At 46.5% G+C, this 217,597-nt stretch overlaps 5 protein-coding genes and 1 non-coding gene across 9 annotated transcripts; 2 read left to right on the top strand and 4 right to left on the bottom strand.

Moving 5' to 3' along the window:
- Positions 1–228: 228 nt before the first annotated feature.
- On the bottom strand, positions 229–33,646 carry CNN2 (calponin 2). The gene is made up of 7 exons (XM_063147256.1): positions 33,514–33,646; positions 15,406–15,527; positions 12,453–12,519; positions 8,451–8,588; positions 4,831–4,947; positions 2,783–2,929; positions 229–987 (listed from the first exon to the last, which is right to left on the bottom strand). The coding sequence occupies exons 1-7, from the start codon at positions 33,574–33,576 to the stop codon at positions 724–726; spliced, it is 918 nt and encodes a 305-aa protein (XP_063003326.1). The 5' UTR covers positions 33,577–33,646; the 3' UTR covers positions 229–723.
- A 9,205-nt stretch (positions 33,647–42,851) lies between these two features.
- On the top strand, positions 42,852–120,755 carry ARHGAP45 (Rho GTPase activating protein 45). Of its 3 annotated transcripts, none has more exons than XM_063147247.1 (23): positions 42,852–42,941; positions 61,624–61,927; positions 77,090–77,233; positions 78,925–79,009; positions 82,560–82,632; positions 83,996–84,074; positions 85,780–85,917; positions 86,021–86,085; positions 88,259–88,369; positions 89,823–89,903; positions 91,628–91,810; positions 93,267–93,404; positions 94,779–94,966; positions 95,885–96,033; positions 97,810–97,896; positions 99,754–99,846; positions 104,403–104,566; positions 107,167–107,355; positions 110,836–110,973; positions 111,813–112,048; positions 114,905–115,157; positions 118,399–118,492; positions 119,939–120,755. In XM_063147247.1, the coding sequence occupies exons 1-23, from the start codon at positions 42,852–42,854 to the stop codon at positions 120,331–120,333; spliced, it is 3,477 nt and encodes a 1,158-aa protein (XP_063003317.1). In that variant the 3' UTR covers positions 120,334–120,755. The 3 variants fall into 3 exon arrangements, with proteins under 3 accessions (XP_063003317.1, XP_063003316.1, XP_063003318.1); XM_063147246.1 differs by lacking the exon at positions 42,852–42,941 and adding an exon at positions 49,921–50,083; XM_063147248.1 differs by lacking the exons at positions 42,852–42,941; positions 97,810–97,896 and adding an exon at positions 49,921–50,083.
- LOC134413256 (small nucleolar RNA SNORD35) lies at positions 90,438–90,530 on the bottom strand. Its single transcript, XR_010026457.1, has one exon. It is a non-coding gene; the product is annotated as a small nucleolar RNA SNORD35 (small nucleolar RNA).
- A 3,571-nt stretch (positions 120,756–124,326) lies between the features above and the next one.
- POLR2E (RNA polymerase II, I and III subunit E) lies at positions 124,327–139,869 on the bottom strand. 2 transcript variants are annotated; one of them, XM_063147260.1, is made up of 8 exons: positions 139,784–139,869; positions 136,439–136,613; positions 134,745–134,860; positions 131,700–131,780; positions 130,625–130,683; positions 129,626–129,704; positions 128,469–128,553; positions 124,327–124,724 (listed from the first exon to the last, which is right to left on the bottom strand). In XM_063147260.1, exons 1-7 carry the CDS (start codon positions 139,838–139,840, stop codon positions 128,488–128,490), a joined length of 633 nt encoding a protein of 210 aa, XP_063003330.1. In that variant the 5' UTR covers positions 139,841–139,869; the 3' UTR covers positions 124,327–124,724; positions 128,469–128,487. The 2 variants fall into 2 exon arrangements, with proteins under 2 accessions (XP_063003330.1, XP_063003329.1); XM_063147259.1 differs by having other exon boundaries at positions 124,327–124,829.
- A 10,008-nt stretch (positions 139,870–149,877) lies between these two features.
- On the top strand, positions 149,878–159,675 carry FGF22 (fibroblast growth factor 22). The gene is made up of 3 exons (XM_063147263.1): positions 149,878–150,236; positions 155,160–155,263; positions 159,406–159,675. The coding sequence occupies exons 1-3, from the start codon at positions 149,969–149,971 to the stop codon at positions 159,598–159,600; spliced, it is 567 nt and encodes a 188-aa protein (XP_063003333.1). The 5' UTR covers positions 149,878–149,968; the 3' UTR covers positions 159,601–159,675.
- Positions 159,676–176,132: 16,457 nt separating this feature from the next.
- RNF126 (ring finger protein 126) lies at positions 176,133–205,766 on the bottom strand. The gene is made up of 9 exons (XM_063147255.1): positions 205,625–205,766; positions 194,824–194,882; positions 191,796–191,859; positions 189,101–189,345; positions 187,538–187,606; positions 186,020–186,089; positions 183,531–183,624; positions 180,215–180,330; positions 176,133–177,068 (listed from the first exon to the last, which is right to left on the bottom strand). The coding sequence occupies exons 1-9, from the start codon at positions 205,697–205,699 to the stop codon at positions 176,907–176,909; spliced, it is 954 nt and encodes a 317-aa protein (XP_063003325.1). The 5' UTR covers positions 205,700–205,766; the 3' UTR covers positions 176,133–176,906.
- Positions 205,767–217,597: the final 11,831 nt, after the last annotated feature.

Here is a 217,597-nt window from a genome sequence, read left to right on the forward strand (position 1 = left end):
GCCTTCATTCTGAAAAGACTCTGATAAACGCACGCAAAAAATTCATCCATTGGGCACAAATAGTTTTCGGCAAGAATGCGTCGGGTTGATTGTGTAGTTGAGTATCAAAACGGGCCTGTTCTTAGGGCTGTGTGTACACCACAATGGCGCACGAGTACAGAGCATGGCTAGAACCTGGCCCTGGGTGCAAAATGGGGCATCTCGGCTTTGTTTTAACATCCTCCCCGCAACACGTTCTGTGAAAATACACTTCGAAGTGTGAGGGCACGGCCTGCTGGCATCCTCACAAGTTGGAGGAGTTGCCTCATATCAAATCAACCCCTGGATCCATCTAGTTTGACTGGGAGCAATGGCACTCCAGGGTCCAAGTGTTGGCGGGTGGTGGTGGGTGGGAATGGGTTCTCCTGCAATAGTTCCTAGCCCTACTAGGAGAAGCAGGCCAAGCCTCTACTTTTTTGAAGCGTGGCTTCTGTTCTACACCTCAGAATCTAGATCCGATTTCTGACAAGAAGTATACACACAGCCCTGGTTCTGGCTCACAACACCCGAAGGATCAACCCGACTCACTTATCCCCCCAAAACTCTGAAGACCTTTCTTTTCATCTCTGCTTGGATGGGGAGGGAGAAAGGTAGAGGAAAGACAAATTTCTTTGAGAAGTTGCAATTACAGGCACTGCAGGATCGCTGGGAGAAGGAGGTGGGGAGAGGATAGGGCTCCCCAGCTCACTGGCCCTCTTGTTCCTGATAGTAGTAATAATCGGCTGAATTCTCATCTTCGTTTTGTGCTGCGTTGGCCGCCTCGCCAGGGTTGCCTTGGGGGCAGTATTTGGGGTCGTAGATCTGGCGGCCCAAGCCAAAAACCTGCCCACTTTGGTTGGCCCCCTGGTTGTAGCCCATCTGGAGTGACATGGAGCCGTCGTCGCATTTGTCTGTGCCCAGCTTGGAATCGTAGATGTGCCGCCGGGTGCCTGGCGCTGTCATGCCCACCTGAGGGGGAAAGAGGAGCGGAAGAAATTCAGCACGGAGCGGGGAGGTAAATTCAGCACGGCTACGGCGGGCACGGAATCCGTGAATGAAGGCACAACCCTAGAGCCTGAATGCTGGGAGTTACCCTTTTTCTTGTCCTAAACGTGGACTAGGATTGGGCCCTTAATCCGTTTACACCGGCTTTGCCCAAGCAGGTTGGAAAAGGCTGGTAAATACCAAATGGAGCCCAAAAACCAAGGTGCTAACCTTAACCAAAAACAGACAATTAAAAGTTAAGGCTATGGTTATAAATTAAAATTTAATACCAATGAAGTTAAATTATTAATACTTCCAAAGAGCACTTTTATACATTTACAGGTAAAGGAATACATTAAAGACAGTGCTCATTTGACTCTGGCCATACGCGTTTCGACTTTTGTCTCTATTAGGCCTCATCTGGAGTATTGCGTCCAGTTCTGGGCACCATACTTCAAGAATCATAGAATCATAGAATAGCAGAGTTGGAAGGGGCCTACAAGGCCATCGAGTCCAACCCCCTGCTCAATGCAGGAATCCACCCTAAAGCATCCCTGACAGAGGGTTGCCCAGCTGCCTCTTGAAGGCCTCTAGTGTGGGAGAGCCCACCACATCCCTAGATAACTGGTTCCATTGTTGTACTGCTCTAACAGTCAGGAAGTTTTTCCTGAGGTCCAGCTGGAATCTGGCTTCCTGTAACTTGAGCCCATTATGCAGACAAGTTGGAGCGTGTTCAGAGGAGGGCAACCAAGATGATCAGGGGCCTGGAAACAAAGCCCTGTGAAGAGAGACTGAAAGAACTGGGCAGGTTTAGCCTGGAGAAGAGAAGATTGAGGGAAGACATGAGAGCACCCTTCAAATACTTAAAAGGTTGTCCCACAGAGGAGGGCCAGGATCTCTTCTTGATCCTCCCAGAGTGCAGGACACAGAATAACGGGCTGAAGTTACAGGAAGCCAGATTCCGGCTGGACATCAGGAAAAACTTCCTGACTGTTAGAGCAGTACGACAAGGGAACCAGTTACCTAGGGAGGTTGTAGGCGCTCCCACAATAGAGGCATTCAAGAAGCAGCTGGACAACCATCTGTCAGGGATGCTTTAAGGTGGATTCCTGTTGGACTCGATGGCCTTATAGGCCCCTTCCAATTCTATGATTCTTCGTCAGTCACTAAAAATATACAGAAAGACATTTGATAGGGCCTTAGAGGCAAAGGGATTTTATCTTATTTTATTTTCTTGTTTAAATAACATAAAGTTTTTTTGGACCTCCCTAAGCTGTAGAGTACCCAGAACTATTTTTTTTTTCAAAAAGGGTCTGACTTAGGTGTTCCCAAAATTAGGGATTTTCATATGTCACTCCCCAAGGTAGAGTGCGCCCTGAAATTAAAAATGAAGCATTTGATTATGCCTTTGTGTTTTACAGGAGTGACACAGAAAAATCCCTAACTTTGGGAACACCTAAGTCAGACCCTTTTTGAAAACTTTATGTCATTTAAACAAGAAAAGAAAAGAAGATAAAATCCCTTTGCCTCTATCTAAGGCCCTAACAAATGTCTTTCTGTGTATTTTTAGTGATTGGGCCACTCATGAAGACAAAAGTTGAAACGCGTATGGCCAGAGTCAAATGAGCACTGTTTTTAGTGTATTACTTTATCTGTAAATGTAGACGAATGCTCTTTGGAAGGATTAATAATTTAACTTCTAAAAATACCAAGGGGAGCCACCAATTCTTCTGCTATGCCACAAGGCCCAGTTTGAAAGACGGACGCCCTCAACTCGTACCTGGCTGGCACACTTGTTTGTCCCCATCTGCAGGCTGATGGTAGAGTGGTCCATGGGAGGTAGAATTTGGTTCTTGGGGTCGTACAGGTGTCTCCGGGTGCCGTAGGCGGTCATTCCCGACTGACTGGCACACTTGTTGGTACCCATCTGAAGCAGAGAGATGGCAGTTTATTACACGTGCATAACGATGAGTCGGAAGACCTAAAGATGGTCGTGCACGCGCTGGTAACTTCGAGGCTCAACTTCTGCAATGCGCTCTACGTAGGGCTACCTTTGTGCCTAGTCTGGAAACTACAACTAGTTCAAAATATAGCAGCCAGGTTGGTCCCTAGTACATCTAGGGGGGACCACATCACACTAGTTTTAAAATCTCTTCACTGGCTGCCAATTAGTTTCCGGGCGAAGTGTAAAGTGTTGGTTATCACCTTTAAAGCCCTACATGGTTTGGGTCCAGGCTACCTGCGGGATCGCCTTCTCCCGTACAATCCGCCCCGCACACTCAGGTCCTCCGGGAAGAATCTACTTCAGTCTGCCAAAATTAGGCTGACAGGTATTACCCAGAGGACCTTCTCTTCTGCTGCTCCCAGACTGTGGAATGTCCGGCCGGGGGAGATTCGTCAACTTAACAGTCTTTTAGCATTTAAGAAAGCTATAAAGACTGATCTCTTCCGGCAGGCCTACCCAGTCAAATTTTAAGACGTCTGGCTGGCTGTTATTTTAATCAGGTATTAGTTTTTATATCTTTTAATCAGTTTTATGTATTTTATAATATTTTGTATTCCATGTTGTTCCCCGCCTCGATCCAGAGGGAGAGGCGGGTAATAAAATAAATATATGATGATGATATCTATAGAAACATCTGGGCCTCAGTCACCAACTCAAGAGGCTATTAAATGATTTCGGTACTTTTGCAACAATTGGGAAGCTGAAATTTGGCACAGCGCATCCCTGTTACAAGGAAACGTGATGTGTATGTTGTAAACAGCTAAAAATGGCAACGTGCAATAGACAGTAGTCCGTCATAAAACAAACCAGCCAACTCACACATGAACATAAAAACATAAGAAATGCCCTGATGCTGGATCAGACCAAGGGTCCATCTAGTCCAGCACTCTGTTCACACAGTGGCCAACCAGACATTGGCCAGAGATGAACAAGCAGAACATGGTGCAACAGCACCCTCCTGCCCATGTTCCCCAGCAACTGGTGCGCACAGGCTTACTGCATCGAATACTGGAGATAGCACACAACCATCAGGGCTAGTAGCCATGGATAGCCTTCGCCTCCAGGAATTGATCCAACCCCCTTTTGAAGTCGTCCAGATTGGTGGCCATCACTACATCTTGTGGTAGCGAGTTCCATAATTTAACTCTGCGCTGTGTGAAGGACTTTCTTTTATTTGTTCTGGATCTCCCACCCGTCAGCTTCAAGGGTTCCAGTATTTTGAGAGAGGGAGAAAAATGTCTCCCTGTCCACATTCTCCATACCATGCATAATTTTGTACATGATTCATGCAACATAAGGACAGGGGTGCACAATCCAAGGCCTGGGGGCAAAATCCGGCCTGCCTGGGGTTTCCCAGATGGGCACACACCCTTCCTCCACCAATCATTTTATGGCTTCCTGGCTTTGGTGCCTCTACCACTGCTGCCCACTGCCCTGTTCTAAAAGGTTGAAATGCCTCTCTTGGTGTAGGGCGTCTTCGAAATTTAATTTGGGCCTCAGCCTGAGAGAGGTTCAATACCCCCCTGGTGTAGTGAGGAGTGCCAAATAATTTTTTAAAACCCTAACATCTGTAGAAAGATTTCAAGTAGTCAAAGCACGTCACATGCATTACAACAACCCCATACTGAAGATGGCGGGGAGGCTAAGAGTGAGCAACTTGCCTAAGGCCACATAGTGAGTTTGTGGCAGAACCGAGATTCGAACCGGATTTGTAACTCAGTCTTGACTGCCATGCTACACCAGCATGGACTTAATACACACCATCTATCCAGGTCATCAGTGGCAACCAGGATTCCCCCCCACCGCAGTGCCACTGGACTCACCTGCAGACCAATGACGCAGTGCCCAGCTTTCAGTTTTGCATCATCGAAGCACCTCTCCTGTTTCTCTGAATACTTCACCCCAATGTCCACCCCGCTGTCCATTCCCTTCGTCTTGGCCTGCAGAAACAAGGAAGATGAGGTGGCCATCCAGTCCTGATCTGTTCCTCTACCAGGTGTGACTTAGAAGCCTAGTCATTTTTATTAGGGCTGTGCAATGCCTCGGATCCAAACCCCGAATCCAAAGCGGATCGGGGTGATTCGGACCCTTCCGAATCGGATCCGAGGCAATTCGGGCGAAGGCGGCCCAATTGACTCCGAAGCTTTAGGCCGCTGCCACCCCATAAGACAGGAAGTAGGCTGCGAGTTGCCTCAGAGGGGCCGAATTTCACCTTGGCTTCGGTGCTGAGGCGTGTCGGGCAACCCCTGAAGCACCCCCAAGCCAAACCGGGGCTGCTTCGGGGGCTCCAAATTGGCCTCCGAGGGGGATCAGAGGGTGGCTGCACAGCACTAATTTTTATTGCTTCCCCGCAACATCATAGTTCTCTTGGCCAAGGAGAAAGTCTCCAAAAGAATGTCTGGAGACCCTGGGTAAGATGTTTCAGCTCCTCCAACACAGGTCTTTGGTCCCTCACCACTCCCCCGCCCTGCCCCAACCCCCGCTCCTTACAAAGGATTCTTCGGGGCTTTGAAAAAAATGGAGCTACTCAACACTTTTTTTTCCTGTTCAGAGAAAAGATGCAACACCACATGTGTTGGTGATGCAACACCACACGCTCTGGTGTCTCAGAGACCATTGCTGCCCCCTCCCCTTATGATGGCCAGGAACAGTCCTGCTTCAGATACTATCCTGCAGAGTGGTTAACCACACTGCTGCAGTCAACGGGGCCTTTTTGGTGGCTGCACCGAAGTTTCACCACAGTCTTCCAGAAGGGATTCGTCAACGCTCCTCCCTCTTAGTTTTCTAAACGGCTTATTTTAGGCTGGTGTTTGGACAGCCTATTCTACTTCTGCTGATTTGTAATCTTTTAAAGTTTCTAAAAAATTCAGAGTGATCTAATTCTAGAATGTTTATTTTACTTGTATCGAAGGCCTCATCTACACCAAGCAGGATATTGCGCCATGAAAGTGGTATGAAAGTGGTATATAAAAGGCAGGAGCCACACTACTGCTTTATAGCAGTATTGAAGTGCACTGAGAACTGCTGGGGCCCATTGACCCATATACTGCTTTCATACCACGATATCCTGCCTGGTGTGGCTCCTGCCTTTTATATACCGCTTTCATACCCCTTTCATAGTGCAATATCCTGCTTGCTGCAGATAAGGCCTAAGAAACAAAGATTGGATTACTGCAACGCGCTCTGTGTGGGGCTGCCCTTGAAGCTGCTCCAGAAGCTGGAGCTTGTGCAGAATGCTGCAGCTCGGCTGTTGTCCGGAGCTGCCCCTTTCCAGCATGTAACTCCTCTGCTGAGGGAGCTGCACTGGCTGCCTATTCGCTACCGGGCCAGATTTAAGGTTCTTGTACTTGTGTACAAAGCCCTAAACAACTTGGGACCAGGATACCTGAGAGAGCGCCTTCTCCCTTACCAACCTGCCCGGTCCCTGAGGTCATCCGAGGGCCTGCTCCTGCTGGTTCCACCTAGATCCATCCTCCGATTGGAATCCACCAGGGGAAGAGCCTTCAGCGTGGTGGCCCCCCTCCTGTGGAACTCCCTGCCTCTGGAGGTCAGGCAGGCGCCAACCTTGTACTCCTTTCGGCGCCTCCTGAAAACATCTTTATTCCAGGAAGCCTTTCTTTAACATGCAGCCTCGGATTTCTGTTTTTGCTTCTTTTTAAATTTAGTTTTAACTGTTTTTATTCTGTTTTTATTTTTATTTTACCTTGTACACTGCTCCGAAATTTTTCAAGGGGGAGCGGTATATAAATATTCTAAATAAATAAATAATAAATAAACAAACAAAGCAAAAAAATAGTAACCCATGTCAAAATAAAATAAAACGCATCACATGTATTTGAGCTACAATATGGGGAAGGGCTGTGACTCAGTGGTCAAGCACCTGCTTTGCAAGCCAAAGGTTGCAGGTTCGATTCCTGCCATCTCCAGATAGGGCAGGAAAAACTCCTGCCTGAAACCCTAGACAGCAGCTGCCAGTCAGTGCTGGCAATACTGGGCTCGATAGACCACTGGTTTGACACCATATAAAGCCTCTTCCTACATTCCATTTGAAGGGGAAAATTAAAGTCATTTGTCTTGCTGTGAACCTTCCCAGGTATTAAGCTCTGAAAGAGAGGCCCTTTTCAGGGCACCATGACCGCAGCGGTCCGCTCGTGGGGCACGTGTGAAAGGGCTTGCTTCTGTGTTGAGCAGGGGGTTGGACTGGATGGCCTTATAGGACCCTTCCAACTCTACTATTCTAAGGTTCTATGTGTTACCCACAAGCTATGAAATGTGCTCCCTGAAGAATTACAAACAGCTTGGGGCCAGGTTATCTGAAGGAACGCCTCCTCCCATATGTACCTGCCCAGACCCTAAGGTCATCTTCAGGGGTCCTTCTCCGTGAGCCCCTGCCAAAGGAAGTGAGGCAGGTGGCTACCAGGAGGAGGGTCTTCTCTGCTGTGGCACCCCGGCTGTGGAATGAGCTCCCTAAGGAGGTTCGCTTATATGCTTTTAGACGCCAGGTGAAGACCTTTTTATTCTCCCAATATTTTAACAATCTATAAATTTTAAATAACATGGCTTTAAATTTGTAATTTTGCATTGCTGCTGTTTTGTTTTTATCTGGTTGAGTTTTTATATTGTATTTTATATTATGGTTTTATACTGTTGTTTTATATTTTGAATGGTTTTAATTTTTGTGAACCGCCCAGAGAGCTCCGGCTATTGGGCGGTATAGAAATGTAATAAATAAATAAATAAATAAATAAATAAATAAATAAATGGCCCCCATTCTCTAGGCCTTTGGTAAAGGTGTGAGGACACATCTTTTCAAGTCAGCCTTTCACATTTTAATGTTTTTGATTTTATTGTTGCAAGGTTTTATTGTTAGATACCACCAGAATGGCTCACAGAGAAAGCAGTATATAAATGCTAATAACTAAGTAATAAATTAATGTTATTTCAATGTTATATTGTGTAGAAAGTTTTATCAGAATACTTCCTTTATTTTGGCCCAGTTCAGAAGACACCTTAAGCCATGGCTTTAACCACAGTGGTTAAGCCAGAAAGCCAGGCTGCATTCAGAAGACACCTTAAACCATGGCTTTAACCATGGTGAATAAAGCAAAAACCCTTATTCACCATGGTTAAAGCTGTGGTTTAAGGTGCCTTCTGAACATGGCCTGGCTTTCTGGCATAACCATCATGGTTATTAAAGCCATGGTTTAAGGTGTCTTCTGAATGGCCCCATAGTTCATATTTAAAGGGGGTACTGAAATTGTTGATACGCTAGTAAATTTTAGCAAACCAAAGACCTGTGCATGATATGTTGGCAGCCACTTTGGAACTGCTGAGTTTGCCTAGCATCACGTTTGCAGCTGTGAAATAATAAAGCACTGGAGAGATTTCCGAAAAGTTTTCGCTTTGGAAAATTCTCCACGCGCCCCTCACTGCCTCAGCTCACCATGCCTGCCAAAGCCAGGAGCGACACCTGGACCTGGGTCATGTTTCCACTTTCGTACAGATCGTTGGCCTCAAACACGTCAACGGGCTTCAAGCCGTAGCTAATCATGGCCTTGATGAAGTTGGAGAGGTTTTCCAGCTGTTGAAAGGAACAGATGTCACACGTCAAGGGCCAGTGTGAGGATCAGGCTCACAAAACTAGTCCCAGATTTCATAGAATCATAGAATAGCAGAGTTGGAAGGGGCCTACAAGGCCATCGAGTCCAACCCCCTGCTCAATGCAAGAATCCACCCTAAAGCATCCCTGACAGAGGGTTGTCCAGCTGCCTCTTGAAGACCTCTAGTGTGGGAGAGCCCACCACCTCCCTAGGTAGCTGATTCCATTGTCGTACTGCTCTAACAGTCAGGAAGTTATTCCTGATGTCCAGCCGGAATCTGGCTTCCTTTAACTTGAGCCTGTTATTCCGTGTCCTTGAAAAGCCACAGCGGTTTGTGCTTATGAACATAACTGGTCTTGCCCTAACTATAATTCTATGATTCTATCTTGCACCTGGCGTTGTGACTCCTGCAACGGACCAGGGGCAGGACTAGGTATAACTTGGCTCAGCAATACTAAAAGCGAGAAGGATCTTGGAATTGTTGTACATCACAAGCTGAATATGAGCCAACAGTGCGATGTGGCTGCACGAAAGGCCAATGCTATTTTGGGCTGCGTTAATACAAATATAGCTTCCAAATCGCATTCGGTCCTGGTTCCCCTCTGTTCAGCACTGGTTATCTTGAGTATTTCGTCCAGTTCTGGGCAACACACTTCAAGAAGGATGCAGACAAGCTGGAGGAGTTCAGAGGAGGGCAATGAGGATGATCAGGGGTCTGGAAACAAAGCCCTATGAAGAGAGACTGAAAGAAGTAGGCAGGTTTAGCCTTGAGAAGACTGAGGGGAGACATGATAGCACTCTTCAAATACACAGAGGAGGGCCAGGATCTCTTCTCGATCCTCCCAGAGTGCAGGACACGGAATAACGGGCTCAAGTTACAGGAAGCCAGATTCCGGCTGGACATCAGGAAAAACATCCTGATTGTTAGAGCAGTATGACAATGGAGCCAGTGACCTAGGGAGGTTGTGGGCTCTCCCACCCTAGAGGCCTTCAAGAGGCAGCTGGACAACCCTCTGTCAGGGATGCTTTAGGGTGGATTCCTGCATTGAGCAGGGGGTTGGACTCGATGGCCTTAGAGGCCCCTTCCAACTCTACCATTCTATGATTCTAGGTGAACCCCACAGTCCCTCCAAGTCGACGATTCTACGATTTCCAAGTAAACCTGGGGGCTCCCTAATAGCAATGGCGAACGGGCTTCCATCAGAGGATGGCTTGCCTGCGTATCGAGTGCATTCTGGAAAGCACAAATTTGGGCCTGGCAGGCCGGGAACACATTTCCTATCCCCGCTGGAATAGCTTCACAGAACCCTCTACAACTTGAGCCTGCACATGTGAGGGCTGAATGGGTGGAAGGGAACAGCAGGGTCCCATGTGCCTGAACACAGGCAGAACCTTCCCTGCAATCAAGAACGTCGGTAAAACCGTGTTTTCCACTCAGTTTTCCCAAACTGGCACCCTCCAGATGTAGTCCGACACATCTGGAGGGCACCAGGCTGGGGGAGACAGCGGTAGAGCGGCCTTCAGACCTTCTCCCTCAACACAGGAGGTGGGCGAGGATGGGGACATGGTTCAAATGCACACCCTTTCCCCCCCACACATACACAGCCTTGCACGCCTGGACAAGGCTATTCAAGGGTCCCTTGGCAGTCATGACAAAGTGGAAAGGCGGCCTTTGAAACGGTTTAGAAGACAGCAGAGAGCCAGAAAGGAAACACGGCAGCTGAACTTCTAGTGCTAAATGGGGATCTAAGCCAGCTGCAAGTCAAGATGAGAGCCAGTGTGGCCTAGTGGTTAGAGTGTTGGACTGGGAGTTGGGAGACCCGGGTTCTAGTCCCCACTCAGCCATGGAAACCCACTGGGTGACTTTGGGCCAGTCACAGACGCTCAGCCCAACCTACCTCACAGGGTGGTGGTTGTGAGGATAAAAATGGAGAGAAGGCGGATTATGTGGGTTCCTTGGAGGAAAAAAGGTAGGATATAAATGTAATAAAATAATAATAATAATAATAATAATAATAATAATAATAATAATAATGAAGACTGCAGACATCACACACACACACCAGAGTAGCAGCTGCTTTGATCTGACAACCGCCAAACTGCTTTTTATATTCTATTTTGTATTTACAATTTTAAATTGTTGGTTGTTTTTATGTTCTTCATGGTTTTAATTTTTGTGAACCGCCCAGAGAGCTTCGGCTATGGGGCGGTATAAAAATGTACTAAATAAAATAAATGGGAGTGGTAAAATCCTTGGCTGTAACAGCGTTTGTTGCCAGGAGTTGTTTATTGGACAGAGTATCAATACCCTGGATGAGGGAGTTGGCCACCTTTCACTGAGGCACCGAGACAGCAAGAGAGGGTATGTCTACACCTAAGGGTGTAGTGGGAGTGTCGTATTTCTCAGAAAACTCCTGCTATTTGATGGGAGGCAAATGACAGGTTTGCTAAGTAATCCACAAAGCTTTTATTAAGCAACAAACGTCTCTTCCATCTGAAGAGAGTCTAACTTCTTGGAAACGTCCCCCTAGGCAAAACTATGCAAACTAAGCGAGACAATTGTCCGTTCAAGAAGTATAGGAAGCCACTTCCCAAACGCCCGTAACTTCAGAGCGCCTGGTGCGGAGGCAAGTTCTGGCGTAATCGAACAGACTTTCTCACACCTTCCTTCCGCCCCATGCATTTGAGCTTCTGGCGGACCCTAGCATCAGCTAGCTTGTCAGGATGCTCACCTCCGGAAGAAAGCTCACTTCCCACCGAGTGTGTAGGATTTGGCCTTGAGGAGATAAGCTCTGGAGAGGGCTGACTCCCAGCTGGTGAATCGCCCTTGAGAGCTTCCTCCCCTACTAGTACAGGCTGGCTGGTGTCTGGCGTTGCGTCTCCTAGTTCTGAATCTGATTCTGATTGATTACCTGAAACATCTTCTCCCAAAACAGGCGCAGTAGGGTTAGACATGACAGGAGGGAGGGGAGATGACCCCAAACTTATCTGCTTCCAGGATCATCCCTGGCCATCTAAACGGAAGCGCGATATCCCAAAAGAGAAAAGGGACATCGCACCGTCATGTCTCCCTTTTTTTTTTTTAAAAAAAAGGCAGGCGCTAGAGCACACTTGTGTTCCAGCAAAAAAGTAAGTAAAAAAAAAGAGTCTGTGGACCTCTCGATCGTCCCTGGACCGCAGGAAAAACCAGGGTAAAAGTGTTTCCAGATATCCTGGGGAAACGGAGGGATTGTCTCTGCTTGCTCCCGGGATCCTCTGTGTGTCATGTGGACGCACAGGGATGATCCAGGGGGAAAAGGCAGGTGCAGACATGCCCAGAGAGAGAGAGAGAGAGAGAGAGAGAGAGAGAGAGAGAGAGAGAGAGAGAGAGAAGGAGAAGGGCCAACCGCATTCCGTTTCCCAAGAAACTTCAGCCATCATTTAAAACGAAGAAGCAACTCTCTAGACCCTAGGATAAGGTTGCTTGGCATCTTAAAAGCCAGCGAGGTTTTCAAATGGCTCCAGGGGGAGTTTCACCACCCTGCAGAGCGAAGCGCCGTTCCCTGGGACTGGCAAAACCAGTTTCGCAAACGGCCTCTTTCCGCTCTTGGACTTGCAGAGCAGCCTGAGAGGGCCAGCAGAAAGCGGCATCTCCTTCTCCTGCTCAACACTCCCCCCCCCCTGTCTTGGACGGATCAAGAGTCAGGTTAACCATACAGGTTGCAAGGGTCCCGGGCGTTCTTGTCAGGGGGTCCCCTGCTAGGTTGTGGGCCCTCGGGAGCTGCCCGACCAAGCCTACCCTTGACGCCAGCTCTGTTCAAAGCCATCGTGGCTTGTTTTCCTGCTTTCGCAGCATCAACACATACCTGATGCCAGTTGAGGGCGGAGTGGTTGATTTTCCTTATTGAACCCGGCTGCAGCGTGTTGATTAACCTGTTTTTTTTGGGGGGGACACAGTTGCAGTTCTAGTTTAGTACCATTATAATGTTAATTCATTGGGGGAGGGGGGCAAGGGAGCAAGAAAGACCACAGGAGCTATGAAGCCACCCACTAGCAAGGTAACCACCTTCCTGCACTGAGCAGGGGGTTGGACTTGATGACCTTACAGCCCCCTCCCAACTCTACTATTCTATGATTCTAAGACCTGGGCTTACACTTCAAATCACCCAGGATGGGATCGCGGCAGTCCTGCTGGTCTAAGGCCCATCCATTCCCACAGTGACAGGGTATGGATTTTTATTGTCCAGATTTTTGTAACAACCAGAGCTGAAGCAAGTCTTGAGGGAGCTTGCATCAGGCTAAGTCAAGGGTTAATTGACAATTGGGATATGGAGTTAATTGATTAATTGAATCATGTGATCTGCTATGTCTGTATATAAAGAGCATCTGTGCAGTTTGTAAATTCCCTCCTGTGTGATGTATTTCTGAAAGTGTTACGCTTCGTGAGTATTATCTGTATGTCTTGATCCTGCAAATATCTACCTAGGAATCAGCTACCTAGGGAGGTGGTGGGCTCTCCCACACTAGAGGCCTTCAAGAGGCAGCTGGACAACCATCTGTCAGGGATGCTTTAGGGTGGATTCCTGCATTGAGCAGGGGGTTGGACTAGATGGCCTTGTAGGCCCCTTCCAACTCTGCTATTCTATGATTCTATACCTCAAAGTAAATGTTATATTCGTGTTTACTGAAGTTGCTGCAGTGTATTATTCCTAATTATTATTAATTATTATCATTATTCCTGCTATAGAGTTATATCAGTATCCTGGAAACTTCAGCAAAACATCTGCTATCTACAGGTTTGCTTCCAACTGAGCTGTGTGAGCCAAAGTGGAGAAGTCGGTAGCTTCTAATAGTTTTCTCCAAACTCAGCTTGTTTGCAATCCCTGACACTCAGGGCCAGAGGTAAGCCTACAATTAGGGCGCGAAGGACGCAGCCCACCCACATCGCTTCCCCACTCCCAGCAATTAGTATACAGAATAATAATAATAATAATAATAATAATAATAATAATAATAATAAATTATTTCTTACCCGCCTCTCCATCCTGATCGAGGCGGGAAGCAACAGTAAGTATAAAACACATAAAATACTGATTAAAAACATAGTATACATTGTTAAAACTTCCTAAAAAAAACATCCTAAAAGCATCCTAAAATTCCACTGGATCGGCCTGCCGGAAGAGATCAGTCTTTATACCGTTGTGTTTCAGGGGCGGAGAACATCCGGCCCTCCAACGGTTCCAATCCTGCCTTCTGTTCCCCAGAAGGTCACCCCTCCTTCCTGTGCCCCTCCTTCCCCCCCCCCCCCAAACACTAACCGTTTGGTGGTTTTCTGGCTTTTGTGAAGTTTTTCCCCCCATTCTTCACAAAAAACTTTTGTGAAGTTTTCCTCCCCAGGTAAGGGGGGAGGAGGGAGGGGGGCCTTACGCTGCCCCCGCCGCTGTGGAGCTCCGATTCGGAGCCGGAGCTCCGCAGCGGACCCGAGGCGGATCGAGGCGGGGCGGAGCGAGCCCGATCTGCAAATTGTGGATGAGGTGCGAAGCGGATCGGTGGGTCCGTGCACAGCCCTACCATCTACACCAAGCAGGATATTCCGCTATGAAAGCGGTATATAAAAGGCAGGAGCCACACGACTGCTTTATAGCAGCATTGAAGTGCACTGACAACTGTTGGGGCCCATGGACTCAGACCATATACCGCTTTCATACCGCTATATCCTGCTTGGTGTGGCTCCTGCCTTTGATATACTGATTTCATACCGCTTTCATAGTGGAATATCGTGCTTGGTGTAGATGAGCCCTACATGAAGTTTATTCTTCATCACGTGTCTAAGGCCTCATCTACACCAAGCAGGATAAAGCAGTATGAAAGCAGTATATGTGGTGTAGTGGCTAGAGTGTCGGACTGGGAGTTGGGAGATCTGGGTTCTAGATCTCCCATGGAAACCCAGCGGGTGACTTTGGGCCGGTCACAGACTCTCAGCCCAACCCACCTCACAGGGTTGTCGTTGTGAGGATAAAAATGGAGAGGAGGAGAATTATGTACGTCACCTTGGGTTCCTTGCAGGAAAAAAGGCGGGATATAAATGCAATAATAAATAAATAAATAAATAAAAATAAATATATGGCATGTATCAATGGGCCCCAACAGTTGTCAGTGCACGTCAATGCTGCTATAAAGCAGCAGTGTGGCTCCTGCCATTTATATACCACATTCATAACACTTTCATAGTGCTATATCCTGCTCGGTGTAGAAGAGGCCATAGTATATATTTTTCTACTGCAACATGCCACTGATAGTCTATGTCGGCCCGTGGACTATCTGGAAAAGGGCTGATCATTTACCATTTGGAGTTCATAAACATGACAACCTGTTTTAATGGATCAGTTTGAGCCTTTTGGTGCCTTAATTGGGCAAACACTGTCAAACGTATAGCCCTAAACAAGTAGTGTGTATTTTTGGCTAATTTTAAAAAACAGAGTCCATGTGTTCTGTTTTTGGGCAAAAGCTACTCGTTACTCATGACCATCTTGGCTAATAATTTTACTAGCATCACAGGCGATTTTTTAATAAAAGGGTTACCACACTTATTCATTCCAGATGACCACCAATTCTGGCCCATAGACTATTAACTGTCTTGGCCAATTCTTGACCACTCCTTCTCCATGATTTTGTCTCTGGAGTTGCCACCTCTACTTGCCATCCAGTGGAGTCAACAGATTTCCCCCTCTTCCAATCAGACTCCTGAAAGTGGTTATGGGGTATCGACAGTCGTACGGGCATAAAACACAAGCGCCCCTTGATTGGCCTACCACTCACTCGCAAAGAATGACGCCATCTTTCAGCCCCTTCTGGAAATCGGGGCTGATCTCTCTTCCGGTGACACTTTCTATCCACGCCCGCAACTCCGCTTCCTTTTGAGGGTCATACTTCTGGGCGAGCTAGAGAGGGACAAGGAGAAAGAGGTCTAGTTGGAAGGAATCCTTTTCTCAAACGCTTGAAGTGCACTGCCCAGGCCAACCCCATCAGGAGATCCACCCATCTAACCAACGGAGGTGGGGGCACCTGGAGAAAGATCTCGGCAACTGGGCAGGTTCATGTTCAGTGACCTAGGGAGGTTGTGGGCTCTCCCACACTAGAGTCATTCAAGAGGCAGCTGGACAACCACCTGTCAGGGATGCTTTAGGGTAGATTCCTGCATTGAGCAGGGAGTTGGACTCGATAGCCTTGTAGGCCCCTTCCAACTCTGCTATTCTATGATTCTATGTGGGTGTAGGGAGCGCTTGACATGAACTGGGTCACCGATACCGTTTCAGGTGCCAATTCCAAGCACATCCATAGCATCGCCTTTAAAAGCAAAACAGATTGGCAGCGTCATAAAACCTGGAAGACGCAAAGTACATAAGAACATCAGAAGTGCCCTGATGCTGGATCAGACCGAGGGTCCATCTAGTCCATCACTCTGTTCACAGTGGCCAACCAGCCATCGGCCAAGTGCAACAGCACCCTCCCACCCATGTTCCCCAGCAACTGGGCCACACAGGCTTATTGCCTCGAATACTGGAGATAGCACACAACCATCAGGGCCAGTAGCCATGGATCACCTTCGCCTCCAGGAATTTCTCCAACCCCCTTTTAAAGCCATCCAAATTGGTGGCCATCGCTACATCTTGTGGTAGTGAGTTCCATAATTTAACTCTGCGCTGTGTGAAGAAGAACTTTCTTTTTATTTGTCCTGGATCTCCCACCAACCCGTTTCATGGGTTCTAGTATTTTGAGAGAGGGAGAAAAATGTCTCCCTGTCCACATTCTCCATCCCATGCGTCGTTTTGTCCACCTCTATCATGTCTCCCCTTCAGCCTCCTTTTTTCTCAGCTAAACCATCCCAGTTGATGTAACCTTTCCTCGTAGGGGAGATGCTCCAGCCCTTTAATCATTTTAGTTGCCCTTTTCTGCACTTTCCCCAGCTCTGTAATATCCTTGAGTAGATCCCAAGAAGTGTTTCACCACACAAACGGATCACAAAGTCTTTCGAGCCACTCTGGAGTTCCATATGCAAAACTCAAGCGAGAGAAAGGGGGGTAGTTTGAGAAGCTGAGTCCCAGAAACCCGTTTCTTTGTGAACGAACCTGTAGGCAAAAAACTTGAACCACACCTAGATTTGAGAGTTGGTCGGGCCAAATAATGTTGCCGCAGCAGCACCTGGCAAGCATTTGCGCACCGCTGAAAGAGAGGAGAGCTGGGGAAGGGCCAGGAATCCAAGCAAGGTTTCTTTCCGACTCCTATTTTAAGAAGCACCTGCAGCTTTGAAGCCAGCAGGGAAAAGTTACCAATGAGATCATCGTCACAGAGCTTTTATTTAAGCCCAGGAAAAGAAGCCCATTAAGTCCAGCATCTTGTTTATCACAGCTTTTTCTTTCTTCCAAGATGGTTTTGTTTTAGATGGAGTGTGTATGTGTGTGTGTCAAGAGGAGCTGTCATAGGAGAGGCATTCATAGCATCATAGAATCATAGAGTTGGAAGGGGCCTATAAGGCCATCAAGTCCAACCCCCTGCTCAATCCAGCCTAAAGCATCCCTGACAGATGGTTGTCCAGCTGCCTCTTGAAGGCCTCTACTGTGGGAGAGACCACAACCTCCCTAGGTCACTGGTTCCATTGTCGCACTGCTCTAACAGTTAGGAAGTTTTTCCTGATGTCCAGCCAGAATCTGTCTTCCTGTAACTTGAGCCCGTTATTCCGTGTCCTGCACTCTGGGAGGATCGAGATCCTGGCCCTCCTCTGTGTGACAACCTTTCAAGTATTTGAAGAGTGCTATTCCCCTTCACTCAGATGGGTAGAGATGCCCCCAACACGGACCTACACCCAGCTCATCTCTCACCTTGCCAACTGCTTCCCCTTCTGGGCTTCTAATTTTTCCCCTTGTACATCTGCCCAACACTCTGCTGCTAAATTCACTCACCACTCTGACCACACTTGCCCCTTCAGAAATCCCTACACTATGAGAAAACAAGGCCAGAAGCCTTGATATACCCGCTCTATATGTAGGTCTCTGTATGTAGTTTGGTTCTTGCAAGTGAACTGCATGATGGGATTGGAATAATGTATGTGCCTGAATGTGCTGCAATGCGAAAACTGTTATATTGAATTACATGTGGATGGCTGCCACGGGATTGTGTGAGTGGACAAACTGGAGCATGTTCAGAGGAGGGCAGCGAGGATGATCAGGGGTCTGGAAAGAAAGCCCTGTGAAGAGAGACTGAAAGAACTGGGCATGTTTAGCCTGGAGAAGAGAAGATTGAGAGAAGACATGAAAGCACTCCTCAAATACTTGAAAGGTTGTCACACAGAGGAGGGCCAGGAACTCTTCTCAATCATCCCAGAGTACAGGACATGGAATAACGGGCTCAAGTTACAGGAACCCCGATTCCGTTTGGACATCAGGAAAAACTATCTGACTGTTAGAGCAGTACGACAATGGAACCAGTAACCTAGGGAGGTTGTGGGCTCTCCCACACTAGAGGCCTTCAAGAGGCAGCTGGACAACCACATGTCAGGGAGGCTTTAAGGTGGATTCTTGCATTGAGCAGGGGGTTGGACTTGAAGGATTTATAGGCCCCTTCCAACTCTACTATTCTATGATTCTATATGATTAATTGGAATTTCTAACTGTCAAGACCTTTTGATATAGTATATGACAAATGAGCTAGGTTGGTAAGGAGGACTGGGCATCCAGGTCAATCTGACATTGCCAGAAGAGTTATGGGCCATCTGTTAATAAGGTATAATGCATAAGTTTTCTTTAATATGTCTTTGTTTTGCTTTAGAACTTTGCTAACTGTTCATGGGTTAAGATGTACATGTATAGATATACCTGCTTTGCACAGCTGAGATGTTCTTTGTCTGAAGGACTTTCTCCATACAGTTGTATTATGCTGTATTTTTATACTGTAGTTTTAAACCTTTAAATTTTACATTGTGTTTTTTGATGTATTTTGAGGTTTTAATTATTGTGAACCGTCCAGAGAGCTTCGGGTATTGCGCAGTATAGAAATGCAATAAAGAAGTATGTTCTTTGTTTTATCTTTATTGATAGCCACCTCAGGAAATCTTCAAAAAGCAGGGTAATAATGTTTGAAACAAATAAATCGCTTTGGAGATCCCCCCAGTCAGAAAGCAGCGAGTGAAAAGAAACAACCAACTAAATTCAATTTTTTTTAGCCTTTTCCTATCTTTGTCCCTTATAAAAGGAATAGAATCACCACCTCCCAAGTGCTCTCAGTCTGCGCTGTATAATACCCTGGAGGAATATGGCAGGTCACATCCTGTGTCTGGTTACTGCTGACAGTGCAAACTTATCCCAGGGGTGTGTCAAGGCCTCGCTGGTGTACTCCCTTCCTTCAACATCCCTGATGTGGTGGTGTGAAAAAAACAAGATCAGAGTTCCAAAGGAGCAGCAATTAACCCAATCCAGCCATACAGAGATGTTTTCCAAGCCTGTGCTCTTGGGACAAGGCAGGAATTGCAAATTATTGGTTTGCATTTTATGGTGGTCATTTTTTTTTCTAACTGGGCAAACTGCATGCCAACTCTTAACTTTTATGGTCATCAGAGATCTTACTATTCAGCCAAGGCCTAATCTACACCATGCAGTATATATCACACTATGAAAGCGGTATATAAAGCCAGCGTGGTGTAGTGGCTAAAGTGAGAGTCAGGAGTCCCCACTCATCCATGGAAACCCACGGGGTGACTTTGGGCCAGTCACAGCTTCTCAGCCCAACCTCTACCTTGGTTGGGATAGCTAATACCCTGGAAGACAGAAACAAACTTCAAAGGGTCTTGATAGGCTGGAGTGCTGGGCTGAAAACAACAGAATGAAATTTAATAGGGATAAATGCTAAGTTCTACATTTAGGGAATAGAAACCAAAGGCACAGTTACAAGATGGGGGACACTTGGCTCAGCAATACTACAAACGAGAAGGATCTTGGAATTGTTGTAGATCGCAAGCTGAATAGGAGCCAACAGTGCGATATGGCTGCAAGAAAGGCAAATGCTATTTTGGGCTGCATTAATAGAAGTATAGCTTCCAAATCATGTGAGGTACTGGTTCCTCTCTATTCGGCCCTGGTTAGGCCTCATCTAGAGTATTGCGTCCAGTTCTGGGCTCCACAATTCAAGAAGGATGCAGACAAGCTGGAGCGTGTTCAGAAGAGGGCAACCAGGATGATCAGGGGTCCGGAAACAAAGCCCTATGAAGAGAGACTGAAAGAACTGGGCATGTTTAGCCTGGAGAAGAGAAGATTGAGGGGAGACATGAGAGCACTCTTCAAATACTTAAAAGGTTGTCACACAGAGAAGGGCCAGGATCTCTTCTCGATCCTCCCAGAGTGCAGGACACAGAATAACGGGCTCAAGTTAAAGGAAGCCAGATTCCGGCTGGACATCAGGAAAACTTCCTGACTGTTAGAGCAGTGCGACGGTGGAATCAGTTACCTAAGGAGGTTGTGGGCTCTCCCACACTAGAGGCCTTCAAGAGGCAGCTGGACAACCATCTGTCAGAAATGCTTTAGGGTGGATTCCTGCATTGAGCAGGGAGTTGGACTAGATGGCCTTGTAGGCCCCTTCCAACTCTGCTATTCTATGATTCTACCTCACAGGGTTGTTGTGAGGATAAAAACGGAGGAGGAGGAGGAGGATTATGTATGCCGCCTTGGGTTCCTTGGGAGGAAAAAAGGTGGGATATAAATGTAATAAATAAATAAAATAATAATAAAAAGCAGGAGCCACACTATTGCTTTATAGCAGTATTGGAGTGCACTGACAACTGTTGGGGCCCATTGATACATACCATATACTGCTTTCATACCGCTATATCCTGCTTGGTGTTGGATAGGCCCTAGTCACACACCCCAGAGACTCCAAAACAATTCCTTTAAGACATGTAGGGTCCCGTTCAGACAACAAGCTAAACCATGCTGCTTTAACCACAAAATGGTTAACGGAATGCATTAGCCAGGATCTCTTCTCGATCCTCCCAGGGTGCAGGACACGGAATAATGGGCTCAAGTTACAGGAAGCCAGATTCCAGCTGGACATCAGGAAAAACTTCCTGACTGTTAGAGCAGTACGACAATGGAATCAGTTACCTAGGGAGGTTGTGGGCTCTCCCACACTAGAGACCTTCAAGAGGCAGCTGGACAACCATCTGTCAGGGATGCTTTAGGGTGGATTCCTGCAATGAGCAGGGGGTTGGACTAGATGGCCTTGTAGGCCCCTTCCAACTCTCCTATTCTATGATTCAATGACATTCCATTAACCATTTTGTGGTTAAGCAGCATGGTTTAGCGTGTTGTTTGAACGGGGCTGTAATTTCCCCAAGGTTGCTAAAAATGTCAGTAACAATAAGAACATAATTAGGGTGACCATATGAAAAGGAGGACAGGGCTCCTGTATCTGTAACAGTTTTATTGAAAAGGAAATTTCAGTGGGTGTCATTTGTATATTTGGGGAACCTGGCGAAATTCCCTCTTCATCACAACCCTTAAAGCTGCCCTCTTTTAAATCGGGTCACTCTAGTATAGCTCCTGCACCTTTAACTGCTGTGATGCAGCGGGAATTTCCCCGGGTTCTCCGTATATACAAATGACACCTGCTGAAATTCCCTTTTCTATGCAACTGTTAAAGATACAGGAGCCCTGTCCTCCTTTTCATAGGGTCACCCTAACATAATAGAAGCCCATAGTAAACGTTTTTAAAGCATAACTCTAAACTCTGATAGTTGCCTGATATTCTTGTCTTTTTTATAAAAGGTTTTCAATTTAAAACAAAACACTGGTAAACTGCCAGTCAATTACCCCAAGCATGTGATCACGCACTTATCTAATCATCTAGCCAAGAATAATTTCCTGGTGACTAGACTGGAAAATAATTAAGCGAAGCAACATTATCCCACAGAAATATAAAAGCCAGCATAATTTGCTTCTGCAAACACAATTAAGTCAATTGCTGATGAGCTAATGACCACACCCTCTTCCGTCACCCCAAGATTGAACCAGATCACTGCAATTCTCTGTAGGATCTTGTCAACATATACTATTTTTTTCTACAGCTTTCAATTTCTGAACCCCCCACTATGCACTGCAATGCAACAGCCCACTACAGAATGAAATAAAATGAAGTCCTATCATTCTGTTTCAGCAAAAGCTAGCCATGGTGAACTACAGGGTGGATTGATTTAAATCAAAGGAATGTAATGATTTAAATCATCATTTAAATCAGAAAAAAAGTTGTTTTAAATAGGGTGACCCTATGAAAAGGAGGACAGGGCTCCTGTATCTTCAGCAGTTGTGTTGAAAAGGGAATTTCAGGAGGTGTCATTTGTATATATGGAGAACCTGGTGAAATTCCCTCTTCATCACAACAGTTAAAGCTGCAGGAGCTATACTAGAGTGACCCGATTTAAATGAGGCAGCTTTAACTGTTGGGATGAAGAGGGAATTTCACCAGGTTCCCCATATATACAAATGACACCTGCTGAAATTTTCTTTTCAATACAACTGTTAAAGATACAGGCGCCCCGTCCTCCTTTTCATATGGTCACCCTAAGATAGAGTAGATGCCCAAAATGTACATGTTATGGAGTTTAATTCAGTTTCGAAGCACAACACTTAGAACCCCAATAATTGTCCTGAGGAAAAGTGCTGAAATCTTTCTAACTCATTGTTTATGCTCTGTATCCAAATGGCTACCCCCATATAAGAGCAGGATTACAGGGGTTCTCTACAACAGGCTTTTTATCCCACAACTCTACTGGGACTTCTCCTTCTGCACTCTTTGCAGGATCAAGATCACTTTCCCTCCGCCCCAGGGATTTCATTTCTCTACAGCCACTGGAAGATGCTGTGGTTACAGTGCAACTCTGTAATTACACAGAAGGATTTAACTCACCATTTTTAAATACTGCATTTTCCCAGTTACAAATAAACCCATGGCAATGGTCACAAAGCATGAAAGAGGCCTAATTAGCTAGGCTTGTTAACTGGACAAGTGCAAGACCAATCAAACTAACAAATTTTGGAGTTATAATTAATTCCCCCCACTCCCTGATAACTAGACCTAAGAAAATACAGACAGCACACAACTTTTGGGGCTTGTTAGAATTAGGATGTTAACAGTAGAGCAGCAATACTACAAACGAGAAGGATGTTGGAATTGTTGTAGATCACAAGCTGAATAGGAGCCAACAGTACGATATGGCTGCAAGAAAAGCAAATGCTATTTTGGGCTGCATTAATAGAAATATAGCTTCCAAATCACATGAGGTACTGGTTCCTCTCTATTCGGACCTGGTTAGGCCTCATCTTGAGTATTGCATCCCGTTCTGGGCACCACACTTCAAGAAGGATGCAGACAAGCTGGAGGGGGTTCAGAGGAGGGCAACCAGGATGATCAGGGGTCTGGAAACAAAGCCCTAGGAAGAGAGACTGAAAGAACTGGGCATGTTCTTGAGAAGAGAAGGCTGTGGGGAGACATGATAGCACTCTTCAAGAACTTGAAAGGTTGTCCCACAGAGGAGTGCCAGGATCTTGTCTCGATCCTCCCAGAATGCAGGACACGGAATAATGGCATCTTTTCTCTCGTGCCCTGCAGCAGCTGGTCTTCAAAGGCACTCTTTAAATACTTGAAAGGTTGTCACACAGAGGAGGGCCAGGATCTCTTCTCGATCCTCCCAGAGTGCAGGACACGGAATAACGGGCTCAAGTTACAGGAAGCCAGATTCCGTCTGGACATCAGGAAAAACTTCCTGACTGTTAGAGCAGTATGACAATGGAACCAGTGACCTAAGGAGGTTGTGGGCTCTCCCACACTGGAGGCCTTCAAGAGGCAGCTGGACAACCATCTGTCAGGGATGCTTTAGGGTGGATTCCTGCATTTAGTGGTGGGTTGGACTCGATGGCCTTATAGCCCCATTCCAACTCTACTATTCTATGATTCTATTAATTCATTTTTCTTTAAAAAAAAATAATTTTAATGGAGGCCCATGCTATTTCATGTCTTATATTCAAAAGTATTCAGGGGGGAAAGAGGCTTTGACTACCCATATTTATAGCACATTGTGATTTATTCAATGTTCTCTTCCTAACCAAGTATATAATAAGGATTCTGGAGTTCCCTTGCGGGATGCAGGTGGGCGAAGGTCTTTTAGTCCATCCCTTGAATACTTTTGGCCATTCGAAAAGACATTTGAAATATTTGAGAGCCAGTGTGGTGTAGTGGCTAAAGTGTTGGTATAGTCCCCCCTCGGCCATGGAAACCCACTGGGTGACTTTGGGCCAGTCACAGACTCTCAGCCCAGCCTACCTCACAGGGTTGTTGTTGTGAGGCTAACATGGAGAAGAGGATTATGTACACTGCCTTGGGTTCCTTGGAGGAAAAAAGGTGGGATATAAATGCAATAATAAATAAATAAAAATAGTTCTATAGCATGAAAAAGTAGCATGACACTTCAGCTTTATAGGACTTATATTTAGTAAACAAACGTGCTAAAACAGATCCCAAAGATTCCTGAACAGGCATCGGAAATGTTTCAGAAAATCTACCTCACTACCTGCAACCACAATGGAGCAGTCAATCCACACACACACACCCAAACATCCAAGCTCTCCAAATCTTTTAATACATGGACAAAGGGTGCTCATTTTAAGTCAGGGCACTGCTGCAAATGCCACCTATTCAGGTTTTAGGTAGAGGAAAGCGTTTTGCTGGTGTGGAACGCAGAGCCAGCTCTCGGCTCTGCCACCGTCTCCCTCAGACACCCTTTGGCAAGTCTCTCAGCCTCGCTTGCCCAAATCTCAGGGAATACTTCAGAGGTTGATTACATGGCGCCATAAAGCCAGAGGTTGTGTAGCGTTATGATTAAAGGACGTGCAGCTCGCCCACTAGATGTTACGAATGGGCCCTCCTGCTTTGCTGACTGGAGAGATGTCTCTTCGTGTACAATCCTGCGGGCACAAACAGTTGTCAGTGCAAGATCATTGGCACACATGCCTTCACAACGTACCAACTGCTCAGCACCTGGGCTTCCATCATGGTAAGAGAAACCTTGATGTAGAATAAACCAGGTCTGTAATAGTTACTCACTTGCTTGAAGGCGTTTGAAAGGCCAATGCTATTTTGGGCTGCATTAATGGAAGTATAGCTTCCAAATCACGTGAGGTCCTGGTTCCTCTCTATTCGGCCCTGGTTAGGCCTCATCTAGAGTATTGCGTCCAGTTCTGGGCTCCACAATTCAAGAAGGACGCAGACAAGCTGGAGCGTGTTCAGAGGAGGGCAACCAGGATGATCAGGGGTCTGGAAACAAAGCCCTAGGAAGAGAGACTGAAAGAACTGGGCATGTTGAGCCTGGAGAAGAGAAGATTGAGGGGAGACATGATAGCACCCTTCAAATACTTAAAAGGTTGTCACACAGAGGAGGGCCAGGATCTCTTCTTGATCCTCCCAGAGTGCAGGACACGGAATCACAGGCTCAAGTTAAAGGAAGCCAGATTCCAGCTGGACATCAGGAAAAACTTCCTGACTGTTAGAGCAGTACAACAATGGACTCAGTTGCCTGGTGAAGTTGTGAGCTCTCCCACACTAGAAGCCTTCAAGAGGCAGCTGGACAACCATCTGTCAGGGATGCTTTAGAGTGTATTCCTGCATTTAGCAGGGGGTTGGACTTGATGGCCTTGTAGGCCCCTTCCAACTCTGCTATTCTACGATTCTATAAGGCAGCAGGAAAGCTTTTTCTGGATCAGAAAAAGAAGAGTTGCACACACACAATTTTTAGAAAACTCATAATCACTACATTTGTGAACGTATGAAGCGGCCTTACATAGCAATGTGAAGGCCTGAGCGCGGAGGGGACGGGCAGACGACTTTTACCTGCTATTTCTCTCTCTCCTCCGCAGGATTATTCTTCAATTGTTACCCAACAGAAGAAATGGAAACTTGGGGAAACACTGAAGAAAAAAGATTTTGTACACATTGGTAAAAGTCAGAACAAGGACCTAGTTCTATCACAGCAGAGTCAGGGGAATGATCGTCCTAACTGGAGATGCCAGGTTTGGAAGTGGGGTTTTTTTGCATAGAAATCTGTGACCCTCTTCATGGGCCACTAAGAATTAAGAAGCTCAATTCTTTTTTTCCCCCTTGCCTAATGGCACGAAAAACCCAAATTAACAATAAAGGTCAAAGCAAAACCAAAAGCAACTGTGCCAATAGAGAGACAATAGTGATGTAGATGGAATTTTTTCTGCCACAGAAACGCTCATTTCTTTAAAAATGCATCATTTCATAATCATTAGGTTAAAATAGCAGCCATGTTGTGCCATTTCAAAGCTGCAATTAGCTTTGTGTGTGTGACTTATTCCTTAGGAAATATGTGAACAACACATACAGTTCTTTGGGTGTGCTAAAATTAGAGGGTTAGCTAATTTAGTGTGCTGCACCTTCATTTTTTGATTCTTAAAATTTAGGCAATGGATATGAAGTCATGGGATTGAGCGTTCTTTCATGTCAAAATATTCCAGTAAAATAATATCTAAGTAAAGCTTTGAAAATAAGAGATTTAAACTTTTTTGGAATGCCCCTTCAATCAAAGTATTTCACTCTTAGGCAAAAATTGAGGGTTTTATTCATCATGTAAAATTAATATGGCATACTTTTTTAAAAAAAAAAATAGAATCATAGAATCATAGAATAGCAGAGTTGGAAGGGGCCTACAAGGCCATCGAGTCCAACCCCCTGCTCAATGCAGGAATCCACCCTAAAGCATCCCTGACAGATGCTTGTCCAGCTGCCTCTTGAAGGCCTCTAGTGTGGGAGGGCCCACAACCTCCCTAGGTAACTGATTCCACCGTCGCACTGCTCTAACAGTCAGGAAGTTTTTCCTGATGTCCAGACCAGTTTTTACTAAATAGTTTATTTAGTAAAAACTGGTCAAATCCAAATTGGATTTAGGGCATCAGAAGTGTTCTGTGGCACTCTCCCCAAACCCCGGGTCACTGTCAGCAATAAATACAGCAGCAACCGGAATCATAGATGCCATCCCTGTAGAAGCTAAAAAAAAACTACCTTCCCCAAAGACCCATATCCAGTAGTAAATTTTGAAGAGCAGATGGAGCGTGTTCAGAGGAGGGCAACGAGGATGATCAGGGGTCTGGAAACAAAGCCCTACGGACATCAAGAAAAACCTCCTGATTATGAGAGCAGTATGACAAGGAAGGCTGAGTGAAGGAAGATAGATGCTTTTGAACTGTGGTGTTGGAGGAAAATTCTGAGAGTGCCTTGGACTGCAAGAAGATCAAACCAGTCCATACTCCAGGAAATCAAGCCAGACTGCTCACTTGAGGGAATGGTATTAAAGGCAAAACTGAAGTACTTTGGCCACATAATGAGAAGACAGGACACCCTGGAGAAGAGGGAAAGTGGAAGGCAAAAGGAAGAGGGGCCGACCAAGGGCAAGATGGATGGATGATATTCTGGAGGTGACGGACTTGACCTTGGGGAAGCTGGGGGTGGCAACGGCCGACAGAAAGCTCTGGCGTGGGCTGGTTCATGAAGTCATGAAGAGTCGGAAGCGACTGAACGAATAAACAAAATAATAATAATAATAATGATGATGATGATGATGTATTCCTTCACTTAGTAACAGGATTTTTTCCCAGCCTGCTATGAAGATGGCATAGAAGATGGTTATCAGAGGTCCAAATCACTGCCATCACAGCTCAATATAAGAGGCACGTGGTTACTCAGAAGACTCCTCTCCTTTAAGGATGCTTCCTAGTAAGAGAAACTGTAACTTACAGTACCAGAGAAAGAAACATGAAATCTGCCCTAAAGGTCAAGCCTGTTTCCAACAGTGGCTGGTCAAAAGCCAAAATCAGGACGTAAACAAGCAGGGCCTTTCGGCGCCTCCAGGAAGCGTTTCCTTAACGACCAGCCACGGTTCACTGTACATTTTGCTTGTCTTAAAATTTATTTTAAAGTGTTTTATTCTGTTTTTGTTTTTATTTTATCTTGTGCACCTCTCTGAAATTTTCAGTGGGGAGCAGCACATAAATATTATAAATAAATATCCCTCAGCAGCTGGTATTCAGGGATAGGCTATCCCTGAACATGGGGGTTCCATTTCATTATCATCATTAAGAGACCTAGCCTTAGCTAGATGGGGCGAAATCACAGAATCATAGAATAGTAGAGTTAGAAGAGCCTCTAAGGCCATTGAGTCCAACCCCCTGCTCAACGCAGGAATCCACCCTAAAGCATCCCTGACAGAGGGTTGTCCAGCTGCCTCTTGAAGGCCTCTGGTGTGGGAGAGCCCACTGCCTCCCTAGGTCACTGATTCCATTGTCGTACTGCTCTTACAGTCAGGAAGTTTTTCCTGATCATAGAATCATAGAATAGTAGAGTTGGAAGGGGCCTACAAGGCCATTGAGTCCAACCCCCTGCTCAATGCAGGAATCCACCCTAAAGCATCCCTGACAGATGGTTGTCCAGCTGCCTCTTGAAGGCCTCTAGTGTGGGAGAGCCCACAACCTCCCTAGGTAATTGGTTCCATTGTCATACTGCTCTTACAGTCAGGAAGTTTTTCCTGATGTCCAGCCAGAATCTGGCTTCCTGCAACTTGAGCCCGTTATTCTGTGTCCTGCAGTCTGGGAGGATCGAGGGAGGATCGCACATGATCACATGACGCACAGGGGATCCCGGGATCAGGGAGGGATCTCGCCCTACGCTTTGAGCCTGGTTTTTCCACAGTCCCAGGCTGAGCCTGAGACCGCAGGAAGGCGTGGCTGAGAGTCGCGGTTTGTCCCAGTTCCTCGCAAAGAGACAGGACCCGCGCACAGAGCACAGAGCTCCTCTGGAGCATTGCACCCATCAGGAGTGGGGTGGGGGAGCGGACAAAGTATTTTTTTTAAAAAAAAAGCTTAGCTTTTGCACACAAGCGCTCGTGCGCGTCTTCCCCTTTAAGAAAAAAACAACAAAATGGCGGGCGCGATGCCTCTCCCTCGAAGGTCGTCCCAACTGCGTGTGAATGGATGGGGCGACCTCGCGAGAAAAATATTGCGAGTTCTTCACCCCTCTGTCCCGCTAGACCCGTGGGTCTAATTCATAGCTCTTTTTCGAAGCCGTCACGCCAATCATTGCCAGCTCTGGGTTTTTGAGGGTTGGGAAAGACACCCTCCACGGGGGGCCCTCCCTCGGTGAGTCTACCTTTCCAACCCCATTGTCATCAGCTGCTGTTGCTCCACATCCGCTTTCTCATAATTGCACCACTCGCTTGCTTGGCAGACTATCCGTGAGCAAGTTGGCAGGGGAATCTCATCCTCCACACCATCATTGCTTGGCCCAGAGCAAGAGGCAGGAGAACAAGCAGGTTGCAGATGGGAGGAACAACTTCTGGGGCTTTTGCCGGTGGGCCCCTGAAGGGCTTTGGGGTCTCGGTAGGCAGCCAACCACGCCTACCCTTGACACCGGCCCAGAGGCCAAGAAAGAAACACCCGTTGGAGGCTAAAAACAAAAGCCTCTGGAACAGTTCAGGAAGTTGTCTTCTGCATTTCATTCTTCCGTTTCTCTCTCTTGGGGGAATAGTCTTTTTGTTAGACTAACTTCTGGAAGAGATCTAAACTTCCGAGTTGGCACGCTCCGCTAGACATTTGAAAAAGAAAACTTTTTTTTGCCGTTCGGTTCATAACCTCTCTGCTCCCAGGTGACATACGTTAAAGACTGTTTGTGTGACTGCAGCTCTTAAAAGCGGCAATGTAGAAACAGGATTGATTGGCAAAGAAGACCAGGGGCTCATCTACACCAAGCAGGATAGTCCACTATGAAAGCGGTATATAAAAGGCAGGAGCCACACCGCTGCTTTATAGCGGTATTGAAGTGCACTGCAGGATCTACACTACTGCTTTACAGCCGTATTGAAGTGCAGGATCTACACTACTGCTTTATGGCCGCATTGAAGCGCACTGCAGGATCTACACTACTGCTTTATGGCCGCATTGAAGCGCACTGCAGGATCTACACTACTGCTTTATGGCCGCATTGAAGCGCACTGCAGGATCTACACTACTGCTTTATAGCCGCATTGAAGTGCACTGCAGGATCTACACTACTGCTTTATGGCGGTATTGAAGTGCACTGCAGGATCTACACTACTGCTTTATGGCGGTATTGAAGTGCACTGCAGGATCTACACTACTGCTTTATAGCCGTATTGAAGTGCACTGCAGGATCTACACTATTGCTTTACAGCGGTATTGAAGTGCACTGCAGGATCTACACTATTGCTTTACAGCGGTATTGAAGTGCACTGCAGGATCTACACTACTGCTTTACAGCCGTATTGAAGTGCACTGCAGGATCTACACTACTGCTTTATAGCCGTATTGAAGTGCACTGCAGGATCTACACTACTGCTTTATAGTGGGACTGAAGTGCACTGACAACTGTTGGGGCTCACAACACATCCACACCAAGCAACATATAGCACTATGAAAGTGGTATAAAAGCGGTATATGGGATGTGTCAATGGGCCCCAACGGTTGTCAGTGCACTTCATTACCGCTATAAAGCAGTTGTGTGGCTCCTGACTTTTATATACCGGTCGCATAGTGGAATATCCTGCTTGGTGTAGATGAGCCCCAGATTTTTAGAAAATGCACCAAGATATATGCATTTTAAAATAATAATAATATAGGGTGACCATATGAAAAGGAGGACAGGGCTCCTGTATCTTTAACAGTTGCATAGAAAGGGGATTTCAGCAGGTGTCATTTGTATATATGGAGAACCTGGTGAAATTGTCTGCGTCCTTCTTGAATTGTGGAGCCCAGAACTGGATGCAATACTCTAGATGAGGCCTAACCAGTCATCAGCCCTCTCTCCATTCCCATTTAACAGCTTGTAGGAAAGGCACTGCATGAGGAAGTAGAACAAGATACTCGAAGAACTGGGCAAGGCACGGAACCCTAACCCTCCAGATGTGCACTCTCCCTAATATGACTGCAGTTTGGGAGCACATCAGAACTCCGGGGGAATTTCACCCTGATACATCACCTCTTACCAGGATTGGCTGTATTGCAGGGGTTAAAATATGCTTTTGCCAAAGATACAACCTTAAAGCCAGGCCACATCCAGTTAACCGGTTTTTGTTTTGTTTTTTAACCCAGTTAAAAGTTCAAGCGATGGCTGCTTGGGAAAGCAGGAAGGAAGGAAGATTCCTGGAAGTGGAAATCTGTAAAGCGAGTGAGCAAACAGGAACACATGCTCTCCCCTCGGTGGATCAAATGGAGAAGAGTGAATCCCTGTGGCTCTCTACAAGTCACAGCATGAACAGACGGCTGTCAGATTCAGGGAACGTGGTGACAGGACATTCCCAGGAGGGGCAAGGGCCCGGGATGGAGCAGTCCCCAGCAAGAGGAAGTGTGCAAGAGGTGGGATGAGAGCAATGCCAACATTCTGAGCTATCCAGTTTCTTTACAGAAAAAGAGAGAAAATAAAACGTCAGCTGAGACACACAGCTCTCTCACTAGAGATCCCCATGTCTTAACCACAGCTAGAGGAAAGCTGTATTATTTGCCGGAAAGAGCAAGCAATTCTGCATGTGCTCAGAGGCATACTGCTTTAGCCACTCATCACACACTCATGGGAAGGGCAATGAAGTTTTGCTCATGCACAAGAGTTTCTGGATTCTGCCCTCACTCTCCTCATTTTAGCCTTTTGAGGATGCTTGCTTAAAAGACTTCACATGAATTACTACAGATGTCATTCTTCAGGGTTTGGCTCCTCCCAAGTCCTTATATCAGCCTTCCTCAACATGGTACCCTCTTGATATTTTGGACTACAACTCCTGGCATTCCTGACTATTGGCCATGCTGTCTGGGGTTGATGGGAGTTGAAGTTCAAAACAACTGGACAACAGGTTGGGGAAGGCCGCTCTAGATTCTAAAAGTTTAATCTCTAAGTGAGTGTGTTTTGACCATAGTGTACCTCCATGTAAATACATAAACATCGAGACATCAGATTATAAGGAAATTGTATTCTGTCAAGACAACATGACACCACTGTGGCTTTTAATCAGTGAAAGGCAAAACTGTTTGCACAGTAAACGCATGCAGTAGGAGTAGAAGGGCCTTCAGTAAGGTGCACCTGGCTGGGGATTATGAGACTTGTTGTCCAACACATCTAGAGAGCACCAGGTCGGGTCAAGCAGGTGTAAAACACGTGTGTGCACATGGATGCAAGTGGGAGGTATTTGGACACTGATCCTTCATATGATAAAGGAGGTTTTACAAGCATGACCACCTTGCAAAGGAATAACTTAATCAACTTTTCAGCACAGGTAACTTAAATTATGTGGTCTAATAAGCAAATAGCCCAAGGTAAAGAGAAGGCTGCTTTCAGATTTCAAAACTTGCTATCCACAACTTTAATATTGGACATTTTGGGTGGGATCCAGGATCTGCCACACACCCAGCTCATTGAAACACGGTAAATCTGGACTCAATCCTTTGTTTTTCAGCCCTTTTTGGTTAGTCACTTTTGAGTAAAATAGAATATTGTAACTCGGTTGCATGAATACTGTAACCACAAGGCACAAAAGTCCAGAAAGTCACCCAGATGGAGAGATCTGCCAAGCAGCCCAGGATCAAATCATTGCAATTAAAATCCTCCCTTGCTCCAAAGACACATGGGATTGGGCCCGTTCAGAAGACACTTTAAACCATGGCTTAAACCACGGTGGTTAAGCCCAAAAGTCGGGCTGTGTTCAGAAGACACCTTAAACCACAGCTTTAACCATGGTGAATAAGCCTTTCTGCTCTATTCACCATGGTTAAAGCCATAGTTTAAGGTGTCTTCTGAACACAGCCCGGCTTTCGGGCTTAACCGTGGTTAAAGCCATGGTTTAAGGTGTCTTCTGGACAGGCCGATTGTGTAAATGGTTCTTTTCCCCACCCCTGCATTTATACTCACACAACAACCCTATTAGGTAGGTTAGAGAGAGTGCAGACCCAGGTCAGCTAGTGATCACTCATTTTTATCCTGTCGCAAGACAACTTGTCAATTTTGTTTTGATGCTGCTCTGATATGGTTTTACGGGATGTATTTTGTAGTTGCTGCTGTTGTTTCAAGGCACCCTACGAACTACTGGGAGTCGGAAGACCCAGGTTCTAGTCCCCACTCAGCCACGGAAACCCACCGGGTGACTCCACCAAGCAGGATATATCAGTACGAAAGTGGTATGAAAGTGGAATACGGTCTGTGTCAATGGGCCCCAACAGTTGTCAGTGCACTTCAATACCGCTATAAAGCAATAGCGTAACCCACTCAGGGAAACCCACTGGGTGACTTTGGGCCAGTTGCAGACTCTCAGCCCAACCTACCTCACAGGGTTGTTGTGAGGATAAAAATGGAGAGGAGGAGGATTATGTACACCGCCTTGGGTTCCTTGGAGGAAAAAAGGTGGGATAGAAATGCAATAGTAAATAAATAAATAAAATTCCCACCCACACACCCCAAAATAAATACTGCGAGTATCACGGCAGAGCAGAGATCTAAAGCCAGGTCCTACTAAATTACGAGGCAAAAGGTGGGGAGGCCCTTAATACACCCCCCGCCCGACCTCCATCGGCAATTCCAGACAGCAGCTCAAATGACAAGGGGTTTGCCCCTTGCTTCGGGGAAGGCGAGGAGGGCCCGGCTTGCCTGGAGCTGGGGCCAGCAGGGAAGCGCGCGCGGGCCCCCCTTGCCCCTCTCCAAGGGCGCGGCGCGGCGCCACACCTCTCCAAGCGCGCACGGCGTGGCGCGCCGCCTCTCCAAAGCGGTCTCCGTGCGCCCGCGGGGGCGCACCTGGCCCGAGGCGCCCTCCGCAGCGGCACTCACCCGGTTCCTCACTTCCGCGGACAAGCCGTAGCTCGGCCCCTTGTTGAACTGATTGCTGCTCATCCTCCGTCGGGAGCGGACGGTGTCGAGAAGGCGAGCGAGCGAGGCGCGCACTCACCAGCCGCTCCGCCGACCGCCACTTCCAGCGCCTCCGCCTCCTTAGCCGAAGTTTTTCGGGCCCGGAGAGCGCCGCCTCCCGCCGCTGATTGGCCGCGAGTTGAAATAGCCTTATAAGGGCAGAAAGAGCCGAATTCCTGGAGGATGGCAGCTTCCTGCGTGTCGGGCCCCTCCAAAATCCCCGGGCGCCCTGCTGGGCATTCCCCCAAAAGCAACTCCGACGTCCCAAGAGGACCCTGTGCCCCCACCCCCCCGCCAGGTACACTGCCCGCCCCCGCTCTTGCCAGAGCTCCTCCTGTGCCTTTAAAAAGCAATAGGGACAGGCGGACATTCAAATGGGGAAGCTTTAGGGGCAGGCGGACGTTCAACTGGGAAAGCTTTAGGGACAGGTGGACATTCAACTGGGGAAGCTTTAGGGACAGGCGGACGTTCAACTGGGGAAGCTTTAGGGACAGGCGGACATTCAACTGGGGAAGCTTTAGGGACAGGCGGACATTCAACTGGGGAAGCTTTAGGGACAGGCGGACGTTCAACTGGGAAAGCTTTAGGGACAGGTGGACATTCAACTGGGGAAGCTTTAGGGACAGGCGGACGTTCAACTGGGGAAGCTTTAGGGACAGGCGGACATTCAACTGGGGAAGCTTTAGGGACAGGCGGACGTTCGACTGGGAAAGCTTTAGGGACAGGTGGACATTCAACTGAGGAAGCTTTAGGGACAGGCAGACATACAGATTTTATTCATGGCTACCCTAAATGGGTTTTAGCTGAACACATATTATCACACATTAAATAAAATTAGCCGAACTCCGTACAGCGATTACTTCCATCTTCTACAGTAAATATGTACATTGATGGTGCTATATAAATAAATAAATAATAATAATAATAATAATAATAAATATATCCTAACTGGGGAAGCTTTAGGGACAGGCAGACATTCAACTGGGGAAGCTTTAGGGACAGGCAGACATTCAAATGTCCAGCTAGAGCTGCACATTTGTGAGACAAGTTTCACCTTCGAAATGCTGGCAGTTGTTTATCCTGTGTTTTTGATAAATACTGATTTCATTTTGGTATTTAATTTTTTTTTAATGTGGACCATTGCAATGATCTCCCGCTTTCGTTTTTTAGGCCACAATCCTCTGTCCTGTTGTTTAACAATGTACTTATATTCCCTGCCCACTCCTTTCCCCTTCATAAGTGCTTCTAGGATAGATCACAGTACAAAGGTGAACAAATACGTACCAGTTTAAAGCCAACTTTTCAGTAAGAGCAATAAAACACACTCACAAACCTAGTGACAAAACAGACTTGATGACGTATTTTTACTTTTTGAAAACTATGCCCCTCTACTCAGCCAGGAAGCTAACTGGGTAACCACCTCTCAGCCCATTATACCTCACAGGGTTGTTGTAAGGATAAAATGAAATCTTGTAAGCCACCCAGAGATTCTTGGAGGAAGGGTGAGATAAAGACGTAATAACTAACTAACTAAATGGCTGCATTCAGTCCCATTGACTTGAGTGTGACTAAGTCTGGATCCAACTCAAAACACATCCCAGCATTTTACAACCTTAGTGATTATAAACGTACAACTATTAAACAGTGCCCTCAAGAGCAACGGGATCAAGTGCATTCGCTGTGCCCTTTTAATCACCTTGAACTGTTCCAGACAGTTCAACTGAGTTTATATCAGGCTTTGGATTGGAACCAATCCTCTTATCTCGTTTCATTGGGGCCTGTCATTATAGAATCATAGAATAGTAGAGTTGGAAGGGCCATCCAGTCCAACCCCCTGCTCAATGCAGGAATCCACCTTAAAGCATCCCTGACAGATGGTTGTCTAGCTGCCTCTTGACGGCCTCTAGGGTGGGAGAGCCCACCACCTCCCTAGGTCACTGGTTCCATTGTCGTCAGGAAGTTTTTCCTGATGTCCAGCCGGAATATGGCTTCCTCTCACTTGAGCCGTGTCCTGCACTTTGGGAGGATTGAGAAGAGATCCTGGCCCTCCTCTGCGTGACAACCTTTCAAGTATTTGAAGAGTGCTATCATGTCTCCCCTCCATCTTCTCTTCTCCAGGCTAAACCTGCCCAGTTCTTTCAGTCTCTCTTCATAGGGCTTTGTTTCCAGACCCCTGATCATCCTCGTTGCCCTCCTCTAAACCCCCTCCAGCTTGGCATCTCTGAGGAAGACTTTAAAAAAATAGATACAGGAACATACGTTGCAGGATTTCAAATATTTTGAATTTTTGAAATAGCAGCTGTTAGCTGTTAACAGAGTTTTGTTTGCATTATGTTTCTTCATGAGTATCACAGTATAGCGGATCCTGTACAAACAGATTCACTCACCAGCCCTTTTATTGGGGGTGGGGGGCTGTATTGCCTCCCCCACATAAGAGTTTTCTGAGGTGCTCTCCTGGGTCCAGGACAGCATGGTGAGATTTTTCTTGCTTTCTGCTATTTGCCTTCCTTAGATGCCACGGCAGTGACATCACTAGGGTTAGGAACTCAAGGCTGAGTGCTTGATGGGGTGGCAAGGGAGAATGGGGGGGGGGCAGTGAGGAGGGGCTGAGGCCTTTTTGCATTGCTGTGCTGTAGCAGAGGAAAGTTCTCACATGGCCCCTGAATACTGGAGTATTTATTATTTATTTATTTATTTATTACATTTTTATACCGCCCAATAGCCGAAGCTCTCTGGGCGGTTCACAAAAATTAAAACCACAGTAAAACACCCAACAGGTTAAAACACAATTACGAAATACAGTATAAAAAGCGCAACCAGGATAAAACCACACAGCAAAGTTGATATAAGATTAAAATACAGAGTTAAAACAGCAAAATTTAAATTTAAGTTAAAATTAAGTGTTAAAATACTGAGTGAATAAAAAGGTCTTCAGCTGGCGACGAAAGGAGTACAGTGTAGGCGCCAGGTGGACCTCTCTGGGGAGCTCGTTCCACAACCGGGGTGCCACAGCGGAGAAGGCCCTGCTCCTGGTAGCCACCTGCCTCACTTCCTTTGGCAGGGGCTCACGGAGAAGGGCCCCTGTAGATGATCTTAAGGTCCGGGTAGGTACATATGGGAGGAGGCGTTCCTTCAGTACCCAAGGAACTGGCTTGCTTCACCTTACAAGTTCATTATGCAGAGCAAAGATGCCCCAAGTATACTTTCCTCGGGGGTGCATGAGCCAAAACGGTATTTTGCTGCACCAACTAATCCATTAATTGGTCAGGCTTATGAAGCTGGATTGCTGTAGTAGTAAGATTTTTCATAATGACGGATACTCCTGTGACATCGTAGCACACGAGCACGAAAGCATGTGCGCCTTCTACCACTGGATTAGGGACTCTCCCCAAGCAGTTACGTAGTGCGCCGACATGCACAATGTAACTTCAAATGGTTGGAATAAGAATACATAGCATTTTGGGTTGCATTAATAGAAGTATAGCTTCCAAATCGCGCAAGGTCCTCGTTCCCCTCTATCCAGCACTGGTTGTATCCAGTTCTGGGCTCCACAATTCAAGAAGGACGCAGACAAGCTGGAGGGAGTTCAGAGGAGGGCAATGAGGAGGATCAGGGGTCTGGAAACAAAGCCCTATGAAGAGAGACTGAAAGAACTGGGCAGGTTTAGCCTGGAGAAGAGAAGACGGAGGGGAGACATGAGAGCACTCTTCAAATACTTAAAAGGTTGTCCCACAGAGGAGGGCCAGGATCTCTTCTCGATCCTCCCAGAGTGTAGGACACAGATTAATGGGCTCAAGTGACAGGAAGCCAGGTTCCATCTGGACATCAGGAAAAACGTCCTGACCGTTAGAGCAGTATGACAGTGGAACCAGTTACCTAGGGAGGTTGTGGGCTCCTGTATCTTTAACAGTTGTATTGAAAAGGGAATTTCAGCAGGTGTTATTTGTATGTATGGGGAACCTGGTGAAATTTCCTCTTCATCACAACAGTTAAAGCTGCAGGTGCCCTGCCCTCTTTTAAATCTGGTCACTCTAGTATAGCTCCTGCAGCTTTAACTGTGGTGATGAAGAGGGAATTTCACCAAGTTCTCCATATATATGCAAATAACACCTGCTGAAATTCCCTTTTCTATGCAACTGTTAAAGATACAGGAGCCCTGTCCTCCTTTTCATAGGGTCACCCTATTCAAGAGGCAGCTGGACAAGCATCTGTCAGTGATGCTTTAAGGTGGATTCCTGCATTGAGCATGGGGTTGGATTCAATGGCCTTATGGGCCCATTCCAACTCTACTGTTCTATGATTCACACATATTATGTTTGTTTATTTATTCTAGGGTGACCATATGTAAAGGAGGACAGGGCTCCTGTATTTTTAACAGTTGCATTGAAATGGGAATTTCAGCAGCTGTCATTTGTATATATGGAGAACCTGGGGAAATTTCTTCTTCATCACAACAGTTAAAGTTGCAGGTGCCCTGCCTGCTTTTAAATCTGGTCCCTCTAGCATAGCTCCTGCACCTTTAATTGCTGTGATGAAAAGGAAATTCCACCAGGTTCTCCATATACACAAATGATACCTGCTGAAATTCCCTTTTCTATGCAACTGTTAAAGATACAGGAGCCCTGTCCTCCTTTTCATATGGTTACCCTACCCTATTTTGTCTTCAGCCGCACCAACCATTAGAACATAGCGTGGAGAGCCAGTGTGGTGGAGTGGCTAAAGTGTTGGCCTGGGAGTCGGGAGATCTGGGTTCCAGTCTCCACTCGGCCATGGAAACACATTGGGTGACTCTAGGCCAGTCACAGACTGTCAGCCCAACCTACCTCATAGGATTGTTGTGAGGATAAAATGGAAAGGAGGAGGATTATGTACGCTACCTTGGGTTCCTCGGAGGAAAAAAGGTGGGATATAAATGCAATAATAACAACAACAATGTCGTTCCCAAGTGCTTCTCTGAAATAGAATTCAACCCTTGGACTGAAAGAGGTTCAACATTCCTGCATTATTGTTTCAGGATCGTGCCTTGCTCTGTGTTCTACTTCTCCATTCAAGTTCAAGTAGGAGAGTTATTTAATTCTGAAGTTGAAGTTTTTACAGTCAGATGCAGCTTTCAGTTAATTTGCATACCCTCCTTACTTTTTTATTGCACACACAAAGAAAGCAACTTCAATGCGATTGTATGTATGAGTGCATCATATTTCTTTTTATGCTGTGTTCTACTGAAGCTCATGTGTTCATAACACTCCACCAGAAAAGGATGCAATCATATGTGATTGCATCAAAACTGCTTTTTGGAGGGTTTCATCAGCGCACGTCTTTAAGAGAAAAAGAATCAAAGGGACTGAAAGCTGCCGTAGTGCGCACGTGTGCAATACAATGTATTATTTATTTATTTATTTAGAATATTTATATACCGCTCCTCATTGAAAAAAAATTCGGAGCGGTGTACAAGGTAAAATGAAAATAAAAACAGAATAAAACAGTTAAAACAAAATTTAAAAAGAAGCAAAAAAGAACAACACAGAAATCCAAGGCTGCATGTTAAAGAAAGGCTTCTTGGAATAAAGATGTTTTCAGGAGGCGCCAAAAGGAGTACAAGGTTGGAGCCTGCCTGACCTCCAGAGGCAGGGAATTCCACAGGAGGGGGGCCACCACGCTGAAGGCTCTTCCCCTGGTGGGTTCCAATCGGAGGATGGATCTAGGTGGAACCACCAGGAGCAGGCCCTCGGATGACCTCAGGGACCGGGCAGGTTGGTAGGGGAGAAGGCGCTCTCTCAGGTATCCTGGCCACCTATTATGCCACGACACAGGCTCTGAACACCAGACCTCACGTCTGCCACCACTTCTTATGGGGCGACACAGGCTCTGAAATCGAGACCTAGCCAAGGCTACTCCCTGCTCAAGCCAAGCACCACCACTTGGTACGTCTGAGGCAAGGGATAAAGCCCACCTTCCTCCAAACTATGTGGAGAAAGGGGTTTAAAATGGAGAATGGATTTTAATATATATAATAATGTGCTGTGAGTTATATCTGCTTAGGTGAATGATAATAAAGAAAGTTCAAGAGTGATTGTGTGAGAAAAAGGAAAGCGCGAATGTGAGAGTGACAGGATAATGTACACAATCCAGAAATAAAAATGGAACGAAGGATGATTCCTAATGGGTCAGTTCCACTTTGGAAACAAAAACAGCTGATTCAGAACTCTGAAATCTAGGGAGAAATTGGTCTGGGGGATGTGTATATGGGTTCTTTACCCTGACCTAAATGTGCATATTCAGGTTTCAGGACGCAGCCGTCCTTTCGCCATAGCGTCAGGTTTTTTACCCGATCATGCGCATCTTCGCATTCGCGATTTACCGCGACTTTTCGATCACGTCCGAGTTTGCACCGCATTATGGCTATGTGTCGTTGGGGGGGTTAAATCAGATTTTGACATGTGGGTGGAGCTTTGAGGGCAGGACATTGGGAAATCGGGATTGGCCGATTTCCCAATTTCACACCAATTGGCTGCCTCGTGCGCTCACGCCGATTTTGCTTTGAAGTCTCCCTGCGGAGCTCCGCAGAGGAAGCTTCTTAAAACAATTTTATTTCTGTATTTATATATTTATTGCATTTCTGTACCACCCAATATGTGAAGCTCTCTGGGTGGTTCACAGAAACAAAGAGGGGGAAACGGGCAGCCAGACGAAGGAGACGTGTTCTGCTGCCTCGTTCCTTTCCCGCTGCAGCCTCGTTCCTTCCCACCCACCCCCTCCCGGTTTCTGTGTTATATGAATCTGCAGAGCTCCACGTATAAAATTTATAACTTCGCTCCTCTCCCCTCCGTAGCGTCGTATCATTGTATATGTGATAATGCGCATTTATATCATTGTATATGTGATAACGCGCATTTATAACTAACTATAAAAATAAATAAATTCAGAAGATAAATCCCTGTTGCTGCTGCAGCGTGACGCTCTTTGCCTAGATTCGAATCAACGGAAATTCGGGTTTATATTTAATGAGGAGCAATCCCGCGGTCGTATAGACGGGGGCCTGGAGAGAATTTGGGAAACGTTGGATGAGAGATGTTGCACTCTCCCTTTAAATGTTTTCGGTCCATAGGGGGTAGCAGAGAGCTGACCAGTCTCATTTATGTTACAATTTCGCAAGCAATAGATAAGTTGCACAAAGCTGCATTCATGCCTTTTGATTTAAGCCTGTGCAGCTGAAAGGCCTACACTTGTGGTCTAGTTTGAAGGTAGGGTTTGTTAATAGTAATAATCTTATTCAAAGTGGTGGGTATGATGGCTTAAAAAGGCCTACACAACTGGGGACCAGGCTGTTTGACAGCGTGCTTCCCCAAGGGCTTGTCAGGGTTTTAAGACCCCCCTGAGGGTCCCTTCTCTCTTTCCCTCTGCTATCAGAGGTGCGCTTGGTGGGGACGTGAGGGAGGAACTTCTCTGTGGCTGCTCCCAGGCTGTGGAACTCATTGCCAAGGGAGATCAGGTGAATTCCATCTCTGATCATCGTTCCACCGGCAGGTAAAAATTTTCTTATTCAGACAGGCTTTTGGGCTTGAAGCTGAATTCAGTTTCGCTGAAATATTCAGGTTAAGCCAGGGAGTGCTGCTGCTTCCGTAATTTTAATGGATGTGTTTTTAATTGATTTGGCTTTTTTGCTTTGTTATTTTGTACATTATCCTGCATTTAATGTTGTTTGTTGCTTTGCATTCTTTTTCTGGCCCGCTTGCATTGGCTGCCTATACGTTTCCGAGCCCAATTCAAGGTGCTGGTTTTAACCTATAAAGTGACTAGGGTGACCATATGAAAAGGAGGACAGGGCTGCTGTATCTTTAACAGTTGTATAGAAAAGGGAATTTCTGCAGGTGTCGTTAGTATATATGGAGAAGCTGGTGAAATTCCCTCTTCATCACAACAGTTGAAGCGGCAGGTGCCCTGCCCTCTTTTAAATCTGGTCACTCTAGGATAGCTCCTGCTGCTTTAACTGTTGTGATGAAGAGGGAATTTCACCAGGTGCTGCATGCATACAAATGACACCTGCTGAAATTCCTTTTTCTATGCAACTGTTAAAGATACAGGAGCCTTGTCCTCCTTTTCATATGGTCACCCTACCTTACACGGCTTGGGACCACAATACCTGACGGAACGCCTCTCCCGACATGAACCTACACTGTGCTCAACATCTAAGGTCCTCCTCCGAGTGCCTACTCCGAGGGAAGCTCGGAGGATGGCAACAAGGGAGAGGGCCTTTTCAGTGGTGGCCTCCAATTATGGAATGATCTCCCCGACGAGGCTCGCCTGGCACTAACATTGTTATCTTTTCGGCGCCTGGTCAAGACTTTTCTCTTCTCCCAGGCATTTAACAGCATTTAACAACATATGCCAAGTTTGTTTTTTAATAGACCCCAGACCTATTGCTGTTTAAATGGATATTGTTGTTTTATACTGTTGTTTTTTATATTTTTGATGGTTTAAAATTTTGTATACTTTTTAAATGTTCACTGTTTTTAACTTTTGTAAACCGCCCAGAGAGCTTCAGCTATGGGGCGGTATATAAATTTAATAAATAAATAAATGGAGTCTCTTTAGTTGCGCAAAGGGATACTCAAGCGTGAACATGACAGAACTATATAAAATAATGAACAAGTTGGGAAGAAGTGGGTGGAAATATCTCTCTATCTCTCTCTCCCCATCATCCCATAAAGTTGATTTGTAGTCAGCTCAGGACAGGGGAGGTGGGGAATACTCTTTTCACACATTGCAAAATGCATGTGGGACTCATGGCCTCAATACTTATCCAGATGAACCAATTGTCTAACTCATTATAAGAAGCTTCAAATGATCTTGCAAATTAAAGCGGAGAGAGATCAACTGAATTTTGCCTACAAAGGAGTAAGAACAACAAAGAGGAATTTAGCAAGCTGTAGCTTCCTCCCAGTTAGCAACCGCTGCCACACGCACACGCACACACTGGCCTTTTCCTGTGTAGTATTTCAGTTGTTGGGTTGTTGTTTTTTTCAGAGAAACCCAGCCAGGAAATAAGTGAGCAATCATGTGCTTTGAGACCAGGCAGCCGCGCAGACGGTGACTGGAGTTAAAATTGCAGCGTGTTTCATTGGCAAAGTGTGTCAACAACCAGGCTGTGGTGGAAGGCCAGTCCAAGGAGCCACATCTGGTGGATGGAAAGGAAGGACAACTCCAGCCGGGAGCTGGGAGCCCAACGTTGAGCTGCGGACGTCGCCTTTCGGTGGGACACCATGTTTTCAAGGAAGAAGCGTGAACTGATGAAAACGCCCTCCATCTCAAAGAAGGGCAGGGCAGGAAGCCCTGTACCCCCAGCCGCCTTGGTGAGTAATGGCCTAGCCTCCAATTTGGCAGGATGGAAATACAGACACAATTGTATCACCCACATTTTTGTAACAGTGATGACTGTCTGAGCATACATCCACCCCCATCCCACTTGCTATGCATTGCTGACCCTGCCATAGCTGGCCTCTGCTGATTTGAAAGGAAAGAGGGCCTGTTTGGTTTCATTTTAACATATATTGGGGACGGGGGAAATATAAGTGTGAGTTACTGGTTCCTCTCTATTTAGTCCTGGCTAGGCCTCATCTAGAGTATTGCGTCCAGTTCTGGGCTCCACAATTCAAGAATTATTATTATTATTATTTTTATTTATTTATTTATTTATTTATTTATTTATTTATTTATATAGCACCATCAATGTACATGGTGCTGTACAGAGTAAAACAGTAAATAGCAAGACCCTGCCGCATAGGCTTACAATCTAATAAAATCATAGTAAAACAATAAGGAGGGGAAGAGAATGCAAACAGGCACAGGGTAGGGTAAGCAGGCACAGGGTAGGGTAAAACTAACAGTATAAAGAAGGACACAGACAAGCTGGAGCGTGTTCAGAGGGTGATCAGGGGTCTGGAAACAAAGCCCTATGAAGAGAGACTGAAAGAACTGGGCATGTTTAGCCTGGAGAAGAGAAGACTGAGGGGAGACATGATAGCACTCTTCAAATACTTGAAAGGTTGTCACACAGAGGAGGGCCAGGATCTCTTCTCGATCCTCCCAGAGTGCAGGACACGGAATAATGGGCTCAAGTTACAGGAAGCCGGATTCCGGCTGGACATCAGGAAAAACTTCCTGACTGTTAGAGCAGTACGACAATGGAACTGGTTACCTAGGGAGGTTGTGGTCTCTCCCACGCTAGAGGCACTCTAGAGGCAGATGGACAGCCACCTGTCAGATATGCTTTAAGGTGGATTCCTGCATTGAGCAGGGGGTTGGACTCGATGGCCTTGTAGGCCCCTTCCAACTCTGCTATTCTATGATTCTGAGGCCACAGCTAGACTGAAGGTTTATCCTGGGATCATCCAGGGTTCGCCCCTGCCTGAGCACTGGATCCCCTGTGTGTCACCTAGATGAACAGGTTTGATCCCTGGACGATCCAGGGATAAACCTTAGGTCTAGCTATGGCCTAAGTGTCCCACAGTATATTGCAGATGCTGAGACCTCTGCAATGTGTGTGAAAGCCTTCCCCCAACCTAGTGCCCTCTTGATGTGTTGGACTGCACATTACCTTGATGTTCATGCACTCTCCCTCAGAGATACAACAGTGAGAGACTCCAGGGTCGGAACTAAAACACTGCAGAATGACAAAGGTTGTTTCTACACCTGCCTTCCCCCCCGCCCCCCCGAGATCGTCCCGGGATCATCCCTGTGCATCCAAATTACACACCTGGGATCGCGGGAGCAGGTAGGGGCGATCCCTCCATTTTCCGGGGATAATCCTTAGGTGTAGAAAGGGCCAAAGTGTAGTAACAAGAAAAACTAACCGTATCCCCCAAAGGCAAAATTGGGACCAGAAAATAGGTTTGTAGGGTCATATATCCCCTCACTTCTTATCATAGAATCATAGAATAGCAGAGTTGGAAGGGGCCTACAAGGCCATTGAGTCCAAACCCCTGCTCAATGCAGGAATCCACCCTAAAGCATCCCTGACAGACTGTTGTCCAGCTGCCTCTTGAATGCCTCTAGTGTGGGAGAGCCCACAACCTCCCTAGGTAACGGGTTCCATTGTCGTACTGCTCTAACAGTCAGGAAGTTTTTCCTGATGTCCAGCCGGAATCTGGCTTCCTTTAACTTGAGCCTGTTATTCCGTGTCTTCATTTGATATATGCTGTACTTACTTCCTCAACATTGGCTTCTCCCCATTGCCTTCTAAAGCCGGTTGGTTTAACAACCACCATATAACCATTTCCCTCAAAATGAAAAGGAAAGCGAAAAAACAATATTTGAGAGAACGTTAACACTTGGAATGAACCTGGTTGTACTTCTGACCATTGCTTTGCAGTGAACTGAAAGTGGTTTGAGAGAAGTTTTGCTTCCTTTGCTGGACCCATATGCCACTTTTGCCCTGTTGATGCCTGTAATCAAACGTATCTAGCAGGTTTTTTAAGACTACACAAGCCAGCTGCACCTGTATCATCAGACGAGACCGAGGAGATGAATGCATACACAAGAAGAAGCAAAGATCAAACCACCTTCAGTTCTTCAGAAAGAAACAAGCAAATCTGTCTCTATCAGCATCTGCAATTTGAATACATGCACCAATAAGAGTTATCTGTTTTTTGCATGTGTGTGTGTGTGTGTGTGTGTGTGTGTGTGTGTGTGTGTGTAAAAGGGAAGTAGCAGGCTGGAGTTTTGCGCATGTTCAATTTGTGACCTGCCCAGCTGTACACAGCCCATTTGCTATGCATCAGGGCCTCCTAGCTGCTTCTGTTTTCACACCCCAACACAGGGCTCATCCATACGGTTGTTTATACCACCATAAATCATAGAATCATAGAATAGCAGAGTTGGAAGGGGCCTACAAGGCCATCGAGTCCAACCCCCTGCTCAATGCAGGAATCCACCCTAAAGCATCCCTGACAGATGCTTGTCCAGCTGCCTCTTGAAGGCCTCTAGTGTGGGAGAGCCCACAACCTCCCTAGGTCACTGGTTCCATTGTCGTACTGCTCTTAACAGTCAGGAAGTTTTTCCTGATGTCCAGCTGGAGTCTGGCTTCCTTTAACTTGAGCCCGTTATTCCTTGTCCTGCACTCTGGGAGGATCAAGATCTTGCATTTCCATTTCCATTTTCCATTTTCGGACAGATGATGCAGCTGCAAATACAAAGCCATCCAGGGGCAAACCCTGGAAAATCCGCTCCAAAAAAGTTGAGCGTCTCTAAAACAGTAAAAAAAAAAAAAAGATTAACAATGGGGGGGGGAGAGCAACAGTGTCGTTCCTCCCCCCTTTTTTATTTTATGATTTAAATATACGGAACTCCACATTGCCAAATTTTCACAGGGCCAGGCAACCTCCATTCTGAATATGTGGACCTCTGCATATTGTGGTCTTTAAATTAGAAAGAAAAAGGTGGGGGGACAGCCCCGATTCTTTCCTCACCCCACCCCCATGCCATTTCTTTTTTTATATATATAACTTTTCAAGCAGAGGACTGGGCAACCTCCAATCTGAATATGCAGTGCTCCACATATTGTGCCCTTTAAATTATAAAAAGAGGGGGGCAGCCCCGTTCCTTTCCTCCCTCCCCCTGGGGACGAATGGCCCCTTTCCTTTCCACCCTCTCCCCACCATTAATTTTTTTTAAAAAAACTTTTCAGAGGCGCCAGGAAGGAAAATTCGCACCTCCATATAGACAGGGGTACAGGCACCAAAATGAGGTTCAACCCATACCTGGTGCAACATCATACATACTGGATTTGTGTTTGTGAGTCAGGCAGCTCCCATCTACATGCATTAGCACTAGAGTCAAGAGAGAGTCAAGATAAGAATATAAGAACTGCTCTACTGATGGGATCAAAAGTCCAATTGCATCCAGCATCTGATTTCTCATCACGGTTAACCAGATGCCTCTCGGAAGTTCACGAGCAGGACATGAGCACAATGGCACCTTTTCTCTCGTGCCCTGCAGCAGCTGGTCTTCAAAGGCACTCTTCAAATACTTGAAACGTTGTCACACAGAGGAGGGCCAGGATCTCTTCTCGATCCTCCCAGAGTGCGGGACACGGAATAACGGGGTCAAGTTAAAGGAAGCCAGATTCCGGCTGGACATCAGGAAAAACTTCCTGACTGTTAGAGCAGTACGACAATGGAACCAGTGACCTAGGGAGGTTGTGGGCTCTCCCACACTAGAGGCCTTCAAGAGGCAGCTGGACAACCATCTGTCAGGGATGCTTTAGGGTGGATTCCTGCATTGAGCAGGGGGTTGGACTCAATGGCCTTGAAGGCCCCTTCCAACTCTACTATTCTATGATTCTATGATCAGGAAAAACTTCCTGCCTGTTAGAACGGTACGACAATGGAACCAGTGACCTAGGGAGGTTGTGGGCTCTCCCACACTAGAGGCCTTCAAGAGGCAGCTGGACAACCACCCTGTCAGGGATGCTTTAAAGTGGATTCCTGCATTGAGCAGGGAGTTGGACTCGATGGCCTTATACTATTTTCTGATTCTATGATTTTATATGCTCTAACAGTCAGGAAGTTTTTCCTGATGTCCAGCCGGAATCTGGCTTCCTGTCACTTAAGCCCATTATTCTGTGTCCTGCACTCTGGGAGGATCGATAATCATAGAATCATAGAATAGTAGAGTTGGAAGGGGCCTACAGGGCCATCGAGTCCAACCCCCTGCTCATTGCAGGAATCCACCCTAAAGCATCCCTGACAGATGGTTGTCCAGCTGCCTCTTGAAGGCCTCTAGTGTGGGAGAGCCCACAACCTCCCTAGGTAACTGGTTCCATTGTCATACTGCTCTAACAGTCAGGAAGTTTTTCCTGATGTCCAGCTGGAATCTGGCTTCCTGTAACTTGAGCCTGTTATTCCGTGTTCTGCACTCTGGGAGGATCAAGAAGAGATCCTGGCCCTCTTCTGTGTGACAAGTATTGGAAGAGTGCTATCATGTCTCCCCTCAATCTTCTCTCTTCCTTCAATATATTTACAGAAGCTGGAAGAGGCTTTCATGATGGCTCAGCAATATACCCGAACACACTGTATCAGCAACGAAAGGTCTTGTGGCACCTTAAAGGCTAACAAATTTATTGTGGCATGAGCTTTCATGGACATTGTCCCGTTCATCAGAGGCATCTGATACTAGAAATAATAATAATAATAATAATAATAATAATAATAATAATAATAATAATTTATTTATTTATTTATTTGTTACCCGCCTCTCCCTCTGGATCTAAGAAAGCTTATATCAAAATAAATATGTTGTTTTGCCTGCAACACACTAACACATCTACATCTTCGGAAATTGTTACAAGAACTTCTGTCACCTGTGGCCTGAATGTAGACAATGTGTTTTTAAAAAATAAATCATTACAGGTGTTAATTAGCTTATCAACGCCAGTATGTTTGTATTATCACCAACACCGGTTTGTGACTGAGCAGTGTGCTTATTTTAGATACTTTTACACTCCATTTGAAGCGTAATTGTATGTCACAATATATCTGTTAGTCCTTAGAAACGTTAAGATTTGTTGTTGCTGATGTTATATCTCTCTTCATCTGAACTGTGCTTTGTTTGGATGGTGGAAGGCCGCACCGGTGAGTTAAGAATTGCACCTCTCAGTTTTACTAGTGGGTATCTTGTGTTCGGAAATGCTTACTCTGTGGCTTGAAAAGGAGATGTGCAGCAATACCCAGCGCATGCTTGTACGCTAGCAAAATGTCATTGTGGGGCAGCTGGAGGCTTCGTGTTCTGAAATGAATGCTAAAAAAAAAATCCCAGGGCCCCAAGTCTTGCGCCTTTCTCATACTGCGAAATACAACTTTATTTTTCAGCATATGCTAGCAGATATGAAAGAAAGAGAGGGTGGAGGGAAGTGAAGAGGAGTTGTGCTAGCATGTTATGAAAGCTTTGTGTTATTTATATTGAGTTTCTAAACACACTTACTAGGGAGTAAACCCCATTGAACACAATGGGACGTACTTTTGAGTAATCATGTGCATAAGATCGCACTGTCAGTTGTTCAGAAAGATCCATTTAAACACTTTTGGAGTGATTTTAAAAAGTCCTCCCGATTAATTGAATAATTATTTTTTTCTAAGTATTTACCCCACCCCACAAATATGGGCATCGTCTCACCTACAGAGGAACCCATGCATGCACGCCTCTTCTAAGATGGCGCATTTTGTAAAGGATACCTCCTTTAATATGGTGCATGTAAGAAAGAATGGCTTTTCTAAGATGGTGGACTCCAGAGAGCATGCCTGTTCCATGACCCATGCGTGGATCAAAAGATCATCGAATCATAGAATAGTAGAGTTGGAAGGGGCCTACAAGGCCATTGAGTAAAACCGCCTGCTCAATGCAGGAATCCACCCTAAAGCATCCCTGACAGGTGGTTGTCCAGCTGCCTCTTGAAGGCCTCTAGTGTGGGAGAGCCCACCACCTCCCTAGGTCACTGGTTCCATTGTCGTACTGCTCTAGCAGTCAGGAAGTTTTTCCTGATGTCCAGCTGGAATCTGGCTTCCTTTAACTTGATCCCATTATTCCGTGTCCTGCACTCTGGGAGGATCAAGAAGAGATCCTGGCCCTCCTCTGTGTGACAACCTTTTAAGTCTTTGAAGAGTGCTCTCATGTCTCCCCTCCATCTTCTCTTCTCCAGGCTAAACATGCCCAGTTCTTTCAGTCTCTCTTCATAGGGCTTTGTTTCCAGACCCCTGATCATCCTCTGAACACGCTCCAGCTTGTCTGCATCCTTCTTGAATTGTGGAGCCCAGAACTGGACGCAATACTCTAGATGAGGCCTAACCAGGGCCGAATAGAGAGGAACCAGTACCTCACGAGATATTTTTTCCCTTCAGAACCATTGTTTTAGTCATACACAAATTTATCCCAGTTTCATCGCTCCATCTCTCTATTAACAACTAAAAACAATAACCAAACTGAGGTTTTCGTTTTTTTAATCAGGCCGACAATGCTGCTTCTCAACGTTATTATTTGTTTTTGCATAATTGAGAAAAAGGTCTGTAACTGTGCCCCAAAGAGGAAGTCGTCGGATCGCACTTCCTCTTGCTTCAGAGATCATTTGTGGCTTCTTCTCCCCGCCCTTTCGTAGCAACGGAGCTGGGCGGTTGCTTTTGTGGTGCATGGTCTTATTTTATTTTTTCTTTAGTCCTGCTGCCTTTACACAGCCAGGAGCGGTGGAAACGGTCTTGAGAGCCACCCGTGCGAATGCGGATATTTTGTGGGCCTTTAAATTGTTAGCGTTGCCTCTTCTTGGATTGTACGTCCGGGTAGAGCCGGCTGATCTCCATGCTGTCGAATCGTGGGGATGCTTAACAAGGCCATGAGTGCTGGTAGGAACAGTTACAGTCCATATTCTACTGGACTGCGGAGGAAAGTCATGAAAGCCAGGGGAAATGTTCTGGATGCGGTCTCCTGCAGAGCCAGTGTGTGGCTTAAGGTACTATGATGACAGCTCAGTAATATTCATGCCATGCCCAGGGTGCTACAAATGCTTTCCAGGAGGAAGAAAGAAAGGAATCACACTGGCCCCGTTCAGACAACACGCTAAACCATGCTGCTTAACCACAAGATGGTGAACGGAATTCCGTTCACCATCTTGTGGTTAAGCAGCATGGTTTAGCGTGTTGTCTGAACGGAGGGCCACTCTGTTGATGGGTGGGCTGACGCTGTGCAGGTTGTGTTGACTCAGCGGCGGAGCAGATGCTTTGCACGCACAAAGGTGGCAGGTTTAGGTCCTCCACTCAATTTAAACGGGCCTACGAAGGATTTTGGAGAGCCCATGACTGATCAGAAGGGTAGGCGGTTCTAGGCTAAATGGAGCTGACACTATAGAAGACAGCGTCTTATGAGATAACATTGTCCTACTTTGTAGGGTTGTTGTTGTTGTTGTTGTTGTTTTTAAATTTTAAAAATATGTCCAATTTATAATCTGTATATATAAAACGTTTAGGTATGTTTCCGTAAAGGCTTCAGCTGATACAGGTTGCTAAGCAACAGTAACAACATGTAACAGCAGCTGATACAGGTTGCTAAGCCCCTCGCCCGACTCCTCCGGGCTTTCCAAGGTAATCCTACCCCGCTTTCTGCCTCTTCGCTCCCCACCCCCCCATGAAGGGGGCAGCGCCACGGTTTGGATCATGAGCAAGACACGGCCGGGACCCTTGGTGTCTGGGTGCGAGGCCACTCTCCTGCTGCGAGCTGAGGCCCCGGCCTAATCTCATGCGAGCTGGGCGGGCGGCCCAAGGCTGACAGAGAGGAGGACATCTGCTCCCCTGACCTCCCTGCCCCCCAGGACTGCCAAACGGCGCTGTATCGGTGGCTTCCAAGCAGCCCGCGCCCCTGCGATGATATTTAATTAATAAACTTTAAGATATGCTACAACGGCGTATGTTACGCATGGTACAGCTAGTACTTATTAATTTATCCTGCATAAAAAGTGAAAGGCCAGTAACGTAAAGCTTTATGAAGTGACCAACGACTATTTTTTATTTTAAAAAACAACATCTTGCACAGAGCTACTTTGCACAGTTCTTGTAAGAATGATTGAGGTAGTATACGAAGGGACTGGGTGCCTTTGAGAGGGGAAGGCCCAGAGCTTAGGGCTACAGCATTTGATCCCGACATTTCTAGTTACCAGGAGACTTTGAGGGGCAATTCTGGGAAAGGTTTTGTAGAGGTGATACTGCCAGTCAGAATGGGCGGTCCTTGGCTTGATGGGCCAATAGTAAAAATAAAGGCAGCTAGATACTCTGCATATGCTCAGAGGCAATCAATCCCTCACATAGCTTCAGCATTGAATAATAATAATAATAATAATAATAATAATAATAATAATAATAATTTTATTTCTTACCCACCTCTCCGTTTGGATCGAGGCAGGGAACAACAATAATTCTAAAATACATAAAACTGAATTTAAAAAATTATTAAACATTCTAAAAACATCTTAAAATTGGACTGAGTGGGCCTGCCGGAAGAGCTCAGTCGTGATAGCTTTCTTAAATGCTAAAAGACTGTTAAGTTGACGCGTCTCCTCCGGCAGGCCGTTCCACAGTCTGGGAGCAGCAGGAGAGAAGGTCCTCTGGGTAATACCTGTCAGCCCAATTTTGGCTAGCTGAAGTGGATTCTTCCCGGAGGACCTGAGTGTGCGGGGCGGATTGTACGGGAGAAGGCGATCCCGCAGGTAGCCTGGACCCAAACCAGGTAGGGCTTTGAAGGTGATAACCATTTATACTTTGCATCACAAGGGCCCCTTCTCAAGTTGTCTGTGTGAGCTGGGGGGAAGTCAGCAGGCAGGCGTGGGATAGGAGAGAGAGAGAGAGAGAGAAAAGGGGAGACTTTGCAGGAACAGGAGACAGAAACAACCCTGTTGGCAAGAGAACAGGAGACTGTTTCAGGTCTTGGGGCAAGAGATGCTGATCAAAACCTCTTCTCGGGACTGATGGGTTTGGTTTGGAAGGTTCCTGCTTCAGCCGAGCCCCCTCTTTTCAAGAACCTATGAATTCATCCAGCCTTCCCCCACCTGGCACACTCCAGGTGTGTTGAACTACAATCCGCATCATTCCATCAATTCCGGTCAAGCTGGCTATGGGATGATGGGTGTTGTAGTCCAACACATCTGGAGGGTTCCAGGTGGAGGAAGGCTGCGAAACCCGTTCTAAACAAGAGCTTCTGAGAATGGAGGGAGCAGGGCTTTCTTTCAGCCTGGGACAAGGCAACCACCCCTCTTCAGGCACTTATAGGCCCCGTTCAGAAAACACCTTAAACCACAGCTTTAACCATGGTGGTTAAGCTAGGATGCCAGGCCGTGTTCAGAAGACACCTTAAACCATGGCTTAAAAGCCTTAAACCATGGCTTAAAAGCCTTATTCACCATGGTTAAAACCATGGTTTAAGATGTCTTCTGAACACAGCCTGGCATTCTAGCTTAACCACTATGGTTAAAGCCATGGTTTGAGGTGTCTTCTGAATGGGGCCTTTGTGGGGTAGTGGACCCGGGCTTTACAGGGACTCAGCGCCAGCTGAGGATGCTGTGATCATGCGCAGGGTGATCATGCGCAGGGATGCTGACACAACCTGCCACCCTTTTCAGGCTTCTGTTTCCCCTCTGAACCTAGCTGCAAACCTCACAATGGCTGGTGAAAATGAATCTTCCCAACAACGATCTATTTTCCCCTGTTGTGCTGCAAAGTATTTGGGGCTGGCTCGGTCTTGAATGGGCGGCTTCCGGGTACGCTGTTCGGCGCCCTCGTTTGCTTGGCGCTCTAGGCGGCTGCCTGAGTTGCCTCTATGGCAGCATAGCCTGTGGCTATGGGGACTGTCATGATGAGCAACTGTGCTTCAACATTTACCATTGTAACACCGATCACTTGGGGCATGTCTAGAATCATAGAATCATAGAATAGTAGAGTTGGAAGGGGCCTACAAGGCCATCGAGTCCAACCCCCTGCTCAATGCAAGAATCCACCCTAAAGCATCCCTGACAGATGGTTGCCCAGCTGGCTCTTGAAAGCTTCTAGTGCGGGAGAGCCCACAACCTCCCTAGGTAACTGGTTTCATTGTCGTACTGCTCTAAATGTCAGAAGGTTTTTCCTGATGTCCAGCCGGAATCTGGCTTCCTGTAACTTGCGCCCGTTATTCCATGTCCTGCACGCTGGGAGGATCGAGAAGAGATCCTGGCCCTCCTCTGTGTGACTACCTTTCAAGTATTTGAAGAGTGCTATCATGTCTTCCCTCAATCTTCTCCTCTCCAGGCTAAACATGCCCAGTTGTTTCAGTCTCTCTTCACAGGGCTTTCTTTTCAGACCCCTGATCATCCTGGTTGCCCATGCAACCAGGTCTACACCATGCCTTATCCCGGGGATCATCCTGGGATCAGCCCTGTGCGTCCACATGATGCACAGGGGATCCCGGGGGAAGGGAAGGATGATCCCTCCATTTTAGCCCAATTCTTCTTGCGGTCTCGAGATCATCCCGAGACCGCGGCAAGTGTAAGCACCCGTCGTGGCTTTGTCCCACCTCCTCACAAGTAAATGCAAGAAGGGAACTGGGCATGGGGCACGGAGCTCTTCAGGCACTCCGTGTCCATCAGGGGGGAGGAGCAGGTATTTTAATTTAATTTTTCTTATCTTTGGCTCTTCTCGTTTTTAAAAAATAATGGCGATCACGATGTCCTTTTGGGACGTCACGCGGCCATCTCAACACCCAGGGAGGATCGCGGAAGCCAGTAAGTCTGCGATACTCCCCCTACACCCTTGTAGTGTAGACATGCCCTTAGAATTAGACTGATAACAGGGACAATAAGGTCCAAACATATAACACCAATTCTGGCCCACCAGCACTGCCTGCCTGCATGTTTCCAAGCCCAATTCCAGGTGCTGGGCTTTGATCTATAAAGCTTTACATCAGTGGTCCCCAAACTTTTTCAGGTAACCACCCCCTTGGTTCTGCAAACTCATGCCCAGTTCCCCCTGTGCGCGGCCCCTTTAAAAGGGAAGCACCCGCCGCAGGCTTGCCGAGGGGGGGAAAAGAGAGCGAGCACCTCTGTTTTGCAACCGGCGTGGCAGGGCACACCAAGCAGGGTATGTCTCTTCATTAGAGTTTTGGTGCTTTTGAAACATTTCAATTCACCGTTAAAAGGACTCTTCTTAAACAGTATTAATACATGTGTGGATTCTACCCCTATATGGCTTAGGACCAAACTACCTTCTCCCATAAAAATGTCCGTGGGAGATTTTGGAGAGGCGCTTTTCAGAAAAGACCACCTCGAGCGTCCCCCTGCCGCCCCTTTGCCTCTTAGCGTCCTCCTGCCGCCCCCTTGCCTCTTAACGCCCCCCTATGCAATCCCACCCAACCCCCCACTTTGGGAACCACTGCTTTACATAGCTCAGGACCACAATACCTGATGGAAGACCTCTCCCTAGCATGAACCAACTCATTTACTGCACTCACCTGCTGAGGGAGGCTCAGAAGATGGCAACAAGGGAAAATGCCTTCTCAGTGTTGGCCCCCCAATTGTAGAACAATCTCCTCATGGAGGGTTGCCTGGCCCCAACATTGTTATCTTTTCATGCCAGGTTAAGTCCTCTACCCCCAGGCATTTGGCAGTGTATGATAAGGTTTTAATCTGGTCCTGAATTTACTTATGGTCGAATGTTTAAAATTGTGCGTATGTGCGTGCGTGCGTGCATGTACTGAATGTTTATATATTTGTATGTCAATGGCTTTTGTACTATGTACAGTGTATAATATTGCATTTTTAAGGTTTTTAGTCTTTGAAAACCACCCACAGAGATTCAGCTATTGGGCGGTATAAAAAAGCAATCAATGAATGAATGAAAATCAATTAATCTTTTTATGATTACTTGTATTATATAGTCTGTTCTATTTATTTTACAAGTCTTAGTTTATCCTTGTTTTACTGTTTTGCTTTAGTAACTGTCTTTGGCTGCATTCAGACTACATGATGGTCTACTATGGGGTAATAAACAACTTGACAGTTGTTTATCTAGGGAGTACTCCCCACACAACATAATAATAATCAACTGTGGTGTGGATTAGGATCTGCACTGAGTTGACTATTATTCCACCCTGACTCATTCATCCCTCGCCCTCTCTCTCCCTTCAGTCCTCCCACTAGTATCCCATCACTCATTGCTGCTGAAAATCTATCCTGCCAACTGGACTAGAGTGGCAGCCACCACTTTGACCACTCTTGCCTTACAACTCTATGGTTGACGAAATAACCAATAGCGGGTGAGGAAAAAACCAACAGTGTCCTCCATTACAACACAATAACCACTGGTGGTCCAAATAGCCAACTCTGCACAGCGCTGGTTATTTGCGTTGGTCATGTTGGCCAAATAACCAACCGTCGGTTAAAAAACTCCCCACACACAACACGATAACCCGTCGACTATTTAAACCACCATTGGTTTATTGTGTTGTTTGAACCCAGTCTTTATGTACCAATATCTAGAACTGTCTATGGACTAAGTAAACACTTTGGATTGGTTACGCTCCTTCTGATTTTATTTTATTTTTCTTAATTTTTTTCTATTTTTTTTTTAAATAAAATCCTAAACCTGTGCACCCAGAAGTAAATCTAATGAGCAATTGAATTTAGGATGCAGCAGTCTTAAACACACCTGCTACAGCAGGACTTAGTTCTGAATGAAATGGATAGGCTTACACTGTCATACTCTCCGTAGGAGGAGTAAACGTGGATTGCAGCCTCAGGGCATGTCTAGACCTGCTGATATCCCGAGGATTGCCCCGGGATCATCCCTGTGCGTCCACATGACGCACACGGGATCCTGGGAGCAGGGAGGGATCCCACACTAGAGACATTCAAGAGGCAGCTGGACAACCATCAGTCAGGGATGCTTTAGGGTGGATTCCTGCATTGAGCTGGGGGTTGGACTCGATGCCCTTGTAGGCCCCTTCCAACTCTGCTATTCTATGATTCTATGATCCCTCCCTTTCCCTGGCCTACCCTTTAATCCCAGTTTTTCCCGCAGTCTCGGGCTTGTCCTGAGACCGTGGGACGTGTGGCTAGCAGTCCCAGTTTGTCCCAGCTCCTCGTAAGTAACCGTGAGGAGCTGGGAACTGTTGTGAGTTGGAGGGTTGTTGCTTTTTTTTTTTTTTAAAAAAAAAACTGTTTCGTAGGAGCGCTCCTGCACTCATTTCGGATTAAAAAAATGGCGGGCACAACATCCTCTTCCTCCCGGGAAGTCGCGCACCGTGTGTAGGCTGAGGGGGAGGATCTCGCGATCACCAAATCATGAGATCTTCCCCCTCCGGACCCTAGGTGTAGACATGCCGAAAGTTATAGAAGTGAGGGTTTGGTTGCACCCGAGGGCCTGAAATTTTCAGCTTTCGTTCGCATTTTTAAAAGAAACGTTCTAGTCCTCTTTATTTATGAGGATGGAAGATTTGCAGAAGCGTTGAAGTGTGCTTTTTTGAGGTTGCACGGACACGTGAAGCTGTGCTGAGACAGAACATAGCTCCTTCTAGTCCAGAATGTTCTCCTCTGACTGCCTTCAGAGCCGCAGGGTACCAAGCCAGTTTCTGAGTTGCGGTTTCTGAGATGACGAGCAAGATTTACGGAAGCGGCGCTGTCTGCTGTTTACTCACTGCAACACACTTGAGCAATGGACAGCCACAAGAGCCAAGTGCTCCACTCCAAGGGAACAGTTTCCTTCAAAGGGGAATGGTAATTTCCCCATTGCTTGTAGGTGGTGGGAGAGGAACTCCCTCCGCCACCCCCCAAAAACCCTCCCATTTAGGATATAAACCCATATTCACCTCCATACAGCACAAGAGATCAGAACCCAAAAGTAGACTTTGATTCCTTCTGGGTACAGATTTATTGCGTCCAGTTCTGGGCTCCACACTTCAAGAAGGATGCAGACAAGCTGGAGCGTGTTCAGAGGAGGGCAACCAGGATGATCAGGGGTCTGGAAACAAAGCCCTATGAAGAGAGGCTGAAAGAATTGGGCAGGTTTAGCCTGGAGAAGAGAAGATGGAGGACAGACATGATAGCACTCATCATGTTTGTGAAAGGTTGTCACACAGAGGAAGGCCAGGATCTCTTCTCGATCCTCCCAGAGTGCAGGACACGGAATAACGGGCTCAAGTTAAAGGAAGCCAGATTCCAGCTGGACATCAGGAAAAACTTCCTGACTGTTAGAGCAGTACGACAATGGAACCAGTGACCTAGGGAGGTCGTGGGCTCTCCCACACTAGAGGCCTTCAAGAGGCAGCTGGACAGCCATCTGTCAGTGATGCTTTAAGGTAGATTCCTGCATTGAGCAAGGGGTTGGACTTGATGACCTGGTAGGCCCCTTCCAACTCTACTATTCTATGATTTCTTTTGTGGGTCAGGAACTCTACTGTTCCCTTAGGGATAGTAGAGGCCCCTGCCTGAAACTTTTCGCTTTCATTTTAAAAAATTAAATCATAATTGTGTACTGCTCTTTATTTAGGGAGACATAAGAAGATTTAGAGGGGCAATTTTCCATCCCACGGCTAACTAACGAATAAACTTGTTCCTGCCTTCCACAGTTTTAGCCAATCAGATACCTGAAAGAAACGCTTCCTCACAGGCCTAGCCCTGGCTTACCTTGCAGGGTTGTTGTGAGGGTGAGAGAGGAAAAAAGAGCCAGTGTGGTATACTGGCTAAGGTGTTAGACTGGGAGTCGGGAAATCCGGGTTCTAGTCCCCACTCGGCCATGGAAACCCACTGGGTGACTTTGGGCCGGTCACAGACTCTCAGCCCAACCTACCTCACAGGGTTGTCGTTGTGAGGATTACATGGAGAGGAGGAGGAGGAGGATTATGTATGTCGCCTTGGGTTGCTTGGAGGGAAAAAGGCGGGATGTAAATGTAATAAAGAAAGAAAGAAATTTAATTTGTTTAAAAGTTAACTCACAGGCCTTACACCAGCCTACCACTTTAAGATGATTACTTTGCAGACGTCTATCTTAGGGGGCTTGAGCAATGCTGGGTATATCAGCTAGTTTTAAAATATACTATTAAATGTTATTTTATTTATATTTCAGGATCTGCTTCAGCCTTCCTCAACTTGGGGCGCTCCAGGTGTGTTGGACTACAACTCCCAGAATGCCTCAGCCAGGGAGTTGTAGTCCAACACATCTGGAGCGCCCCAGGTTGAGGAAGGCTGTTCTAAAAGTTCGAGAGCTTTTAAGCAGTGAAAACAAGGAGCTGGGATTTTTTGCAGTTTGCCCCCCACTTCCTTTTGCCTCCGGGCCGTGTCCACCACTGGGAGGCACACACACATGCATACACACACCTGTCCAAAAGGGGGACACCACATGGAAGGCTCTTCTCTTGGTGGACTCCCATTAGGCCAGCCTTCCTCAACCTGGGGCGCTCCAGATGTGTTGGACTACAACTCCCAGAATGCCCCAGCCAGCTGATGGCTGGGGCATTCTGGGAGATGCAGTCCAACACATCTGGAGCGCCCCAGGTTGAGGAAGGCTGTGCTAGATGGAGGGAATTAGGCTGGGGCAGAAGTGCCTGGTGGATCTGGAGGGCCCTGGGCAAGGCCCCCTCCATGCAGGCCCTCCCTTCAGTGAATCTGCTTTCTCAGCCCCATCATTACCAGGTGCTCTTGCACCTTCTTCTCCTCCTCCTCTTTGCCACTATCTTGCTTGACAGGCAGAGATCCGGGGAGCATGTAGGCTGTGGCGTCTCCTCCTCACCAGCACCACTGTCTGGGCCAGAGTGGGAGGCAAAGGAACAACCAGGTTGCCATGGTGAATCGCCCAGAGAGTTTCGTCTATGGGGCGGTATACAAATGCAAAAAATAAAATAAATGCAATAAATAAGAGAAGAAACTCTGAGGGCTCCTGCCAGCGGGCCCTTACTGGGGTGTAGACCTAAGTTTGATGCCGGCCCTAGAGGTGCCCCTCCTCTGGTAACGCTGGCTTTGGAGGGGCACAGCTGTCCTGGAGGTTATGCCCCCAGAAAGTTTTCCACCCCACTTAGAAGTGCTCTGTAATACAATACAACTACTTTACACACATTACACACATTGTTGTAGATCACAAGCTGAATATGAGCCAAGAGTGTGATGTGGCTGCAAAAAAAGCAAATGCTATTTTGGGCTGCATTAATAGAAGTATAGCTTCCAGATCGCGTGAGTTCCTGGTTCCTCTCTATTCGGCCCTGGTTAGGCCTCATCTTGAGTATTGCGTCCAGTTCTGGGCTCCACAATTCAAGAAGGAGGCAGACGAGCTGGAGCATGTTCAGAGGAGGGCAACCAGGATGATCTGGGGTCTGGAACCAAAGCCCGATGAGGAGAGACTGAAAGAACTGGGCATGTTTATTTATTTATTTATTTATTACATTTATTTATTACATTTCTATACCGCCCAATAGCTGGAGTTTAGCCTGGAGAAGAGAAGATTGAGGGGAGACATGATAGCACTCTTCAAATACTTAAAAGGTTGTCACACAGAGAAGGGCCAGGATCTCTTCTCGATCCTCCCAAAGTGCAGGACACGGAATAAGGGGCTGAAGTTACAGGAAGCCGGATTCCAGCTGGACATCAGGAAAAACGTCCTGACTGTTAGAGCAGTACGACAATGGAACCAGTGACCTAGGGAGGTGGTGGGCTCTCCCACACTGGAAGCCTTCAAGAGGCAGCTGGACAACCATCTGTCAGGGATGCTTTAAGGTGGATTCCTGCATTGAGCAGGGGGTTGGACTAGATAGCCTTAGAGGCTCTTCTAACTCTACTATTCTATGATTCTATATTCGCATTCTAGTTGTTCTGCAGTCATGGGTGGGCATAGGGGTGGGCAGTGGGGCCAGTTGGCATGGGCCTACGATTTTGGGGGGTCCTACTCCTGGTAGAGGCAAAGGGGGACCATTTGGTAAAGATTTGTTACAAAGTAGCTCTCCTGTGAGTGAGCAGTACCGACTCCATTTTGGGACAATGAAAAAGCCAAGGTGTCTTCACACCCCACCTCCAGCAGAGATGAGATAAAAGCACATAAATGGCGCTGACAGCAATCACGAAAGGCTAGATCAAGCGATTCAGTTCCTAATAGACTTCATAAAATGCATTCCTCAGAGGCAAAGGTGGGAGATAAAATTAAGCAGAATATGAATGCAGGATAGCAAGAGTGATATCTAGTAATGCAGTGCAGTCAATAATGTGTTCTGTTTTGTGTTCTTTGGCGGTACGGTTGAATCTTTCTGCAAGAACGTTTGAACGGATTCGCGGTTTTGAGCATTAACATCGACAAGGCAAAGTTGCTTGATTTTTCTGTTGTTGTTGATGATTTTGCCCAAAGAAAAGTGTAGCAAAAACAGCTGGTTCCCTGGTGTACCAAGTTGCCCAAAGAAAAGCACATAAAGCATTTCTGAATATGAAGAAGTGATGTCTTATATACCTAGGGTGACCATATGGAAAGGAGGACAGGACTCCTGTATCTTTAAGAGTTGTATAGAAAAGGGAAATTCAGCAGGTGTTGTTTGTATGCATGCAGCACCTGGTGAAATCAACTCTTCATCACAACAGTTAAAGCTGCAGGAGCCCTGCCCTCTTGGCCAGATACAAAACAGGACAGAGCTCCTGCAGCTTTAACTGTTGTGATGCAGAGCGGATTTCACCAGGCAGGTGCTGCATGAAAATAAATGACACCTGCTGAAATTCCCTTTTCTATGTAACTGTTAAAAATACAGCAGCCCTGTCCTCCTTTTCATAGGGTCACTCTAACATACATCTTGAATAAAAGTGCTTGCCATTACCTTTTTTATATAAATCGTTCTAGTTCATATGTATTGAGAACTGATTAAAAAATACTTAATGAGCAGTTGGAAATGGGGACTACATTTCCACTAGGATGATCAGGGGTCTGGAAACAAAGCCCGATGAGGAGAGACTGAAAGAACTGGGCAGGTTTAGCCTGGAGAAGAGAAGATTGAGGGGAGACATGATAGCATTCTTCAAATACTTAAAAGGTTGTCACACAGAGAAGGGCCAGGATCTCTTCTCGATCCTCCCAGAGTGCAGGACACGGAATAACGGGCTCAAGTTAAAGGAAACCAGATTCTGGTTGGACATCAGGAAAACCTTCCTGACTGTTAGAGCAGTACGACAATGGAATCAGTTGCCTGGTGAGGTTGTGGCCTCTCCCACACTAGAGGCCTTCAGGAGGCAGCTGGACAACCATCTGTCAGGGATGCTTTAAGGTGGATTCCTGCATTGAGCAGGGGGTTGGACTCAATGGCCTTGTAGGCCCCTTCCAACTCTGCTATTCTATGATTCTATTACCAGGTTTGCCCAGCCTTGTCTGCAGTGATTCTTTGGAGTCACATCCCCTGCTCCCACTACACACACCTTCCCCATATTACATTTCCCTGTTAGTCGTCTTGCTTGGTCCTGCAGCATAACACCTTTTGCTGCAGGCCTGTCAAAGATGGAATGCATTTTGATCCTTGCAGGAACTGCCCCGGCGAGAGGGCCTGGAGCTGTCCACCTCCAGCCTCGTGGATTTGTCGTCAATCCCGACCGCTACGCTCAAGCGCCCCACCAGCCTGAGCCGCCATGCCAGTGCTGCGGGATTCCCGCTCTCCCCTGCCATCCCCAGGGGGCTCTCCAAAGGGCACAAGCCTCAGGCCGCTTACAGCCCCAGCGAGAACAGCGAAGGCAGCCTGATGGAGCCAGACGACATTTCGCAGCTCCTAGCTGAAGTGGGTTACTTTGCGGAGCGTTTGGAGAAGCTGAAGGACGTGGTGCTCCAGGAGGGTGAGTGCCCATCGACAGGACCGTGGTCTTCAGGGACCTCCAACAGGATTTTGCTACAGCTTTCATTTAATTTGCCTCTCCCACAAACATTATTATTATTATTTATCACATTTATATCCCGCCTTTTTTCCTCCAAGGAACCCAAGGCGGCGTACATAATCCTCCTCCTCTCCATGTTATCTTCACAACAACAACCCTGTGAGGTAGGTTGGGCTGAGAATATGTGACTGGCCCAAAGTCACCCAGTGGGTTTCCATGGCCGAGTGGGGACTTGAACCCAGATCCCAGTCCAACACCTTAGCCACTACACCACACTGGCTCTCATATGCGCACCTTTGTTGCCAACATGCATTCATAAAGTGCTCCATCACACCTACTTTTTTATCCGGTTTTCATCCGTGGTTTCCCCCTCTGTTTCCTTAGCGAGTCAAGTCCTGGGCACTTTCACATCTATGCGTTGTTGCGCTCTTTCAGCTCATGCGTCTTTTCACCTGAAGCGCTACCATGCTGGCGAAATCTCCCACCCCGTCCCGTACTTTCTCCTTTCCCCTTCAGTTAATTTTTTACTTGCTTTTCCAGTCCAATTTTTGTTATTTATGATTTATTTATTTATTGCATTTATATACCGCCCATAGCCGAAGCTCTCTGGGCGTTTTATATTTCCCCCCCCCCCCCTGTTTTGCAAACATACATAACATAAAAGCATTGCGTAATGACATTACATCCAAGCATTACATCATGCTTTTTATGGTTTAAATTTTTGTGAACCGCCCAGAGAGCTTCGGCTATTGGGCAGTATAAAAATGTAACAAATTAATTAATTAATTAATTAAATGGGAGGGGGGAGAAGGGGAGAGGGAGGGGGGAAAAAAGAAAAACACACACACAAAAATTAAGTTATATTTTCGGCTCTTGACATATCATAAATGTGAATTATATTCTCTAACACAATAATCAAGTTCTTTTCTTCCTTCTAAGTTAACTATGGGCTCATCAAGCAGGATATTCCACTATGATATTCCACCAAGCAGGATACTCCACTATGAAAGCGGTATATAAAAGGCAGGAGCCACACTACTGCTTTATAGTGGTATTGAAGTGCACTGACAACTGTTGGGGCCTATTGACACATCTACGCCAAGCAGGATATTACATTATAAAAGCGGTTATGAAAGCAGTATATGGCACTATATTTCTTCGATTCTAAGACGCCATCGATTGTAAGACTCACACTCATTTCAGTACCACCAACAGAAAAAAAAGCGTTGATTCTAAGAAATAATAAACGACCCGCGATTCTAAGACGCACCCCATTTTTAGAGATGTTTATATGAGGGGAAAAGTACGTCTTAGAATCGAAGAGATACGGTATATGTCATGGGCCCCAACAGTTTTCAGTGCACTTCAAGACCACTATAAAGTAGGGTGACCAACTGTCAGGATTTCCCCGGATTTGTCCTGGTTTTTGTTCTTTCCATGGTGTCAGGGGGGATTTTCTATAATTTTCAATAATGTCCTGGAATGACACGCCTTCCTCTTTAAGGCTGCCATTAGCATGGCAGGAGGGAATGACATGCTTTCTTGAGGCACATCATTCCCCCACCCCGAGCTCCAATTGAGGTCTTAAAGGGGAAAGTGGGTCATTCATGGACATTATAGAAAAGGCCCCAATTGGAGTGGATGGTGGTGGTGCAGAATGAAATCCTTTCCCCTCCTCCACTCCAATCGGGTTCTTTAAGGTAGCGGGGGAATAACGTACTTTCTGCAGGACTCAGAAAGCTGCTTCCCCACACACATGCTAGGTTAGGGTGACCATATGAAAAGGAGGACAGCGCTCCTGTATCTTTAACCGTTGTATTGAAAAGCAAATTTCAGCACATGTCATTTGTATATATGGGGAACCTGGTGAAATTCCCTCTTCATCACCACAGTTAAAGCTGCCCTCTTTTAAATCCGGTCAGTCTAGTATAGCTCCTGCAGCTTTAACTGTTGTGATGAAGAGGGAATTTCACCAGGTTCTCCATATATACAAATGACCCCTGCTGAAATTCCCTTTTCTATGCAACCATTAAAGATACAGGAGCCCTGTCCTCCTTTTCAAATGGTCACCGTATGCTAGGTGTCCTCTTTTTTGGTTTCCCAAATATGGTCACCCTACTATAAAGTAGTAGTGTGGCTCCTGCATTTTATATACTGCTTTCATATCACTTTCATAGTGGAATATCTGCTTGGTGTAGATGAGGCCTATATCTCATACACTGAATCCACTTCTTCTAAGTTAACTACCCTGTTTCCCCGAAAGTAAGACATCCCCCGAAAATAAGACCTACTTCCAGTTTTGCCTCTCGCTGTAATATAAGGCATCCCCCTGAAAATAAGACCTTTTTTTTTGTTCAACAATAAATGTGTACCGTATTCTTCTTCATGGAAAAATAAGACATCCCCTGAAAATAAGACCTAGCGCATCTTTGGGAGCAAAAATTAATATAAGACGCTGTCTTATTTTCGGGAAAGACGGTATGGGCTCTTCTACACCAAGCAGGATATTCCACTATGAAAGCGGTCTATAAAAGGCAGGAGCCACACAGCTGCTTTATAGTGGTAATGAAGTGCACTGACGACTGTTGGGGCTCACAACACATCCACACCAAGCAGGATATAACACTCTGAAAATAGTATGAAAGCAGTATATGGTACCACTATAAAGCAGTAGTGTGGCTCCTGCCTTTTATAGACCGCTTTCATACCACTTTCAGAGTGGAATATCTGCTTGGTGTACATGAGCCCAGAATCTCATCCGCTGAATCCTATCTCTGAGCTCACACATTTATCAGCACACTAATGCCCCAAGAGAGGAGAATCTGTAACTGTAGAAATTCTCCCTCTTATGTAACAGTGGAGGAGGACGCAGGACCCTTGCCTCATCTCTCAACGTATATGAAGGGTCTACGGCCCCCTAATTTCACACATTTTTAAGACAACCCTGCTCCCAAGTCAGTTGCTACATCACGCGAGGCAGAGGGTTGCGACGAGTGGGATGGGATAGTTCTGTTTCCTGCCTTGTCGCTATTTTCATCCGTATGCTTTTCCTGTTTATGCTGAGGCCGTGACAGCTGGTAGCGCCCTGATAAATACTAAATGGGCGCGTCTCTGTGTAAGTGTGTGTGTGTGCGCCATGGATGACTCTGCCCTTCTTTCTGGTCGAAACCATTTGCCAGGAGCTCAGTTAGGGTTCGACCTGGAGGCTGAAGCCGAGGCCCCCCCCAAATGATCACTGAGGGCATGTCTAGACGATGTCTTATCCCAGGGATCGCCCCAGGATCACCCCTGTGCATCCACATGACGCACAGCGTATCCTAGGAGCAGGAAGCGAACACCCCTCCATTTCCCCGGGATAACCGGGATGGCTTTTAGCCCAATTTTTCCCGGGGTCTCGGGATTGTCCTGAGACCGTGGGACGTGTGGGCCGCTGTCCCAGTTTCATCCCGGCTCCTCGTGAGTAAATACGAGGAGCCAGGAACGGGGCACGGAGCTCTTCAGGAGCTCCGTACCCCTTGGGGGTAGGGAGGGGAACGGGAGCGGTTTTTTAAAAATTATTTTACCTTTCAATTTTCGCTGGAGCGCTCATGCGCTCCAGCTCTTCTTCTTTGGTTTTTTGTTTTTTAAATGGCTGCCACGACGGGCGTGATGCTCTACACAGCTTGGGACCACAGTACCTGGCGGAATGCCTTTCCCAACATGAATCTACCCATAAACTGCGCTCAACATCTAAGGTCCTCCCCCGAGTGCCTACTCCGAGGGAAGCTCAGAGGATGGCAACAAGGGAGAGGGCCTTTTCAGTGGTGGGCCCCCAATTATGGAATGATGTCCCTGATGAGGCTCGCCTGGTGCCAACATTGTTATCTTTTCGGCGCCAGGTCAAGACTTTTCTCTTCTCCCAGACATTTAACAGCATTTAACAACGCTGAGTTTGTTTTTTAACGGCCCCCAGAACTGTTGTTTTTAAATGGGTACCGTTGTTTTTATACTGTTGTTTTTTATGTTTTTGATGGTTTTAACTTTTGTATACTTTTTTTTTAATGTTTACTGTTTTTAACTTTTGTAAACCACCCAGAGAGCTTTGGCTATGGGGCGGGATATAAATGTAATAAATAAATAAATAAATATTGCGCGGCCCATGTGGACTGAGGGGCAGGATCTCGTGATCAGCATATCGTGAGATCCTTCCCCTCCCCCTCCCCTGGTGTAGACATGCCCCTAGAATCTAGAGAATGGCAGGTGCAGGTGATCTGGCCCTGCCAAATAGCCTCAGCGTCAGCATTTGGGCCTTGGTGGGCATGCTGAGACCCCCTGGGCTGGCAGTGCTGTTTGTACCACATCCTTCCTTCTTCATTTAAAAATCATTTGATGGGGTGTCCTGGCAGGCATACTCATTTTACGATTCTTACTTTAAAAATATATTGTATTTTTCTGTGACAAAATGGTGCTTATTCCCAAGTTAATGTGTTTGGCTTCAGAGGTAGGGTGACCCTATGAAAAGGAGGACAGGGCTCCTGTATCTTTAACAGTTGCATAGAAAAGGGGATTTCAGCAGGTGTCATTTGTATATATGGGGAACCTGGTGAAATTCCCTCTTCATCACAGCAGTTAAAGCTGCAGGAGCTATACTAGAGTGACCAGATTTAAAAGAGGGCAGGGCTCCTGCAGCTTGAAGTGTTGTGATGAAGAGGGAATTTCACCAGGTTCTCCATATATACAAATGACACCTGCTGAAATTCCCTTTTCTATGCAATTGTTAAAGATACAGGAGCCCAGTCCTCCTTTTCATAGGGACACTCTATTCTGGCAGGGAACGAAGGCCTAGTTTAGAGTCCCTTCTTCAAGACATCGCTCCCCTTCAATATTCAGAACTGAGGTGAGTGAGGAGAAGTCCTTTCAGGGGCAGTTTATAAGATACCCTCCCTAGAGTAGGGTGACCATATGAAAAGGAGGACAGGGCTCCTGTATCTTTCACAGTTGCATAGAAAAAGGAATTTCAGCAGGTATCGTTTGTATATATGGAGAACCTGGTGAAATTCCCTCGTCATCACCACAGTTAAAGCTGCAGGAGCTATACTAGAGTGACCAGATTTAAAAGAGGGCAGGGCACCTGCAGCTTTAACTGTTGTGATGAAGAGGGAATTTCACCAGCTTCTCCATATATACTAACGACACCTGCAGAAATTTCCTTTTCAATGCAACTGTTAAAGATACAGGAGCCCTGTCCTCCTTTTCATAGGGTCACCCTAACTAACAAGAATTAGTAAAGGAAACATATTTTGATTCATTTTTAATTTTTATTCAAAAGATACTTCTAACATCACATTAAAATATAACTTGCATAAAATAACATAAAAACCTTTCTCGTTGCTAAAGATTTTTAGATCTTAATCGCTTCACAGGAAATAGAATTTCCTGGCCATGGAAATAATTGCAAATTTTGAGTAAGAAGTTCTTACTCAAAATTTGCAGTTATTTCTGTGGCCAGGAAATTCTATTTCTTATTAAGCTATTAAGAACCTGTATATTTAAAAGTTCTATACAACTGTTAAAGATACAGGAACTCTGTCTTCCTTTTCCTGTGCTCACCCTTCTCAAAGGTATAATTCAGAATTGATCACAAAATTTAAACTTAAGTCTATAAATTGTTCTAGACGGCTGTATATTAAGTTTGTTGATGTGTATACTTTACACAATATTGTTTACTCATTAATAAGCAAAAACGTTTGACCTGGAATAATAGTCTCACACCTGTTCAACAGCATTTTCTGTTTGGATACAATCCAGGTCACCTTGACAATTATTTTTTAAAACTGTTACCCAGAATTCATTGTCAACCTGCTTGTGTCTTTGTGTATCTTCCCTTTAATATAATTACTGCTTTTTACATTCTTAAATTTGTAATTATTCATCACAAACAGGAATCCGCCTCTGGAAAAGTTTAAAAAAAAAACCACAGGGGGGGGGAGAGGAATGGTTCCTCCCCCTCCCTTTTTAAAAATGCTGTAATCTGTAACTGTGGACCTCCGCAGTTACAAATAATAAAAATAAAAATGGGGAGGAGGAACAAGGCAGCAGAGAAGGACACGACTGGGCGAACCATGTCCCCTCCCTTTGGCTGCCCGTTCCTTCCCCCACCTTTTTATTTTATTATCTCTATCTGCGGAGCTCCGCAGATACAATAAATCAAAACAAAAACGGGTTGGGGAGAAGGAACGAGGCAGCAGAGGAGGACGTGACTGGGCGAACCATGTCTCCTCTCTCTGGCTGCCTGTTCCTCCCTCCCCCTTTTTATTTTATGATCTCTATCTGCGGAGCTCCGCAGATACAATAAATCAAAACAAAAACGGGTTGGGGAGAAGGAACGAGGCAGCAGAGGAGGACATGACTGGGCGAACCATGTCTCCTCTCTCTGGCTGCCTGTTCCTCCCCTCCCTTTTTATTTTATGATCTCTATCTGCGGAGCTCCGCAGATACAATAAATCAAAACAAAAACGGGTTGGGGAGAAGGAACGAGGCAGCAGAGGAGGACACGACTGGGCGAACCATGTCTCCTCTCTCTGGCTGCCTGTTCCTTCCCCCCCTTTTTATTTTATGATCTCTATCTGCGGAGCTCCGCAGATACAATAAATCAAAACAAAAACGGGTTGGGGAGAAGGAACGAGGCAGCAGAGGAGGACACGACTGGGTGAACCACGTCTCCACCCTCTGGCTGCCCGTTCCTCCCCACCCACGCCCACTTTTTATTTCTCTATCCTTCATGTAGACGTGCCAAGGATAGAGGTCCATAGAGAGAAGTCTTCCTTCCTTCCTCATAATACCAGAAGCCAATGGGGTCATCCCATGAAGAATCGTAGGAGATTCATACAGTTCAGAGTTCAACTATGGAATTCACTACCATAGGATGTAGTGAAGGCCGACCACTTGGATAGCTTTAAAAGGGTATCAGTATCTCCACAACCAGTGTGCCTATGTACAGCAGTTGACAGGGGAACATGGGTGGGAGGGTGCTGTTGCACCATGTCCTGTTTATGGGTTTCCACATCTATTTGAAGTGGACCCTGCAATGTCACCGACCTTTTCGCTAGGCCCGCCGCCTAAACCCTTCTTGGGCCAAGCGCCACCACTTGAAAACCTGAGAGAGAGGGTTAAATAAAACCTTTCCCCTTGCTAAGAGGGAAACCGGTTTAATATTGGATCTCTCTGAATATACTGTGGGTATAATATGGGGTGGGTGTTTAATAACTGTAAGGCAGGTAAATAATGCCAAGCTGACACATGGTATTTGGTAGCTAACAAAATAATAATAAGTTTATTGTTATTTAAAAGCTTTAAATAAAAATATAATACTTTCAATCCTGCCTAATTTATTTATTTTATTTATTTATTTATTGCATTTCTGTCCTGCCCAATAGCCGAAGCTCTCTGGGCGGTTTACAAAATTAAGACAATTCAAGTATAAAACAACAGTATAAAACCATAATATAAAATACAATATAAAAGCACGGCCAAGATAAAAGCAGCAGCAAAAAAATACAAATTTAAAATACAAATTTAAAACAGCAAGTTCAAATTAATTTATAGACTTTTAAAATACTGGGAGAATAAAAAGGTCTAAAAGAATATAATGTAGGTGCCAAGCGAACCTCCTTAGGGAGCTCATTCCACAGCCGGGTGCCACAGCAGAGAAGGCCCTGCTCCTGGTAGTCACCTGCCTCACTTCCTTTGGCAGGGGCTCGCGGAGAAGGACCCCTGAGGATGATCTTAAGGTCCAGGCAGACACATATGGGAGGAGGTGTTCCTTCATATAGCCTGGCCCCAAGCCGTTTAGGGCTTTACTCTGTACAGCACCATGTACATTGATGGTGCTACATAAATAAATAATAATAATAATAATAATTTGAATGTTACTACCAGAACTTTGAATCATGCTGTTAATACCAGCACTTTGAACTCTCCACACACCAACCATGTTAGGCATTGTAAGAAAGGGAATTGAGAATAAAATGGCCAGTATCATACTGTCCTTATACAAATCGATGGTGTGACCACACTTAGAATATTGTGTACAGTTCTGGTCACCACACCTAAAAAAGGATATTATAGAGCTGGGAAAAGTGCAGAGCTGGGAAAAGGGTGACTAAAATTACCATGGGACTGGAGCATCTCCCCTACGAGGGAAGGTTACATCAACTGGGGTTGTTGAGGCTGGAAAAAAGGAGGCTGAGGGGAGACATGATAGAGGTGTACAAAATGATGCCTGGGGTGGAGAAGGTGGACAGGGAGACATTTTTCTCCCTCTCTCAAAATACTAGAACCCAAGGGGGTCATCCCATGAAGCTGATGGGTGGGAGATCCAGGACAAATAAAAGGAAGGACTTCTTCCCACAGCGCAGAGTTAAATTATGGAACTCACTATCACAAGATGCAGTGATGGCCACCAGTCTGGATGGCTTCTAAAGGGGGTTGGATCAATTCCTGGAGGAGAAGGCTATCCAGGGCTACTAGCAGTGCTGGTTGTGTGCGATCTCCAGTATTCGAGGCAGTAAGCCTGTGTGCAACTGTTGCTGGGGAACATGGGCGGGAGGGTGCTGTTGCACCATGTCCTGCTTGTTCATCCCTGGTTGGCTACTGTGCGAACAGAGTGCTGGACTTGATAGACCCTTGGTCTGATCCAGCATCAGGGCACTTCTGATGTTCTGATGTTCTCACTGTCTTCACACCACTCCGAAGTCCCTAGAATCCAAACACCTCAATAAACAACTCTCTCTCACTCACTCCTCAAACTCCCAACACTCTCCTTATATACTCCTTTCCCCCCCCAACTATTACATCATAAACCACGCCCACTCAGTTCTAACATTCCCTACTTACCAGACATACTAATCTAGATATACACAAGATAGATAATTGTGGAGTAACGACACAGACACACACACCCCATGCAAACTGTCACCCTATTTTCCTCCCAACTCCTCTCCTCCGTCCCCACCAACATCAACTTCTCCAATAATCCGTGCCAGGGGTGATTCATACTTGTGTGACAAGTACCGGATGGGAGATGCCCGTGTCGCATTCACTGCATACCCAAGATGACATGCTGGTCAGTCATGGGCATGACACGAGGTTATCCTGTAGTAGGGAAAGGGTGAAAATGCAGTCAGCGTTTCTGGAGCAGGAGGGTTGCTCTGCTCCCAGCGTGCGGGGCTGTTTTGTACTCCCTCCGAAGTTAGATCGCTGGAGAGATTTGCCTGCTTCGAGTAGCACCCTCACAGCACTCAGACTGGACCTACATTTCGCCTCTGAGCTTTGGCAGGAATGGGAGAAGACAAAAGAGTTCTGCAAGGGCGCGCTAATCCCTGGAACACTTTCTCACTTAAACGCAGCTTGGCTGGGGTCATTGATTTAAAGTATTTTTACTTTAAAGTATTGACTGATTTAAAGTATGGGCTCAAGTTAAAGGAAGCCAGATTCCGGCTGGACATCAGGAAAAACTTCCTGACTGTTAGAGCAGTACGACAATGGAACCAGTGACCTAGGATGGTGGTGGTCTCTCCCACACTGGAGGCTTTCAAGAGGACAGCCGTCTGTCAGGGATGCTTTAAGGTGGATTCCTGCATTGAGCAGGGGGTTGGACTTGATGGCCTTATAGGCCCCTTCCAACTCTACTATTCTATGATTCTATTTCTATGCAGCTCTTCAGCCAGCTGCCCTGTTCCTCTCCCCTTCCTGCTGCTTGGCCCGGCAGCGATGGTGGCCTCCTGGCTGCCCCGTTCCTCTCCTCCCCCCTCCTTTTTTAAAAAATATTTATTTATTTACAGTGCAGCCCAACTTCAAGCTCCTGGTTAACCCCCTTCCCTGTCCAGCCCAGCCGATGGTGACCCATCGGGGGTCGCCATCAGCTCTGCAACCAAAAAAGTCAGGGTCAGTGCCCGACTTTTTTGAAGCGGAGTTCCCGGGGTTTGCCCCTGGATAGCTTCGCAGTGGCGGCTGCGTCATGTAGATGACCTGCTGCCACTCCGAATCCACCCCGGGGCAAACCCTTCATGGGGGACACTTGGCTCAGCAATACTACAAACGAGAAGGATCTTGGAATTGTTGTAGATCACAAGCTGAATAGGAGCCAACAATGCAATATGGCTGCAAGAAAGGCAAATGCTATTTGGGGCTGCATTCATAGAAGTAGAGCTTCCAAATCACGTGAGGTACTGGTTCCTCTCTATTCAGCCCTGGTTAGGCCTCATCTAGAGTATTGCGTCCAGTTCTGGGCTCCACAATTCAAGAAGGAGGCAGACAAGCTGGAGCGTGTTCAGAGGATGATCAGGGGTCTGGAAACAAAGCCCTATGAAGAGAGACTGAAAGAACTGGGCCTGTTTAGCCTGGAGAAGAGAAGATTGAGGGGAGACATGATAACACTCTTCAAATACTTAAAAGGTTGTCACCCAGAGGAGGGCCAGGATCTCTTCTCGATCCTCCCAGAGTGCAGGACACGGAATAACGGGCTCAAGTTAAAGGAAGCCAGATTCCGGCTGGACATCAGGAAAAACTTCCTGACTGTTAGAGCAGTGCGACGGTGGAATCAGTGACCTAGGGAGCTTGTGGGCTCTCCCACACTAGAGTCCTTCAAGAGGCAGCTGGACAAGCATCTGTCAGGGATGCTTTAAGGTGGATTCCTGCATTGAGCTGGGGGTTGGACTATATGGCCTTGTAGGCCCCTTCCAACTCTGCTATTCTATTATTCTATGATTCTAAGACAAACCCTAGGATTCTTCCTGCCTTGTTTTTTGGGGGCGATTGGGCACACTGGACTGAAGCCGCTCCCCATTTTTATGTTCGAAGAATGCGTCTGGCCCCATGTGGGGCCCAGAGACGTCCTTAGAAATAAAAATGGCCCTGGAGGCTGGACCGCCGCTGCCTTTCTGCTCTGCAGCCCAGGGCTGCAGAGTTTTCCATCCGGCAGTGATGGGGGAAGCGCTTTGCAGCCGCTCCTTCTCTGGCCGATGGACGGCGTTCGGCAGATCTACCCTTTGCCGTTACGTTCTCCCTGGGAGGAGACAGGGCCTGCCGCCTCCCTATGACCCTCGGTCCCCGGTGATGCCTGATGCCAGCATGTGCTGCCTTCCAGCTCTGCAGTCCTTGGGAAAATCTCAGGAAAACCACTCATCCCCATTTATTATTGTTTCCCCAATGACCCTGTGAAGTAGGCTGTTCGAATGCCTGTCATTTTAGGCTGAAGGGGGGCACGTCTACACGAAGGGTTTGCCCCGGGGTGGCTTCACAGTAATAGCACGTCATCTATAGGATGCAGCCACCTTTCCGAAGCCATCCGAGGGCAAACCCTGGAAACCTCGCTCCAAAAAAGTTGGGCGTTTACCCTGACTTTTTTAGCAGTGGAGCTCATGGCGCCCCCTGATTGGTCGCCATGGGCGGCCCCGCACCTCTGGAAAAGTTTTTTAAAAGCACGGAGGGAGGAGGAGAGGAACGGGCTGTTCCTCGCCCCTTTTTTAATTTTATTATCTGTATCTGCAGAGCTGCACAGATACAGATAATAAAAACAAAAAGAAATGGGGTGGGTAGGGAGGAACATGGCAACCAGAAGGAGGAGACGTGGTTCACCCAGTCCCTCTCGCTGCCTCATTCCTTCCCCTCTGCTTTTTATTTTTATTATCTGTATCTGCGGAGCTCCGCAGGTACAGATTGTAAAATTAAAAAAATGGGGGAAGGATGGCCCCATTCCTCCCCCGCCATTTTTTTCTTTTTTCTTTTCCAGAGGCGTGGGCCTGGGAAATTCACACTTGCCTTCCTCCACGTGCATCGTGTGGGTGCATCATGGCACCAAAGCACCACCATAAAGACGAGGCCCAGGCTGAACATTTCTCTGCTTTCTAATTCTAGTCACAGAAATAGTTTCCGTGGTGAGAATGCACCAGGGACAGTGCAGCAGGGTGAAGGTTGTGGATTAGATGGGTGGCCGGGTTATCTGAAAAGCCACGAGGAAGGGGCTGGCTTCCTTGTTCCCAGCTTCCTTTCCTGGCAGTAAACAAAACATCCTGAGGAGGAACTTGGCAAGGGCAGGGTTGCCAACTTATCGGGGCAGGAATGGTCACTCTTGTGACAGTAGCTCAATCTTCACTCCCCCCGCCCAAGACTTTCCTAGCAACAAAGCTAACAGGATTAGGTTCACAGAACCTAATGCCTTCCATTGAGAGAGACAAAGAAATTCTAAAACTGGCCAAGGTGCAAAATCTGATCCAAGCAGAAAACAAAATTTAGTACAAGTCTGCAAATAAGCATGATGAGATAAAACCAGAGCTGGAAAACCAAACCCACCCTTTTTAATTGGAAGTTGCATCGTTTTCAAAGAGAATTGTGGCGGAGAGGAAACCCCAACTCCAGTTATGAAACGAAGCATGGCTTTTTTGAAAATATTTGACCTATATGGACGGAGGAATCATACATATAATATATTCTTCTTGGAATTACTATTCACCTTATTCCACGAGTTCAACTTTAAAGATGTACATCTATCTAAACCCCGAGCTATCTCATTAATCAATTTATTCAGATTCAGCTTGATCAATTCAGAAATGTCTCTGGGGATAATCCCCCCCACCTCCAGGTGACTGCTTGCTGCTGGGCTGTTTGCAGGATAGATTAGGGTGAACATATGAAAAGGAGGACAGGGCTCCTGTATCTTTAACAGTTGCATAGAAAAGGGAATTTCAGCAGGTGTCTTTTGTATATATGGGGAACCTGGTGAAATTTCCTCTTCATCACAATAGTTAAAGCTGCAGGAGCCCTGCCCTCTTTTAAATCTGGTCACTCTAGTATAGCTCCTGCACCTTTAACTGTGGTGATGAAAAAGGAATTTCACCAGGTTCTCCATATATACAAATGACCCCTGCTGAAATTCCCTTTTCTATGCAACTGTTAAAGATACAGGAGCCCGGTCCTCCTTTTCATGTGGTCACCCTAGATAAGTATTCCCAAATAGGTCATAACGTCTGGACAAATCCACCATTTTCTGCTCCAACAAAACACTAATTTCGCAGAAAGGGAAACCATTTTCCCCAAATTACCTGCAAAAAAAAAATCACCTCTAACTAAATCAAGAAGTGTTTGGCTACCTTTTTGGGGCTCCAATCGCAACATCTCAACTACAAAGAACATATGATTGCATCAATAGAATGTATGTTTGCCCTGGTGCAAGTCTGCCTCAGTTAAACCCAGCACAAAAAGAACCTTGATGCAATCATTCATACAATCACATCACAACTGCTTTTTCTCAACAGCCAGCCAGGAAGCCCACAGGTAAGAGTTTGACAGAACTCTTCATCAGGTTCAAGAATTAAATGTTCCTCATAGAGATGGCACCTTTAAGATCTGCATCACAGGCAGAAATTCAACCAGCAGGATACTTTCCCCAACAGGAAGGTGTTGGGATGGAAAAGTGGCACCTTTTGAAAGGAAAGTTGCAAAGCCAGAAAGAAGGAGAAAGGAGGCATCCTGAGTGCAGCACTGCTGGGGGAGAGCTCTGTGAAGCCCCAAAGCCTGCCAGTGTGAGAGCCAGTGTAGTGTAGTGGCTAGAGTGTCGGACTGGGAGTTAGGAGATCCGGGTTGTAGTCCCCACTTGGCCATGGAAACCCACTGGGTGACTTTGGGCCACTCACAGACTCTCACCCCACCCCACCTCGCAGGGTTGTCGTTGTGAGGATAACATGGAGAGGATTATGTATGTCGCCTTGGGTTCCTTGGAGGAAAAAAGGCGGGATATAAATGTAATAAAGAAATTTAATTTGTTTAACACCAGCCTGCCACTTTAAGATGATTACCTAGCAGACATCTGTCTTAGGGGGCCTGAGTAATGCTGGGTATATCAGTTGTTTTTAAAATATAATACTATTAAATGCTATTTTATTTATATTTCACAGAACCCTCAGGATCTGCTAGATCAACCTTCCTCAACCTGGGGCGCTTCAGATGTGTTGGGCTGCATCTCCCAGAATGCCCCAGCCAGCTGGGGCATTCTGGGAGTTGTAGTCCAACACATCTGGAGCGCCCCAGGTTGAAGAAGGCTGTGCTAGATGGAGGGAATTAGGCTAGATGGAGGGATTTAGGCCTAGCACCGTCTTACCTTGCAGGGTTGTTGTGAGGGTGAGAGAGGAAAAAAGAGCCAGTGTGGTATATTTGACTGGGAGTCGTGAAATCCGGGTTCTAGTCTCCACTCAGCCATGGAAACCCACTGGGTGACTTTGGGCCAGTCACAGACTCTCAGCCCAACCCACCTCACAGGGTTGTTGTTGTGAGGATAAAAATGGAGAGGAGGAGGAGGAGGATTATGTACGCCGCCTTGGGTTGCTTGCAGGGGAAAAGGCGGGATATAAATGCAATAATAAATAATAAAAAATGCTTGCACAGTCCTTCACCAATTTAAGGCAGTCTAATTAATAGATTTCCTCTCAATTTTCAGACTGAAAGCAACATTTGGCAAACTGTCAAACCAGAAGGAGAATATTAGAGTAAACAAAGAGTGGTAAACGGTGGTGGTGGTGGTGGTGGTGAGAGGTATGACGAAAGGAAGAAAGATGCCCTTTTGTATTTTGTAAAGTGCCTGATGGCAAGATCGTCCTTGAAATCTCGACTAGATTTTGATCGCATTCGAAAACCATGCAATTCGCCCAAATTCTGCTGATCGCTGCTAGCTTTTCTAGGGTGACCCTATGAAAAGGAGGGCCGGGCTCCTGTATCTTTAACAATTGCATAGAAAAGGGAATTTCAGCAGGTGTCATTTGTATATATGGAGAACCTGGTGAAATCCCCTCTTCATCACAACCGTTAAAGCTGCAGGAGCTATACTAGAGTGACCGGATTTAAAAGAGGGCAGCTTTAACGGTTGTGATGAAGAGGGAATTTCAGCAGGTTCCCCATATATACAAATGACACCTGCTGAAATTCCCTTTTCAATACAGCTGTTAAAGATACAGGAGCCCTGTCCTCATTTCGCCTTTAGCAGCTGCGTGGCATGCAGAAATTGAAGCGGCAAAGACTTGCCCTAGAACTGCACTGCCTGGCGTTTCCCCTGCCGCCCTTCACATGCCCACACTGACCCTTTTTTTTTGGCAGATGGGGTGGAGTCCCGGCGGCCTCTCGCCCACGAGTGTCTGGGGGAAACCTTACGGATTCTCCGACAGGTCATCAGCAAATATCCCCTGCTCAACACCGTGGAGACCTTGACAGCAGCGGGGACCCTCATATCCAGGGTCAAAGGTCAGTGGACATTGCCAGGGGCACTCTGAAATTCCCTTTTAGGGAAAAGTTGAGCGTGTCTTTTAAATAATATGGATAGACTGAGTTGCTAGAGGGAGCTTCTGAGTCCAGCTCTCTCCTCAGCATCTCCAGCATCTTTTAGCGTTTAAGAAAGCTATAAAGACTGATCTCTTCCGGCAGGCCTACCCAGGGGAAGTTTAGGATGTTTTTAGGATGTTTTAATACTTCTGAAATCTCTTCATTGGCTTCCAATTCACTCCAGAATCCAATATAAACTTCTCCTGCTGACCTTCAAAGCGCTTCACGGTCTAGCTCCTGCCTATCTCTCCTCTCTCATCTCACACTATCGCCCCGCTCGTGCTCTCCGCTCCTCTGATGCCATGCTTCTCGCCTGCCCCAGGACCTCCACTTCCCTTACTCGGCTTCGTCCTTTTTCTTCTGCTGCCCCTTACGCCTGGAACGCTCTTCCAGAACACTTGAGAACTACAAACTCAATCACAGCTTTAAAACTCAGCTAAAAACTTTTCTTTTCCCTATTGCTTTTAAATATTGAGTTTGTTCTAACTCCATACTGTCAGCTTCACCCTACCCGATGCCTGTTTACACTTCCCTGTGCCTGTTTGCATTCTCCTTCCCTCTTTATTGTTTACTACAACTTTATTAGATTGTAAGCCTATGCGGCAGGGTCTTGCTATTTACTGTGTTATCTGTACAGCACCATGCACATTGATGGTGCTATATAAATAAATAAATAAATAAATAAATAATAATAATAATATTCTAAGCGCCTATGCCCCTGTAAAGCTGACATGATAGAAGCTGTGGATCATGTATTGCTGTACTGCTCCTTTTATTGTGATTTTCAGCATACTTTCATCACTCCTATTTTACAAGGAATACCTGGGAGATCTGATACAGACTATCTTCTGGCTGATCAGAACTCTCAGATAACCTCCGAGGTGGCTAAATTTTGTGCTGCAGCAATTGCTTGTCGGCGTGGGATGATATCATCTGATTGTGATCATGTTTTAATCTCTTAAAATATGCGGGACAAGTACTAATTAATTGTTATCACATATTGTTTTATTCATAGTCCCATTTTATTCCGTCGGTTTGGGAATATTATATGTGCTCATATTGTTGTGTTGTTTTACTGGTCTTGTGACCGTAAATAAAATTCATTCATATGTTTTTAATTCAGTTTTATGTATTTTATACTTACTGTTGCTCACCGCCTCAATCCAAACAGAGAGGCGGGTAAGAAATATTATTATTCATTATTATTATTATTATTATTATTATTATTATTATTATTATTATTATCATCTCATCTGCAGCACACACCCACATGGACAAATGTGCATGTAAACTAAGCCGCCCTGCAGTGCCTTCTTGTTTCACCGAAACTGCATGGTTCAAAGTTTCCGACTCACTCTCTCTGTTTGATATACTTGCAATTTTTAATCTTTTTTTTTCTTTTGCTAATTGTTGTTGTTTCATGCTTAAATAATATTATGATTCGGTTGTGGCATACTAGTTTACTACATTTTTTTTTTTAACCTTGGGAGGCGTGGAAAAGCATGCTCAGAAGCACACACGTCCCATCTGCGGTGGTACAACTCCAAAATCCCTGTGCCGTGTGTAATGGAGAATGGAGCCCAATTTTGCTTTCTCCCCACCTTAATATGCAGGGTTCCATTATGAAGCCAATAACGAAGCAGACAAACGAGAATTTGAAAAGGCCGTGGAGATGATTGCGGTTTCCTTCAGTAGCACGTAAGCAAACGGCTCGCCTAAGGGTGGTTGCTCATGACCTGCCTTAGCCTGGGAGCCACGCCAAGGAGTGACGGAGCTCAAAGGGCCGTGGCTAACCCAGCAAAGGTCCGGAGAAGATGGACACCCCCTCCGCCCCTTTTTCTTCTTGGTCCTCTACGGAGTCATTGCTTGCAGAAGGAACTTCTCCTGAGCGGAGCCCTACAACCCACGGGACGTCCTGCTCTTCCCATCCACTCTGCTGCTGCCTTCACTCTTGAGAGCTGACAGGGAGGGGGGCAAAGGAGGAGAATTGGGGTCCAGGGCTTGAGACTGGAGGGGTTATTGGGAGGCCAGGCAAGGAGTCCCTGAGATGGGGTCCTTCAAGTTGCCTTCGGATTACGATGTCTTCAGTTGGAGAGGAAGGTTCTCTTTCCAACGGAGTCTCTCCAGAGTCTGGGATGGACAGGATCCAGACAGTTGCTTTACCCTGAGGTGGGGAACCTTGGGCCTAGGGGCCTTCCAGGTTCCCCAATTTTCCCTGGCCCCCGTCTATACGACAACAGGATTGCCACTCGTTAAATATAAACCTGAATTTTTGTTGATTTGAATGTAGATAAAGAGTGTCACACTGCAGCAGCAACACGGATTTATTAACTGAATTTATTTTTTATAGTGAGTTATAAATGCGCATGTGCGCATTATCGCATATACGAAGCTACAGAGGAGAGAGGCGTGAAGCTATACATTTTATATGCAGAGCTCCACAGCTTCATAGAACAGACAAACCGGGAGTGGGGGGGAAGGAACGAGGCAGCAGAAGGAAAGGAACGAGACAGCAGAACACGTCTCCTTCGTCTGGCTGCCCGTTTCCCCCTCTTTGTTTTTGTGAACCGCCAAGAGAGTTTCGCATATCGGGCGGTACAGAAATGCGCTAAATATATAAATACATAAATAAATGTGTTTTAAGAAGCTTTCTCTGCGGAGTTCCGCAGAGAGACTTCAAAATAAAATCGGTGCGAACGAACGAGGCAGCCGATTGGTGCGAAATCAGGAAATTGGCCAATCACGTCCTGCATTCAAAGCTCCACCCACATGTCAAAATCTGATTTAACTCCCCGAAAGACACATAGCCATACTGCGGTGCAAACTCGGATCTGATCTAAAAGCCGTGGTAAATCGCGAATGCGAAGATGCGCATTATCGAGTTAAAAACCCGGCACTGCCAATCATGTGACCTAAATTGCCAATATGCGCATTTAGGTTGGGGTAAACAAGCCATATAGACACGCCCCTGGCCGCTGATCATTTGGTGGTCTCCTGTGTTTTGTGCCGTTACCCCCACCCTGAAAGGTCGTTGTACCTCCCCTGCGGCTGTTACAGGCAGTAAGAGCTCTAGGCTAAAAGATGTAGATATTTTGGGCCCTGCCCTTTTGCCTTTTGGCGCCACTCACCAGTAGATCGGGCTGAAATGCTCCTGCTTTACGCACTTCGGAATCACGGAACGGGCTCCCTCCCGCTGCCCCCGTCCCGCCTCTTCCATGCGCTCAACATCTAAGGTCCTCCTCTGAGTGCCTACTCCGAGGGAAGCTCGGAGGATGGCAACAAGGGAGAGGGCCTTCTCAGTGGTGGCCCCCCGACTGGAATGATCTTCCCGATGAGGCTCGCCTGGCGCCAACGTTGTTATCTTTTCGGCGCCAGGTCAAGACTTTTCTCTTCTCCCAGGCGTTTTAACAGCATTTAACAACGTTAAGTTTGTTTTTAATGGACCCCAGAATTGTTGTTTTTAAATGGATACTGTTGTTTTTATACTGTTTTTTATGTTTTTTTTAATTTGTGTATACTTTTAATGTTTACTATTTTAAATTGTTGTAAACCGCCCAGAGAGCTTCGGCTGTGGGGCGGTATATAAATGTAATTAAATAAATAAATAAATAAAATAAATGCAGTGGTAAGCCAGGATCCTCAATGGCCCTTTTGGAGTAGTTCTCCTGGATGAGGCCTGTGAGTGTATGAAGACCCTGATACAAAACCAATCTCTGAAAGAATGGACAGGAGAGGCTGCCTTACCTGAGGAAGAGCGGAATGAGGGAGTGGATGGATTTATTTATTTATTATTTAAAACATTTCAGGGCAGAGGCTTGCAACAATTGCAGGGGAATGAATATGGGATGTTTGTAAGAGATGGGCCGTGGCTTTTCAGTTTGGGTTTAAAGGGAAGGTGGAGGCCAGAGAGTTGATTTACACATCAGCAGACATCCCCGGATGTTTGAGTGCGGAACACTCAGTGCTTGCAGATGGAGGCACGAACCGCACATGGCCACAAATCGGGACACGTCATGTGGCAGAACCTTCCTCTAATTTATTTATTTATTTATTACATTTCTATACTGCCCAATAGCCGGAGCTCTCATAGAATCATAGAATAGCAGAGTTGGAAGGGGCGTACAAGGCCATCTAGTCCAACCCCCTGCTCAATGCAGGAATCCACCCTAAAGCATCCCTGACAGATGGTTGTCCAGCTGCCTCGTGAAGGTCTCTAGTGTGGGAGAGCCCATAACCTCCCTAGGTTACTGATTCAACTGAACCTCTCTGGGCGGTTCACAAAATTTAAAAACATTCAAAGTATAAAACAACAGTATAAAACCATAATATAAAATAAAGTATAAAAGCTCAACCAGATAAAAACAGCAGCAGTGCAAAATTACAAATTTAAAACACCAAGTTAAAATTTATTTCGAGACTGTTAAAATGCTGGGAGAATAAAAAGGTCTTCAGCTGGCGACGAAAGGAGTACTGTGTAGGCGCCAGGCGGACCTCTCTGGGGAGCTCATTCCACAACCGGGGTGCCACAGCGGAGAAGGCCCTGCTCCTAGTAGCCACCTGCCTCACTTCCTTTGGCAGGGGCTCACGGAGAAGGGCCCCTGTAGATGATCTTAAGGTCCGGGCAGGTACATATGGGAGGAGGCGTTCCTTCAAATAACCTGGCCCCAAACCGTTTAGGGCTTTGAATGTCAATACCAGCACTTTGAATCGGGCCCGGACCTGGACTGGCAGCCAGTGAAGTTGGAAAAGGACTGGCGTGATGTGGTCTCATCGGCCAGTCCCTGTTAGAAACCGTGCTGCCCTGTTTTGTACCAGCTGAAGCTTCCGGACCGTTTTCAAAGGCAGCCCCATGTGTAACGCATTGCAGTAATCCAAGCGAGAGGTTATCAGAGCATGGATCGCTGCAGCGAGGCAAAGGATTTTCTTCGGAGCTTCTGGAGCATTGGAGCAGCCTTCAGTTGGAGGGCAGTGGGGTCTCCCACGGGGGCTCAAGCCTCTTCCTCCAAAGAGGTCTCTCCGGAGTCTGGGTCAGATGGGACCGGCTCACTGGCTGGGGGATGATGGGAGCAGTAGTCCAACACATCTGAAGGTCACCCAGTTGCAGAAGTCTGTACTTACCGCAAACAGCAGTGGGTTACAAGCAAATCAAGAAGCGGCAAAGTCCTTTTTCTGCTCCACGGGTTTTTGGGGCACTTTTATGGACCCTCCCCGGCTTCTTTATAAACCTAATTATGCTTTTCCCCCCCAGAGTCTCTGAATTCCTCCTGGGGGAAGTGGACAGCAGCACTCTCCTCTCCATCCCACCCAGTGATCAGAACCAGGTGAGGAGGATCGATTCATTCTGCAGAGGGCCCCCGGTTCAATCCTTGGCATAAGAACATAAAAAGTGCCCTGATGCTGGATCAGACCAAGGGTCCATCTAGTCCAGAACTCTGTTCACACAGGGGCCAGCCAGCTTTTGACCCACAAGCAGGGCATGGTGCAACAGCACCCTCCTGCCCATGTTCCCCTGCAACTGGGGCACACAGGCCTACTGCCTCGAATACTGGAGATCGCACACAACCATCAGGGCTAATAGCCCTGGATAGCCTTCGCCTCCAGGAATTGATCCAACCCCTTTTGAAAGCCATCCAAATTGGTGGCCATCGCTACATCTTGTGATAGTGAGTTCCATAACTTAACTATGCACTGTGTGAAGGAGGACTTCCTTTTATTTGTCCTCGATCCTCCACCAATCAATTTCATGGGATGACCCCTTTGGGTTCTAGTATTTTGAGAGAGGGAGAAAAATGTCTCCCTGTCCACATTCTCCATACCATGCATCATTTTGTACCCCTCTATCATGTCTCCCCTCAGCCTCCTTTTTTCCAACCTAAACAATCCCAGCTGTTGTAATCTTTCCTCGTAGGGGAGGTGATCCAGCCCCTTCATCATTTTCGTTGCCCTTTTCTGCACTTTCCCCAGCTCTATAATACCCTTTTTTAGGTCTGGTGACCAGTACACAGTACTCTGAGTGTGATCGCACCATCGATTTGTATAAGGGCAGTACAATACTGGCCGTTTTATTCTCAAATCCTTTTCTGATAATGCCTAACATGGGAGTTTGCCTCCTTTACAGCGGCTGCACACTGGGTGGACATTTTCATCGATCTGTCCACCACAATCCAGGTAGCAGCTGGAAAGGCGTTCCTGCCTGCAGCCTTGCAGATCAGGCAGCCTTGGGCTACATCAACCTTGTGCCCGCCAAATGTTTTGGGCTACACCTCCCAGAATTCAGTCTGAACTCATAGGGATTTGTTTCCAGACCCCTGATCATCCCAGTTGCCCTCCTCTGAACATGCTCCAGTTTGTCTGCATCCTTCTTGAAGTGTGGCGCCCAGAACTGGATGCCGTATTTAAGATGAGGCCTAACCAGTGCCGAATAGAGGGGAACCAGTACCTCGCGCAATTTGGAAGCTATAATTCTATTAATGCAGCCCAAAATAGCATTTGCCTTTTTTGCAGCCACATCAGTGTTGGCTCATGTTCAGCTTGCGATCTACAACAATTTCAAGATCTTTCTCACTTATAGTATTGCAGAAAGGTGGAGTCTGGGGAGTGATGTGAAAAAACTAAGGGAGCAGCACCCAAAGGTGTCCTCAGAAACTTTAGCACTTACTATTTTTCCTCCTTCTACTCCCACAGTCTATGGAAAATCTATATGGAGGGATTACTGGTCAGGGTCTAGAAGAGGTGCCGGACAGCATGAAAGACTTCAGTTCAAGTAAGTACAGCCTTTGCCGTGGCTTTCCTCAGCTCTACATTAATGATGGACAGACAGACATTGAAAAAACACTACAAAAAAGTAATCTCTCTATGACTGTGTAATGTCAAGATTCTTGTTGTGTGTTGCCCTTCAGCCTGCTCTATTCACAGAAAAGCCCTTTCCAAAACTCCTTACCTTTTCCCTCTGCTATAAGGGAAAGTTTATGTTTTTCTTTTTACCCTTTTTGTTGTTGTTTATTCGTTTCAGTCGCTTCCGGCTCTTCGTGACTTCATGGACCAGCCCACGCCAGAGCTTTCTGTCGGCTGTTGCCACCCCTAGCTCCCCCAAGGTCAAGTCTGTCACCTCCAGAATATCATCCATCCCTCTTGCCCTTGGTCGGCCCCTCTTCCTTTTGCCTTCCACTTTCCTTAGCATCAGCCTCTTCTCCAGGGTATCCTGTCTTCTCATTATGTGGCCAAAGTACTTCAGTTTTGCCTTTAATACCATTCCCTCCAGTGAGCAGTCTGGCTTTATTTCCTGGAGTATGGACTGGTTTGATCTTCTTGCAGTCCACGGCACTCTCAGAATTTTCCTCCAACACCACAGTTCAAAAGCATCTATCTTCCTTCACTCAGCCTTCCTTATGGTCCAGCTCTCGCAGCCATAGGTTACTACGGGGAATACCATGGCTTTAACTATGCGGACCTTTGCTGTCAGCGTGGTGTCTCTGCTCTTAACTATTTTATCAAGATTTGTCCTTGCTCTCCTCCCAAGAAGTCAACGTCTTCTGATTTCCTGGCTGCAGTCAGCGTCTGCAGTGATCTTTGCGCCCAGAAATACAAAGTCTGTCACTGCCTCCACGTTTTCTCCCTCTATTTGCCAGTTATCAATCAAGCTGGTTGCCATAATCTTGGTTTTTTTGAGGTTTAACTGCAACCCGGCTTTTGCACTTTCTTCCTCAGGTATTTAAGTGGTGGTGCTTAGCCTGAGGGAAGTGTGTGCGTCAAAGCCTTGGGTGTGAGGGGGTGGCGTCGCAGGAACGCATCACAAAGCAAAATTATGAATCAATAAACATTTGTGGGGAACCTTTTTTCTGTTCAGGGCAGCATTCCCAGGGGGGGGGGCAACCTGTCGGGGGCCACATGCCAGCACAGACAGAAGTCAGCAGTGGACAGGGCCACCCCCTTCTCTTTCTCAGTTTCTGCCAGCCTCTGTGTGTGTGTGTGTGTGTCTCTCTCTCTCTCTCTGTGTGTCTCTCTCTCCCTTTTCCCAGCGTCCTTCCACAGGAGGGACAGATCCCACTTGCCAGAGGTATGAACTGATTGCTTGCAGAGGAATTTTGAAATTAGACCGAGGGCCACAGCTTGCCCACCCCTGCAATAAAAATAACACAGAGCGGAATTTTTTTCTCACTACTTTCAGAGAGGAGGTTAGTAGTGACTAGTAAGACAGGGCCTTTTCAGTGGTGTCCCCCTACAGTTGTGGATAAGCCTCTGCAGAGACACTACTTTTTGATGCCAAGACAATTTTGTTCTCCCCATCTTTTACCAGACAGTTTATTTTTGTAGGTATGTCCCTGTTTTTAGCCTTAGTCGCTTTGGAGGGCTTTGCTGAAGGGCAGCCCGGGAAGCTTTATAAAATAAAATCCAGACATTCGGATGTGTAAAATCCCTGACTGTGCTTGTTTCCTAACCCTCCTTTGTTTGCCTTCTGCGTGGGGCAGTCCGTCTGTCGGCGGAAGAGGTGGACGTCCTGCTCCAGAAGTGTGAGGGAGGGGTGGAGGTGGCCCTCACGTACGCCAAGAACATCTCTAAGTATATGAAAGACCTCATCTACTACCTGGAGAAGAGGACAACTCTGGGTGAGCTTCAAAAGGAGGGAGAAGGCAAGGCTGGGCTTCCTCTACTCCAATACTTCGTCCGGAAGAGTGAAACCTCTCCCTCCCTCTCTTTTTCTCCCCACAGAAGTGGAATTTGCCAAAGGGCTTCAGAAGATGGTGAATACCTGCAAGCAAACCATCACCCAGGAGGTAGGCATGTGGTCCCATACCCATCATGCACTGGGGTGCAGCCATTTCTGACAAGGTGGCTTGGGACATGCCAGGAGGCCATGTCCACAGGGAACCTGTTTGAAAAACCCCAAAACGGTTGTTTTGAGCTCTTTCTCTCCCACCCCACCACCCAGCCACCCCTAAACCTATCAGCTGTGCTAGGGGGGCATATGGAAAGGAGGGCAGGGCTCCTGCATCTTTAACAGTTGCACAGAATAGGGAATTTCATCAGGGGCACATCTACACGAAGGGTGGCTTCGCGCTAGCAGCACGTCAACTACAGGATGCAGCCACCATTGTGAAGCCATCCGGGGGCAAACCCCGGAAACTCTGCTCCAAAAAAGTTGGGCATTTACCCTGACTTTTTTGGCAGCGGAGCCCATGGCACCCCCTGATTGGTCACCACAGGCAGCCCCGCTCCTCTGGGAATTAAAAATAAATAAAAATGGGGGGCAGGAGGAGAAGAACGGGCAGCCAGAGGGAGGAGAAGTTGTTTGCCGAGTCCCTCTGCTCGCGTCCTTCTCTGGCTGCCTCGGTCCTCCACCCCTCTTTTTTTCTTTCCTTATCTGTATCTGCGGAGCTCCGCAGTTATAGATCATATAATAAACAAAACAAAAGGGGTGGATGAACAACCCTATTTCTCTCCTCCTCCCCCCAGTTTTTTTTTCTTTACCTTTTCCAGAGGCGTGGGGCTGGACAATTCACACTTGCCTTCCCTCCCGTGCAGGTGCCGGGAAGGAACGCAAGTGCGGGTGCAAGGCGCCTCACAGAGCCAAATCTCATTTTTTGATTGGATAACCTCCCTTGTGGACGGTGGGAACGCTGTGGACGTAATATACCTTGACTTAGCAAACCTTTTGACAAAGTGCCCCATGATATTCTGATTAACAAACTATCTAAAAGTGGGCTAGATGGAACAACTATTAGGTGGATCCACAGTTGGCTATACAATCGGACTCAATGGTACCTTTTCAAACTGCGGGGAGGCAACGAGTGGGGTGCCGCAGGGCTCAGTCCTGGGCCCAGTGCTCTTCAACATTTTTATTAATGATTTGGACGAGGAGGTGCAGGGAACGCTGATCAAATTTGCAGATGACACAAAATTGGGTGGGATAGCTAATACCCTGGAAGACAGAAACAAACTTCAAAGGGATCTTGATAGGCTGGAGTGCTGGGCTGAAAACAACAGAATGAAATTTAATAGGGATAAATGCCAAGTTCTACATCTCGGAAAAAGAAACCAAATGCAGAGTTACAAGATGGGGGACACTTGGCTCAGCAACGAGAAGGATCTTGGAGGTGTTGTAGATCGCAAGCTGAATATGAGCCAACAGTGTGATGCGGCTGCAAGAAAGGCAAATGCTATTTTGGGCTGCATTAATAGAAGTATAGCTTCCAAATCGCACAAGGTACTGGTTTCCCCTCTATTCGGCCCTGGTTAGGCCTCATTTTGAGTATTGTGCCCAGTTCTGAGCACCACACTTCAAGAAGGATACAGACAAGTTGGAGCATGTTCAGAGGAGGGCAACTGGGATGATCAGGGGTCTGGAAACAAAGCCCTATGAAGAGAGACTGAAAGAACTGGGCAGGTTTAGCCTGGAGAAGAGAAGACTGAGGGGTAATATGATAGCACTCTTCAAGTCCTTGAAAGATTGTCACACAGAGGAGGGCCAGGATCTCTTCTCAATCCTTCCAGAGTGCAGGACATGGAATAACGGGCTCAAGTTAAAGGAAGCCAGATTCCGGCTGGACATCAGGAAAAACTTCCTGACTGTTAGAGCAGTGCGACGGTGGAATCAGTGACCTAGGGAGGTTGTGGACTCTCCCACACTAGAGGCCTTCAAGAGGCAGCTGGACAACTATCTGTCAGGGATGCTTTAGGGTGGATTCCTGCATTGAGCAGGGGGTTGGACTTGATGGCCTTGTAGGTCCCTTCCAACTCTGCTATTCTATGATTCTATGAGAAAAAGGGGGGGAGAGAACTTGCAAAGATCTGAAGCGATGTAAGAGCTCGTTGAATTGCCCGAAGCTAAGAACCTGGAATGAGCCTGGCTGAGCCATCTTGTTAGAGAGCGCCGTCCTTCCTCTTTGCATGATAGATCCTTGCAACTCTGGTGTGTTTTGCTTGTTTTCTTTTTTGCCGTCTTCTCAGCCCTTCATGCCGTTTCTCTCTATCTATTCTCTGGCCCTGGAGCAAGACATGGAGTATGGCGTCGCCGCCCTGCAAGCTGCCATAACTTTGCGCACGGAAACATTCCTGCAGGTAAAAAGGCGGCGATGGAAGGAGCCGGAGGGTGGGGAGACATCCACAAGCCCCCAGCTGAAAGGGGTCTGTGGCAGCAAAAGCAACGAAGTGTTCTGCTAAGGCCGGGTCAAAACCAGGCCCTTGAGCAAAGAATAGCCAAATCCACACAACAAGGTCAACATCAGGCTGAGGTCAGACACAGTAGTACCTTTCAATAACAAGGGTCATCCAAAAAGGTGAAGCCAGGGTCTGGAAACAAAGCCCTATGAGGAGAGATTGAAAGAACTGGGCACATTTAGCCTGGAGAAGAGAAGATGGAGGGGAGACATGATGGCACTCTTCAAATACTAAAAAGGTTGTCCCACAGAGGAGGGCCAGGATCTCTTCTTAGTCATCCCAGAATGAAGGACACGGAATAACGGGCTCAAGTTACAGGAAGCCAGATTCCGGCTGGACATCAGGAAAAACTTCCTGACTGTTAGAGCAGTACGACAATGGAACCAGTGACCTAGGGAGGTTGTGGGCTCTCCCACACTAGAGGCCTTCAAGAGGCAGCTGGACAAGCATCTGTCAGGGATGCTTTAGGGTGGATTCCTGCATGGAGCAGGGGGTTGGACTCGATGGCCTTATAGGCCCCTTCCAACTCTACTATTCTTTGAGTCTATGAAAATGGAAGTAACTGTTGTCCCAAAAGTGGGGTATTAAGCAGGGGACCAGGAGCCACCAGCAGGCGCTGAAAGATGCACATCGTTTCAGCAAGTTCCAAGACCTCAGCTGAGGTTTTCTATAGTCAGGTCTCTTGAGTGTTGCCCAGGTCTAGCTGTAAGCACTTAGTTCTGCTCTTCAAGCCCCTTTGAATCCCAGGAAGACGCCTACCCATGAGTAACTCTCTCACTTTGAGCTTTTGGGTACGCACACTCCTTTGCCTAGTTGCCTGAGGCTGCACTTCCTGGCATTGAGGTTCTCTGGAACCAGGAGGTAATTTGGCCACCGCCTCTGACTCAGAGAAAGGGGTTCTTCTGGGGCAGGTGAGCCAAGGTGGTCCTTCCAGGACATCCATGGAGATAGGCCTGGTGAGATCTCTCCGTCTCTGGATCTCGGTGCTGGAGTTGAGGGGCTCAGGCTCGCTTGGCTGTATGAGATCTGGGTCTTCGTTGGAGGAGGGGGAATCCCGGGACGGGCCAGAGCGAGACAGAAACGGTCTTGTGGCACCTTAAAAACTGACGAATACATCACGACCTCAGCTTTTGTGGATTAGATGCAGAAAGTTGGCAGGCCTCCTCTCCCAATTCAGCAGTTGGAGATGGCTTCACCACGATCTGATCTTGCTTGCCTCGAACTTGTGCCGTTGTCTGTAAGGCTGATAAGATGGGAGGCCGACCGTGTCGACAGTCCTTCCCCCAGTCTGCAATATCTCAATAAGGAATGTGGAGATTCCTCTTTTTTTTCTTCCTCTCTTTTTCTTCCGCAGCCGTTGTCCATGAGGCGCCTTGAACATGAAAAGCGGCGGAAAGAGATCAAGGAACTGTGGCACCGGGCCCAAAGGAAGCTGGTGAGGAACGCAGACTCTTTGTGAAATTGGGAGGGGGCAACAGGTTGGCTAGTCCCGATAACAGAGAGCCTGTGTGGTACCTAGGAACATAGGGAGCTGCCATATATACTGAGATATATGAGCCAGTGTGGTGTAGTGGTTAGAGTGTCGGACTGGGAGTCGGGAGACCCGGGTTCTAGTCCCCACTCAGCCGTAGAAGCCCACTGGGTGACTTTGGGCCAGTCACAGACTCTCAGCCCAACCTACCTCACAGGGTTGTTGTTGTGAGGATAACAGGGAGAGGAGGAGGATTATGTACCTTGGGTTCCTTGGAAGAAAAAAAGGCGGAATATAAATGCAAATAAATAAATAAATGGGCCTACCTTGCTTAGTATTGTTGACAGTGACTGGCAGTATCGGCTCACCAGGATTTCAGGCAGGATATGTTCCTTGCCCTACCCAGAGAAGCTGGGGGTTGGACCAGGGACCTTCTGCGTGCCAAGGATGTGCTCCGTCACACTCAGCTACGGCCCCTCTCCATCCCCAAGTCCATCCCAAAAGGGATCAGTTTAGGCCACACGGCAGTTTCGTCAGAACCCCATTCACTGTGAGGCTCGGCAGACCGTCGTGAGGAAAACATCACGTGCGCTTGAGAATATATTAAACTGACTGGGTTCACACAAAACGCTAACCCATACTCAGCCTGTGAGTGTGGTGTAGTGGTTAAGGTGTTGGACTGAGAGTCTGGAGATCTGGGTTCTAGTCCCCACTCGGCCGTGGAAACCCACTGGGTGACTTTGGGCCAGTCACAGACTCTCAGCCCAACCCACCTCACAGGGTTGTTGTTGTGAGGATAACATGGAGAGGAGGAAGATTATGTACGCTGCCTTGGGTTCCTTGAAGGAAAAAAGGCAGGATATAAATGCCAAAATAAACCTTGGGGGACAAATGTGGGAGGTCGAGGCTACAGCAGCAGCTCAAAGGAGAGCTGTGTGGTATAGTGGTTAGCGTTCTGGACTGGGGAGATCTGGGCCCAAGAATAAACCAGGCCAAAGAGCCCTCAACGGTGAAACAACCTCAAAGCTCTGGTTTTCAAGGACCGCAGGGCCGAGAAAGCTCATCCTGGGGTCCTTTTAACTGGAGATCGACCTTCGGACCTTCAACAAGCCAAACCAAAGCCCTACTGCTGGTCTGTGTTCCCTCCATTTCCAAAAGACAGCTGCCACTTTCTTCAGGAAGCTTGCTATGTTTTGGCAGAAGCAGGCCTGGAAAGGCCCCTTTGCTAGGGTGACCGTATGAAAAGGAGGACCGGGCTCCTGTATCTTTAACAGCTGTATTGAAAAAAAGGAATTTCAGCAGGTGTCATGTGTACATATGGAGAACCTGGTGGAATTCCCTCTTCATCACAACAGTTAAAGCTGCAGGAGCTATACTAGAGTGACCAGATTTAAAAGAGGGCAGCTTTAACGGTTGTGATGAAGAGGGAATTCCACCAGGTGCTGTATGCATACAAATGACACCTGCTGAAATTCCCTTTTTCAATACAACTGTTAAAGATACAGGAGCCCTGTCCTCCTTGTCATAGGGTCAGCCTACCTTTGCCTAGTTCCACAGGCTGGTAACATTAAAAAATGTGATGGGCTGCCGTGGTCCAGCGAGAGCAGAAAGAGCCTGTGGGCCGGGTTTTGCTCGAGGGATGCTTTCTGCCGACCAGCGAGGGACGTTGCTTGTGTTTTCACCTGCAGCAAGAGGCCGAGAGCAACCTGCGGAAGGCCAAGCAATTGTACATCCAGCGCTCGGAGGAGTGTGAGAAGGCCAAGCACGTGATGGCCAAAGCGGAAGAGGAGCAGCTGGGGACCAGTAGCAGCGGCACCTTCACCAAGTCCTTGGACAAGAAACGGCGACTCGAGGAGGAGGCCCGGAACAAGGTGGGCTGGAGGAGGAGGCAGGAGCAGGGGGAGGATTAAAAAAAAATTGTTTTGTTGTGTTTGTAAACAGAAATACAAAACTGGTCAAATCTTTTAACAAGAGGAGGAAGAGGGGAAACGAAAAGAAAAGCAGTGTACCAATACAATTTAATTTCATTCTGTCCTGAAAGAATAGAGAAGAGAAGATGGAGGGGAGACATGAGAGCACTCTTCAGATACTTAAAAGGTTGTCACACAGAGGAGGGCCAGGATCTCTTCTTGATCCTCCCAGAGTGGAGGACACGGAATAATGGGCTCAAGTTACAGGAAGCCAGATTCCGGCTGGACATCAGGAAAAACTTCCTGACTGTTAGAGCAGTACGACAATGGAACCAGTTACCTAGGGAGGTTGTGGTCTCTCCCACACTAGAGGCCTTCAAGAGGAAGCTGGACAACCGTCTGTCAGGGATGCTTTAGGGTGGATTCCTGCCTTGAGCAGGGGGTTGGACTCGATGGCCTTGTAGGCCCCTTCCAACTTTGCTATTCTATGATTCTATGAATTTTAGAATGTTTTTAGGATGTTTTAATCATGTATGCTATGTTTTAATCAGTTTTTAATGTGTTTTATATTCACTGTTGTTCCCCGTCTCGATCCAAGTGGAGAGGCGGGTAAGAAATAAATAATCATAATCATTATTATTATTATTATTATTATTATTATTATTATTATATTATAATCATCTGTCAGGGATGCTTTAGGGTGGATTCCTGCTTTGAGCAGGGGGTTGGACTCGATGGCCTTTTAGGCCCCTTCCAACTGTGCTATTCTATGATTCTATTATATATTAAACTGACTGGGTTCACACAAAACGCTAACCCATACTCAGCCACTGAGTGTAGGTTGTTTTGAACTGAGGGTTGTCTGTTGAACTGTGGGTCAGCCTGTTGTCTGAACTCAGGACATTTTTTGTGAACCGCCCAGAGAGCTTCGGCTATTGGGCGGTATAAAAAAAATGAAATAAATAAATAAATAAATAAAATAAAATAAATAAATAGGGTGGTTTGTTCTTCTCGAACAAGCCACCTTGAAAACCCATGGTTTGTTGCTGAGTTGTTCAGAGTGGTTTATTTATTTATTTATTTATTTATTTATTACATTTTTATGCCGCCCAATAGCCGAAGCTCTCTTACAAGCCACACTTCACGGTTCACAAGGCACACTGCAGAAAATGTGCTGCATTCAGACAACACATTCAACGAACAGCCCACGGTTCAAAACAACCCGCACTCAGCCACTGAAACAAGCCACACGATTTCGACAGCTTGTGTTTGGCTGTGGCAACGTGGTACCTGAGACACCAGAAACTCGGTCCTTGTGGACAGAGTTTGATGTTGTCTCAGTGCAAGTGTCGGACGTCTGTTCTCACAGCCCATGCTCTTACCTCCTTTGGTGATTCTAACTCCTTGTGAATTCCAGGCTGAAGAGGCCATGGCAACGTATCGGACCTGCATCGCGGATGCTAATACGCAGAAGCAGGAGTTGGAGGACACCAAAGTGACCGCACTTCGACAGATCCACGAGGTGGTCAAGCAGACCGACCAGGTCATCAAATCGGTGAGTTGGGCTGGGCTTTCCCGCAAATGTGGTTCAGCCACCGTCCTTTCAAGTATCTCTTCATCACCATGAGAACTAGGAACTTGCTTCTTGTTTAAATGAGAGCTGCAGTACACAGGAAGCTGATTTCTGTGTTCAACTCTGGCTGTGTTTCCTGGCCTTGTGACAAAGATCCAGTATGTCCAGGGTCTCCAACATTGTGCACTTGTAGACACCTCTCTTTGTGCCTGCCAGGCTCACTGGCCTGCCTTAATTTTTTTTTCCTTAAGTTTTTTAAACATTATTTTTCGCTTTTTCCATTTCTTGTTTTTTAAACTGCACTTGGGATCCTTCAAGGCTAAGGGCTGCTATTTGGGTTCAGAAGACCAGTTTTGGGTTTTGGATCTCAAACCCCCCACCTTGGTCTTGTAATGAGATTCTTGGGCAAGTGGCAATCCTGCCTTCTGGGAAATGAGTGCTTTTGAAATTGCACTCATTGAAAAAAAATTAAGAAAAAACGGATTACGGGATGTTTTATTTTAGCATGGTGAATAAAATGTTTAAGACAAGGTGTTCAGATATTTACTTCTCCAAATGATTTCTAAAAACTGTACAGTGTCAGATTATTCCAATTTCTGTGCACCGAGGACAAGCACGTCCTAGGTTGCAAACTGAGACTACAACTCTCAACTGCAAGAGCAAGATGCCTTTCTGCCTCTAGGGGGCAGCACTGCCATTGAAGCAGAGACTGAAACTGATAGAGATGGCTATAGCTCAGGAAATGAGTCTGATTAAATTTCATGCATATATTCATTGAACCTTGGGCCCCGCCTTTTTCTCAGTTCTTTTTATGGGAATGGGGGCTTTATGTCTTGACAATGGAGGACTAGCAGAGACATAAATAATTTTCTTTGTTACTAATGTTGGTGATTTCTTTTGTTTTGTTTTTTTAAATGGTTCCCCACCCCCCCGCCTGCTCCTCATAAACTGGCAGAACCAAAGAGGTTCCTAACAGTTCAGGAGCTTGTAGCTCCATTTGTTACCAAAAAGAAAAAAGAAAAAGGGGGAAAAAATCAATTTGTAATAATTGTTTGAATACACTGTACTTTTAATATACCAAATGTAATAATTTTATGCCAAGCCAACTTGGACATACTTACATTTTATGTTCCTAAAAGTAACAAAGTGACTTTCAATCTGTAAAAAGTGCTAATATTAAATTATTTCAATTTTTCCAAAAATTTCCATTTCCCCCCCGAACCCCCCCAGGAAAAAACTGTTTTTTTTCCACGGCTTCAAAATTTCCGGAAATTTTACATCTCTACCACTAGAAATGCTGCTTTATTTGAACACGCTTCACTCTCTTTCTTTCGTTCACCCCTTTCTGGATTTTAGGCCACCATTTCCTTCTACCAAATCATGCACATGCAAACTGCACCCCTGCCCGTCAACTTCCAGACCTTATGCGAGAGCAGCAAACTCTACGATCCGGGGCAGCAGTATGCCTCCCACATCAAGGGGTTGCAGAGAGGAGACGAGCCGGAGACACAGTATGACTTTGAAGCCTATGTGTCACAGAAATGGTAGGACTGTGGGCCACACTGGGGTGTGGGGTGTGTGGGCTTGTACTCCTGGCAAATCCTGTGCCAGTCCTAGATGGCTCCAGTCTGTGCCCTCTATCTCTTCACTTCCTAATTTCCTAGAAAACTCTTTGGCTCAAAAGGCAGTTTATAACCAATTCGTGAACAATCATTTTAACTAATTTCTTTTGTAAAGGTGGTCATGTCCCCTCCTTTGCTCCAAGGTAACCAAAACGCTTACATCTTTGTAAGTTTTAAAGATAAAGAGCTCAAACTTGGCGTGGTGATAGCTCCTAAGGAGGGTTTTAGCCACCCCAAGTTTGAATCAGATCAGTTCATCCCTTGATTTTAACGAATTTTTAAAATGGAAATTAACAAAAATGCTTACATCTGAGTACGTTTTAAACATAAAGAGCAAAATTGTATCAGGGTTTAGGGAGAAGTTAAAAATTCCTTAAAAAATCAAAAATTCCTTTGGTTTCTATTTCCTAAATGTAGGACTTGGCATTTATCCCTATTAAATTTCATCCTGTTGTTTTCAGCTCAGCACTCCAGCCTATCAAGATCCCTTTGAAGTTTGTTTCTGTCTTCCGGGGTATTAGCTATCCCACCCAATTTTGTGTCATCTGCAAATTTGATCAGCGTTCCCTGCACCTCCTCGTCCAAATCATTAATAAAAATGTTGAAGAGCACTGGGCCCAGGGCTGAGCCCTGCGGCACCCCACTCGTTGCCTCTCCCCAGTTTGAGAAGGTTCCATTGATAAGTACTCTTTGAGTCCGATTCTGTAGCCAACTGTGGATCCACCTAATAGTTGTTCCATCTAGCCCACTTTTAGCTAGTTTGTTAATCAGAATGTCATGTGGTACTTTGTCAAAAGCTTTGCTGAAGTCAAGATATATGGGCCTCTCCCTCCCCAACAGGTCTCCGTTGCCTCGGGGGAGAAAAGGCAGCTACAGTACCAGTGAATTTGCTGCAGCCAGCAGCGCCGATGCAACCGGAAAAGAGGCCGTCGCCTCCGAGAGCGATGGGGCTGCTGTGCCCGGGATGCAGACCCACCCGGATCGGCGAGGTGAGGCATTGTCAAGCATCCTTCTCACGGGGAGGCATGTCCCGGGCCTCTGCCTTTGCCAACGTGGGGATGGTTCTCTTCTGTACCACCAGTTTTACCGGCAGAATAAATTCTGCAACCGGATTGTGATCGCAGAATTCTAATTTCCACCCTGCGGAATTGCCTGCAGGACAGGCAAGAGGAAGGAATTCCTCGCCATGTGCAGAGTCTGTTTAGGGCCGGGGACCTGCCAGGCTCTCTATTTCTGCTGATTATTATTTTATTTCTTAAGATTTTTGTTTTATAAAAAAAAATTACTTTTGTTTTTAACTGGCAGGCTGCAGAACGGTGGGCTGTTCTCCCGAGCCATATTTATTTGGGTTTGAAAGAGGGTTTTTGTACTTTGGGGCTCAGCTCCCACCTCTGCCTTGGCCCAGTTGCTTTCTTTTAGTCCCACCAGCTTGCCTTTTGGGGAAAGGAGCGTTTTGTGATTGGCCCTGCCCAACATGGCAACCATTTTGTGAGAGTTCCCACGACACTCCCTCAAAATTCCAAATGTGCCCACTGACCCCCCCCCCCCAAAATTTGGAACTGCTGGTTCATGGGATGGTCTGGCAGTAACTATTAGTCAAGATGAATATGTGGTGTTTCTACGCTTTGAATATCCAATGCCAGGGGCCACACATGAGGGGGGACGGGAGGGGCTATTGCCCCCATGTGCTGCTGTGGGGGGGGGGGGTCTGAAAGGCAGCCACATGGTCATTGTGAGAAAAGGCTCATGCACCTGATGAACCTCTGGTTTGATCCAGCAAAGTTGGATCTTGGAGGCCCCATGGAACCTCCATGTTCAGAGGCAGCCTACCCTTGAACATCCAGAAACTTGGAGCAAAAAGCTGTGGAGGGCCCTTGCCTTTATGCCCAGCTTGTGGTGAAAACAGGTTACTGGGATCTGACCCATAATCCTTTCATTAGGTCTATATCCCTCTGTCCATCCACTGATTTTTAAAAAATATCCACATAGCCGTGGTTTATTAGTTATTTATCCCACTTTTGAACTCCAAAAGTCATTCTGCTGTGTCTTCACTCAGGAGTGACTAATCCAATCAGATCTGATGTGAAGATGTAGCAAGAAGCTGGTTGGAAGGAGGCCAGGTTGTTAAAGTAGCCCATGCAGAGACGCGACAGGCACCCTCCTCTTGAAGGCTGGCAGGCCGTCCTGCCCTATCTCTGAGTTGGGAGCCACTGAACGACCAGCTTGCATCAGATGCGGAAATGCATTTGAACTGCCTGTCCACTGGTGGAGGGTTATTGAAAGGGAGCTGGGGATCATGCAGAGGAGTAACAGATAAACTCCTTCTGTGGGTGGGGACTCTGAGCACACAACACCGTTCTCTCATGCTCCTTTTAACAGAGAGAGAGAGAGAGGGAGAGAGAATTTGGAAACAATGCTCTTGGTGATTGCTCTATCCCAAGCTTCCCTCCAAATGGGGATGATGGGAGTTATAGTCTGACATACCTAGAAGGCACGAGGTTGGAGAAGGCCAACCTGCAAACCGTTACCCAAAGGCAGTGGTTCTCAACCTGGGGCACTCCAGATGTGTTGGACTGCATCTCCCAGAATGCCCCAGCCAGCAGAGCTGGCTGGGGCATTCTGGGAGTTGTAGTCCAACACATCTGGAGCGCCCCAGGTTGAGAACCACTGCCCAAAGGAATGTGTCTGTGTCGCAAAGCTACGAACTTGCGTACGTGCAGCTCAGAAGGGTCATAATGAAACCTGTCCTGTGATTGGCTCCTCAGGTGGGCGGGGTCACCAGGTGCACAAATCCTGGCCAACGGCCATCACAGAGACCAAGGACAGCCTGGAGTCATGTGCCACGAGCTCAGGTAGCCAACATTATCCAGCCTTGGGGAACGCCCACATGCCAAGCGGAACGCCTCTTAACCAGCCAGCCAGCCAGCCAGCCACCACCACCCACCACATGAATGATGTCAGTGTCAGGACATCTTCAGTGTTGATTTAAAACACCTTGGAAGTGTTTGAAAGTGACCCTTTCATCCTTGAGGACTAGCAACCATGCCAGTTCGAGGGCTGACCAAAGCAAAGAATTTCCAGTTTGAAATTTTGATGGTCAAGAGGATAAAAGCTTGGGGGTGGAATTGACGCTTCCAGCCAATTTTTATTTATTTATTTATTTATTTATTTTTATAGCACCATCAATGTACATGGTGCTGTACAGAGTAAAACAGTAAATAGCAAGACCCTGCCGCATAGGCTTACATTCTAATAGAATCATAATAAAACAATAAGGAGGGGAAGAGAATGCCAACAGGCACAGGGTAGGGTAAACAGGCACAGGGTAGGGTAAACAGGCACAGGGTAGGGTAAACAGGCACTGGGTAGGGTAAAACTAACAGTATAAAGTCAGAACAAAATCAAGTTTTTAAAGCTTTAGGAAAAAGAAAAGTTTTCAGCTGAGCTTTAAAAGCTGCAGTTGAACTTGTAGTTCTCAAATGTTCTGGAAGAGCGTTCCAGGCATAAGGGGCAGCAGAAGAAAATGGACGAAGCCGAGCAAGGGAAGTGGAGGCCCTTGGGCAGGCGAGAAACATCAGAGGAGCGAAGCGCATGAGCGGGGGAATAGTGTTTGTCCTGTCCTTTTCCACCTTTCTGGCAGCTATAAACTGATACCCTCCCATTTTTCTGAGGAAATCCTCCTCCTCCTCCTCCTCCTTATTATTATTATTATTATTATTATTATTATTATTATTATTATTACTATTTATTATATTTCTTACCTGCCTCTCCATTTTGATCCAGGCAGGGAACAGCAGTAAGTATAAAATACATAAAACACTGATTTAAAAACGTATACATTGTTAAAACATCCTTTAAAAAATCCTAAAAGCATCCTAAAATTCCCCTGGGCAGGCCTGCCAGAAGAGATCAGTCTTTATAGCTTTTTTAAATGCTAAAAGACTGTTAAGTTGATGATGATATAGCTTCTAAGGGGGTACTGGAGGGCAAATGGGGGTCACAGAAAGGGCTCCACTGCTGTTGGCAAGCCCCCCCTAACTTTTGTCCCCGTTTAAAATTGCCAAAAAATGTTTTCCCCCTCCGCCTTTGCCACCTATGAATGGTGTGTGTGTGTGTGTGTGTGTGTGTGTGTGTGTGTGAAATTCAGGAAGCCTTATTTGTTCAATTAATTAGTTCATATCCTAAAATCTCTTAGATTTAGCCTGTTTGTATCCCACTCATTCCTCAAATCTTGAGCAGTATCTGCTCACACTGCGAGGTAGGCTAGGACGCTGGCTCAGTGACCTTCACAGCAGAGGTTTGAACCCAGCTTCATTTGACTCTAGCTGTCAGTCCTCCCAAGGTGCCCCCAAACTGTGGACATTCTCTTCCCAGGAAGGTTCTCCAAAGCCCTAACTGGGGCCACAGCTACACCTAAGGTTTATCCTGGGATCATCCAGGGTTCGCCCCTGCCTGAGCACTGGATCCCTTGTGTGTCACCTAGATGAACAGGTTTGACCCCTGGACGATCCAGGGATAAACCTGAGGTCTAGCTATGGCCTGGGTCATCTTTTGGAAGTTCTTCTGACATATTTATAGGCTGCCTTCTGTAGGCCAGGGCTGGAAATGATTAAGCGGAGGGACTCTTGTTTTAGTTTATTGTGCCTACTTCTTTCGCTCTCTGCGTTTTCATTCGATGTCTCTTAACATCGGGGCTCTTTCTTGGGTAGGTGAGTTTCCCCAGAAGTTCCAGCAGATGCCTTCCAATGGAGCCTTGTCCCCCAGCCAAGAATCAGATGGAACCTCACCTTCATTTGATCAGAGTATGTACTGGTGTTCGAGGCATCCGGAGGAATGGCCAGTTGGCAGCTTGGGCAGAGGGTATCCGCCAGGGCAATAAGGAAGGGAGACCTGGGGCTTGTCTAGATGGCTTGTTTACCCCGACCTAAATGCGCAGATTCGCGTTTCAGGACACATGACGCAGCTGTCCATTCGCTGTAGCGCCGGGTTTTAAACGCGATAATGCTCATATTTGCATTTGGATCACGTCCGAGTTTGCACCATGTTATGGTTATGTGTCTCTGGAGGAGTTAAATCGCATTTTGACATGTGGGCGGAGCTTTGAGGGAAGGACAACGGGATTGGCCGATTTCCCCATTTCCCACCTATCGGCTGCCTCGTTCCTTCACACAAGTTTTAGTTTGAATTCTCTGATTCTGCGGAGCTCCGCAGAGAAAGCTACTTAAAACAAATTCATTTTTTTATTTATTGCATTTCTCTCTCCGCAGAGAAAGCTTATTAAAACAAAGAGGGGGGAACGGGCATCCTCCTCTGCTGCCTCGTTCCTCCCCCTCCCCCCGCTCCCGGTTTGTCTGTTATATGAATCTGCGGAGCTCCGCATATAAAATTTATAGCTTACATCATCTCGCCTCCGTAGCATTGTATCATCATATATGCGCATGTACGCATTTATAAGGAAAGGAAAGGAACCTTTTGTGCAAGCACTTGAGTCATTGCTGACTCCTAGAGGGACGCCTGCTTTCGCTGACGTTTTCTTGGCAGACTTTGTAGCGGGGTGGTTTGCCATGGCCTTCCCCAGTCGCGGTTACCTTTCCTCCAGCTAGCTGGGTACTCGTTTTACTGACCTCAGGAGGATGGAAGGCTGAGTCGACCTGAGTTGGCCTGAGTCGGCCTGAGAACCAGCTTCCGCTGGGATCGAACTCAGGCCGTGGGGAGAATTTCGGCTGCAGTAACTGCCGCTTACCACTCTGCACCACACGAGGCTCTTTACAGTGCACTTCTGAGGATTTCTGAGAAGTGTAGAGGGTTTTCTGAGAAGTGTAGAGGCTTGAGTGGGTGTCGAAGGGAGGGAGGGGGTGCTGTTGGCAACACCAGAGCACCACCTACTGGCAGAATTTATGCACTACAACACAGCATTCGCTTCCAAGGCCCTGATGCTGAAGAATTTATTTATTTATTTATTTATTTATTGCATTTTTATACCGCCCACTAGCCGAAGCTCTCTGGGCGGTTCACAAAAATTAAAACCATCATAAAACAACCCACAGGTTAAAAACACAAATACAAAATACAGTATAAAAAGCACAACCAGGATAAAACCACGCAGCAGAAATTGATATAAGATTAAAACCGGCAATTTTCTAAATCACACGGATTTTTCGCTTTGGGGAGGGATTTATATTAATGCGTTGACACATATTTACACATGCGTTCTTCCATATTAATGTGCAGCAGCAAGTACCCAAGTATGCATCAGCGCTAACGCAAATGAACGCAAATAGAACAAAAATTCTTGTAAAAAAAAAACTGATTGTCAGTGAGTGGATGTTGGAACGACAGATGACTGTCAATCCACAAAACACAGATGAAATGGATTTAACAAAATCCATACCTTTTTTTGCTGGCTTTGATGGGGATAATGATCCCCTTTGACTTTGATCCTGTACTGTTCAAAGGGCTCAGAGTGTGTTATGATCTCACACACTCATGTGCACACTGTACAAAATTTGGAAATCAAAACAGAACCACGGAAGATTCCTAATGCATCAGTTTCACTCCAAAACTCCAGGAGCGGTTTCCATTGGAAGCAGCTCGGTTTTAGGCATATGTGGTGCTCATGTAGTATATTAAAAATCACTGGATTTAAACAATATTCCTGCCTTTTCAGCCACAGTTCTTATCCTAGCAAACTTCAACAATGCAGTGAAGACAATGTAAAAGCCGTCAGAAGCCATTTTTGACCTCTGCACATATTAGTTGCAAAATATCAGCAGGAGCAGAAGTTGCCACACAAAGAGGAACAGATAAATAAATTGTATCATGTATTACACCATAAAAGAGAGAGATTCGTCACTTGTGGAACAATGGTAACCGTTGATTGTTTACTGAGACAAGGTCAGATAATGTGAGAATATAAAACAGGAAAGATTGGCTGTTACATAAAATACCAGCTTTGAGGACCAGCGTTCCCTTTTTATTAAAAAATAAATAAAATCCTGCCGTTTTAATATTTTTAATTTTAAAAATCATAGAATCATAGAATAGCAGAGTTGGAAGGGGCCTACAAGGCCATCGAGTCCAACCCCCTGCTCAATGCAGGAATCCACCTTAAAGCATCCCTGACAGATGGTTGTCCTGCTGCCTCTTGAAGGCCTCTAGTGTGGGAGAGCCCACAACCTCACCAGGCAACTGATTAAATTGTCGTACTGCTCTAACAGTCAGGAAGTTTTTCTTGATGTCCAGCTGGAATCTGGCTTCCTTTAACTTGGGCCCATTATTCCGTGTCCTGCACTCTGGGAGGATCGAGAAGAGATTCTGGCCCTCCTCTGTGTGACAACCTTTTAAGTATTTGAAGAGTGCTATCATGTCTCCCCTCAATCTTCTCTTCTCCAGGCTAAACATGCCCAGTTCTTTCAGTCTCTCTTCATAAGGCTTTGTTTCCAGACCCCTGATCATCCTGGTTGCCCTCCTCTGAACATGCTCCAGCTTGTCTGCATCCTTCTTGAATTGTGGAGCCCAGAACTGGACGCAATACTCTAGATGAGGCCTAACCAGGGCCAAATAGAGAGGAACCAGTACCTCACGTGATTTGGAAGCTATACTTCTTTTAATGCAGCCCAAAGTAGCATTTGCCTTTCTTGCAGCCATATCGCACTGTTGGCTCATATTCAGCTTGCGATCTACAACAATTCCAAGATTCTTCTCGTTTGTAGTATTGCTGAGCCAAGTATCCCCAATCTTGTAACTGCGCATTTGGTTTCTATTTCCTAGATGTAGAACTTGGCATTTATCCCAATTAAATTTCATTCTGTTGTTTTCAGCCCAGCACTCCAGCCTATCAAGATCACTTTGAAGTTTGTTTCTGTCTTCCAGGGTATTAGCTATCCCACCCAATTTTGTGTCATCTGCAAATTTGATCAGCGTTCCCTGCACCTCCTCGTCCAAATCATTAATAAAAATGTTGAAGAGCACTGGGCCCAGGACTGAGCCCTGCGGCACCCCACTCGTTGCCTCTCCCCAGTTTGAGAAGGTTCCATTGTTAATACTCTTTGAGTCCGATTCTGTAGCCAACTGTGGATCCACCTAATAGTTGTTCCATCTAGACCACTTTTAGCTAGTTTGTTAATCAGAATGTCATGTGGTACTTTGTCTAAAGCTTTGCTGAAGTACTAAGTACTTTACTGAAATACTAAGAACTGAGCAACAGAGAACATGCCCTGGTATGTACAGTACATTTGCAATTGCCGTTTATTTGCAATAGAGGCAATAGATAAAAGGGAGAGAGGACAGGCGAGGAACTGAACTTTGGGTGAAGCGCAGACAGACACAGAGGGACCGGCATTTTTTTACATCTCTGGACAAGAAGGGTTGTCAACTGTCTGCCCTCCACCCCGAATTCCAAATATTAGGTCTACCATGCACAGCCTAAGGGGGATGGTTCACCAGTTCTTCTCATCCAAGCTTCTCTGTGGATTTTGGGTTTTCAAATGGCCTGATGCTGTTTCCAAAATATTAGGAACTCTCCTTCATCCTGTTTTACAATGTCTGGATTTTGGAGAGATGACTGTGCACCGTGGCATTAACCCCAGCTTTCAGTCCGTTTCAGGTCATCTACACGACACAGCCGCCATTACGAAACCGTCCGGGGGCAAAGCCCAGAAACTCCGCTGGAAAAAAAGTTGGGCGCGTACCCCGACTTTTTTGTCAGCGGAAGCTTTTCACAGCTCATGGCGCCCCCTGATTGGTCATCATGGGCTGCACAGGGAAGGGGGCGAACGTCAGGAGAGCCCTGTGCCCCGTGGAAAATAATAAATTAAAAAAAACCTGGGGGGGACCTGTGCCTCTTTAAAAATTAAAGAACGGTGGGGAGGAAAAGAATGGGGCCTGTTCCTCCCCCCTTTTCAAAATTGTTATTATCTGTATTTGCGCAGCTGCGCAGATACAGATAATAAAAATAAAAAGGGGGAGGACCGGGCAGCCAGAGGGAGGAGAGGTGGTCTGGGTGCCCGGCATTCCTCTCCATGTCCTCCTGGCTGCCCCCGGCTCCCTTGTTCCTGCTCCCTCGTTCCTTCCCCTCCAGCGCCATGGGATAAGTTTGCACTTGCGTTCCTTCCCATGCAGGGATCTGGAGGAAATGTAGTAATTCCAGTCTAAAAGTCTGCATATACCTCTTCAGCATCCAGAAGCGAAGGGGCCACGCATGACTTTATAGAATTTTTCCTTTGAATTAGAATCCTGGATTCTAATTAGAATCCAGGATTCTAATTAGATTCTGAATTAGAATCCAGGATTCTAATTAGAATCCAGAATTCACGGCGCTTCTGCCTGTGTGCACGTTCCCTTCTCCTCTCACCGCCAGGTATCAACGACATGAGCCCTGGAATCTCAGCCCCTACCGGCCCTTTCCGGCACATCGGCTTATCCAAGGCGGCCCAGACCCACAGGCTAAGGAAGCTGAGAACCCCTTCCAAATGCCGTGAATGCAACAGCTACGTCTATTTCCAGGGAGCTGAATGCGAAGAGGTAGGAAGGGAATTCTGGCAATGGCTGAGGGGTGGGGATGATGATGATGATGATGATGATGATGATGATGATTAAAAAGACCAGTTTGATCAGAGGAGAATACCATTGGCTGCAAACAAATGGGGTTAAAAGAGTTAGATGAATTGATTAAAAAACTTTTGAACAGTCCAGAGTTGAATCAAGCATTAAAAACAAGTGATACCTTAGTTAATCACTTGCAAAACTGTGGCACTAGGGAAGAGGCATTTTCCCTTTGCTCCCCTGTTTCTAAGCTCCTGTTATTGGGAAATTACTGTCCGGATTTGGGGCTGTGCGGAAGGCCTAGCCCTGTTCAGAAGACACCTTAAACCATGGCTTTAACCATGGTGGTTAAGCCTGAAAGCCAGGCTGTGTTCAGAAGACACCTTAAACCATGGCTTTAACCATGGTGGTTAAGCCAGAAAGCCGGGCTGTGTTCAGAAGACACCTTAAACCATGGCTTTAACCATGGTGGTTAAGCCAGAAAGCTGGGCTGTGTTCAGAAGACACCTTAAACCATGGCTTTAACCATGGTGCTTAAGCCAGAAAGCCAGGCTGTGTTCAGAAGACACCTTAAACCATGGCTTTAACCATGGTGCTTAAGCCTGAAAGCCAGGCTGTGTTCAGAAGACACCTTAAACCATGGCTTTATCCATGGTGAATAAAGCAAAAAGCCTTATTCACCATGGTTAAAGCCATGGTTTAAGGTATCTTCTGAACAGGGCATGTTTAGCCTGGAGAAGGGAAGATTGAGGGGAGACGTGATAGCACTCTTCAAATACTTGCAAGGTTGTCACACAGAGGAGGGCCAGGATCTCTTCTCGATCCTCCCAGAGTGCAGGACACGGAATAAGGAGCTCAAGTTACAGGAAGCCAGATTCCCGCTGGACAGCAGGAAAAGCTTCCTGTTATAGCAGTACGACAATGGAACCATTGACCTAGGGAGGTTGTGGGCTCTCCCATACTAGAGGCCTTTAAGAAGCAGCTGGACAGCCATCTATCATGGATGCTTTAAAGGTGGATTCCTGCATTGAGCAGGGGGTTGGACTTGATGGCCTTTTAGGCACTTTCCAACTCTACTATTCTGTGATTCTATGAACACAGCCTGGCTTTCTGGTTTAACTACCATGCTTAAAGCCATGGTTAAGGTGTCTTCTGAATGGGCCCATTAACAGTACTTACAGGCCGCCCTGAACAGAGTTTTCAGGGTTGCTCCCAGCAAGAAATAAAATTTAAAATCCAACGTAAATGAAACACAATAGTTGAGTGGGAGCAGCATAAAAACATACGAGGGCCAAAACAGCTTACAGCGAAGACAGATCGGAAGTGCTGGCAAAATCGTAAGGCTTTTGTGTGGTGTTGAGACAACACGCAAACCTCTCAAGGGGTGGGGGGATAGCCGGGGGGCCACCACTCAGTGACAGCCCCAGGGTTTGGCGGGCCCTTGGGCAACACCCCTCCATGCGTGCCCTCCCTCAGTGAGTCCCCATTGTCCCCAGCTGCTCTTGCTTCTCCTACTCTCTCTCCTCATGGCTCCTACTTACTTGCCTGACAGACAAAGAGCCAGGGGATGTCCATACGGCTTATTTACCCCGGACCTAAATGCGCAGATTCGCGTGTCAGGACACATGACGCAGCCGGCCATTTGCCGCAGTGCCGGGTTTTTAACCCAACAATGCGCATATTCGTAGTTGCGACTTTTGGATCAACCTTCGAGTTTGCACCGCATTATAGTTCTGTGCCCTTGGGGGAGGTAAATCGCATTTTGACATGTGGGCGTAACTTTCAGGGCAGGACAAAGTGATTGGCTGATTTCCCCATTTTCCACCTATCATCTGCCTCGTGTTTTCACGCCTCCTCTGGCTGCCTTGTTGCTTCCCGCTGTTTTGTGTCGAATTATATGGATCTGCGGAGGTCCGCGGATGGAACTTTTAAAATTAAAACAAAGAGGGGGAAACGGGCAGCGAGAGGGAGGAGACATGTTCAGTCCCCTGCTCACATCCTCCTCTGCTGCCTCGTTCCTTTCCCCACTCGGTTTTCCTCTTCTATGAATCTGCGGATCTCCGCAGATAAAGCTTTAGCATTTCGGAACCTCGCACGTGCGCATTAATAACTGCACTACAAAAAAATATTCAGGGGATAAATCCCTGTTGCTGCTGCAGTGTGACGCTCTTTGCCTAGATTCGGATCGATGAAAATTCGGGTTTATATTCAATGAGGAGCAATCCTGTTGTCGTATGGACAGGGGCCGAGGGAGGAAGTGGGCTGTGGCGTCTCCTGCACCTCTTTCTCACAGGCACTGTTGTCTCGGCCAGAACAAGAGGCAGGGAAACAAGCAGATTGTGATGAGGAACAGGAGGAACAACTCCAGGGGGTTCTTATAAGGGAGACCCTGCTGGAGTGTGGCTCCTCAGAGGGGCCCCCCACCATGCCCAGATTTGCAGGGTTTGGGGACATCAGTGTAAACCTGGCTTGCAGCACCATCTGGTGCTTGTTGCTGGAATTGCGCATCCTGCATTGTTCCGGCTGCTTTGCCGCTTCTGTGTTTCATGCGCTCTTTCTCATCCGCTCTTCTTCCCCAGTGCTATTTAGCCTGCCACAAAAAATGCCTAGAGACGCTGGCCATTCAGTGCGGGCACAAGAAACTCCAGGGGAAGTTGCAGCTCTTCGGGCGGGACTTCGCCCAGGCAGCCCACACCAGCTCCGACGGCGTCCCCTTCGTGGTCAAGAAATGCATCTGCGAGATTGAAAGGCGGGCGATGAAAACCAAGGTCAGTGGCGGGGAGGCATGCGGGAGGCACAGGGCCTAGTCCTGGCATCTCCGCTACGAGGGAAGGTGACATCAGCTGGGGTTGTTTAGCTTGGAGAAGAGGAGGCCGAAGGGAGACAGGATAGAGGTGGACAAAATGATGCCTGGTGTGGAGAATGTGGACAGGGAGACCTTTTTCTCCCTCTCTCAAAATGCTAGAACCCAACGGGGTCACCCCTTGAAACTGATGGGTGGGAGAGCCAGGACAAATAAAAGGAAGGACTTCTTCCCACAGCGCAGAGTTAAATTATGGAACTCACTACCACAAGATGTAGTGATGGCCACAAATCTGGATGGCTTCAAAAGGGGGTTGGATCAATTCCTGGAGGAGAAGGCTATCCAGGGCTACTAGCCCTGATGGTTGTGTGCTATCTCCAATATTCGAGGCAATAAGCCTGTGTGCCCCAGTTGCTGGGGAACATGGGCGGGAGGGTGCTGTTGCACCATGTCCTGCTTGTTCATCCCTGGCCGATGGCTGGTTGGCCACTGTGTGAACAGAGTGCAGGACTAGATGGACTCTTGGTCTGATCCAGCATCAGGGCACTTCTGAGGTTCTTATGTTCTCCCATTTAAAAAGAGCAGGTAGAAGGGCCCCTGCAGACCTTCTTCTTTCTCAGGCCCGGGACAGGGTAGTCTGGAACACTCCCTGAGTAGGGGGCGATCCAAAAATCATGTACACCTGTAATAATAGAAGGGGATATCTGCCTGTCTGTCCATCCGTCCCTTAGTGGCATTTATCCAAGACCACGAGACCTAGCTAAATACCTGAAGTTTGTCATGCATACTGAGAGGACCCTTTGGACTTGCGCCTTGGGGTTACTTGGCTTTTTAAACACATTCATTCATTTTATTTAATTTCAATGTGTCCATTTAGTTGAAGGCTGCACTAACACCTTCACCATTATTATTATTATTATTATTATTATTATTATTATTATTATTATTATTATTATTATATTTATATCCCACCTTTTCCCCAGTGCTGGGACTCAAGGCGGTTTACAAGATTTAAACATGTACAATTAATACATATAAATATAAATTACAAAAGTTAAAATAGAATTAAACCTACAGTAAAATTAAAAACTTGTTAAAAATTTAAAAACTGTAACAGGTTAAAAGGGGGGGGGGGGATCCAATATAGTAACACAGGTCCAGTATAGTTCCAAAAGCCTGCTGAAACAAACAAAAAAGGTTTTGCCTGCCTCTGAAATTGTAGCCCGGAGGGAGCCAGCCTGGCCTCCCCGGGAAGGGAGTTCCAGAGCCTTGGAGCAGCCACCGAGAAGGCCCTGTCCCGCGTACCCCTCAGGCGTGCCCGGGATGTTGGTGGGACTGAGAGAAAGGCCCCCCCAGAAGATCTCAGAGCATGGGCAGGCTCATATGGGAGAATACGGTCTTTCAGATAATATATTACCTCCAGTATAGGTGGCAGAATGCCTCTCAATATCAGTTGATGGGGAACATGAATGGGAGAATGCTATTGCCTGCCAGCTACGGCCTCTCCTGGACAGCCTAGCCTCCCTGGGAAGGGAGTTCCAGAGCATTGGAGCAGCCACCGAGAAGGCCCTGTCCCGCGTACCCCTCAGGCGTGCCCGGGATGTTGGTGGGACTGAGAGAAAGGCCTCCCCAGAAGATCTCAGAGCACGGGCAGGCTCATATGGGAGAATACGGTCTTTCAGATAATATATTACCTCCAGTATAGGTGGCAGAATGCCTCTCAATATCAGTTGATGGGGAACATGAATGGGAGAATGCTATTGCCTGCCAGCTACGGCCTCTCCTGGACAGCCTAGCCTCCCTGGGAAGGGAGTTCCAGAGCCTTGGAGCAGCCACCGAGAAGGCCCTGTCCCGCGTACCCCTCAGGCGTGCCCGGGATGTTGGTGGGACTGAGAGAAAGGCCCCCCCAGAAGATCTCAGAGCATGGGCAGGCTCATATGGGAGAATACAGTCTTTCAGATAATATATTACCTCCAGTATAGGTGGCAGAATGCCTCTCAATATCAGTTGATGGGGAACATGAATGGGAGAATGCTATTGCCTGCCAGCTACGGCCTCTCCTGGACAGCCTAGCCTCCCTGGGAAGGGAGTTCCAGAGCCTTGGAGCAGCCACCGAGAAGGCCCTGTCCCGCGTACCCCTCAGGCGTGCCTGGGATGTTGGTGGGACTGAGAGAAAGGCCTCCCCAGGAGATCTCCGAGCACGGGCAGGCTCATAAGGGAGAATACTAGGGACAGACGTCCCTAACCAGCACAGAGCATTGAAGTTCACACAGTTGTGTAGGAGGAGGAGGGGACAGTAAGCCGAGGGACGGAGAGTTTAGCAAAAGTTTAAAGCAGTGAACATTAAAAAGAAATATACAAAATTTAAAACCATCAAAAGCATAAAATACAAACAAAAACAGACGATACCCATTTAAAAGCAACTGGATTTAAAACCAATTGCTGGGTCAGTTAAAAAACTCAGCATATGCTGTTAAATGCCTGGGAGAAGAGAAAAGTCTTGACCTGGCGCTGAAAAGATAACAGGGGCGCACCATTTATTTATTTATTTATTTATTATTTATTACATTTCTATACCACCCAATAGCCGAAGCTCTCTGGGCGGTTCACAAAAATTAAAATCATAGTAAGACAACCAACAGGTTAAAAGCACAAATACACAATACAATATAAAAAGCACAACCAGAATAAAAGCCACGCAGCAAAATTGATATAAAATTAAAATACAGAGTTAAAACAGTAAAATTTAAATTTAAGTTAAAATTAAGTGTTAATTTTAACTTTAATTTAATTTAATTTAATTTTAAAGTTAATTTTAAATTATCTAGGGGCTGTGCCTAGAGTTGCTAGCAGACGTGGCTTTACTCAGACAGGGCAGGTGGAATGCATCCAACTCCGACAGCTGTGTTAAAGCTCCATCACGCCGGGGGTTAACACGCTCCCCACCGTCGCTTCTCTGCCCGTGTTTTCGTTCCTCAGTTGCTTCCTTTTTTCAAGAAGAGGAAGTACCCAACGAGCACGAGGCCTATTCAGTCTGCTGTTCTAACGGCGCTGCTTCTCCTGCTCACAGCAGGAGAGAGCGGCAATTCCGAGTTTTTTAAAAAACGGACTTAATGAGGGTTTTTTTGTTGCGCGAGGAAGGCCAGAAGGGGCGGGAGGCAAACGACGTCATGGGAGGGACCTGAGCAAACTCCGTGAGTGCCCAGGAACGAGCGTGCAATAAAACTCTCGCGGGATGGAGCTTCCAGTCTGCTCAAGGACTTTGCTGTATCAAATGAAGGGCTATTTCAACCCCAGCAAATACAGGTCCATTCGCTAGTGCATCAATCAATAACATAAACCTTCGTGGGCTAGAGGAAGAAATGGCTCACAGCCCGAGTGTAAATAAATAAATAAATAAATAAATGTGGCTCCCTCCTGATCCTCATTGCTCTTCGTCCTGCAGGGCATCTATCGTGTTAACGGGGTGAAAACCCGTGTGGAGAAGCTCTGCCAAGCCTTTGAGAACGGGAAAGAGCTGGTCGAGTTGTCCCAAGCCTCCCCGCATGACATCAGCAACGTCCTGAAGCTCTACCTGCGGCAGGTGAGGCTGCCAAGGGGATCATAGAATCATAGAGTGGTAGAGTTGGAAGGGGCCTGTAAGGCCATCAAGTCCAACCCCCTGCTCAATGCAGGAATCTGCCTTAAAGCATCCCTGACAGCTCTCAGGACATGCTCTTTGACTCAACACATGGCCTCTTTGGATTGGCAGCCTCCTTGAGGCCTCTCTCCTCCTTGCTTTGGTCTCCTGTTTCTCTGCACTCCCCCTGACAAACTCCTGTTTGCCCTTCCTGTTCGCTCTCTCTCTCTCTCTCTCTCTCTCTCTCTGGGAGCTGGCTTCCTTTTGTAGCTTCTAGTTCAGCTGGGGCAGCTCCTCTTCTCTGCTTCTGCTCAGCTAGGAGTCAGGAATCAGAATCACCTCCAGCCTGTGATCAGAGAGAGCAAGGGAATCCCCCTGCGCACCACTGAGAGGGGGAGAGGCACACAGGGGAATCTGGGATTAGAAGGGGATTTCCCTCCACTCCTCATGAAGCCCCCAGGCCAGAGGGCAGGACTTTGGTAGGGGTGCGGACTGCAGAGGGAGCCCAAAACTCTATAGCCCAAGCAGACAACCTTAGTGGGCCAGATTACTTATTTATTTTATTTTTCATTTCTGATCTGCCCAGTAACTAATGTTCTTGGCCTATGGACTGAAGGTTGTCCACCCCGTTGAGCCTCCATGTTCAGAGGCAGTCTACCTCTGACAAACAGGGCGAGGGGCTGTTGCTGTTCAGCCATGCCTGCTCATGGATTTCCCAGAGGCATCTGCTTTGTGAATGAGATGAGCCTTTCTTTCCGCCGCCCCCCGCTAATGTCATTTCCCTTGACTCTTGCTCTGTTCAGCTCCCAGAACCCATCATGCCTTTCCGTATGTACAACAGCCTCATGGGCTTGGCCAAGGAGAGCCTGCAGGGCGGGCCGGAGGGCAAGGCTGGGAAAAGCGTGGCCCAGATGGTGGACAAAGGAGCCGAGACAGAGAAAGTGGTGGCGACGCTGGTGACTAAACTGAGAGAGCTGTTGAAGGAGCTTCCGCCGGAGAATTTGGCCACACTGAAATACATCATGCAGCATCTGAGGAGGTAGGCTGTGCGCAGTGCCTGTCCGCTAGCATCCTCTGACCCAAATCTGGCCTGCAAGCTGCAGTTCGGTGTGCTCGGAGCACATACGCCCCTCAGTCCTCTCCTCAACCTTACGATAGGCGATGCGTCCATGTGGAGCATCTGGAGAAACAGAAAGAAGGGAAGCAACCTGGCCCTTTGCTGTCCTCACTAATTTATTCCCTGCTGCTTGGTTTTGCCAGGATCTCTCCTCAATCCTCCCAGAGTGCAGGACACGGAATAACGGGCTCAAGTTAAAGGAAGCCGGATTCCAGCTGGACATCAGGAAAAACTTCCTGATTGTTAGAGCAGTACGACAGTGGAACCAGCGACCTAGGGAGGTTGTGGGCTCTCCCACACTAGAGGCCTTCAAGAGGCAGCTGGACAACCATCTGCCAGGGATGCTTTAGGGTGGATTCCTGCATTGAGCAGGGGGTTGGACTCGATGGCCTTGTAGGCCCCTTCCAACTCTGCTATTCTATGATTCTATGATTTATTTATTTATTTATTTATTTATTTATTTCATTTATATCCCGCCCCCATAGCAACAGCTCTCTGGGCGGTTTACAGAAATTCTAAAATTGAGATAAAAACGAGTATACGAAATTTAAATTTCTAAAACACAGAACATACATATATAAAGCATTAAAACCGTTAAAACTAAACATGTGGGTGATTAAGGTGTGCTGCCATATGCCTGGGCAAAAAGGAAAGTCTTAACCTGGCGCCGGAAAGATAGCGTTGGCGCCAGGCGAGCCTCGTCAGGGAGATCGTTCCACAGTCTGGGGGCCACCACCGAAAAGGCCCTGTCCCTCATTGCCACACTCCGAGTCTCTCTCGGAGTAGGCACCCGGAGGAGGACCTTAGATGTTGAACGTAGTGGCCGGGTATATTCATGTCGGGAGAGGCGTTCCGTCAGGTATTGTGGTCCCACGCCGTGTAAGGCTTTATAGGTCAAAACCAGCACCTTGAATTGGGCTCGGAAACATACAGGCAGCCAGTGCAAGCGGACCAGCACAGGTGTTACATGGTCGAGCCTTCTAGTTCCCGAAATCAATCTGGCTGCTGCATTTTGCGCGAGCTTCATTGGAGCCAGTGCTGTTTCCCCATGGAGAAGAGTGACGGAACTAGCTGGACACTGAACGACGTTGCCGGGGTCAGCTTTATTTGCATCCTGCCTTTCCATATAGTGCTGGGGGCAGTTCACAACAAAATTGACCCAGCGTAACGGTGTGATGTAAACAAGTGGCAAGAAACAATAGCTGAATACCTAAGGCAATGCAAGAAACAAATCGTAGTAAGGAGATGCATGCATATAGAATCATAGAATAGCAGAGTTGGAAGGGGCCTACAAGGCCATCGAGTCCAACCCCCTGCTCAATGCAAGAATCCACCCTAAAGCATCCCTGACAGAGGGTTGTCCAGCTGCCTCTTAAAGGCCTCGAGTGTGGGAGAGCCCACAACCTCCCTAGGTAACTGGTTCCATTGTCGTACTGCTCTAACAGTCAGGAAGTTTTTCCTGATGTCCAGCCGGAATCTGGCTTCCTGTAACTTGAGCCCGTTATTCCGTGTCCTGCACTCTGGGAGGATCGAGAAGAGATCCTGGCCCTCCTCTGTGTGACAACCTTTTAAGTATTTGAAGAGTGCTATCATGTCTCCCCTCCATCTTCTCTTCTCCAGGCTAAACGTGCCCAGTTCTTTCAGTCTCTCTTCATAGGGCTTTGTTTCCAGACCCCTGATCGTCCTGGTTGCCCTCCTCTGAATACGCTCCAGCTTGTCTGCGTCCTTCTTGAAGTGTGGAGCCCAAAACTGGACGCAATACTCTAGATGAGGCCTAAGCAGGGCTGAATAGAGGGGAACCAGGACCTCGCACGTAATGCCTGTATTAACTATTAATTGCAGTTAATACAGGCATTATAGGAATGCAGATGCTCTTGCAGGAACACGCAGAAATGAAGTATCAGAACCCATGATCAGCAGTAAGAGAAAGACCGGTTGAGTTGCCCCAGAATTCAGCTCCAAAAGGCCCAGCGTGGTGAATTCAGTAAAATATTGCATTATTAGTTTAAGTCTTTTCCCCTCAGCCATAGCCACCACTTCCGCACCTTTGTTCTGAGTCGTGTGTGTATGTGTGTGTGTTTAATACAAATCAAGTTGGGTGTCTTCTTTGTGAGTTTTTAACTCTTCTCCCTCCCCGCAGTTTTTGAAATTATGACATTTCTATGCTTTGAAGGAACCCGTGGTGGGATCTAGATGAGATAACGTATGGAGAGAAGTCCCGGCAACCCTCTATATATGACAGGCGAAAGCCTCTCCTGAAAAAGAGGGAGAATGGAAGTGCTTTTAAATGAATTAAGTTGACAAGCTGGAGAATCCCTTTTTTAAAAAATGAGCCGCCGAGTGCCGTCTTAAAGGCTAACATGGCATAAGCTTTCATGGGCTGGTCCACTTCATCAGAAGCGGACAAGTGTCCACAAAAGCTTGTGCCAGAGTAATTGTGCTTAGGTTTTTAAAGTGCCACGAAACATTTTGGTTTTGCTGCAAAAGATTAACATGGCTACGCTTCTGGCAATTGTAAAAAAAAAATTTTTTTTTTGCTGTTGTACTTATTTTGGACTGTGGCTCAGTGACGGAGCCTCTGCGTCTCATACAGAAGGTCCCAGTTTTAATCCTCAGCGTCTCCAGACAGGGCTTGAAAAAGCCCTGCCTGCCTGAACCCTGTTAGTCGCTGTTGTTAGCCTTTCTGGGCTAGTTGGACCAATGCTCTGACTCACGTAAGGCAGCTTCCTATGTGCCTTTGCATTTGCTGTTGCGTCATTTTGCACAATTCCTTTCCAGCATTGTAGAGGTTGAACAAGAGAATAAGATGACCTCTAGCAACCTGGGTATCGTCTTCGGCCCCACGTTAATGCGCCCACGGCCCACGGAGGCCACCATCTCCCTCTCCTCGCTGGTGGATTATCCCCATCAGGCTCGCGTTGTGGAAGCCCTCATCATCTTCTACGCTGCCATCTTTGAAACCAGTGGCATGGATGGCTCAGGAGGAGTGACGGAGGAGGAGGCGGAGGAGGCGGTGCTGGACAGGAATCAGGTGAGACGAGCTTTTGGGAGCAGGTTGCTCTTGTAGCAGGGCCAGGGGAGAGGACCTCTTGACTGAGGACTGCTTGCCACGACACAGGCTCTGAACACCAGACCTCACGTCTGCCACCACTTCTTATGGGGCGACACAGGCTCTGAACCCCAGACCCGGCCGAGGCTACTCCCTGCTCAAGCCAAGCACCACCACTTGAAACGCCTGAGGCAAGGATAAAGCCCACCTTCCTCCAAACTATGTGGAGAAAGGGGTTTAAAATGGAGAATGGATTTTAATATATATAATAATGCGCTGTGAGTTATATCTGCTTAGGTGAATGATTGTCAGAGTGGGTGTTATATGTGTAAACTTAAGATGATAAACGCCAAACAGACACGTGGGATTTTTGTGGTAGTTTTAAAACAATCAAAATTTATTTTTAAAAGTTCATAAGCTTTGTTTCAAATAACAACATTTAAAAACCTTTTTGAAACCTTCCATACAATCCTGTCACTCTCACATTCGCGCTTTCCTTTTTCTCACGCAATCACTCTTGAACTTTCTTTATTATCAGTATTATTATTATTATTATTATTATTTATTTATTTATATAGCACCATCAATGTACATGGTGCTGTACAGAGTAAAACAGTAAATAGCAAGACTCTGCCGCATAGGCTTACATTCTAATAAAATCATAATAAAACAATAAGGAGGGGAAGAGAATGCAAACAGGCACAGGGTAGGGTAAGCAGGCACAGGGTAGGGTAAAACTAACAGTATAAAGTCTGCACAACATCAAGTTTTAAAAGCTTTAGGAAAAAGAAAAGTTTTTAGTTGAGCTTTAAAAGCTGCGATTGAACTTGTAGTTCTCAAATGTTCCGGAAGAGCGTTCCAGGCGTAAGGGGCAGCAGAAGAAAATGGACGGAGCCGAGCAAGGGAAGTAGAGGCCCTTGGGCAGGCGAGAAACAGGGCATCAGAGGAGCGAAGAGCACGAGCGGGGCAATAGTGTGAGATGAGAGAGGAGAGATAGGCAGGAGCTAGACCGTGAAAGCTTTGAAGGTTAACAGGAGAAGTTTATATTGGATTCTGAAGTGAATTGGAAGCCAATGAAGAGATTTCAGAAGCGGAGTAACATGGTCAGAGCGGCGAGCCAAGAAGATGATCTCTGCGGCAGAGTGGTGAACAGAAACCAACGGACTGATGTGAGAAGAAGGAAGGCCAGAGAGAAGAAGGTTGCAGTAGTCCAACCGTGAAATAACCAGCGCATGAACAAGCGTCTTGGCGGAAGAGACAGACAAAAATGATCGAATCCTGGCAATATTATACAGGAAAAATCGACAAGATTTAGCTACTGCCTCAATATGAGGAATAAAGGAGAGCGAGGAGTCAAATATAAAGCCAAGACTACGAGCTTCCTTGACTGGAGTAAGTGTAACATCATTGACAGTAAGAGAGAATGAGAGATGAGGAGAAGGTTTAGGAGGAAAAACAAGCAATTCAGTCTTTGCCATATTGAGTTTCAAACGACGATGAAGCAGCCAAGCTGAGATATCTGAAAGACATGCCGAGATACGATCGTGAACATCAGGAGAAAGATCCGGAGATGACAGATATAATTGTGTATCATTGGCGTACAGATGATATTGGAGGCCATGAGATTGAATAAGCTTACCCAAGGACAGCATGTATAAGGAAAACAACAAGGGGCCAAGCACCGAGCCTTGCGGAACCCCTACTGAAAGGGGAAAGGAGGAAGACGAGCTGCCATTAGTCAACACGCTGAAAGAGCGACCCGCTAGATAGGAGGCAAACCAGTTATAGACAGAGCCACAAAATCCAAGGTCATGAAGGGAATCTAAGAGAAGATCATGATCAACCGTGTCAAAGGCTGCAGTTAGATCAAGGAGAATAAGAACGGAATAATGGCCTTTAGACTTGGCAGTAAGGAGATCATTGGTGATCTTAGTAAGGGCTGTTTTGGTGGAATGCAGAGGACGGAATCCAGATTGAAGTGGATCCAAAGCAGAGTTACTAGAAAGAAAGTCAAGACAGCAAGAGTAGACCGCACGCTCCAGGATCTTTGAAACAAACGGCAACAAAGAGACAGGTCGGTAGTTAGACAGAGATAGCCTATCAAGAGTAGGTTTCTTGAGAATGGGAGAGACTGTAGCATGTTTAAAAGCAGAAGGAAATGAACCAGAGGACAGAGAAAGATTAATAATATGTAGCAAGGAAGGGAGGATAGCAGGAATAAGATTAATAAAGACACGAGAAGGAATCGGATTACGAGAACAAGTGGAAGGCTTCGAAGAGCGCAGTATTGTAGACAGTTCATCCGCTGAGACCGAAGGAAACGCAGAGAAATTTGCAGGAGGAACTGACAGATGAGGAACAGGAACTGGAAGAGGAGCAGAGCTGGCCAGATCAGAGCGGATAGTTTGGATTTTAGCATTGAAAAAAGAGGCAAAGTTATTAGCAGACAGAGAGGCGGGGAGAGATGGCTAAGACACCACTCACTACACTGACTCTCAAATTTCCCAGAACTTAAGTACCATAAATACAGAGAGCACTACAGACTCTAAGAGTACCTAACAAGTCTCCCTGAAAAGGTTCCCTGAAAAGGAGAAGAACTCTCCATCCCCTGAGTCATTCCCTTATATATCACTCCTCCCCCCTCCCAAGACATTCTAACTCTGCCCACTCAAGCCAACATTCTAAAAACCACAGACTTACAAACTGCAGACATACATTTGGAATTGACTTGTGGGGTGTAACGCCATACTGCTCCCCTCGGATTATCCCCGTAGCGCTAAGCTTTCATAGTTGTTGTTGTTTTTGCTACCGGGCAACAGCAATCCTTTGCATACCAGGAAGTGAGTTTAAGGGGGGGGGGGGGAATGTAAAAAAATCAACGGATGACCCAATTCAATTCAAATTTGGTCTGCTTAAAGCTCTCCCTAATATCTATCACTGATAATTTAAAATCTTTATCTTTAAAGCTTACGCAGATGTAAGCATTTCTTTAAAATCCTGCTCCTGTGCCCCAGCGGCGGCTCGGAAAATACGCTCAAAAAGTAGGCGCTAAATACGGCGAATCTTTTGACTTTATTGCACAATTAAGGCAGGGTGCCTGGGAGTCCTTCACAATCAAAGCAGATTATAAGGTGGGAAACGTCTGAGTCCCTTGCATGCAATTCGTGTAACGCTGGTGTGATAAAGCTCGTAATCTCAGCGACGTCTTGTATCCCATGTGCAGGATGATGGATTCTCAGAACCCCGTGACAGAGCCCCATATCATCTGGTGGATGTGGAGCAGCCAGAGGCTGCTCTTCAGGATGACACGTACAGAGGTGAGATGGAGCCACGTTTTCCACAAGTGGAGATGGGCTGATGAATTTTGCTCCCTGAGAAACGATAATGCTCAGTGTCCGTGCACAGCTGGGACCCAGGAAAAGGGCTGATATGGTATTAGTAGTGCTTCTGGACAAGCACTGAAAACCCCCTCGAATCCAATAGGCTGAAGAAGGCATAGCAGGGACTTTTTGGTGGCAGCTCCCATTAATCAGCCCAGGGAGACTAGCTTCAGCTTGCCAATTTCTTGGCGGTGATACAAAACTGTTTGGAAAGCCAGAACTGTTGATGAGTTCGCCTCATTTTTCTGCTAGTTTTACCTTTCATGCTGCTAATTGTTTTCACTCCAGCGTGAACAAATCTACGCTGATTCTTTTTATGAAGTGGCTTTTATGTGTCAAGAGTTTTTCAGTGCTTCTGTAAACCACGTTTTGTGCGCATGGGAGGCTGAGATTATTCTCTTTATTTACATTTTGATACTGCCCGATAGCCATAGCTCTCTGTGAGTGGGCAAATTAGCAACGTACACTATTTATTTATTTATTTATTAAATTTATATACCGCCCCATAGCCGAAGCTCTCTGGGTGGCTTACAAAAGTTACAAACAGTGAACATTAAAAAGTATACAAAACTTAAAACCATCAAAAATATAAAAACAACAGTTTCCATTTAAACAACAGTTCCGGGGTCCATTAAAAACAAACAAACTTAGCATATGTTGTTAAATGCCTGAGAGAAGAGAAAAGTCTTGACCTGACGCCGAAAAGGTAACAATGTCGGCGCCAGGCGAGCCTCATCGGGAAGATCATTCCATAATAGAGAGGCCACCACTGAAAAGGCCCTCTCCCTTGTTGCTGTCCTCTGAGTTTCCCTCGGGGTAGGACCTTAGATGTTGAGCGCAGTGTACAGGTAGGTTCATGTCGGGAGAGGTATTCCGTCAGGTATTGTGGTCCCAACGTTTGAACATTTTCCAATCACAAAAGCAGGGACAGGGATGTACCAAGGGCTGGTAAACCGCCCCCCAGTGTAAGAGGCTCACACGTAGCTCTTTCTGCTGGGCACTCTCCCATCACAGATGTCTCTGGCGTGATCCCCCTATTTTCTGAAGTGAGAAGGTTGGGTGGGCTTTCTACACCCCTTCAGCCCCAACACCAACAGGCCTTTACAAACATGGTAGCTCCTTTGCCCTTTCGCAATGCTAGGATGGGAAGTGGGTTAGAGGAGAGACCACAACAGGGTGTGGACAAGGGGGCTACCAAGGACCCACAACATTCCTTTCCCTTTTCAAGTCACCTTTCTCTCAACCTGACCTACCTCCCAGGGTTCTTGTGAGAATAAAATCAGGGTTGCAGCGGGGAGCCAGAGAAACAGCCCTGATCTCACTGGAGTAAGGTAGGGACCGAACGGTTTGCACTTACGAGACAATCCCTTTCTTCCGCCCCAGACTCCGGCGCTCGCTATATCGATTCTGATTCTGACCCAGAAGAGAGCCCAGGGCTGTGTATCGAAGGAGCCCCGCAGGCCAGCTTAGACCGGCGAGGCAGTGAGACCAGCGGTGACGAGGGGATCCCGTCCGCGGACGAAGCCAGCGAAGAAGGAACCCTGAGCCGGACGTGCAGCGCTGGCCAGTCAGACTCAGAGGAAGCCTCACCGCTACAGCAGGGCGCAACCCAGGCGGAAGGCTGCTACGATGCAGAGCGGGATGCTGTTTTCAGGGAAGAGTGCGACGGGGCGGAAGGCGCAGGGCAGGCGGAAAGGCCCCTGGCAGGCTACAACGCCAACCAGTCCAATAACTCGCTCTTCTTGTCCCTGCCACTGGGCAGCAAAATGCTTGAGTAATAAGTTTTCTTGGCCTTTAAAATGAGATCGGGCAGTAAACTGAGGCAGCTGGAATATGTAACCAGTGCCAGTGAAGAGATGGCACTCAAAAGAGCCATGCCGTCCAACGCCTCTCCCTCCCGGCTTTTTGCCTGTCTTTAATTCTCTGCAAGACCGAAACGACCTGGAGAAACGCCAGAATGTGCGATTTCATTGCTATTAATCTCCTTGCTCAGGGCCATTTGGGAAGGCCTCTTCACGGCATCCAAGAGGTTTTAAAAGAACAGCCATGGATGCAAACAGATCAAGCATGGAGAGATGGTGTCCAACCCAAGTTTTGATTGCTCTGGTTCTGGCATCTTTCCCAAAATTATATAGAAAAGTAATCCTTTTAATTGTTTTTTAATCTATTTTTTTACATGAAGAAAGCCGAAATCGTTCCCCCCGCCCTTTCTTATTTTAAATGGGTGTGTTAATTTTGTAACTAAACAATGTCGTTACAGAAGAACATCAGAAGAGCCCTGATGCTGGATCAGACCAAGGGTCCATCCAGTCCAGCACTCTGTTCACACAGTGGCCAAACAGCCCTTGGCCAGGGGTGAACAAGCATGGTGTAATAGCACCCTCCCGCCCATGTTCCCCAGCAACTGGGGCACACAGGCTTACTGCCTGATACTGGAGATAAGCACACAACCATCAGGGCTAGTAGCCATGGATAGCCTTCGCCTCCAGGAATTGATCCAACCCCTTTAAAGCCATCCAGATTGGTGGCCATCGCCACATCTTGTGGTCCTGAGTTCCATAATTTAACTCTGCGCTGGGTGATGAAGCCCTTCCTTTTATTTGTCCTGGATCTCCCACCAACCCGTTTCATGGGCTCTAGTATTTTGAGAGAGGGAGAAAAATGTCTCCCTGTCCACATTCTCCATCCCATGCATCATTTTGTCCACCTCTATCATGTCTCCCCTTAACCTCCTTTTTTCCAAGCTAAACAATCCCAGCTGTTGTAACCTTCCCTCGTAGGGGAGATGCTCCAGCCCCTTCATCATTTTCGTTGACCTTTTCGGCACTTTTCCTAGCTCTATAATATCCTTTTCTAGGTGCGATGGCCAGAACTGTACACAATACTCGAAGTGTGGTCGCACCATAGATTTGTATAAGGGCAGTACGATCCCGGCCATTTTATTCTCAATTCCTTTTCTTATAATGCCTCACATAGGCTCTTTTGGAGTCAGGGTACACAAGTATTATTTGGTGGGGAGATTTGCTGAATTACTGGGTACTTGAAAGCTGCATTCCGCACGGTCCTCAAACCAAGTTCCACTGAAGAACTACTGAATAGAGGTGCTTTCGGACTGCACTGTAAAATACGCTTTTTTTCTTTGGCAGCTTCTCAGGGCAGGGTGGTGAGGGTGGTAGTTCTATTACACAGCTCCACCATTCCCTAAGAAAAAACACACTTTTAAAGCTAGAAATATTGTAAGATGTCTGAGCAGTATATTTTATACATGGCTTATCCTTAGGAGAGTCCTCTGAGGGCTGAATCGAACCTCACCTGTTGGTCTAGCATAACATTCAAATGTCGAGAGGTCTTTGAAGAGTCAGCAAAAATGCAGCCCTGAAAATTCTTAATCCAGCTGTGTGCTAGAAGCATTTTTAATATCAGGGAAAGGGTGTTGCTGCATGATCTTTAAAGAGTCTATTGTATGTAACTGGATTTTATATATATGGCTAAACTGGAGGCAGATTAGTATTTATCCTAGAGCAGCCTTTCTCAACCTGGGGCGCTCCAGATGTGTTGGACTGCAACTCCCAGAATGCCCCAGCCAGGCTGGGGCATTCTGGGAGGTGCAGTCCAACACATCTGGAGCGCCCCAGGTTGAGGAAGGCTGTCCTAGAGGAACATAACCTATGCAAGAATTCTTGCCACATTTGGATGGTTTGTTTTTGTAAGGCGTGGATGGGAAACTAACGGAAGAGAGTTGGAATTCAAGTCTTCATCCTCCGCTTTTAATTATTTGTATATGACATACCTTTCCCATTTATGAGCAAGACTGCTGTGATGGCATATTACTTTTTTCACTTTGAAATAGCTGTACACATGTTCCTGTATTCATGGGGATTTTTTAAAAACAGCTGTATAATAAAATAAATATAATCGTGACTGGGATGTATCAAACTCCCCTCCCCAACACACACACAAAACCCTGAGAACTGCGCTTCGAGGCCCATGATTTCACAGAATCATAGAATAGCAGAGTTGGAAGGAGCCTACAAGGCCATCGAGTCCAACCCCATGCTCAGTGCAGGAATCCACCCTAAAGCATCCCTGACAGATGGTTGTCCAGCTGCCTCTTGAAGGCCTCTAGTGTGGGAGAGCCCGCAACCTCCATAGGTCACTAGTTCCATTGTTGTACTGCTCTAACAGACAGGAAGTTTTTCCTGGTGTCCATGAAGCCGCAAGTACACACAGCGAAGGGCTAGGCAGCCCAATGCCTCTCGGTGTTTTGGACGATAACTCCCATAAACCTTGACCATTAGCCTCATAGGTTCAGGCTGATGGGAATTCTAGTCCCAAGCACCTGGAAAGCACTGGGTCACCTACCCCTCCTGAGGCAACTAGCAATTCCAGCACATAGTTTCCCTTGACCTTTTCGATTTAAGGGGTCAGAGGGAAGTGGGTATTTAGTGTACAGAAAGGAATGGCATTGAGAAAGCTAAAAACTAGTTTTCTGCACCTTTGCCAACTCCACGATGCCTTTTAAAATGGAGCAACCTTTAGAAGGATGAAGGCACCCTAGATTTGTACAGTACCAGCCCCCTTTTCAACCCCTTTCCTAATGCCTAGTGGTGTGTGTGTGTGTAGAATGCCTTTTCCACAGCTCTCACACGCCATCTTGACATCGTCACGGAACTGTTCACCATGACTTCAAGATCTCCGAGATTAAACAAGGTACCTCAGCTTTGAAACACACGTGCTCAAACCCAGAATTTTATCGGGAAATATACTACGGTATATAGAAGCCAAAAGAGCAGACTCATGCAAATACTTTTCTTTTCAGGAAATGGTGAGTATTCTTCCAAGGCTTCCCCAACCTGAAGCCTTCCAGATGTGCTAGACCCCAACTCCCATCAACTCTAGCCAACATGGCCAATAGTCTGGCATACAGTTGTAGTCAAAACATCTGAATGGCCCCAGGTTGGGGCAGGTTGCTTTTCACCATAATGTGGTTAGAAGAATTGGAAGTTGGAGCATGCTTAAAGAGAAGCTGTCTCAGCGAAAACTGCATGGCGTACACTGGTGTCACTAGCCTGGGCCCACCCCTTTAAGGCAGGGATGAAGAACTTGCACTGAGCAGGGGGTTAGACTCAATGGCCTTATAGGCCCCCTCCAACTCTGCTATTCTATGATTCTGAGATAATCACCTGAAAAAAATGAATATGAATTACAACTTTGAAACTTTTGTCCCACAGAGGAGGGCCAGGATCTCTTCTCGATCATCCCAGAGTGCGGGACATGCACTAATGGGCTAAAGTTACAGGAAGTTAGATTCTGGCTGGAAAAATACCTGAGCAGTATGACAATGGAACCAGTGACCTAGGGAGGTTGTGGGCTCTCCCGCACTAGGGGCCTTCAAGAGGCAGCTGGACAGTCCTCTGTCAGGCATGCTTTAAGGTGGATTCCTGCACTGAGCAGGGGGTTGGACTCAATGGCCTTATAGGCCCCTTCCAAATCTATTATTCTATGAACTTACGAGTTCCACAGTGTGGTGCTGAATCTAACATGGGTAATGGTCAAGTATGATGGGAATTGCAGTCTAGCAGAGGAACACCACCCGTCTTAAGCAACCAAGGAAACACAATTCTGTCTGATCTTTTTTTAAAAATCACATTACGACAGAGGAAGAAGCTTTCTAGAGAGCTTCAGGCAAGGCAGGATTTTTCAGCAACAACCTAGCAACGCTGAGCATAGCAGAGTAGGCAACAAGGACATTTGCAGGCCTCCAGAAAAGCCTTTTCAGAGATTTTATTACAACTGCCCTCTCAAGTATGAAAACATCATTTTCATACAGTACATTTTCACATACAGTATGAAAGCATCACTGTTTGAACCCCGCCCCAAATTATCCCCATCTTGGCTCAGAGAAGAAAAGGCTCTTGTTCTTCAAATGCCCACCCGTCATAAACCAGACAAAGTTTCCGAAGCACACAAGAGCTGCTTCCAGACAGCCCAGCTGTGTAAGGGACGAATCTGAAGTGGTCCAGTCTGGAAAGTCAACAGGTGTTTGCTGTGGCATCAGTGACTCTGGATTCTCTTAGCAAGTGCTTTGCTTTGATCCCGAGGTCTAGAAGCTTGTGTGGTTCAGCATCAAGTACACACACTGAGGAACATCCCTTCGAAGTGTGCTTTCCTGGGGGACGGGGACGGGGACGAGAGAGATTAAAAAATGAGGTATTTCTATCACGATTGTTAGGAAGACAGTCTCCACTGCACGGCACAAGGCGCTTCAGCCAGGCTGCAAGGGAATAACAGTAGCAGCGTTGGTTCCTAGCTTGTATACAATTCAAACTTAGTAAATAGCTGTCTATTATAGCAATGCAGACTCGAGACAAAACTAAGTGAGCTTGTGCTACTTACATCCCTATAAACTAGCATAGCCAAGGTGGTGCCCGCCTGATGCGTTGGACTACAAAGCCCATCATTTCCTGCCAACATCCCCCTTGGGCAATTGTGGTCCAATGTCTCTAGAGAAGAGCTTTCCAAGCTGTGTGTCGCGACACATTTGGGTGTCAGCTGCAGTGCGTAGGTGTGTCGCGCAAACGTAACGAGAAACCTCTGAGTCTCTGTGAAATAAGCAATACTAACTTGCATGCATTTTTAGGCAGCAAAGGTGCCGATTAGTATGGTGCACTAGTATATTCCCCTTCCGTCGTAGCCGTGTATGCACACCGCGGTCGAGGGATCATACAGGGACTGCGCATGCACAGTATGCATAGTCGGGTCGAAACAGCTGATTCCACATCACTTCCGGTAACGCATTCGAGAAATTCCATGGGTCCAGTTTTTTGATAGAACACCGTCTCAACCGCCGCTCGATCGCAGCTCGACAAAATTGGTTCAATGTGAAAAGTCTTGGAAATGTACCCTATTTCTTCGATTCTAAGACACACTTTCCCCCCATATAAACATCTCTAAAAATGGGGTGCGTCTTAGAATCGCGGGTGTGTCTTAGGTTTTTTTTTTCTGTTGGTGGTACTGAAATTAGTGTGCATCTTACAATCGATGGCGTCTTACAATCGAAGAAATATGGTATGTTATTATCTTGCAAATCATATGTGTCCATATCTCTTATAAGGGTTTAGTTTTAACCTTCGGTTTGCTAGTAAAACTGAATTACTGTGTTGCAAAATGATGCATGTCTAAAAAGTGTGTCACCAACATGAAAGGTTTGGAAAGCTCTGCTCTAGAGGGTGCCAGGCTGGGGAAGGCGGAAGGTAAAACTTGCCAGGCCCGGCTCTTCCTTCCACAGCCAACCCGGATTCCCTGCTGGGGCGTTACCCCACAATTGATTATATTGTATATGTCTGGATTAGTATGTCTGGTAAGTAGGGAATGTTAGAACTGAATGGGTGTGGTTTATGATGTCATAGGTTGGGAGGGGGAGAGCAGTATATAAGGAGTGTGTTGGGAGCTGGTGGCGAAGTGTGGTTTTAGGTTTTGTTTTCTTGTAGGCTTTATTTGTAAAGTAAGACGAGTTTCGATTCTAGGGACTTAGGATTGGTGTGAAGACAAAGAGGTGGTTGGTGTGTGGAGAGTTTAGATTAGGCAGGATTGAAAGTATTCTCTCTATATAAAATGCTTAGGTATGTTTCCGTACAGGCTTCAGCTGATACAGGTTGCTAAGCAACAGTAACAACGTGTAACGCCAGCTGATACAGGTTGCTAAGCCCCTCGCCCGACTCCTCCGGGCTTTCTAAGGTAATCCTTTCCCCCCTTTCTGCCCCTTCGCTCCCCCCCCCCCACGAAGGGGGCAGCGCCACAGTCCGAAGCATGAGCGAGGCACGGCCAGGGCCCTTGGTGGCCGGGTGCAAGGCCGCTCACCTACTGCAAGCCCAGGCCCTGGCCTAATCTCATGCGAGCTGGACGGGCGGCCCGAGGCTGACAGGAACCCCGAGGAGAGGGGGACACCTGTTCCCCCTCCCTCTGACCTCCCTGCCCCCCAGGTCTGCCAGACGGTGCTGTATCGGTGGCCTCCAAGCAGCCCCCGCCCCCGCGATGATATTTAATTAATAAACTTTAAGATGTGTTTCCACAACTTTAAGCTTTTCAGTCTAGCTCCTTCCTATCTTTCCTCTCTCATCTCACACTATTGCCCCGCTCGTGCTCTTCACTCCTCTGATGCCATGTTTCTCACCTGCCCAAGGGCCTCCACTTCCCTTGCTCGGCTTCGTCCATTTTCTTCCGCTGCCCCTTACGCCTGGGACGCTCTTCCAGAACATTTGAGAACTACTAGTTCAATCACAGTTTTTAAAGCTCAGCTAAAAACTTTTCTTTTTCCTAAAGCTTTTAAAACTTGATTTTGATCTGACTTTTATACTGTTAGTTTTACTCTCCCCTGTGCCTGTTTGGTGCATCCTCTTCCCCTTCTTATTGTTTTATTATGATTTTATTAGAATGTAAGCCTCTGCAGCAGGGTTTTGCTATTTTATTGTTTTACTCTGTACAGCACCATGTACACTGATGGTGCTATATAAATAAATAAATAAATAAATAATGTGCTGCAACGGCGCATGTTACGACGGGTACAGCTAGTTTTGATTTAAAGCTTTTAAACAACAATAAACTTATTATTGTTTTGTTAGCTACCAAATACGTGTCAGCTTGGCATTTATTTACCTGCCTTACAGTTATTAAACACCCACCCCAGATTATACCCACAGTATATTCAGATCCTGTATTAAACCTGTTTCCCTCATAGCTAGGGGAAAGGTTTTATTTAACCCTCTCTCAGGTTTTCAAGTAGTGGCGCTTGGCCTGAGAAGGATTTATGCAATAGGCCTAGCGAAAGCGTCTGTTACGTCACACCTGCCCTTGGAGACAAGCCACTGCTACCGACCAGAGCCAGATGCAGGCCGTGTGGGCATGACGGCAGCAGCGTCTGGCTACAAGAAGGTGCAAAGTTGTGGTGTTTTTTTTTTTAAAAAAAAATCAAGCTTCTATTCTTTGTGGAAAGAAAGAAGAAAGTGACGACAACAGCAACAGGCAATGAAAGGCCCAGAGGTTCCTAAAAATGTTGGGGAATGGTGCCTCTCCAGACTACAACCCCCATCATCCCAGGCCATTGGCTCTATGCTGATGTTGCTGTTGGGACTTTAGCTCTCTAGAGAGACCGCAGGTCCGTCCCCCCGCAAAAAGGCCTCCCCGGCAGTTCCTGCTGCGCAAAGAGAAGGGCAGCAAAGATCGGCCCTGGTTAGGCCTCATCTAGAGTATTGCGTCCAGTTCTGGGCTCCACAATTCAAGACAAGCTGGAGCGTGTTCAGAGGAGGGCAACCAGGATGATCGGGGGTCTGGAAACAAAGCCCTATGAAGAGAGACTGAAAGAACTGGGCACGTTTAGCCTGGAGAAGAGAAGATGGAGGGGAGACATGATCGCACTCTTCAAATCCTTGAAAGGTTGTCACAGAGAGGAGGGCCAAGATGTCTTCTCGATCCTCCCAGAGTGCAGGACACGGAATAACGGGCTCAAGTTAAAGGAAGCCAGATTCCGGCTGGACATCAGGAAAAACTTCCTGACTGTTAGAGCAGTGCGACGGTGGAACCAGTGACCTAGGGAGGTTGTGGGCTCTCCCACACTAGAGGCCTTCAAGAGGCAGCTGGACAACCCTCTGTCAGGGATGCTTTAGGGTGGATTCCTGCATTGAGCAGGGGGTTGGACTAGATGGCCTTGTAGGCCCCTTCCAACTCTGCTATTCTATGATTCTATGATTCTATGAAATGTAGCTCCACTGAGTCCTCAAGCTTGCTTAATCGGAACAACTGCACTGGATCACCACACTTCCACATCAAATCATCCAAAATGGGGAGAGGGGAAGAGAAAAGAAACTCTGTGTCACTTCAGAGGTCTTCAGATGATGAGGCAGAGATGCGGAAGTACCTTATGAAACCTCTCCGGTCTACTGCACCAGCCTGTAGGTGATATAGCGGCCGGCTGTCTCACTGGGCCGAATGATCTTCACTACCTGCAGAAGCGATAAATACACAAAGAGAAAAATTAAAAATTAAAAATTCATACTGTATCTTCAACATAGAGAAGAAACAGTGTCCTGCACTATTGCTGTAGAAGCCAGATTCCGGCTGGACATCAGGAAAAACTTCCTGACTGTTAGAGCAGTGCGACGGTGGAATCAGTTACCTAGGGAGGTTGTGGGCTCTCCCACACTAGAGGCCTTCACGAGGCAGCTGGACAACCATCTGTCAGGGTGCTTTAGGGTGGATTCCTGCATGGAGCCGGGGGTTGGACTAGATGGCCTTGTAGGACCCTTCCAACTCTGCTATTCTATGATTCTAAGTGAAAACAGTAGGAGCACAGCCTCCAGGGATGTGAAGAGAGGAACCTCTGCAGCCATGTTCTTAATTTCTTCCGCAAAATGTTTGGGAATATGGGCTACCACGGAGGCTTATAGAAGTGCGACACACATTTCTGGTCCACCTATTCTAGCCCCCTCCCCCAACGTTAGAGCCTCGTGTGGCGCAGAGCGATAAAGCAGCAGTTTCTGCAGCTGAAACTCTCCCCACGGCCTGAGTTCAATCCCAGCGGAAGCTGGTTTCAGGCAGCCGGCTCGGGTCGACTCAGCCTTCCATCCTCCCGAGGTCGGTAAAATGAGAACCCAGTTAGCTGGGGGAAAGGTAACAACGGCTGGGGAAGGCAACGGCGAACCACCCCGCTACCAAGAAAACGTCAGTGAAAGCTGGCGTCCCTCCAAGAGTCAGTAATGACTCAGTGCTTGCACGAGAGGTTCCTTTCCTTTCCTTTCCCCCAACGTTCCTGAAAGTGGCCAGACAGATCCTTCTAAGAAACCCATAGGCAAGCAGCAGCTCACCCACATTGTACATGCCAACGGTAAACTGCCTCTGTACATGGAGGTTCCATTTTTTAGTCACTGGCTTATCCTCACCTAGAAACTGGTCCAGCCCTCATTAAAAGGCAGAAGAAAGGGACGGTCTCCATTTTGATAACCTTAGAATTCATGGGTCTGTGGAAGCCCCTTGATCCAAGACATCAACCCAGAACAGCGCATCTCCCCTCCTTACCTGGCCACGCTTGATTCCAAAGTACCGAGCCACAGGGTCCCCGGCCTGTATCCTCGGGAGCTGGTTCTCTCTCAACTTACTGGCAATAGCAGTTAAGGGAACATGACACACCAACAGGATAAGGCTCTTCGCTTCTAGTTCCAGGAAGAGACAGGGCAACAACTCACGGGGAAATCCAGGAAGATGCTCACCACATTTGAGACCCACTCAACTCAATGGAGCTGCTTCAGTACTTTCAGCACAATACTATACATGCTGGCTAGGACCTACTGGGAGGTGTTGGGCTTTTTTCCCCTGTCTAAACGTGCACAGGATTAGTGTATCAGTGCATCAGTTGAATTAGTGCATCAGTTGAATTGTTTATGATTGCCACTAACGTTTTAATTCGTAAGTTGCCTTGAGGCGTTTTTATTAGAAAGCACCTAACAAATTAGACACAATAGCACTCTTCAAAGACTTCAAAGGTTGCCACACAGAGGAGGGCCAGGATCTCTTCTTGATCCTCCCAGAGTGCAGGACACGGAATAATGGGCTCAAGTTACAGGGAGCCAGATTCTGGCTGGACATCAGGAAAAACTTCCTGACTGTTAGAGCAGTATGACAATGGAACCAGTGACCTAGGGAGGTTGTGGGCTCTCCCACACTAGAGGCAGCTGGACAAGCATCTGTCAGGGATGCTTTAAGGTGGATTCCTGCATTGAGCAAGGGGTTGGACTCAATGGCCTTAAAGGCCCCTTCCAACTCTACTATTCTACGGTTCCATGATTCCCAGTTGAATCACACAAAATGATACCATGTTTGACTCAAGAATGGACAATGCGTCTGCCTCTGTTAGCTGAATGACAGCAGCTCGTTCACGCACCTATGTCACTCCACAGACATACACACTCATGGGAGCTGACCCTTTGACTCAGCCACCTTTGGCATCTGTCACTCTAGCCAGAGCAAGCAGAAAACAGCAGCTGACGCTTGACCCAAGAAGTTTAAGAAAAAGGATACTACCGGGCCAGCAATTCTGTCACTTCTTCTTTGGTCATGACAACATGTTCAGGAACTAGCTGTAGAGACCAGAAAAATAGAAGCAGCAAAAACAGGGCTTGAAAATAACTCGTTAACTAGTGTGAACAACATCAAAGCCACTCCAAATATTAGGTAGAAAAGCAACTTTTTGTGAACCGCCCAGAGAGCTTCGGCTATTGGGTGGTATAAAAATGTAATAAATAAATAAATAAATAAATAAATAAATAAACTTGTAAACAGGATAAGAATAAGTCTGTAGATTTTCTGACTGGTGTTCCACAGAAAACTTATAATGTTATGCTTTGGGAACTAACGTATTTTCTGTACGGGGATATTGTTGTTTGCTTGCTATTTTTTTATACCATTTTTCTGTGGTTTAATTTTAAGTTTTATAGTATGATTCACAAGGCTGAGATGGGGGCGGGGGGGCACTCTAGCCCACACCAGAGTTTTTGCCAGGAAAGAGGCATCGACTATTGTACCATACAATTTTAAAATACAGAGGACGGATGCGATAAAAATCAAGAACTTCTTTAGAAATACGATTTTTTGTTTTAAACAAAACCATTTTTAATCAGCAATTTGGTTATATTAAAGGACCCATCACACCTTCAGCCAAGTCACTGGGTGCAGCTTTAAGGTCCATGCTGTTATTTTCCACGTCTTGGAGAAACATTGGCCTCTCTGGAAAGAAAAATTCTGGGCACTTCACTCTTCAAGGAAGCAATCTTGCTTCATTCTCTACATGTGTAAGGAGAGGCAAAACAAGCATCCAATCTCTGTATATTTACTCAGAAGTAAGCCCCACTGTGCTCAGCGGGCCTTACTCCCTAGTAGATGTGTTGAGGATTGCAGCCTTAATTTCACAATTGCGCCCCCATCTCAAAACAATGTATATTCCGTAGTGCATAAGGTAAAAATGGATTACGTCCTTAGGTAAACATTCCATGTAGTAATTTTTTTAAAAAAAGGTCAACCCACTCAGCCAGAATATAACTTTGATTTTGTTTTGGAGCTTCCTCCTTCCCCCCTCCTCCTTCCCTTCCCTCCTCACCTCATGTTCAGTGATGTTGATCAGCAGTTCCTGTTGAAGGAATTGTTCGAGGATGTACTTGGGTGCCATGTCTACCAGAGACTGAGAGAGAGAGAAGGAGAGATTGACCTGGTTCATGCGACACTCTGGGCTTCCATGGTTAGCTTAACCATATTCAGCTGTGGTTAATTTTTATTTAGTTAGTTAGTTATTACATTTTTATACCGCCCAATAGCCGGAGCTCTCTGGGCGGTTCACAAAAATTAAAACCATAATAAAACAACCCACAGTCTAAAAACACAAATACAAAATACAGTATAAAAAGCACAACCAGGATAAAACCACGCAGCAGAAATTGACATACGATTAAAATACAGAATTAGAACAGTAACATTTAAATTTAAGTTAAAATTAAGTGTTAAAATACTGAGAGAATAACGCTGACACTTCCTTTGGTGAGCCCCTGCCAAAGGAAGTGAGGCAGGTGGCTACCAGGAGCAGGGCCTTCTCTGCTGTGGCACCCCAGCTGTGGAATGAGCTCCTTAAGGAAGTTCGCTTGGCACCTATGTTATATGCCTTTAGATGCCAGGTGAAGACCTTTTTAGTTTCCCAGCATTTTAACAGTTTATAAATAAATTTTAACTTGGTGTTTTAAAATTGTAATTTTGCATTGCTGCTGTTTTTATCTGTCTGAGCTTTTATATTGTATTTTATACGATGGTTTTATACTGTTGTTTTATACTTTGAATGGTTTTAATTTTTGTGAACTGCCCAGAGAGCCCTGGCTATTGGGCGGTATAGAAATGTAATAAATAAATAAATAAATAAATAAATAAACAAACAAACAAATAACTTTTTGCTTTCCTTTTCCCCCTCCTCCTCCTCCTCCTCCCTCCCAATCCCCTTTCCTTTTGTGTCATGTCTTTTAGATTGTAAGCCTGTGGGCAGGGACTGTCAAGAAATACTTTTGTAAGCCGCCGTGAGAGCCTTTTTTGGCTGAATGGCGGCATAAAAATCCTTAAATAAATAAATAAAATAAAAAATAACAACCACATGCGGAATGCTTGCAGACAACACTTTTAACCCTTCTGTGGTTATGTTTTCCTCGTGTGGCGCAGAGCGGTAAAGCAGCAGTTGCAGTTGAAACTCTCCCTACGGCCTGAGTTTGATCCCAGCGGAAGCTGGTTCCAGGCAGCCAGCTCGGGTCAACTCAGCCTTCCATCCATCTGAGGCCAGTAAAATGAGTACCCAGTTAGCTGGGGGAAAGGTAATAACGGCCGGGGAAGGCAACGGCGAACCACCCCGCTATAAGGCCTGCCAAGAAAATGTCAGCGAAAGCTGGCGTCCCTCCAAGAGTCAGTAATGACTCAGTGCTTGCACGAGAGGTTCCTTTCCTTCCTTCCTTTCCTTAACCACCCGCTAACCACACAAAGTGGTTAATGAAGCACCTGATTCCTCCAACTGATCCACCCTGCATCCCAGCAGGCCAAGCGCTAAGAGCCCTGGCAGTTACGGCTGTCATTTTAGAGCAGGCACCAATGAAATCAGCAATTACATGCATGCATCACTCCAGTTCCTTTGATTTCTGCATCGTCATGCCTGCTATATACCTCTACAGTCATCACAGGGGAGGCGGAAGCTTTCTGGGACGGCTGTGCTAGCTGCGTCATCAGGCAGCGCCGCCACAGTAAGCAGAACCTGAGGGGTGTAATGGCACTTCCAACGAGGTAGGAGAAACGGATGCTTCGTATGGGGAAACTGCAAGCGGGGATTTTAAAAGCTCTGCTGTAAGCATGCTCTGCTAAGAGCAAAAATCACTCCAAAAAACTAATGCAAAACATGACACAGCAGCCGCAGTGAGCGTATCAATCAGCAGTCCAGAGCAGCCATAGAGCCCGCTGGCTAGAGCGGCCCTGCCTAGTTAGACAACTCTGTACTGGGAGCTCTATGCCTTAACCCCTTAACCACAGACACATGCCAGACAACAGTTTTAGCCATGGTTAGCGCCGCTAGCCATGTTGCACAACATGGTTAGTGAGCCTAACCACAATGTGGTTAACGGGGCAGATGGTTAGGGAAAACGTGTGTTAGAGGACACTGTTAAGCATTCCATCAACCATTTTGTGGTTAAGCAGCATGGTTTGGGGTGTCGCCTGAACGGGGCCAGAGAAGGGGTATAAAACTCTGCAGGCTGAACTTACTCGGCAAAAGGGAAACGCCAGAAAGGAAGGTCAAGATACTGCAATGCTCAAAAGAGTTTTCAATGGAGTGATGTGCACAAGAGAGAGAGAAAGAGAGCGCGCAAGAAGCGGCAATTCTGTTGTCAGGTTGTCCTGCAGCACCACCTGGTGGCCGCAGTGCACCTTGCTGGCCGCAGAGTAGTTGCAGGATCCAGGCTCATATCAGCAGGCACTCCCAGGTGGGCTGATGCAGACCAGCTGGGAGCAGCCAGGAAAGGGCTATATAAGAACTGCATTTCCACTCCAGCTTTGCCACAGCAACACGGTCTCCTGTGCCTGCTGCAGTCTGCAATCCCAGGCCTTGCCTGACCTTCTGTTTCTTCTGACCACACCTTTTGCCCTACCTGAACTCTGTTTGCCTCTGGACCGTGCCTTTTACCTCCGGCCCAGCCGGTTCCACCGCCGTCCATCCCGGCCCCGGCGTTCCTGCGCTGAGGCCTTGCCGCCCACGCCCCGGACCCTGACATCTGTCCTCTATACATGTAAATCCACACAAGCAGGCTCCCCACACATGTTGAGGTGTCACAACAAAGGCTAGAAACTTGTTGTACACGTTTAAAGTTGAGATCCTTGGAAGCAGGCAACTGTGACAGACTGCATATTCCCTATGCTTGAGGCAGGCCGGGAGATGGAAAGGGGATATTTCCCTATTGGATGAGAGGCAAAGCTTCTAATTTGCATAGCCCTGCCTCTCAGCACAGACAGGAGTAAGCTGCGCGAGCACACACACCTCCATCCATGGTTGATTACTGCCCACCAAACATTTATTGCCAGAACCACTGATTCCTACGCATTCTACGCTCTTCAGCTCCCCACAGATGGGTACCTGCTTGGCTGACGGAGTCATACCCTGTTGCACCACAATAAGGGCCCGGGTGATGTTTTCCTCTTGCATTCGCTGGCAGTACATCTTGATCGTCTTAATGCCAACTTTTGGTTCCTCTGCAAGGGAGTTAAATATGTATAAAGGCAGATAGTCAACTTGAGGAAGTACTGACCCCTGCTCGATCTGACACACATTATCAAGTTAGAATCTCAGCCCTCATTTTTTAATAAAATAAAATACCAAATCCCTAGTCCTGGTCATGTTAAAAAACACACATCATCTTAGAAACTGGAAGTACAAAAAACATTATTTCCAACAGCTGGAGGGGCAGTAGCTGTATAGCTCTTTCTCCCCATGACTAGCAAGAACAGAAGGAAGGTTGGACGCTAATCCAAACCTATTGGGTCAACTGACTGGTTAAATATTGTCGTTGTCTGAAAATAAGAGTTGGGTTTTGTTTGGGTAATTAGCCTAAGCAGCAAACCGTTTGACAAGCGTTTTTAAAGCCTGAATAGATTTGCCATTCAGGTCTAATACAAACAAAAAACAATCAGACAGCTGTTAGAGGGAAACAATTTGCTGAATTACATTTTTATCCCTCATAGAATAGCAGAGTTGGAAGGGGTTTACAAGGCCATCGAGTCCAACCCCCTGCTCATTGCAGGAATCCACCCTAACGCATACCTGACCAGCTGCCTCTTGAAGGCCTCTAGCGTGGGAGAGCCCACCACCTCCCCAGGTCACTGGTCCTTCCCCCATTTTTATCTTCACAATAAGCTTGCAAGGTAGATTAGGGTGACAGTGTGTGATTGAGCCAATGTCACCTTCATAGGCAAGTGAGGATTTGAACCTGGATCTCCCTGATTCTACCTCAACACACGTTAGGCAGTGGCATTTGCCACCAATATCTGCTTTGGAGATGCCCGCAATCATAGACTTGGAAGGGAACTCAAAGTTCAAAGTTTAAATGGATACTGTTGTTTTTATACTGTTTTTATGTGTGTGTGTGTGTGTGTGTTTTTAAATTGTATACTTTTAATGTTTACTATTTTAAAATGTTGTAAACCGCCCAGAGAGCTTCGGCTGTGGGGCGGTATATAAATGTAATTAAATAAATAAATAAATAAATTCATCTAGTCCAACCCATACTGCTGAGGGAAATCCCTCAGTCCAGCCTTAAAACCTCATCAGAGGCTGCCTGTTATACTATCAAACGGCTCACACATTCAGAAAAGCTTTGCTGTGCTGCTAGCCTTATCCTTGACGGCTGCAAGGCCCGTGGCAGGCTTCCCTCGCTCGTCCCCATGCTAACAGATGACACCATCATGAAGTAAGCTGCCATCTACACAGTGGCATTTGTTGAATATCTGACATTTGAGTAAACGAAAAACACCGAGTCAACTGACAGTATTTCACCATTCAGTTGACTGGAATGCAGAATGTTATACAACAGAAAGTACAGATTCCTTTCAATTGCACACAGGTAGCAGATTTCAGCTAGCAAGACAAGATGGAAGAGGCAGTGCTGGGTTCTAAAAGAGAAGACAGGCTCCTGAACAACACAGAAACAGAAGGGGGGGAAAGAAAAAGGGAGCAAGAATTTGTTGTTTCTACTGAATTAGTTAGGGGAAAGAAAGATAGCAGAAAGAAAGAAGAACTGATTGATGATGTTCTATTTTGCCTAATCTAGTCACCTGGGAAAAAGACGAACATCTGATCAGTGGGGTCGTCATTGTGGGCCACCAGCACAGTGAGATCAGTACGCCGCGGCCGCCCTTCGCTGGGTTTGTCGCCAAACTGGGCTTTGAACTCCTCCAGAGTCTGGTCCAACTCATCCTGGGTCACCAAGTAGCCTCGATCATGACAGAGCTAAAGTGTTGTTGTTGTTTTTAAAGGAAGAGATCCATTTATTTACAAGGCATCCTGACAGTCAACAAGCTTCAGCAATCAAACTTCCCTGTTGTGTTGGTGAATGGTTTTTTTAAAAAAAACAACTGTGATGCTGACATTGTAGTAAGCGGGGAGAGCAAGCAACAAAAAAGTTTTAATTTCAAATCGGGATATGCTATTTTTAACAGTTTACACAGATGTTCTAATGCAGCCTTCCCCAACCTGCCTCCAGATGTGCTGAACGACAGCAGCCCACTATTGTAGTCCAACACATCTGGAGTACAGATGGTGGAGTTCACTACTGCAAGCACACTAAATCACACAGTATTTGTGGGGAAAGGGTTACAGACACACAGCTAACTTCATATAGATCCCATTAGACAACTGGATGTACACATCTGGAGCACAAAAGGTTGGGGAAGGCTGTTCTCATAGGTGTGGGGTAACTTTCGCAGCAACCTCAAAGTTTCACTTTAGAGGGAGGAAAGGGGAGAGAAAATTAGTTTCTAGCCCTGCTGCAACTTATTGTTTCTGTAGCTCTTGCTCTTTTTTAATGCCCTGAAATCCATATTTCCCTACAAAATACACTTTCTGCAATAACCTCTTTCTTATCCTACCGCACCTTGGAATCCTCCCACTAAACCCATCCAAGACTTGTTCCTCAATAGTGTAGCAGCTATTAACCCTGGCAGCTACGAATAAAAACACTGCGTTCAGAACAGTTTCTGGGAGACGTGATCACGCTTGCTTGCAGCCTTCCTGGAGTGATCTAGTTGGCCACCTTGGGAAACAGGATGCTGCACTAGATGGATCTGTAGGGTCTAATCCAGCAAGACGAAACATCCATATGTATCAACAGCAATTTACTTTGAAAGCCAAGGATGAAGCTTCAACAACTTGAATTTATATTCGGAAGCAGTATACTTTCAAGTACCAGATAAACCCATAATGGGAGGGCTGTTGCCCCCAGGGGCTGGTTATGGGGTGTTTTGGTTTGTTTGTTTTTTGGATAGCATCTTTGCTTGCCACATGAAGAAACAGGGTGCTGTGTTAACTAGACCCACTTTGACTGGATTAAACAGGGCTTCTCTTATATTCAGACACAACAGTCAAACATGATTTATCATTACAGGAACAAAACTGCAACGCCTTGGGCTCACGTGTTGGCATGGCTGAGAGGAGGAGTTTGGAAGCTGAGGCAACAACATATCGTGGTTTGTCATTACATCCAGGTCAGGGCACTGTGCCAGCACATGCATTATATATACAATAATAATGAATAGTGGGATTATTCTTGTTAATAATAAGACGTAGTTCATTACCACCTTTTATTTTAAAGAGTCATTGTTTCTCCAAAATAGCTACGCAATTGGTTTGTTTATAATTTGCATAAGTACTAAACCTATTAAAGATGTATTTATTTGTGACATGTATGATCCTCCAAGGAGCCCAAGGCAGCATACGTGATCCTCCGCCTCTCCACTGCATCTTCACAGCAACCCTGTGAGATAGGATAGCTGAAGAGTCAATAATTGACCTAAAGCCCAGCAAATCGTAGTGAAATGAGTTTGGCAGATGTCCAGTGTTATCTGGGTAAGGAAGGAGCATCTAATCTGGTCACAGACCTCATCATGAATGGTACAAGTGACAGAGCTTTTCATGAAAACATCCCGCTGGTGATAGCTCTCCTAGAAGGTGGTAACACTATTATACAGGCAGGAAAAGTATTGCTGTACTTCTATTGATAAACTTGAGGGTATGTTAAAGAACATTAAGCTTGAAGGTCAGTGAGTCCAATGCACTGTAAATTAGAGCCAGTGTGATGTAGTGGCTAGAGTGTTGGACAGGGGGGAAAGGTGGGCTATAAATGCAATAAATAATGATGAGGATGATAATAATGCCTCCAAGTGAGTTTCAGTGCAAAGCAGGGACTTGAACGCTGGTTCAAGTCAGCACTCTAATCACTACGCCACACTGGCTTTCACTTATAAATAGGGTGACCCTATGAAAAGGAGGACAGGGCTCCTGTATCTTTAACAGTTGTATTGAAAAGGGAATTTCAGCAGGTGTCATTTGTATAGATGGAGAACCTGGTGAAATTCCCGCTTCATCACAGCAGTCAAAGCTGCCCTCTTTTAAATCTGGGCACTCTAATATAGCTCCTGCACCTTTAACTGCTGTGATGAAGAGGGAATTTCCACCAAGTTCCCCATATATACAAATGACACCTGCTGAAATTCCCTTTTCTATGCAACTGTTAAAAATACAGGAGCCCAGTCCGCCTTTTCATAGGGTCACCCTAGACCATGTCCAGGAAGAGATCTATGGGTCCATTGGTGCCCATAGGTAGAGTGACCACACAAAAAGGAGGACAGGGCTTCTGTATCTTTAACAGTTGTATTGAAAAGGGAATTTCAGCAGGTGTCATTTGTATAGATGGAGAACCTGGTGAAATTCCCTCTTCATCACAACAGTTAAAGCTGCCCTCTTTTACATCTGGTCACTCTAGTATAGCTCCTGCAGCTTTAACGGTTGTGATGAAGAGGGGATCTCTGCAGGTGCCATTTGTAGGCATGCAGCACCTGGTGAAATTCCCTCTTCATCACAACAGTTAAAGCTGCAGAAGCTATTCTAGAGTGACCAGATACAAAAGAGGGCAGCTTTAACTGCTGTGATGAAGAGGGGATTTCACCAGGTTCTCCATATATACAAAGGACACCTGCTGACATTCCCTTCTCTATGCCACTGTTAAAGATACAGGAGCCCCTGCCCTCCTTTCCATAGGGTCACCCTACTTATAAACATAAATGACTATACACCTACACCCACAGACAAGCATCGCACCACATACGGTTTGGGCCCTGCTGACTCACTGGAGGCAGGGGAGGACACGGGACAATTCTCAGGGCGTTCACACGTGCCTCGGGCTGCCTGAAAACAGGCAGGCCAGCTATCCAAGGCTCCCTGATTATCAGAGAGGTGTGGAAAGATAATGAGGAGGAGGAGGTGGGGTGTTAAAAAGTGCCTCTGCTCCTCCCGACACCCAAACTAAGAGCGTCTCCCTCGAGCTCCGGCAGCCTTGCTCCCTGCACAGCAACCCTGCGAGGTAGGCCGCCGCGGAATTTCAACCTGAATTAGGAGCCCCCGACCTGCATGATGGTCTTCCGGATCTTCCACAGGCGGTACGTCTCTTCCTCGTCGTCCATGACGGCCACAAGGCCACACACTGCGCAGACGCGACGGAAACCCGGTGATGACGAAATACACACGCGCCGGCGGTTTTTTTTAGTACGCATGCGCACAAAGCGGCAGTTCGCCCCGCACCCATTCCCCTATGGTTTTTTTTTTAAAAAAAGACGCTTACGTGCGCAGGCGCAGTAAAAGTACTCCACCACCAGCCGGGCCGCTGTTTCTTTCTGCCCCCTGCTTCCTCAACATGGCAATGCGCAGGCGCCAACGTTCCCGCGGTTTCTGATATCACCATAGCGACGGAGGAGCCATAGAGATACTAAAGTTGTAGAAGAACGGAGGGATAGCCGATGCAGCAAAACAACGAAGAGTGTTGTGCTATCCTGAAGTGTAACAGATTTATTTCCAAGAAAGTCAGCTTTCTTGGACACACAGCTTCTACAGTAGTGGGTGCAAAATAGAGACATCACTAAAAAAGAAGAAATGCATCACACACACACACACACACACACACACCCAAAAAAGGCAGAGGTTTGCCAAAAAAACACAAAACCCATCTGCTAATTTGTATGCAAATTTGAAAATAATTACTACAATTTAAATGGAAATTTAACTGACACGAGAATAGTTGTTTTAAATGGATATTGTTGTTTTTATACTTTTGGTGGTTTTTAATGTTCATTGTTTTTAACTTTTGTAAACCCCATTTATATACCGCTACGGGGCCGTGTATAAATTTAATAAACAAATAAATAAACTCCTTACATCTCAGCCTAGTGAACGTGGCTGTGACCCGGTGACCGGTATGCCTGCTTGGTGGGCAACTTCAAGGCCCATCTGGAAAAACTTCCTGACTGTTAGAGCAGTACGACAATGGAATCAGTTGCCTGGTGAGGTTGTGGGCTCTCCCACACTAGAGGCCTTCAAGAGGCAGCTGGACAACCATCTGTCAGGGATGCTTTAAAGTGGATTCCTGCATGGAGCAGGGGGTTGGACTCGATGGCCTTGTAGGCCCCTTCCAACTCTGCTATTCTACGATTCTATGACCCTTCTCTCTTTAAATTGGACTTGGACCAGATATCTCTCTTCAGATAGAAGATTCTCCACTGTAATGTGGGTCACGTGGCCAACACAATCTTGCTTGTGACATCTTAAAAACCAGCACATTTATTGTAGCACAAACTTTTGTGGGCCATAGAGTCCACTTCATTTATTTATTATTGCATTTCTATCCCACCTTTCCTCTGAGGAACCCAAGGTGGCATACATAATCCACCTCCTCTCCATTTCTATCCTCACAACCACAACCCAGAATGCAGGACATGGAATAACAGACTCAAGTTACAGAAAGCCAGATTCCGGCTGGACATCAGGAAAAACTTCCTGACTGTTAGAGCAGTATGACAATGGAACCAGTGACCTAGGGAGGTTGTGGGCTCTCCCACGCTAGAGGATTTCAAGAGGCAGCTGGACAACCACCTGTCAGGGATGCTTTAGGGTGGATTCCTGCATTGAGCAGGGGGTTGGATTCGATGGCCTTAAGAGGCCCCTTCCAGCTCTGCTATTCTATGATTCTATGAACCCTGTAAGGTAGGTTGGGCTGAGAGTCTGTGACTGGCCCAAAGTCACCCAGTGGGTTTCCACGGCTGAGTGGGGACTAGAACCCAGATCTCCTGACTCCCAGCCCAACTTTTTAGCCACTACGCCACACTTCATCAGATGCATGGAGCGTTATCAGGGCAGGCTTGGTCGGGCACTACCGAGGGCCCACACCGGCCCCCTGGAGTGGCTCTTCCTCTCCACCATTGCAACCTCCTTGTTCACCTGCCTCTCGCTCTGGTGGTGAGAAGGACGAGCAGGTGATGCCATGGCCTCTTTGCTCCCAGGCTCTCTGCTTGACAGGCAAGCAAGTGGCGAAGATAGAGGATGAGGATCAAGAGCAGCATGTAAGGATGGCGGTGAGGAGGGAGCCCATTGAGGGGGTCTTTCCAAGCTGACTGAGTGCTATCCCAAGTTGACAGGTTTTAGATACATACAAGAGGTGGATATGAGGACCATGATGGACCATCTAGACCAGCATTCTGTTCACACAGTAGCCAACCAGCTCTCAATAGGAAGTCCACAAGCAGGACATGAGTTGCAACAGCATGTTCCACAGCATCAACAGCTTTATTACGGTCAACAACCAGACTTTACACATACAGAAGTGTGGGGGCAAAGTTACATACACGTTCGAGAACTATGCAGCAGCATCAATTCTGGAGAGACCCAATTCTCATAGCATTCAAAAAGAATTCTGCAAAAGCCTCGATTGCGTCTCTGTCCTCTTTGACCCTGAAGCAACGAAGAAGTGCATTAATTTCTAATCTGGTGTCAAGCAACAATTTCTCTCTAATCTCTGTATAAAAACAGCAACAGAGTAGAACATGGATAACCGATTCAGTATCATTGCTTTCACATAGGCATAAGCGAGCAGGAAAACTGATTTTCTGAAACTTCCCCTGTAACAGAGCAGATGACAGGGCATTAAAACTTGCCAGAGTGAATGCACACTGATATTTAGGGATGTTAAGTATTGAAAAATATTTCGCTTCTGCCATTCCATAACTCAGGTTAATCATAGAATAGTAGAGTTAGAAGGGGCCTATAAGGCCATTGAGTCCAACCCCCTGCTCAACACAGGAATTGACCATAAAATATCACTGACAGATGGCTGTCCAACTGCCTCTTGAATGTCTCTAGTGTGGGAGAGCCCACAACCGCCCTAGGTAACTGGTTCCATTGTCATACTGCTCTAACAGGAAGTTTTTCCTGATGTCCAACCAGAATCTGGCTTCCTGTCACTTAAGCCCCTTATTCCGTGTCCTGTACTCTGGGAGGATTGAGAAAAGATCCTGGCCCTCCTCTGTGTGACAACCTTTTAAGTATTTGAAGAGTGCTATCATGTCTCCCCTCCATCTTCTCTTTTCCAGGCTAAACATGCCCAGTTCTTTCAGTCTCTCTTCATAGGGCTTTGTTTCCAGACCCCTGATCATCCTGGTTGCCCTCCTCTGAACACGCTCCAGCTTGTCTGCGTCCTTCTTGAATTGTGGAGCCCAGAACTGGACACAATACTCTAGATGAGGCCTAACCAGGGCCGAATAGAGAGGAACCAGTACCTCACGTGATTTGGAAGCTCTACTTCCATTAATGCAGCCCAAAATAGCATTTGCCTTTCTTGCAGCCCTATCACACTGCTGGCTCATATTCAGCTTGCAGTCTACAACAATTCGAAGATCCTTCTCGTTTGTAGTATTGCTGAGCCAAGTATCCCCCATCTTGTAACTGTGCCTTTGGTTTCTATTTCCTAAATGTAGAACTTGGCATTTATCCCTATTAAATTGCGTTCTGTTGTTTTCAGCCCAGCGCTCCAGCCTATCAAGATCCCTTTGAAGTTTGTTTCTGTCTTCCAGGGTATTAGCTATCCCACCCAATTTTGTGTCATCTGTAAATTTGATCAGCGTTCCCTGCCTAAGGACAGAGGAGAGCAAGTTCTATCCGCTGCAGATCTTAAAACCTGTAGGTCACAGTCTCTTACCCTTTGAAGACAAAAGGGTTTTGGTGTGTTTTGCTTCCATCATTAATAGAGTCTCAGGACATAAGCCCAGTGTGTGTGTGTGTGTGTGTGTAAAATGCCTTTGATCCTGGAGGGAGCATATAGCATTGATTCCGTTCTCCTCCAGTAAACACTGAGTTGAGATAGAAATGAAATACAAAAACTACAGACAGTAAGAATTACGTTAAAGCTTAAATATATGTAAAATAAGCACAGCAATCTTTTACAGCAGCACTCTTTGATGAAAACAAACATCCTTGCACTGGGAAGGTAGTTGACCCTCCTGTGGGGTTTGAGAGGGTGAAGAGGGAAAGAGCTTCAGTTAGCAATGAAAAAACTCAACAGGAAGAGAGTCACACTGCTCATGCTGACCTTGTCCCAGATAGTTGCCATTTCATATTTCAAATATTATGCAGAGAAGCAAAGGGATTATGGGGCACTTCCTGTTTGTAACGCCAGGCTTTTGCTGAGACGGCTCAGGATGAGCTGGCAAAATTATGCAAAATGCTGTTTGTATGTAGGCTAGTTCCTCTCCCTCCCAGGAACTGTTAGGAACGATTAAGGAAAGGCACAAACAGCCATGCACAACCTGTGCTGCAACTACCTAAAAGGATTTTGTAGTGTTGCGGATGGTATGGGAGTGGGCAACCGACTTTGAGGCTGAAACCCCTTCCTTAAAGGGAAAGGCTTAAGCGGTTGGGAGCTTTATAGTGAAAAGGGTAAAAGATCCAGCAAACTGTCTTATTGCAGACTGTGGGGAAATACAGGACCAAGCTTGCGACACTTGTGAGGAGCCAACGGGTTAAGCCGGACCAGGACAGCAATGACGCAGTTCCAAACAGACGAAATGCAATAAGGAAGCCCCAAAATAGAAGATGAAGTGACCATTTTGTACTGTGGCCAGGTGTTTCATAATACTGAAGAACTGAGCCAGAAAGGAACTTGGGACATCATCTAGAGCAGCCTTCCTCAACCTGGGGCGCTCCAGATGTGTTGGACTGCATCTCCCAGAATGGGGCATTCTGGGAGTTGTAGTCCAACACATCTGGAGCACCCCAGGTTGAGGAAGGCTGATCTAGAGCAAGGGTGCAGAATGTCAGGTCTAAATGCAGCCCACCAAGGTCCCAGTCTGGCCCTCCGAGGTTCCCCCCAATGTCCATATGGCGCTCCCTTTTCCCAACTAACACCCGTTTTGTGAAGTTTCCCCCCATTCTAAAAGGTTGGAATGACAGTAAGATCTTTAAGCTAAACCCCCAAGGACCCTGCCACTTGTTACTTGATGGTGCTAGTCAAATCTTTGTAGATTTCATATGCTGCTGCTTCTGCCTTTCTAAGCACTGAAGTTCCAGAATCCAGGAGTTGATAAAAGGAAAAAGGAGAGTTTCTCTCTAGCCCTGGAAGCCTTTGCCCTTCTCACCTCAGACATGTGCAGTTGTATACAGATAATCAGCAAGACGAAGAAAATGACATTCTGCATTAGCCCTGTTTGGTTTTGATGTTAAAAGGGGAGCAATCGCAGTGCTTGAATTGGTTTCTGGCAACCAGTCCAGGGGAGCTTGGTTCAAATTAGACCACTATCGAAACTACAAAAATCCTCCTTCTCACACAGAAAAAAACTAGCATTCTGCATACCTCTTCTAAGATCATAGAATCATAGAATCATAGAATAGCAGAGTTGGAAGGGGCCTACAAGGCCATCGAGTCCAACCCCCTGCTCAATGCAGGAATCCACCCTAAAGCATCCCTGACAGATGGTTGTCCAGCTGCCTCTTGAAGGCCTCTAGTGTGGGAGAGCCCACCACCTCCCTAGGTAACTGATTCCACCGTCGCACTGCTCTAACAGTCAGGAAGTTTTTCCTGATGTCCAGCTGGAATCTGGCTTCCTTTAACTTGAGCCCGTTATTCCGTGTCCTGCACTCTGGGAGGATCGAGAAGAGATCCTGGCCCTCCTCTGTGTGACAACCTTTTAAGTCTTTGAAAAGTGCTCTCATGTCTCCCCTCAATCTTCTCTTCTCCAGGCTAAACATGCCCAGTTCTTTCAGTCTCTCTTCATAGGGCTTTGTTTCTAGACCTCTGATCATCCAGATGGCAGTCTCTCTCCAATCCAACTAGGATTAGAGAATCAGCCAAAGTTTCCAACCATGGACACCAGCTTTGGAAGAAACCAGATGATCAGTAAAACAATTTCAATCATGGATTATTTTGCCGAAATAGCTCTCTATACCCTCTGCAATGTAGTTAGCTAACACTTCAAGATGGAGAGCGGTGTAAGTAGATTCATCAGGAGAAATGTGCCCAATCATGAATTCTAAAATCAAAAAGTTAAAAATGAACGTTTTTAAAATACTCTTCGGTCTTTGTGCTCCCCTATGTAGTTGGGGTGGCTTCATTAGCCAGTGTGGTGTAGTGGTTAGAGTGTTGGATTGGGGGTTGGGAGATCTGGGTTCCAGTCCCCACTCAGCCATAGAAGCTTACTGGGTGACTTTGGGCAAGTCTCAGACTCTCGGCCCAACCTACCTCACAGGGTTGTTGTTGTGAGGATAAAATGGAGAGGAGGAGGATTATGTATTTTTCCTTAAGGAGGAAAAAGACAGGATATAAACGTAATAAATAAATGAAAAATACGTGTACATCTAATTAAGGCACCCCAGCTGCACAGAAGAGCTGGAAAGAGACCAAAGAATGTTATTATTGAATTCATTTTTAGCATTTTAATTTTTTAGTTCACGATATAAAAATCTCTTCAAGGAGCCTTCTGCTGAAACGGCCTGCCAGGGTAATGTGCAAGGCTCCAAAATCAGCTATAAAAAGAACGGAGTTGAGTCAAAAGCTTGTGGCATCACCACCTATTTATTTGAGAGGTTTCCTCCTCCCAAGATTGTTTGCAAACACAGCAGGGAGATTTTTTTCCCCTGGGTGATGTGCTCACCTTTCTGAGAACAAACAGGTTCAGCTTGGCCTTAAAGCAACGCAGCAGACTGGAATATCCTCATTCCGTTCATATCGGGGTTCCTGTGCCTTTTTTTTTAGAGTGGCACAGGAGGAAGAATTCAGGGATTTGGGTCACTCTAGGGCTTAGAATAATGAAACTGTGTACCATAAATCACTCCCTCTCAGTGCCAGCTTGCAAAATGGGGACAGCATCAGACCACACTACAGGGCAGTTTTGAGCTATGGTTTCTCTCAACTCAGCTTGCAGCATGGAGATGTTAAACCATTAACCTAATAGTCAGGGTGGGCAGGTTGTGAAACACACAACTAAGATTCAAAGTGCTGGTATTAACATTTAAAGTCCTAAATGGCTTGGAGCCAGGCTATCCTCCCATATGTACCTGCCCGGACCCTAAGGTCATCCTCAGGGGTCCTTCTCCGCGAGCCCCTGCCAAAGGAAGTGAGGCAGGTGGCTACCAGGAGCAGGGCCTTCTCTGCTGTGGCACCCGGCTGTGGAATGAGCTCCCTAAGGAGGTTCGCTTGGCACCCACATTATATTCTTTTGGACGCCAGGTGAAGACCTTTTTATTCTCCCAGTACTTTAACAGTCTATAAATAAATTTTAACTTTGCTGTTTTAAATTTGTATTTTAAATTTGTATTTTTGCATCGCTGTAGTTTTTATCTTGGTTGTGCTTTTATATTGTATTTTATATTATGGTTTTATGCTGTTGTTTTATATTTGAATGGTCTTAATTTTGTGAACTGCCCAGAGAGCTTTGGCTATTGGGCAGTATAGAAATGCAATCAATCAATCAATCAATCAATATATTCTCTTCACTCACACATGCACCACCGTTCATAACTTTACTATTGGTTTCTACAATTCTTAGAGCAAAACAATCTTTTTCAAAGCCCTGTTGGCCAACTCAGATTAAAAATAAATAAAACTCTGAACATGTGCAGTTTTACATCTTAAACTCACTTATATCATAGCATCATCATGACTATACAAGTAAAATGGAGCTTGCTTCCGCTGTTTTAACGCTAAACACATTTACTGGAGAATGAGCACTGTTTTATTATAGAAAAGGATAATAGATTTTAAAAGTAAAAAAGAATGAGTGCCTGCAACCATAAAGATGCCCAGTTGGCTACCCAACAATTTTAAATAAGAGAAAAGGATGTTGTGTAGGGTGACCGTATGGAAAGGAGGACAGGGCTCCTGTATCTTTAACAGTTGCATAGAAAAGAGTATTTCAGCAGGTGTCATTTGTATAAATGGGGAACCTGGTGAAACTCCGGCCTCTTCATCACAACCGTTAAAGCTGCAGGAGCTATACGAGTGACCAGATTTAAAAGAGGGCAGCTTTAACAGTGGTGATGAAGAGGGAATTTCGCCAGGTTCCCATATATACAAATGACACTTGCTGAAACTTCCTTTTCAATACAACTGTTAAAGATACAGGAACCCTGTCCTCCTTTTCAAAGGGTCACCCTAATGTTGTGAGATGACCAGCGTCAGGTCTGTCAGGCCGTGGCAGAGCAATGGCAACCCAGGTGCTGACGTGTTCACATACTAGGGAACAAATTCCATAGTATCCACTGGGATTTATTTTTGAGTTGGCATACAACAGAATGACTTGCCTTCTAATGTTCTGAGTTGTTGTTTTAATCTGAGTTGGCCAACAGGGCTTTAAAAGCAATAGTTTTGCTCAAAGAATTGTAGAAACAATAGTAAAGTTATGAATGGTTGTGTATGTGTGAGTGAAGAGAATATAAATCTTAGTTGTGTGCTTCACAATCTGCCCACCCTGACAATTAGGTCCATGGTTTAATACTATCCAGTGGGATTTTAGGATGTTTTTAGAATGTTTTTAGGATGTTTTAACAATGTATATTATGTTCTTAATTCAGTTTTATGTATTTTATATCAAAATGGAGAGGCGATAAAAATGGAGAGGTGGGTAAGAAATAATAATAATAATAATAATAATAATAATAATAATAATAATAATAAAATGAGGTTCCCTGTTGCATGAATCCATGTTTTAGGTTTGCCTCTGTCAAATACTTGAAAGGTTGTCACACAGAGGAGGGCCAGGATCTCTTCTTGATCATCCCAGAGTGCAGGACATGGAAGAATGGGCTCAAGTGACAGGAAGTCAGATTCCGGCTGGCCATCAGGCAAAACTTCCTGACTGTTAGAGCAGTACGACAATGGAACCAGTTACCTGGGGAGGTTGTGGGCTCTCCCACACTAGAGGCATTCAAGAGGCAGCTGGACAACCATCTGTTAGGGATGCTTTAAGGTGGATTCCTGCATTGAGCAGGGGTTTGGACTCCATGGCCTTATAGGCCCCTTCCAACTCTACTCTTCTATGATTCTATGATTGGGAAGCAGAGACTCAGGGCTAAGCAGGAGTTCAGGGGTTTAGGATTCTGAGAAAGGGCAATTTTGACATTTGATGTTCTGGATGTGTGTCATTTGAGTCCAAAGAGTAAGGCATGGCACCAATTGTCAACAGGTGGGGACAGGGGAGAGTGTGCATTTGCTATCAGAAGTCTGGACACACTGCTCTAGCATCGTATGTAGGAACGTATCCCTAGGTGAGGGTATGTAGGTGTAAGAAAAGGACAACCAAAATAATGTGATCATAGCACCTTTCCTACAAGGAAGGAATATCTTGAGAGCTTAGGGTTTTTTTTGTTGAGAAAGAAAACTTATAGTGTAGTCTGCGGCCTTCATGCCCTGCTTCCTAGTTAAACTGGCCGGCCACTGTTGGGGAAAAGGATGCTTGAGTAGATAGAACCACCTTGGTCCTTTTCCATATTCAGAAAGACTATTCTGCTCCTCAAATGATGCTTTAAAAAAAAAAACACAAGTCGTTTTTGCGCTCATTCCTTAGCCCATTTACTGGGGGAGTCAACCTTATAGAAATGAGTAGGACTCACTTCTGTCATGCCGTTTTCTCTCTCCCCTAGACGCAAATACATTCATAAAGCTTGAAACATCTGGCAACTCCCAAAGCAGATTTATGAATGAGAAATAATACAGCCACGCCTTGCTCCGCCTTTGGGATGTGGTTGGGAGGTATGCACAGCCAATCCCGATTATCCTGGGCAGAAGGAGGAAAATAATAATAGCTGTTGTATTTTATACTTTTCCTCTTGTCAGTGGTACATTTGCTGAGGTTCATCTCTGTCTCCCCCCCCCCTTTCCCTCTCTGGCACAGCTGGTTCATCTGATCAGGTCCTCTTTGAGCTTTGGTGAAACCCCCAAGCCAATTTCAGCAGAAAAGAGACGCTAAGCCTTTAATCTGAGAAGACTCAACAAGGGGCTAGATCTCAAGGAAATCAAGCACTGTTCCTGTCGTTGTTCTACTGGGATCTCTGACCAAGATCTACAAGACTCCTGTTCAGCTAGCTGGAACCACCTCAACCATGCTGTTAAAAGATTTTCCACCATGGCACCATGTGTAGGAGTTTTATCACGCCAAACCATCTCTAAATCGCTGGACTTATCACAAAATACTGCTGGTTTATACTTTGAAGACACATGGTCACCTTTGACCACCTGGGAGCTGGCCGAATTCTTCTAGCACGTGGCCTGGACTGTTATGGGTCAGTGGGTCCGACTCATCAGTTGTACTTTTGGGTTTTCCTTGATGCTCTTTCTACTCGCCGTATCTGCTGGGGGGCACAGAGACACAGACCTGCAACAAGAGAGCAAGCATTTGTGGCCAGGGGGCGGCAGGCACGCCCGGAGCTACCACCATCTACAGGGTGACATACGTTGGAGGAAGCTGTATTCCTCGAACCATTTCTTTCTACACATCGGCAGTGATGGCAAAGTAAAAGGGACACGTCAGAAGGAAAATCTGAACAGTAAGTCTTACTGGTATTTGATGTTTAGCAGGGGTCAGGTACCACACCAGAAAACCCTGGTTTCTGTTGTTGATGAAACTGAAAATAAGCTTCTAGTCCTCTTTGTTGGAGAAGTAAAACAGGAAAAGTACCCGCATGACAAGAAGCATTAGGACAAAAGGGCCTGAGAGCTGGTAACCTGTAGGATGGTAAGCTTTGACTGGTAGACTTAGAGCTCCATCAGACTGGTGGGGGCAGGATCATGCTTCTCTACCGTTGCTTAGGGTGACCCTATGGAAAGAAGGACCGGGCTCCTGCATCTTTAACAGTTGCATAGAAAAGGGAATTTCAGCCAGTGCCATTTCTATGCATTCAGCACTTGGTGAAATTCCCTCTTCATCACAACTGTTCAAGCTGCAGGAGCTATTCTAGACTGACCAGATGCAAAAGAGGGCAGGGCTCCTGCAGCTTGAACAGTTGTGATGAAGAGGGAATTTCACTAGGAGCTGCATGCATAGAAAGGACACCGGTGAAATTCCCTTTTCAATACAACTGTTAAAGATACAGGAGCCCTGTCCTTTCCACATGGTCACCCTACCGTTGCTTCTCTGCCCCCCGCTTTCATTGCTTGATACTTCCGCTTTCAAAAGAGGAAGTAAACAACATGCACTAGGCCCATTCAGTGGGCTGTTCTGATTGCGCTGATTCTCCTGCATACAGCAGGAGAGAGCAGCAACTTCTGTTTTAAAAAATATATCGGATTTTCTGGGTGGTTTTTTTGTGGCGTGAGGAAGGTGCACGGGAGACAGACAACGTTGTGAGAGGGACCCACGAAAATCCGTGAGCACCCAGCAACGAGCATGCAATAAACGCTCATCTGATGGAGCTCTTAGTCTGCAATCCTATACCCACTTACCTGGGAGTAAGCTGCGTTGAACTCAATGGGACTTACTTCTGAGTGGCCCTGCATAAGATTGTGCTATAAAACAGTGAAACGCTCGTAGATGTTACAGGGAAGTTGTGTAAGTCCTATGACAGATTTGTACACTAGTCGTGATGGATGACTCAACAGTGAATAAATGCACTTTGCATAACTTCAGAGGTCCTCTTGTCATTGTTAGTTGTTTTTAAGTTTCAGAGCGGAGAGAGTAATATCGAAAACAGGTTCTGGGATTAAACAGATTCCAATAAAGCTGTAGCTTTTATCAAAATTGAAGCTCAGTGCTCACCTCTTGCTTTTGCTGTTCGGGTTACAGTTTATGCTTCTATTCAAATTCCACAGGATTCCTGGCCCATCGCGGTCAGAAATAGCCTTGGGCCCAGCTCAACCCTTTATGCATAAAACCAGTACCATGTGTAGTGCATGGCTTCTCAGCGTATTGCTTCTCCCAACAATAAATGCATAGAGAAGAAAGATTTGCTTCCCTGGGAAAACAGGGTATCACTTGCATGGATTTGTGTATTATTATTATTTGTATCCCGCCTTTTGCCCAATACTGCGCCTCAAGGCGGCCTTACAAAATTTAAAACTTATACATTTTAAACCTACGAAAAGAAATGTACAAAAAAATTTTACAATATTAAAACATAAACTTTACAAGTCCTTAACATAGATGGAGGGCCAGATTATTCTCCAAAGGCCTGCTGGAACAAACAAGTTTTAGCCTGCTTCCGAAAGCCCATCAAGGAGGGAGCGACTCTAGCTTCCCCGGGAAGAGAGTTCCAGAGCACCGGATCAGCCACTGAGAAGGCCCTCTCCCGTGTTCCCACCAAGCGCGCCTGTGAAGATGGTGGGACTGAAACAAGGGCTTCTCCAGAAGATCTCAAAGCATGGGCAGGCTCATAAGAGAGAATACGGTCTTTCTGATATTTATCAGCATATCATCGGCATTTATTGGTGTATATTTTTAGATTGCAAGCCCCTTGGGGCAGGGACCTGTCCTCTCATTCTTTCTGAAGGGCCGTATACATGGATATGCACAAAAAGGGAGAAAAGTCTCAGGATGGTACAGGGGAAAAAAAATTATGATACGAAAACCTGACGCGATTCTACTGAAACGTGTTGAGCTTTTGTATAATAAAAAAATTCCTATAGCATTCTGAGACTTTTCTCTCTTTTTTTGGCACATCTTACATGCTCACCCGCCTCGCGCCCTCATATACATGGTTTATATGTATATGTCTTTATATTAAAGGCTATATAAGCATTTGTGGACAAGAGCACGTGTGGGCAACTTCAATGTCCACCTTCCAGAACCCCTGCTCCACCCATGTTAAAATTGCTGATTTTAAGTGGAAATGGAGGAAAAATCAACAGTGATTTTGAATGCAAACGAGGCTCATGCGAAATGTATGCCTTATATGCAAGCAGAATTGTGCTCCCTTGAGGTTTCCAAACCAACGCTGAGTAAATTCTGTTTGCAAACAAGACAAGAGCCTCCCAGCCCACCTTGTTGGTGTGCAACATTGTTTTTTTTCCTTTTTCCTTTTGCTGCCACAGCAAATTTGACAATGGTAGCAGGCTGCAAGAAATGCTCATGGTGGCTGCATGCAGCTTACGGGTCATGTGTTGCTCATCCCTGGATTAGAGTGTACTTCATGTAACGATGGGTGGGGGACGCGTGGAGGGCAGTAAAGGAAATAAAAATGTAAAACTTGGGAGTCCAGTGGCAAAGAAAATGCAAAAAGTTGTCTGTGACCTTTCAGTTACAGTTATGAACAAATGCAAAATAAGCAGAGTGACTCTTCACGACAGCAGTGATAGGTGATAACAAAGGTTGTCACACAGAGGAGAGCCAGGATCTCTTCTCGATCCTCCCAGAGTGCAGGACACGGAATAACGGGCTCAAGTTAAAGGAAGCCAGATTCCAGCTGGACATCAGGGAAAACTTCCTGACTGTTAGAGCAGTACGACAATGGAACCAGTTCCCTAGGGAGGTTGTGGGCTCTCCCACACTAGAGGCCTTCAAGAGGCAGCTGGACAACCATCTGTCAGGGATGCTTTAGGGCGAATTCCTGCATTGAGCAGGGGGTTGGACTTGATGGCCTTGTAGGCCCCTTCCAACTCTGCTATTCTATGATTCTATGATAATACAATTAACAAACCAGTGCTGAGTCCATTAATACCTGATGTGGGGCAAGAAACCTTTGACCCCAAATGAATGGAGTGAATTGTAAGTCATCAGTTTCTCAGTGAATTGTAATTCAGCAATTTCACGGGAGAGCCTCCCCAAACATGACTAATGGCCATGCCAGATGGGAATTATGGGAGTTGTGGTACAACACATGTGGAGGGGACCAGGTTGAGGAAGGCTGCTCTACTGCATTGTGGGAAATTTAAAGGGTAGACCAGTGAGGGTCAGAACACAGCCCTCGTAGCCAGCTAAGTCCGCCATGGCTCACAGAAAAGGTGGCCAGCAGAAGTACACCTTGTCCAGGATTCTCTCATGCCTACAGCTGGCATTGCACAATTGCCCTAGAATAGCTTAGCAATCCTCCAACTGGCATATAGATGGCACTGTAGCATTATTTATTTATTTATTTATATAGCACCATCAGTGTACATGGTGTTGTACAGAGTAAAACAATAAAATAGCAAAACCCTGCTGCATAGGCTTACATTCTAACAGAATCATAATAAAACAATAAGAAAGGGAAGAGAATGCACCAAACAGGCACAGGGGAGAGTAAAACTAACAGTATAAAAGTCAGATCAAAATCAAGTTTTAAAAGCTTTAGAAAAAAGAAAAGTTTTTAGCTGAGCTTTAAAAACTGCGATTGAATGTGTAGTTCGCAAATGTTCTGGAAGAGCGTTCCAGGCGTAAGGGGCAGTGGAAGAAAATGGACGAAGCCGAGCAAGGGAAGTAGAGACCCTTCGGCAGGTGAGAAACATGGCATTAGAGGAGCGAAGAGCACGAGCGGGGCAATAGTGTGAGATGAGAGCATGGTTCATGCATGGGTATTTACATGCTTGGATTTAGCTAGGGTGACCCTATGGAAAGGAGGACAGGGCTCCTGTATCTTTAACAGTTGCATAGAAAAGGGAATTTCAGCAGGTGTCATTTGTATGCATGCAGCACCTGGTGAAATTCCCTCTTCATCACAACAGTTAAAGCTGCAAGAGCTATACTGCGATCAGTTTTTAAAGAGGGCAGGGCATCTGCAGCTTTAACTGTTGTGATGAAGAGGGAATTTCACCAGGTGCTGCATGCATAAGAAATGACACCTGCTGAAATTCCCTTTTCAACACCACTGTTAAAGATACAGGAGCCCTGTCCTCCTTTTCATAGGGACACCCTAGGTTTAGCATGTGTGTTGGATGGGGCTCGATTCTGAACAGGCAAACGGGGGTCCTAATTCACAGAATCACTTAGTGAGCCTGTGGAACTCGCTGCTTTCCCCCACACCTTAGGGCAGTTTCCCCCCAACCTAGCACCCCCCAGATGTTTTGGACAGCAACTCCCATAATCCCCAGCCAGCATGGCCAATGGCCATGGAATGATGGGAACTGCAGTCCGACACATCTGAAGAACACCAGGTTGCAGAAGGCTGCTCTAGTCTCTAACGGACCTTGGCTGTGATGGGCTGCACATAATACCACGGGTAGGGTGACCCTATGAAAAGGAGGACAGGGCTCCTGTATCTTTAAGAGTTGTATTAAAAAGGGAATTTCAGCTGGTGACATTTGTATATATGGAGAACCAATGAAATTCCCTCTTCATCACAACAGTTAAAGCTGCAGGAGCCCTGCCCGCTTTTAAATCTGGTCACAGTATAGCTGCAGTATAGCTCCTGCAGCTTTAACTGTTGTGATGAAGAGGAAATTTCATAGGTGCGACATGCATACAAATGACACCTGCTGAAATTCCCTTTTCTATGCAACTGTTAAGATGCAGGAGCCTGGTCCTCCTTTCCATAGGGCCTAACCTCTGCCCTGTCTTCCAGGCATTCTGGAGATCCGTTCTGTGCACATCGGCACTGTGGCCATCCGGTCCGTCCACAACGGCTTCTACCTGGCAATGGACAGAAAGGGGAAGATCTATGGAACGGTAATTTTGCAACTTCTTTCTTTTTATTAGGAAGGGGCGGGGGGCTGAGGGGAGTGGGAAGACTCTCTGCACATGCTCATTTTTCTCAGTCTGACTGCAGGAGCCCTACTTGCAGCCATTTTCCAGAGAGCAGATTTTACAGCCAATCCCAGAATAGCAGAGTCGGAAGGGGCCTTTAAGGCCATCGAGTCCAACCCCCTGCTCAATGCAGGAATCCACCCTAAAGCATCCCTGACAGATGGTTGTCCAGCTCCCTCTAGTGTGGGAGAGCCCACAACCTCCCTAGGTCAGTGGTTCCATTGTCGTACTGTTCTAACAGTCAGGAAGTTTTTCCTGATATCCCACCGGAATCTGGCTTCCTGTCACTTGAGACCCTTATTCCGTGTCCTGCACTCTGGGAGGATCGAGAAGAGATCCTGGCCCTCCTCTGTGGGACAACCTTTTAAGTATTTGAAGACTGCTATCATGTCTCCCCTCCATCTTCTCTTCTCCAGGCTAAACATGCCCAGTCCTTTCAGTCTCTCTTCATAGGGCTTTGTTTCCAGACCCCTGATCATCCTGGTTGCCCTCCTCTGAACACGCTCCAGCTTGTCTGCGTCCTTCTTGAAGTGTGGAGAACTGAACTGAATGCAATACTCTAGATGAGGCCTAACCAGGGCCGAATAGATGAGAAACTTCCATCTAACAGGGATACTGAATTTGCAGGATTCCTGCATCTAGTCCAACTAGACAATTTCCAAGATCTTCTGCCCTTTCCTCCACCTTTCTGTTCCCCAGTCACCACAACATCCATCCTGTCCCAAGGCTCTGTATAAGGTTTTCTTCCGCCTTCTTTTCTATGTTGTCCTTCACTTCCTGCTTCCTCCTTAGAGTTTGCTTCCACTGTAAAGATGAGGACATTTCCCCTATTCCATTCCTTGATTGGCTCTCGTTTTCACTCTGCTCGGCGTCCCACTCCTCCTTAATTCTGATTTAACTTGGGCAGCATTCAAAATTAATTCCCGAACTAGAGCACGTGCAGGTTTACATTCGCACAGTTCCTTTGCGTCTTCCTTCTGCCTCTGGGTTTGCAATGTGCAACACAGTCTTGCTGTGACTGTATGTACTACTGCATCATGAAAGTTCTTTATATTCTGCTTTACTGATGCACGCACGCTTCTGAACATCAGTCACACACCCCACAAAAAAGAACCTCCTTGCAATTGTATGTGCAATCACAGCGAGATTGAAAACAGCTCTGCAAGAAAAGCAACGTGCACATGTGCAGCGTTAAAAATGGCACTGAGGAATATAGGGGTAGAAGACAAACGAACAGAAGGAATTGAAGCCAAGCCACACAAGTGCCTCCGTGCTCCATGCAAAATGCAGAAAGAAACCCGGAAGAATTCCTGAAGGCAGCAGTTCCACCTGCTAATTTGAAAACCCAAATCTGGGGAGAAATCCAGGGGAGAGAAAGCATCCCTTCTACCTACACTAGTTCCAGAGTCTGAACATACATCTCCATTTTCACCCTGTTTTTATCCCAAATATTTCTTCTTCTCCATGTAGCCCCTTGCGCAGAGGTGTTGAACCTCTTTCAGGCCAAGGACTGAATTCATTTTCAGAGATTCTCCCTGGAGCCACATTCCAGGGCTGGGCAAGGCCCAAGGCAAAAAGGCCAGGTCAACATACCAACATATTTTAGCTTCAAGCTCTTAGTGCCTTAGGAGAGGCGTTTCACCCTTTTATAAGGGGGCAGGGAACTGTACAGAAGCTGATAAATTGCTGAATGATGATGATGATTTATTACATTTGTATAAATGTAATAGCCGAAGCTCTCTGAGCGATTTACATAGGATAAAAACACTTAAAAACAATATACAAAAAATTTAAATCACAAAACATATGATTTTAAACCACAAAACCATACAAAACCAAACCCAGGCTAATTGCATATTGCTAAATGCCTGGGAGAAAAGTCTTGACTTGGCGCCGAAAAGATAACAATGTCGGTGCCAGGCGGGCCTTGTCAGGGAGATTGTTCCACAATTGGGGGGCCACCACTGAAAAAGCCCTCTCTCTGGTTGCCATCCTCCGAGCTTCCCTCGGTGTAGGCACTCGGAGGACGACCTTAGATGCTGAGCACAGTGTTCGGGTAGGTTCATGTCGGGAGAGGCGTTCCGTCAGGTATGGTGGTCCCAAGCCGTGTTAAATCCAGCACTTTGAATTGGGCTCAGAAACATACAGGCAGCCAATGCAAGTGGGCCAGAGTCGGTCTTATATACTCAAACCGTCTGGTTTGATAGGCAGTTTGGGGAGAGGGGTGTGTGGCCAGCTTGGGATCCCCAGTGGGCTGGATTGTCACCACAAGAGGGCTGGATTTGGTTCACATAGGGTGACCCTATGAAAAGGAGGACAGGGCTTCTGGATCTTTAACAGTTGTATTGAAAAGGGGATTTCAGCACGTGTCATTTGTATGCATGCAGCTCCTGGTGAAATCACAACAGTTAAAGCTGCAGGAGCTATACTAGAGTGACCAGATACAAAAGAGGGCAGGGCTCCTGCAGCTGTAACTGTTGTGATGAAGAGGGAATTTCACCAGGTGTGACATGCATACAAAGGACATCTGCTGAAATCCCCTTTTCTATGCAACTGTTAAAGATACAGGAGCCCTGTCCTCCTTTTCATAGGGTCACCCTAGTTCACAGCCCTGTGGTTCAACAGGCGGGAGAGCTGTTCAGCATTCCTAGGGTCTGCTGGGCAGGAAGGAAGCTATCCAGAAGGAAGCCAGACCAGGAGAGGGTCTCTGGAAGTGGTTTCATCAGCAGCTTCCAGGCACCAGTTGAGGGTTTTTAAGCAAGCCTGGCTGCTCCATCGTACTTGTGGGGCCCCGATTCTGATTCCATCTCTCACGTTGAGATCTGACCTGGGATGCCAAGCAGGCAGCACTGTACCATGAGGACTGAGCTGAGGTTTGGGTAAGTGCCCTGCTGGATCAGACCAAGGGTCCATCTAGTCCAGCACTCTGTTCACACAGTGGCCAACCAGCCATCAGCCAGGGATGAACGAGCAGGACATAGTGCAAGCCTTCTCCTTCTCCTCCTCCTCCTCCTCTTCTTCGCCACCTCCTTCTCCTCCTCCTCCTTAAGAACATCAGAAGTGCCCTGATGCTGGATCAGACCAAGGGTCCATCTAGTCCAGCGTTCTGTTCACACAGTGGCCAACCAGCCATCGGCCAGGGATGAACGAGCAGGACATGGTGCAACAGCACCCTCCCGCGCCCATGTTCCCCAGCAACTGGTGCACACAGGCTTATTGCCTCGAATACTGGAGATAGCACACAACCATCCAGGCTAGTAGCCACTGATCGCCTTCATAGAATCATAGAATCATAGAATAGCAGAGTTGGAAGGGGCCTACAAGGCCATCGAGTCCAACCCCCTGCTCAATGCAGGAATCCACCCTAAAGCATCCCTAAAGCCTTCTCCTCCAGGAATTGATCCAACCCCCTTTCGAAGCCATCCAGTTTGGTGGCCATCACTACATCTTGTGGCAGTGACTTCCATAGTTTAACTATGTGAGAGAGAATCTAGTTGGAGTCTCCAACCTGCAGATTTCCAGCTGGGAGTATTGGTATTGCTCCGGGGCATAGACTCAGGGGTTTCCTCCAGGCGCCTGGTCTCCTTCTAATCCTGGTCCATGCTGGGGCCGAGGGCAGTGATGTCTTCTGTCCATTTTCACCAGGTCAGCGCCTGACCTGTTGCCCCCTAACTCTCATAAGAACATAAGTGCCCTGCTGGATCAGACCAAGGGTCCATCTAGTCCAGCACTCTGTTCACACAGTGGCCAACCAGCTGTCGGCCAGGGATGAACGAGCAGGACATGGTGCAACAGCACCCTCCCGCCCATGTTCCCCAGCAACTGGTGCACACAGGCTTATTGCCTCGAATACTGGAGATAGCACACAACCATCAGGGCTAGTAGCCCTGGATCGCCTTCTCCTCCAGGAATTGATCCAACCCCCTTTTGAAGCCATCCAGATTGGTGGCCATCACGACATCTTGTGGCAGTGAGTTCCATAGTTTAACTCTGCGCCGTTTGCTCTCGTTGGCAAACCCTCTCCGTAAACATGCTTCTGCCTCTTTCTCCCCCACCGCCCGTAGAAGCTGTACAGCCCGAACTGCAAATTCAAGGAGCGCATCGAGGAGAACGGCTACAACACCTACGCCTCGTTCCGCTGGCACCACGAAGGCCGCCCCATGTTCCTCTCCCTCAATGGCAAGGGCGTTCCACGGCGGGGCGCCAACACCCGGCAGCATCACCTTTCCACCCATTTCCTCCCCATGCTGATCTCCTGACGGAGGGATTGCGTCCCCCCACCCTGGACTACTTTATGATACACCCATCATTATATTATATATTTATAAAATTTAGGGGGGTATTTATTATTTTTGTAAAAAAAAAAATGAAGGAAAAATGTGCTGGAGTTCAAAGGAATAAAGTGTGTTGGGAGTTTGTGAGAAGTTGTTTATTTGTAGAGTAAGAAGACTTCTTGACTTGACCGTTATTTTGTGCCAGGCAGTGGGTGGGCAGTGCAACACCGTGGGCAGCAGCGCACCCAGAGAACCCTTTCTTGGCATCCGCTGAGGTGCCCAACCCATCCATAGTTTTTTTTACTGGTAGCTGGGATCACTTCAGGGCCAAGCGAGCGCCGTCTTTATTTCCATAAACGCCTCTGGGTCAAACGTGGGGCTCAGAGGCGTTCTTACGAAATGAAAAGGGCAGGCTGACGCTTTCCTCTGCAGCCACCAAGAAGAAGGGGAAGGAGAGAAAGAGACTCCGTTCACTTCTGTCTGGTAATCTTGGAGGGGTGAGGTAGAATCATAGAATCATAGAATAGCAGAGATGGAAGGGGCCTACAAGGCCATCGAGTCCAACCCCCTGCTCAATGCAGGAATCCACCCTAAAGCATCCCTGACAGATGGTTGTCCAGATGCCCGTTGAAGGCCTCTAATGTGGGAGAGCCCACCACCTCCCTAGGTCACTGGTTCCATTGTCATACTGCTCTAACAGTCAGGACGTTTTTCCTGATGTCCAGCTGGAATCTGTCTTCCTGTAACTTCAGTCTGTTATTCCTTGTCCTGCACTCTGGGAGGATTGAGAAGAGATCCTGGCCCTCCTCTGTGTGACAACCTTTCAAGTCTTTGAAGAGTGCTATAATGTCTCCCCTCCATCTTCTCTTCTCCAGGCTAAACTTGCCCAGTTCTTTCAGTCTCTCTAGGTCAGGTAGAAACGACAACCGTTGGCATGCATGAATACATGGGGTGCTGTGTGTTTTGGGGTTCAGCCCCCACCTCTGCTTCTTGTCCTTTATGACTAGCCACACCTCCCATGGCAGCCATTTTGTGGTGCTGCCCACGACATTTCCTCAAACGGCCAAATGTGCTAACAGTCCCCCAAAAGTTGCCCATGCCTGATCCAGCTCAACGCCGTCTCCTCTAGCTGACGGCTGTTCTCTAGCAACGGTCAGAGAAGGGGCCTGCCCCACCCCTTACCACCTGAGAACTTTTCAATTGCAGATGCCGGGGACTGAACCTGCCATCTTCTGCAGGCAACGCAGGGGCTGTAGAGCCATGGTTAGGGTGACCCTATGAAAAGGAGGACCGGGCTCCTGTACCTTTAACAGTGGTATAGAAAAGCGAATTTTAGCAGGTGTCCTTTGTATGCATGCAGCCCCTGGTGCAATTCCCTCTTCATCAGAGCGGTTAAAGCTGCAGGAGCCTTGCCCTGTTTTGTATCTGGTCACTAGTATAGCTCCTGCAGTTTTAACTGTTCCCTTTTCTATGCAACTGTTGAGGATACAGGAGCCCTGTGCTCCTTTTCATAGGGTCACCCTAACTGTAAGGCAACACATACCGTTGCAGCATGCCAAACATGTTTTAAATAAAATAAAAATCCGGGGCCTGGAAGGAAGCAAGGGTTGTTTGCTGGTACATTGGTGTCCACAGGCGCCACGTTGGAGACGACGGCACGGAAACAACCCCCCAAGGAGCACTGAAGACAAATGTCATGGGGGCCTGTCTTTCTATGTGGGTCACAAACACATCCAATTAAGAATAATTTGTACTGGATAGCCAGTCATGAAAGATGAGTGAAGGACTGACCCAATGACTCATTTCCCTTCATTGCTTATTGCAGGTGCGGCAATTGGGGCAAAGTTAATGTGTGTATGGCCCATTTTGGGAAACCTGCATAATAATTCTGCTTCCTAACACTCCTAGAGCACTTTCAGATTGTTTTCCTCATTATGCCAGCCCTATAAGGTAGGCCAGTGTTAGAGTTCAGGCATACTATCACACCTTATTGAAATGTAACTATATACAGCAACCCAAGGCTGCCAGCAGCAGCAGCTAACATGAACATTTAGTCTGGTGTGCTGTTTTTAAACGGATGAGATGATGTATCTTTTTATTGCACAGTTTTATTATATAAGGCCTGGAGTCTTCCATTCTGGAATTGAAAGGTAGGATATAACTGTAATCAAATATAGATTTCATAGATGAAAATATAAGTGTGTTTGTTACACTTCTGTGTTCCTATCAAAGATCAGTACCGCCCACACACACTCAATATGCTTAATAACATGCTGTCACAATGCAAAGTGTACGTCAGCATCTGCAGCATGTGTAATTGCAGGATGCACATGGCAAGTGTTTATGCTTATGCATTTAGAGACAAGCATAGCACATAAGAACATCAGAAGTGCCCTGATGCTGGATCAGGCCAAGGGTCCATCTAGTCCAGCACTCTGTTCACACAGTGGCCAACCAGCCATCGGCCGGGGATGATCAAACAGCACCCTCCCGCCCATGTTCCCCAGCAACTGGTGCACACAGGCTTACTGCCTCGAATACTGGAGGTAGCACACAACCATCAGGGCTAGTAGCCCTTGATGGCATTTGCCTCCAGGAATTTATTCAACCCCCTTTTAAAGCCATCCAAATGGGTGGCCATCACTACATCTTTTGGTAGTGAGTTCCATAATTTAACTATGCGCTGTGTGAAGAAGTCCTTCCTTTTATTTGTCCTGAATCTCCCACCCATCAGCTTCATGGGATGACCCCTTTGGCTTCTAGTATTTTGAGAGAGGGAGAAAAATGTCTCCCGCAGGGAACGCTGATCAAATTTGCAGATGACACCAAATTGGGTGGGATAGCTAATACCTTGGAAGACAGAAACAAACTTCAAAGTGATCTTGATAGGCTGGAGTGCTGGGCTGAAAACAACAGAATGAAATTTAATAGGGATAAATGCCAAGTTCTACATCTAAAAAATAGAAACCAAATGCACAGTTACAAGATGGGGGATACTTGGCTCAGCAATACTACAAACGAGAAGGATCTTTACATTGTTGTAGATCGCAAGCTGAATAGGAGTGAACAGTGTGAAATGGGTGCAAGAAAGGCAAATGCTATTTTGGGCTGCATTAATAGAAGTATAGCTTCCAAATCATGTGAGGTACAGGTTCCTCTCTATTCAGCCCTGGTTACGCCTCATCTAGAGTATTGCGTCCAGTTCTGAGCTCCACAATTCAAGAAGGACGCAGACAAGCTGGAGCGTGTCCAGAGGAGGGCAACCAGGATGATCAGGGGTCTGGAAACAAAGCCCTATGAAGAGAGACTGAAAGAACTGGGCATGTTTAGCCTGGAGAAGAGAAGATTGAGAGGAGACAGGACAGCACTCTTCAAATACTTAAAAGGTTGTCACACAGAGGAGGGCCAGGATCTCTTCTCGATCCTCCCAGAGTGCAGGACACGGAATAACGGGCTCAAGTTAAAGGAAGCCAGATTCCAGCTGGACATCAGGAAAAACTTCCTGACTGTTAGAGCAGTACAACAATGGAATCAGTGACCTAGGGAGGTTGTGGGCTCTCCCACACTAGAGGCCTTCAAGAGGCAGCTGGACAACCATCTGTCAGGGATGCTTTAAGGTGGATTCCTGCATGGAGCAGGGGGTTGGACTCGATGGCCTTGTAGGCCCCTTCCAACTCTGCTATTCTATGATTCTCCACACCATGCATAATTTTGTACACTTCTATCATGTCTCCCCTTAGTCTCCTTTTTTCCAAGCTAAACAATCCCATATGCATCTGTGCTCCCAGGTAAATATGTATATAGGATTGCAGCCTTAATGTCTAGAAACCCTAGCGAGGGGGCCGGATCTGGAAGAAAAACAATTCTAGTGACTCACACAAACATTTGAAAATCCTAGTTAGGGCCTGGCTGAATTGAGTCTGAGCAACAAGGAAACTATGTATTATTAGCATTATTATAATGAAATGACTGACATTATGCCTGGAGTGTGTGTGTCTGTGTACGTGCAATTTATGCCCCTTCCAGGTCACCCATTGTAAAATGCCCATTAGGAAGACAGGAAGCTGCACTTATACTAAGCTATTTGTCCATCTAGCAGGGATGAACGGATTTGTAGTCCAAAACACTCCAGGTTGGCAAAGCCTGGTCGCCTCCAATGGGCAGACGCTCTTCAGGACCTCAGCCAGAAAGCGGTGCAGCTACTAAGCTATTTCATCCTTTAAGGGAGAGAAACACCCTGGAGACACCTGGGCATCCAGTAAGCTATAGGCCAGTGGTTCCCAAACTTTTTCAGGTAACTGCCCCCTTGGTTCCACAAACTCATGCCCAGTGCCCCCTGTGTGCAGCCCCTTTAAATGGGAGGCACCTGCCACAGGCTTGCCGAGGGAGCGAGGGAAAAGACAGCGAACGCCTCTGTTTTGCAGCCGGCGTGGCGGGGCACACCAAGCAGGGTATGTCTCTACATCAGCGTTTTGATGCTTTTGAAACATTTCAATTCACCATTAAAAGGACTCTTCTTAAATGGTATTAATACATGTGTGGATTCTTCCCCTATATGGCTTGGGACCAAACTACCTTCTCCCATAAAAATGTCCCTGGGTTTTAAGACCTTCTGGAGAGGCGCTTCTTGGAAAAGACCACCTCGAATGCGCCCCCTGCTGCCCCCTTGCCTCTTAGCGCCCCCTTGCTGCCCCCTTGCCTCTTAGCGCCCCCTTGCTGCCCCCTTGCCTCTTAGCGCCCCCTGCTGCCCCCTTGCCTCTTAGCGCCCCCTGCTGCCCCCTTGCCTCTTAGCGCCCCCTGCTGCCCCCTTGCCTCTTACTGCCCCCCTGCTGCCCCCTTGCCTCTTAGGACCCCCCTGCTGCCCCCTTGCCTCTTAGCACCCCCTTGCTGCCCCCTTGCCTCTTAGCACCCCCTTGCTGCCCCCTTGCCTCTTAGCACCCCCTTGCTGCCCCCTTGCCTCTTAGCACCCCCTTGCTGCCCCCTTGCCTCTTAGCAACCCCTTGCTGCCCCCTTGCCTCTTAGCAACCCCTTGCCTCTTAGATCATGTACACCGCCCTGAGTTACTTTTAGGAAGCATGAGCTAGGAAAATCATCACCACCACCAGGAGGAGAAAGAACAATTGTCCACCCCATTCAGTTGTACTGGAGATCCTCTTTTATTAGCCTCCTCTCAGATTTCAACCTGTTTCCTTCCATGGAACTCCAGAGACCATTGTGAATGGAGCCAGCACCCCTCCTTAGAACTCAATGGACACCACCACAACCCAGTGGTCCTGCTTCATTCACCTGCATAGCTCCGCCCTCTGTTCTACCTCTTGGCATGATGCAGGACCAGGGCTGGGGAAATGCAGGTTGCTTACCTGTAACTGTAGTTCTTCGAGTGGTCATCTATGCATTCACACATATGGGCTTTGCGCCTGCGCAGAGACCAGACCGGAACCTTCTCTAGCTGAGTGGAACGTTTTTGGCGGGAACCCCTCCCCCACGCTACCGCGCATGTCCATGGGGTTCCCGCCCTTACCTCAGTTTACAGGAGTCCGACGTTGTGCCCCCATAAACATGAGAGTAAATAAAATAAAGTACATTCCACAATAAAACAGTGTCATTTGTAAGTCTCACACCACCAAGTGGGGATGGTGGGTGGGTTGTGTGAATGCATAGATGACCACTCGAAGAACTACAGTTACAGGTAAGCAACCTGCATTTCTTCTTCGTGGTCTCTATGCATCACACATATGGGCGAATAGCAAGCTGACATACCTTTGGAGGTGGGTTGGTGCATCATCTGAAGATCTCTGAAAGCACTGTCCTCCCAAATGAGCAGTCCTGCCTCGCACGGGTGTCCAAACTGTAGTGCTTGACAAACGTGGATGGAGTGGACCACGTTGCGGCTCTACAGACTTCAGTCAGTGGAACACCTCTGGTGAAAGCCACCGACGTTGAAACAGCTCTGGTGGAATGAGCTGTTACAGGTTTCACTAACTCTAATTTAGCAATAGAGTAGGCCAATTCTATTGTCTCCACTATCCAGCGTGACAGTCGTTGGCAGGAGACAGGGAGTCCCTTAGAAGGCTCACCATAACAAATAAACAGTTGCTTTGTTCTTCTAAATGTCTCTGTCCTGTCTTTATAAAAAGCAAGAGCCCTTCTTACATCGAGAGTATGCAAGGAAGACTCAAGAGGTGTAGATGGATTAGGAAAGAAAGCAGGCAAAGTAATGTGCTGGGACAGATGAAAAGTTGACACTACCTTAGGTAGGAAGGCTGGGTCCGTGCGTAGCACAACCTTGTCCTTATGAAAAATAGTATACGGGACATCTATCCTAAGAGCTTTAAGCTCACTTGCACGTCTTGCCGATGTGATGGCTACTAAAAAGACAGTCTTTAAAGTAAGCAGCCTAAGGTCTGTCGAAGCCATGGGCTCGAAGGGCTTGCGTGTCAATGCTTGCAGCACAACTGACAGGCTCCAAGGCGGCACGATAGTCTTCACAGTCGGTATCGTGTTCTTCAGACCTTTCAGAAATTTCTTGGTTGTTGGATGGGTAAAAGGTGTAAAACCATCCACACCCCGGTGAAAAGATGTAATCGCAGCAAGGTGAACCCTGATGGATGCGAGCTTAAGTCCCTGCTGGAAAAGTGTCAATAAATAATTAAGGATGAAGGGTAAGTGGCAAGATTCTGGTGTTTGATCTTGTACTGAAGCAAAGTTCCGAAATCTTTGCCACTTTGCTGCATAAGTTTTCCTAGTGGAAGGCTTTAGTGCTGCCAATATAATGTGATCCACAGTCAAAGTTCTAGTTGCAGAGGAGGAGTGGTTGTTATCCTCCATGCAGTCATCTTGAGGGTCGACAGATCTGCGTGTCGAACCCTGCCCTGGTGTCGAGACAGTAGCTTCGGTGTCGACGGGAGCCTGATGTAATCCCCTCTCGATAACCGAAGAGCGTGGGAGAACCACGTCTGTCGAGGCCACCACGGCGTGATCAGGATGCAATCGGAGTTGTCCATCTGGATCTTGGCTATCACTCTTGTCAAAAGTGGAAAGGGAGGAAACATGTACAGGAGATTTCCTCTCCAAGTCCTGGTGAAAGCGTCTCCTAGAGAGCGCTTTCCTTTTCCTGCCCTGCTGCAAAACTTGGCGCAGACTGCGTTGTCCTCGGTAGCGAAGACATCGACAACAGGGCGGCCCCAGTACCGAAAAAGGCTTTCCCGCACTTCGACGTCGAGCTCCCACTCGTGGTCGACATGGAAGGATCTGCTGAGAGAGTCCGCAATGACGTTTTCCTTGCCGGCTACATGGATCGCAGTCAGGTAAGTCCTTCTCTTTATGCACCAGTTCCATATCCTGAGTGCAGAACGGTTCAGGGGGTGTGATCTTGTTCCACCCTGCCTGTTGATGTATGCCACTACAGTAGTATTGTCTGTCGCGATCAAGACATTCTTGCCCTCGATCATCTGTGCAAATGCTTTTACTGCATTTTCTACTGCCAGGAGTTCGAGATGGTTGACGTGATGCTCCCTCTGTGATCGAGACCAACGACCCTGAGAGGTTAAGGAGCTGCAATGGGCTCCCCATCCTTCTAAGGATGCATCCGTCGTGATCGTTACCGAAGGCGCCTGTTGTTGGAATGGAACGCCTTCGAGAAGAGTCGACATCGAGAACCACCATTTCAGTGATGCCCTGACTTGCTTCGGTAACGAAAGGTAAGTTCGTCGAGCATTGAGCCTGAGATCGAAAGTTCTTAAAAACCAGGCCTGCAATACCCTCATTCTGAGTCTTGCAAACCTGATGACTGCCGTAGTGGCTGCCATCAGGCCTAATAGTCTCTGGACTGTCCAAGCCGATACTTTCCGCCGGCTCTCGATGTCGATGGCTAACTGCTGCAAGGTGTTTGCCCTGGTTGAAGGTAAGTATGCTCTCCCGTCTCGAGAGGATAGGGTTACCCCTATGAAGTCCAATCTCTGCTGTGGAGTCAAAATGGACTTTTCGTGGTTGACCCACAGCCCCAACGAGTCCAACAGGTTGAGGGTGGTTAGTATATCCGACTGGAGCGCCTCGCTGCTGTCCGCTACGAGAAGCCAATCGTCCAGGTACGGATAAACATAAATGCCTTTCTGCCTTAGGTGGGCGCATACCACCGCCATGACCTTCGTGAAGACTCTCGGTGCCGTGGCCAACCCGAACGGAAGAACGGTGAACTGGTACTGGGATGCACCGATCGAAAACCGCAGGTAAGCTTGATGCGACTTCCTGATGGAGATATGGAAGTACGCATCCTTCAGATCCACCACTGCGAACCAAACTCCTTTTTGTAGAAGCTGCAAAATTGAAGTAACCGTTGTCATACGGAACTTCTTCGGGGTGATGAACTTGTTCAGTTGTCTTAAGTCCATGATCGGTCGAAGACCTCCATCTTTCTTCGGGACCGTGAAGTAACGGGAGAAAAAACCTTGGTTGATTTCCTCTGTAGGTACGGGAGAGATGGCTCCTTTCGATAGCAAGGTCTGTACCTCGAGTAGCAGAGGAGAGGATGGAGTCGTTACTTTCACGCCGGAAAAAGGAGGAAGGGCATCGAGCTCGATGGCATAGCCCGAGTTGATGATAGTGAGCACCCAGGAGTCTGATGTTATTGACTCCCATTGATGGTAATGGGGTGCTAGGCGGTTCGCAAAAGGGGGTGGATCTGGAGCCGAGGAGTCAAACCCGCTGCTTCTTAGAGAAGTCGGGCTGACGTTTTTCCTGTTGGAAACGGCTCTGATAAGGCCGTTTCCTTTGAAGTTGTTGCTGCTGCTGCCTTGGTTGCTGGTATTGGGGCCGTTGTTGTTGTGGAGGAGGTCTTATCCATCTTTTCTGTCGGTATTGAGTCTGTGGAGGAGGAGCAGTAAACCCCATCTTTTTGGCTGTTGTTCTCGCCTTGTAGATAGAGTCCAGCGTCTCGTCGGTCTTTGTATTAAATAGACCTTCGCCATCGAATGGCATGCTCTCTATCCTCCATTTCGTCTCTTGAGTAAGATTGGCTGATCTGAGCCAAGCGTGCCTCCTCAAAGAAATGGCCCCCATCATCGACTTTGAGTGGCAATCCACCTGGTGTCGAGCGGTAGACAATTGCTGCCTTGCTATGGCTGTCGCTTCATTCTGAAATACTCTTGCGAGCTCCTTCTTATCCTCCGGAAGATGTTCGCATAGAGAACCCATCTTTTCCCAAAGGAAAATCTGATATCTCGCCATAGTTGCCTCGTACGTCGATGCTCTGATGCCCAAAGATGAGGACGAGTAAACTCTCCTGCCAGTTTGGTCCAATTTCCTCCCCTCTCTGTCGACAGGTGCAGAATGAGTCTTTTGTGACTGTCCCTGTGCCGATTCCACTACAATTGAATTCGGCTTAGGATGCTGAAGCAAAAATTGTGCATCCTCTTCCTTAACTTTATAGAGTGTCTCCAATCTCTTTGATGTTGCCTGTGTCACTGCAGGGGTTTTCCATGACAGTTGAGCCGTTTGTTTCAAGGCTTGAGGAACAGGAATGGCCAAACGTTGGTTCGTTGTCGACTGAAACACATCATAGATTGGGTCGACTACCGATTCATCTGTTTCCTGTATGTCAAGTCCCAATGCTTTAGACATCCTAAGCATATGGTCCGAAAAACGTACCATATCGTCCGAAGGCGAGGATGGATCGGCATCTTCGATTGCATCGTCTGGTGAAGGAGCAGCTGGGGCAACTGAATGTTGAGATTCAGAATCAGAAGGATAGCTATCCTCTGGTGATGATAACGTCACCACTTGCAGACCATGTTGTTCGTCTTGCGGCAGCACAGTAGCGGATGCAGCAGATGGTATTGCTTGCTGTGCACGGTGTCGAGGCGTCGATACCGTCGACATTAACTGAGCGGATGGAGAAGGCAGAGGCAACTGGCAGACTCTTGTTGTTGGAGGAGGTTGTGCATAATAACCTTCCTGCTGGTAGTAACCTTGATCCCCTTGAAAATATTGTTGAGGACGGTATCTTTCCCAGTCATAATATCTAGGCTGGGAATCAGAGTACTGCGATGCTCTGTCCCAATCTGTTCTTGAGGTCCGTCTCGGGGAAGGCTGTACGAGTTCTTGCGGCCTCATAGGTTGCCGAGCGGACGTTACCGACACTGAATCCCGAATTTCACCCTCTGATAAACTTGGAGGACATGTCGGTACCGTGGCCGTCGGTACTGACATAGATCTTGGTACCGAAGGTGACCTCGGTATCGAAGTGGTCGGTACGGCAGGAGACGTGGAATGGCTCTTGGCCGATTCCCGATGTCGAGGTGACGGTACGGTGGATTTCTCCACATCCCTCTTTTTCTTCTTCTTCTTTTTCTTCTCCGGCTCAGAAGAAGATATCAGAGTTCTGGCTGTTTTAGGGATTGTCTTAGCCATAGAACTCGATAAAGACCGACCAGGCGTGAGGGGTATCTCAGCCCTATTTGCTCTGGTCTGCACTTCAGTGCTATGGTCTGACGGTTTCTCCGCAACAGTCTTTGTAACTGCCGTTTTACGGGCAACAGACTTATGAACCGCCGTTCTTTCCATCGAAGGGGCCTCTGTGGCCTTGAGAGCCTTCTCCCAAAGTACGGAGCGGAGTCGGTCTGCTCGGTGTTTTCTGGTTTGTTTGGTAAAAGACATACAATGGTGGCAGGTCTCTACCACATGTCCCTCTCCCAAACAGATAATGCACAAAGAATGGCCGTCAGACGGAGGGAGCTTAGCTCCGCACTTGACGCACTTTCTAAATGGTGCTTTGATTGCCATAAAGGCCTCACACGACCGAAGTCGCTGAGGAGAAATCTAACTACAAAAATCTTTTTTTTTTTTTTTTTTATATAGATAAAGAGAGAAAAAGGACGAAAAAGAAGAAAGCTGAAGAAAAGGTAAGCTAGAAAAGTATTTTAAACAGATCAACAGAGAAAACGCTAGAGGTAAAGTTTTTCGGTCTAGGCACAACGGCGGACGACGAAGAACTGAGGTAAGGGCGGGAACCCCATGGACATGCGCGGTAGCGTGGGGGAGGGGTTCCCGCCAAAAACGTTCCACTCAGCTAGAGAAGGTTCCGGTCTGGTCTCTGCGCAGGCGCAAAGCCCATATGTGTGATGCATAGAGACCACGAAGAAGAACCTCTGGCTGCAAGGCCTAATGCAGCCCACACAGGTTCTCAAACTACCCTGTGGAGGGTTGGGCACCCATTCCACTTTCATAGAATAGTAGAGTTGGAAGGGCCATCAAGTCCATCAAGTCCAACCTCCTGCTCAATGCAGGAATCCACAATAAAGCATACCTGACAGATGGCTGTCCGGCTGCCTCTTGAATGACTCTAGTGTGGGAGAGCCCACAACCTCCCTAGGTCACTAGTTCCATTGTCGTACTGCTCTAACAGTCAGGAAGTTTTTCCTGATGTCCAGCCGGAATCTGGCTTCCTTTAACTTCAGCCCGTTATTCCGTGTCCTGCACTCTGGGAGGATCGAGAAGAGATCCTGGCCCTCCTCTGTGTGACAACCTTTCAAGTATTTGAAGAGTGCTCTCATGCTTCCCCTCCATCTTCTCTTCTCCAGGCTAAACATGCTCAGTTCTTTCAGTCTCTCCTCACAGGGCTTTGTTTCCAGACCCCTGATCATCCTGGTTGCCCTCCTCTGAACACGCTCCAGCTGGTCTATGCCCACCCCTGGCCTTGAGGCTACCAGGGAGGAGGCAGGGAGAGGAATCCCCTTGTTATCTTTCGACAATATTCCCTTGTATATTTCTCCCCCTCCTAATATTTCTGATCACTTGTTTCCCTACAATTTGGAGAGAAATGAAGACCATGACAGTTCCAGAAACATCCCCACTTAAAATCTTAAGCTCCTGCTATAACCCTAGCTCCCAACCCCAAGGCAAATTGGCATCAGCACCAGGGAAGAGGTATTCAAACAAACTTACAGTCTTTAAAATAACTTAAAAATATATATTCATTTTCTCCAACAAGGTGGTGCTTGCTCCTAAGAAAACGTGTTTGTCATCAATGCAGCAGAAGCAAACTCCATTTCTGGCGTCGTGACGATGCTTTGATTTCAGGGAGTTTCAAGGGCAAACCTGCACGTGCTCAGGACATTCATTGTAAAAGAAAAACCAGGGCTAATAAATAAGCTCAAACGTATCGAGGATGTAAAAGCAGTTATTGTGCATGAATGATTTGTGTGTATACGGGGGATAATGTGGTAGAGATATGTGTTTCACAACTAAATACATACATACACACCCAGCCAAGAACTAAGTTGAGGGTTTTAAATTATCTAGCTGCACCGTGGAAGAGGCAGGGATGCTTTAGGGTGGATTCCTGCATTGAGAAGGGGGTTGGACTCAATGGCCTTGTAGGCCCCTTCCAACTCTGCTATTCTATGATTCTATGATTCTAAGCCTTACCCCAATTCCAGAAGGTGTTCATGCAGAGATGCTGGTTAAGGAACCAGCTGCCAAGACCACCTTTCTGCACAGCGGTCCCCAATGCTTTGAAGTCAGTGGGCACCGTCCTCACCCCGCCTCTGTGAGAGATTCTTGAGAAACATATTCGAAGAGGAATCATGTACCCCCAGCTACTGGGTGTGCAGAGACAAACCTTCTGAGAGCCAGTGTGGCGTAGTGGTTAGAGTGTCGGACTGGGAGTCGGGAGATCCGGGTTCCAGTCCCCACTCGGCCATGGAAACCCACTGGGTGACTTTGGGCCAGTCCCAGACTCTCAGCCCAACCCACCTCACAGGGTTGTTGTGGTGAGGATAAAATGGAGCAGGATTATGTACGCCGCCTTGGAGAAAAAAAGGCGGGATATAATTGCAATAAAATAAATAATAAAAATTCCTGATGCGTTTTCTCCTCCCTCGAAATCTAGCCATGCCATGCCATTCCACTTGACATCCAGCGGGCTTCCTCTTGCAGGCACGGCATCACGTTTGCCAAATGCTCCCTGCTCTCCATCGGCGGCCCTCGAGGAAACGCAATACACGGAGGAAGAGGCATTTCTTGAAACGCACAGGCACAAAGAAAGGCTTGCACAAACACAGAGCTGTTAAGGAGGCTTCCGAAAGTCTCTGGGGCCAAAATCCCTCCTCCCCTGGGTTTTGCAGCTCCAAATGATTTCTTTCCAAAGTGTACTGGGAATCCCGTGTACTTTCATTACTTCCAACTTTTGGAATGAATGAGCGCTATGCTTCGCCACATTCTTTAAGGACACAAGAAGGGCTGTGCGGGATCAGACCAAAGAACTTTCTAGTCCAGCATTCTCTTCCCAGCATGGCTACGCCAGATGCCTCTGGAAAGTCTACAAACAGGAACTGAATGCAACAACAACTCAACTTCCCCTTCCCTGCCTGCTTGTGTTCCCTGCAAATAGTATTGGGAGGCCTCCGATACTGGAGCCCGCAGGACTAGTAGACATTGATCCACCTTATCTTTCATGAATTTATCCGATCCCCTTTTAGAACTATCCAAGTTGGTGGCCATCAAGTTCCACAGTTTAACCGTGGACTGTATGAGGAAGTCCTTCCTCTTGCCTATCCTAGAATCATAGAATAGTAGAGTTGGAAGGGGCCTATAAGGCCATCAAGTCCAACCCCCCGCTCAATGCAGGAATCCACCCTAAAGCATCCCTGACAGGTGGCTGTCCAGCTGCCTCTTGAAAGCCTCTAGTGTGGGAGAGCCCACCACCTTCCTAGGTAACTGGTTCCATTGTCGTACTGCTCTAACAGTCAGGAAGTTTTTCCTGATGTCCAGCCGGAATCTGGCTTCCTGTCACTTGAGCCCCTTATTCCGTGTCCTGCACCCTGGGATGATCGAGAAGAGATCCTGGCCCTCCTCTGTGTGACAACCTTTTAAGTATTAAAGTTAAGTATCCGGTATGCATTGTGCTCTCAGTGCAAAGAATACATTGAAAACACACTGCAAAAAAAGTGACCTATAAGATCTTATCCAGATCCTTTTTGTGCAGTGCTTTATCCATCAGCTATGCACTTGTGCACATTGGTAAGACATTGCACACGCACACATAACCAGTCTTGATAAGATGGACCCTTCAGTTGGATCGAGATTTTTTGGGTGCGGTGCATATATGCATGAGTAAACCGCCCAGAGAGCTTTGGCTATTGGGCGGTATAGAAATGCAATGTATAAATAAATAAACCATCCCCCAAGACGAGTAGCATCGATGCATCCATATGTGGGGCAGTGTTTTATCAGTGACTCAGAGATACAAATAAACTGAAAGGAGCTGAAGCAATCTGTGCATTATCCAAGTCTAGAATACATTTTAGAAATTCTCTTCTTGTTGAACGAGAACTCGGGAGGAGTGTAGGAATGCAGAGTGAATCCATGACACAGGGAATAAAACCAGGAATGTGACCAGCCAGGAATGTTGTAACAGTTGCAAACCATGAAATGCTGGAGTGACTGGGTAGATAGAGATCTGTCAGGGATGCGTTAGGGTGGATTCCTGCATTTAGCAGGGGGTTGGACTTGATGGCCTTGTAGGCCCCTTCCAAGTCTGCTATTCTATGATTCTATGAGATAATGTGTGCTTCTCAAGTGAAGCGGTACAATATGGCTCTAAGGGGGTGGGGTGGGGGTAGAACCATTAGTTCCAGAGTAAAAAATCACCTTACCTGCACAATGGAAAACTCCCCCCACACACACTCAGCTGCAACATCTGCAGTGAGATCATGTTCACCTGCCTTAAGGCAGAAACGTATTCACTGCCCCTTTGATAAAATTTCTAGGCCGCTTAGAAAATTTCAACACGCAATAAAAAACCTTCCGCACAAGGTTGCTGCGTGTGGATGACAGAAACATTCGTGGTCTCCAGCTTTTAAAAAAGGCTATTAAGATGGTTTTATTCTAGTAGGCATTTTTTAGGCAGAGGCTGCCCTGAGAGTTTTGTTGTTTTTGAGTTTGAACATCAGAAGAGTGCTGCTGCATCAGACCAAAGAACTATCTAGTCCAGCATCCTGTTCCCCCCACGGCCAACCAGATGCGCCTGGGAAAGCCACGAGCGGGACTTGTGTGCAATTTCGCACCCTTCTGCTGTTCTTCCCCACCGCCTCCAATACTGGAGGGAGGTGTCTGTCTGTCCAGGCCATAGTACCAAAACCGTGAAACCTAGATCGCTGGCTCTTGGCATGCTTATGAAGGAGAGCCATTGGGTACACACCCAGCATTATTTTGTTTTTCAAACACTTTGATTTCGATGTGTCCATGTGGTCAAAGCCTGCAGTAACATCCGCAGCCACGAGGTGGCATCCTAACTAGCAAATAGCTTTGCAATCAATACTAGGGCTGTGCACCACCTCAGGCCAAGGCCCTGAACCTGAGCCGAGCTGATTTGGCCTGCCTCGCCTCAGTTCTGAAGCCGTTCTGGCTCAGCCCGAGACGCCCCAAAGCCAGTCGGCTCCGAACCTTCGGGGCGCCTCGTAGCAGCACCGGGCGGACCTTACCTGCTGCCTCCTCGCTCCTGCCAGCTTCCGCTGACACATGTGAGAAGAACCGGGCCGCACGCGATTTTAAGATATCTCGGGGGCTCTGAGTGATTAGTACATCTAAGGCCACCGTAGTTTGTAGTTTAGTACCTCTATGGCCACAAACTACAGTGGCCATAGAGATACTAATCACTCCAGATTGTGCACGGCTTGGTTCTTCTCACATGTGGCGGCGGCAGGCAAGCGGGGAGAGTGGGGAAAGGGAGGCTTTTTTGGGTGCCGGCTGCACAGCTGGCACCCAAAAAAGGCTGAGTCGCCTTGGAGGGCCCAAATCTTGCTTCAGCACCGAGACAGGCAACCCTCGAAGCACCCCGAGGCGAATCGAGGCTGCTTCAGGGGCTCTGAACCAGCCTCAGAGGCAAATCGGGGGGTCCCTGCACAGCCCTAATCAATACAGTTTGAAGCCTCAGGAAATTAGAGGACCAAAGGGTAGTTATGGGGCAGACCACTCCCTCATGAGTGGTGCTATAGGGGTGCACCATGGCATGGGCTGTGCCTAAGGGTGCCAGCAAATGTAGCTTCACTCAAGACAGGACAAGCAGAATACGTCCCGCTCTGACAGCTGCGTCAGTCTGTATCAAATGGAAGGGCTAAAATAAAACTCCAGATTTGTACAATAAGCGATAACTCTCTTTAGAGTTTCGACTGAAACCCAGAGCAAATTCACCACCATTTGAGCCCCCGCTGGTGAAATAGCTTCCCAACTTGGAACATTGCTTCGAAGGCCTTAATCTGATCTCGAAAGGGAGATTCCAATTTTAGGTTCTAACTTCAGAGAAGTAAAATAACCCAGATCGAGGAAAGGCTGCGAACAGAATTTGGTTGATCTGCACTCCGAACAAACCATCCGAAAGGAGACCGAGACCTTTTTACTTAGACGAAAACAGGAATGTCCTAGGTGTACGGGTGTCCGCCTGCAAAGAAAAAACTCCGAGGTGTTCCGTCCAACTTTTCCTCAGCTTCTGCCAGCCGCACAAATCCAAATGCAGCACAGGGTTCAGCTGAAATGTCCATTTATTTAACAGCAGTAATAATTTAAAATTATAAAAACCCCGGTTTCGGTGTCGAATTGCCAAAAAGGGCGGTGTTAAACAGAAGAGGGAGGGGGAGAAAAGGGGGTACTCAACAGGGTTAGGAAATGGTGTCCCATTGTAGGATCACGTGTGTCCCCCACCCTCTTTTTCTTTTCCAGAGGCAGCTAACTAAAAAGCTTCATTAACCCCTCCCAATGTAAAAAAAATCTGCAAGGGGGGGGGAGGGAAAGAGGATATATCTTACATTTCCATGTTCGAGGCTTAGAAACATCAAAGCTTAAAAGAACTGAGGGAGGGAGGCTGGAAAATAATGGTGAAAATAAAAAAAGAAGATAAAATAAAAATACACAAACAAGTTTTGAACGCCCCTTTGGAATTCTGACCTCTCAGTTCAGTGCTTTGCATGTTCCAATCCCTGCCGCTTTTTGCAGCGCTGTTTGGCTGGTTTTAAGAGTCCACACAGCAGCACGCCTTTTTAAAAGAATGGGCCTCGCTCACCTCCCCATCCTTAAGGGAACGGGATATTTAATACCAAGTACCCGGGAGGAAGCGAAGAGGGTCTTGCTGACATTATGATTCACGGGGAAAGTATGAGAGGTTTCCATTCTCCCCCCTTTGCTCTTCTCTGGGGACACCCTGCACCCCCCCCATTTCCCCCGGTGCTGGTGGGGGGAAGCGAGGAAGGGCTATGACATTAGAAAAAAGCATGAGAGGGGCGACATTGCTTTTAAAAGATTCATGAGTTGTTTGCAGAGTTTTCATTACTTGGTGAACTGGAGGACGAGGAAGACGACGACGAAGAGGACGACGACGCAAAATTCATCGCCGACAGTCCGGGCGGGTTTGTGGCTGTGTTCTGTCCACTTAAGCTTTTCCGGCACACGGGGCAAGTGTCGTGCTGTGGAGGGAAAATACAAACAGACACAAGAAAGGTATCAGAAATAAAGACCAGCGTTCTGCACACACGTGCACACACACCACTAGGCCTGGCCTCCTTTCCCTCTGTCCAAAGCAGGGTGGATAAAAATTAATGATTTTTTTAAAAATAAATAAATTTAAAAAATTGGATTTTTTAAAATTTAAATCGGATTTTTTAAAAAATAAAATGCTTTTTGAGGAAAAATCTATGTAAAGATAGTTTTCTATTTAAGGTATATTATAGTCCGTCATCATGAAATAAGGATTCGTTTTTAATTATGTCGCATGAGGCTGTATATTCATGCAATGTTTAAATTTTGGGGTGAACGAATTCCACGAATCCATTCACCATGTCATGCTCTTCCAGAGGTTTCTGTAAGACTATTGGGCAATTTATCTATCTGGAAGATATTATCACAGCTGCTTGGTTTTACAGTTCTCAAAACTGTGAATTTGGGTCTGCAGGGATCACAATCCCGTTGTGCCTTTGCAAATCTGTGTACACAGAATCAACCTCCTTTACCTCTTAAGTGCGAAGTTTCAAAAAATTCAATGAACAGAGTGCACTTTTGGGGGGAGGGGAAGTCACATGATTAAATTGAGTTTTTCTGAGTAGTGATTTAAATCAAATGCACCCTGAAGACTGGTGCAGTGGGGATAGCTGTGGCACAGCGTTTGCTCATGATGGGCTCATTAGTGGTAGCCCCTAATCTATACAGCCAGAGGACATCTTGAAGAGGCTTTCAAAGCCTACAAGGCCCTGGGTGAGAAAGTGCAGGAATTGGGATCACAAGTGATGTTTTCGTGGCTCGTTCCCGTTGACGATCAGGGCACCGATAGGGAAAACGGGATACTGGAATCGCAGAGAGCGATCGGTAAGTTTCAACCAAAACACGAGGAGAAACGTCCTAATGGTTTGAGCTGTTCAACATGGATCAGGACTCCGATACTTCAGGGACCAACTCTCCCCATATGAAGTCGGCTTCAGAGAGAGGCCCTGCTCTGTGTATCCTCTTCTGAGAGAAGGTCAGAGGGCAGGGGGCTGGGAAGACACCTGTTCCACCGTAGTCCCCGGCGTATGGGACACTCTTTCCAAGGAAGCACACCTGGCTCTGACATCGTCATCTTTTCGGCACCAGGGGAAGACATACTTATTCTTCAAGGCTTTTAGAGAATAGTTACGGGCCAAATGTTGTGGGCTGCTTCGGTGGTGCTCATTCTGGGCTGGTGGAGCGGGGGAGGAACATTTATGGTGGATGAACATTTGTCATATTGTATTGTTTTTTGATTTGGGGGAATTGTATATGTTGAGCCTTGTGTGGTGCAGAGCGGTAAAGCAGCAGTTTCTGCAGCTGAAACTCTCCCCACGGCCTGAGTTCGATCCCAGCGGAAGCTGGTTTCAGGCAGCCGGCTCAGGTCGACTCAGCCTTCCATCCTCCCGAGGTTGGTAAAATGAGTACCCAGCTAGCTGGGGGAAAGGGAATAATGGCCGGGGAAGGCAACAGCGAACCACCCCGCTATGAGGCCTGCCAAGAAAACGTCAGCGAAAGCTGGCGTCCCTCCAAGAGTCAGTAATGACAGTGCTTGCACAAGAGGTTCCTTTCCTTTCCCTATGTTTTTATGGTATTTATTTTTTACTTGTATTATTATGCTGATCATAGTAGATATTGGATATCCTGGGGGTTGAATAAATTCCTGGAGGAGAAGGTAGCCCTGATGGCTATGTGCTACCTCCAGTATCAGGGGCAGTAAGCCTATGTCCACCAGTTGTTGGGGAACATGGGTGGGAGGGTGCTGTTACACTCATGTTCTGCATGTGGGCTGAACAGAATGCTGGACTAGATGGACCCTTGGGACTGATCCAGCAGGGATCTTCTTAGGTTGTCATGGTTTTATATTGATGGGGGTGGGGGTGGTTCCCAATTCTATTAATTAATTCTATTAATTATGGATTTCTGTACTGGTGTTTAAGTTGCTTTGAGATTGGTGGGCTTTTTTGTCATTGCTGCTGTTGTTGTTGCAGTGGGAAGGACAACACATAAATGTAAAAACCCACCAGCGCAGTAGATGACCAGAGAGCTTCGGGGTTGGGCTCTCCTTCGCTGGAGGAATTTAAGCAGAGGCTGGAGGGCCACCGGTCAGGAACATGCAGCTGCACCCCTGCATTACAGAGTCTGCGCTGAAGTTACAAGTGCAACCGGCATACAGGTGTACTGCAGAAGCACCTCTCCCAACCATGTCCCTAGAGACATAGACTACCCACTGCCCTCGATTAAATCAAGGAGGGCCTTCCTTCTTCTCACATCAGTCCATTGGTTTCTGTCCACCACTCTGCCACTAAGATCATCTTCCTGGCTCGCCGCTCTGACCATGTTACTCCACTTCTGAAATCTCTTCATTGGCTTCCAATTCACTTCAGAATCCAATATAAGCTTCTCCTGTCGACCTTCAAAGCTTTTCACGGTCTAGCTCCTTCCTATCTCTCCTCTCTCATCTCACACCATTGCCCCGCTCGTCCTCTTCGCTCCTCTGATGCCATGCTTCTCACCTGCCCAAGGGTCTCTACTTCCCTTGCTCGGCTTCGCCCATTTTCTTCTGCTGCCCCTTACGCCTGGAACGCTCTTCCAGAACACTTGAGAACAACAAACTCAATCACTGCTTTTAAAGCTCAGCTAAAAACTTTTCTTTTTCCTAAAGCTTTTAAAACTTGATGTTGTTTGGACTTGACACTGTTAGTTTTACCCTACCCTGTGCCTGTTTGCATTCTCTTCCCCTCCTTATTGCTTTACTATGATTTTAATAGAATGTAAGCCTATGCGGCAGGGTCTTGCTATTTACTGTTTTACTCTGTACAGCACCATGTACATTGATGGTGCTATATAAATAAATAAATAATAATAATAATACAGGTGTACTGCAGAAGCACCTCTCCCAACCACGTCCCTAGAGACATAGACTACCCACTGCCCTCGATTAAATCAAGGAGGGCATGAATAAGAGGGCTCCAGGGCCCTAATCTGCCCGCTGATGGACCATTCCTGGTCTAGAGAAAAAGATCAAAGGGAGGACCTGATGTCAGCCTACGCCTGCATTATTAGGATTCTTTTCTTTATTTTTGCAGCTAACCTGTTCTAGCCAGGGGACTATGCAGCCGTCGTGGAACAGGTGGTTGCAAGGTAGCTGCCGCACGCTCTCGCCAGGTTCATAGTCTTCCTTACACACGGGACACTCCAGCCCAGAACCTGCAGTTAAAAAACGTAAGAATTAGGGTTGAATTATCTGCCCCTTTTCCCATATAAAGGAGGATACCCCGGGGGGGAGGGGGGGCGCTGGGAAGAGGTACAGAAAAGGCAAAGAAACTGCAATGAAGTTTACTGCATCCAGGCAGTAACGTTTGGGACTTTTAAAGTTTCCAGCTGTGCTCACGTTTCCAAGAGCCAAAGCACTCTGTCCCCACCCATCCTGTAAGTATATTTACTTTTGAACTCGGGTGGGGAAAAAGTATTCCTCAGTTATTACGTATGATTCGCTTTTCATCAACGTTTGTGCTTACAGTGGAACAATCGCAAGCCAAACCATTCATTAGACGGAGAATTCAGGATATACAGACAGACAAAACCAAATGGCACAAGTTAACCGAGTATCTTTAGAATCATAGAATAGCAGAGTTGGAAAGGGCCTACAAGGCCATTGAGTCCAACCCCCTGCTCAATGCAGGAATCCACCCTAAAGCATCCCTGACAGATGCTTGTCCAGCTGCCTCTTGAAGGCCTCTAGTGTGGGAGAGCCCACAACCTCCCTAGGTCACTGGTTCCATTGTCGTACTGCTCTAACAATCAGGAAGTTTTTCCTGATGTCTAGCTGGAATCTGGCTTCCTTTAACTTGACCCCGTTATTCCGGGTCCTGCACTCTGGGAGGATCGAGAAGAGATCCTGGCCCTCCTCTGGGTGACAATCTTTCAAGTATTTGAAGAGTGCTATCATGTATCTCCTCAATCTTCTCTTCTCCAGGCTAAACAGGCCCAGTTCTTTCAGTCTCTCTTCATAGGGCTTTGTTTCCAGACCTCTGATCATCCTGGTTGCCCTCCTCTTACTTTCCATTCATCAGCTAATGTTTTCTAACTTGTTGCAAAGTGCTTAGTTTCGACAGAATTTGAACAGTCCAAAGTACCACATGGCTTTCACATTAGTGAGGTTTACTGTGAGAAGGCTGATATGGAGGAATACCTGCTGATTTAAGACTCTGCCGTTGTGATTCTGGGAATACTGGAACATTGATACATCTGATGTTTCAGAATACTTAACAGAGGGTTGAAGCAAAACTGATACAGCCAATTTTGGCATCCTGATATAGACATCAGATGTGGTACTCCTTCTAAGATGTCTGGAAGGGCATAAAGCTCAGCTAAAAAATTTTCTTTTTCCTAAAGCTTTTAAAACTTGATTTTGTTCTGACTTTATACTGTTAGTTTTACCATACCCAGTGCCTGTTTACCCTACCCTGTGCCTGTTTGCTTTCTCTTCCCTTCCTTATTGTTTTATTATGGTTTTATTGGAATGTAAGCCTATGCGGCAGGGTCTCGCTATTTACTGTTTTACTTTGTACAGCACCATGTACATTGATGGTGCTATATAAATAAATAAATAAATAAATAAATAATGTCAGCATTATCCAGAACATCACAACGCACATGAGAACAAAGTTTTATGTTCCTCACAATATAGGGACAACAATTACAGACACGTAATGTTAAATCAGCAAGTGTATGCAATTGTTATCCCTATACTGTGAATGATGAATGAAGCTTGATTGAATAAGTCCTCCGACCATTTCAAAAATGAAAAATCACATCATCATTAAAAACAGACAGGCATTAATTAAAATTTACGATTTAAAATGATAAGACAATGTACAATTCTTATATATTTTTTATGACTAACAGTTAATAAAACCCCTTGTGTGTAACGATCTTTAATAAAATGTATTTATTAGGCTAATTTTCTAGTTCTTTTTTCCTTATATTGGCTGCTTTAAGAGCAAAATGGGCAACCCTCTGGGTCACATAATAACTAGAACCACATAGGAGAAAGGACTATTTATCCTTCGCTGTGCAATTTCTCATGCGTATTAAAAACATAGATAGGTAGCATTCTCTACATTTTGAATATGAACAACATTCAAGTATTGTTGACGAGACCACATTACGCCAGTCCTTTTCCAGATTCATTGGTTGCCAGTCCAGGTCCGGGCCCGATTCAAAGTGCTGGTATTGACATTCAAAGCCCTAAACGGTTTGGGGCCGGGTTATTTGAAGTACATCCTCCCATATGTACCTGCCCGGACCTTAAGATCATCTACAGGGGCCCTTCTCCGTGAGCCCCTGCCAAAGGAAGTGAGGCAGGTGGCTACTAGGAGCAGGGCCTTCTCCGCTGTGGCACCCCGGTTGTGGAACGAGCTCCCCAGAGAGGTCCGCCTGGCGCCTACACTGTACTCCTTTCGTCACCAGCTGAAGACCTTTTTATTCTCCCAGTATTTTAACACTTAATTTTAACTTAAATTTAAATTTGACTGTTCTAACTCTGTATTTTAATCTTATATCAATTTTGCTGCGTGGTTTTTATCCTGGTTGTGCTTTTTATTACTGTATTTTGTAATTGTGCTTTTAACCTGTTGGTTGTTTTATTATGGTTTTAATTTAGGCGGTATAAAAATGTAATAAATAAATAAATAAATAAATAAATTTTGTTCTTATGTGCATTTTCCTTTTATTTGTAAAGAAAGTCTACAGGCTAATTTTAAATGAAATATCTATTGATCTGCTGCCCCACCACTATCAAGGTGGCTTACAAAAAAACCGGTGAGGTGTGCCAGCAAAGTTCTCCTGAGCTAGACAAGGAAAAGAGCGTCACGGGGTTATTTAAGAGGGGAGCTTTACAACCCTCTCCCCTGGGGAAATCTTCTCTAGAAATGCCAGCTTCCCTGGCCTGAATGTGACGAAGCCATGGGGAAAGCGACTCACCTCTCAGCTTCTTACATCTGCCCCCGTCTTATGTCCAGGAGCACTCCGTGGCTTTAAAGATGGGCAGTTGAGATGTGGCTCACACACACACACCCCACCAGACCTTCTGACTAGCTCAGATAAAAACAACAACCACCCAATGATCTGAGATCTTCTGAAGTATCTGCGATGATTTCAGATTAATCCGAGGCAAGCCTGGGAGAGCTTTGCCCATCACATGATACAAATGACAGAGACAAATCAAGGTATCCAAAACCCACCCACAAATCACAAAATCAAGAGGCAAAAAGCAGAACAAAAAGCGTAACACATCCAGACTACGTCACACAACGGAACCTCTTTAAAGTTTTGCTGGTATTGAGGATGGGAGGAGGAGGGAACTCGAAGACGCCTGGAAGAAAAAAAGAAAGCAACCCACGTACCTACGTGTTCTTCTGTTATGTGAATAGTTGGGAGGGCCTGGATCTTCTCTTTATCTGCAGGAGGAGGGCCGGTGTTTTCAAACTGGTTCAGTAGCTGAAAAAGGGAGGGGGGAAAGTGATACAGGAGGGATGGACAGTTTTGCAATCACACTGTACAAGGAAGGGGGGACAGCACGTTAGATGTAAGGGATGGGCAAAAGATGGTTTGGGATCTACTGGTGGAGTTCTGGGCGACTTGCAGTCGATTGCCCTGGGGTTTCTGACTTTCAGCTGCTTAACAATAGCAGTTTAAAATCTCTCTCTCTCTCTCTCTCTCTCTCTCTCTCTCAAGAACCAGGACTGGACTTGTGTGTGTAAATGCTTAGACCTTGGTTCTGGGTAAGGAAAACAAATTCCCAGGCTCAAAGGCAACCTTTACTCTTCTTTCATTCTAAAGGCATGGCTGTCACTACGGACCATTAGGAAAAAACTCGGTGGATCTCAGGAATCAAGTTTAAAAAACCCAAAGGCGATCCAGAAGCCTGATGTCGTGTTTCTCAGAACACTCCTGCTTTCGATGGGAGGCAAATGACGAGGCTTGCTAACTAATCCACAAAGCTTTTATTAAGCAACAAATGTCTCTTCTACCTGAAGAGAACCTAACTTCTTGGAAACATCTCCCTAGGCAAAACTATGGAAACTAAGCAAGACAATTGTGCATTCAAGAAGAATAAGAAGCCACTTCCAAACGCCTGTAACTTCAGAGCACCTGGTGCGGAGGTAGGTTCTGGCATAATCGAACTGACTTTCTCACACCTTCCTTCCGCCCCATGTGTTTGAGCTTCCGGCAGACCCTAACATCAGCTAGCTTGTTGGGACGCTCACCTCCGGAAGAAAGCTCACTTCCCACTGAGTGTGTAGGATTTGGCCTTGAGGAGATAAGCTCTGGAGAGGGCTGACTCCCAGCTGGGGAATCGCCCGTGAGAGCTTCCTCCCCCACTGGTCCAGGCTGGCTGGTGTCTGGCGCCGCCTCCTCTATTTCCGAATCGGAGTCTGATTGATTATTTGAAACATCTTCTCCCAAAACAGCCTGCTTGTGTCACCGCTGGCATGGGGAAGACAAGAGTTCAAATCCTCACCAGGCACTGATCTAATCCCACATTCTAGGAACTGGGGAAGAGGCTGCTGTGGTCACCGGGGTGGGGTGGGTGGATGTATAGACACTCAAAGGCTTAAGACCTTTTCTTCGTTATCATTATTTATTTAAAACATTTGTATCCTGCCCTCTATCACTACGATCTCAGGGTGGCGTATAGATAAAATCATACAATATAAAACAATAAACATATACAGCTAAAAACAAATTAAGCCATTCATCAAGTTAAAACCAATATATAATTTAAAAGTCCCTGGTTCTTCAGGCTACCTCTACAAGATACGAATGACCCATTCGTCACTGAGTGGATGAAACTACTCTGGAACAAGACCAACTCTCGGCTTCTGCCCTGAGTCTCTATTAATGATAGAAGCAAAACAGACCAAGGCCCTTTTGTCTCAAAGGGTAAGAGACTGTGATACACAAGTTCTAAGATAGGCAGCAGATAGAACCTGATCCCCTCTGTTTTTCGGTAGTAACCCAAGATTCGGAATGGCAGAAGCAAAATATTTTTCAATGCTTAATATACCCAAATATCGGCGTGCACTAACTCTGGCAAGATTTCATGTCCTGCCATCTACTCTGCTGCAGGGGAGGTTTCAGAAAATTACTTTTCATGATCACTTGTGCCCATGTGGAAGCAATGAAACTGGATCGGTTGTCCACGTTTAACTCTGTTGCTGTTTTTATACAAAGGTTAGAGAGAAATTATTACTTGACACCAGTTTAGAAATTAATGCACTTCTTCGTTGCTTCAGGGCCACAGAGGACAGAGACACAACCGAGGCTTTTGCAAAATTCTTTTTGAATGCTATGAGAATACGGTCTCTCCAGAGTTGATGCTGCTGCATACTTTTCAAATCTGTATGTAATTTTGCCCTACTCTCGTGCATGTGTAAAGTCTGGTCGGTGACCGTAATAAAGTTGTTGATGATGAATTTAAAAGCAGTAAAAACAATTAAAACAGTTAAAACAATTTGCAAGCCAGGTGAATTTAACCATTAAAGGATTTATTAAGCCTTTAATGGTTAAATTACTCCAGAACAGCCCTGCTGGGTCAGATGAAGGGGGGGGGGCATCTTGTTGAAGAACCTGTTTCCGCACAGCGGCCAACCAGACAGGAACCCCACGGGTAGGGCGGGAAGATTATTGCTCTCCCTAGTAGCTTGTCCCCAAGTAAGATGGGCTCAGAGGTAGACTGCCTTGGGAAACGGAGGTTCTACTCAGGTACACTAAATTTTAACCTAGCTAAAATTAAAGCATGCCCCTGATGCAAGGCGAAAGCTTTGCCCTCTGGAGAGAATGCAACTCTGAGCTCTCCTCCTCCCCCAGGCAAAGACACAGCCAGCCTCACCTGAGTAATAATGGCATCCAAGCCGTTGGCGCCCCAAGCGTAGTCCATGGGATTTGAATGCAAGACTCCCCTTTAAGAATAAAAAGGCAAAAGGGAGAAGAGGGGTTAGGACTCCGCTGGGACAGGCCAGCCATTAGAAAGCGCAGGACGGAAAAGCCTTGAGTTCTGCAGAATTAGTACAATCAATCCTAACAGTCAGTGTTGTTTTCATAGAATCACAGAATAGCAGAGTTGGAAGGGGCCTACAAGGCCATCGAGTCCAACCCCCTGCTAAATGCAGGAATCCACCCTAAAGTATCCCTGACAGATTTTCCAGTTAGATGACAGTATACTGGGAGATGGGTGTGTATTCTGTGCCTCTGCTATCGCCTGCAGAAAAATTCTGATAAAACAAGGATAGTAACCCTCTGCTATTACTATTTCATTTATGACATTTTGTGTTTCAGGTACATGACTCCTGTTCTTCAGTCTTTAACAAGACTGTCTTTATAACAGTTGTAATTGTAGTTATTCTAACCTGATGGTTGGAGACTTTTGTCTCCCTGTTCTTAATTTGGCTTCCTTTTATAATTACTGCATTTTGCTTTTATAATGATTGTATTTCTAGCAGTTTTTATTTTGCCGGTCCATGACCGTAATACATTTTGACTATTGGGCAAAAGCAGTGAAGAATATATTTTTTTAAAAGCATCGGTTTCACACATTGATTCATACTTGAGAACGTTACGTTAAAACTGTCTTTTAAAAAGTTTGATACATCTTGTGGACTAGCAACCCTCTTGGCTGCTTGATCTCAAATTTTAAATAGCAGTCAGAGTTTATTTTCAAGCAACTAACAGTTGTATGTTGTACATGCAATGTGTGCCTTCTGAATATTCATGTTAGCACGATGATGGAAAAATAAAGTTTGTAAAAACTGGGTACAAAAACACCCAAAGAATTTAAACTCTGGTGAATAACACTTAAGCACATTTTCTTTAGGTGTAAAAGCTGTCACAGGACACTAGGGTCTCAAATTCAGTGAAAGTTAGTTGTAGAAAAGGCTCATTAATGGGACTAAGATAAGTCTTAACTAACTTTTCCTGTTGATTTAGATGCAACTTATGCATAACTTTGTTAACTGCCCAGAGAGCTTCGGCTATGGGGCAGTATATAAATGTAATAAATAAATAAATATATACAAATCATACTATAATTTTGCTTTAAAGGAGAGTTAGATAAGTCTAGTACCTAATAATTATGGGTCCCTTAAAATGTAATAGAAATGGTGTCATGGTGGAAGTAGACAGCAAATTTCTACATTTTATATAGAACATTAACTCTGTATCGCGTGTTATGTGATTAGAATCACAGAATAGCAGAGTTGGAAGGGGCCTGCAAGGCCATCGAGTCCAACCCCCTGCTCAATGCTGGAATCCACCCTAAAGCAGAACTACTAAAGAAAATTAGAACTACTAAATACAAGAAGGGGAGAAATGTTCAGGCCTTCAGAAAAGCAGCACACCTGCCCCAACTCACCAGGGCCCGACTCCAAGATTCGGTATTGTGGTCGGTGCGATTATCCCGTTGACCAGTTGCTGGATGATTCTGCCAAGGAGAAGGAGAGAAAGGGATGAGATCAATCTCTGGAGGAAAGAGGAAGGATGCTACATGCTGTACATCCTAACCGACAATGCTAAATAGCCCTAAACAACTTGGAACCAGGACACCTGAGAGAGCGTCTTTTCCCTTACCTGCCCAGTCACTGAAGTCTGGTTCCGCAGGGAACTAGGGCCCAATTGGACCTGGAGAAGAGCCTTCAGTGTGGTGGCCCTCTTCCTATGGAACTCCCTGCCAATGTACCAAGAGCAAGGAAAGGTGAAATCCTTAACAAACAAGAATACAATGCTCAACAAAAAGTTAAGGATATATATATATATATATATATACACAATGAAATCATAATGTTTAATATACAAAAATATAAAATAAAAATTAACAATGATATTGCATTAAAAGTGCAATAACACATTGCACAGACTAATGTGTAGCTAAAACCATGTAGAAAGAGGCCAAACGCGTTTCGACAAAGGGTCTTCGTCAGTGGCCAGTACAGACTGCTGTGTACTCCCTGAAGATTTACTGGGGCTAACTTTACAATTCCCACAATTGTGTGGTAAAGGGTGTCACTCCCTTTTGAAAATATGTCGGGCTTCAGCCTTTCCAAACCGCCTAGGTCATGATCTTTAGAAGAACCTAGGCGGTTTGGAAAGGCTGAAGCCCGACATATTTTCAAAGGGGAGTGACACCCTATACCACACAATTGTGGGAACTGTAAAGTTAGCCCCAGTAAATCTTCAGGGAGTACACAGCAGTCCATATTGGCCACTGATGAAGACCCTTTGTCGAAACGCGTTTGGCCTCTTCCTACGTGGTTTTAGCTACACATTGGTCTGTGCAATGTGTTATTGCACTTTTAATGCAATATCATTGTTAATTTTTATTTTATATTTTTGTATATTAAACATTATGGTTTCATTGTATATATATTCTTAACTTTTTGTTGAGCACTCCCTGCCAATGTGACAACGTTGTGTTGCTTCCGGCGCCTCCAGCAAACATTTTTTACCTCAGGAAGTAACTGAATGACTGGCTGTACTTTTACCAGAAATTGGTTTTATCAGAACTCTTGCTTTTTTTAAAAAAAATAGTCATTTTTAACACGGTGTTTTAATTCTTAAATCCTATCTGCTGTTCACCACTCTGAAACCTTTTGGATGTGGAGCGGTATTTATTTATTTATTTATTTATTTATTTTATTACATTTATTTACCGCCCCACAGCCGAAGCCCTCTGGGCAGTTTACAACAATTAAAAATAGTAAACAAATAAATAAATAAACGGAAAAGACTTCAAGATGGACTTCCGAGGGCCTCAGGAGGGGTGTGTTTGTGTGTGTTTTAATTTTGTCATTATGCCTTTTAAATACAAATGGTTTTTTTTGACGCAGACCTCTTCCGTTTTAAACAAGGGCTTGATGTTCAAAGCGACAACCAACGACAGCGACTTTGGAGCACAGCAACCCCGGGACATGGGCCTCACCCTTCTAGCGTGGGGACCCCTTCATGCCTGCCAGCGGCCCGCCGGGTGGTGAAACGGGCCCGTGGCTGCCGGGCGCCGTATCTGTGCCGAGACTGGTGCTCCCGCTCTCGCCGGTTCTCGGCGTCCCTGTTGTCTTCTGGTTGCGCGTTGGACCCAAAGGCTGGAAACTCAAAGCTGTCGTCGATGATCCCAAAGGCAAACTGGCCGTAGCCCTGCGGCAGGGTGAATAAGTGCTGATCCACATTCTAGCAGGGGAGGGAAGGCCGGAAAGAGAGCGGGTTAGGGCAGGTGAATGCAGACACGGGAAGCTTTGGGGCACCCTGGCCAGGCCTGGCTGCAGGGCCTCCATCGCTCTCTCTTGGTCAGAGTCTTTCCCAGTCCTCTAAGGGGAGGAGAAGCCCAGACCCAGGACCAAATCAGGTGCTCTGGGGATTCCTCCCAGGGCCCCACCTCTTCCCTGGCTTTTGCACACTCATTCTAAAAGGATGAAACGCCTCTCCTAAGGCAGAGCTAAGGCAACTTGCAGCCCTCCTGCAGATGCTGTTGGACTACAACTCCCTCCTCCTAGACACAGGCTGCTGGAAAACAACTTGCATGTTAAAAATCTTGAGTTCTTCTTCCATTTAAGGCATTCGGTTGGCGAACTGCGTCTAGCCAAAAAGTTCTTACTCGTGACGATGAGTCTGGGGCAGTGGTCCCCAAAGTGAGCGGTACTGCCCCCTTGGGGGCGGTGGGATTGCATAGGGGGGCATTAAGAGGCAAGGGGGTGGCAGGGAGGCGCTGTGGCAAAGGGGCAGCAGGGGGCACTCGAGGTGGTCTTTTCTGAGAAGCACCTCTCCAGAAGGTCTTAAAACCCACGGACATTTTTATGGGAGAAGGCAGTTTGGTCCCAAGCCATATAGGGGAAGAATCCACACATGTATTAATACTGTTTAAGAAGAGTCCTTTTAACGGTGAATTGAAATGTTTCAAAAGCACCAAAACGCTAATGAAGAGACATACCCTGCTTGGTGTGCCCTGCCACGCCGGCTGCAAAACAGAGGTGTTCGCTCTCTTTTCCCTTGGCAAGCCTGCGGCAGGTGCGTCCCATTTAAAGGGGCCGCGCACAGGGGGCACTGGGCATGAGTTTGTGGAACCGAGGGGGCAGTTACCTGAAAAAGTTTGGGAACCACTGGTCTAGGGTAAGAACTTTTTGGCAAGACGCAGTTTGCCAACAGGACGCCTAGAAGGAAGAAAAGCTCAAGATTTTTAACATACAAGAACAGGTTGTTTTCCAGCAGTCTGTGTCTAGCGCCAGCTGCTGAGGAAGGATTTTCCAAATCTGAAACGTTGAGCCTTTCATATAAAAAAGAACCATTAAAGATTTTAACTGTTTTCAGCAGCACCAGAGCTTGACTCTCGTTCATCATGTGTCCAGTGCTGCACTTTCCCCCCCTGTAACCACAGGACCACAACTCCCATCAGCCCTCACCATTGCCTAACGCAGAGGAGAGGTGCAATATAGCATCATCTGGAAGGCCGCAAGCAGCCCACGCCGGTCCTAAGGCTCAGTCACGGGCAGAGGGAGTTTGAAACGGAAATGTGCTGATATTTTCAGCATGACCCCTTTTGCCTCTGGCCCAAAAGCTCCTCCAAAACCGAACTCAGCCTTTGGGCCAGAGGCAAAAGGGTCGTGCCAAAAACATCAGCACATTTCAGTTTAAGACTCCCTCTTCCAGTAACTGAGCCTTAGGACAGGCTTGACACTCCGGTTCTAGATGGAGATACCAGGGACTGGCCCTGGGACTTTCCACATGCAAAGCCTGGGCTCTATCCCTGACCAATAGAGAGTTCAGCTGGCCCAGGAATGGGCCTTCTGACTAGGTAGGCCTTTCCAGGGCCTCTGGCAGAGAGAAGCATTCAGTGGCATTGCTACCCAAGATCTTTTGAACAGGAAATCATAAAATTTATTTATTTATTTATTACATTTTTATACTGCCCAATAGCCGAAGCTCTCTGGGCGGTTCACAAAAATTAAAATCATAGAATAGTAGAGTTGGAAGGGGCCTGTAAGGTCATCGACTCCAACCCCCTGCTCAGTGCAGGAATCCACCTTAAGGCATCCCTGACAGGTGGCTGTCCAGCTGCCTCTTGAAGGCCTCTAGTGTGGGAGAGCCCACCACCTCCTTAGGTCATGGCTTCCATTCTCATACCACTCTAACAGTCAGGAAGTTTTTCCTGATGTCCCGCCGGAATCTGGCTTCCTGTCACTTGAGCCCATGATTCCGTGTCCTGCCCTCTGGAATGATGGAGAAAAGATCCTGGCCCTCCTCTGTGTGACTACCTTTCAAGTCCTTGAAGAGTGCTATCACGTCTCCCCTCAATCTTCTCTTCTCCAGGCTAAACATGCCTAGTAATTTCAGTCTCTCCTCACTGGGCTTTGTTTCCAGACCCCTGATCATCCTGGTTGCCCTCCTCTGAACACGCTCCAGCTTGTCTGCATCCTTCTTGAAGTGTGGTGCCCAGAACTGGACGCAATACTCAAGATGAGGCCTAACCAATGCCAAATAGAGGAGAACCAGTACCTAATGCGATTTGGAAGCTATACTTCCAAATTACGCGGGAAGTGGCCCCGACTGAACATTTCATAACATGCCTATTTATCTAAATGTGGTTCAGCGGCTGAGGGTTAAAGAGGCTTAAAAATACAGCTCACCTCGAAGGGATGTCTGCTCTGGTCGCTGGTTGACGCAGAAGAGCCAGACCCATTTTCGACATTCCTGGGAGGAAGGAAAACAAAACTGGAGTTGAGGCTAAACCACACTAGGAATGAGGATGGTCAAAAAGCCCCCAGTTGTCAAGAGCGACTGCCAGGAAGGAGAAACTTTACATAAAAGTTTAGGCTTTTTTCTCTGTGTAAAGAAACAGCCACAGATGACTAATAACTTCTGCAGAGATTACAAGGCCGTCTTTCACCAATCTGCAATAGGAAGACATGACTAGAAACTCATCTTTGCACTCCCCCAACCCACCATCCCCAAAATATACTGATTTTTTTTCTCTTTTAGTCTTTCCTACTACTAGGTCGTGGCCTCGTGTGGCGCAGAGCGGTAAAGCAGCAGTTTCTGCAGCTGAAACTCTCCCCACGGCCTGAGTTCGATCCCAGCGGAAGCTAGTTTCAGGCAGCCGGCTTGGGTCGACTCAGCCTTCCATCCTCCCGAGGTCGGTAAAATGAGTACCCAGTTAGCTGGGGGAAAGGGAATCACGGCCGGGGGAAGGCAACGGCAAACCACCCCGCTATAAGGCCTGCCAAGAAAACATCAGCGAAAGCTGGCGTCCCTCCAAGAGTCAGTAATGACTCAGTGCTTGCACGAGAGGTTCCTTTCCTTTCTTCCCTACTACTAGGTCAACCAGTGTATGCTTTAATAGTTCATCTTCCCACTTGGGAAAACTTTCCCATTTCCCTCAAACCCCCTTCTCCTTGTGTCTCATTTTTTTCGTTATTTACTTATTCATTACATTTATATACTGCCCCCGAGCCGAAGCTCTCTGGGCGGTTTACAAAAGTTAAAAACAATAAACATTAAAAACAGATATACAAAATTTTAAACCACCAAAGGTATAAAAAGCAACAATATCCATTTAAAACAACTATTCTTGGCTCAGTTAAAAACTCAACATATGCTGTTAAATGCCTGGGAGAAGAGAAAAATCTTGACCTGGCACCGAAAAGATAACGTTGGCGCCAGGTGAGCCTCGTCGGGGAGATCATTCCATAATTGGGGGGCCACCACTGAGAAGGCCCTCTCCCTTGTTGCCATCCTCTGAGCTTCCCTCGGAGTAGGCACTCGGAGGAGGACATTAGATGTTGAGCGTAGTGTACAGGTAGGTTCATGTGTTAATTAACACATAAATATCATTTTTACTTTAGAATGTGTATTATCCTTTTTCTACACCGAAACGTTGCTTATTCCTAAGTAAGTTAGCATGAGGGCACTAGAAACAAACTCCATTTTATTCCAGAAGGTGCTATGACTGGTAGGTTCATGTCGGGAGAGGCGTTCTGTCAGGTATTATGGTCCCAAACCATGGAAGGCTTTATAGGTAAAACCAGTACCTTGAATTGGGCTCGGAAACGTACAGGCAGCCAATGCAAGTAGTCCAGAATCAATCTTATAAGTTTGAACCTTCTGGTTCCGGTTATCAATCTGGTCGCTGCATTTTGCACAAGCTGCAGCTTTCGAACCGTCTTCAAAGGCTGCCCCACGTAGAGCGCGTTGCAGTAATCTAATCTGGAGGTTACCAGGGCATGGACGACTGAAGCTAGGTTATCCCTGTCCAGATAGGGGCGTAGCTGGGCCACCAACCAGAGCTGGTAGGAGGCACTCCGTGCCACCGAGGCCACCTGGGCCTCAAGTGACAGAGATGGTTCTAGGAGAACCTCCAAGCTACAAACCTACTCCTTCAGAGGAAGTGCACAGAGGGAGTTAGTAAGTTAGCAAGGGATGTGCACTGCCTGTTTCGGAACACATATTATGTGTGTTTATAAATAATGATGAATGCTTGCATTCATCTTAAGGCCCCATACAAACCTGGCGAAATACCACTGTGGAACCAGAAACAGCACTGGTGGTTCATCATAGAATCACAGAATAGTAGAGTTGGGAGGGGCCTACAAGGCCATCGAGTCCAACCCCCTGCTCAATGCAGGAATCCACCTTAAAGCATCCCTGACAGATGGTTGTCCAGATCTTTACTTCTCTGCTGGATGTATACTGTTTTATTGTGCAACCTACTCTGAGGTAAATCCTGCTGAGTTCAATGAGGAACTCCATCTGACAGGATTTGGTCTTGACAAATCCATGCTGGTTGCTAGTAATCACTACATAGTTTTTCAAGGTGCTTACAGATTGACGCAGCTGCCTCTTGAAGGCCTCTAGTGTGGGAGAGCCCACAACCTCTCTAGGTAACTGATTCCATTGTCGTACTGCTCTAACAGTCAGGAAGTTAGAGCAGTATGACAATGGAATCAGTTACCTAGGGAGGTTATGGGCTCTCCCACACTAGAGGCCTTCAAGAGGCAGCTGGACAACCATCTGTCAGGGATGCTTTAGGGTGGATTCCTGCATTGAGCAGGGGGTTGGACTCGATGGCCTTGTAGGCCCCTTCCAACTCTGCTATTCTGTGATTCTATGACTTCTTTATAATCTGCTCCAAAAATTTTCCCTGGGATGGATGTCAGACTGACTGGTCTGTAGTTCCTCTTTTTTGAAGACAGGGATGATGTTAGCCCTCCTCCAGTCGTCCGGCACATCACCCATCTTCCATGATTTCACAAAGATAATGGACAGCGTCTCTGAGAACTCTTTTGCCAGTTCCTTTATTACTCTAGGATGCAGTTCATCAGGGTTTGTAGATTTGAACTGGCCCAAAGAAAGCATGTGTTCCCTGACCATTTGTTTATCAATGTCAAGCTGCAATCCTGCACCTTCAGCTTGTACTTCACATTTGCCAGGGGATCATAGGCACACTTTTGGAAGAACACTGAGCTTAAGTAGGAATTGAGCACTTCTGCCTTTTCTTAGTCACCTATTATCATATTGATCATCTATTATCATATCACCTCAGAAATGAAGCACATCGAAAAACTCTGAACATCGTGGAGGAAGGGTGGGAGAAGGCTAACTGTAGGCCAAACACACAAATATTTGTTATTATCAAAATGAGAGAGAGAGGAATATTACCTAGGTTCTTCAGGCAGCTCTTCGATAAAACCAGATTCGCACCTTGGACAAATGTAATCCTGCAGGAGAGGAAAGGAGAAGGCTTAAAATATACCCACAAGTACACCACCACCAATGGAAAAGAACACCTGCAGCGTGTTATCTGGTAAGCCTATCCTTCTGCTGTGGGCAAGGCACAGGGCACCATCCCTCAACAGGCTTAGGTCCCCCCTCCACATACACACCACCTAGCATCCGACTGTCATTTCTGGCTCTTCCAATTTATCCATACAGGTTTTGTTTTTGGTGAACACGAGACTAAGAGGGACAAAACCCCGGTAGCCTGAATCCTCCAAACAAGACGTGGCTGCATTTCGTAAGTGAAGCAATCATATAAACTGAGATTTACACAACAGATTAATGTGTAATACGCAACACTACTATTATATTTCACCTGAAGGAAACCATTTGCCAACTCACAATTCATAGAATTATAGAATAGTAGAGTTGGAAGGGGCCTCGAAGGCCATCGAGTCCGGCCCCCTGCTCAATGCAGGAATCCACCTTAAAGCATTCCTGACAGGTGGCGGTCTAGCTGCCTCTTGAAGTCCTCTAGTGTGGGAGAGCCCACAACCCCCCTAGGCAATTGGTTCCATTGTCATACTGCTCTAACAGTCAGGAAGTTTTTCCTGATGTCCAGCTGGAATCTGGATTCTTGTAACTTGAGCCCATTATTCTGTGCCGTGCACTCTGGGAAGTTCGAGAAGAGATCCTGGCCCTCCTCTGTGTGACAACTTTTTAAGTATTTGAAAAGTGCTATCATGTCTCCTTCAATCTTCTCGTCTCCAGGCTAAACATGCCCAGTTCTTTCAGTTTCTCCTCACAGGACTTTGTTTCCAGGAATTCAGTGGTTCCTGGCCTCTTGTTTTCTTGAATTTCAAGAGGCAGCTGGACAACCATCTCTCAGGTATGCTTTAGGGTGGATTCCTGCATTGAGCAGAGGGTTGGACTCAATGGCCTTGTAGGCCCCTTCCAACTCTACTATTCTATGATTCTATGAATTTAGAGCAGGCATATTGTTGGGTTGCACGACTTAAGGAACTCCCCATGCTAAAACCAGAAGATGACTATTTTCCAGAACCGAAGTTGGACCCTTGCTTTGCTCTGATCCCAAAACCAGGTTGAAAATCATTGGCCGCAACTGCAAACAACAGTAAGCCAGAATTTTAGAGGATCCTGTCTTACCATGAAGGAGCTGTGCACTAGGCACACGACCTGCTCCTTCTCGCTTGGCTTCTCCCACCAGCTAAAGTAACCAGCAATGTTACTCAAAGCACTGTCCAAACAAGGTCCTGGGTTGTTGCTCCAAAGTGGGCCAGGATTCGATGGGAGGAGCCAAGCGGGAGTGGATGGGCTGCACGCACCCACACGTCACTCGGTCACAGTAAGCCAGGATTCTCTTGCCAGTGTGTCCAAACACAGCGAGTTCCCAAACACTCAGCTCGTAATACGAAGGTTCCCAATTTCGTAAGCCCTGCTGAACACGGGGAGGGGGGCTTATTTTGGAATAAACATGCGATTGCACTGTAGGATTTTATTCACAGGGAGACAGACCTCCTCAGTTTGCAAAGCTGGCCACCTGGATGCAGGTGTGACTGCAGTCAGTGAGCAGCTATTTACGTCCAGTCACACCCCAGCCTTGCAGAGGGACCTCCCAACAGGCCAGCCTGAGTTACAGATGGCCCTCCTCCCTGTCTAGGCAAGACTCGAGCCAGAACTGGTATTTTGAGTGCGGCTAAATAGCAGTAATGCAAAAAGTACCAGTAAGACTATAATTTCGAAGATGTACTTTAGTAGTGATGGGAGGGGTTCAACTGGGGTGTGGCAACAGACAGATTAACAAGTTTCTAGAAATCGCAGATCTTTGAGCATACGAGAGCACAGCAAAGCCGACTCTGGGCTCACAGTCACCTCCGGGACACAAGGCACTGACTCTTAGCTGATAAGGGGGCAGGGTGTGAAAAGAAGTGGCCTGCTCAAGGAGGGTCCACCGCCCATATCTGAGCGGACTGTGAGAGCAGTGCAGGGCATGAGAGTGGAAGAGCTGTGCTGGATTAGCCTAAAGGCCTCTCCAGTCCAGCATTCTGTTCCCGGAGTGGCCCCATCGGGACACACACACCCCGGCAGCAGGACAGGAGTGCCCCTTCCCACTCGTGTTCCCCAGAAACTGGTCTTGAGAGACATAGACCCAGTTCAGAAGACACCTTAAACCATGGCTTGAACCACAGTGGTTAAGCCAGAAAGCCAGGCTGTGTTCAGAAGACACCTTAAACCACGGCTTTAACCAAGCCATGGTTTAAGGTGTCTTCTGAACACGGCCTGGCTTTCTGGCTTAACCACCGTGGTTCAAGCCATGGTTTAAGGTGTCTCCTGAACAGGCCCATATTGGAGTTAGCCATCCTGACCAGCAGCCACAGAGAGCCTAGCAGCTTCAGAAGAAAGCAAGCTCCTACCAGAGCAAACGTTTGAACCTACCCTGCCCAGGCCACGTACAAGCCTTTCTTGCTAAATAGGCTGATAGGGTAGTGCGCTGGGCATAAAGAACCATTCAATCCAAAAAGGAGAAACTCTTTGACTGGCACTCTCTCCCCGCGCCCAGCGTGCCCCTCCCTAGGGTGGATTCCCTTTGCAACGAAGTTGACTAAACCAGCATGTACAGTAAAACCTTTCAATGAAGAAGCCAGGGAAAACTAAGGGTTCTTTAAAAGCCTGGTTAAAAACAGGAACAAATGGACTCTCAGGAGGGAATTCCATAGCATGGGGCCACTACAGAGAAAACTCCAGTGCTTTTCTCTCATTGAGACCCATCCATGCTCAAGGGAACACAGATAAACTTGGATCTGTTTCCGTACAGGCTGTGCTACTGTGAATACCATCCCTAAATGCGAGGGACAAGGACCCTGGGCTGGCTGCCACCTTTGTGCCCTGTTTGTGGTCTTTTCAGGGACATCCGGCTGTTGCTAGACTGGGGACGATGACGACGACACTGCCTTAGGCCTTAGCTGTAACCACCAAATAGAACCTCCACATTCAGAGGCAGCTTATCTCAAGAGTTCAGCCACAGAATCTGGTGCAACTTAACATCTCCATAGCATGCTCCAACGTCCAAAGCGCATTGTGTGCACTGCCTAGTCGTAACCTTTACAAACAACCCTGTAGGTCCAATCAATATGATCATTATCCCACATATTCTTTTGATTGATAAACTGTTTTTATTTATTTTTATGGGTCGTCTCAATTTTTATGGAATTTTACTGAATGCGTACTTATCGTATGAACTTTGTATGTTTATCTTATATGCTGCTTTGAGAAGGTTCCGCCCCTAAAAATGGCCTAAAAGTAATTTCAATTAAACAAATAAACATCTCTTAGCTGCTATGCTACACCACTTCATGAGCTGCAGCATCTGGATGGCTACAAAAACCTGGGCAAGGTGGGCTGCTCTAGCCAAACTCTTTGTATATGCTTAGAAAGAAGCAGATTGGTATGGACGGCCATTAAGCAGGATAGGTGACATGGAACCTCCATGCTCAGGGGAAGTATACCACTGGTTATAACCTATAAAGTATACCAAGGTGCTGGTTATAACCTATAAAGCCCTACACGGCTTGGGACCGCAATACCTGATGGAACGCCTCTCCCGACATGAACCTACCCGTACACTGCGCTCAACATCTAAGGTTCTCCTCCGAGTGCCTACTCCGAAGGAAGCCTGGAGGATGGCAACAAGGGAGAGGGCCTTTTCGGTGGTGGCCCCCCGGCTGTGGAATAATCTCCCCGACGAGGCTCACCTGGTGCCAACATTGTTATCTTTTCAGTGCCAGGTCAAGATTTTTCTCTTCTGGCAGGCAGTCAATGCATTTAACAACGCTAAGTTTGTTGGTTTTTTTAAAAAAATGTACCCCAGAACTGTTGTTTTTAAATGGATACCATTGTTTTTATACTGTTTATGTTTTTGATGGTTTTAAATTTTGTATACTTTTTAATGTTCACTGTTTTTAACTTTTGTAAACCGACCAGAGAGCTTCGGCTATGGGGCGGTATATAAATTAATTAAATAAATAAATAAAAGCAGAGGCTGAGGAGATAAAAATGTGGGGTGGGCACCTGGACGGCTCTGTTATGAGGTTTCCATTGGGGCTTCTGGCTAGCCACTGTCCAAAACAGAACGATGGGCTAGACTGCCCCTTGGTCAGAGATGTAAAATTTCCAGAAATTTTGAAGCCATGGGAAAGAACCGGGGGTTTTCTGGAAAAAAACCAGAAATTTTTGGCAAAATTGAAATAATGCAATATTAGCACTTTTTAGAGATTGAAAGTCACTTTGTTACTTTAGAAACATAAAATGTAATTATGTCCAAGTTGGTTTGGCATAAAATTATTACGTTTGGTATATTAAAAGTACAATGTATTCAAACTATTACAAATTGAATTATCCCCCCCCCCATTTTTCCCAATTTTTTTGTGTAACCAATGGAGCTACAAGTTCCTGAACTGTTAGGAACACTTGAACTGTAAGGAACCTCTTTGGTTTTGCCAATTTATGAGGAGCAGGCAAAAAAAAAAAAAAACCAATTAAAAAAAACAGCAACAGAGGAAATCATCAACATTAGTAACAAAGAAAATTATTTATGTTTCCGCTAGTCCTCCACAGTGTCACACAGGCATAAAGCCCCCATTCCCATAAAAAACAAATGAGAAAAAGGCAGGGCCCAAGATTCAACGAATATGCATGACATTTAATCAGACTCATTTTCAGAGCTACAGCCATCACTATCAGTTTCAGTCTCTGCTTCAATGGCAGTGCTGCCCCCTAGAGGCAGAAAGGCATCTTGCTCTTGCAGTTGAGAGTTGTAGTCTCATTTTGCAACCTAGGACTTCCTTGCCCTTGGTGCACAGAAACTGTAATACCGTATTTCTTCGATTCTAAGATGCACTCCCCCCCACATAAACATCTCTAAAAACGGGGTGCGTCTTAGAATCGCGGGTGCGTTTATAATTTCTTAGAATCAAAGCTTTTTTTTCTGTTGGTGGTACTGAAATTAGTGTGTGTCTTACAATTGATGGCGTCTTAGAATCGAAGAAATACAGTAATCTGATACTGTACAGTTTTTAGAAATAATTTGGAGAAGAAAATATCTGAACACCTTGTCTTAAACATTTTATTCATCATGCTAAAATAAAACATCCCAAAATCCATTTTTTTATTTTTTCCCCAATTTTTCAGAAAAAAACCAAAAAAGACTTTGGGAGAAAAAAATGTTTCCCCCCCCAAAAGAATCCCCCCCCCCCCGGTTTTCCCCCCCAGGCTTTCACATCTCTACTCTTGGTCTGACCCAGCATGGGCTCTTGCTGTTCTCACATGGCCATATAGAGGGTGAGTCTATTGATAGCCATTAAGCACAGCAATTAAATTCATAGCCCATCAGGAGCTACCGCCAGTGTTAGCTGACAACACACCCCTCCCGCTACTCAGAAAACACCTGCCCGTTGTTGGAGGAAGGAAGGGCGCTGCACCAGATGCATCTCTGCCTTAACATAGCAAGGATCTTCGACATTAGCCAGCGAAGTGGAACTTCCAGCTCTAAAGGCAGTTTACCTCTAACTACTAGATGCTGGGGGACAAACGGGGAGGGAGCAGTGTTACCTTTACGCCCCGCATGCAGGCTTCCTGTTGGGGGACACCTGTGGGAAACAGAATGCTGGACTAGATGGACTTGGCGTGGTTGAACCTAGCAGGGCTCTTATGTTTTTACTGAAAAGAGAGGAGACAGACTGGTGGAGAAGAAGAGGTCTATTTAGCCAAGATTGCGAACTGCAACCTCCATGTTCAGTGGCCATGTATTGGATGCTGAGCAGGAAAAAACAGGGTCAGGTCGGGGTGGGTGGGTACTGCCTTAATGCCCTGTTTGTAAGCGTCACATGGGCATCTGGTCTCTACCGGCAGCAGGGAGGGCCCATTGCCAAGAGCCCTGGGGACCTGCGTCTATACTTCACCTTTGCAGCCTGCTTGTCACTCTAGTGGTAAGAAGCAGGAAGAGGAGGTGCCAGCCATGGTCTACTTGCTCCCTGGTTCTCTGCTTGTCAAGTAAGCACGTGGGAGCCATGATGAGAAAGAGGAGGAGGAGGAGCAACAGTGCCTGCTGTCAATGGCAGTGAGAAGGGGCACTCACTGAGCGAGTGGGCCTACTGAGGGCGTCTTGCCCAAAACCCTGGAGCCAGCGCCGGAAGCAGGACCCCGGGCTAGGCTGAACTGACTGACTGATTCAGAAAGCCTTCTGCTGGCTGGGGGATTACGGGCGTTTTAGTGCAATGCATCTGGAGGGTGCCAAGTTTTGGAAGGCTGGTCTAGGTTCGGAAGCAGCTCTGATACCAGTCAGACAGAGAAGGGAGAGACAAACAATGCGGGGGGAATTGTTACCTTGAAGCCTTGCTCACGAGATTCCCAATGGGGCATTTGGCAGGCGAGCTTCAGTTGGAAGCAGGCTGCTGGCCCGTCTCTTTTTTTCTGGCCTTAAAGGGAGACTTTTTAAAAGGATTTTAAATAAAGGATGGCTGTGTTGCAATGGAAGCTAAAAACGGGCCGGGGGTGGGTGGGTTTGAGCAGAGGCAATCCCAAGAGGCCAGCAAGGGAGGGCAGCTGCCTTCCGATATAATGGGGACAGACAGCAGGAGAAAGGCATAGACTCGTAAAGTCGGAAGGGGCCTAGGAAGCCATCTAGTCCAGCCCTCTGCTCAGCGCAGGAGTCTTGCAAAAGCAGCATCCCTGAGAGATGCCTGTGTAGCCTCTGCTTAAATATCTCCAGCAAAGGAGAGCTCACCACTTCCCAAGGTAGCCTGTCCCACTGTCAAGCACACGGCTGTCCTCATGTTTAGCTGAAATCTGTTTCCCTGCTATTCCCACCCATCAGTTCTAGTCCTGCCCTCTGAAGCAACAGAAAACGAGGCTCCTCCATCTTCTACATGACAGGAGGTCGACTTAATCTTTCACTTTCCAGGCTAGCTCTTTCAACCTTTCCTCATAGGACTTGGTTTCCAAAACAATCACCATCCTAGTCACTCTCCTCTGGACACACTCTGGTCTGTCAATGTCCTTCTTAAAATAGGGTGCCCAGAGGTGGACTCAGCACCCCAGTTATGGCCTGAGCAATGCACGACAGTACAGAATGATTACTTCCCTTCCAGACACTATGCTTGAAACTGGAATGAACAAATATTCTTTCACTGCTTACTTATATTTTTATTCTCTCCCATCACCTCATTGTTTCCGTGTTCATTTTAGATCGTATATCCCTTGGCATATGGACCTGTCATACCTGTTCTTTGTAAAGCACTATGTACATAAAGAATACTAGAAAACAACAAGTTTCTGTTATTAACAATACGTTTCCTTTAAAGCTGCCTGAGATTGTATTAGGGTTTTTTTGCAGCTGCATCACAGTGCGGGCTCATCTTCAGCTGGTGAACCACTAAGGCCGTAGCTAGACCTAAGGTTTATCCCAGGATTGTCCTGGGGTCAAACCTGTTCATCTAAGTGCCACACAGGGCATCCAGCGCTCAGGCAGGGGCGAACCCCGGATGATCCTGGGATAACTTTTTCCAACTCCAAGCAGTCTTGGATGATACAGATTTTCTAGACCCATTTCAAACTGGCTTTAGGGCAGGATATGGAGTTGAGACAGCTATGGCCGCCTTAGTGGACGATCTCCGCATGAGTATTGACAGGGGGAGTGTGTCCCTGCTGGTACTTTTGGACCTTTCAGCGGCTTTCGATACCATCGACCATGGTATCCTTCTGGAACGCCTGAGGGGTTTGGGAATCGGGGGCACTGTGCTCCAGTGGTTCCGGTCCTACCTCTCAGGTAGACTCCAGATGGTGATGCTTGGGGATAGTTGCTCCTCAAAAAAGGAGCTGTTGTATGGCGTACCACAAGGTGCCAACCTATCCCCAATGCTGTTTAACATCTACATGAAACCGCTGGGAGAGATCATCCGGAGGCACGGGGTGGGGTGCTATCAGTATGCTGATGACACCCAAATATATTTCTCTATGCCTTCAATAACAGTGTCAGCTAAGGACAGTGTGTCTCCTCTGAATGAATGCTTGAGGCGGTAATGGGCTGGATGAGGAAAAACAAACTGAAGCTGAATCCAGACAAAACAGAGGTGCTTGCTGTCAAGGGCTCTGACCTAGGTTTGGAGGTGTGTCAACCGGTTCTGGATGGGGCTACACTCCCCCTGAAAGACTGTGTTCACAGTTTGGGGGATGCTCCTGGATCCGTCGCTCCAAATGACAGCCCAGATAGACGCGACGGCCAGAAGTGCCTACTAACAGCTTCGGCTGATACGCCAGCTGCGCCCCTTCTTAGAGTCAGAAGACCTAAAGACAGTAGTGCACACGCTGGTAACCTCAAGGCTTGACTTCTGCAATGCGCTCTACATGGGGCTACCATTGTACCTAGTTCGGAAACTTCAACTAGTTCAAAATAGGGCAGCCAGGTTGGTCACCGGTACACCTAGGGGTGACCACATTACACCAACATTAAAATCACTCCACTGGCTGCCAGCTAGTTTCCGGGCAAAGTACAAAGTGTTGTTCATTACCTTTAAAGCCCTAAATGGTTTGGGTCCAGGTTACCTGCGGGATCACCTTCTCCCAAATAGTCTGCCCCGCACACTCAGGTCCTCTGGGGTGAACTTACTTCAGTCACCTAAAACTAGGCTGACATCAGTTTCCCAGAGGACCTTTTCTTCTGTCGCCCATGTGGAACGGCCTGCCGGAGGAGATTCGTAAAATTAACTCTCTGTGTGATTTTAAGGCAGCTTTAAAGACTAGCCTTTTCCGGCAGGCCTATCCAGATCAATGTAAAATCATGAATTTTTAAGATGTATTGATTCCTGTTCTAATGTTGTTCCCCGCCTCGATCCAAAGGGAGAGGCGGGTAAAAAATATTTTTTTAAAATTATTATTATTATTATAAACCTTCGGCCTAGCTACGGCCTAAGACAGACAGAGAGACATCCTTTTTACATGGGCTGCTACCAAACCATAGATGTGAAAAGGTTCTAGGTATAGCTTAGCTATCCATCCTCTGGATATCATAGAATCATAGAATCATAGAATAGCAGAGTTGGAAGGGGCCTACAAGGCCATCGAGTCCAACCCCCTGCTCAATGCAGGAATCCACCCTAAAGCATCCCTGACAGATGGTTGTCCAGCTGCCTCTTGAATGCCTCTAGTGTGGGAGAGCCCACAACCTCCCTAGGTAGCTGATGCCCCAGTTTGTCCTTGCTTGTGGGCTTCTTGGCAGGAAGCAGGAAGCTGGATGAGGAGAGTCGACTTTGGAAGGCACTCTTGGAACAATGTTCTTATTATGAGAGAGGTGGGCACCTATTGGGGGGGGGGGGGTGAGGGAAGGATCTTGGCTCGTCCAGATGTTGACAGACTCCAGATCCTATCAGAATCATCCAGCATGGCCAAAAGTCAGAGATGCCAGGAGGAGCAGCCCAAAAACATAGAATCATAGAATAGCAGAGTCGGAAGGGGCCTACAAGGCCATCGAGTCCAACCCCCTGCTCAATGCAGGAATCCACCCTAAAGCATCCCCGACAGATGCTTGTCCAGCTGCCTCTTGAAGGCCTCTAGTGTGGGAGAGCCCATAACCTCCCTAGGTAACTGATACCATTGTCGTACTGCTCTAACAGTCAGGAAGTTTTTCCTGATGTCCAGCTGGAGTCTTGTGCTATCCGCTATACCAGGGTTAGGTATACATATTGTGCTATCCGCTATACCAGGATTAGGTATACATATTGTGCTATCCGCTATACCAGGGTTAGGTATACATATTGTGCTATCCGCTATACCAGGGTTAGGTATACATATTGTGCTATCCGCTATACCAGGGTTAGGTATACATATTGTGCTATCCGCTATACCAGGGTTAGGTATACATATTGTGCTATCCGCTATACCAGGGTTAGGCAACCTGGTGCCCTCCAAAGGTTTTGGACTATAACTCCCATAATCCTTAACATCAGCCATTCTGGCTGGGACTGATGGGAGTTGTAATCCAAAACATCTGGAAGGGACCAAGTTGCCTACCTTTACACTATATACCAAATACTTGGGACACGCCCGCATTTTATCATCGTACATCAGGGGGGAAAAGGGACCCATAGGGCAGAGGTGGCATTTTGAGTTTCAGGCCTCTCAAAGCCGAAAGCCCACCTCTGCACCTACTGCACCACACCATGCCCTGAAGCAGGGGTGCAGGATCATACCTGAGGGGCGAATTCCCTTTGGGGGTGGGGGCATCCCAGTGGTGGGCGTGGCCAAAGGAAAAAGGGGGCGGGACCCTCCCCCCCACCAAAAAAAACCCACCAGCCCATTTTAGCTTGCTGCACTTAGTGCAGGTAGCTCAGCCTCAGGGGAAGCTTTTCACGACTGAGAATGGGGGGAAGCTGCACAAAAGCAGGGGGAGCACCAGAGGGGGGTGGGCTGAGGGGAGGGGGCGGCTGGGAACCCCGAGGGGGCGGATTGCAGCCCCCAACTCCCATCAGCCCCGGCCAGCCAGCATGGCCCTCGGCCAGGGATGATGGGAGTTGAGCCTCCAGCAACACACAGCTGGGAAGGGGGGCCTCCAGCTGCCCCTGCCCTGAGTGGAGCCTCCTTGGACATGGACAGTCTACCTCTGACTGCCAACGGCGGGGCGGGGCCTCGAAGAACCCGGCCCTGCTCCTTCTGCCTCGCCTTCCTGACTCACCGGCAAGCGCGGCGCGATCTCGGCCGAGCAGCAGTGGCAGAAATACCGTCCCGGCTGTGGGGAAGCCTCCGCCATCTTGGTTCCTCTTCCTCCTCCTCCTCCTCCTCTTCCCTTCTTCCCCCCCCCATACGGGGAGTGAGGTCTCCGCACGCTGCGTCACGGCGACGTCAAGACGCTTAGCAACGCAGGCGCGCTACGGCGGCCGCGTGGGGTCCAAAAGCAGCAGCAGCAGCCAGGCAGGAAGTCGGAGGCGTGGCTAAAGTGTTAAGCTTGATCCAGAGGCATGTAAAGTCGCGTCCTAGAGCGGCACTTCCTCTCCGATGCCTTGTGGGGCAGAAGTGAGGGCTGCCCCTACCGGATAATGGGTTAAACGGGATTTTAGGGGAAGGAGCTCCTCCCTATGCAAAGAAAAGAGGGGGGGGGAGGTCTTATTATTATTATTATTATTATTATTATTATTATTAATTTATTTTAATTTTTTAATTTTTGTGAACCGCCCAGAGAGCTTCGGCTATTGGGCGGTATAAAAATGTATTATTATTATTATTATTATTATTATTATTATTATTATTATTTTAAAATAATAATAAAATAATAATAAAAATGTAATAAATAAATAAATAAATAATAAATAAATAAATTTATATAGCGCCATCAATGTACATGGTGCTGTACAGAGTAAAACAGTAAATAGCAAGACCCTGCCGCATAGGCTTACATTCTAATAAAGGCTTCTTCACCTGTGTCTTGTTTTATACTATTATTTAATTCCTATTTTTATTTATTTATTTATTTATTACATTTTTTCCTACCCCGCCTTTCTCCCCCCACACCCCTGCTCAAGACACCTGACAATGAAATCTAGATTAATAAAACCTGAGCACGAAAACCAACATATTAAAAGAGGCAGTGTGGTGTAGTGGTTAGAGTGTTGGACTGGGAGACGTGAGACCCGGGTTCTAGTCCCCACTTGGCCATGGAAACCCACTGGGACTCTCTCAGCCAAGCCCTACCTCACAGGGTGGTTGTTGTGAGGATAAAATGGAGAAGCGGTATTGATAGCAAACTGAACTTACCTGTATGAGCTCAAAATTATTATTATTTATTTATTACATTTTTATACCTCCCATTAGCCAAAGCTCTCTGGGCGGTTCACAAGAATTAAAACCAGAATAAAACAACCCACAGGTTAAAAACACAAATACAAAATACAGTATAAAAAGCACAACCAGGATAAAACCACGCAGCAGAAATTGACATAAGATTAAAATACAGAATTAGAACAGTAAAATTTAAATTTAAGTTAAAATTAAGTGTTAAAATACTGAGAGAATAAATATTATATTTATTAATATAATATTTTGTATATTTAAGAACATAAGATGTGCCCTGCTGGATCAGACCAAGGGTCCATCTAGTCCAGCACTCTGTTCACACAGTGGCCAACCAGCTTTTGACCCACAAGCAGGGCATGGTGCAACAGCACCCTCCCACCCATGTTCCCCAGCAACTGGGGCACACAGGCTAATTGCCTCGAATACTGGAGATGGCACACAACCATTTCTGTATCTTCCTTGCTGAAGTTGAAGAACATTGTCACGAAATGTATTATATCATGTATGGTTTGGTATATTTACCCATGAAGTTATGTTAAAATTGTTTGTAAAATTGTTTTAATATTGAAAATCAATAATAAAAAAGATTTTTTTAAAAAAGGAGAACAGGAGGAGGATTATGTATGCTAGCTTGGGTTCCTTCGAGGGAGAAATGCGGGATATAAATTGCTGCTGTTTTTATCTGGTTGAGCTTTTATATTGTATTTAATATTATGGTTTTATACTGTTGTTTTATACTTTGAATGGTTTTAATTTTTGTGAACCACCCAGAGAGCTCCGGCTATTGGACGGTATAGGAATGTAATAAATAAATAATTAAATAAAATAAAAAACTCAAAACGCAGAGCAATAAAAGAAATCAACAGTTACATGTATGTGTTGAGCGTGAAGGAGTTTGGCTCTTACACTGCAAAGTGAGTTCCACTGCCCCCCTGCAAGTGGGGGGGGTGGGGAGAATGTGGCTCACGAGGGCGCTGTTTCAGCGCATGCATCCTCTCACCTGCGCGGGCTTGCATCGCTAACATGTCTCCTCCCTTACCCTTGCAGTTGTGGCTGGGAGGGATTTTGAGATGGATGTGGGGAGTGGGTTCCTTCCCCCACCCTGATTCTTATTTACCCATGTTATTTTCTATTATTATTTCTGCGCCAATGCAATTGAATTCAATTCTGGTAGGCTGAAATGATGTAATGATGCAATGGCGTACTTAAGGGATTAGGGAAAGTCAACCCTGCTATTCTATGATTCTATGATTTCTTCATTCTCTATAAACACCTGACTTATTTGGGCATTAGAGAGGACATGCTATAATTTTTTAAAACAATGGGGAAAGTTTTCCTGTTTACCCTAAGCTAATATCTTCTTTATTGCTTGTTAAACTAGGCTGTTTACCCTAAGCTAATATATTGGACCTTCCAGTTTTTTTTGCCATGCACTCATGGAATAAGCCTCTAGCAGACTAAGGGTGTAATTCTATTCGTGTTTAGACAGAGAAGGGTCCTGCATCTCCCATCCGCTGGGGAATGCTGGGAGTTGTAGGACCTTTTTCTGTCTAAACACACATCGTATTGCACCGTAAAAAGTAGAAAACAAGAGTACAGTTTAGGGAATTTCAGCCATTCACTTCAGTTAGGAAAACTCAGCACAGCACTGTAGTGGCAAAATCACTTGATCAATCATCTCTAAAAACGAGGTTACAGCTCATTGGAACTGTAGTCTGTAAATGCTTGTGCAGCGATTGGAACCATAGAAAACCTTGTACTGCTTGAGGAGCAGGTAAAACATTAAGACAAGTGGAATAGTGCTTTCCACTTATAGTCTAGTCAATGGTTTGGTTAACTATTGAAAATGGTCACTTGAGTCTTTGTTTGACGATTCATGTTAAAGCCAAGTACTGTCACAAATTGGATAGTTTACATCTGTTGCTGAAACAAAGACAAGCAATGTGCCAATACTGAGAATCTCCTGGCTTTTTAATTCACTTAAAAGAACTGGCATGAATTAAGGATATATGTGCATTGATGAGCAATTTTCTGAAGTGACATGTACATGGAGTGGCATGGTTTCTTGCATTGAGCAGGGAGTTGGACTCGATGGCCTTGTAGGCCCCTTCCAACTCTGCTATTCTATGATTCTAAACCCTTGCATGTCCAGGGACTGGTCTACCTATCCTCATTTCAATGAAGTATTATTGCACTGTAAAACTTAGGAGTGGGGCGTGGGGGAGGAAAAGAACTAACAGTGCTTTCCCTAGGGCGGGGGTTCTTAACATTTTTGGTGTCACACCTCCCTTGTGAAAAATCTTATGACCCACGCCTCCCAAGTGTTAACGGCCCGAAATTTAGGCTTAGGCAGGACGAGTTTGCATTTTTTAGTTCTGTCTCTGGACTAAAAAAATGCATATTCAATGGAAAGAACACATGAAATCTGTTGCAAAAAGAAAAGAATGGAGGGCTTAATATTTGAGGGGCCCTATCAGGAGGTTGTCACACAGAGGAGGGCTGGGAACTCTTCTTGATCATCCCAGAGTGCAGGACACGGAATAAGGGGCTCAAGTTACAGGAAGCCAGATTCCAGCTGGACATCAGGAAAAACTTCCTGACTGTTAGAGTGGTATGACAATGGAACCAGTGACCTAGGGAAGTTGTGGGCTCTCCCACACTAGAGGCCTTCAAGAGGCAGCTGGACAACCATCTGTCAGGGATGCTGTAGGGTGGATTCCTGCATTGAGCAGGGGGTTGGACTCGATGGCCTTGTAGGCCCCTTCCAACTCTACTATTCTATGTTTCTATATAGTCTAGTTCAGTGGTTCCCAATTAGCTAAGTACTGTGGACCCCTTGTTTTTCAAATGCCAAGCCATGGACCCTCTCCTTTTGAAAAATTTGTTATCTCTATGGTAGTTACCTGTGCAAAGCATTTTTTTGGAGAAAATAAGGGGTAGCCCCTAATAAGCAAAGGATTTTAGGGATACTAAAAAACAGACCATAAAATTTGTGATATTTGTGATAGTACCACGCAAAAATGACAATGATTTAGTTAGGAATATAAAGACGAATTTCATTTTACTAACGTCTAGTTTACGATTAAACAAATTGTGACATGTCTAGCAGGTACTAAGCCTAAATGTGATGGGAGAAATCATGCCTCTTTTTGTCCTGAACAATCCCTGCCACATCCGGTTCCATATTTCCTACTTTTAATCTCAACTCTGGATCAACATCAATCCGATTTCTATGCTTGTTCTTCATATAACAAAATGTCAAAAATGTTTGTTCTCAAAGATATGTGGAACAAAAGGGAACTAGATGTTTCAAAGCTAACTTCTTATAGTCAGGAAAAACCTTCACCCAGAATTGGTCCAGTCTATATTCTTTGAAAAATGATTTCAAGGAACCATCACAAGTTACGTCAACAAGTGCATCTCGCTCTTCTGCAGATAGAGTTGTTAGTTGTACATCACCACATTCAAAAGGATTCCTTCTCCAGGAGTTTTCAGGATTAGGTGCAGGGAAGGAATCTCTGAAGCTAGTCACTAAATCACGCAGGTGCCCAGTGATGTTATATTTTACTTCTGGTAGGAATTCGTCGTCAGTGGACTCCAGAAATGAATGGTGAATATGTGAATGGTGCCATGGACCCCCTGGGTGGGTTACGCGGAGCCCCTGGGGTCCACGGACCACCAATTGGGAACCACTGGTCTAGTTGGAACGAGAGGCAACTTCACTAATACATTATCTTGACCTTGACGTGCAGTCCAGCCGAAGAAAAACCATGCTGCGACCATGCACACGGAATCCCATTAGAGAGCTCCTTAAAGTCTAGCAAATTTATTGTGGCACAAGCTTTCATGGACTACACCGTACGCTGTAATAAATGTGTGCAGGCTTTAAAGAGCCACAAGACCCGTTGTTGGTTTTTGCTGCAACACACTAACTCAGCTACCCCTCTGAAAACCATCAGAGCTGAAATTCAGACTGATGGCAGCCTTTTAAGGATCAGCAGGGGGCGCTTGCTTCCTAACCCATTTTTTTGACTGTACCATAAGTTATACTAAGTCGAGGTAATACATTGGGTTTTCAAGTTGTCTTCAATGTAGCTTCCTATATCGAAAGAGAATTGTGCTTCTTTTTAAAAAAAGAAAAAGCAGCTTAAAGAATGTTCAAGAAAAAGTTTTTCCTCTCTTACCCACAGTTTCATGAACATTGCCTCTCATATTGTGGCCTGACCGTCTTCACCTTTTAGAGTGCCCACCGCCTCACTCCACAAAAACCATTGCACCAACCCTGTTCTTGGGAAATGCATCTCCTCCAGCTGTTGACAGATGCCTCTCTGTATCATTTACCTTGCTGCTATTGCCGCCTTACTTTCATCCATCTTAGGCCATGGCTAGACCAGGCCTATATCCCAGGATCGTCCTGGGATCATCCCTGTACATCCAAATGACACACAGGGGATACTGGGAGCAGGCAGGGAGGACCCCTCCATTTGCCTGGGATAACACTTAACTCTAGTGTTAACCGTTGGCAGTCAGAGGTAGACTGTCCATGTCCAAGGAGGCTCCACTCAGGGCAGGGGCAGCTGGAGGCCCCCATTCCCAGCTGTGTGTTGCTGGGGGCCCAACTCCCATCATCCCTGGCCGAGGGCCATGCTGGCTAGCCGGGGCTGATGGGAGTTGGGGGCTGCAATCCGCCCCCTCGGGGTTCCCCAGCCGCCCCCTCCCCCTCCCCTCAGCCCACCCCCCTTAATCTGCTTACCCTGGTATAACTAAGCTTAAAAAGAGTTTAAACTGAAATAAGTGCATATTCTTCACTGGTTTAGCGTCACTCCACGTCTCTCTCTCCTCTGCGGTGTGTCCGTGACAATTTTTAGAAAAAGTTCCTTCCCCAAACATTTTAACAATCTCATTGTTTGCAAAGCATCATGTATATAATTAGTGCTATATAAATAATATGTAGCTCTTGCTATGCCCATGCCAAGGACCACCGTCCAAGGGGTCATCTTGGGTCACACGGAATAACGGGCTCAAGTTAAAGGAAGCCAGATTCCAGCTGGACATCAGGAAAAACTTCCTAACTGTTAGAGCAGTGCGACGGTGGAATCAGTTACCTAGGGAGGTTGTGGGCTCTCCCACACTAGAGGCCTTCAAGAGGCAGCTGGACAAGCATCTGTCAGGGATGCTTTAGGGTGGATTCCTGCATTGAGCAGGGGGTTGGACTCGATGGCCTTGTAGGCCCCTTCCAACTCTGCTATTCTATGATTCTATGACTTCTTTATAATCTGCTCCAAAAAATTTCCCTGGGATGGATGTCAGACTGACTGGTCTGTAGTTCCTCTTTTTTGAAGACAGGGATGACGTTAGCCCTCCTCCAGTCATCCGGCACATCACCCATCTTCCATGATTTCACAAAGATAATGGACAGTGTCTCTGAGAACTCTTTTGCCAGTTCCTTTATTACTCTAGGATGCAGTTCATCAGGGTTTGTAGATTTGAACTGGCCCAAAGAAAGCATGTGTTCCCTGACCATTTGTTTATCAATGTCAAGCTGCAATCCTGCACCTTCAGCTTGTACTTCACATTTGCCAGGGGATCATAGGCACGCTTTTGGAAGATGTTCGGTTTCACGAAATTCAAATGTTTATATATCAATTGAAAGATCTGATTCATGTAATACGACCATCCTGCTTCTTTTCTTGGGTGTCCAATCAACTCTTTCCTTTGGTGCCATGGCTCTATTTATGAGGTACATACATACACTTTTGAGAAATACTTCAAATATTCACATGATCTCCAATTTCGCTTCAGTTACAGAACAACTGACTTTCCCCAAACTGACTTTCCCCAACTTGGAACAGGATGTACCGCAGCTACTGCCACATGATTGGTCCCCGGAACAAGGACTGTGATTGGCCAGTAGGCTTTGCAATACCAATCTGCTTCTTCACTCAATCACACCTGTGATTGTTTTTAGACTAAAGTAAGCAGAACATTTTTTGTACTGCAGATATTTGCATTCTGTTTTTTTGTATTGAATTCAGCATTCAATTCTCTTTCAATTGATACATAAACATTTGAATTTCGTGAAACAGAACACTTTCTATAAGCAGGCAAAGTTGCAAAACATGAAAATTTCAAAAGGTGTCCACAATTTTGGCCACCGCTGTATGTTGCTTTCATACCGCTATATTCTGCTTGGCGTGGCTCCTGCCTTTTATATACCGCTTTCATAGTGCAATATCCTGCTGCTGGTGTAGATGAGCACCAAGGCAGCACTCATGACAGATTAAAGTTCTCTCTTGGGTACTAATGATATTTAGGATTTATATATCACTTTCAAGTCGTTATTTTGGGGAGGGACTGTCTGCAACTCAATAGAATCATAGAATAGCAGAGTTGGAAGGGGCCTAAAAGGCCATTGAGTCCAACCCCCCTGCTCAATGCAGGAATCCACCCTAAAGCATCCCTGACAGATGGTTGTCCAGTTGCCTCTTGAAGGCCTCTAGTGTGGGAGAGCCCACAACCTCCCTAGGTAACTGATTCCACCGTCGCACTGCTCTAACAGTCAGGAAGTTTTTCCTGATGTCCAGCTGGAATCTGGCTTCCTTTAACGTGAGCCCGTTATTCCGTGTCCCGCACTCTGGGAGGATCGAGAAGAGATCCTGGCCCTCCTCTGTGTGACAGCCTTTTAAGTATTTGAAGAGTGCTATTATGTCTCCCCTCAATCTTCTCTTCTCCAGGCTAAACATGCCCAGTTCTTTCAGTCTCTCTTCATAGGGCTTTGTTTCCAGACCCCTGATCATCCTGGTTGCCCTCCTCTGAACACACTCCAGCTTGTCTACGTCCTTCTTGAATTGTGGAGCCCATAACTGGACGCAATACTCTAGATGAGGCCTAACCAGGGCCAAATAGATTTGGAAGCTATCCTTCTATTAATGCAGCCCAAAATAGCATTTGCCTTTCTTGCAGCCATATCACACTGTTGGCTCATATTAAGCTTGCGATCTACAACAATTCCAAGATCCTTCTTGTTTGTAGTATTGCTGAGCCAAGTATCCCCCATCTTGTAACTGTGCATTTGGCTTCTATTTCCTAGATGTCGAACTTGGCATTTAGCCCTATTAAATCTCATCCTGTTGTTTTCAGCCCAGCACTCCAGCCTATCAAGATCACTTTGAAGTTTGATTCTGTCTTCCAGGGTATTAGCTATCCCACCCAATTTGTCATCTGCAAATTTGATCAGCGTTCCCTGCACCTCCTCGTCCAAATCATTAATAAAAATGTTGAAGAGCACTGGGCCCAGGACTGATACCTGCGGTACCCCACTCATTGCCTCTCCTATCAGACTATTTTTTCATCCAGCTTCAGGTTGACAAAGGAATTATTTTGTATTTGTTCATATGTTTCCCAGTAGATGTCATGGGACAGAGGCAGAGGTTGGAGATATTTATTTATTTATTTATTTATTTAAAGAGGGCGCTGAACCTGATTGTGATTGAAAGCATAAAAGCACACCTTTCTGTTCTAAATGTGGGACTCCCAGCACAGTTATAATTGTGGTATCTCCTTCCAAGCTGCTGGCTCCATTTTGATTCCAGCTGTTGTTGCATATAAACACACGCACACACGCACACACACAACATATACCTTCAGCAGCATCTTTTTCTTCTTTTTTTTTTAATATTTCTTCAACTTTACAAGGTTACAATCATCTTAAATATTTCTGAAGTTTAAATACAATCTGTAATAATAATGTTATAAAATGTAAACTTTTCAGTGTTTTTTTTATTTCTCTCTTAAGTCACAAAGGTTTAATACCTGAATGTTTTGCAAAAAAAAAGAAAAGTGATTTTATTTTTAAAAACAAAAACAAAAAACACACACAGAGGCCTAGAGACAAAAGGCAGCCCAAAGCCCTGCTGTTTTCAGAGGTAGAATGTGGTTTCTTTTACCATATTTATTTATTTATTTATTTCCTGAGTCAAAAAACTACATACTCTATATAGATTGCATATCCTTGCTGTATTTGCTTTCTTTTCCTTTCAAAAAACCCCAGAGAACAAGTGAAAGTACATCTTATTTTAAAAGTCGATATGCAAAGAGAGAGGGGAGAGTTTATGTCCCCCCACCAAAAAATAAAATAAATTCAGAACCTCCCCAAACAGTGTTTGTACAAATGCAACAATGAAAACACCCCTTTACTACTAACTAAAGCCGCCCCCCCTTCCCTCATCACAAGAATAAAGTTAAGTCAACACAAACAACCCCAAGACAAAATTTGATTGTGGGTTGAGCCAGCTGGAAGTCCTTGCTCTGCCTCCATAAAAAGGAGACAGATTTAAAACCCCAAATACGGTGGAATAGCACGTGCTATTAAGTGGGCAGGCAGGGGCAGCGGATGCCAAGGGAAAAGCATCCCGCAAAGCTCTCACCACTTTCATAATATGGATCTCCTCCACCCCAGTTGAATTCATTTTGCCCCAAGCCCATACCTTTGAAGGCCTCCCTCTTCAATACAAAAGAAAGCAGACATTTGGGGGAGAGGAGAGAGCCTTTTATGGGCTGCCTTTCTCCCCCTTGGATGCTTCTACGCTAGTTTTCACGCCCCGATCATCCAAAATCGTAATGGAATCTGGAATGTTCCTCTAGAGTCTTAGCTGGTTGGAATTAACCATAACAAGCTAGCTTCTTCAACTCTTCTGACTCTTGGCCATGCAAGCGGCTCCCGAAACACTTCTTTGCAACTGATTCACTCTCTCATTACTGGAAGCAACAAAATCCCCCCAAAAAGGACCTGACCCCCCCACCCCACCCCAGCCACAGGAAACAAATCTGATTTTTTTTTACCCTGTCCTTTTCCCCAGTCCCTTCCTAACGTCCACCCGAATCCCACCCCCACAAATACAATCAAAATCCAAGACAGCAGGTTTGATTCTCCTGAGTTACAATCCAACCCTTATTCAAAAGCTTGGACTGAGAAATAAAGTTTATACCATGTTTCTTACACACACGCACACACGTTACACTCTCAAAAAAACCCACACAAACATACACACTCATTATATATATATATTTATATAAATTTTGATATAGAATCTTTCTTTCCCTACCCACATGCTAAAAACATTTTTTTAATGCAGGGGGGGGGGAGGGAATTCCAAGAACTACCCACTACCACCACCACTGATAGCCACACGCTAAATGGACGATCAGACAGGAAGCGTCTCTTCTCCACGATGGTCAGATAATTAAATGATTGTGCCTGAAACCACTGAAATGAGTCAGCAAAGTGACAAGAGACCCGGTCTAACGTTGATACCATGCAACTCAGACCTACTGAGGCCTGGTACTGAAAGCTTGGCCATGCTTGAGCAATCCTATCTCAGCTGATTAAGCCAAGAAAAACCACAAACCTTCCCCCCCCCCCCTTTTGCCAGTGCACACACTTACTATGTGCTCTGCAGCGATCAAACCAGGAAATCTCGAATTAGCCATGGTTTCCCATTTACTACAAACTGGAGAGAGTATGGCTACCAGTTTGGGATCAAGTAATAATAACAATATAATAATAATAATAATATATTTATTTGTTACCCGCCTCTCTCTCTGGATCGAGGCAGGGTACAACAAAAATAAAAACACCATAAAATACATAAAACTAATTCAAATGTTAAACCATGGATATTAAACCATGGTTTGATGTTGGTTTAATATCCTGGCTTGTTCCACAGCTAGAAATCAGTTTCCCACAATTCAAACGGAATGGAAACTATGGATAATTAAAGACTTCCTGGGTTTGATCGGGGCTTGGGCAAAAGGAGACGCATACAAGGGGAAAGGCTCCTGCATATCTTGGCTTAATAAGTAAAATTGACCAAATTGGGCCTCTGTCTCCATGCCAAAAGCAGAACTTCAGAAGGGAGGAGTTGCAGTCCTAAATTTTGACACGTAAAGCTTGCACCCCAGCAAAGAGGGCGGCCCCAACGTCTCCTTCTCAGAGAAGGTGACGCAAATCAGCTCGACATGGTGAGGGGAAGGCTGGTTGGGCCATCCAATACGTAGATGACAAAATTCCTTTTCTGAGGGGCGAAGAGGCCGGAGTGATACATGGCCCGTGAGAGTGGTCATTGAATCGCAACGGAAATTGGTTTAAATCAGTAGAGGACCAGTCTAACACATCCCAAAATATTCCCTCAAAAAAGATATTTTTAAGGAGAAGGAAGCAGCATTCAAAATGGACACCATTATGCAGCAGGTGCAGTTTTCCTGCACCCCACAACTGGCTGACCCTGTGATGGCCAGCATGTGGTTGCTTAACCCGTTTTATACCCGTGAACAGACACGCATGTTCACCTTGTTCACAAGTGTTCAACATACCCGTATGGTTAGACTTAGGATAACCCGCTTGAGATGTGAAAGAGGGGGCGGGGGAGGCGGAAGAATGATTTTGCACACACAAAAATCTACTTCTGGGCTGCTTTGCACAGACATACATCTTTGGGCCACATTCTGACAACCATTTTAAATAAAACGAACACCATAAGTGTTCTAAACTCCAGAGAGACTTGGGGTGGCATCCAGACCTTTTCACACAGCAGAGGGAGGGGACATTTTGGCAAACTGGTGGAGACTATAGATACCGTTCGGGATTACCGGCAGTGACATCGCATTGTTTTGCTAGGAAGGAGAACGGTTTTGGGGTGTTGCCATCGTCAAGAAGATATGGGATGCATGCTATATGGCTTCTATTATTTTAGCCTAGCTGATTCCTGGAGCACGAACCATGTGGTCAAGCCAAAGGGCTGGTTGATAAGCAACTTTTTAGACGTATGGGTCAAAGGAATATAAATCGGACTGGATTTAC

This window comes from Elgaria multicarinata, chromosome 23 (genome assembly GCF_023053635.1).
Source record: "Elgaria multicarinata webbii isolate HBS135686 ecotype San Diego chromosome 23, rElgMul1.1.pri, whole genome shotgun sequence".
Lineage (NCBI taxonomy): Eukaryota > Metazoa > Chordata > Lepidosauria > Squamata > Anguidae > Elgaria > Elgaria multicarinata.

Coding starts and splice junctions, on each gene's coding strand:
- CNN2 (XM_063147256.1), bottom strand. CDS start 33,576: ATGAGCAGCAATCAGTTCAACAAGGGGCCGAGCTACGGCTTGTCCGCG. Junction 8,589..12,452: donor CCGCCCTCAACTGGCATCAG/GTATGTGTTGAT, acceptor TCCTTTCAACAG/CTGGAAAACCTCTCCAACTT. Junction 4,948..8,450: donor TCCTGGCTTTGGCAGGCATG/GTGAGCTGAGGC, acceptor TTGTTTCTGCAG/GCCAAGACGAAGGGAATGGA.
- ARHGAP45 (XM_063147246.1), top strand. CDS start 49,952: ATGCTTAACAAGGCCATGAGTGCTGGTAGGAACAGTTACAGTCCATAT. Junction 61,928..77,089: donor GGACGTGGTGCTCCAGGAGG/GTGAGTGCCCAT, acceptor TTTTTTTGGCAG/ATGGGGTGGAGTCCCGGCGG. Junction 118,493..119,938: donor TCAGGATGACACGTACAGAG/GTGAGATGGAGC, acceptor CTTCCGCCCCAG/ACTCCGGCGCTCGCTATATC.
- POLR2E (XM_063147260.1), bottom strand. CDS start 139,840: ATGGACGACGAGGAAGAGACGTACCGCCTGTGGAAGATCCGGAAGACC. Junction 131,781..134,744: donor TGACTCCGTCAGCCAAGCAG/GTACCCATCTGT, acceptor TCTCTCTCTCAG/TCTCTGGTAGACATGGCACC. Junction 130,684..131,699: donor TCAACATCACTGAACATGAG/GTGAGGAGGGAA, acceptor TGGTCTCTACAG/CTAGTTCCTGAACATGTTGT.
- FGF22 (XM_063147263.1), top strand. CDS start 149,969: ATGGGTCAGTGGGTCCGACTCATCAGTTGTACTTTTGGGTTTTCCTTG. Junction 150,237..155,159: donor TCAGAAGGAAAATCTGAACA/GTAAGTCTTACT, acceptor CCTGTCTTCCAG/GCATTCTGGAGATCCGTTCT. Junction 155,264..159,405: donor AGGGGAAGATCTATGGAACG/GTAATTTTGCAA, acceptor CACCGCCCGTAG/AAGCTGTACAGCCCGAACTG.
- RNF126 (XM_063147255.1), bottom strand. CDS start 205,699: ATGGCGGAGGCTTCCCCACAGCCGGGACGGTATTTCTGCCACTGCTGC. Junction 194,883..205,624: donor AGATCGCGCCGCGCTTGCCG/GTGAGTCAGGAA, acceptor CCTCTCCTGCAG/GATTACATTTGTCCAAGGTG. Junction 191,860..194,823: donor GAGCTGCCTGAAGAACCTAG/GTAATATTCCTC, acceptor CCTTCCTCCCAG/GAATGTCGAAAATGGGTCTG.